Source organism: Diadema setosum, chromosome 18 (genome assembly GCF_964275005.1).
Source record: "Diadema setosum chromosome 18, eeDiaSeto1, whole genome shotgun sequence".
In the NCBI taxonomy this organism is placed as follows: Eukaryota; Metazoa; Echinodermata; class Echinoidea; order Diadematoida; family Diadematidae; genus Diadema; species Diadema setosum.
This window is the reverse complement of record NC_092702.1, coordinates 1,374,980-1,663,337: the sequence shown is the minus strand read 5'-3', so window position 1 is coordinate 1,663,337 and position 288,358 is coordinate 1,374,980. Positions and strand designations below refer to the sequence as shown.

Genomic DNA, 288,358 nt, shown 5'->3' with positions numbered 1-288,358 from the left:
TAAGTAACGGGAATTGGTAATCAAACGTACAGCACGTTTTTGGAGAGTAAGAATTGGATTAATTTTAGTTGAGCCACAGTTTCCCCAAACGATATTGCAGTATGTGATATGTGGTAAGATCAATGCATTGTATAGAATAGTCAGGGTAGTTACAGTATCAATTAATAGTTACAGTATCAATTTGGTATTTGAAGCCCTAACCTGCCAATCTGCACATGATTATCACAATTTATAATCAATGTAATGTTTTATCAAATTATTTAATATGTAATGTTTTCTCAGTTCTTTCTTATGTCTTAGTCACTGTATGTGGTATCTGAAGCACTTTACCAACTTGCCAATTTTCACATGATTATTATCAAATTATCTACTGTAAAACGAGGAATTTTCGCGTGCATTCTAATTTCGCGAATTTCGCAAGCGCCAAGATTCGAGAGATTAAAATGCACGCGAAAGTTCTTGTCTACACTATATGCATTGAATGCCAGTGGCAGTTCACGAAAATTTCATGCCGCAAAAAAGGCCGTCGGCTCCAATTCGCGAAAAATTCATGCCGCGAATATATCATGTTTTACAGTAATTTCTTTTTTGTTTCTTCTTTATTTTGGGGGGTCACCAAATTTCATTGCCAGACCAATGAAAGAACAAGACAAACTGTTTTTGCATTGATCTTAAAAAGAAATCAAAGAAAATAAATACTTAGATAGATATATCAATGTGAATTAATATGTGATGAATAACTGATATCTAATTATAACAAACAATGCTTACAAAAATCCAGCTTCTGGTGTTCTTTCCAGTCACCTTGTAGTTAAAGTTTCACTTCATTCATAAGATTGCTCTTACATTGTAAGCTGTTTGTCTCGTATGTGGGAAATGTAACATGCACAACACTTTAATCATGCACCTGCTCTCTACAGTAAATCCCATGGCTGGCGGAACCGTGGAGGCCGTGGGGGCTCGGGCCCCCACACTTTTAGTGCACCATACAAAGGAATACATTAAGTGTCATCACTTTGGGCCCCACACTTTTTTTCAACCCGGAAGTACGTAAGTGGCACTAAATAGAAATAGATAGAGATCTTGAAGTGTGAGCGCGCGGTAATGGAAGGGGAGGGATGAGCTGAGGACCATTTTTTTTTTTTGGCTTGTTAGCTCATGAAACCTGGAAGTGGGCCCCCACACTTTTGAAAACGTTCCACCAGCCCTGTATCCTACTTATTTTGTCATTTTATTACGTTGTCAACGTGTTTACTGTAAAACAAGGAATGTTTGCATGCATTTTAATTTTGGGACATGCGAATTTCATGAGAGCCAAGATTTGCAAAATTAACTTGGATGTGAAAGTTCCTGTCTATGCTATACGCATCAAATGTTAGAGGCAACTCACGAAAATTTCATGCCGCAAAAAAGGCCGTCGGCTCCAATTTGCGAAAATTTCATGCCCCGAAAATATCATGTTTTACAGTAACTCTGTGTAGGATTCAAATGTAGTGCTCAGAAGGAAAAATATATATATATATATTGCTGAGAGAGTCTTGCACTTCTGCTTTAGTGCCTTTCTTGCTCTCAGCTGACAGCACACACCCACTGGTTCCACCATAGACTCACACATTCACACTCAGTTCAACCTCTCACACAAGGCAAAGACATGCACAAAAGAAAGACATTACTGCACATTTACCATAATATTAACAGTGATTCTATTTTTGCAACTCAAATCAAGTGCTAGTATGATATAGTGAGTGCCATAAATACAGTTGTAAGCAAAGGCCAACAAAATTACACAATTCTGTTTATTTTCTCTTCTCTTCTTTTCATCAAAATCTAGCCATATTCTTTGAAGCTGCTAGCATGGCAAGAGGATCTTACAGACTGAAACTGATGGAGGTATCACGAGAGAATTCTGCTAATACAAAGTTATGTTACTCTAACTTATTTCAGAAAAACAAAATAACTGCAGGAGTTTTAAACACATTTTCTTACTTCATGTGAAGAGAGCCTATTAAACCATTTACGTTAAATGTAAATGCAAATCACATTAAATTATGAGGAAACATTTACATAGTTACTGTATACAAACATTAATATAATCCATTATCATTAATATACAAACATATGTACATTATTCTGCACAGTTCTCAAACTGTGTGCAAAGCAGTGTATGTTTCTTTGATATTATTCAGAAGGAGTTAGTATCATTTAATAAACTAGTCGTTTTTCAATTTCAAAACCTTGCCTTAATTTCAGCTAAAATTTCAGCTAAAATATCATCATCTACTCACTTCTTACTTCCATAGCTTTTGGTTACCTTCGAGTCTTAAGTATCACCATTAACCTCTGAAGGTATTTTCTTTTTAACTTGCCTCAACAAAGGTGATAAAACTATCGTGCATGTAACCTTTTCTACTGAGCCATCAGATTGTCTAACCGATTACTTACTTTCTTACCAGTTTAAGTTACTGTGAACTAATGTTTTGTTTTGTTTTTATTCCTTGAAACCATTCCGATGCTTTGTAATGATCAACTTCTACATAGAGTCCTTATTTTTGTTCCTTCTAAACAAAAAAACAAATAAATTTGCTACATGAAGCACTGACATTACACTATTATAGAAGAAATAGGCTGAAAATATAGGTAGTGGAGAATTTTTAAAACATTCATCATTACGTAAGATGGAAAATCAAATATTTCAACCATGGGCCTTTACACACATTTCTTTTTTTTTCAACAATTTGATACATCATGTGATTTGTGCATTTCAAAAATCATGTCATATGTACATATATCATACAGACTGCTCTGGGCACAATGTCATTCTGCTTGCAGAGAATACATTTTATGAAGATTCTTCATAGGTAGATTACATGAAATGAATACATACCATTTATGCAAAACATTTTGATTCCAACTCCAGTGAACAACACAAAACCACACCAAACTCATCTGAACATTGTAACAATGATTAATACAAATATGATTACTGAAAAATTTATGTATTTTGCATTTCATATTTCCCTGCATTTCACATCATTAATCCTTTTCTTTCATCTTAATTTATCCTATCATGTCATTGTGTAAAGTACCAACAAAAAAAGAAGAAGTTAGATTTAACACACCCACCCCAAATTTTATTGAGCTTTTATACTAGAATATTTCATAAACATTTACCCACAAACACAGATAATAAGCACATATAAATTTTCAAGTATGTTTGATTAACCAGTGAATGTAAAATCAATTGATAATCAAGAATAATTAGAAGTTGTTTGGCACCAAAGAAATATCAGGAAAATAAGGATGACAAAATGAAAATGATTCTCCTTTTTTTTTGCATGTACCCAGAAAACCTGGACAATAATATGCATATGTAGAAACAGGACATTCCTTTGATGTTCAGATGTACATTTAATACATAACTGTTTAATCTATCAAGGGTGAAACATGTTTACTGCAATAATAGCTCACTATTTGAATCTGACAATGTGAATGCTGATAACATTTCTGAATACATTTACAGTTCTTACTTAGTATTTGAAACCACTCTGTGTCTGTATATTTGGCATATGAAGTCAAAAATACTGGCTAATTAACCTCCCCCCCCCCCACCTAATATTTTGTATAAACACTTACAAAACACATATTTACACATTCCTAATACTGTATGCTGTCACATAGTGAAGGTAAATTATTTTAGGTAAAAACTAATCCATGGTATCTATTAGTACATGTCCAGTGAATATATTTAAAAAATATTTACAACTTCATTTTTGTTCACTTACATTGTCCCCCTTATGTTATTAAATACAGTAATACAATGAGCAATGCTTTCCGAAATGACACCATTCCATTCACAATCCCTGTCCATCTATCAAAAATATATATATATTCAATATTCTCAATATTGACCACCTAACTCATGAGGTATATTTCTTGTCAGCATTCTCATACACTTCTTTCAAATATGACATAATACTGAGATCACGTTTGTAACTGAACAATTCTCTCTTTTAAAAAATGAAAAAAAATCCATTACGCATACATTATACTGATAATTTTCATAAATAGAACATTTACTACTGCTGCCATTTTTTTTTTCACAGCAGAAAGTTGACACAAAGTTGAATTATGGTACATATATCCTCAAGGAAATTTTCACTCACAGAGGATTGTGCCTTTCATAAAAAGTCAATTAATCGAGAAAACATCCTCAACAGCAAACATATTTGCTATCCTTTGCAACAAAACCACAACTGAGTGACTCAAAGCAGGAGTTTCCAATGTTTTTCTGCATGTATTGTTTGTGAATTGTAAATAGAATCAAGCTGACTTGCGTTGTATCATGTCTTACCACAATACCTCACTTCCAATGAATACAAATATGTGAGAATATAAAATCACACCAACTGAAGATGAACATTGTGTCAGTATTACTGAAGAATACATCATGTCTTCAGAAAACAACCAAAAAAAAACTATCAAACAAGAAAACTTGCACCTGGGACTAAATATTGAAGAAATGAACAAGTTGGATGTATCATATTAGCCATCATAGCTAATGACTCAGTGCAGCTTAGTCTGAGTAATAACACAAAGTACCATTTACTAAGGCACCAATCAATGAATACACCTGCTATTTACCCATTCCAGTTTAAGATCCAGAAACCCATTGAAATGGAATTACTGCCCAGATAGAAAGCAATGAATTGGTATTTTTACACCATCAATTTGAATATGAGATTTGAACATTGCAGAATGATGGCCTGTTTATATTAAAGAACTAGAGACTATCCGGCCAAATTTCTTTTTTTATTCCTGTCATGATCGCCTATCATGATCATGACATAAAGCATCACTACGAGCGGTTACACACGGTAAAAAATTCGTCATTTGAATGATGATTCCAGTGAAAAATAATTCTAATGACAAATTTTTAGCACGTGTGGAAGCAAATTAGAATCACGAATGCTAATCACAATCACGAATTCAAATTCTAGTCCGGAGGTGAATTCCAGGGAAGTTTCACTCAAATTACGGTGCGAAATTTGCGTGTGTAATGCTTGACCTCCAGAATATCTTTTGAGGGGCGGAGCTTACGTGACCTTTCAAGCACTTCCGTAGATAATACGCGCTATAGAACCTCGTTGTTTTGATTGACAAGTCACCAAGGATTACGTAACGCCTTCACTCGAGAATTCGAATTCTAATCACAGTTTTCGAGCGAGTGTGTGTAAGGTCCGATAATTCTAAAGACGAATTGCAATCATCATTACAATGATGATTCAAGTTACGAATTTTCTCTCGTGTGTAACCGATCTACATCTCCTACAGAAGATAAAAACACCAAGAAAACATCAACTGACCTTGGGATGACTACTGACCGCAATGAATTACTTGTATGTTGTGTCTGGACATAGTGGGGCTGACAAATATAGAAGTGTCTCAAACATGACTGATGGGGCATCTTCATAAAAACTCCTTATGATATTGTACTAAATCCATCCTTACCAACAGATCAGCTATTACTCCATCATTCTCTATTCCTCAGTGAATGCAAACCTCTTGTTTCTTGTTGAAACAAAAGACAAAGAAGAGCAAAAAGAAGTTTGGTTGCTTCATGTGGATGTTGGAGAGTATGTCATCGACTGAACATAGCCAGATAGAGCTACTGGACATCCACAATATATAGGTCTTGGCTCGTTGACGTTCCGAAGATTTCATCGGCTCCTTCAGGTTTTGTTCCCTCACTCCTGTTGATCATGCCATCCGTATGCTTCTAATTAGTTTGTGGTTGTTTGCCTGTCTGATCTTTTTTCCAAATAATACAATGCGTGAGAGATTTCACCATATGGTATATTGATGTCTCCACAATCCTCTTGTTGGTGGTTATCACAGATTATGTTTGCTCAACATACATTGATGATTTAAGTTTGGTGATTATGCAGTCACATGGACCTCATGTAATTCCTAGGTCCCATGTTGAAATGATGGGTCTCCTCTAGACGCCATTCATCATCCGAAGAATGGGCTCCCAGTGGTCGGTGTAGGTTGCATCGGGCGGCAATTTGCGGGCTTTGAAAAATGACATGGATAGAAAACAATGAGGATTGACTTACAAACTTTAATCTTATACAATATGTACATGTATCTATATATTGCTCACCCTAGAATTGAAAAACAAAACAAACAAAACAACCCTGCTCATTTTACCTTTGACTAAAGATTTGTGGCAAACCAAATTTTAATCATCAAACCTTTCCTGATTACCAAGATTTCAATCAAAATCTAATGATAGTATTTGATTAGTGTTGATATCTGAGATACAGTACATTCATAATATGTGACCCGCTACAACAAAAGGATCTGAAAGTCGGGGGGAGGACAATTTTCTGAAAATGGCATGACATTATTCCCTCACTCTTCTACTTTAATTTCATATATAGCAAGACTCCTAAAAGCACTCGGTTGCGGAGATATCAATGACTGTATTAGCGCATGTCGAGGGGTTTAGGAAATTGGCGTTTCGAGAAAACTGCCTTCAAAGTTTTCCTTCCGAGATCAAGGGGATGCGAGACAGTTTTCACTTCTTGACAATAGAAGGTATGCTCCTAGCAACCTCCGTGATGTTCATTCAAGCTTAGCACCAGCGGTCTACGCATGACCAATCAGTAACCAAGAGGCTCCTCACTGACCAATATGATCACTCCCTCTTTGCTGGGGGCAGAGTCTAGCTCCGGTGTTAAATCCAAATCTTCAGACACGTTTCTGTTCCATTGAAAGTCTAAAAATCATGGCCCACGCTAATTTCTTGCCTTTCCTTTGATCATTTTGCTTTGATATTTTGGCAAATGATAGACGACACGTTACACTACAAAATTATGCCAGAAACAGAAATGCGATTGTTTTAACCGATTTTGATGATCTGACTTCAAACTCGATTTTCTTGGCTCAGCTGTCCATCAGCGACTTTAGGATCCTTTTGCTGTAGCGGGTCACATATTTGTGTTAAAGGGCCCGGTGGCATTACCTAGAATGTCATAATTGTAGATCTACATAATTCATTGTAATGATTTAGCAGGGAAAAGGGCAAAGATGATGTTGGGTGGTGACAGGATTATGACCAAAAAGTAAAAAAACTGCCCTTGTATCAATGCAATTTCCAAAGTTTGTTTTCACGAGAGAAGGATCTGGGTGGCATGTTCATCATGTCAATCGGAAGGGAAGATCAAATTCATGAATGTGGATAAAAAGGCTGGGTGTTCTTATTTCTGTCGGAATCTGGGTAATAAATCTTTAATTCTAAATGGCAAACTTACAGACTGGATGAAAAGGCTGATTGTTCAAAACTTGTTTGGAATCTAGATAGTAAATTTCCTATGATTCTAAGCAGCAAACTTACAAACAACTTTAAAATCTTGAATGAGGGAAATAAGGATTCTCTCAATGATGGGTCAAAGGTCAGATGGGTCCATTTTATGGTACTCACTTCTCTGACAGTACTTTCCCCTTGTGTAGGCGGGACAGAAACACCTCCCCATGTGACACAGTCCTCCGTTGTGACATAATCTTCGGCAGCCATAAACTGAAATCAAAACATGGAATAGTGAAGAAGAAAAAAATTAGAGCGATTCTCATTTGCAAGCTCCATGAAGTTAAATCTGCAAAGATTGAAACCCTTTGAATGTAAACACCATCAATGAAATCAATCAAAATTTCTGCTTGCATTTATGAAATGCTACGTTTATCATCATCTCACTGTTTGTATTTACAACTAACAGGAAGCTGAGGGTACGGACTGATACATAGACAAAACTCGCAAGATTTTATACTACATACTTGGCTCACACTAAAAAAAAGTGTGAAAATCTTGTGAGTTTTGGAACATAACATGACAAGTTGTTGGTGAAACCTTGCTGGTTTTTGCTTCTGAGTTCATGCCCACATTACAAAAACTCCAAGCAAAACCTTTCAAACTCTGAAAACATATATTTTAGTGTAAGTATGAAAGGCCCTACTGAGGATACATTCATCAGTTTGTTTTGTTTTGTTTTGTTTTTGTTAATGCACTTTCTTACTCAAAATGACAAGTTATTTGAGGCAGGTATGAACACAGGGCATTATGCCCACTGATGTAACATACTATCACATTGTGGATGACTTTCTGGTTAAATAGTAAAAATTATGAGGTATTAATATGTCAAATCCATCTCTGAGCACTACTTTGGATAGTGAAATGAAATAAACTTCATCCAGTACATAAGAAAGCTGCATATTATGGAAAATAATATAAGTGACACAATGCTCTACTGCAATGTCTAATCACAGGCGCGGTGGAGCACCCCAATTATCTCGCAGAAATCCATCGGCAGCCGAGCCTCATTTGCATAAAGTAAACAACATGTACTCGCGTAGTTGAGAAAAAGTAAACAACTTCTCAAGCTAATAACAATTTAAGGAAACCTATTTTCGGATTAAAAATGAGTTAGTTTGAATTTGAAAACATGCCCGAATATGCACATGTAACATATTAAAGGATTTGACAATGATAAACTGTGAAATTTTAGCGAAAACCTGGCGAGCAAAATTACCAAAAATATGCCTCGAAAATCATCCTAAAATTCACGAAGTGTGATTGCGGAACCAAAGCGCCATTCGAACAAAGTACACCGAAATTTATTTATCTGCTTGCATTTTAAATTTCATACCGTAATATTCCCGGCCATGGTTGTGTCGGAAAAAAACAGAAGGTGATGTCAAAAATGACACAAACGCAAAGCGTACAGGTCGGTCCCATGTATATATAATCACGTCACTGTATAGCGTTGCATGTCACAGCACAGACAACGCATTGCTGCATGCAGCGTGCGCGGCAGCAGCTCAGCAGTCACCGCCGTGCGACACTCAGCAAAATTGACTGCGTCACATGCGAACCAACAATGAGCACGAAATCCTGAATCTCACGTACCACGCATGCCCAATATTACGGGAAAAGAAATGACGTAATTTTCAATTGTTTCGCTGACTACAATTTTCTATTCCAAACCCTGTAGAAACAAGTTGCTTTCTCAAAAAGTACAGGTGGAACCACGCGAAAACTTTCGCCATATATGGATTGAGGCCTGATGAACTTATGTTGCCAATTTCGGACACATTGGAGCCCGGCCATAGTCCAGTCGGAAAAAAACAGAGAGCATGTTTTGCGAGAGGTGATTTTCAAAATGCTTTAATATCTCAAGTTCTAGCGCAGCAAATTTCATAATTTTTTCATCAAAAGGAAGGTTTTTAAAAACTTAGATAGTGTGGGAAGTTTGAGTTTACTAGCGGCACGCATAGCGGCACAAGGAGAAGGTAAAGATTTGACTTTTTCATGCACACAGTTTCGGGCAGCCGTGGATGCCCGTTGGAAATTCAAATAGAACGGGGCGATAATGAGATGCAAATTGGGGTGCTCCACCACGCCTGATCAATCACTGACTGTCTAATCAACTAATGAAAGTGTTCTCAGTTAGACTTCAGTGAACTGATCCAAGTTGTGATGACTCCATAGAAGCCATTTATGGATATGAAGCAGCAAATTATTGAAAGTTACCAATCAGTTGTGGTGTGCAAGTCCTCTATACTAATAAATGCATGTTGAACTGCATTACCTTAGAGGGAAACACCAGCATTACTTGACTATAACCATCACATATTTACTACAGAGCCCCGTACAGCATCTGGGCTCTGCTCTTCCCTCGTAATTGGGTCTAAGTATCTTCCACACAGTTTATATGAAGTGTTCACCCCGTGCCTAACTAGATTTGGTTGTTTTGTGCCCCCACTTGGCAGTTTGACCTGCCTGCACTTTTTTCTCTTTAATTATCTGCCGGTGGATCTAATGACCCCGTCAGGGGCAATCAGCGAACGTTGTCAGCACCTCGGCACTCTTGGTAACGAAACCAAATGAGGGAGGGAAGATTGCTGGCTTGGAAGACAGGAAAAGGGTGGAGTCCGCTTTGAAGACATAGCCGAAGACAGGTGTGATGTCATAGACGACATCATCCTAATCATCTTGCTTCTCGCCATAGATAACACCTTTACATGCTGCACGACCTGGCCATGTTGATATCTATGCCCTGAGTTTTGTTACATATTGAGGTTTGTTGCAATTGCCAGTTGCTATAATCAGTTCACATAACAACTGCAATACTTGCAGGTGATTGGGTGCAGCCAAGATGTTACCACAGTAACCATGATATAATAATAATAAGTAATAATAAGAATGAAAATAGTGATACTGTTAAAGGGGATATTTTTGCGCTACTAATTTTTCGCGCTCGGCCAGGTAAGAAGAGTTTCGCATGTTTATAATTCCGCGGAATCAAGACACCAACTGCTGAAACATATGGCAAGCAAAAATTTTTGCATGCTTTTATTTTCGCGCTAGTTTCTGGTTGTGCGAAATGCGTGAAAATTTCAACACCGCGAAAATTTCCACTTTTACAGTAATAACAACTTATCATAATAACTACAATTTTCAATTATTATTATCATTATTAGTATTATTATTATCATAAGTAGTATCATTATCATTATCATTATTATTGTATTATCATTATCATTATAGTTATCAATGTAATCTTTATCAACTGTATCGTTATCTTCATCATTGTTGTCACCATTACTGAGGTCATAGATAGTAGCAATACTTAATCACTCATTTGAAATATGTTAAAGATGTGTAGTAAGATGATGCTAAACAGCCGAATGCATTACGATGGTGTAGGATTCCACTGCTTCCCTGGATAGCAGATCATTTAAAAACTCATTTACTCCATTGCTGGAATGTAGGCCACTACGGAGTGCTACAGCCTGAAGGCACATTCTGCCATAGCAACAATATTTCTGAGAGTCAGGGTACTGGGCAAGGGGATCTTAGAGGAGGTGCATTCACACTGCCAGTGAAAAATCATGACATTTTGTTGAAAAATGCCAGGCAACTTTACCGAAAGCCATCCAGAAAAATGACATAGCTGGAGTGTAATTTGTCTAACTTCGCATGAGGTTTGCTATATGTCAATTTGCAATGAGAACACTCAAGGCAGAAAAAGACAATCAAGTGACATCCACTTACACACCTAAGTATCTCAAGCCAAATGCATAGCTAGCTGGCTATAAGTGTCTATTGAATTGAATTGAATTGAATATGTCATAAGTTGTATTCATATGCAGCATATAATTGAGCTGACAGCAAATATATGTGGTGGTGGCAAAAACTTGCAATATTTCTCTAGTGCCATATAACGTGGCAATTTTTCATTGCTGTATGTGTGAAACAGAATGATCAAACATCACGGTCTTTAAGATTATGAAATAAGATTATATTTCCTATGTGAATGGGTCTAAGAAGGAGGGATGGTCTTAAGGGGATTCTTTACCTTCTCAACTTCCTTCAACTTCAGCAGCTGTACATCTAGTCTTCATGCAAGTCTTGATTTAGAGTTACTGTCTTTTATTTTGAATTTGCTTATAAGCCTCTATCTTAAGTCTATGGTATCTAATTAAAATGTACAAAGCCAGAGAACTTGAAAACAAGAAAAAAGAATCTTTTTGTGTATTGATAGGATGACATTACTGGACTATTGAAATTTCTGTGAAATTCATCTGGCAAATGTTACAAACAGTTGGGAGAGAATCAACACCATCCATCTAACATGGCTAGTGAGTAAGTCTTGAAGAGGACAAAGTATATCACTAGAAAAGATTAATCATTTGATTCCTACCTACACACTTATTTTGCTGACAAGCAAAAAAAGCCACAAAACAGTGATAAATTGCTGTTCTATAGACTACCAATGCCCTAAGTGACATAGGTAATAATATATCATGAATCCAGAACATTGTTTCCGAACATTTTTGTATTCTTTTTTTTGACCAGAAAATCATTGATTTCAGTGATGGAATGTCAATGTTTTGTCTTTAAGATATTTCTGCCTTTAATTTTCACTTGTTTGATATAATGTTTGCTTTAAAATAATTGTTAAATGTGACTGAAATAAAGCTGAAAAAAAAAATCTTTTTAGGACAGGAAACTAACCACTGGCATCATACTTTAACTGTCTGATTGCATTCTGATGCCTTGGACGAAAATAATCTGTTGATGGGGGAGGCTCTTCCTTTAATATAATGATGAAGACCTCTGTGAAGTCCAAGACGGGATACTAGCTTACTCTCACCCAAGTAGGAGGGGGAAAAACCTAACTAGCGACCAAGAGAAATTCTCGCCGGAGGGCATGGGAATTCCGAAACAGTCCAGGAATGAAATGCTATAGCGTGATAGCCAGACGTGACACTATCTGGTGTAACATCTTCATGCTTCGATAATCATCTGCCGAGTGATGAGTAGAGAAAAAAAATGATCTTCATTCTGTAGTATCTCTTTTCCTGAACTATTACTGCTTTCGTTGCTGTAAACTTTTGTATATATACAAGCACTGGAGATGTTTATGAAGTAGATGAAAATATGTTGAGGTGGTCAGAGCTTACTACTTTGTAGATTTCAGAACAAGTGAGAACATAAAATATTTACATGAAGGGAAGGTGAACTGAGATTTTTAAAGTTAAAAATGCAATACGGCTGTTTTCGATTGAAAATGCAAAGCAGAGAAAACATTTCCTTTTGCATTTCTAGTGACTTATCTCTGAAGGTAGATTGATAGAAAAACAAGAAGAGATTGCACTGTTGAAAAATAGGTAAATAGATAAAATTTCCCATTTACATCCATGAACTGATTCTTTTATTCATATATATATATATATATCAGAATCATAAGGTATACTAGTAACATGGCAGACTGGTAGAAATGATAACTATGCCTTTTTTTTTTCAATCATTACCGTATAGCACTGTAGCAAAAAGCTTACTTCTAAGAGTTATAAGAAAAACAGCCACAGAGAGGATGAACAGAAGAATACTGAGGAAGAAGAGAAGAAATAAAACCTGTACTCAGGACATTAATGGGTTGAAGAGAAGATGTGATGGATGTGGATGAAAAGGAGTGATAGAGGACTACAGGAGGATGAGGATGAGGAGGAAGAAATAAAGTTGAAGGAAGAGGAGGAGGTGGAGGAAGGAGACAGTAAAGTAGAGGGAAGATGAAGAAAATAGGAGGAGGAGGAGGAGGAGGAGATTGAAGAGAAAGAAAAAATAGGATGAAGAGGATATGGAGGAAGAACAAGTAGGAGGTGGAGGAGGATGAAGAAAATTGGGGCAAAAAGGATAAGAATGAGGAGGAGGAATGACTGACAATTAGAATGAAAAGGAGGATAGGAAGAAAGAAGGAAAAGGAGGAAAGAGGTTCAGATGAAGGATGAAATCAAGAAGGGGTAGAAACTGCTAAAGCGGAAATGGTAGTACTTTATAGAACTCTGAATCAAAGCAAACCCCATGTTTATTGAGCATGACCTTGTTGTCTTGGGGCGGTAAATGCTTCCGAAAACTTTGGATCTCTAGAGGCTTAACTAGGCGCCTCGCTGTGCAATATTTTGTCCTCTACCCCCTCTCTTGGTTCCCTGGTCCGATGAATAAAATGCAAAAGATAACCTCTTCCACACCTCAGGCCAATTCTTTGGAATTTTGTTTTCTTTATTAATCTCATGAATTTCTCTTGATGTTTTTTTTTTCTTCTTCCTCTTCACTGGTCCTTGATTCAAGTGACAAACATCCCAAACCAGTAGACACAACCCACGAAGTAAACAAAGTTTGATGCTGAAGGCTTTCGCACTGACAAGGAGCTTGTTTGTACACATATTTCTTCACACATTCGAAGGCGATCAAGTTTGTTTGCTCTTTTTTTTTTTGTAAGGTTAAACTTAAACTTGAATACTGTTTTTCCAACAAGTTTCTCAAGTAATGTTTGACCATTCATGGCCTGGAAGCATTTCCAGATGAGTTTTGCCTGATTCTGATTGGGTGTTGGTATGGTTTAAATTCTAAGACACACTTGAAAGGGGCAGAGGCTAGCTAGATGTTATTTTCACTTCTGCTTTGCTATGCTCTCAAACATGGAAGTTCATCAAGAGTTGCATGTTTGACAGACTAACCATGATATTTGACAAAGCACTTTCCAGAATGCAATCAAGTACTAGTAGTTGGTATCTGCTTAATTTCATTTCACAAAGGCTTCCAAAAAGCTGTTGTTTTTCAGTGGTGCTATTCAAGCACTGAAATTACTTTTATGGTTACTGACTCTAATGTCATTTTCTGCAGAGTACTTTAGTATAATGTTTGATAAGATTTAATATTAGTGGCCATATTCCTCTTTTAATTATTTAAACAGTCTAACAGATTTCATGATTCACTCTGGTAACATTCCTGTCTTGGGGAGTTAAACAAGTCTATCCTACAGCCTTACTTTCTGGGTTCATAAGTACTTGGTAGTTCTTTGTCTTGCCAAGGCACTGACTTCAGACAAATAAAGAACTTCAATAAGTGAGAGCTGACTTTCATGCAAGGAAATGCATACAATGAAAGGTCCATTTGCTCTTTCCTTGCAAGAAATATTTTCAAGACACAATACATGGGAAGTGATGTACAGAGGTATTGGAGGTAATAGCAGTGATTGTGGTTTGGTATAGACAGGAATCACACACACTCACACTCTCAAAAGGAAATGTGTCTTTGGATGAGAAAAAAAAAATGCATTCAATTCATCTCTGTTTTGCTTGCATCAAATATCCCATGATTGGATTGCTGTTGGCTAAGCACACCACTGGGACAGATAAACACTGATATGGGATTAAAGGGATTATCCAGCATCCAGCTAATGCCAGGATTATACCATTTTTATGGGTGCAGCACTATGGATGGAAACATGACCCTTCTCTCCAGAGGTGCAAAGAATACCCCTTTCCCCCACCTCCCACCCTTGGGAGGGATTCACCTTTTATATGGCAGGTCATGCAAGAACAGCTAGCAGAAGCCCTACTATTAAGGACACATGACTTGAGAATCTTCCATTGAAATATCTTAAGTCTTCCTTCTAAACTGTGACAGCGGATTACATCTTCTGAAGAAAGTAAATGTTGAAGGAGCTCTGTATATACCCTATGTGTACTTTTTCTCTGTGGTTTGACCTTACAAACATTTTGTTGCATTAAAAGACAGTATGAGTGTGAGATACAGAGGAAAACAGGACAGAGATACAGACAAAAAGAAAAAAAAAGATATTGATGATATAATTTTTTCAGTATACCTGTAATCTGTGACATGTTAATGATGGTTTATTGGATTAATACAGTAACCATTCATTACACTGCAGTTCTCTTTAAAGGTCAGTTACAGGTAGAAATGATAAATGTAATGACTGATAAGGGCATTGAACTATTTCTTAAAAAACCCAACCATTCGAAGTATTGAAAAGGTTAACTCCATAGTATACAAAGCACAGTGACCTTCAATATCATGAACAAATACAAAAAGTTTTTTTCTCTGTTCTCTTAATTTCCTGCGAGTTAATCAGTGACATATCTAGTAATTTGGTGATTAAACAAAAAAAAAATCAATGACATCTTCTTTCTGTTAAGAGTCAAATTAAACAAACAGAGTTAGATTCAAACAGAGTAAATATTTGTACTAACCTGGTTTTCTTGAGACTTCTTTCTCTCTCTCCTTTTCAGCTCTTCTGCATTTTCTTCCGTCCCTTCCTGGCATGCAGCGACATACACCAGGCCTCACACACTCACTGCCCACTGAGCAATCTGGATCACATACAGCTGAAATGAAAACACCCAAAAAGCAAAAATATGCATCAATTGCCAACAAACTGAAGTATATCACTTGGTCATTACAGTGTACGGCATAAGCACAGATAATAAGATAGCCAAGATATGGCAGACCAAGAATTAGCTGTATGATGCATTTTAGCTCTGATATATATAAGTGTGAAATATGAGTTAGCAGAGATCATTTGTTTTGTTTTGATTTGATTTATTTTCTGTATGGTGTCACTATACAATTCCTTATTTTTATCAATATCATCAAACATAATACATATCATGATATACACTGTAAATATTATGATACTCTTCTATACATTAAGGATAAAATTATATTATTAAATGGATATGTATTAATTTATGTGTATTTTTATAAAGGCTGAAATGCATCCCATAGTTGTTATAAATGGTCTGGGTTGAAACACATAAAGTTATTGCCTATTGCATGGAAGAAGAAATGTATGGTACCTATCAAATTTTGTTCAAAGAGTATAGTACCCAAACTACCACAGCTTCTTCTTCTTCATCTCTTTATTCTCAATTTCCTTCTTTTTCTGCTACTTCTCCCCTTTCATTTTCTCTTTCTTATAATCTTTCTTCTTCTTCTTCCTATTCTTTTGAACTAGACCAAACATGGGTGAGAGTGATGAATGCCGACACAACTTACGTATTTGGCAGAGTGCACCCTTGTAGCCTTCTGGACACCAGCACCTATTCGCTCCGATACATCGACCACCGTTCTGACAGGGAGCATCACACAAACCTCCAGCTGTGCATGTTGGAAATATCAATGAGTTTTACAAATAAGTACTTTGGTATTTTATATTATGTGAATGCATCAGATTGACAAGGTATATTAAACATTTTGAGACTGTCATGGTGTAAAAGAGGAAAATATTATCTGGTATATGCTTCAACATATATTGTACATAAATCGGAAAGACATAACATAAACATAATTATGCACGTATGCATACATATATAACATATGTACATGTACAAACATTTACATCACATACATCCTTGTGCAAAATGACATTTAGACACTTGGTTTATATGTGCCTATTTCATTTCTTCATCACTCAGATTCTCAGTCTTTATCAGTTTCCAGGTATGACATGATTTTTTTGTTATTCTTTATATTTACAAAGCAGTCAATTCATTGCCATTTACCCATTCACTTCATAAGGAAATTTCAAAAAAAAATGTTTGTTTTTTTGTAGTCACACATGTCTGCAAATTTACAATTTGTTCACTGAACAATCCAGTGAAGGATACATGTTTTCAAAACAATACCTCAAGAAAGATATGAGAGGGATCCAGTTCAATGACATTGACAGTGAGACACAATCTCCAACCCCCTCCCCTCTCTCTCACACACAAACACTCACACACACACACACACACACACACACACACACACACACACACACAGCAACAACAAAGATCAATGGAGATTTAGATTAATGCCACCAATATGACAGGTCCAAAAAAGGAGATGGAGACATTTTTCTCTCAAGTTAGAAAAAAACCCCAAACTTTTTGAGACTGGAACACCAGTTAAAAACAGAAGAGGGAGTAGAGAACAAAAGAATGTTTGGATGAGATGATGAAAGTAGGGTGATAGAAAGTAGGAAAGAAGATGATGAAAAGGAGAAAGAAGTTCAGACACAACCTTCAATTCCACTGTTAAGGGGATATTGCTTTCAACCTGAGTTAATATATCACCATGGAGAGAAGAATATACAAAGATGGAGGTGACCTCACGATGAGGTAGCTACTTTGTGCAGCTGCATGGAGGTCTAGCAGTGAAAGAGGAATGCCTTGGTTTCTAAGTGGGGAGGCTAGGACATGGGCTGCTTGCCTGCAGGTGTCTACTCAATCATCACTATGCCCTAATATATTTCCTTATTGCAATAATTTGTACATTAATTACTCCACGATGTACCTCCAAGAGAGAAGAGAGCCTGTACAATTTCATCCATGCTTCCTGAGCTGTAAATGACCAGTCATTTCCTCTTTTTATTTATTTTTTTTAAAGAAGAAGACTCATTCACTCAATAATACCACAAATTACCTTACAATCATTAAAGACAATTAGCTGAAAAAGCAGAGAAATTATTTTGCTTGGGAAGTAACCCATAAATCCTGGGAAAATTTTGTGGGAAAATTTTGCTGCAGAAATAATCATCTTGTCATGCTTAAATTGGTAACTCTTAACTTTGCTGCATATCTTATTTCAGAGATCAGATAAAAGCAGTTAAACTCATTGATTCTGCACAAAATCTGAAATAAATTCACAAAACTTCACATATAGGAGCAATTAACAGAAACTTTCATCTTGTCAAATATATCGTAAATCTAAAAATCATCTATATGAATTTAGCAATTAACACACTTTTGAAAATTTTGTCATTGATTGTATATGAACAAAAAAAAAATAGTAACTTCTTACAGAGTTCACATTCTATCAAAGAAAGATAATCATGCCGCTAGACAGGAAAAATGATCAAGATATTCTTTAACATTGCCTTATTAAACACTTATAGTGATTTATACATTTAGCAATTAGCATGCTTTTGAAAATTCTGCACTTGGTTGTATACAAACAACAGTAATGATAACAGTGACTTTTTATGGAATGCATGTTGTGATGTTGTTATAGACAAAAACTAAAGATTGTTAACAAATATTACAAAATATATTGCAAAAATAGATTACAAAAATATACTACAAAAATACATCAAAAATATATTACAAGACTATATCATATGAATATATTACAAAAGCATACCACCAAACTACAGAAATTGAGTTTGTGGGACTTAATTGGTTAAAAGCAAGTCAAAAGTTGACTATCAACGGCTGAAGTGATGACATCACGGGCAGGACATTATGTGGATATCATGGCTGCTGATAACAGACTTGTGGTTTTACACTGACTTTGAATGACTAGACTGCAGGAAGGATTAGAAGTTATAGTCTTGAGATAGTCAGAGCATGAAGATACCAGGGAATTCATCCATTAACCCATTCATTCATTCATACATTTATCTTTCCATTCATTTATTTGTTCATTCATTCATTATTAAATTTACTCACTTACTGATTTAATAATTTACTTGTGCATTCATTCATTCATTCATTCATTCATTCATTCATTCAAAACACTCAAGTTCTAACAGTTCACATAGAAAAAAAAAACTCATTAAAAATGACACTAATATGGCAAAGATAGAAATAATGATCAGAGAAATAACAACCATATGACCAAAATAGCAAAAGGACAAGGTAATATAATTTCTTATTACTAATACTAGTCTACACATAAATTCACATTGAGAGTAAAATGTATACTGTCATTCATTTTTTATATCGAAGCAGAGAACAAATTTCAAAAACAGTAATGCATATGCCTTGGAAAATTGTCAAACTAATGCTGAAACACGGAAGGCAGATTTACAATTGAAGATCTGCACATCTAACAATTTTCAACTTGAGTTGTAAACTCTCAAGTAGATGTACACATGCCCAAAGGCAAAAACATACATAATAATTATGTATATATGTGTATATGCTTACAGCTTACATATGTGTAGATAGACAACTGTGTACACAGTCACACACACACACACACACACACACACACACACACACACATACTTGAAATATGACCACCAGTGGGCCTAGATAGATAAAGACTTTCATGAAAGCTCTTTCACAAACACAATGTGACAAAGACTGGCTTACGATTACAAATTCAGATCAGATATTGAGTTGGGACAGGAGATTTTGCTAGTCTCAAGAAAGTAACAACTTCCTCATCATATCCCTGACACTAAATGCTTCCTCTCTTAACTATTTTTTGCTGATGTCATGGATTAGGGGGAAGTCTTGTATTCAAAATCTCTTTCAACATCCCTTCCCTAGCTCTCTCTCTCTCTTTCTCACTAAAAATTTGTTCTTTGTGCATAACTAACCATAGCCAAAAATTTTCAGGTCTATTGAACTTCTTGCAAAATCGTGTAACACTGCTTATATTCCCTTTGGCAAAGGTTCAATTTTTTTTTTTTTTTTTGGTTCTGATTTGACATCATGTACTTTATTGGTATGATTACTCGCTTCAAAAGTGCTACTCTCTGCATTTCTTTCCACAAAATTAGAATAAAATATTAAAAGATTAAAATAAAACAAAATATTTTATTAAAATAAAATAAATATTTTCTTTGCTTATTAGAACTTTAGGGAAAATCAGAGATTACCAATTAAGTCCCCAAGACAGCCTTAAAGAAACAACTGATTAATTGTAACAAAAAACACATGAAGCTCACCATGTATAAAATTTGTTAATGCCCTGAATTGTTCTACTGTTATTTTTACATGAAATGATTCACCATAATAGAAATAAAGCTGTTTTTCTTTCATGATAGCAGTATCCTAGCTTTGAGAGATCTTGACACATTGGCATGACAATTCTTTATATACACTGCTTTTCAAATTTGAAGGTGAGAAACACATTCATATCAATTTAAAGGCAGGTCAGTGGTTATCCTTTCTTTAACTGGCATATTATTATGCCACATCCTATTAAAACATGAACACTGACAGAAGTTGATGGATTTGCTGACTTAACCCTAAAAAGACGGGGGGGGGGCCTAAAAGGCCCCCCCTCGACATTTCGCGCGATTACTCTGCAGCACGCAATGCTCTCGCCACGATGCTCTATGACTTTTTTCTTTCGAGTTTCCCGCACATTTTGACGCCAAATTTGTGACGCCCGGGGGTACGGTTCTGAAGTTACATAACTTTTTGTACATGCACGTGAGACCGAAAATGGCTCAAAAATGTGATTTTGTGTACAAAGTCAATGCAAATTGAGTTTTTTCACATGGTTCATATAAATATGCTTATTTTTACTCTCAATGGCTAAAATTAATTTGTTTTAGTAGTATTATACTTCAAAAAGTGTCTGCCACAAATTTTGTTTCAAAAAACAGCAAAAACAAAAGGTCAAAAAAACAAAGAAATACATAAGAAATTCATAAAACAATAAAATAAATAAGAAATTAATTTTGATACCGAATTTTTTTTCAAGTACATTTGCGAAGAATGCCACAAAGAATAATTAGACCAAAAATGAGCACTTCTGGAGCTTTATTTACTGATTTAGATCAAAGAGTCTGATTTCTCGCATAAATTAGCATAATTAATCAAAATAAAATAAAATAAGACTATTTTGGAAAATTTAAATATACGATCTTGTAGATTACATCGCACACTACCATTGTGCAAATTTCCGCGGCGATCGCGCAATCCACGGCCGAGATCTTAAGGGGGGGCCCTTTAGGCCCCCCCCAGTCTTTCGAGCTACCAAAATAGCCCAGTCTTTTTAGGGTTAAGGGCCAAAGATGTGTAAACATGTAAGATAGGAAACTACACATAGTATAATGACACGCAAGAGAGAAAAATTCTACCTTGGAGTGGTCAAACACTTGTGCTTTACTTTGAATGAACATGAGAACTCTGTTCTTCATTCATGTCAAAATAGAGAATGGGTATGCTAGTGAATGTACTTGAGGTTCCAATTATTCATTATTTTGTATGCCATTTTTTATTCCTTCAATGAAAAATAAGCAAGATAATTACAAAATATAACCTTGCCCCAAGGCCATTGTCCCATTCAAGCAAACTGCTTATTGATGATTGCCAGTATCCTCCACCTGTATCTTAAGATACGACCGAAAAAAATGTATGTTTAGGTATACACATATTTATATACATTTCCTTAAAGTACTCTTTAAGTACTCTTATTCATATTTTGATGAGAATGTTGGTTTGTCATGAGTTCATTTGTACCAGTGAAGAAATTGAATTAACTGAACGTGAATTTGAATTAGTGCACGCACACACACACACACACACACACACCCCAAACCAAAGCCACGCCCCTTTTCTGACCCACCTGTCTTGCCCTTCCTGCGGTCAGGCCGGTCCGGTATCCTGCAGCAGAGCACCCCAGACAAGAGTCCCTCTTGGAAGGAGCAGCGGTCCACCATGTCGTACATGTACTCCCTGTGGGAGGGGAAGACATCTATGCGCCCCTCCCCGAGGCACGACTCGTGACGCTGGCGTCGTTTGGAACAGTGTCGTCCGATACCGCCCAGCGTGTCATGGCCCGCCTCTCCTGTGCAACTGTGAGTGGTGGAAATAGATTGTGCAATCGTAACAAGGAGCAACATTACGAAACACTACATGACATGAACACATTTACATTCATAAGTGGATATATATGTTGAAATCAAATCTACATCCATATATTACCATACCATACCATTACTGTCATAGCACAGGGATAGGCTTTTACTTTTCCATAGCTTTTCGAATACCATTATTAAAAATGAATACAGATGTGGAAGCAAATGGTACGTGGAATGCCAGTGGTTAATAAGCTACAAGTGAGAATAGAGTCCACAGAAACTTATATTCAACGGTAACTATTCAATTGATTTGTTTCATGATTGTATTGGGCTCGCAATGATTTGAAGTGAGACCTGTCTTGCAATGGAAACTGGTACCTGATAATTTTTCTTTGTATGTGTATATGTGAGTCTGCATGTGGGTATGGTACAAAGGTGAGTAGATATGAGCAATAATATGGATTGAAATATATCTATGTCTCATCATCTACTATACCATCAAATAATTCAACTGGATAACTCCACATCAGAGCTACATATATTAACCAATTAAGGACTAGTCCTGACTGAGCTTGTAGTGGGGCCTATGAAGACTGTGTGTTATGAAAAGGTCTCTTTGACTTCAATGGGTCAAGATCATACTGAGACTTAATTGGCTACGCAAACTGAGTTTGTCTCCTTCCCTCACATACCTTGTGCACATGCCGTCATTATTGGCCGCATTGTAGGCATAGCAACCGTTCATGCTTGTCGCATCCAGCCAAGAGATGTGCTTCAGCGAGTCGACGTCCTCGTGGTTACACACCCGCCAGCCGTGGGCGCACAGCGTCTTCCCTTTCCTCACGTGACCCTTCCACGATCCGCTGCACGCGGCCACGCTGTGCATGTGGTGGAGCCCTTCGATGGTTCCATCTTTGCATCCAATGTCCTTCTTCTTTGCTGCTGGGTGGAAACAAAAACGGAGAATCTGGTTTCATCTCATTTGACTGCCACACATAGAATTGTAAAATTTTGTAGTGAGGTTTTTACTCGCGTTATTTGGGCATTTGACAAGCACAAGTATGATAATGCACCACAGGCAGTCTGTACTCAGCTGGGAGAAGAAGAAAAAGAATGGAAATCACAGATAATATGTACTTTCATTAAGATCTCTGGATTCCTTATAAGGGCAAATACAAACATGAACTTTCCTTGAAAGCAGCATGTATGGGTTTAGCAAACTTGCCAAATGGGGAAAAAATAACAACACTATCAAAGGGGGAGTGAGGTCTTTAATTTGATATTGACCTTATTCTAAATTTTTCCTGCACTGTCAATCTAAGAAAAAAGCAATAATTTCTCTACAAAAATTCATTCATCTGAAACAGGTATTTATAATATTCTCAAAGAAAAAGGCAATGAAAAGGCAAAGAATATGCTAAAGGAGCGTTTTTTTTTTTCTGCTCGCCTGCTTGCTTAATCTTAATGGCAGTAAAATGAAAGAGAAATGCAATTAGACCGCATGATCACCCTTTATTGCCACAGGGAATATATCACAGTGTTGGTACGGGGGAGATAATGTTTGCAGTGTTCTAAGGAATCATGGTCAAATTGGTGAAATCTCCCCAAAGATCTACCCACACTGTCAAATTCGTTCTCTTTCCAGTCGTCCAAAGGCCCTAAGATACAGGATATTTGATTATCATCTTCAAGGCGAGACAACTCAAAAGCACCTTCCCTGGGAATGCTATATCTGCCCAGTTTCTTCTCTCGCATGGTTAATTCATGATCCAGGAGGTATGAGCCTTAACAAGCTGTAGACAGAATGTGCTTCGTTGACGACGGAGAGCTTTTGGATAACAGTAGAGTACATCAAAAACCAACCAGCGCTGATGTGGGTCTAATCGAGTAATAAACTCTTTCTAAACACCGAAGCACAAAATCAAATTACAGACAAGAAGATACTAGTCATTGACTCAAGCTAAGAACCAGCAATGTATGCAGGTTTATCAGAGAAGGTACGAAAGTGGCAAAGAGGTAAAACAACCATTTTCCTTTCTTTTTTTTTTCTTCCTAAAAAGAAGGTTTTAACCACAGTAAAGTGCAATGACTTAAAATCAAAAGGACTGCATATGATGATACCATTGTATTTTGCAAGAAATTGCTCAAATCTTTCCTTTCACAGCAGAGATATCCACCGACAATCAGTAAAAGTGCAGGTGTGCAGAAGTGAGTGTAGAATGAATATAAGACTAGATCAAAGTGAAGACGGGAGAGTACATGAGGCAGTAAATGTCCATGCCTTTCATACCTTGTTTCAACATGTGATGTTAAAGAAAAATAAAAAGTTCTATTATAAAAGCTGCTATTTTTGCAGGGGTTTAATTTTTGTGAATTTTGCAAATCACTGTTGGACCACATTTAACAACAAGTGAAAATATTGCCACCCAATCTTGATTGCATCAAATTTGTGGCATGAAAATACCAACATATTCATTTCACGGTATTTGGCACCTTCTGAGCTGGAGCAAAACCATGGCCACGGCTTGCCAGATATGCACATGCTAGTATGTCTAGTGTTACCCGCATTCCTCTTTGTCAACAAACCTCAAATCGTGAAATAAATTCACGAAAATATCTATGGTACTCCTCACTTGCGAAAATATCTGTATGCAAAAATAACAGCTTTTGCAGTATCATTTCAAGAGCTGACAATACTTGTATACTTTTTTTTTTCTTAATAAAAGCTGCAGATTAGACCTTTAGATTGACCGAAAATTTGATCACAACCAAGATTGTAACTGTATATTACTCAATGGTTAACCATGCATTCATCTACATACACATACACACACACACACACACACACACACACACACACACACACACACACACAAACATACATGCGCACACACACACATGCATGCACACATACATGTAAATACATACACATACGTATTTGTACATACACAGGGATAAGAGGTGTGCCAGTGATACAATTGTTTTGTTTTTGTTTTTGTTTTGTTTTTTGGGTGGGGGAAAGGAGGGGGACACAGGATCTGATTTGACTTGACTAGCATTGAATTGAATCCGTACCTTTTTCAGACACTTTGATTGACACATCTTCTTTAGTGTAGCCCACGGTGTTGGATGCTATGCAGGAATATTCCCCACTGTCTGTTACCAATGACTTGTGAATAACCAATGTATCTGTGGGATAGATATGAACAAGGAAGAAAATAGAATAAAACAATGATATTATAATATTACAGTATATGTATGCTAGAAATACACATACATTTATATTGATGATGTACAGATAGCCCGTCATGATGATTTTTTCATATACATCAACAGGAGAACTTAATCATTCCTAAGAGAAATAACATCTTACTTTATTGAAGAATCCTTTCAGTGTTTAACAGACAAAATCACTACACGTCCATTATGTCACTGCACCTGCACTTGATCTCTATGCACTGTGTGATTCATTGAGTATGTGACACATGTTTTTGAATGGGTGTGTTGATATCCTATTATTGACAAATTTCCACGGAAATCAATGAAGAGTGAATTACTGATTCCGTCACTGATCACACACACAAAAACAATTTCATGATGAGACAAGTGAAGATGATGAGTGCGGATCTTTGAGAAATGCTTAATAATTGCAGAAATTATGATTTAAAGACATTACAAGACCACAGGAGGAGTGAGGCACTCAGTAGAATTGGGAATTAAGGGGAAGAATTGGCAACGTGACAGAGATTCAAAGCTTTTAACAGATATAGCATCATGGCTAGTGCGGGGAATCGAAAAGATTTCCGGAGGGTTTTATACAATTCTTCATGAAATGAACTACTTATCAACTTACCACAATTTCATGATCAGTTAAAGTGGATGTGGTATGAATTTGAAATGTATTTCCTCCTTGGATGAGTTCAGTCCAAATATTTTGACTCAGAACATCCTGTGTCGTCAGCTTTGTAAATAGCCATTTGAATAATCCTTGATTGTGATCAATGTATCTAAAGTTAAAATCTTGCTGAACTTTAAATCCTAAGAGATATATTCTCTCTTTCACACAATCTTGATGCTCTTATTGGTTCTCTGTAGTGAGCCTCTAACAAAGTATAGGACCTTTCCGTCTCTTTCCCTTTAAGTCTTGGCTGGGTTCAGCGATCTCTCTCTGGGGGAAGGGAGTCTCCCTTTCCTCCTCGTCTAGGAGAAGCCATTACCCTTGACATTAGGAACCCAACACTGGGACGTGGGGGTGGCTGGGCTGAGGGGTGCAGTGATTACAGGCGGGTGGGGCTGGAGGTTGTTGCTATGGCAACAGGGCAAGATTAGGGTGATGGCTAGTGGGAGGTGCAAGGGTTTTTATACTTCAGAGGAAAACATTAGATATGGGAAGATATAGATGAGGCATATCACAGAAGAAGAAAATAGATTCTACAGTAGAATATTATCAAGGTTACACAGATCTTGACCTTCTATGCGATCTACCCAATAGCTGTAACCCATGGAACAATCTTATAGATGCTCAGTTAATCCCTCCAAAACTTGGCCTTCTCGTAAATTGGCCACACCTACTGTATTTTGGTGTAGCAGTGCAAGAGGGCAAAATGAATACCACTGCGTTTCCATTATCATTCTTGTTTATTGTCATTTAGAGGAAGGTCATTTGTGCTCATTGGCAAAAAAAAAACAAAACAAAACAAAACAAAACAAAACACAGTGAGGGTAACACACGATTTAATACTAAAGAATGACAGAGAACATGGAATTGATAACCAATCTCATAAGCAAACTAACAAACACACAAGAATGATGACAGAATATGGAATAGAGAAATTAAGAGATTTGCACAATAAAAGAAAAGAATATTCGAGAAGAAATTAACAGTCTCCAGAAATGAGGATATGGTGTTTAAAATAATGGAGAAAAATTATGTGTGCAGGTTCATGTTGCATTTCCATACAGAGAATTGAACACACATAACTCCCCAAATGCTTTTTGGGTGCACTGTGAAATCAGAAATCATTTGCATACATTGAAACTTTCAGAAATTTTACGTAGAGCCATCTGAACTTTTGATAAAACATACAAAATGAGAGTTAAGTTGCCTAACAGGGGTATAAAGCAGAACAAGAGAAATATCAGTTTAAGGATAACTAAGCTCTGGTTTATGATGGCTCTATTAAAACATCACAATGTCTGAGAATACAGTTCTCAGATATTAGAGACCAAGCTGCAGAGCACTCCCCTAGTAATGACCTTTGCACAACTCTGAACAATTACAACTCACCAAAGTGACTTCAAAGTTCAGTTCTGAGCAAATGAATCTTTTCTTCCCTGACCTGTATTTACCTTGGTAGACACTCGAGTGTCTTAAGCAGGATTTGGACTTTTTGTCAATCACTTTGTATAACATTAGCAGTCAATGAATGCAAACTTCGGCACCTGGCCATAAAATGGGATCAAAAAGTTGAATTTAGTTCAAGTCAATATTTTCATTTGAATGTAAAGCATATAAAAAAGCCACAAGAGCTCAAGCTTGGGTTTCTCTTTTTGAATTAAGATAAAGAAGGGATCAATGCATAACTCTGAACAAATTCCGGTTTATTGAAGAATGCATCATGAGGAGAGTTTTTGTGAGAAAGCAAAACATATTTGGAGCTTGTAAATATTTGCAGCTAGGGGTAAAATTGCCTCTCTGGAGAAGAGATCAAATTTTTGTGGCCCGCCTCAAAGGCTCCCGATCCATGCAAGCAGCCAAGCTATGCAAAGAAAGTTTCATGTTTACTTTCATACTTATCTCGTATTATATGGATTATGTAAAGACAATATTACTGTTGAATGAAATAGAGCATAAAAAAAAAACTGCCTGCCTGGGAAATAAAAACCCCTCTTTAGTACCGAAATAATTCAGGTTCCATCACTGCACCAAGTGAAAGATAGAGACAAAGACTTTTGATCTGAGAACTTGTCAGATTATCGAGCGAGTGAGATACACTGGTGACCAGTTTGACTGATTTTCATATACACCAGGTGGATATCGTTATGTCTTTTGAAGCTTATATCTTCCTGGATGTCACCCATATTACTCACTGAATCGCAAGAAGGACTTATCTGCGGGGCTGGTCATTTCCCTCCCTGCATTTCCTGTCTAGATCTTATCCCTTTTCCCCATCATCCTTCCATGGTAACAGCTTTAAAAGGCAGCAGAAAACTGTTTTAAGCAAACACACACACACACACACACACATGCTATCTCTCTCTCCATCATATCCCTTGATCCCACCGTGCTAATTGATATCAAAGATGATAAATTCTGAAGTGATAAAGCTGCTCTACTTTTAATCCTTAACACTCACCCCATCCTTTCAATTCAACTACATAAAATCTTTGTTGATGGGTATTTCCGTCAAATCTTTGAATACTGAATTTGGATAAGATCTCTCGACAATCAATGGATGCTATATACATGTATGCAATGTTCATTACTTCTTCTGAGACCTATTCTTAGTGTTCGGATTTTTTAAAAAGATCAGGAACAATATATGGATGTAAGTAGAAAAAAGTATTTGTATCATGTACTAAGAATCACTGTTATAAAACATTAGGGCAAAGTTCAACTCAGCGGAATGAATATATACACATATATATTTCTGATCAAAATACTTAGACATGTTATACTTGTACTTTAAAAACAATCTTAATTCATTTAAATTTGTAGTAATAAACTGGTGCTTTATAAACTTAATTTTGTTGGATTGTGCTGCTCAATTGATACTTGAATGTATAAATTTGATTACAAGCAATCAAAAATCTATACTGAGAAAATATTAGGCTCCTCATCAGTATCCTTGAAGTAGAAGTGATGCAAATTATAGAACAAGATATATATTAGTTGAATCTATTACCACACAATTAATGGAGTAGAGCATCAACCATGAAGATTTACCATCCACCATAACGATGATTGTCCTCTTTTTCTCAGTCCCCCTAACAGGTCTCTGTCTCAGCCCCTGGCAGATTTCTGCCCGGTAGTGGAGCAATTCTGTCCCCACTACCCAACCCAGTTCTCTGATCTCCCTGCACTAATTCATTCCCCCTGTACCACGTTGATTAGCCGTCTGCTACGGGAATGACGTCCTGGTTGAGGAGGAATGCTAATAATTTTCTTTCTTCCTGTTCACATGTTTCCATGCCTCTCGTCCAAGATTCATCGGAAAATTCTGCACGACATTTCATCAAACTCTTATCCCTGATGAAGAGCCCACACCAACAACATCCATAAAAATAAATAAATAAATTAAAGATGTTTTTGATGGCAACATGATGCCAAAGTTATTTCTCCTGTTGCCTATGGCAACATGTCTCACTTCATGGAAGTTCTGCGAAATCACTTGTGTTGAATTTAAAGAAAAAATGTGAGTTTGGAAACAGCCATTAAAGCAAGACACTCATGGCCCTTATGGAGGGTGCATCAGAAGCTCTGAGGGGAACACACTATTGCCATGAATTGCCATTTTTCTGTTCATGACACTTTCTTGTCCTTTCTTTTTAAAGGGATCCACTTTGACAAGGGCCTTTTATTTTTACAAAATATGTTAATTTTGTCTGACCTAAGTGTTGTATAATCTGATTTATGGTCTTTACAGTGTATTACCAGCTTAATAACATATTTGTGAATTTTGTATATTCATTTGATGTTATATTGGAACATGAATCTAATAAAAAGCAGAGCACTGAATAAATTTTTGAATTTTATGTTAGTCATGGTGTGACTTTCTACTAGGGAGGTACAATCAAACATTAAGATATTGTGTTGCTTACATCTTCCTTGCATGAGTAAAATCTTGGAAGAGATGCTTTTGTCAAAAATGGCATCTATATCAACAATACTACTACTACTACTACTACTACTACTACTACTACTACTACTAATAATAATAATAATAAAAATGATAATGATAATAATAAGGTCTTATTTACCCACAGTAGCCTCTTCAGTGTTGCCACTGCTATACCAGAGGGCCCTGTCATTATTATTACCCTAGTGTTGCCAGGTACCCATTTATACACCTGGGTCGAGAGGGACATGGTAGGTAAAAGCATCTTGTCCAACGATGTAAGCACTAGGTAGGAATCGAACTTGGGTTGTCTGATCGGGAGTCAAAAGTCTTATCCACAATGCCACAGTGCCCCCACAGCACCCCCATAACATCATATAATGAAGTGTCAAATAACTTAGATAACTTATACTGACATTACCACTGAAGAAACTTCCACTCTGGTGAGATATGCCTGAGTTACACTGTACTCAAACTTTCTTAAAATCTACTACAGTTAAGAAATATATTTCTACTATTTCATTATATTTCTATAGTGAATAGATTTCTGCAGTTGTCTAGCTAAGTCCCTAAGAGTATTGGCTGGTATTCAAGTCATAAATGATACAGAATGGCAGGTATGACAACTATATCTAAAGCTTTAAAACACCCACATAATTTTAGCTCTGTTTGTTTTGTTGCTATGCTATTAGTTTATGGAATTCATTGGAAAAAAAAAGTATTTCCCCCTGAATATTTGTGATATATATGGAATGCAGAAGCAGTAAATTTGTGACGAAAGCTAGAGTAAGTAGAAAGATGTCAATATTCCAAGATCCCATATGAGACACTAAAAGCAGGGCAGGGAAATTACAAAATGGGGACACAGGTCAACTTTCTCCCACTATACTACAATGATACCAAAAAAAAGAAGAAAATGAAATAAAAAAGAAAACAAGACAAAAAGGAATCATCATTCTTAATCAAAATCTAATATTCAATCTTCAAGTTAAAGGAAAGAGCTAGAGAATCCAATTTTTGGAGGTTGTGAGAAACACTTTGAATCTCTGCTATAAATGCCCAATGTAGATCAAATAAAGCTAGAACCTGAAAAAAAATATAATGGACTGTGCAAAATCAAGTTTGATGCAACTTCTGAACTTTTTCACTCAAACTCAAGTTAAAAGCAGGAACATTGCCATTCTAGTCATGAAAACTCTTAAAGAACTTCACCTGGATCAAGTTGAAAAGAAAGAGCTGTTGATTAGATTCTCATCATCTTAAGTGTCATTAACCTGGCATGATCTGCTAATTTGGGGTCAGAATTCCCAAGTGGCTGCTTGTGTATGTGAGCTTACAAGAGAGAATGTGTGTATGACAGCCAGTAATCTCCTTTTCTTCATTGTCTAGTATTTTGATTCTCTTAAACAGGATTATTTATTTCCCTGTCTCTGGATGTGACATCTTAATATGCTACAACTGATTTTTCTTGGATACAGCCAGAACGGTATGGCACCCCTGAGAAAATGGTGATTCTTGTGAGCTGGGATGCTCCAATGAATAACCACGCATGGAACAACAGGACCTTTTCCGCTGGAGAGCCCTAAGGCGCCGCGGAATTTGTTGTTTTTCTCCTTCTTTTAGGAGCAGGACGTCACAGTTCGTGCATTTTTTGGCATGGGGATTGGATGTTAGTCATCAGACACACTTTTGGCACAAAATACCACATCCGTGAAGACATCTTTGTTTTTTATGCAAAGCAGGTCCCAAGTCACTTAATGCAAGCTACCAATCTGCTCACAGCCAACATACACACACTAAAGTCTTGAGGCCGACCTATTTATTATTATTTTCTTAATTTACTTAACATAGTCAACTGTAACATATTTTGGTCACAACTGCAAATCAACTTTCTAAAAACGTATTCTTTTGCATAGTCTGCTAAGGATTTCATTAGCACTTTGAACTAGTAAATCAATTTCTTATTTGAAGGTGGTTTGAAATGCTCATGCTGTGATGTGAGTTCTGATTCTGTTCACACAAAAAGATTACATTATAGTGCCATTACCTTTTACAACTGGTCAAATTAAGTGAATACATGCATAGTGCTTTCAAAGCACAAAATTGATGACTTCATCTAACCTCAACTGGAGGTTGTTTAATCCTCGTAGGTCCACGTACAAACCTGTTTCATCAAAACAATCACATCAGATATATTGTTTCCTTCTTGGAAAACCATGAGAAACCAGGGGAAGCATGCTTGAGTGAAAACCAAGTATGTCAACCAAGTAGTATTAGGACAGTGGACATCATAAATCAAACCTGTTTATGAAGTGTTCAATAAAGTCTCTGAATAAAGAATAAATGCATATCTCCATGTTCAACATCAACAAATAGGACAGTGAAATGAATGCATTAAAAAATGCATTAAAAGTCACTGCGAATTTAACAACATGCAAAAACAGCACCACACGCTATAGGGTATTAGTGCACTTACTGCCTTGGCATCAAATTGTGAAATCTCATGAAACTGTCTGTGACATCCTCATTCTCAAAAACAACAGCTTTTACAGTACCTTCTCCACACAGTTATATCATCTATCATAGAATCTCAGCACATGCAGCTTAAGTCTGACTTATAATCAAATAATGGAACAATAAGGTCAGCCCTGAAAAAGTCTACTGGAGCATTTTTGTAAATGACAACTGTGCTACTTGTGAAAAACATCTGATTCTTGTAACATTCTTTGTAAATATATAAATATATGTTTATAGATATATAGTTATTGTATACATTTATACAATATATGAAGAGTTCATTTGCAAAAGGGGCTAGATCCACTTTTAGTACTTTGGAGAAAAATTAGTTTGTTTGTGAGAATTTGTACACAATTGTATGGAAAATCTAAAACTAATTCTGCGATAATTTCTATTCAAACGGTTGTCTGGAGTTGAAATTTTTAGTGTAACTAACTCAAATGGAATTCTGTGCGGTGATGCTAATAACTAAATTTTCATCAAAAATGGATCTAGCCCCTTTTGCAAATAAGCTTTTCATATATATAAAAAGATGAAATAAGTCCTTAGAGTCCTTGCTTTAGCTGAAAATAATGCTTTTATGCATTATGTTCAGATTACATATATCTTGTATATCAACATGTTTTTGTTCCAGTTCCAGTTGGTATGATATCTTTCCGGATACTTAACTGTATTTTATGTATATTTGATGTAATATCCGATGTACCACACACCACAATTACCATGTGGTTAATAAAAATAAATCAATAATATATACTGTACATACATACATTAATGAAATATTGAATACATATTTTTAGATAAATATAGTGATAGATGTATATATTTATATGATCTTTAATCATCTATTTTTAGTATGGGTGCATACCTTGTTCTATGATGATTCTACCAAAGCTGTCTTCTCTCACAAAGTCTCCGTCTTTGATCCAGCGGATTACCGGTGGGGGATTCCCCGAGGCGGGGCAGTGGAGACTGATGTCCTCTCCAAGACTCACATGAAGTTCTGCGGGAAATCTCTTGTGGATAGCAGGAGGTATTTCTGAAAATTGAGTAAGAGAATTATCATTTTAGAATTATCATTATAAAATAAAGACCATTAGTTGATGTGATAGAGTGTGGTGTGATGTGGTATATGAAGGAACACTAAGATGCATCTGGAAAGGGATTGAATAAGTATGATATGCATTAAGGAACATGATACTATTATACACTGTATATAAGTACTTGACAAATTTTACTATTACCATCATCAACTTCATTATCATCAGAACATCATTATATCAAAGGTGACTTTTTGTACTATGATGGTGATTTTCACTAATGATGATACAACTGAAATGTGGACTTTGATTACTTGGATGCAGATGACACCAAGAAATCTCTTAGTGTCTTCAGATGCTGAATGAAGGAGTGACAGTCTCCAGTTATATAATAGTGATCTTCACATAATATCTTTGGAAGATGTGGAAACCTTTTATGCCCCGAATAAAACAAGTTGTCATGGTAACTAACAGGATGGCAACTGGAAATACTGTATACATCATACATTTATTGAGTCCAAATTTCCATGAATCTCGACTTCCTGACGATTTTGCAAGTGATTAAATTTGTAATCGAGGGGTACTGTACTGAACGGAGAAATGTATAGGTGTGCGTCACATTCAGAGTCATTATTTTTGTGTGTCTTTAATTTCGCAAATAGCACCTGAATCCCAAAATTCACAAGAATAAAAACCTCGTGAAATGTTTGGTGTATACAGTATTATTTTCTGAAGAGGATGCTGAGTTTTTACTGAAAGACAAGAAATTAAAGGATAACTCTTGGGGTATGCTTCTAAGCACTGACTCCACTTATTCTGAGATTTACTATTACTCAGCAAATAGGGCAAATTAGATTAAATTAGAAATTACATAATATCTTCATTTGAAGAAGGATTAATCAGCAAAAATGCTGTTTTTCAGTAATTGTTTATTAGGGAGTCATAACATTTCAACATGTAGGAACTGACTACTTACAATGCACTGAAAGAAAAAAGAAAAAAATGGTGAGAGATAGAGAGAGACCGAGGGAGACAAAAAGAAACAGGGAGAAAGACTTAAAGAAAAATGGAAAGAGAACTTAAAGGTACTGTTTACTATTGGGAGCAGTGATTTAAAAAAACAACTGAAATATCACATTTGATTCACATGTGTAGGTCAGTTGTACCACAAAACATCCTACCATATAAAAATTTTGCAATAAGGCCTAAAATATAAGGAGATCACTATTTTTCTCAATAAACCATAACTGAAGATGTCAAGCAACAATTTAATATAACTATTGTTCACATTTTGTATATATAACAATACTTAACATTTATCATACTGACTCAAATTTTTACATTGGTTGTTCCTACCCCTATTTCATATTTTAGAACTATTTTGAAGCACTAAAAATGGTGTTTATTTCATCTGCAAATGGTAAATTATGCCATTAATAGTTTTGCCACTGTGAAAGGAGCAAAGGAGAGGAGAGAGAGAGAGAAAGAGAGAGAGAGAGAGACAGTGACATAGAAAGGAGAGATCCAAAATGGTACTGCCTATCCTCAAATGCGTCTCAACTTTCAATTTGTCCATCACAACCTGACCACTATAGGATGATTTACATGCCTGAAACTATTTTTCAACATTTCCCACAAATCTGCCAGCATAGAACCAACAGTGGAGACAGGAAAGAGGGGTACAACACAAATCAAAAGTAGGTTTATTATATCACACATTCTTCATCTTTGCTTATATATCTTTTTTTTTCCATCTCAAATTGACTATTTTGTGTTGTACTTCTCTCCTAGAAATCAAAAGGAGTATAAATTGTATGAAATGTGGAATATGGAACTAAAAAAAGTATGTGTGTGGGTTGTGTATTTGTCATGTGTGTGTGTGTGTGTGTGTGTGTATTGCTTATGTGTGTCAATGTGTGTATTATGAAGAATAATATATCAATCATAGATCATTGTGAGAAAAACTTCTTGACAGTATTAATGGACAAAGTGCTAACATCCTTGAATATCACACAAATAAATTTTCATAAGAGCAATTTGAAAAAAAAAACAAACAAACAAATGACAACATTAGTTTTTATTTTTCCATTTGAACATAATAAGTGACTCTTTCAGATAGTAACATTAGCTTTGCCTGGTGCATTTCTTTAAAAGAATGACAACGGTTAACCAGAAGACTGTTATCTTAAAGTTATTCACATTTCTGATGTGGTCTGTAGACAAGATTACACTGAGTTAAACACATAAAATGTTAAATACAGCAGTACGAATGCTTAAATGATAAGTAAGGTGTAATAGAACTAGCTGTAAGTACAAATGTGAAGTCAACTGAGAGTGTTTGATTTAGAGCAGTCTTCAATGGAAGCAATCAATGATACAATAATTAATTCAATTGAATAATTCAACAATTAACAGGTACATACTGGATCTTTTACATGAATGAAGTGTTAATTGATAGCCATGCCATATAACACAAAAGACAGTGATGTTCTGAGATAAACTCGTGATTGTCTGTTATAAAGGATGGCTGAGTAGAAAACCACATCCCTAATTCATTTTAAACTGGATTATTTCCAGCTAGTTTGGGTGATTAGAGATGATAGTTCTTTTGTTTCCACTTCCACTTTTTTAAACACAAGCATATAATTTGTCTTCAACCAAATTTCTGTTCCCCCTTCTTTTCCTTAAAAAACAAAAATGCATATCGATACAAGGATGGGATTAGGAAACATTGGTTGGTAGTTATAAGACAAGTCATCCAAACAGGTACTCTGCAGGGAGAAAGCTTGACACCTGAGGGAACTACCCCTTGCGACATTGCCACAGTCGTTGAACTTTCAAAGCAGTTCATCGTCGAAGGAAAGACAACAACAGCGGCTGGCTGACGGAAGTTTAGTCTGCGCCCCTCCTTCCACGACTAATCTTGGGAGACTAAAAATCCAAGCGGTGGATCCCTTGTCACAGACTCTGACCCAGGGTATCAAGACAGAGCTAACTTCATCCAGCATTATGAAATATGTTATATCGATGTTGTCGACATAAGAATAACTAGCGGGGTAATACCAGGGAATGTCTTGCCTGTCTTTGGACAGCACCGCAAACCTCACACTTGACTTTTTCAAACGTATCTCCTTTCAGCGTAAAGTGGCGATACTAAAACCACCCTCACGTGGTTTTTGTCTCTCGTGTTTCATATCCGATTTCTTCCACACTCCTTTGCATGCGCTTCTAGCTACAGACACATAAAGCCAACCAAATATTCAAGAACCTTAGACAGAGGCAAACCTGGTGCCTGCACCGTCAAATTTCCACATGAATTTATGATCACAGGGCTGCTATCTTGAACTACCAAGTCTACTTGGTTTTTGCCTGAAGGTAAGGCATGTTCTAATGGTCTGTGCAAGGACTCCTGTTAAGATCTAATGGTGAGCAATTGTCTCTCTTACTGTCAATTTTCTTTTTATTTAGCTGTCCTGAGAGATTGCTCATATTGCAGGGCGAGTCACCTATCATTTCTGGATTTTTTTTTTGAGAGCTTAGGATCATTAACAGACCATTACATATTTTGAGAAATATACCAGACCTAGTCATGAAATTTGAGTCATATAATATACATAGTAAGAGAAATCAGTTTAAGAGATTAAAAAAAAAAAGAATAGACAATGAAATTTTGCTGAAGTAGTATTCTCCAATGGAAAAGCGGTATGATAAAAACGTTAATGATATTCCAATGATATTGCTAGAAAAGTAATTACAGCAAATCAGTACAAGAAATTTTGAGAAAATCTCTGAGCCCTTTTTATGACTTTTCTATAGAGATTTTGGACAGATAGTTAAGTAGGTTAGATTAATCATGAGAGATAGTTGCAAATGTCATACCATTTGGGCAGAGATAACAGTCTCTTGTTTCTCAACAGATGTATCTACTAAGCCTAATCTTACAAGTTCTCAAGAGATCCAAGATCTTCTCGGAAGACAGGAAGAGATCTTGTGTCACTTTTGGATTCCAAACTTCTTCCATAAACTCTCTGAACCTGTAGCCCACACTCAAGTTTTAAATACTGAATACAAAAAGGCAGAAATAAACCTGACGAAACGAAAACACCCCCCCCCCCGTAAAAAAATAAAAAGTAACTGCAAAATTGCCCTTTTATTCTATTTATTCACTATTAAACATATTCATATGTATCTCAAATGTGGTTCTACGACATGTACCCACATTGTTCTATGCCAACAACTTCTAAAAAATCTAAATATTGCTGTATTTATCAACAAAGAATTTTTATAATAAAGTGTCTCCAATAGCTCCTTCCATGATAGTAGCTGTCATAGCATGAGAAATTCAGCATGGATCACACATTATTTGCACAAATACAATCAACTGCAATCTGTAAGGAAATAATTATCTTTACTCAAGATTTACAAAAATTATGACAATTTTCAGAAATTCAAATTTTATCAACTGCAAGATTCCAAATAAATGAAAAATTGTGAGATGATCCGATTACAAGTGTGATACACTGATAGATCCAGTTCATGTCCCACCAAAATAATGATATATGTATTAAATGAAGGAAATCTTTAGAGATTGGTGAGTGAGAGCCAGATTCTTAAAAAGGCACATTTATTGTCTTAATATAAAGTCTGGAAATCATCTTCTGTTGAAGATATCCTTATCATATTTAGCTTAAGAATGAATATTTGAAATTAAGTTTGTTATGATTGAAATAGAATATTAGGAATTTCAATCATCAAGCTACTATTTTTTATATCAGCAGCATATGCTTACCTAATTCTGAATGGGCTGTAAACTGAGAATGTTCCTTTGAATAAATAGATTTGAAAAAAAGGGAGCAAATTAGGTACTAGACTAGGTATCATCCTTCAAAGTAGTAACCTAAATAAAGAAAAAAAAATCCAAAAGAGATAGAAAACAGAATCCAGAGCAAACTTCATGCCTAGCCTTGGCAGGAAGCCTGACAGTGAAAGTGATCATAATCCAAGCATTAACCCATGATTATCCTCTATCCAGGCTCTTACTGATACTTCCCCTTCACAGGCTAAAACTTCCCTTTATACCATTTACCCCCCCCCCCCCCCCCACACACACACACACACACACACTTCTCAACTCAGTTATTCAACAGAAGAAAACAGCAACAACTCACAGCCTGGAAAAAAAATATTATTATAACAGATACATTTTAAAGATGAGACTAAAATAGCCAACAAACAAGCTTTTTGACTACTCCCTTGTGACTTGAAACCAACTCAGCCATTAAATTAGACTATGCTCATTTCTCTTTATCTATGTTCAGACACCTCAGTAATGTTATTCTTTTTTTATACACGTCAATCAATAATATTTCAGCGACATGATTGATGCATTCATGTCACACCTACAAATAATCATCAAATCTTTCTGACCTAAAATATATATACGATGTATATGTAAATTTGCTAGGAAACTTTACATGGCTTCACTAGAAACCTTCCTCATAGGTTAAGATTTGTCGTATTTACCACAGAAAAGTTGAAGTCTAAATCAAGGAGAATGATATCACATATAGGAAATGATATAAGGAAACTATAAAGAGAATTCAATGAATTTCACTCTTCTAGCATAATGGAAGAGCACTAGACTCACCTTTTTCAGAAAGCTGGGGGAATAATGTAAACTTTATCATAAGTCAGCAGCAAGTTGATAGAATGTATACTCTTTATTAAAAATGAAATTTTGTGAAATTCTCTATACATTTTCCATATATCCCTTGTCACATATGCCATCACATTTTCATAACTTTTGAATGGATCGACAGGTTTTCCTCAAAGTTTCGTCAATTTTTTTTTTTTAATTCATGTTCCATATTCCACATTTCATACAAGTTTTATATTCCATTTGATTTGAAGCAGAAATGTTTTACACACAATGGTCAGTTTGAACCAATAATGCACAAATGTATAAGGACATATAATTGGCGTGTAATATGAGGAACCCACTAAAAAGCAAAGCTTGTAGGATGTGGGCTCCAAAAATATAACATAGGTTTTAGTACAGTATATCAATGTCAGAAGTGACGTAACATGCAAAATTCAAAATATCGAGAATATTACAATGTTTACGGGATGTACAAGGTATAGTATATAATGTTTATGATTAACTTATGGTATAAATGCTAAGAAAAGTAGCAAGTTGATCAAACTAATGAAGTCATCTGAGCGAGGCATCATTGAGTATATGCAAAAAAAAAAAAATTCAAGTGATTACGGCAAAATAATTAAACATAGGATTTTAGAAAATTGGCTTTGAGATTTTTCTTAAAGGAGCTTAAAGAACTTGAGTGCAACCGAACCGAATCTAACTCATTCCAGAAAGAAGGGCCGGTCGATGTAATTGTCTTAAGGGCTAAAACTGTACGAACAGGGGAAAAATGATAGGATTCACTGTGTCTTGTAGGGTAAGTATGAATATCACTGTTTTTCACAAACATTGAGGAAAATATACTAGGAAGGTCACCAGTATTCAACTTATACATGAAAATTCCAACATGATATAAATACAAATCAGAAATTTTTAACAATTTACTTGAAACAAACAATTCGTCAGTGTGATCAAAAAATTGTGCTCGATTTATAATCCGCAAGGCCTTTTTCTGAACCAGAAATAACGAATCAATTTTAGTCTTTGAGCAATTCCCCCAGGCTAATATTCCGTAATTCAAGTAAGGTAATAATAAAGTTGTATAAAGAGAATGCAATATTGGCTTTGGGAAGAGATATTTCAGTTTGTGAATAATTCCAACATTCTTGCACAACAATTTACATAAATAATCAACATGTACCTTCCATGAAAGGTTACTGTCAATATAAATACCTAAAAATTTTGTTGAATCTATTTGATTCAACTGTAAACCGTTCATTAAAACTAAACCTGGAAGAGATTTTATTGTGTTACTGAAAACCATATAATTGGTCTTATTTATGTTAAGTGACAATTTATTTGCCTGAATCCACTCAAACACCAACTTAAGTTCATTATTCAAAGAATCGAGCAAAACATAAGGATCTGAGTGAGAATAAAAGAGACTTGTATCATCTGCGAACAGAAGAAAAGACAGCAGAGAGGATGAGTTCCGGAAGTCATTGATGTATAAAATGAATAAAAGAGGACCTTCTACTAATATTCTACTAATATTGCAGCATATCCTCAATTCACGTGTATATTTGGGTTTCAATCCCCTTAAAGCCACCAACGACCACAAAGTATGTGGTAAGAAGACTGGTTAGACAGACTCATCCTTACTAAGAGACAGATGTCCAGGTGGTAAGTGAGCCTTGAGTGACAGATAGCAGAGATACATGTCTCATGAAGACAGACAACTCCAGAAATCCGGCAATTTCCAATCACAATGCTAATATTCCTATAATAAATCGGAAACTGTGATGGGAAGTGGATCATTGTTTAGTTTGGTATCCACCTGTATTTGTTGAATTTATCTGGAGTTATACTGACCTACTTGGCATGAGTCATTTCATGCAAAATTTCATTATTTCTGCATACAAGTTACAGTTAATTCATTTGAAACAAATGGAACCTAAATGAATTGTCTAAGCCTCATTTCCCCCTTAAAATATCAATGCCTAAATGTTGAACCATATTGACTTGCTTATCATTCAAATCAAAATCAATATGTATACCCGAGTATAAAAGTACTTCTTTTGTTATGTTTTGGTGATTGGAATCTGCAAGATAACTGCAAATTTTTACATGCTTTTTGTCAGCCTAGGGTCACAACAGCTTGACATTTTAAGTTGTTATATTTATGTGTAATGTATCCACTAATACCATCTTGATGTTTGATAAGTTCATTAAGAATCTTTTCTGAGTCATAATTTTCACATCTTGTTTTAAAAGATTCGGAGTCCTCAGGGAATGGTGGTGCGTTATTTTTTTCACAGCTGATTGCCAGCCTTTTTAGTTCGAAACTCGGCAACCATACAGCGCAAGGAGCCGTGAAGATAATCCTGCATGGTCTACCTAGCTAATTGGGCATAGCAGAAACTCACACGGGCTGGCTGGTCAGCCGTTTACGGCGCAGCATAGTAATTGAATAATTGACCGTTTCTCCTGGAAACTGATTTAGGTTGTTGTTGTTTTTTTTTTTTTTTACTCCAGCCACCAGTCAAATCAACATGATAGCCTCAGATGCTGCTGGTTGTCATAGAGAAAGACTTGAGAGAAGAATCGCTTGAAATGGATTGTGGGGACATTATGACATCACTACATCCTTTATGTCTTCAGTGGTTATGATGTAGGGAGAACCAGCATGATGCAGCAGAAAGAATCAGAATAATGACATCATATCCACACAAATTTGTGTATTTCATGTCAAGTCACTGTTTCCAGTTCTCTCCCATTTTGGATTCCCTGGCATTTTTAGTTTCTTCTACTTAAAGCATGAATATATATATTTCTGTTTCACTGCATCAAATACCTGTTTTCTCCTTGTGTTTTCAGAAACCTCCTGACCTGCATTTTTTGCAATCATCCAATTTGTTTCTTTTTTCTGAAGATTTTGCCTCTCAATGTGCAAAAGTTTGGATGAAACACTGAAGCCAGTGAAATATTTTTTTTTTTTTGAAGATTAAAATTCACTTCACTGGTATTTAATGCATAATGTTCATTATTTTATAGCTTGATCATACTAGGAAAGGAAAGATTTCACTTGAGATTCAACAAGACATGTATTTCTTTATCTTCAAAATTTGATGACTTGATCCAAGATTCCGTCAAACACACACAATTACACACACAAGTCTCAATGAAAAAAATGACACAATATTCTATACTCAGGCAACCACCACTATTATTGGTATAAGAGGCCATCAATAAGACCCTGGAATAGGTTTCAACACCTCTGTGAAGGTAAGCCATCTTGAAACATACTATGGACTTGATGAAAGACAGGTTAGAACAGTAACCATTTCCTTCTCTCAATCATAATACGCAAGGGGACATCTTTAACATTTAAAGGTCAAATATTCCTTTTGCAAATATCGCAAAATTTGGCATGGCTGAAAAATGTCTCCTAACATTGTGTATGAAATCTTATGGTAATACACCTCAGAGGTTTTAAAAAAGAAATAACAGACTAACCCCATGTTACTCAAGAAAATGCTCCCTTTTTGTACTGAGAATAACGGTTGGAATTTTTCTGGGCTTCAAAGAAATTCACTGGAAATTACAGTATTTCCTTCATTACACTTTTGTACTAATTTTGTATAACTATCATATGTACATGTTTTACTTCATTGCATTTTTGTTGGAAATGAAAAATAAATAAAATGAACAAACATAAATTCACATCTAATTTGCATATGTAATTGTGATCAATATCATCCTACTGTGAACATTAAAGTGTTATAACTTTATTTATTTATCATTATCATTATTATTTCTATTTTATTTTATTCTATTTATTTATTCTTCTTTTTTTTTTGGGGGGGGGGGGTATTCTAAATAACACATTCACTTTTTAGTTGGTTTTACTTTAATCTTTGTCCAAAACCCATCAGGAATGTGCAGTAGGGTTTCCCTTTAAAGGGATGGTACAGTTGCTGTTGACCTGGGGTTTGAGGTTTCTAACATTTTTCGTTGATGACCTTTTTCATTGTTGAGATAATGAGAAACCTAAATTACCTATTTACCTATTTATGTCGATGTAGGGCAATTTGTCAATCACTTGCAATGAAAAACACCTTGATGGAAGAATTTCATGAATTTGAATGAGAAACCTCTAACGAAATATAAAAGAGCATCTTATCTTAAGAGGAATTCAAAGTTTATTTGATGAAAATTGGTTTTAAAATGGCTGAGATATCCAAAACAAAGCAATCCTAATGAAAAGTGCGAACCACCTTTTATTAGGATTGCTTTGTTTTACTTTGTTTTTGGATATCTCAGCCATTTCAAAACCGATTTTCAGCAAATGAACTTTGAATTAGGTGATCCGAGTATCCTCTCGGATCACCTTCTGTATCTGTACGGATTCTTTGTTGGTTCGTTCTTATTTCTGGACAAAAGTTGTGTATCTACTTACTCAAAAAGTTCTCAGAGTATCAATTTCAAACTCATACCATATATGTATCATGTCCCAAAGACGACAAATTTTATGTATCACTGTGATCAGTCGACCGTGACGTCACTATGACGTCATTATATGAAAACACATTTTCATTCATATCTCATTAATGGAATGGAATTTTTCAATGAAATTTACGTCACATACATTTCAAGTTATGCGCATTTTACTCATATTCTCAAAATTCATATTTTCTCTTCAAACGTGCGCGTACGCGCGCGTTAAAATATTTGTATGCTCAAATCGAGCTCAAATTTTTTTTGCACACGTTTCAGACCATTTGGAGCATTTTTTGAAAAATTGAAAAAATTGGACGGACGCGTACGCGCGCGCACATATACGCACGTACAGCTCATACGCAATAGAAATTCCCCGTTTTTTCACACTTATCGGATGCGTAAAATGTCAAGGAATATTTCTACCAAGTTTCAAGTCGATCCGACTCAATATGACGTCATACGGGCCCGTCAAAGTTGAAATGCCGCGCGCGCGTCAATGGCGATATACAGTGCAACAATGCAAAAAAACCGCCAATTTTGAATCCGATTTTACTCGTCAGGATGGACGGTGACCCCCCATTTTCTTTACATATTCTGAAAGCTGATGAGTTGTACATGTCATTTCATGGGTTGGCGATGCTGAAAAAATGATTAAAAGATATCAAATTTCTTAATAAATTTTAAAAAGTAAATTTTCAAAATGACGTCATCAAATTCCAAGTTCACTCAAGCGTATCTCACTTATTCTTTTGTTGATTTTCGTCCAAATTTCAATATAATGTAGCTTATTTAATGGTCTTTCAGTCATATAATAACAACATTTTGATTGGATGACGGCATCACCTCGTAAAAAGGGATTAAAAGTAACATTGTCAAATTTGACCAGTTTACGTGTTATCTCTATGGGAGTGCAGTTTTTCTGGAAATGAAAACTGACATGACTATCTTTATCGAGCACTAGCTCACTTATGCTTCGGTGAATTTCTCCCATATTTTAGTATGTTGTACCTGAGACTTTGGGCTATCGTAAGTGTACCCTTCATTTTTTCATACGTTGTCGGCATCACGTCCAAAAACTTGGTTGAAATTAAAGCTTATCTTCGATGTATTGAAATATTTCTTCCTTTCTGCAACTTTCTTTGTAATAACTCAAGAAAAACATACCCTATCAGCCCAATACTTTGCACATGTTTAGTTCATGTCACGTCCATTATTTCATAAAATAACAACTACTTGATCACACACCATCTTGGGTATGTAAATTAGGGTCAAAGGTCATAAATGTTTCATCCTGTATCTTGGTGAATACATGTCCTATCTCTCCCATATTTTGCACACGTAAAGACCATGTTACAAGGATCATTTCACAAAATAACCATTTTTGGCTCAGATGCCATCTTGTCTGTGCAAAGTGGGGTCAAAGGTCATATGTACTTCTTCCTGTATCTTCGTTATGACGTGTTATCTCTATGGCAGGGAATTTTTCTAGATGTGAAAATTGACATGATTGTCTTTATTGACGACTAGCTCACTTACCCTTCGGTGAATTTCTTCCAGATTTTAGTATGTTGCAGCCAATTTAATACTCTTTAAGTTTTGTTCAACCAAAGTTTTAATCGGATGATGTCTTCACCTCGTGAAAATGGATATAATGTAACCTTGTCAAATTTAACCAGTTTACGTGTTATATCTATGGGAGGGAATTTTTCTGGAAATGAAAATTGACATGACGATCTTTATCTAGCACTAGCTCACTTACTCTTCTGTGAATTTCTCCCAGATTTTAATATGTTGTAGCTGAGACTTTGGGCTATCGTCAGAAATTCTCCATTTTTTCATACGACGCCGAGATCACGTCAAAAAACTTGGTTGAAATCAAACTTATCTTCGATGCATTGAGATATTTCTTTCTCTCTGCAACTTTCTTTGCAATAACTCAAGAAAAACAGCCCCTATCATCCCCATATTTTGCACATGTTTAGTTCATGTCACGTCCATTATTTCATAAAATAACAACTACTTGATCACGTTAAAAAACTTGGCTGAAATTAAAGCTTATCTTCGATGTACTGAGATTTTCTTTCTTTCTGCAACTTTCTTTGCAATAACTCAAGAAAAACAGCCCCTATCACCCCCATATTTTGCACATGTTTAGTTCATGTCACGTACATTATTTCATAAAATAACAACTACTTGATCGGACACCGTCTTGGGTATGTAAATTAGGGTCAAAGGTCATAAATGTTTCATCCTGTATCTTGGTGAATACATGTCCCATCTTTCCCATATTTTGCACACGCAAAGACCATGTTACAAGGATCATTTCACAAAATAACCACTTTTTGCTCAGATACCATCTTGGCTGTGGAAAGTGGGGTCAAAGGTCAAATATACTTCATTCTGTATCTTCGTTAGTGTATACGGAATTCGGTACCAAAGATGGCAGGTCTGACTCTCTTTTCTAAATGAGAATCCAAACATCACACGGCAAATATCCCCTAAACGCAGATGAAACATTTATGGCCATGCCTATTGGGATCAGGATTTGAATCACTGATTTCCAAATAGATCGGATCACCTAATTTGTCAGTGTTGACAAATTCCAAGTCTAGTTCCTCTTTGAATTGTTTGCTTTTTAACAATTCACAAAGTGGATTTTAGGTATCTCATAAAAAGTTAAAAGCTGAATTCTCACCTTGGCCAATACCATATCATCCCTTTAAGCCCTAACCCAGAAACTCTGAGGTCCAATTAAAGGTTAACATGTAGGCAAAGCATGTAGAATTTCCTTTAAAGGGATAGTATTGCATTGGTGGAGATTTGAATTGGAATTTTAATTTTTTGTGAGATACCAAGAAACCAAATATGAAATAGTGCAGAGCATACCATTCTAAGAGGAATTCAAAGTTTAACTGGTGAAAATTGGTTTTGAAATGACCGAGACATCCAAAAACAAAGTAAAACAAAGCAGTTGTAATAAAAAAGTGGGTCCCACCTTTTATTCAGATCGTGCTCTTTTGGACATCTCCGCCATTTCATAACCAATTTTCATCAAATAAATGTTGAATCCCTCTTGGAATTACATACTCTTTCATATTTCACACAAGGTTTCTCATTATCTCTCCAAAGAATATTACAAACTTGAATTAGATCTCAACCAAAACTATACCATCCCTTTAATGTCCTATTTCTAAAACTCTGAGGTCCAATTAAAGGTTAACATGGAGGCAAAGCTCACATCCTGTCTCTTTGGACTTGTCACTGGGGGAGCCACGAGATGAAGATGACACACTATCAACACCTCCCTGACAGATGCTGATCCCTCTAGGAGTCAACGCTCGACACCCATGAGGGGGGTCTAGACCCACTCCTAGCTTGGGTTCTTTCCTCTCATCTTGGAGAAATGACCTCATGTACATTCTGGGCACAGACAATGCTCCCACAAATATGTGTCGCGAGTGTTTTCACAGTGTGTCACGATGCTCTATCAAAATCGGAAATCTCCCGATAGTCCCCTTTAGGGTGAGATAGAAACTTTCACAGATTTTTGTACATTTTTAGATTTTCTTCCCTTGAAGTGTTCAAAACATCTCAATAAAGAAATCTCAAAATACAAGTTCATCCATCACATAAAAATTCAGGTGAAATAATAGAAAATAAAAACATATCTCTGAAAGTGAGAGTCCTTCATCCTCTTGCGCCTTGACAGAGTCAGGTGATTTTTATAATTTCTAAATATTCCTTCCTTTTATTAGAATACAAGCTCATCTGTACTGGAAAATTAACTGATATTGTTGTTAAACTTTTGAAAGTATATGACCCTTTTATTGACTTTCAAGTGATCAAGGCAAAGACGGGTCATTCTGCTGATGAAAGCTGTAGCACTGACAGCTGATCAATTTTGGAGGTAAATATTTTTCCATAATCCTTTGTTAATCTTTACTCAAAACTTAGCAGAATTTAAACTTAAAACTTAAAAAGAAAATTCCTTTACTTTACTGAAAGGATTTCTTTTAAGGTTTTACAGCTTACAAAGAATACACAGTCCTTCTCTGGTATTAAGTTCTTCCATCAACTTTTCATAATTCCATCATTGAAATTCTGGTGCCGGAAATTGGGACCTCTTTCCCATTTCCTTATCAATTATCAAAGGTCATCTAGCAATGACACATACGGCATGAGATGTCTGACAAGTACAATCGTACTCTTGGCTGGAGTTGTCAGCCAAACTTCATGGAGGCTTTCCTAAAAATGATTACATAACAGCGCCATCATGCAGACAGGTGACTGTCTGTACGCACAGAGAGAAGGACAATCTGTCACACATGTCACTGCAGATTCAAGACTCCTTCAAGGGAAACATTCAGAGCTGTGTGACTCATTTTCGCCTTCAGTCCCACACATAAACAACTGTTTGTTGCTTGACTTTTCTAACCTCTTGGGCGTGGTAGGGTGATTCTGCATTTGCGAGGTTATGAGTGGATACCTCTGGGAATATATGACCCCAAGACTCTTTGGCGTTGTGCATCGACACTTCAAGACACTTCAAGACAGTTCACACAGCAAAGAGGATGTCTTATAAAGAATTTTGATGAACTAAATATAATTCCCAAATCTAATTTTTATTTGAGGTGCATCCAAACCCTCCCAAGATAGCTCAAGTATCATTACTGACATCCTGCATTAACACAAATAATTTTTTTCCGCAGTTTTCTTCTCAGCATCATCTTTGAGAGCATTAACCTCTTAAGGTTATATTTTTTTACGATATCATGAAGTGAAGTTATGTTAAAAAGATCCTAACTTTGAGTTGGATAGTAAGGTAAAATATTACTTTTTTATTCTTTATTACTTACTCTCTTTTTTTTCCAACAAACCAAATATAGCACCTGGTCAGAGAAACAACTTAAGAACATCAGTTTTGATTTTAGGATGGAAATGTGTTTTTTACCACAAGGTAAGGCTAATTTTTCCTTGCTGTGAATAACAACTCCCTATGGAACATTGACAATCAACAAAATTCCAAAGATGAATTATAATTCATCATTGCCAAATTAGGATAGAACATTCCTTAACCTGGAATTCAAACATACATTAGGATGCCACTTGCCAAAAAACAAACAAACAAACAAAGTACGGAAATAGATTGAGATATGGAGACTGTACAAATGCTGGCCATTACTTCCTTCAACTTCTTCAAGAATCTATCAACACTTTATGGATGAAGTATGATCAACAGGTTCAAGCAGATTGCCTGCAGCTTGCCTTTCTCCTGGTTTACCACGAGACCAACTCTCCTGGTCTTAAATATTCTAAATAGATTCCTTAACCTCTTTCTTGCTTGCTTCAATCCCCTTTCATTCATAGCTGCAAGGAAGACAGAAGTACCCTACTATCTATCAGAGAAGTAAAATCATTTTTGGAATTGAAAGAAGACTACGACCTCACCCCTAACCAAGTGGATTCAGACAGAAAACATAGTTTCAGACTGAAGTGTCATTCAAATCTAGCTGCATATTCCAAGAAATGCAAGTTTAAAGGAAGAATGACCCCCTTGGTAAATATTCCAAATATATGTGATAGAGCATCAGTAAAGATCTGTGAATATTTCAAGTCAATTTACTCTTGGTTTTTGTTAGGGTAAATAAAAATACTCTTTGATTTTCTTGCTTGTTTGTTGTTTTGGAATTCACAGTATGTATTATGATACATTGCTTGAGGGTGAAATATCCAATTACCATAAAAGATATCACAATGCATCCACAAACCTATTTTGTAATGAAATGTATTATATACATGAAGTATGCTTTTAAAAGCACAAAGCATAACTTTAATGTTGGAGGACCTACAATTGAAGATAGCGCTGTCAAAATTTACTTCGCTATTATGCCCAGGAAAGTTTCCCTTTAAATTGCCTTTTTTAAATTGTCTACTTTTAAAAAGTTCATATCAAAATTGTTTTGTATGGATAAACTACTTGCACTATTCTGAAGTCCTGTCAAGTTATTGTAATACCATGAGTAGTATAATGTTGGTCAATATGTTGTTATGCAAAAGAAGAAATAAGTGAATGGTGAACAGATTTGTAAAAACTGAATTAAACATCTGATGATTAATAAGAACATCTAGGTTTCAATAATCATAAATGATTTCTGCATTCAAAAACTATTTATCTATCTCAATACAATTGTATTTAAAAAAAATCTACTATCAGCCTCAGGGCTGTTTTTCAGTAGGGTCCATATATCAATTTATAGCATAAAGCAACACAATATGATACAGTACAAAAGATACAAAAATGACATTCACAAGAGAAAGAACACATTGATAAGAGAAAAAAGGAACAAAAGAGATTGACTACAGTAAAAGAAGGTCATATCGACAGAAAAAAGTAGTAAATGGAATTCTCCCCCATGAGAGAGTAGTCTTGATTTATATCATTGCATTCAGCAAGTAGGTGAAATTGTAAAACCTAATTCGACAAAGAAATATCTAGAAGGCTTAAAAAAAAACTCAGTATGTCATGTACATGACACACTAAGGGTCATTCAGTGTAAGTTTCTCTGCCATATAAAATTGATTACTGCATCATACTTGACCCTATTTGAAATTCAAAGATGGCATTGATTTCCACTGCTGTAAACATGTTTGAAGACATTACATCCATGATGCATCTGAAACAAAGACTTGGATACACTGCATCTTCTGAGGTGTTTTTTTTTAATGCAAACAACATGATTTGTGTAATGTATGCTTTGTATTTTACTTCACTCTTTTGTTGGATGGCAATAAATGACAAATGATAATTGATGATGATATATGATAAAAGGCTGAAGACAAATTTCTATGCAGAGAGTTTTGTGCAAGCTATAATTGACATTTACATGCAACAGTTCTTCTGAGATGCCCAAGATACATCAATGAATGACTTACTGAAACTTAAATTCTTATTTTTTTAAACACATATTCTGATATAAGTCAACTCTCACTTAAGTTTACTTTGTTGGATAACTTCTCCACGGGTGAATTCTTCCCTGAATAGAATGGTTCCTTCAATCGTTACCTGGCAACTTGCAGCAGACCACACCCGTCATCAAGCCGGGGCGGTAGTGACACGCCCGGTTGAAGTGTGAATCCAAGCAGCAGCTGGCATCGATGCGACCCGACCCAATGCACGAGGTCTGCCCCTTGTTCTGGTGCGGACAGTTCCTCCCTATGCCTCCCAGATCATCCTGAAGAAAATATGAAGTATGTAGAAATGATTTAGTATTAAAATTCACACAAACATGATGTCTTGATTCTATACAATAATCAGAATAGCTAAAGCTTGATAGGCAATGATAGTCATAGTATGTGTGTAGTAGTAACATTAGAAGTAGTAGTAGTAGTAGTAGTAGTAGTAGTAGTAGTAGTAGTAGTAGTAGTAGTAGAAGTAGTAGTAGTGGTAGTTGTAGTAGTAGTAGTAGTAGTAGTAGTAGTAGTAGTAGTAGTAGTAGTGGAAGTAGTAGTAGTAGTGGTAGTAGTAGTGGTAGTAAAAAGCTGCTAAAAACAAAGAGAATAATAAGAAAATACAGGATGTTTTAATCATAACTTCAAGAATATTCCTTGTTATGTTACAAGTGAGGTATTACTGGAAAGGTTTTATATTGCTCTATCTGATGATGGACTTTAAAATATCTAAAAATGGCGCTTAGCTCAATTTGCAATGAAACTCTTCAAATGTTGACTGTTCTCTTCCATTACTATGGTTTCAGAATAACTAGGTATCCATTTTTTCTCTAGGGTCAAGAGGAACACACTTAGAAGAGAATAAGGTGCATGAATGTTTGTATTTTGTTCTTATCAAACTTGAAATGTCCTGTTTGAGAATCAAGAGTTATATCTACTGTATCACAATCTTCCTACATTATAGGATGCCCTCCTCTCACCCATCAATACTCACATGGTTGTTCAATTCATTGTAAATTGGTTTGTTCCCATGGATAAAAGACTTAAACCTTTACCTGGCTACTGAAACTAATGGACAAAGTGTGATCGTTGAGTGACGAAAGAAATTAAGATATTAACACTAAAAATTTACTTTTATACTCGATCTTCCAAACATTTGCAGAAAAAAAAAAACGCCAGGATAAATGCATGTTCTTCCTCTCCACTGCTTCTTCAAGATACAGAATTGATGTTTCATAACTTTGGAAACAAGGAAAAGTAGAAATTACGCGGTGCGTAATATATGTCCCCGCCGGAAGTAGCATTTTGTAGCCAATGTACAATACAGGTAAAAAATCAAGGTCAAAGGTCAAAGAAGGCAAAGGTCAAAATTCTGTGTAGAAGTTTTGAAGCCCTCACCTAGTGCCATCACATGAAGCAAACGGAATCGAAATCGGGTTAGAAATGGCGAAGGAGTAGCATTTTGTAGCCAATGTACAATACAGGTCAAAAATCAAGGTCAAAGGTCAAAGAAGGCAAAGGTCAAAATTCTGTGTAGAAGTTTTGAAGCCCTCACCTAGTGCCATCACATGAAGCAAACGGAATCGAAATCGGGTTAGAAATGGCGAAGGAGTAGCATTTTGTAGCAAAATGTACAATATAGGTCAAAAATCAAGGTCAAAGGTCAAAGAAGTCAAAGGTCAAAATTCTGTGTAGAAGTTTTGAAGCCCTCACCTAGTGCCATCACATAAAGCAAACGGAATCGAAATCGGGTTAGAAATGGCGAAGGAGTAGCATTTTGTAGCATTTTGTAGCAAAATGTACAATATAGGTCAAAAATCAAGGTCAAAGGTCAAAGAAGTCAAAGGTCAAAATTCTGTGTAGAAGTTTTGAAGCCCTCACCTAGTGCCATCACATAAAGCAAATGGAATCGAAATCGGGTTAGAAATGGCGAAGGAGTAGCATTTTGTAGCAAAATGTACAATATAGGTCAAAGGTCAAGGTCAAAGGTCACAACTGAAATTCTGTGTACAAGTTTCAAAGCTCCAATGTAGTGCTATCATATAAAGCAAACAGAATCAAAATTGGCCCATAAATGACAGAGAAGTAGCAAATTTAACATATTGATCACACACGGACGCACGCACGGACGGACGCACGGACGGACGCACGGACGGACGCACGGACGGACACACACACGTACGGAGCCCGTTTCATAGTCCCCTGCTCGAACTCGTTCGGCGGGGACAATAACAAACCTTCATCCACTCCTTATCATACCTTAACAATTTTGTCTTGATTGATTTTTCATATAACTTTACTGGCTTAACTGATTAACATGATTTATTTTTACAGACCAAATATAAATTGCAGCTATACACTTCTAGGAATCGTTTGTGTATATTTGTACTTGTTCACTTACAGCACGCGCGACTGCGCTTATGTAATGGATCGTCATAGATGGTGAAATGACATGTTTGAATTATATAAATGTTTGTGTGATTGTAGAGGGAGAACGGCATGTCTCCATGGTAACCTTCTGTGCAGTCCGCAAAGCATCGACTCAACACATAAAAAGTGTCATACAAGATGGTATCTCAACAAAAGGTGAATAGACACAAGGACTCTAAGATTCTCTGAAGGACAAATCTCATCACCTTCTCTTTCCAGCACAGAATGGACTCAATTCAATGGGCAGCGACGACCAACTATTTACCGCAAACAGCTCAACAGCCAAACGCACTCTTTCAGGTATTTTGCTTTGTTTTCAAAATCCAATTACACCACTGGTAATCTTGCTCATCGTGGTACCAGATTCCCTCTTCAAACACCTCTTTCGTATGATTCATACCTCAGAAATGGAAAGCTGCAGATTCTTCTCTTTCCCTTCTTTGAGGAAAAAAAAAAGGAAAGATTTTCAATCTTGGTTCAAAAATGCTGTGTTTACACAGCATCTCTTTTTTTTTCAAGTATTTCTGAAAGGCACAGGAGAGAAAGGAGATTCCTCTCCTTTCAGATCAATACCAGTTAGCACGTTTGATTATTGCACAAGACCACAGACAATTGTAGTGTGCTAATCCTTAATGAGAGTTTACAGGGAAGATGAAGACCTACTATCAGAAACCACTTCATGATTCCGCTCCTCTTACCATTCCTACACCCCACCCCACCCATCTATGGCGGGCGTCGCTTTTTGCTCTAACTGCAGAAAGAGTCCAAATCCCTCCTCAAACAAGCGAAAGTTTTGAGGGTCTTTTGCCTCGTGGCTAAATGACAGCACACAATGGAGCAGCTCACAGTGAGAAGTGAATGAGGTTAGAGAGGAGAAGGGGAGGAAAAAGTGAGGGAGAAGAAACAACAGATTTCATTCAAATTGGATTTAAGTACGGTAGCTATTAGAAGTACACTTAAATAGTATATCATGGAGTGTTAATCACAGCATTACTAGTACCATTGACCTAGGTCCATGCTAATACTTCCTGAGCCGAGCAAAAAGCATTGTAAAACTAAATACTGTAAAACTAGGAATTTTCGCGAGCATGAAACTTTTGCAAATTTCGCGAGGAGCCAGGATTCATAAAAGCAAACTGCACATGAAAAGTTTTTCATCTACACAGTGAGTTGAATGCCGTGGCAATTTGCAAAAGTTTCAAGCCGTGAAAAAAGGCCACCGGCTTCCATTTGTGAAAGTTTCATGCTGCAAATGTTTCTGGTTTTACAGTATTCTGACCTTCCCAAAAGCAAGAATGACTCTTGAAACATATCATTACATAGTGAGTTCATTTGATTCACAAATTTGTATGATCTAGATCATTCCTCCCATACAGAATTACTTGCAGAGGGAAGACTCTGATAAGATGGAAACATATGCAGAGATAGATATATATGAAACAAAACTAGAGAAATAGTCAAATAGATGTAGAAAGGAAGAGATAAATTGTAACAAAGAGAGAGAGAGAGGTAGATGGGGGAGGGGATGAAAGATGAGAGAGGAAATACAAATCAATCTCGACAGAATTAGCAGGTGGATTTGTAAGGAGACAAGTAGGTAGCCTTCGTGGTCACTAGCTAGACAGTACAACAGAGAGTTGTCAGCCAACGTGTGAAACCAAGTCAGTAGCTAGGCCAACATTGAATACCATCTCTGAGTTCCCCTCCAGCTAACAAGTTGCAATTACAGGAAACAAACAGGTGGAGGAGAGAGAATGTATACCTCCATCTCCGAAAACCATGACGTCTGCGTTTGATCAAAATCTGCCATGCTGCCGTCCGTCTCACCATCGAGATTTGGCGGGGAGAGTGGATCTGACAGTGGGCGGAGGGGAGAAGCGATCAGGGAAGGGGGTGATCCGCAGGGGTGCTGGAACCAGTGTTTGGATATTGAGGCGTGCATGTTTTCGGAAGGAGTAACCCCTTCAACCTCGTTGGGACTGGAAGCCCTTGGATGCCAATGCTAACCGGGACGTGTTTGTGTTGGATTAGGGAGGAGAGAGACAAATTCTTACTAACCAGTTTGATGGATATCCTTGCTTGCGTGCTCCAATTTCTTTTCCCCCAGTCTTTCAATCCACATACATGGCTTATACTCTGACCCAAAAACTCTTACTTTATCAAACTTAGAATTCAACTCACTCAACATGGCTATCATACTCCAAAATATGCAGGTGAGATACAGAAAAACTGGACATTCCCACCAATAAATGATTTCACAGCCACTTATATTGATGCTAGACACCCCTTCCCATTCATCCTTGACAAAGACCCATCCATCAACAAGTATACAATAAATATTGATTCTTACAGGTAGTCTGAAAAATTCACTGAAGGCAATACGACTGTGAAAATCTAACATACTATCTAGTACAGTGACGTAACAAAAAACAGTTACTACAACTATTGCTTTCTTTACTACTAGTGCACTAATCCTCATAATGATCAAGATGATCGACAAAAGAATTGATAGTCATGATGATGATAATGATATACTGATAATGATAATGATAATAATAATAATAATAATAATGATAATGATAACGATAACGATAACAATAACAATAACAATGATAATAATAATAATAATAATAATGATACTACTACTACTACTACTACTACTACTACTAATAATAATAATAATAATGATAATAGTAATAATAATATAAAATGATATGATAAGGGTAAAAAGAAAGAGAGTTTCTGCTGATAACATTATTGACAATACCAGATATCATTCACATTCCAATCAATCTGATTAAAGTGATAAAGCACTCTGCATGGTTTTGCGTGAGATCTCAAAAGATTGGTCTCCAACCATGTCAGATTACATCACACAATTACAGATGCTTGACACCTGCTGGGTGAGGGAACAAATAAGACTGTGTAGTAATGTGTTTCCCAATATTTACCCTCCTTATCAACAGCTCGCCTATTCAAAGTACATACCTCAACATGTGGGACACAGATTGACACACACATTCACACAGAAACAAACAAAAGACTTACGAACACACTGCTAATAGTTTCTCCAAATATTCCATTAGAGAGATTACACATGAGCAAGGCGACATTTGAATACATTTATTTATCTTTACTGCAGAATGGTGGCATATGAGGTCTGGACGGTAGAACTGTAAGACTATTATGTAGTCTAGATTCCACACACAATGGCTAACCAATTAGTGCCAATCAGAGGAAGGAGAACCAAGAGAACCCGTGTCAAATCTTGGCTGTCATTGACTCATTAGCAAACATAACGTGGGAGAGGGGAAGTCTACGACAAACACGTCACGTAATCCAATTAAGACGAAACAGGCTCGATACCCGTGCACTTGGGCAAGCCCTAACGAGGATGTGTCATCACTGGCCAGTAGTTGAAGATTATTTGCAGTGGGTCTCAGATTTTGACAAGAACACAAAAACAAATGTATGCAAGCATGCAGAAAAAGTTTTTCAGGGCATTTAATCAACACACCTACATAGACTTATTGTAATCATTCATTTGAATACCTGTGTATGACTGAGTAATTTTTCATTTAGGTTATTATTTGTGGACACTAATTGTCCTTTTCTGATGCATATCCGGCAATACTTTGAATAAACATGTATTCCCCTGAATTGTACATTTCATGCTCACCGTTTTCACATTTGAAATAAAATGAGATTGAAATGAAAGCGTAAAGCAAGCACAAAGTTTATATTGAGCAAGTTAGAGACTGATCAGTATTCATGAGCTTCCCATGAAATACAAGGTCTGATCCTGCCATACAATTATCACATATTGGGACATTGTGTCTGAATGATCTCATACCAATACATTGTATATCTATATACTTTGTATGAATATATATCCTATGAATATATAACTTGTATCTGAAAGCCCTATCAGTCTCTTTTATGAAATGTCTGCCATGCTACAACAATAGGAGTGAGGGTGGCCCACTTTCCTTTTTCCACCCCACCCTCAGGAGACAACCATGATGATCCCAACCTCAAACATGTCAGTGACCTTTGCTGATTATCACAGTGACGCATGAGTCGTAAGATGCTACCCCCACCCCCACCCTCTCGACAGAAAATGTCAAGAGCTTAATGAATTTCATTCATTTGTACATTTCCACTTTCCACATGTGGCTGACTGGGAAATAGAGTGTCTGTTTCCGCAATGGACAACGAGGGTGCAAGCTAGAACACAAAAGACTGAAGTCTTCAATTTCTGTTTAAAGGGTAGCATGTGCTAACGTGGGACTCCGCACCCCTGTTTGGAGGAAATACAGAACAGAGATACATGCCTTAATCCAAACTGTAGCAGACTAGGTTTAGTCTTTTGTTTTTGCAGGTATTCAATCTGAAATGTGGAACCACTGCGAAGATGAGAAAAGGCAATGGCTCGTTCTTGTAAGATAGCCTTGATGGTGCATTGGCATGGGGCAGTTACCCCCTCAAAAGACGAGAAAGTTGATACCAATTTGTTTGTTTCGTTTGATTGGCTTCTCTTATTCAGCCTGTCAGACATCAATCTCTCTGAATGGGATGGGACTCAAGTGAGCAAATCAGTCTCCGAAGATGTCCCATGCACTTTTCTCATAATAAATTTGCTATTTGTCAAAGATTTACGCTAACCAAGAGTGACGGAAGACTTTTGTTTGGCCTGCCATGAAAGAACATTGTCTTCACCAAAAAGACCATTCCAATCTTGCCGAAGTCTTTTGTCGGCCCTATTTCTGCTTCAAAGCTACGAGACTTGTCGGTAGGAATTCTGGGCCCTTGCGTGGATTAATGATGAGCAATTTATTTGTGTCCAAACACGGCAAAGTTGGACGGCAGCAGGAGAGGGCTAAACACTGAGCTCTATTTCGATTCATCACAAGGACAAGATAAACCAAACAAGAGGAAGATTTTACTGGTTATGTCATAAATATGGTTTCTGTTTGTGCTCAGGTGGGGCGTGAAGAGGTTAAATGTTTGGGGGTTAAACCATCACTTTGAATGACATCATTTAGAAGGCTTTACATTGGGAAAAATAAGGTCTCATTAAAGCTTCAGTCCTTTCTTTGACTGTCTTCTTATTCATTTCAGCGAAGGAAACAAAAAATCAGTTTGTTTCTTTCATCTTTCAATTATACAAAAGAAAATGTCCAATTTTATCACATGACTTTAACAATAAAAGTGAAGAATTTTCTCTCTTTGAGGAGGTTGTAATTTTTGCAGGTTCTTCTCAATCAGAAGCAAAATCTGCATCCCATGAACAGAAAAAAAAAAAACCTGAATGAAAAATACATAAGTAGAATACATTGAAGAAGAGAGGAAGATATGAATATAACTACATATATCCATATCTTTCCACCTTCACAGATGAAGAAATGATTCAATTCTGTTGCATTATTGGCACAGTATTTAATCTCTTCCTGGCTGAATTAGGAAGAGGGTTTCTAATATGAAAGTGAATTACACATTCGTCCACTGACACTTCTCCTGATTACTAACCCATTAGTTACCACTCTCTTACAAGATCTTGTTAGAACAGATTGCCTTGCTAAGAGCATGGTGATTATAGTGTGCAATGAGCCATCATCTACTGAAGACGAAGTGATGAGATAATTGATTGTAACACAACTGACTAATAACTTGGCAGGATAAAACTAGATTAAGATGCATACAATAACCTCCATCTCACCTTCAAAATACAAACTTCATTCACAAAGATTATCTCCTCTTTGACATAGGTTAAGTCTTTCATTATTTTGTGAAAACAAAATGTTATGACTTTCAAATTTAGGCCTGCATTTGCTAAGTTTTGAATCAAGATTAAAGCTTTGATAGTTCACAATGTTAACTCTTTAGAAACTGAAGATTCTGTGCATAATGGCCTATGGTTGCGTGGAAGGTACAGCAATAATGCTCTCATTCCGACAACTTTCTAAATGATGTAAAATAGCTCACTGAATGTTTATTTCTGTCTATTATAAATAATGTTTATTTTAAAGCCTGTTCAGACTTTACCTATGCTAAGAAAATGGTGTTTCACATAAATAATTTTGACATACTTTTGTTGACCTTTGACCTCTTTCAAATCATATCATAATCATATATGAAAACAAAATTGGTAAAGCATAACGGTAATTTGAAAAAAAAAAAAGGATGGGTGATTTCAATGGTTTCAGTGACTAATAATGGGTTAAATCACAAAACTGTGTCTTCCTTGATGATACAGTGGACACTATATGAAAGCATCGCATACCATTTGACCTAAAAGAAATACCCTTGCTTTGAACAACCAATGAGCAATTAGACAGGGGTATATCTGGTAGAGGTATCTTCTTTAACTCTCAATAGTTTAATGGTCTGAAAATCAGATTGTGCTTCATTTTTTGTTTAATCTAGCCAACAGATAAGTAACGGTATGAAGTTAGAGACAGCAGAGTGTGAACGTACTATCCCGATCCCAAAGTGCAAGAGTTCTGAGCCAAACAAACCGCCTCACTGTGATGAAGATTCCAATGGTCGTATCCTCTATCTCCCAGGATGACGTTATGCCTGTCAGTCACATGACCTGGCTATATTTGTTGCCATTTCCATCTTGAAAACTAATCATTTTTTTCCTTTTTCACACAGAAAGCCGAACACACGGTTCCACTTCAACCGAAATGACTTAACCACAATTCTTCTTGCTAGGGGAATTATGAGTGCGGGGTCGGCTGGTGAGCGTTTCTTCACGTTGGGATTTTAAAGTCTCAAATCTTGGTGTATCTAGTCTGACGTAAGATTATCATGTGAAAGGTTCCAGTGCACAATGGTGATTCTGCATTCCAAATTTCCATCAGATAGTTATAACCCTGTACCAGGATGTAGTGTGCAGTGCATTGCCCATTAGACATATCATTTTGTTGGTTTGTTCTGATTCAGTGAGAGATATTCCAAAAGCTAACAATCTACTGAAAGTATCAAACTACAATAAAGTGTTGCACAAAATTGACTTGGCTGCATCTAAAGTATTCACAAGACATAAATCATCCATGTTTCTCTCTGTCATTCTCCTTTTCTTGATTCTTCCATTTCTTTTTGTTCTTTTCTCTATTTGTTTTTAAAAAAAATTTTCCATATATGTACAGATCTAGGCAACTGACATACAATACATGAATGTTGTAATATACCAAAAATAAAATGTTTTTCTTGAATGGAAACTCTATTACATATTGAATGCTGAATGACTTAGTGGGTGGTTCCAGAAACATGTGAATTCTGACCATGATGACAGAAAAGCACCATGTAGTATGTGTTGAGCTTCATTGCAAATGATAGACATGATTTGAAATGTGAAACTCTGTCTTTCACATACACTAGAGATTCAAACAGGCACCATGGAGAAGTATAACTGTTTTCAATAATGTGCAACTCTCGCAACAAAAAACGTGACTTGCATGCGATGAAAATTTCCTGACAGAACGCTGCACTACCGTATCTCACAGATCAATACCTTGAAAATCATGAAATACTTCCAGTTTCATTGTCTAGGTTTGTAGCAGCGGACCAGAGCCAAGGATAATTCAATTTTCAACTTGGCAGTAAGGGTCATCGAACCCCAGAGGACACAGAAATGAGGATTCCCCCACCCACCCACCCACTCACTCACACACACACACACACACACACACACACATTTTAACAAAAATTACTATGGAATGGAATTTGGGGAAACTCTAAAATCGTATGGCCATCTTGGGGAAAGTGCAGCGTGTAATGCGATACAATTATATGGGTAAACAGGGCAGGCCCACACTCGTCACTGCCGATAGGCATAACAAACTTCAAGTCAGCCACGCTCCGCCTGCTTTCTCCCTGGTCCTGATGCCGAGAGGCACAACAAACTTCCAGCAAGTCACACACGCATGCTTTCTCACTGTTCCCCAAAACTTTCTGGATCATTGCAAACAAAGGATTTTGGGATGTACATACTTGTATCTGGATGAGTTTAGATTTTTATTAATATCTCGATGATTCTTCTTAACTATTCACATAGCACACACTTACCCCTGGATGTGTTTCAGCTTTTGTATAAAAACTTTTGAAGATTGTGCTCAAAATTTTATCTTTTTTTATAATTCAACCTGACAGGTTGCTCTTTCAAAGTCAATTGCTGTTAATTTTAGAAATTTATTGCTTAATACCAAAGATAATATAATTGGTAGAAAATTGGTTCATACAATTTACATGTTACTCCAAAATGAACACCTTTGATTTTCAAATAAATTTGAAGAGCAGTCCTTATAAAGCTCTTGATATCTGATGGTGAAATGCATTTTATACGTAGCACTTCTAGCCATGATGTAATTTTAAAATCATCTTTCGCTTTATCAGAAGGCACAACACACTGCTTGCCTGTCACCAGTTTGTACACATCCCCGTGACCTCTTTTGAAAATAAAAAATCAAATCTGAAAAGAGTCATCAAAATACACAGCAGTTTTGAGGAAAAAGGTTTATTCAGGCCCCTTAAAATGAAACACAGTACAAATGATGACATAAAAAGGTAAGGTACGCAATGAACAAAGCCTACGAAGGAAAATAAGAGAGAGAGAGATAGAGAAAGAGCGAGAGCAATTGAATTGAAAGTGGAAGGATGAATAATAAACCAGGGGCAAAGCGGAAAATATTCTGGAGAAATTCCACCTGCTGTAGCGCTGACAAATCAAACACTTCTCTCTCGCAAGTTGCATGCGCTTTCTTCCCCCGCCACTTCCCGGAGCTGGTGGCGTTACTCACAACTCGGTACATCGGAGCGCTGTCTGAAATCTGAGTAATAAGGGTCACAGAGGAAATAGAAGGATATCCCCCAGAAAACTTTCTTTATTTTATTTGTGCTACCAGTCGTGACCACAAACAACACATCTCTTGCTATGTCTGGAGGCAAAGCGTTACAAAAATACCTATGTCCCGTCCTGTCTGCTTAGCTTCATTTGCAGGTAATTGAATCTCGCTGGCAGGGGAGCAGAGTCAAACAAAAATAAAATTGTTTCCGTTTTGAGAAAGGAAACATATTTTTTTTTTCTTCCCAATTGCATGCACTTCAAATACATTTTGAGCTCTGTAGATAGTTGAAATCATGGCACATGGAATTGCTTAGATTTTATCACAATGTATTCATGTCTACAATTGATGACAATCTTCGAAGAAATTAATTTTTGATGCAGCAATCCAAAAAGTTGTAAGATAGAATTTAAAATATTGAATTGATATAAATAAAACCAGACAATTCCTCTTCATCTTATTGTTGCATTCAGTGTCTACTCCATCTTACGTATTTAAGACTTAAATTTCTATTCAGTTTAAAGTTGCTTAAATGCCTTTCATCCTGTCATAGTAAGATTTTCACATTTTATTAACTCTGTCACTCCCCTCCTGGGGTATGAGACCTCAAAAATATAGATAGATATATGATTATGATTATATACAAAATGGAGCATATATATGTAGAGCATATAACATAAGGTATATACAAAATGAAGCATATATGTAGAGCATATAATGTGCATTACATACAAAATGGAGTAGACACATAGAAACATGCATCTAAAATGTTCAGTCAGTTTACTATTCCCTCCATATAAAGATCTTTAGTTTGCTTTCCTGAAGGATCTTTGAGAGAGAGCAATAATAATTTTGAGATATATCTCTAATTTTCTTAAGTTATACATCTTAGAGTAGTACAAAGTATTTACAAATGTACAAAATTTGGTCCACTGCTATGAAGAGTGCTTGATTTGTATGCAAGACCTTTTGTTGAGAAGAACTGAAATGTAATAAAGATGCGATGAATTTATCTCTTACATGTGTTGGTTTTGTGTGTGTGTGTGTGTGTGTGTGTGTGTGTGTGCGCGCGTGTGTATATGTGTGCGTGCACACATTGATGGGATAACAGTTTGCAGAGTTTGTACAAGTAACATCAACCCATTTACAATTCTTGGCAATACTTACTTTTTTAATGCATGTTGGTAAAAGTAAAAGTTTGGATAGAAATGGACTGATATGGTCTTTTCTGACTAAAGGGTCACATGCAACTTGCCACAAAATGTCTTCAAATGAGGAGGTAGTTTTGGACCCTAGCACTCTATAAACTCTTACGATCCCGAGTGATTGGCCTAAAGCAAAAAAGCAGACGATACCAGACCATGATGTGGTTTTTTGAAGACAGAAATTGGTAGCCATCATGTACTGGTCTTTCCTTCAGACTTCCGCACCTCAGGGAGAAATTTGGAGGCTTTCTTCGGGGTCTTGAGACAGTGGTAGCTGATAAATTGGCACAGTGACTCCCAAATCTGATATTATTGTTGACAATTTTTTTCTCCAAGGATATTTTGATGGTTACTAACCACATTCATACGATCCAACCACACCAGTCTACTTCTCACTGACCAAATGCAAATGTCAGTCTTCACCAGGCCTACTGGATGCATCAATCATTTCAGGCTCTTCAATATTTTCCTGCTCTTGTTAAGTGCACTCACACTGACAGTGAAATATTTCACTCTGTATTTTGCAATGTGAACATAAATAGACTGCAAAATACATCACAAAATACCATGGTATTTAGGGTGGTAATTCAAAATTCGTTAGAATCCCAACGATCATACAGCAGTGCATTTCATTGAGAATAGTGACAACAAATTACTGTGGTATTCAATATCACTGTAATTCCAATGTGAATGTACTTCCTGGTACATATATGAATTGGTAAAGGGTGCTAAAACTAGGTGAATAACATCTTTTACATGATGATTTGCCAGTTTTTTTTGTGAACAACAACTACTGTATAAGCTGTCATTTTTGCGAGGGTTTAATTTTCACAAATTCTGCAAATCACAGTTAGATCGCGACTTTAACAGCACGCGAAAATGTCTCCATGCGCTTGGGTAATCGTGCACTTACGTTAGCGCCGGCGTCAGTTTGCGGAAAAAACATCTTGTGAAAATGTCTATGACCTATTCATTAGCGAAAATATCTGTACACGAAAATAACAGCGTAGGCCTATACAGTATCTGGATTAACTCATCACCTACAAATGTAGTACATAGTCAAATGTTTTTCTTGTTTTGCAGGGGGAAAATTACTGCAGGTCTCATCAACATTTACTAATTCTATCTGATATCATTTTAAATGTTTTAAATATAACTTGTAGAATTCTATCTTTAAGGCTGAACTTTTTGGTAACACACACTCATATAGTACACTAAACGCAGGAATAATGGTCTCATAATTTATGCATGTACGTCGAAGTAACTGTTATACCTTGTTATTCTGTTACAGGGCCCCCTATACAGAATAACTGTGTATAAACCACTGCTGGGTCTACCCTGGGTATTGAAAACTGAAAAACTGAATAAAACAAATAACAAAAATTTTTAGCTAACTCCATCTTGATGTTATGTTGATACAGATATAGTAGTGAGTTATCTTACTGCTCTGTCAAGGGCAAATCAGAATCAGCCATTTTTCCTTGTTCCCATTTAGTTCCAATAGTAGACAGCACTTTGTTTGCATCAAACCTTAGAAAATTAACTCCAAGTTGACAGCTAACTTTCAATATCAAGACTCTCATGTTCATGCCATCAATAATCACAACCAGCTATAAATTTGTCTTTTGACAATATCAATCATGAAGAGAAATTGTTGGAGTCATGATAAAAATGTAATGATTTCTCTGTGTCATAATAATGTTAATCTAACAGTCCCATGATGAAATAATGAATTTTCCATCATTATGATTACTTTTTTTTTGTTACCATGACAAAGTGTGCATTGTTTCTTTCTTTTTATAATATCACTCATGCATATAATATATTGCATTAAAAGAAACAGTCATCAGATGAATGCAAGACAAATCAACAACTTGTACTGTTTTGAATCATGTTTTCTTTTTCTTTGATGATGGAAATAAAACTATTGAATTGAATTGTATTGAATTGAATTGAATTAAATTGAACTGAATTGAATTGAACTAAATTGAATTGAATTGAATTGAATTGAACTGAATTGAATTGAACTGAAATGAATTGAATTGAAATAAAAATTGAAATGAATTGAACTGAAATAAAAATTTTAATGAATTTTGGTATAAAAAAATAACAGCAAAAACAGTAAAGAAACCTGGGCAGGACAGGGGATTGAATCCTGAGGGTAGCTGGCCGAGCAATTTGGTAACACTCTGATTGCCTGTAGGGTAAGGAAGTGTGAAGTTAGATACCGCTGGGGAGCATGTTGTCTCAAGTGGTATTAATTACTCCATACTTGGGGAAACACCCGAGCACACACTTAACACTTAATCTCTCACTCTCCCTCTCTCTCTTTTCCTTCTTATCACAATCTATCTTTTTATAATACCTTAAATTCTCAACCTTCAACCATCAACTTGACAGTCTTACCCCGAGTCACCCTGGGGCTTCATGTAACCACAACGACAGATTGGAATGTCTCAATCAATTAGCTTCACACAATATTTAAATAACAAGTCCTTTCTGGTCAGAAACTGAGTTAACAGAACCAAGAGAGAAAAAAATGCTAAAGAGATAGTTGATATTTGCAGGGATCAACAGAATAAATTCATTATTCATCAACTATTTTCAATGTACAAGCAATACAAGAAGGTTCCGACATATGAATCAAATGCCTAAATTAAGATTGTAAACATCTTTGAAGACTTAATGGACTACATTCCCTGGTAGGAGTAACTTTGGCAAGAAACTTTACTTTTTTTTCAAGTGAAATTATCCAAAATCTTATTTGAAACAAAATTTAGAGTTCTGTCACATAAATTTGGCTCAGATATATCATAAAACTAACAAATGCTGATTTTTCTTGCAGTTGTGATGAAATGTCAGTTGAAACCATGTTGAATTCAATGTAGTTTTCATATTTCAGAAGAAACAAATGAGTTTGTTTTTATTTCAAAGGCTGATTAAAGAGCACTTTGTCATACCAAATCTATAACAATACGATGAAGCTGAAAAGCACTTCGTTTCTAGCCCAAGCTGACAACAGTTTCCCATTTTCTTATGCCAGATCACACAATCCTACACTCCTTATGCTGCTCAGTGGAAGAACTCTCCCTTAACTCTGCACTATCGCCATGACGGCAGACATCGCCGTGACACCGATTTCTTGGCTAATTGGCAAAACATCGGCCATTCTCTCAGCCTGGTCATCACGGACAAGGCCAGTGACACGTCCAATACTATGATGAGGAAGGGTGATCTCTGAACGACTTATCTCGTGGGTTTGACTGTAAGGTGCGGATCTACTATCAGGCTACATTGTGCAGCCTTATATGACCGACATTGGAAAGGCTAAAGTACATGCACATACTACTATCACTTCAAGCAATGGTTTATGACAGTCTTGCCTTTTGCATCAGTCACAACTGCATTTATTTTTTTTTTTCTAAATGAGGTCTTGTATCGAATATGTCTACTTTCACTAAGTAATTTGTTTGTTTATGATCTGATCATTTTGTTATCTATGTATCACACTATTATTGTTAACAGTTATTTTAAAATAAATGCAGAAAAAGTATCTGCAAATAAACAAATGTGTACATTATGATAGCATTGATTGATATGTAGTGATACCTTGATAAAGTCAAAGATAACAACAAAATAAGGTGATTTGGCGGTTGAAAACTGGAAAGCTTGATAATGGTTAAAAATAGAACACTTGCTATATCATTTCCTGTTCAAACTTGAAAGTTTATGAATATTTTGAAAAGCAGAAATTGCCCATATTTTTGAAGCAACTTAGTTTGGTATTTGTAATTGATCTGTTTTATTTAATTGTTTGGTCCCACTGAATCTGATTTTAAAGGCCCTTTTCTTACATTCTTGCGCTTTCCTTTAAAAAAAGAAAGAAGAAGAAGCAATGAATGAGTATCACTCCAGAATGTTACACAGCTCCTGCAATCGATATTCTCCTAAATCCCATCATCTCAAAGCTGCCTCCCAACATCGTACCGAACAAGTCATTGCATACTTAGCCTAGTCAGCCTAGTCTCTATTATCAGACATTTTTATTGACTATGAGATATATACTTTCTAGTCTATCACAGTCAATTCATTTATGGAAATCTCCATTTCCAAGCCCCAGGCTTTTGTGTGATATCGTCCTTTGACTCGCGCATCTCTGTAAATATTTTGAATGTGATTTTATGAAATAAATAAATTGAGGTAATAATTAAGAAATTAAAATGACTGGCAAATATTATTTCTCCTCTATTGAAGAGTCCACAACAGCCATGCAAGAATGGCACCACTCCATTTCATGATTTCATCAAAGAGCTTGCTCCCTTATCATTCAGCCTTAGGAGTCATAAAGGGTCTGAAAAGGAGTCTAAGCCTGAAACTTGTGTGCAGTAATCAAAATGACAAGTTATTGCAATTACTAGTCATACGTCTGTCAAAGTGCATTCACTCTTTATTTTGTTGCAGGAGAAATGAGACTGGGCACATGAATACAACAATCTACAAAAGGGTGGGCTGCAGGGCAAGTCGAACTGGAAGAAATCAATTTGACTGGCTGAAAAGAATAAATTAATGTCAGTTTGTCCTTCTTGTAAGAATAGAAACCAAATTCTGTTGCTTTGCATTTAAAGACCAATTTAAAGATAAGTTTAGAAGCCCTGGGAACAATTCTTTTTTTTTTTTTTTTTTTAATGAAGTGTTTTTATATATTCAGCAATAATCAACCTGACTTGCAATCATACCTGTTTCTTGTTGGCAGCGGAACACTCAAACACTTGCAGACACAGTAAACATACCAGCAATGGAAGAAGACGTAATACAAGATTTGCCCCCCCCCCCCCCCTTCGGCATTTCCGGTCATCAATAACTCTAAGCAAAGCAATCTAGGACAAATATATCATGACAGTCTCCACCGATAATATCCTAATGACTGTCAATTATTATTTACTAAAAAGTAGCTTTGATATGCCTTTCAAAGTACAGCTGGTATCCAATATGGTTTATGAAAACATTATTGGATTCTTCCTAAAGATTATACAGATATGAGTACATATTTAGCTCCCATACAAAGATGAATTACATGATACACTTTTTTTAGATATTAGTGGTTCAAACATTGTCACGGTGGCATTTTATCATCTACATCGATATTGTACTTTCACATCTTGTGGCTCATGACCGAGCAGTTAACAAAGTTGAAATAAACAAACAAAATAGTTCAATATTGTTCCTTATTCATGATGATGATATTTGATAGGTCATAGCATATCTGAAGAGTCTTCAATTTAATGAAATATCTGTTTTTTATGCTTTTGTACAAGATTTGTAAAAAGAAATCACTCAACACTCCACACTAAAAACATGTAATGCCACTCTCTTGTGATGGTCACTTCAATGTGTGTTTTTTTCAAACTGAGTTAGATTAAGTAAAACTGAAATATTGAGGTGTAAACTGCTGGTGCTTGTGTTCTGAAAGGCAAAAACATATTGCAAAATACTTTTTGATAGCTAAAATTGAACAGACAAAGGCAGTGAAGGGGTTAAAGTAATTCTATTTAATTGTTGATCCTTATCAATGTGCAGGTTTGCTTGTTGCTTTATTGCCAGCAATGGGTCAGACATACCTTTTAATATCTATCTAACAGTACAAATAAATCTTGAACTTTGAATAATGATAAAAGCTACCTTCTCTCCAATAAACCTATATTTTACAAGCGCTTGAGATGATTCATTATTGGAGTGATGTACAAAGTACAGTTGTGCAGCTCAGCTCTGTAATATGGAGTATACAACAAATAGAGCCAACGTAAACCCCTCTTTCTGTTCTGTGTTTGGCAACATCAGTTTTAATGGGTGGGTCTAAGAGAACCTTAAATGGTAAAATTCAGACCTGCAAATATACATATATTTTTTTAGTGTTGTTTAATCTAGTTAATACAACAGAACTTGGTTGAACTTGCTTGCATACTTTATGCATTTAGGGCTCTATATACTTCCACACTTTGACAAATATCAAGATGATTATGTGGATATATTCTGCAGCAAAAGCTAACAAATGAATTTCTGTAAGGCAAGGTAGTTTAATTTCTTCAGTGAATTCAAACAACGCTAGAAGATCAGTGTGCAGTTTATTGCTCTCTTCTTTGTTTTCTAAAGTCTGCTCTGAAACTAATCTTCATGTTTGTGTTTAATAGAGGTAAAGAATTCCTATTATGTGTATATACCCTCAAGAATATGTTTTAATTTCTTTGCATTTTCTCTGAAATCACAGCTCATTTGGGAATTCTTTGAAGGCATAGATTTGTAACAGGAAGAGGTTTTCTAGTGGAATTTACTTGCCTGATACTTACCCCATACAACTGAACCACAATATGCACAACACACATCTTTAACATCATGCATGCACAAGCATATGTGTGCCTATCCATATTGACACCACATGGGGACTTTGTACCAATGGTCGTCCAGGCAACAGAGTTTGTGTTCTCTTTCATGATATTCTCATCATCAGAACTCGTAAGGGATCATCACAAAATCTTGAGTTCTTGCCGGAAACATGCTTTTCCTTCCATCGAATAACAAGAATACCCATGGGAAAATCCGTTCTAAAAAGTTCATGACATTCTTTCGGCTTCTGTAACACAGTGCTTTATTAATGCTACATGGTAAGCATCGTTATTTTCTTCCTCGTAAACTGCATCCTAATGGAGATGCCACTCCTGTCTCCTCAATCATGGGTTAATGAAGTATCCACTAATTAAACGTATGATGGCTACAACCTTCACACTTACGACAGCTCCGGTGTAAAAACAAGCCACGAGGGCGATGTTTGAACCTGGTCTGTCGCCACGGGAGACAATGTTATGATAAACCTCCAAGCTTGGAGGCACAAACATTTTTGCTACTAATTGTCAGGGGATTTAACAATTTGCACTGGAAGACTTCAGACCTGTTAATGATAAATGATATTCTGGCAAACAGGCTAAAAGGGCATAGCAAATCACAAACAGCCTGATACTAATGTCCTTTTTTGTTTCCATACAGAATCCATGTTGATTTCATGAATTTTGATGTCATTTATAAGTATCACCTGAAACATAGTAAAAGGGATGGTACAGTATTGATGGAGATGAGAATTGGGCTTTTAACTTTTTGCGAGATACCAAGAAAACACTTATGAAATAGTACAGAGCATACCATTTTAAGAGAAATTCAAAGTTTATTTGATGAAAATCGGGTTTGCAATGACTGAAACATCGAAAAAAAGTAAAACAAAGCGATCGTAATAAAGTGTGGGTCCCACACTTTAGGTAGAATCGTTTTTGATATATCTGCCATTTCAAAACCAATTTTCATCGAATAAATGTTGAATTCCTCATGGAATTACATGCTCTTTCATATTTCATAAGAAATTTCACATTATCTCACCAAAAAAGGTTAGAAACCTGAAATTAGGTCTCAAACCAAAACTATACGATCCCTTTAACCCTTTGTGTGGTTTGATTGTCAATTGGCACTGAAAACCCCATAGCATTGTACACAATGTCCAAAGTCTGGGGCAAAGAAAAGGTTAAAGAGATGGTATAGTTTTGGTTGAGAAGGGGATTCAGATTTTAACTTTTTTGTGAGATATTAAATTAGAAACCACTTATGAAATATCAAAGAGCATAAAATTCTATGAGGAATTCAAAGTTTATTTGATGAAAATTGGTTTGGAAATGGCTGAGAGAGCCACAAGCAAATTCCAACAAAGTGGTCCTACTTAAACCCACCATTTATTAGGACCTCTTTGTTTTTGGATATCTCAGCTATTACTGAACCAATTTTCATCAAATAGACTCTGAATTCCTTATAGAATTTCATATTTCATATTTTTTATAAGAAGTTTCTCATTATCTCACAAAAAAAGTTGGAAACCTGAAGCCCCATCTCAACAAAAACTACACCATCCCTGTAATCCACATGGTCATGTGAAACCCTCATTACAGGTGCAATAGGTTATTAAAGTGCAATCATAAAGATGTGGGGAAGAACAGACTTCAGGGGACAGGCTGAGCAGAGGAAGGAAAGAGGAAGGGAAAGATAAAGACAAAATAAAGTAAACAAAGGAAACAATGAAAACACTGAATATAAAAAATGAACAAACAAGAGGATATCACGGTCTATTGCGTTTGGTATAAAGATGCGTACTTGGCGCTCTTTATACAGTGCCTCATGAAAGGTAGAAGTGGCAGCCAACACATCGCGATACTCTTCATTTCCTAACATCTCGTGACAACTGATCAAGTGAACTCTGCTATTGTTCTACACCACAATATTCAACCTTTTCTGTTTTAATACATGTATACAATTTCTAAGTCATGTAAAGGAAACTACATGATGTACCTATCTTTTATTCTCTCTTTTATGAATATAGAAATATAGATATGCATATATTTGTATACGAATTCATGTCCCTCAAAACCCATACGAATATGGAGTAAGAATGAATGAGCTCAGTGTACCTGCTCTAGGGAGTCCCTGCAAGGTCCACATTCCCCCCTATCATGGGCCGCATTGTATACAAAGCACCCCTCCATCGCCACGGCGTCCGTCCATGACAACGTGGAGAGAAGCCCCGCCTGCTCCCAGCTGCACACTCCCCAGCCCGGAGCACACAGGTGACTGGCATTGCCAACGTGCCCCTCCCAGCTACCAGAGCACACTGCCAGGCGGTCCTTGCTCACGAGGCCCTCAACTGTACCATCAGCACAACCTAGAGGAAGAATGGAGAGAAGTAGATTAGAGGGGTAAAAACCTGTCTTCAGTTCTGGGTAGGCTCCAGAAACGCTAGTGCAAAAATCTGGCCTCTGTCTTACGATCAATCAAAACATAATATCACACTTTGATGCTGATGTTAACTTTGATAATGATTATACTGGCCACGCCCATTCAATTATGATCACAAGTTTGGAATATGGTTGATGACCTGCCAATTCAATCTCCACAATGCTTTACAAAACATTTCAGATACATTCTATACACAACCTATAGGCCTACTTTGAAATCTAAAAAGGAATCTGATTTAAAGAGAGAATTCACAGCCACCTTCCATTTAAAGCACAGCTCATCTGGTTCTAATATGCAACAAGTAATCTTCTTGCATCAATATCATTTCTTCTTATTCTCTTCATAGTGTGACAAACACAAAAACAAACACAAAAACAAACACATTGGACTGAAAGGAATAATCAGTGATGGTAAATTCCACATAATTGCATCAAGTTGTTTCAAGAAGAGGCTGATTAGCTACCTAGAAAAGATCAGGCAGAAACATCAGCAATCCTTCAAAAAGATGGATGATCTAGTTAAGAAGCAGAAATTACATCTGAAAAATTCACTGTTTTCCTCCCTGCCTCCTCTCGCAGCTTGGGAGCTTGTTGCCATGGCAACCTACCAGAACCAATCATGCATCAGCAATGTTTCTTCATCTGATATCTAATTGCAGTATACATCAAGCAGAAAACAAAATGTGAGAAAGTCTTTTAATTACATTTGTCAATAATGGGCCATGCATAGAGTTTTATATGATGATATATGAAGTCATTCCAACAGCAACTAACAAAGATAGGTTGTCAATGATGAGTAGCAGAGTTTCTAAAACACTACAATATTCCAACATCCCTTCATCCACAACATTTATCATAGGTAAAACCACCATCAGGGACCCTTTCCAACTTCGCTTCCATACCCCAACCTCTCCGCAGTTGCTACATCTCCATAACTGCCAGACCCATTAACCAGCCTCCCCCTTTTCCTGTCATCACAATACTGCTTGATGTCCCAGATCATCTACCACCAATGGGGCACTCCCAGGACCCAAAATGATATTAGAATCCATGCCCAGCACCTCGGGATTAGGGCCAAAACCCTCGATGAGAAGCCTTCAAAGTTCGGAGGGAGCGAGGGGGCTACGCTACACGGCTGATAAATGCTCGAAACTCTCCAGTGGGGATATTCTGTGTGATTCTGCCTAACCCCGTCCCCAACTGCAATCTCCAGTCTAATGAGTTTCATGTCTAAAATAACACATTTAGGTGGAAGGGAGTGCTTGTCAGGAGAACAGCACAGTTTAAAGGGTTGGTATAGTTTGGGTTGAGATGGGGCTTTACAGTTTTCCAACTTTTTGTGAGATAATGAGAAACCTCTTACGAAATATTAAAGAGCATACATATTCTGATAGGAATTCAAAGTTAATTTGATGAAAACTGGTTTTAAAATGGCTGAAATATCCAAACACACCAAAAATCCTTATAAAAGGTGGCACCCAACTTTTATTAGGACAACTTTGTTTTACTTTGCTTTTAGATACATCTCAACCATTTCAAAACCAGTTTTCATCAAATAAACTTTGAATTCCTCTCAGAATATGTATGCTCTTTAATATTTCATAAGAGGTTTCTCATTATCTCACACACACAAACAAAAAGTTGGAAAACTGTAAAGCCCCATCTCAACCCAAACTATACCAACCCTTTAAGAGCTACCTTGAAATCAATTTGGGACAGCCAGTATCAGAGGAAAAGCTCATGTAGCTAAAAATATACCCAATGAAGAGACAGTCTGCAATATTGATATGATGCCATGCAATGTATTGATATTCAGGATAATGCACTCAGCTTCATTTTGGGGGTTCATTTTTAAAGAAATAGTTTTCTAATCAAGCTTGCAGTATAGGATTATTATTGATTATAGCAAAATCTACTCTATTAGCACGGAATACAATTGATTTACCTAGATCTAAGACATATTTCATCGTGGAATACTCATCAATTTAATGGGAATACTGACTACACAATTTAAAGTGGCATTTCCTTTGTCAAAAAGTTCAACCTGTTATCATGTTTCCTTTATATTACAGATTAATTAACAGAAATACAGGAAAAATATATCAAAAGTATCATTTGTTATGGAAACATCATTTTCTGGCACACATGCCTACTCAGATCAGTGTGGGAAGTGTTGCTGGGTATTAACCTTATATTCTTAATCCAAATGTTAATCCCCCTTAAGCTTTGATTTCCGATATAGACGTGTAACGCTGGCCTAGGTCTTTAACAAACTTAAATGTACACTAAAGTATAAAACATTTTTATTTCAGTTTTAGTATACTAGTTAGGATATGACAGTATAGGATATCTGTTTTAAAAATAATATGGAAAATAAGATATATTTAAGACTCTAATAGTAGCACTTGTATTCTGTGCTTTCTAAGTTTCTTAACGGAATTTGTTAAATCATATCATGGACTGCATGCACAGAAATCATTGTCCATTGGGCTGCCCTAATCTTACTTGCTATTTAAAGGGGATGGCTAGTAACTGATCAGTGGGAATTAGTGGGAATGCTGGGGGATGATTGTTCCAATCCTTGTGGGATTCATTTAAGAGTACATTATATATCTATTGTTGTATGAAAATTATTTGCTTCAGAATGGTATCATATTCAAGTAATGTGCAGTTTAATGTTTCCAGGTTACCCCATCACTGTACAGGCATGCTAACCTGGAAACATTAAACTGCACATTACTTGAATATGAGACCATTCTGAAGCAAACAATTTTCACACAACAATAGATATACAATGTTACTAGCCATCCCCTTTAAGTCAAACACATCTTACTCATTGATCCCCTCAACATAACTGTGGTCAGTTATACTTGGTAGATCTTGTTTATTTTTGTTGTTTTTTCTTTGTTTATAGTGGAGTTTGGAACAACCATGACTATGCAAAGTATGCAATGTATCTCAATCTGAACAGTCTTTGTCCAAGACTGCACTGATGTTCAGGCGAGATAGTAACCTCATCATTACACAGAGATAGGAGGAGAACTCAATTACACGGGAGAAAGGGAATGTGTTAGAAAAGAGTGGATTTAGGATGATAACACCTTTTGCTGGTGCTATAAATTTTATGCCTCGTTATCAAAACGTTTCCTGCCCTTACAAGCAAACGCTCATTAACTATTCAATCAGAAGGTAAAATCCTTTGTGAAAACACACCCCTGGCTATGGATTTATTGGCACAGTGTTGCTGGAAAGCCACAAGTGCCAATCACAGGAAATCACATTCACGTTCAGTTCAGTCAGTTCAAAATGTCCCTGCCATGCCAAAACATAATTGTCTCAGTCAACAAAAACATGAATTCAACCACCATTTATCATTTCACCAGCAGAGAAAAGAAATATGTCACATAAAGACACAAATAATGATGGGCAGTGATAAACAGCTCCTCATAAAACCTCCCAGGTTGACTTCTACCTTGATTCTGCTTGAAAACAACTCAGCCTGAACAATGAAGTAAAAAGCCAAGAGTGAGAGAAATCAGAAATATAATGGATTTTATCACCATGACATGAAATATTTGTCAACAAAAAGACTAGAATCAAAGTTGATTGATTTGGGACAAACCAGATGGTAGCATTCTGCACATATATGGTTTACCTTTAGTAGCACTGTGTATCACTTGCAGAAAGCAGTCCTGACATAAATCATATATCATATAAAATCTTGCAGAGGGATGCAATATATTTGGCAAAAAAATACCGGTAAATGGATAATTGACAAACAGTAAAAAAAAAAAAAAAAAAAAAAAAACCAGCAAGATTTTGTTTTCCTTTTCTAAGAAGAGAACTAGACCAGGTAAATTAGCAAAGAGGTTGAATCTTAGCCAAAATGCCAAATATTCATATGTTGTATATCTCAAAACTGACACTTGGGCATATCATACAACAACGAATAAAAATTTGTGGAGCAATAGAGAGAAGAGGCTGACAATTTATATATACGAGTATGTAATACAAGGAAGTGGTGAAGAAAGAAACTAGAAATGTCGCTTTGGCGACTGGTATGCCTCCGCCATAATGCATGATTTTCCCAATAGGTCTAGATAGTTTACATGTGGACAATGTGTGATTACATTTTCACAAAATTGGCAAAATATTGAAATGACAAGTTTGTCACAAATGTGTTGAATGTTCACCTTCCTTGACGTAGGTTTAATTGGATGAATAGGAGAGCATGTATCTAGGGATTTAAGGACTTTAACTTGACTTTGACCCATTCATACATTTAGGCATTGAGTAATTTTCAAGGTACAGGTGTGGAGAAAAAGTGCAATTTCTGAATTGAATAGTAAACTGTTACCATTTTCATCTGGCCCTTGACCCTAAAATTCATAAGATAATCACTTTCAGGTAGAACATGCATAATATGTACTAAGTTTCAAGATAACTTGAGCCACTTCGAGATATGGAGGAAAAAGTTAGTTCAGCACTTTCACTTGATCGTTGACCTTTTGACCTTTGAGGCAAAAAAAAGAAGAAAAAAAAAAAACTTTCCAGAGAATTTCTATTAGGTTACACATGCATACACCAAGTGTAAAAAAATAACCCTGCTGGCATTGCATAAATATGAGGGTAATAGTAACATTTTGAAGTCTTGCACTTGACCTTTGACCCCTGACCTTTGACCCCATGAACCCTACATTCTCTAGATAATCACTTCCAGTCAGTACATGTAAATACTATGTTCCATGAAGATACCTTGAACAATTTTCCAAGGTATGGAGAAAAAAAAGAAGTTTTAATATTTTTACTTGACCTTTTGACCTTTGACCTCTGACCTCATGACCCAAACTTTCACCAGAGAATCTTAATTGGGTAATACATGTATACACTAAGTTTCAAGAAAATCTCTTCAGGCATTCAATAGATATGGTGGAAATAGTGAAATTTCATGTATTTGACCCTGACCTTTTGACCTTTGACCTTTGACCTCATGACCCAAACTTTCACCAGAGAATCTTAATTGGGTAAAACATGTATACACTAAGTTTCAAGAAAATATCTTCAGGCATTCAATAGATATGGTGGAAATAGTGAAATTTTATGTATTTGACCTTGACCTTTTGACCTTTGACCTTGAGCATGTGCACCCAAAAGTTGATAGGCACAACTTCACCCCCTAATACACATACATGCCAAGTTTCATTAGGATACCTCAACAGGTTTCGATAGTTACCTTGTCCACAAAATTCATTACGGACGGACGGAAGGACGGACGGACGGACGGACGGACGGACGGAAGGACGGACGGACGGACGGACGGACAACCCGAAAACATAATGCCTCCGGCACCACTTCGTGGCGGAGGCATAAAAAAAAAGAAAGAAAAGAAACAGTAGACAAGATATATACTGTATCCAGATAAGACCATGTAGGCGACTTGTCGACTGAGCAGGATGAGATGAAATCCTTGAAATGCAGAGAACAAAAGAACAAATACTTGAAAAACATAAAAGGAAAGAGAGGAAAAGATACATAAGAAGAATAAAGATAAAATGATTATAAATACAGTAGGGATAAGATGAGGGAGAGAAAAAAAGTTGAGATATATGTGGCACTGTCTCCTCTGTCTCTCTCTCTCTCTCTCAGACGGGTATGAAACATATCTCTCCATCAACAGATCACGATGGTAATACAAGCTGGCAACATACCCACGTGTCAGATATGATACGATTCAAAGCAATTCATTGGCATTGTTCGGCTTGTTGGTAGGTTGCAGGCATGAACGTATCGACATGGGAAAGAAATGCATTGCTCTTTGCGAGTCACATGGGTGAAAGTTTGGTCGCTGAGGTCCCTACTAATCTGCTTGGATAGACCATTTAAATGTCACTGAAATACAGTGTATTCACTGATGTTCCAATGTGTGTGTGTGTGTGTGTGTGTGTGTGAGTGTGCTTTAAAATGCAAAGGAAACTTGATGATACTTAACAAAATGATAATTTACTCCCAAACATAAAATTTTTCATAAGTAACACATTTCAAATGATTATATATTGACTGGCCATCAGTTACGTGCTGACTAATCATCACAGATTATAGTTCAGTCTTCTTCTGACAAATGTAATCCCCTCAGCTAAACAAATACATCAGTGACACATTATGTCTTTGAGTGCTTAGAGACATTTCATGTGATAATGCACTATATAACTATTGTAAATCATTATTATTATTATTATTATCATTATTATCATTATTATCATTATTATTATCATTATTATTATTATTATTATTATTATTATTATTATTATTATTATTATTATTATTATTATTATTATTATTATTATTATTATTATTACTATTATTATTTATGTGAAGCTGTAACACAACATTGCATGTACACAAATATATTTAGAGTGGTTGTCCTATATATTTTGCCCATACACACAGTAATGAGGAAAAGCACAAATATAACAAAGAGACAGTGTGAATGCAATTCTATTTGGAGAATTGCACAAAGCTATTTAATTGTATATTATGATAAACTTTGAATTTTACACATTCTTTTAACTCTCTATGACAATATAAGTTAAGATTACACTTGAGAATGATTATGTTAACTCGATTTTCAATAATAACCTTTGACATGGCTTTTTTGAGTTGTCATGATTTTTACTTCATGCTTTTCCTCCTCTCTGAATCAATATTCATTGTTATGATAAAGATGTGACATGCAAAGTTTCTTATATTCTGAGTCATATTGCATAATTAGATTAGTAATTATTACCCATGATATATTATTACATATATCATGACATATAATTACGATATTACATATTTTTCTATATAGTGATCATAATAATTTGAATAATTAGGATCATATCTAACCTTTTGCATCTAGAGTTTCAAATAGTCTGATGAGATGAAATCATTTAAGGAAAATGAAACCAAAATGCACATTAATTTGTGAATTAATGGAATGCAGCAATATTTTGTATTTTCATATGAAATTTGAGGGAAATTGGACCGCCCGTTCAAAAGTTATGAAGTTTTCAAATTTGGTTTTGCTGTCGCTGAATGAGAAGACTAACTCACTTAGTGAAGTCATGTGTGGACATCAAGAAAATCTAATATATTTTTACTTTTTCAGCATAATGAAAGAGCACTTGACTTGGGGAATAATGTTACCCCTCAACGTATGTCAGTAACAATTAAGTTGAGCGAATGTGTATTTTCATTAAAAATGATCTTTTTTTTTTCAAAATTCTCTTTATATTTCTTGTTTATAGTGTTGTACATTCATGACATTACAATCTGGAGTAGTCTTCTCATCAAGCAATGTCAGCACCAAAATGTTAAATATTTATAACTTTTCGATTGATTGTCTGATTTTCTTCAAATTTCCCGGATGTGTTCTAATATTGCTTCATTCACTCAATCTACATGTATATTTGGGTTTCATTCCCCTTTAAAGTTCCATACTGTGCCTTGTACACTTGAGTCATACATTCCTTTCATCCAAAATATTTTTGGGACATATTCAGGTTGCTGACACATCACATTAGCAAGTCATAAGTATTAGGTTGGAAATAGGGCTGTTGATCGACAAATCAAATTCTTAAAGATGCTTTACTTACGGTAATATAATTTTCACTTCATGAAATAGGGTCAATGAGTGACAAATCATAGATGTTTAATGATGCCAGGTGTACAGTGACAGAATTGTTAGCTTTAAACAGAGTAAAACGTGTATTGTTATTCAATACAGCTATACAAAAATATCATTTTAATAATATAGGAACTATTGTGGCAACTGATGACTAAGAAAGGATATCAGTTACTCAAGTAACTCTTTTATGATCAAACAGTTCATGGTGACATGAGAAATGCATCAAGAGATCATCAGTTTTGTTCATAGGCCAAAATACATCAACTTTATGATTGAAATTGGTGCAATTGTTATTAAGTACAGCTGTAAGACTATATTATTGTGACAACTGACCAAGAATGGATATTAGTTACACTAAGTAACTATTCATGATTAAATAGTTCATGATGAAATGAGCAATACTTCAAGAAATCATCAGGTTCTTGGCCATGGTATTTCATTTCCTTATGATTTGAAGGTTTGCAGGTCTTCTCTACACTTTTATTACAGACACATGAAAGCAATCAGCTGAGACATGCCATAGGTAACATAAGCCACTGACATACCCACATGTCAAAACGACAAGGGCTACTGTTGCAGATCGGGCTCCGTCCTGAGGGGGACCAACTTTGGGGTGCTCGTTGTCGGGACAAGAGGGTAGGAATGCACCCTGGTAATATTAGAGGGAATCTCTAACTTACAGCTGAAAGATGTCTTGTAAAATTAGCTAGTCATGGACCAATTTGTTAAAGAAATCTGGAAGAGGTACCATCTGCTTGGAATGAATGACAAATGTATGATAGAAACATGCAAATAATTTGTAATTGACATTAATCCTCAAATAAATGGACAGGACATGTAAGTCTTTTTTTTTTCTGGTGTTTAATATATACTTTCTTTTTATTTCTCTTTTTTTTTTTGTACTGATCACAACATGATAATAATTACCTCAAGCAATGTAAAACAATACAAATCTATTCCTTTAACTCACTGAGGATGAGTCCCGAGTATTCTTGGGCAAGTGTCTATGGCAAATGTGTGTTAAGTAGAAAAATCAGCCCATCATCAATGGGTTAAAGAACAATGATGACTTTTTTTAATGTTATAATCACTTTAAATTCATCACATATTTAAAATCAATATAAATCACTTGCAGATATTTTACTAATGAAATAACATACTAGGAGATAAATGGCACACAAAATATCTCTATTGGACTTTGTCACAGTACTTTGCTCATCTAATCTAAAATGAATTATAATGAACTTTGTGCATGAAGGCTGCAACTTAATTCATGCAGCTAATATACCATATACATTGCCTGATATTACAGATGCTCCTATACTATCATGCAAATGGGCCAGAAGATGCTGAATGATAAATGTCAGGGTAGTTTGTTAAAAACTGCACCATTTCTTCTGTTGTTAAAGCTGTGTAAACAAATCATGATCTGCTTTATAGACTTATCAGAGGTTGATATCATGTAAGCTTTTCTGCAAACAGGAAGTCATAGCAAGACACTCACTCACATCAAGAGTTTGTTTTTCTGCTTCAATTCTGCCAATTAGACACTCTAGATAGATACTAGATTTTAGACACACTAGATGGGTTTCCCTTGTCAGAATGTTGGGATCATCACCTTACAATACATGCACATGTTATTGGATGAACATACTTTATAATGTAAAGGATAATGAAGTATGGCAAATTTATTATTTTTTTTTTTTTAGTTAAAAGTATTGATGAGTATTCATAATCACATCTCATTTTTTTTTGTCTTCCTGAAGAATCTCAACAAATATATCTGTATAAATCCATGCACTTTGTCAAATATACTCATGCTAAAGGTGAAAACTCCATAAAAGTGTGTTATTGAGGAGCATAATAATTTTGCCTGTATTATTGCACAATCTTATTTTCTTCCTTCAAATTAACAATTAACATCGGCAAGTAATTTATTGTGTATTGGTAGCAAAGTTAACTTCATATCAGCTATTGCTTAACAATAACAAAATTGAAAATAGGAATCTATTATTATAATTATGAATTATGAAGTTTAGTTGCTGTATCTTATGGTGGATCTAGAATGAATATCTCAAGACAAAGACTTAGTCAGAATGAATTAATATACATCATCACCAAACACACCTTTAATCTTATCCCCTTGTTTATCCCAATCCTACACTCCTGATCAATTCCTTCACACCCGTCCTAATCACCTGAGAATGATTGGACAGTGTCCATTACAAGTGTCGCCTGAAGGTCAAGCCACTACCCTGGTATGTTGTAATGCACCTAGCCAGCGTACCTATGGAAGTGTCTGTATCGGTCACTAGACCATTCCTTACACATGGGATGATATCATTGTGCCTTTTGTCAACAGTGTCTTACACCATACTAATAATGTACTGTAAAAACAGAAATTTTTGCATGCATGAAACTTCCGCAAGTTTCACAAGGAGCCAAGATAATTGAAAATGTTTGTCTACACAACGCACTGAATGCCAGTGGCGATTCGTGAAAGCCTCATGCTGCTAAAAGAGGCCATCTGCTCCAATTCACCACATTTTCATGCCACAAATATCTATGGTTTTACAGTATTTATCATTAAAGCTTTTGGAACACTGTTTATGCAATACATTTTGTGGTGTTTTGTTTTCATGAATTTTATGCAATGGCCAAAATTTGTGAAATGAACATCTCATATGATAAAGATTGTCCAATGTTATATAAATTGTTGTTCAATTGTTTCTATAGAGCTGGAATTCACTAATTTTCTTCTGAAAAGGAATGATGCCTTTTTCTCTTTCAGTCATTGTCATTCTCAATCACAAATTCATTCACTTGCAAAATTATCTAACAAGTCCTAATACATGAAGAAATAATAACTGCAATATATATGACATATACAGTATGTGTCTGAGCATTAGTCTTCTATTGTAGCCAGTGTCAGGGCATCACAGTATATATGTTACCACTTGTGTAAATCTCAATACACATGTACAAACACATATGTGAATGAATAAAAAGATAATGTACAAACATAGATATATTCAATATTATTTTTTTTTTGTAACTTCATGAATCATGTACAATTTTTCCAATTTAACAAACAAAAGATATCAACTCTGATCCCAACGTTAATGCCCAAAAGTGCACATGTACATGTACTGTTATGTGGTAGACAGTACAATGTAGGCCTACATGAACAAGGTGTATAATACCGTTCTTCGCATGATGGGAAAATTTAACCCCTCCTGAAATTGTTGAGAAGTCCATATTCACGAAAAATGAGACTGCTATATAAATGAATTTACAGTATACTCTGCATACCAGTAGTATTTACAAACACCAATTTCATTCACTTGAAATGAAGGTCACTTGTTCTGTTTTCCTTGACAAGAGAATTAAAGTCTATTCCAAACTGCATGGCAGGGACCTCTTTGTACCCAGTTTCCACAATACAATAAAGTCATAAACCTATGTATCTCTCAACAATGTAAAGTGCTTATCTAGCTTATTGTAAATGAAATGCCAAACTGCCTAGAGACTCAATTTATATAATTGGAGGAGAAAAAATTATCACATGTCATCAAAGTGTCAACTTGACCCTGCTGGAAAAAGGGAACTGTCTCCACAGCTATCAAAATGTAAATAGCATTTGGCGACACACTGCAAATTTGAAAATATTTTGTCGCATAGCTGCACAGTAAACTCCATTCATCCGAGATGGTCTGTGTAATAAATCTTAGTAATAAATATAACAGGATCATCTATGGTGTGCCATGAATTAACTTTATAAAGAATGACTATATTTCAGAAACAAATCAGTTAAACCAATTATATCTCTTGGTGAATTAAAGCTTGAGTATTTATGGTTCATACATATTTGACTTGTCATATGTTATTACTGATCTTACTCAATGGCCAAGAGCAATTTCAGTTTTAAAGCAATGTCCGAATGGAGACTTGTCAGAAAATGATTAAAGTCTGCCCATTCAAGATTATACTGTAAAGCAAGATATATTTGCGGCATGAAATTTTCACGAGTTTGAGCAGATGGCATTTTTTGTGGCATAAAATTTTTGCGAATTGCCACTGGCATTCAATGCATATAATGCAGACAAGAACTTTTCTGTGTATCTTAATTTCATGAATCTTAGCTCTCGTGAAATTTGTAAAATTGAAATGCACAGGAACATTTCTGGCATATCAAGATAACCAGTATTCAACTTTTCCTCAAATTGTCTATTTTTCATCATGAAGTGGAGATATTCCTTATACGGTCAAACCTGCCTTTGCGGCCACCTGCCACATACAGCCACTAAAAATAATTCCCCTGGAGGAAAAAGCCATAGTGGCCAACTGTCTATAATGGTCACTTTTTTGTCTCCATTGGGTGGCTGCTATAAACAGGTTTGACTGTGGCAATTTTTCCCATTCATTGTGTTGAGCTTTTACTAGCTAATAGAATTTGAAAGGTTTGATTTTTATATCAGACTGTTGCATCATGATAGCCACTCATTTATTTTGACAAATGTTATCTTTTTCAAATCTCATTTGGGGGTTGGTCAAATAACCTATTTCTCTTCAAGATCTGTTACCACTTCACCATTTTAAAGGCACTAGCCCTTCAGTTGAAGTATGAACTTCTACTAAATATTTCAGCATGAGGTGACATCTATACCAGCAGAAGATGGCTCAATTTCAGCTCAAAGTATTAGCACTCGACTGGGGGGAATGAAGATATTCCTCAAAATAACCTCTTCCTTTCTTGAACAATTAAAACATTTGAAAGTCACTTTTCAATGAGGGGTTTAAGAAGGTTAAACTTCACTGTGATCAAGAATGATCCCCTGGGAGAATTCTTGCCTCATAATACATCAACATTTTAAGCTATGCTATTGAAGTCCCTGTCCTTTTCCAGACCGCCCATGATGTTCATGGCAAATGAGCTCTGCCCTCTTTTCGACACCGCATGCTTGCAGTGGATATTACCGAAAGGGTCAGCAAGCATCGTCGTCGTAGAGTCTCTCTGCTAGATCTGACTGGTAACGACAGGCAAGGCTTCCTGGCAAGTCCTCAAGGACCACACCCGATCCAACATCGCCACCTTGCCTGTCAGCAGCCACCCAAGTTTGCCCAGACCACCAGAAATATCATGACAGCACAACTGGCTCAGGTATTTGCCTTCTCAAGGTACTGTTGTACTTAAAAACACATCAATGCTTTTGGGAAAATTAACCCACACTCAACGGTAATCCACAGCTTCCCTGGAAAAGTCCATGGGAGATTTAAAATCTTGTAGGGGACAGGTTAAAGGAGAATGAAAATCAAATGTAGATATGTGAATTGAGTGAATCCAGAAATATTAGTAGACTACAATCAGTAAAGTTTGAGGGTAATCTGACAATCCCATTAAAAAGTTATGGATTTCTAATGTTGCAGTATGGCTGCTGATGGATAAGGCGGCTTCAACAATTTGTAATGTAACAGTATGACAACAATAAGATGAAAATATAAAGAGAATTCTGTCAAATTTCAATATGTATGAAAAGTACACATTCCTTCCACTTGCTATTGGCATATGCTAAGGGTAATATCATTCCCCCTGCTTACTGAAAGAGGTAAGCCAAGTGCTCTTTCATCATGCTAGAAAATGAAGGTATGCTGAACTCTTTTAACATTTTCTTTATATTGTTGTTGTATTGTCTTCTACAAAGATTTCTGCTTTCACTCATTCTACACATATATTTAGGTTCCCTTTCCCTTTAAATCATCCTCGAGAGTTGAGACCCCCTCCCTTATTGTTACCCCGCTCCATGAGCTGCTTGGAAGAAGCAAGGGGCAGCTAGCTTATAATGGAGAGTGATGGAATCTCCACCACATCTTGATTCTTAGGGGGATCCCCTGTGGTACCTGGGAGTATCCTGGGACCCTGGGAAGACTGATCAGGGTTCAAGACTCTGGCATGCTGTAAGATGCCAGATAGATTGGATATGGTAGGAAAACTCGGGGGACTGCCACCAAAACGTAAACAAATTCAACAACCGAGAAAGCATGTTGCACAAACAGTATCACGGGATGTGATGTGAACTTCAACAGACTGTGATTGTGGTTACATTTTCAACTGTTCTCGGCACTCATAGTAACTTCATCATTCTCATTTTTTTTAAGCCCATGCTGAAAGAATGACTGGTTTTCTGAGAATGATAATCATCAGATTGACAAGAGTAAACCTGAAACTGGTCAAATGCTTTCAGCTTAAAAGGGAACCCCTGAAAATTTATTAGATTGAAACTTCAGCAGAGAAAGAGTTAACCCAAGTGTGTGACTTTGTCCAGAGCAAAGAATTTGGAGTAGATTTTTGGAGAGAATTTCCCATGGGTATCTTCTTATCTACCAGACCTCTGGCCCAGTGTATTGATAGTGCACATAAGTATTTCATTTCAGCCACTTAGGCAACGATTAACACCAAAGACACAGTACCTTTGTACACCTGCACAACTGAGGTCCCCATTTTGCTATTATTTGATCTAAAAACTGGCAACCTCAGTGGCGAAGTGAGTGAAAACCAATACCGCTGCTTCGAAAGCTGAATTGTTCCAGTACAGAGCTGGCTTCCGGCATAAACAACACAGAGGCAGTTCGAACAAGGGTACAATCCAGGTGATACCAGGGTAACGCATTAAGAGGTACTCTCAACATCTCAGAAATATTTCAACATCTTACTTCTTAAGAAGGAAAATAAATCTCTGTTTGCGAAATGCATTTTTTACATCTGACTCTGTGTGTGCGACGACATTTCAGGGGTAGTTTGCAAGAATCAAGATGTCATGCGGGCGGGTCACCCGTTCGAATGCGCGCTCCACGAGAAACCAGAGAACTCTTCTCTGTGGCAACAGCCGCATTCCCAGGCGAACTTGGTGTTGGTTTTTGCAGCCCGACACTCAATAATCCACAATGCAAACCGACAAATGAATAAAAGCGCCGAGCAAGCCCCCGAGGTCCATAATCCACCCAAAAATCTCTTTGAGTTCTGACCCCCTGAAGGAAAGCCCCTCCTTAATAAACGGCAATTACCCAATTACGGTTGAGCCTATTGCAAGAGGAGCTCTAGGAGGGAGACACGAGACTGGGATTTGGTCCTGCCTTGGTCCCAACCCCTCCCCTTCCCCTCCCCTTCACCTTCCTCCTTTTGTCTGGTATCATCAGAGAGAGTGGAGAGTGTGAAGATGGTCGTCTCGAGACCACTCGGGACCACTCTCTCAGGTATCATTATCCCCTCATTATTCCAATAACAGTCCATTAAGGTGTTGTTTTTTTCCAGCTACCGCCCCTTTGTTGCCCGATTCTTCGGTCAACAAGGATCAAAGCCGGAGAAGCGGTCCAGCGGCTGGAGCGCACAGAAGTCCTTTTGTGGTGCAGGAGTTCCTGCCAGATATTTACTGTTTCATTCATAAATGGGGGCTTAGCCCTATAAGTGACTGGGTATGTCTCTAGAATTGTCCTGGCTACCACATACGCCTGGATACCACCTTTTTCCAAACCATGTTTACACTTTCAGACATAATGCACATGTAACCTGAACGTTTCTTGTGTTACTGGTTTATTTAACCTTTTGAACACGGTCTCTTTGTATAGCCAGGGAGGTGGGACTAATGGCTCTTTAAAAGTTTGTTGTTGGCATCAATCATAGCAACATTCAGACAAACTGATTAAAATTCATTTTCAGAACACAACGTTGTTACAGAGTCAAATTTCAATGCTTTCATTTGGAATGTAGAACTTGACAAATGTTGATTACTGAATGACACAAAAACTCTGGACTCATAAAAAAAAATTGTAAGGTTACCAAAGTATTAATAATCCACAGACTGTACACTTCCAGCTGTGGGAAGAGAGAGAACTTTGAATATTTTATATGTCGAATATTTCGCGAGGTTTTTATTTTCGTGAATTTCATGAGTCAGGTGCTATTTACAAATTTAAAAACGTGAAAATATTAACCCTGATCTCGCCATAACGGGCATACATTTCTCCATTAGTACTGTACTCCACAACTATGAATTCAACCACTCGCAAAATTGTCAGGAAGTCCCAATTCACCAAAAAATACTAGAAACGCTAGAATCATATATGCACATATACAGTAACAGTATTACAGGGTGCACATGTTGAGGAGAGCCCACTTCACACTGCTACAGTTAAGGTACGTTTGCCACCACTTTCCCTTTCTCCAAACTACAATGCAGGGGAGATACCAAACATGGCTCCATAACCCAAAGGCACTTATCCCCTGGCTTATTGGGGTAGAATATCCAGAGAAACGCTCGTATGGAGGTTGCAACAGAGCAAACTTTCATCTTCTACAGAGAATAAAAAGAAGTGTTGAACACAATGAGTGAAAAGGAGGAAGAGAAAGAGTATAAAACAAGAAGAAAGCATTTCAAACAGTTGAATTTCCTCCAATTACAAAAGCCACTTATCTTCTATTATCGCCAAATTTCCCCGGGCCATCAAATGCTACGTTGAAAGGACTTCGCATTGAGAAGTTTCATTTGATACACAGCAGATGTGGTTGCCAAAAAAAGACTAACAGAGTGACACTAAACACAGTGTTACTCTCCTTTTCAACTATTCCTTACTTGTTTTTCTATTCTTTGCTGCCTCACTTTTTTCCATACCCCCGCTTGCCCATTATTCGATGAAAAATTTGTGACCCTACCTTTGAAGTCTCTGGATGGGGGTGCTTCGAAATACAGATTCGGGGATTTAAGAAGTTTATTCAAGTTTATCAAAACACAAATCAAGTGACAGAGGAATGGTGATCGAGGGAGGGAGAGCATGTGATTGTTCCATCGATACGTCAAGAAAGGGAGAAAGGTGGGAGATGAAAAGGCAAGGTATGGAGCAAGCCGTCAAGAACCACTGAAATAACAAAAATTGATAGTTCTTATACAGGCAAACAAGTGTCTAACATCCTAGTTCGTCTTTTGTACCATACTATATATCAATCATTCTAGCTGAACAAGCTGAACAAACTCAAATGCTTCTCAAAGGGATATTATCGTTGTTGCTGTTCTAATGTACAATACTTCTCTATTTCAACAATACACTTCATTAAAATCACTTCATTCTTGTAAGACAGGTCTCATCATTGTTATCAAATAACAACCATGTTGGGTGACAGATCTTCTGTCTCTCTGGAACAAGCTTCCTTTCCATGTTCATACTATCTCGTCAGTTGATTCTTTTAAGGCAGCACTGAAAACACACCAATCTAATTTAGCATGTGATGAATTAATAACCTCATTTTTATTTTTATTTCATTTTTCTTTTTTTCCCTCTATCTCTTCACTGTCTATACTGTGTCAGGAATTCCTTGTGCCCTTTTAGCACTCAGCCAGAATGGCAAGGAGATTTTCAAATACACTGTATCATTATTGTTATCATCATTAAAGGAAGAGTGATTTCTGAAGACCTTTTTGACTTGTAATTCAGTTGATGTAATGTACCTCACTACAAGCATTCTTGAAATGTACATCATAAAACCTGTGATGTTAAAAGAAATAACCCTGTCTTTAATGATTTTTTACAACACACTCGTTTTTGGGGCAAAAATGGTCACTTAATTATGTCCTCATCTGATTACAAAGTCCTTCATCGATTCTCAAAAATATTTTATTTCAGGCAAGCCATCAAAAATGAGTTGCCATTTCCAACAAGGAGTCCAGGGGCATTATACACTCTCTTATCTATTCCCAGCAGGAACCCAGCTAGAACAACCCCTGGCACAAATTAAGTTGGTGGTTGAAATCACAGTCCCACAGTCCCACACACCTAAAAGGGCCGAGTCATAATTCTTTGATTGATGGCCGCAAAGCAAATCAGGATGACTGGATGGTGACTGACAATATTTTTATGGGTAATTCCACAGCTTTTGAAACAGCACTTGCAGACATGAGATAATACGAGATAGATTTACAGTGAAATCAGCAATTGTTTAATGTGTATTTTTAACCCATCATTACCGAGCACTGTAAAAAATGGCATCTCCCTCCAGTACTTGTTTATTTGACGACTGCAGGTATTCACCTATTCAGCATTATGCGTCGTATGTCGATGTGCTTGTGAGCATAAGTGTTAATGCATGTCATTTTTGTTTATTGTATACATTGCAACTGCACTATTTTGTGTAAGTATGTGTGTGCATTGACCTTTCACTCAAACTCCTTGATTTCTGTATGTTATTTAAAGAAGTATTCAGCTGTCTGCTACAAGTTCCAGTACTACTGTATGTGGCTCTAAATAATGTTCAAGTTCCCTAGGTGTTCATCGTTATGCTATTGCAAGGGGTATTACTGTAAAAGTGGAAATTTTTGCACTGTGGAAACTTTCACACATTTCCTGTGACCAGAAACTAGCATGAAAATAAAAGCTTGTTAATCGTCTTTTTTTTTTTTTTTTTTTTGCTCGTTATCGTGGAATTAAGATAACAGGAAATTCATCCTTCCCAGCCAAGTGTGAAAAATTACTAGTGCCGAAATATCCCACTTTTACAGTATTCATCTTGCAAGGCAACATATTTGACTGAGTCAATATCTATTACTGTAACTTTCAGCAACAGAAAAGTAATTGTCAGAAATGGAATAAAGCAGAGAAACTTTTATAATTTTGTTTAAATTTCTTTTCGAATGCAACTTCTAAAACTCCTTAATTTTCTTCAAAACAGAAAGGAGAGAGATAAAAAAGACGAAAAACATTTTCTTCCTTCCTCACTTTTTGATATTTAAAACACATGTCACAGAGTAGATTTTACTTGACCTCTCTTTTTGAGGATTAAATTTACCAATCTTATCATTTAATTTATCAATCAAATATGAAGTAGAGTGTAAATCAATTGGAAGAGAGATTAAAAGGGTGCAGAACATTATGACTTTGAGAAAAAGAAAACTGTTTTATCTCTAGTTATCACATCTGGAATAATATATGAATTGTTTTGCATAAAAATAACATTTTTGGTGAGGCAGACGGCTATGTGACGTTCTGTCAACATGTCACATCTCTCTCTCGCCAGATTCACAGCTCAATCCCCAGCAAGATTTGAAGGGGTTTATGACTTCCTGTTGCCACGGTAGCTGCGACGGTAATGTTCGACGACAGAGACCACATGTCTACGCAGCCGACTGCTGACAGAAGGGTACAGAGCGCTGTGGGAACTCGTTACATTCCCCCTCAGTCAGTCATTCAGCATGTAACTCGTGTCTCGTCAGCCTCATTCTTTTTCTTCTTTTGCCCTCCTGGCTTCTGCCTTCTAAAACTGTGCCGTAGCAGAAAACTCTGGTGAAGAGCCCCATTACGGATCTCTCTCTCCTTGTGCTGTTATTAATATTGTGAATATTGAATTGCAGATCATTTTTTTTTTTCTCCACATGCGATTCTCCTTGATGAGGCTACAATGGCTACATGAGACAATTATCATAATATCATCATCATCATTGTTTTTATTATCATTATCATTGTTTTTGTTATTATCATTTTCATTATCATTATCATCATTATTGTAATTATTATGATTATCATTTTTTATTATTATCATTATTATTATTATTATTATTATTATTATTATTATTATTATTATCACAATCATCATCATCATTACTATCATAATGATTATTATTATGATTATTATTGTTTGTATCATCATTACTTATCTTTTTCTCATAAATTTCATATATTGATATCTTTCTGTTGCCACAGTTGGGAAATACGAAAATGCCTCAATGAATACAACATTTTGATGAGATTTGAAAAAAACTCAGGCTTGTGTGTGTATGATATGAATCATTCATGATACAAATTTTAAGCTCACTTATTTTAAAGGGTGTGTACAGTTCTGGTCGAGGTGAGGATTTAGCTTCTAACGTTTTGCGAGATATTCAGAAACCACTCTATGAGATGTCAAGGAGCATGCAGTTCTAAGGGGTATCAAAAGTTTATTCGATGAAAATCGGTTTTGAAATGGCTGAGATATCCAAAAACAAGGTGAAACAAAGAGAGCCTAATAAAAGGCGTGGCCTGTCGCCTTTTATTATTATCACTTTTTTGGATATCTCAGCCATTTGAAAACCAATTTTCATCAAATAAACGTTGAATCCTTCTTAAAATTACATGCTCTTTCACATTTCAAAAGAGGCTTTTCATTATCTCACTTAGGAATGTTCAAAACATGAATCCCTACCTCAACCAGTACTGTACAGTCCCTTTAAGGCATAGTCTCTATTTAGAGTTAGGCAAAGTTTGTATATCACCACAGTGGATTCTCATCTCTGAAACTGGAGGAAAAATTTACAGAAGACCTGCAGTGGTGTGTAATCATCAAATTCTTTAACCCTACCACTGCCACATTCCAACTTTGTGACAAATATACACTAAAAAGATTTCCAAATGTAGATGTTTGTTAGTATCAGAGAATGGAGCTGTTAAAATATATTGATCACACTTAATTCCTACAGTAATAACTGCAGAATTAGAAAAATTTGTCATACGAGGTCACCACTTCCCACAAACTTTGTCAGTAATCCCAAGGAAAAACTCCATCTTAACAACACTCTTATATTCTTTTTTCATTGATAGAGTACAAGATATTAAGCAGGAATCTCTTATTTCCTGCCACATGCACACAGTTAGAAATGTCAAGTGAATGATTAAAAGAAGTGTCAGAAAAACACATCATCTAAATGGGACAGATATTTCACGGGGAACAAGAATTTTCAGACCAGGATAAATCAGAAAATTTTTCCCTCACATTCACCATGAGAAACCTGCCTCTATTATAAACATAGCACCCGCAGGAAAATGGAATGGGTGTTGTTGGTAAATGTTCTGATTTATTTATTTTTTTCTCCTGCCTTCCGCACTATGCAAACAGTGCTTACATTTATAAGTCTCTGTGATTATGTCTGAAAAGTGTAGAATGACATCATACTGCCAAAATTATTTTGAGAGCTTAAATATGAATGATATGTGAAATATGATAAAGCCAAACTTCATCACATCTGGTAAACTTTGATGGTTGAAATAGCGAAACTTCAGACCCATGGAAACCACTCAATTATGAATATCAGACAAACTCCCACCAATCATGCTGTTGCTCAACAAGCAATATTTATCAGGATGATTGTCTTTTAACCCTTTCTGTGCCATGGACTTTGGACAGTGTGTACAATGCTATGGGGTTTTCTCAGCCAATCAGGACTCAAAGCACACAAAGGGTTAAATGACAATGCTACAATTCAAACTTGGCTCTATCACATATCCCAAATGTCAACACACCTGTACCCAATCACATCTGCCCGTTTCATAAAACTTGTCATCAGTGACAAGTTGTCATAGATGTGACAAGCTACTGAAATCCTTGAATCTGATTGGCTGATAGCAAATTTGTCATAGAAATGTGGCAGTTGCCACTGATAACAAGTTTTATGAAACGGGTTATCTCCCTTTTTTCACAATGATTTTGATGTACAAACTTGAGTACCGGTAGAATAACTATAAGGGGAACTAAAGGTGACTTTATGAACAAACGAAAGGTAGGGAATGTTTTGGGTGACCAGGTGTAGCTTTTCAGGTTGTAGCCTGACAAAATGTCTCTTGGCATGAATATCTGTACCTGGCTTAAATTCAAGATTAGCAGTTTGGGTGATATGTGTTCGCTCATAAAACCATTCTCCTGCCCACAATTTTCACTGACAGATCTGGAGAATGACTTCTCAATAAAGTGAAATCGCTGATGTCATAACACAAAAAAAGGCAATTTTCATATCTTAATCACCTAATTACCACGATATACTATGAGCACAATCGAATGTCGCCAAGTTTTCCACGGTAGGACATTGTCTCAAAGTGAATAAGAGGATTTCTGTGGAAGGCCTGTACAATTAAACACCACCTGTTGGATGTGTGGGGTGACTCAAATTTTCTGAATGTAGCTCAGGGTGGCTTACTGGGCCTATTAATTTCTCGGTAACGGCCGGAAAGTAATTCAAGGAGATAAATTCACTGCGTAATGAGAAGACAAAGCAAAGAGGGACAGTATGTAAATGAAGAGAGGGTACTCTTCGTTAGATGGCATAAAAGTGACAGTAACTGGGAGGGGGCGAAAGGAAAGTTTATTGGCGGGGAAAGAAAAGAGCAAATGGACAGTGACCCAGTGACTGGGGGAAGAAAGGAGAGTGGGTAGGTGGTGTGAAACATTCGTAGGGCTTCGGGAAATATGCTGGAGATCTTGGTAACAGGTAGAATAGGAGGAAAATGGTATCTAAAGCAAACACTGACCCTCTGAAGGGGGAGAAGAATAACAAGATTTGCGGGATTTGCAGAGGCATGCCCAACTTGAAGCCACTTGGCATCAAGAGCGGAAATAGGGTAAAGACTGCAAAAGATTGATGCACAGCCCATGAAAATGAGGGCAGATAGAAAGATACTAGGCCGCAGATAGGTTTTACAGGATGTCCTGGTTTGTACTTTGTCCATTTCTCTATAGCTCCATTTCACCATTCCAAGAGTTTTGATCTGATGTACTCAGATTTTAGAAAAATTCCTACATGGTTCCCCCCTAATATTTAGTAGATTTTCAGAAACTTTTATACTTCGGTGTCGTAGAGACTGTAAGCTCAAACCAGAGAAACCAAACTTGCCTTTACAAGCATGCGTTTTAGTTCATGATGCCATGCTAGAAAGAAATAATATATAATATAAGTCCTAGACATGGTGCAATGCTTAACAGGTTAACTAACTCGTAACTTAAAACAAGTGTGCTGTAACAGTGTGGGACTTTGGGCCCATTTTGAAACATTACCCTTATTACTTGCTCTTCAGTGGTATTTAATCTTTTTTTAATCACTAATATGCCATTACTTATTTTACCTTTGGCTAATTTGACAGATTTCTTGTTAGTGATAAATCACTGTTTCTGCCTGTTGGGCATGTAGTACTTTGTATTGTATATACATTTGTTAATTTTTGTATTAACATCATGGCTACTGGTGGTATAAAACTGACCAGTGGGGCTGGGTTGGGGCATAAAGGGCATCAGAAGGAGGTATTTTATGGGACATCCTCTTAAAGGGATAATCCCACCCGATACTAATCTTTATCCCCAGTGCCCCATGTACACTTCTCCACTGCTCATGGAGGCAACAAGATAATAGAAGTCTTGGATGACAATACACATCCTTCAAGGAGGGCAGGAGTGTATTGCAGAACAAACCCTCCTCACTATTAGAATGTGAGACTTAGCAGGCTGTGTGGCTCTAATCCGACAGGTTGTCAGATCTGTTCAACTTTTGTGCTTCTTTTCACCTGCCTTTTATCCCACCTCACTTCACTGTGTCTTCATGCATATTGAGCACCTTCTTTCCTGTCAGTTACACTCTACCATGTGTTTGCTAAGTGTCTTCCAAAATTTCATCTGAATGTCTGCTACTGCTGCAATGGAAATAGTGGATCATAGTGGATCACGATTTATGAAGACAATTTATCTGCATAGATGCAGTTTGTGGTATATAGGAGAAGAAGTTGTGTATTTCAAAGGATTATATCTTCTCTTGAGCATTCAAGATTAAAGGACAGATCTTCCATATTTAGGTTAAAATATGCTGTATGGAGATTTGATGGTATAAACCTAAATGCTGAGTTGCTGTTGACGATGATGATGATGATGATGATGATAATTCACAGCATTTGTATGGCATTATATGTCTGTTTGTATGTTTAAAAAATATTCAAAGGCACAGACTCCTCCAAGAGAGTTAGCAATTGAATGCCTGGTGAAAATGTGAGTTTTGAATGAGGCTTTGAAGTGCTACAGATTGTCAATTTCATGGAGAAATTATGGAAGGGAGATCAATAGATACAGCCGGTCAAATTTGATGGAAAAAAAAATAATAGTTTCAAATATAGCAACACCCTTCAGAGGAAACAAAAGTGTAGCATTTTAATTAGCAACATTGCATCTCAATCAGGATGTGTGGTAGTCCACTACTTGGGATGGGTGGGGTATGCAGCTCAACTCCTGGCTAAGTTGGTGTCATGTGTGCCAATATGGATTAGTGCTAAACACACCATTACTGTGAACTGTTTGGGGATATAAAGATTTGAGGGATAACCTGTGGGAGGGACATAATGGTATCAAATGAGGTAACTGTCAAGTGTCAAGCTATCAGTGATCACTGGCTGTTGGCAGGTCTTGGATCAATCAGCAATTAGGCTCAATGTTCTGAGGTGAGAGGATTAAGTCTTTCACTTCAGTGCAATGGAAGATCACTTCTGTAGAGTGTCTGTGATGTTTTGGAGTTGGTGGATCCAGGAAGGTTAGCTAAGAGGGGTAGGGTCCCTTCACCCCAATCAGCTGGAGTGAAGGGGAGTGACGTTAAGGAAGCCATGAATGTCTTCTGATGTATGTGACATGTCATTGTTGTCTGATGCTGATGACAGCTGCTCATATCCTCCTATTGGCTCAATTCCCTCATTATTCCCCGCAAACCACTCTTTCCTTTAACACCATACAATACGCCACAGATAGTCATCCTTCCTACTGCTTGGAAGTCATCTGAAAGAGAATTATCCACACACTTATTAATCACTAACCCCATAGAGGATTACTGAATACCTATCACCTAAACTCTGGACCGCAGGCAGTACTGCAGGTCATTCACTTGACTCAATATTTCTGAATGCCAGAAGCAAAGGCCGTCAGCTCCAATTCGCAAAAGTTTCATGCCATGAGCATTACTGGTCTACAGCTACTCTGTAGCAGCTGCACCTTGCAATTAATTTACTAGCACTTTAAAGGGATCATATAGTTTTGGTTGAGACCTAATTTCAGGTTTCTGACATTTTTGGTGAGATAATGAGAAACCTCTAATGAAATATGAAAGAGCATGTAATTCTATGAGGAATTCAACATTTTATTTGATGAAAATTGGTTTTGAAATGGCTGAGATATCCAAAAAAGAGTGATTCTAATAAAGTGTGAGATCCACACTTTATTACGATCGTTTTGTTTTACTTTGTTTTTGGATGTGTCAGTCATTCCAAACCCGAATTTCATAAAATAAACTTTGAATTCCTCTTAAAATGGTATGCTCTGTACTATATCATAAGTGTTTTCTTGATATCTCGCAAAAAAGTTAAAAGCCCAATTCTCATCTCCACCAATACTGTACCATCCCTTTAAGCACAAGTAAAAATTGTATTAAAAAAACCCAACCAAACAAACAGAAAGAAAGGAAAAAAGAAAGACTAAGAAGATCAGAAATATTTCAGGGCTTGTACCTAGATAGGACACTGTCCACATTTGATGACAGCGGAACGACACACTGTTTGTCCTCTCTTGAGCCCGTATCCATGGCAGGTGGGATACCACCCTAAGAAGTCTTCATCTTTATACATAAAAAGGATACCACCTTAATGCCTCCCTATAGAAGACCCAGAACTGGAGTCCTCTACCCTTTCACTTTATCTCTTACTCCCTTCCTTTGTCTTTTCCTGTCAATTTATTTTTTTTTTTATCACCAGAACATAACATACACTTCACTCTTTCTTCTTTTTTTTTTTTTTGAGTAAAGGAATGATATAGATAGATGATACATTGTGAGATGTACAGGGTATACAAAATGGCAAAACAAAACAGCAAGAAATTACAATGCTGACAAATTGTAATAAATCATCGTGATGAACATTATGTCACAAACAAAGAATGGAGGGACCCATTCTCTTACTCTTTCTACCAAAGTACAGTATCTGCCCTTTTCATCTCTTTAGGCCCGTTCACACACAAGGGAAAAAGTGCGATTTAAAAATCGATTTTCTTATCGCGATCAAAATTTCGAAATTTTTTCCAGTGTGGACAGAAAAATCTCACTAATTACCGCGATCCTTATCGCGATCCAACTCGCACTATTAGTGCGATTTTTCAGAATAATCGCGATTATTTTGCCAAGCGTCGTGTGTGTGAGCGCGATCGAGATTCGGAAATCGGTATTTTTAGTCCCATCGTTCGTAGCGCGTGCGAAACTCTATCGGGACTGCGGGGTCAGTCTTCGGTCATGCAAGATTCGCGCATGCGCAGTTTGGCCACTGATCATTCTTTCCTTGCTGCGAAGTGCGATTTTTCCCTGTGTATGAACGGTCGAATAAAAAATCGAAATTTGGATCGCGATTGAAATTTAGATTTTCGTTGTTTGTGAACGGGCCTTTTCTCTGTGTAAGTTTGCTGCCAATATTCCTGCTCTGTACTTTTTCCTGTTTCCCTTCGGACCAGCCTATATCCCACTTGTCTCACTTTCAAAATGAAAAAAAAAGGGAAAAACTTGCTAAAAATGAAAGAAAAGGATCATACTGTTGCAGAAAGTAACATTGTGGAACTAAAGAGAAAAATACAGTTTGGAATGACATTAATGCATGCAACAAGACATAAAATATCTCTCAAGTAAGCAATGTTGGTCTCCTTCTAATATAACAAGATGTACTTGCAATTATGCATGAATAAGAGAAACTTAAGATCAAGGCTGTGGACATCGTACTGCTTGTAAATGCCACGACCTGAGCAATATGGGTACAGGCAGTCACGTAGGACAATAGTGTTGAATGAGATGGTGAACCAAGACTGCTAGCACCAGACGGCCAAGGGAGAACTCTGGGATAACTCCCCCAGTGGGCTGGCTGGCAGGCTGACAGCCAACCTGTTGGCTAGCTCACCAGTGCCAGCAGGCTAGACAGTTAAAGGAAACTACACATCACAATGTGCAATGGAGTACTACCAAGAATTCAATATTTGACATGGTCTACTACATATACCACTAGTTTTCACTGGCATGGACCCACACGCATGGATTACAGTTAAAATCAATTTTTGCCATTCACCCACATTAATGTAAACACAAATTCATTCTCTAATAGAGAGATAGCTATACTGCTACAGTTGAGTCTAGAGAATTTCAGAGTTTTTCACAAAACTGTTCAGATATGAGATATAACCACAAAATGGTGTACAACCTTTTATTCAATAACATCTTAATTTTTTTGTGACAATGAGTGCAAGAATGAGATTAGAATGCTGAAGGAGGAATACTTAAAAAAAGCATATATATTTATGCAGCAATGGATGATTCCATTCTAGTTCCCTGGTTCATCATTTTGTTGTACAAGCAGTTATAAAAGCTATTCTTTGATTGTGACATTATCAATTACAATAGGACACACAAACTGAATAAACGATAACAACAAAATAGGAAGTATTGAATGTTGAAAGTGACTTTGAGAAAAAATAAATAAAAAAGCTATTTGGAAAATAGCATTTGTGATGAGGTGCCTGGTTATAAGTCTATCTTTCTCTCAGTTTTCATGCCCTTATGAGAAGTATAAAACACAGTTCCACTGAAATACCTGATGGATCTTTCTAATCTGTAGAACTAGATATTTAAGGAAAGATTTGTGACTCCTCCTCTCCTGTTATAAATCTTAGAGAAATGAATGTAAAATTCTGGAAATGGGATTTTTGGATTTCAGACTCTTTTTTATACAGTCTCAGCTCAAAATAGGGACTATTAATGCTACAATGCAATATGAGCTGTCCAATTACTCCAAGTTGGAGGAAATAGACATATCTTGGCCACAAAATGTCAGCTATTAGGACACTTTTGAGAAGGCTAATAGTTCTGAGCTAATCTCTTTCACGAGCCGCCTGCTTGCCGCAGAACTCTGTCACTGCAGGCCAGCAGGCCGGCGGTCTGCCGAGTCTATCACTGCCACCGCGGCGATCCCTGGAAGAATAGAAATGGATTTAGGTCGCAAATCTGAAAACACGCCCGTGAGGAGGTTCCCTCCTAACAATAGCCCCTCCAATGAAAAGAAAAAAAAAATCAGCAAATGGTCTATTTTCGCTCTGCATAATTGGATGGAAATTGCCTCCAGATAGGTATTCTGATTCACCCTAGGAAAAAAAAAAAGCAGGGGAAAATTCTTTTTTACCGGGGAGAAAGCATGTTCATTGCCACTCACTCTAGAGTTCCAAAGCAACGGCCGGAATCCTCACTAGAGTTGGCTTGTTTCAATCACATGAAACACAATTGTCATGTAATGCTCTTTGTACATTGCAGCAATGAATGCTCAAAACATTCAATTATAAGTGTAGAAAGAAAGAAAACACACCAGTCTGACAATGCTGCTCTGACATACACACATTCCAAGAATGACAATGTTTGCAAAATAAAACATGAAAGGCCCAAGCTGACCGGTATGTCCTTCGGGAGTCACAAAGTGAATGTACAGAAAGGAATGCTCATTGATCATGTAAACAAACACAAGCAAAGAATACTCTCTAAACTCTTAAAGGGTGTGTACAGTTCTGGTCGAGGTGTAGATTTAGCTTTTAACATTTTGCGAGATATTCAGAAACCACTCTATGAGATGTCAAAGAGCATGCAGTTCTAAGGGGTATCAAAAGTTTATTCGATAAAAATTGGTTTTGAAATGGCTGAGATATCCAAAAACAAGGTGAAACAAAGAGATGCTAATAAAGTTGGGGCATGTCGCCTTTTATTATTAGCACTTTTTTGGATATCTCAGCCATTTGAAAACCAATTTTCATCAAATAAACATTGAATCCTTCTTAAAATTACATGCTCTCTCATAAGAGGTTTCTCATTATCTCACTTAGGAATGTTCAAAACATGAATCCCCACCTCAACCAGTACTGTACAGTCCCTTTAACTGCATTACTTCTTTCTGTATGCATTTATAATCTAAACTGAATAAAATAACACAACTGAAACAACTGCTGGGTATGCAGATTTCCAAAACACATGCACTAAATACGCTTCCATTTTGTTTGAACCAATTCTGAACAACGGAGAATGCTTGCTCTGACATTTATTAAAATCAAACAAAAAGCTTCCAACAAATCCTGCACAATTCACACAGACAGCCAAATAAGGAATAATGAAGAAAACAAAGTCCCATGTGTGACTGACACAAAGACTAGCCAAGACCAAAGAACAGCAAACTATCACAAAGTGTTAAAGAGATTGTATAGTTTTGGTTGAGACCCAATTTCAGGTTTCTAACATTTTTGGTGAGATAATGAGAAACCTCTTATGAAATATGAAAGAGCATGTAATTCTATTGCATGCTCTTTGACATCTTATAGAGTGGTTTCTGAATATCTCGCAAAACATTAAAAGCTATATCCTCACCTCGACCAGAACTGTACACACCCTTTAAGATAAAGCAGACAGCATGTACTGAAGTGTACCAAAAAGATCAGATCAATTATTTGGTAAATGCTGTCACATAATTTCACTGCACATTCTCACAAGTAATCATGATGATAAATGTACGTGTACATGTACATGTGTGGATCTGAGATTTTTCCAGAGTCCAAAAAAAAAAAAAAAAAGGGGGGGGGGAGCTAAAAATCCATTCAATGCTGCTCTCTGCTTGGTATAATGACACAAGTTTCTATGTATTTTCAGACTTTATGTAGTTTGGCATTGCAGGGGATGCTTGCATACAGTGACCCAATTTTCATCAAATAAACGTTGAATCCTTTTTAAAATTACATGCTCTTTCATATTTCATAAGAGGTTTTTCATTATCTCACTTAGGAATGTTCAAAACATGAATCCTTACCTCAACCAGTACTGTACAGTCCCTTTAAAAGTTACTGACACTCCTTTCTCATCCATTTTGCCTTATCATCCAAAGGCCTCAAGCATCAATGAATGAATGAATGAGAAAACATAGCTGAAGTTTCAGCAATAATTGCTCTCTTGAGCAATGGTAGCCTTTTGATTTCCATTGACTCAGAGTAAGTCCAATGTTTCTTCAATGCATGAGTTTCTGGAAGCTCATTTCCCTTCATCTCTTAATATTTCTATAGAGACAAAGCAATGGAGCAAATCTAGTTTGACATCTATGTATGGTTGTGCATTAGTATTCAATGCTGGCCTCCAAGTTAACCCGTTGAAGACTAGTTCCGAGTATTATACTCGGGCAGGTGTCTATGGGAAATGCATGCTGTAGCAAAATCAGCCTGTTCTCAACGGGTTAAATGACAGTGATATCTCAGTACAGGTAATTCTGAAATACACACGCAGAGTGATGATGAAAATATGAAAGAAAATCAGTTGGTGGATTATCATATATATCCTACAAAAACAGAAGAACACAGATATACAGAAAATAAAATAAACGAGAATAAAGAGAAAGAAATGGATTTTCTCAACAACAAAAATAACATCTGGTTGTTTGTTTGTTTCATTTTTCCATGTGAGAAGATGGCTACATGTTCAGCTGCATGGGGTCCAGTTGGGTGTGAGGCAGGGCCACTTCACCCCGTAATGCACCCTGCTCTTTGCGATGAATGAATGAAGCGGGATCTTTTATGTGCATGATACTCATTACTAGGAACAAAATAATGCTAACCTTACAAATGCTGTGAATGAGAAATGGGTGAAATTATAATTCACAATTAACATTCACTCTAATGACTGTGCTGTAAGTATTAAAAAAAAAAACCTTGCACTGATCAAACTCTTTGTACATCAATCATTCTTTTCTTTTCTTTTTATTTTTAACCGATGATCACTTCCAGGACTACCCAATGTCACACCATGTCGCAATCATTACTGAATGTATAAAACTCACCTCTCTTTTTAATCGTTACATTTTAATTCCACATACCACCGTAGAGGTAATGTCAGTTTAATACTGTCTGTGTTAATATCATTTCTGCAACCAACATTTTAATGCATCCCCTAAAGAACTGTGGGTTGTGGTAACAAGAACCTGGTTTAAAGAGCTCGGTAACAGATATATATTCTCCCCTTCCTAGGCTGTATTTGTCAGACCTTCTTGAATGCATCTGTGGTACGTGGATCTCAATTCACCCCTTCCCCCCATTGCTGTAATTGATTCTTCTGCAGTACAGTCCAGCTGGGGTAAAAAAGGACACCTATTATACCAGCAAATTGGGGGAAGATGTCACACAAAGCGGCCTCTGATTATCTCTCTCCTTTTTAACTCTCCATTTTAGGCTGAATGTCCTTTTTTTCCACAAATAGGGGGAAAAACGTTTACCGATAAACCCATTTGGAATTTTCTTGACATAGCCAATTACATCATTAAAACTCCTCACGCAAAGAATGAGATGAATAATGACAGGAAATGGTCTGTAATTATCTAGTTTACCAGTTTGAAAATGGGGCAAGGTCTAGCCATACTTTGGTCAGGTGCTTAAAACAGATGCCTTCTGTAAAGAATAATACAGTGAATGAAAAATTCCACATTTTCCATTGAAATATTCTATGTCACTGAAGACAATGGCATTACTTGACATAAATCATGATTTGTAAGTCCTAGAGACTATCGTTGATAACGTGAATGACTTATCACTTTGAGTACCTGACCTAATAAGATACTATGCTAGTGTGCTGCATTGGAAGCATAACAAATACAACATGAATATAACAAATACAACATGAACATTACACTGTTCCTTTCTAAATATTATGAGAAGATGATACCTCTTGTATCACTGGTTGAAAACAGGAGGGAGTCGGCTCGACTGTAGTCAGTATCGGGAAGCACTTTGATGTGCAATGTGATCTATTCATTTGTTTGTATCTATTCATTTACAAACTTTACCTAGGCATTTATCATATCAACTTATCTATTTACCTAGTCATCATGTTGGGTTTTTTTTAATACCACACTTCATGACCAGGCTGATGACTGTTCCAGAGTGAACCTTTCTTCTAACAGTGATTATATACTTTTCGGAAACTGAAAATTACTTCCATCAAAAAGATTTCAGTACTCTCCATCCATCATATTCCTATTTCCATCTCTATCTATCTATCTATCTATCTACCTTTCTATCTATCTGTCTATTTCTATCTCTCACTCTTTATGGATCAGAGTTCTTCCCTGATGACTTGGCGCACCACAAGCTCACATCATCACCTGTCAGAAGATTCTGATTTAGTCAATCACGTTGCTCTCACCTGCAGACACACAGACCATCCTACTGAAATATGTCATCTACTCACCTTGCTCAGCTTGTGTTGTGGTCCAGGTGGTAACAAGACTAATTGTGACAATGAAGGCTGTGAATCGAAGCCCTGAAAATGTCCTCATCTCCATGATTAACTCTTGTATCATTTATGAAATGTAATCCACTGGTAGACAAAATCTCAAGGAGCTGCGGATCTCCGATTTCCAAAATATCTGTCGGCGACTCAAAGGACCAACTCTGGATTGTTTTCCAAACCCTCTTTGTAGTGATGACACCGGTAGGGTTGTTCCTGTGTTCCACTTGTTTCAAGTCTCGAATCTAATGTGCAAAGACATTGGCTCTATTAACGTGATGGAGATGAACACACATCCATGTAGTGTGTCATGCAGATGAAAATCTGCACTATCATGGACTCTTAAAGATCTCCCGTTTCTACCAGCATCACATTTTCCTACGTCTTCAAATTTTTGCGGTGAACCACATGGAAAGAGCAGCTTATCAAAACTAATTGAAACAATCGCTAATCCAACCACTGCCTCTCTATGGTCCAGCAATGTCCTTGCAGAAAAGGTTTACCACTACAAAACAAACTTTAGCACCTGGTTAAGTGCATGTAATTTCTTTCTTTCTTTTTCCTCCTTTCCAATGACTCCTCACAAGTGAGATATCAGCGTGAAAGCACCAAATAGGTAGTCCGGAAATCCAGCTTCCAAGTATCTTTTCCTCACCAACGCCTCATAAAAAAATCTCTTTATTTCACTCCTCTGATAGAAAGTATCCTCAAGATCCAAGACATGTGTGACAGTACCACAATCTTCTCACCACTGGCTTGCTTGCTGAGGGGGAAAAAGTACAACGCTTCTGGACCGACTCAACTCTGAGATTGAATCCGAATAATGAAGTCACAGTGAACCAACTTAGCACTCTCCATGCATGTCCTGCACACATCGCTTCTTGCTCACTCAACCAGGACACACTGCTATCCCCCCTACATTCCCCTGGCCTACTGATTGACAGTTCACTACTGGCCAATCGGAAAGAAGCACCCATCCTGGCTCCGCCTACCCATTCCTTATTTGGCTAGTGGAGTGATTGACTAGTTTTGTAGGGGTTATGAACTTGCTGGCATGTGTGGATCTTCACAATGAATGGGTGTGCTTTGTGGACTAATATTTGCTAAAAGGATTTTTCCAAAACTTATAGTAGTATCATAAAAATGGGAGGGTCATTTACACTCCTTTGGTCTACAAGTAGCTCTCATAAGTAACACATTCTTGATTTCTTGTTGACAAGATAGTGGGAAGTTTGGGTTTATGTCTAGAAAGTAAACACTAAGGTTTCAATTCAAAAATGATTTGATTTATCTTGATAAAATACACATTTTTCCCACAAAGGGTAAGAATTTGACTTCAGAGCATAACAAAAGGGGTTAACCAGTGTATGAGGGAAATGTCCCTTAAAGTTGGCAATTATTCAAGTGTGCCATTATAAGCATTGGTTATTCTACAATGAGAGAGGCAAAAAATATCTTATCTAAACTCCATGGCAACCATATCAAACAGCTTGACAGATCGGACAAAATTTAGCTCTTGATTTCAATACACCTGGTCCTTTCAAGCCTCAAAGTTTCGGTTCTCAACATTTGATATTGAGGGCATTACACACAAATTTTAAGAACTGACTGATCTTTAAGAATTTGACAAAATTGATAAATTCACAGACTAAAAGTATAATATCACATGTATATCACAAAAAGCATGATACTGGAGTATGACACCACTCAAAAGTGGTTTTGTGGTAAATAGATGTATGACCTGTCAGGAAACTGTAAGCAAAAAGATGTCCAAACACACTCAAACACAAACACAAACACAAACACAAACAAGAATAAACTTAGAAGCATCAATTGTGTATTTCAACATTCAAACATTTTGTACTAGATTACTTTGTGCTTGATTATGGTGGGCAAATCATTTTTTTTTTGTCTACATTTAGCTCGCAGAAAATGGATCTTGCTTCAAACATATTTCCTTATGATACTCCTTAGTGGAAAGCCGTGGAACCTCAAAGAACAAGTATACATCTTTGCACAGAAGTAGTTAGAAATGCTAACAAGGAGGTGACAAATTGTATACAAATAGAGAATGGTCACGAGTGCGATGGTACAAGATTTCGCACGAGGTGAAAGATAGAGGCACTCTATTCAATGAGGCGAAGCCGAGTTGAATAGTGCGCCTCATCTTTCACCAAATGCGAAATCTTGTTCCATTACTTGAGTAAAGACAATACACTATTTGTTTTATACAACACCTTGAACGTCAACAGATGTGGTCCACACAGATTCTTGAATTTAGCACAGAAATGGCAACCATTTTCTGTGAAAGACGAATGAGTAGCCACACAGTCACAGTCACCACTGTGTACGTACGCGAAGCCAATCGGTTGGAGTTGTTAACAAAAATGAGTGACAAAAGTATGCGCTTGTAAGCGTGCTTGTAATTGTTGAATGCGCACGGCATATATGTCTGTTTATTGTGACATCAGAGCCATTCGATGGAATGAAAACTTCAAGTCAATCGTGAGTTTAACACGGGAGTCAATGGAAATGGGTGACATCAGCCATGCGCTATCCATTTTTGCTTGAACAAAATTGCACGGCTGACAGCCACAGAGTGTGATGGAACTTTTAACTAAATGTCACGTGGCAGGCAATCGACCAATAGGATAGCTACATCCTTTCTAGGTATTGTATAATACAACATTTTAAATACGTTAACTTTGTGTCTCATCATATCAGCATGATATCCATCATGTGGAACCTTGATACAGCTGTCTCATTGGTATGTCTACAAGAAAGAATATTCCTATATATGCTCATGATTTTCATCATGAATATTACTCACTGAATAATCATTGTTTATTTTACACACTTTACGAGCATGAATAAGGGAACTTTTAGATGTCTCATCAAACATCTTCCAAGCATATTACACTCTGAGATTTCCCTCACTTCTCACTCTCAAAACATTTCAGTACTTTTAAATATTATAATCTCTTATTTTCACAAACAAGTGTATAAAGTACCATCAGTTTTTCAACTTGAAGTGGTGTAAAATCATCCACTACGTGGGACAAGAAGAACAAACTCATCTCGAGCTAAAGAGTGTTAATAACTTTAGCTGGGAACAAGAAAGCAATGTATTCTGCATAAAAAACATGGAATTATGCTGTCTTACTTCTGAAGTGATTTTATGATAAAAAGGAGGTAGCAATACGTAATTAAGTGTACATTAGTTTAAGGCACTCTTGAGTTGTCAATGGTAACAGAATCATGGCAGGTGGATGACCTAGTTATCCTATTAGGCATCTTCTAGGCAGCTGCCTATAGCATTCACACACACATTATATTCCTGGAAAAGGCAAGTAAGTCATTTCATTTAGCAATGTGTGAAGCCAGTGAATAAACAGCGTGCTTTATACTATGAGGTGATGGGTGCATCTTGAAATTTTTATCCTTTATTTCCTTCACTTAGAGTTTTTTGTTTTGTTTTTTTTAAGAAAAAGTGTAGATCAAGCAATGATTGCCACTCCATTTCTATACAAAATTCTAAAGTCCTACATGTCTGTAACAAAACTGTAAATAGTGCTGTTTTGGGTACCTTGGGTACCAAATGAATATCCATCATTCTGTTGATTTTTAATTTTTTTTTTTTTTTTTTGTGCCATACCCCAGTTACCAAAAATGGGTGACAGTAATTTTTAGTGCGTTATGAAAGAAAATTTTGTTGCAACAATGAGCTCAGCAGTGCAGCAGCATCATAACATCAGGGCTCATGACACACACTAAACCAAGCGATCCCAGTGTCACACACTACACCAAGCGATCCCAGTGTCACACACAGACAGCTGCATCACACTAGATTATACCTTACCAATCTACGGAAGACGTAAAATAAATAATTATGGGACGAGTTCGTGGATTGAAATGATCTCATTCTGAATAACTGTTCAAAATTGTAATAACATGTTAAAAGAAAATACAGAAAGTATAGAAAATAGTATCATTATTATTATCATTATTATTATTATTATTATTATTATTATTATTATTATTATCATTATTATTATTATTGTTATTATTATTATTATTATTATCATTATTATTATTATTATTATTATTATTATTATTGTTATTATCATTATTATTATCATTATTATTATTATTATTATTATTATTATTATTATTATTGTTATTATTATTATTATTATTATTATTATTATTATCATTATCATTATCATTATCATTAGTAGTAATAGTATCATAATTATGGTTAAAGAACAGGGCTGTTTGCATTGGGATTATTGCTGTTGACGGATAAAATTCTTGTATTAACTGTATCTTTCACTTACATGGGAATGCTGTTTATCAATTTGTCACTGTACTGGGGGAAAAAAGAAGTACATACATAAAACCACACAGACATGTGTTATGTGTAACATATTTAAGTATGCCACAATAATGTTCTATGTACAGTTCTTATATTCTTTGTATATGATTTCAATCAGATTGGAAATAAACTGAAATGAAAAATGAAAATATCTCTAACAATATGCTTAATTTAATAATATTAATGATAACAATACCTTTCTTTTAATAGCCAGAAAACATTTGAAATACATCAACCTAAAACCTGTTTAGTGACCCCAAGTACTCTTTCCTTTGATGCTCACCTCAAGTTCTTCCAGGAAAGATGTGGGAGGAGGAGTGGGAAGGGGCAAGGGAGGGGGGGGGGTGAGGGGGAGGGGGTGAGGGTGGAGTCATGATATCCTATCACAAGGAGTGAATCATCGGATGAAGACTGGAGGAAAGATGCCGAGGTCTCTCCAGCATCGGCAAAGAGCAGGAGCTCAAAGATGCACCGCTGTGATCTCCCAAGGAGTTGGGCTAACCAGACATGACGATGGATCACGATGCAATGGCTTTCCAAGGTGGTTAGGAGAGAGAGAGAGGGAGAGATGGAAAAAAGAGATAGAGGAGATTGAGCAAGAGCAAGGAAGGGAGAGGGGGAAGAAAGGAGAAAGGTGTACAAGAGAGAAAGAATAAAGGAAGACAAAAAAGGGAAGATATGGAGAAAGAAGAAATAAACTGAACAAGAGAGATGCAGACAAAAATGAGACAGAAAATAAGAAGAGAGAGACGGACAGACACACAGACAGACACACAGGGACAGATAAAATGTAAGAGAAAGTGAATGAACAGATAAGAGAGTGAGCATGAGAGAAACAAAGAAAGGGAGAGATAAATAGAAAGAAAGAGAAAGATAGAGAGAGAAGGAAATATATAGAGAAAAGAGCTAGGAGACTTAATGTGCTGTCCAGACACCGTACATCTGTAGAGCGGACCGATTCATATTTCAGGTTGCATAACGACAGACACCTGTATGTGTCATCCCTTGTGTCATCTGGTGTCATCATGGAGGCTCAGAGATGATTAACACATCAGCAAAACCAGATGCCACTCTGTGGAGCTGATGTACTCATAGGATATTCACATATGTCAAGTGTGCTTTATGACCCTGTGTGAGTATATTGCAACAGTATTACTCACAATACCTTTAAAATACTCCTTGAGGATATACTGTATATACTACTACAATCTTGAGACAGAGAGATGTGCAGTAACATAGTCATTTGGAGAGGTCTATAATTTGGCGAAAGAAGACTCTTCAGTCTCATAAATTGTTCAGCTTCATTTTTTTATACATATATTGCAAGGTATCATAGCATGGAATAGACTTTTGGGTTTTTGCTTGAAATAATACTTGAAGAAATCTCATGAGTCAATTTCTATTTCTCAGAGGAATGAAGAAATTTGTTGTCATAGTCAAATTTAGAGGGTCAACAAACCTATGATTTCCATCAAGGCCTTTATTTAAAGACCTTGAGCAAAAAATGATCATGGTAAAGTTTGGGTAATTGAGACAAAAACAAATTTCCATATTCTTGATAATATGGGAATCATGCACATAATTTTTCTTCTCCATATTTAAGAACTTAACCACCCTTTTCTCCTAAAATATAAAGTCATACTCATATCTTATGAAGAAAAGGGGAGTGAACTTTGCAGAACTGAGTTCTAGGGACCTAGCTCTGATTATGTCTTATGAAAATAAGCCAGTTCGTAATTAGCTCATGTGCACGTTGGTACAAATGACCTTTCTATATTCTTAGTTGGTTAGGCACTTCACTCATATTCAAAGCAACATAATGCGTACCGGTAGGTTTGCCCAGCGTAACAATTTATGGAATTCATGTTAAACAAAAAATTATCTTGCACAGCGAGACCAGGTGACCAGAATGGTCCGTCAAACAACCCTCGGGGGAAGCATCCATTTCCTTGTTTTGTATTGAATGCATTAAAACATGTTTATATTCGTAATGCCAAATACCAGGTTTGCAGTCAGGTGGATGTAATGGCAAGTATCATGTACAAGGATTGCATGAATAATCATTATATGACAGATGCTTATCTCCGTGAATTTAAAAACCATCATGCGCTTTGGTACCAATGACCTTTTTCTGCTCATGCGCAAAGTGGAACTACGAACTGGCTTATTAACTCAACTACATTGAATATACAAGGAAATCACATAGTGCTCCATTTCAAAAAAGAAACAAAAAAGACATGAAGACAGAGTCACTGGCAAAGGTGCATTAATTCATGTTTGATTGTTAAATAAACCAGCATTGTTATTAAAGCATAATTAGTATAACATTACATACAATGCAACATTCAAACATAGAACGAGACACGTTTGACTCAAACTGGAACATCAATATGAGAATTCCTACTTGTATACTGTGGAAGAAAGTTGTTTCTCACTCCCAAATACTCAGTTGAAATTCTAGCTGAGAAATATACACATCTCAAACATGGAAGTCCAGCAGGTAGAGCACTCTGCGGTCACTTCTTGGTGCGGACATCATTTGAAAAATAAACACTGAGAGTATTTATCTCTATTTTCAAGAAAAGAAGACAAAAAATATTCTTGACAATCTGGAGGTATTCCCTCTCATTATATTCCTGCTGTTTCTGATTGATTCCTCGGAGATAGATGGGTTGGTACCTTGCTGAGAAAGCAATTTTCTCCCCTGTCCTTACAAACAAGAAAAAAAAGTTTGTGAGTTTTACCGGCTATGTGATGACCTTTCGGAGCAACACTTTTAAACTCTGCATGAATAGAAAGTGGTAGCAACTTTTGTGGAGAATGGGAAGTTGAGAAAGAAAAGTGAGAGAATCGGAAGAAATATGGGCAAAAATGGATAGTAAGAAGAAGAAATATGACCAGAATGAAGAGGGCTTCCCTTGGATACCTAATTCTTAAAACCTCTTCTTATTAGTTAAAAACTTACATTTTCTGGTATATCTTTGCACAAGCAAACACATACACACTTACACACAAACACAAGCATATCAGTACACAAAGATAATTACAAATACACATGCACAAAATAACATAAAACACACTTTAATGCACAAAGAAGCACAAGATGAAAAATTTATTAAAGTTCTACTACAATATGACATGAAAAAAGCAAATATTTTGAAATGTACTGTCATTTATGCACAAAGAGTAGAGACACACAAGTAGAAAGTCATAAACACATACCAGAACATTTATATGCATATATATATATATATATATATATATATATATATATATATATATGTATACATAAGCTGATAAAAAAAAAACAACAACAAGGAAACCAAAAAGAAAGTATGGAACATTTTTAATCAAAACTTTAAGCATACTTGTGTAACAAGGGAGGTATTCCCAGAAAAAAAAAAACAATAACATATTCATATTTTGCTCCATCTGATGATGGACTTGTCAAAAAAATTAAACTCTTCATTTGTTTTTTTTTTTATCATAAAGATGTTAACAAGACTTATTTGTTAGAGAAGCAAACATCCATATCACACACATTGAAAGACAAACAAAGAAGCCTCCCCACCCCCCCCCCAAAAAAAAAAAACAAAAAAAAAATGTCAACCTAAACACCTTTTATGTGCAGATAGGCACAGGGAAAGGGAAATCCTTGTAATTCTACCTTAGGAGATTTTTTGCCACCCTCTATTGTAACAATAAATAATGGATATAATTGGAAAGCTTGCAACGGTTCCTCCTGGGCGGCACTTTGATGAAAACAGTTTGTAATCAACCCCAACTCCTCTTCATTAATGAAATCAAAAAAAAAAAAAGAAAAGAAAGAAAGAGAGAAATGTTGCCAACGTTAGCCTTGTAACCTGCAGTCAAGAGGTCATATCATATTTTTCTAACCTCTTTGAGTATTTTGCACTCAAGTCTTCCCCCCCCCACACACACACACACTTTCAGCTGCTACTCTTTGCACCCCACCACCCCCCCCCCCCCTCAATCTTGGTGGAAAACAATTTTGTTCTCTTGCCTCTTGCAAAGGATGGTTGGCAATGGTTGAAGCAGCCACTCAAAGGGTGCATTCACATTTATAAGGATCAGAATGATAATAGTAATTTGGAAATTTATAGAGCATTTATGATCAAAAAGTTACTGAGCGCTTTACAATTAACAAAAGAGAAACAAACATTAAGTTGACTATGAGTACAAATAGTCCACAATTACATAATCATCAGTTCTGTTTTTGAAATAAATGGGTTTGAATTTCTTTTGGGAAATGTCAATGGAGGTAGAGGACTGAATATAAGTAGGGAGGTTGTTTCAAAGAAGGGGGGGGGGGGGGGTTCAAATGGAAAAAGGTTGATCACCAAAACTGTTGTGGATGCTAGGTTTATGGTGAACTAGTGCAGTATTTTACATAGCAATTCATGTGAATGCACATATTACATAAAATACACCCTGAAATACATTGCAAAATGCTGTGATATTTAGGGTGGTGATTATAACTCTGCAAGAAATAAACATGAAAGATTTAAGTGTGAATCATGTCACGAAATGCCATCGATTGTACAGCAGTGCATTTCTCACTTGAGCTAATACAATTCTTGTCTTCTCCCCGTAGAAGATAAATGCACATGCGCAGTCCTTAACCTCAGAGAGGTGTACTTTCAGGCCAGAATATGGTATGAGAATGGTACGAACTGAATTACCATGATATCAATTACTGTGGTAATCAATTCTGGTAAATCAAATGTGAATGCAACTAACCAAGATGGCAAGTGAAAGCAAAGATGAGAAAAAAAAAAAAACAAACAAACATCAGGAATTTCACAGGGAATGTTTATTTGCCAAAGGTGTGTTGTTAGATGCGGTGTAATATGACAGTGATATTTCTCCAGTGCACAGATATAGGCAAAAATAAACAGATTTGGCATTGTAACTTTCCCTCACTGTTTGAACCTCACACTAGTATTTGCTTTTGCAAGTAAAAACAAACCTTATAATACAAACATAACTAATAGTCAATTTTCTCATATATTTTCATAAATGCCCAAACCCTGATCCTTATCTGTATCTGCTCAGCTGACTTGAAAGAAAAAATGCTGAAAAACACATATACACACATACACACACATACACACAGATTTCAAGCCTTGAACCCTTCTAGAGTAGTCTATGTAAAAGAAAAAAAAAAGAAAAAAAAAGGTGCCGCCTGGTTGGGGCGCTGGATTTAATGAGAGCTCACAGTCAGTAATAGCCTCTCTAACAGGTGAAGTAAACAGAAAACTACATGACGCCCTCAGTTTCAGACTACAAAAATTTCTAGTTTGTAATCATGTTTCTGGGCAATTCAGGAATAAATTACTACAAAAAATATTCTGTTTGAAATTATTAATTTCTCCTGCTCGGTCTCCTCTCCTCTCCCCATCTCTTCTTTCCCCTCCTATCAAAACTTGTCTTGTCTACTCCTTTTATATATTACTTTCTCTTCTTTTCTCTTTCCTATAAGCTGAGATTCAACTTTTAGTCTAAACCATTTATATATGCTTTGTCCCATATCCAATTTTCGGGGGCATAAGTAATTTAATTTATGCTTTAGATTTTGTATTACCTGACTTCATTTTCTTAAAAAGCTTTAGGCAATTAATTTCACCTCTTTTTTTTTTTTTCATTTCATTGTATGTTCATTGACATGAAATTGGAAAGGTTTCTCACCTATTAGGGCTACATGGAAGGAAACTTCACAGCGAAAGTGAACCAAACAGAAGTAAAATGCAATGAAATGAATTCTTAGTCCTCAAATGATTTGTCAGCAACACACAAAAGCAGATGACATGAAAATGTCAGTGATATCCCGGTGAAACTGTAGGAGAGAAATTAGTAGTAGGTTTTAAAAATCAAATATGGCATCCCATGTCACCTCATAACTTTCCAAATTGATTTTAAAAAGCAAACCCTACAATATTATTTTGGTCAATGATTCAGTATCTGTAATCTATTACCCCTTAATAGTCATCCTTGTTAGGTTAGTCAATTCCTGAAACAGTTTTGATGCAAGGGATATCTTTTGTATTTCATTAAAAAACAATGAAATATAGTGGTAATGTGTGCTTGTGATTTGTTGGATTGAAATAGAAAATTGAATTGAAGTGAATAGAATTGATTGAACTGAATTGAATTGGGTCAATAGATGAATAGTGAGATTACAGCACCACCCCATCTTAATTGAGTTTGTGTTGTTTACCCATTCCACTGATTCATAGCACAGATTCATGAAAGCAAATCTTTCTTATGTTGTCTAATTTAAAGGACAAGTTCACCTTCGTTAACATAAGGATTGAGAGAATGAAGCAATATTAGTAGAACACATCATTGAAAGTTTGAGGAAACTCGGACAATCCGTTCAAAAGTTATGAATTTTTGAAGTTTTTGTGCAGTCACCGCTGGATGAGAAGACTACTGCAGTGTATGATGTCACATGCGTACAACAATATAATGAAAATATAAAGAAAATTTCACAAAATTTCATCTTTTGAAAAAAGTACATTTTACCTTGACTCGTTACTGACATTATGTTATGGGTAATATTATTCCCATTGCCTTTAGAAAGAGGCAAGTCAAGTGCTCTTTTATTATGCGAAAAAAGTGAAAACATATTCAATTTTCTTTACATTTTCTTTATACTGTTGTACTCATATGGCATCACGAGCCTTAGTAGTCTCCTCATCCAGCGGATCCAACACAAAAGTTTCACAAATTCATAACTTTTGCATCGATTGTCCAATTTTCCTCAAACTTTCACTGATGCGTTCTACTAATATTGCTGCATTTTCTCAATCCTTATGTTAATGAAGGTGAACTTGTCCTTTAAGAAAATCTGAATAGTTGGACTGTTGTGTTGTGTGTTTTTTATACCTTCTTTTACCTGGGAGATCTGTTGGGCAATGATATAATTTCTTTCCATTTGTGCCTGATTAGTGCTAATTTGTCTGGAAAACATGCAAAACTTAGACATTCTCCAGTGTTCTTCTCTTTGATATGATTTGGATATGTTTTTTTTTTTTCACCTGATGTGAGTTTGTTCTTTTCATTGCAATGAACTTGAACATGGCATGGTATTTCAACAGAATGTGGATCATACTTCAATATCACTTTCCCAGGACAGTTGGTGTTGATCAAACCCCTTTGCAATCAATTCTCCTTCTCATTAGGTATATTACACATATGTGAATACTGATATTTACCAGTTATAATACAAATTATCTTGTACATATATGTGTGACTTGTTTTGTTTGTTTACTATTGACAAAGTACAAACATTTGTACTCACTTTATTTTCAATGTTACCTATTATTAGGAGTATGAACTAAATTTAAATGAATAGAATGTCATTTGGGGTGGGGGTTCCTTCTTTTATTCATCTATTATTATCTTTTTTGTTGTGAGTGGTACCTCATTGGAACATCTAAAAAATGATCGCTCAGTCTGAGCCATTGCACCCATTCAGTTACTTGTTCTTCATCAAAGGTTTACTGTGAGTAGCTTCCTCTCCCTCCGTCTCTTCTGTAATTCATCCCACAGAATGAGGGTGAAAGGTGCTACCGAGGCCATTCTCTGCCTAAACATGCACTTTCTATGACCCAAACATTAAACTGCGGGCATCAAACTCCTATTGATGGGATCATCTTGTGATTGAGATGCCACTGTTACCATGGCGAACTTCATCCACTCAAAATTGCTCCTACCACAGTTCATTTCCCATTGCACTGGGAGGGTGGCTGGGTTGCAGGCAGTATATATACATCAAGAAGAAATCGCCCGCCATCAAAATTTAGCTGGACTTTATCATGAAGACGACAGGAGCAATTTGTCCCGTGATCAATGACCTCGATCAATTTGATTCTACAGAAGATGGATAGAAGGCCTTATGCCTGAACAAGGAGCATGATGCTAATCACATAGCTGGTAACGACAAAGCTTGCCGCTCGCCCTATTAAAGTAGTATATTACGCTGCAATTTCTATAACAAACAAACAAAATAAAATGCAGTCACCTTCAAAAGTTACCCAGTTTCAGGTTTGTTTGTTTTGTTTTGTTTTGTTTTTTTCAAATTAAAATCCAGACTGAAATTCAATTAGATTTTTCTGAATTGATGATATCAGAAATGAAATACAATAATTTGTGAAAACAATAAGATGTACTATTAGTTCATTCAAGCATAACTAAAATTCCTTGTGCAATACACTGATAACCAAGTAAGAATATGTTAATTTGGAGCTATTCAGGAATAAGGAATAATTAGGGATCTGTTTTAATTATGGAAGAATGTATTGGTGGGATAGGAATGGAGAAGGCTGTTATTAAGTCAGCAAACAGTTTGAAGAGATAATGGCCTGAATTTTTAAGGTTAATGTAAAGACAATCTTCTGCATCTGAAAAAAAAGTAATAGGTTCTTGCAAATTGAGGTAGCTATTTTAACAGATCAGAGGATCAATAGGAAATACCTGGCAATATATGGGAGAAAGTGACATAAGCCTCATGAATACAGCAAAACAGTAATTGCACAGAATTCATAAGTAAAACAATGTAAAAACCATTTCATCAAGGATGATAGAAGGGACATTATGGAGTGATCCTAATACAAGGCATATAAGGATGAAGAATCTGACAGTACAGCAACTTGAGCCAGAAATGGTGTGATGACATAGAGGAAGACAGGAGTAGTTTTGGGAAAACTTGACAGGTTATTGGTCAATATCTGGACCAGAAATCTCTCCTTGAGGTGTTGCAGCAGACACCCCGGCCTGTCTGTTTGAATAAAATCCAGATTGGAATGGGGGAACCCCTCCGGAGAGGGCAACTTCCACAAAATCAGCTCCCCTAATGAAGAATGACGGCCTCATTTTGGCTCGCTTCGCAACCATCCTACCATGCACACCGTCTCCGAGATGCCTCGTCGTTTTGCGCTCTAAATTTCGAGCAGGAAGCAGCGACCACCCGCGGATCAGGTCGGAAGTCAGGCGGGCGCAAGCGGGCGGAGTTATTGACAATTATGTGCGTGGTAGGAATCTTCAGCCCTGGCCAAACCGATTTGCCAGTATTGGCCCCTACATGCTTGATGTGTTAACAAAACATGGCTGACGATGTCTCATGCAGGTTAATATCCAGAAAGTCATCTCGGGCGACAGCATGATTACAGTTCATTGAATGCCAAGCCAGACATACGTCACTCTCTGAATATAATTTCATTGTTCATTACAGACTTATATCTATGTAGTTGATGTCAGCTTTGCAGCCTTTTAACCACTGGCTAACTGAGAAACTTAATTAGTTTGAAATTCTAGCCAACTTATCCTCCAGATGATATTCTGTGATTGTGATCTCATACATGCGATATCTTCCATTCCAACATTGACCATATCAGAAAAAAAGATCTTTTAAAACTATCCATTCACAGAAACCAGATTATCAGTACAATTTTGAGCAAATGTTTGTTTGTTTTGTTTTACTTTTGCTTTTGCAATGAGTACAATGAAATGTCCTTTGAAATTCTTATTAAGATCATATTATTGCAACTGATTGATAAATTGCCCTATATCAACATAAATAAGCACTGAATTGATCAGTGTTTTAGTAGTAGCCATGATAAAATCATGGGCGTACATACTCGAGCAGGATTCGAACCTACGACCTCCTGATTACGTTGATGTAGGGCAATTTGTCAATCAGTTGCAATGAAAACATCTCGACGGAAGAATTTCATGAATTTCAATAATTACGCAGTACCCACTGCATGCTATAAGAATTAGAACCAACACTTGCTGTCGGGCGAAAGCTCGGTGGTCTAGTGGAGATGACGCCTGTCCGGTAATCAGGAGGTCGTAGGTTCGAATCCTGCTCGAGTATATACGCCCATGATTTTTATCATGGCTACTGCTAAAACACTGATCAATTCAGTGCTTATTTACATCGATGTAGGGCAATTTGTCAATCAGTTGCAATGAAAACATCTCGACGGAAGAATTTCATGAATTTCAAGATCATATTAATTATATTTTTCATATGACAGAGCACATTTCAACACACATACACACTTTGTAGAAATTCTGTCACCACCATTACGAGCATTCGTAGTCTAAATGTTGAAGTTTGAGTCTGAAAATTGACATTTGGAGCAGGGTCTTAATCCTCCTCTGTCATTTCCTGTTCAGTCTGGAAAGAACATTTCAATCTAAATCATTGTATGGACTGTGTAAAAGAACAAACAAACCCAAAAACTGAGCAATGTATGAATGTTGCAAAAGATGTCTCAACAAAAAACAGATATCTCACAAAAATGAAATCAGTATACATGTAGCAATGATATGACAAACCATTATTTGTGGAAAATCACAAAATAAACATAGATGCACATCTGTCTTCCTTCCATTAGTACATATGGGGAAAATATACGATTCACATGGACACAACATTCATACAAAAGGATACATGAAATATTGACTACACTGTAATAATGAACTCTTTACTTAAAAAAGGTGCTTGATGTAGACAAAAAAAAAATGATTGACGAAGTCCCAACTTGGCAATATCTGTACTGTTTGTTCTTACCCTTTTATGTAAGTTGTTTCTTATTCTGAAAGTCAGCTAAATTGAGGTTATTAAAAAGTTCAAGTGTCATAAAACATTCATAAATACTACATCCTTTTTGGCTTTTCAAAGAACTATCATTAAACCAAATGAAATTAGGACTTTACAGGCATGCTTGTATTGGTGATTATGTAAGTCGTAAGTTCTTCAGCAAGCAGTTTCTATTCCAGAAGTAGATTATGACTGAATGTATTGATGTCTGGCAGTTCATTAGGACAGCTAGATGTATTATCCTATTCACATTGCTCTCTTCTATAGAGAGCAGGAGTTGGCCAAACTGAGCATTCACTAAACATAAAGTGAAGGAGATCAGAAGAAAAAAAAAAATCAAATGCCACCTGAATGCACAATCAGTAAATGCTTTAACAAGACTTTTCACACGAATCAAGAGAATGGACTTCTACCAACTCAATAGGACCTTTTCACTGCAACCAGTTGGAGACCCCTTCGCCCCACACCTCGCTAATTGTGTGACCACAGAACCGCTTTCCCATACTTGTCGGCTGCAAAATCCGGGCGTAATACACCAAAAAAAACAACAACCAACACAATGCCAAACTCTCGAAGAGAGTGTAGAGAAGCCGTAGCAGGACCAGTACACTCCTTACCTCCCTTGTCAATACTACAAATTGGATACCCCTTTTGAAAAGCAGATAATCCCGGTCCTAATCTATCTCTTTCTCTCTCCCTCTCTCACTCATACGCTTTTTGAGTCAAGTTTAAGCATATCGAGCACAAAGAAGGGTATGGGCCGGCCACATATTTATGTTTTCCTTTATCTCTCACAACCAAGTTTGTGTTGCGCACTAATTTGGCAAATTTACGCCGACTGAACTGCCCCGCCTCTTGAATGAAGTCAAAGAGGTGAGCAGGAGGCACACAGGACCAAAGTGAATGGCTGAGATTGATTGACACGAAGCACAGAGATAAGTGACAGCTACCTTCTTTTGTCGCTGGAGTATTTGCTGAAGAAAAAAATGACCCGACAAGGTCTCATTATTTCATTTTTCACAAGAAAAAGAAAACAAGACCCGGAAACAAGAATGCTGCTCATTTTTTCCCCTCTTTATTTCCCTCTCTCTCTTTTTCTCTTTTGGTCTGTGCCTCTCATCTGTTGTTGAGATCCAGTCCTCGGGTTATTTACTTACTTGATGAATTGATTTATGCAGACTCACAAAGCAAAGCTGTGCTAATCATTCCCTTTAAGTTGAAGTCATTCCACTGATAGCAAAACATCTTGAATTACTTCAAGATTATTCAAAATCATAAAGGTGAGATTGCATTGCTTTGCTTCATCTGCAACAGCTTTTCATAATGTATTAGACTTAATACTCCATGATATATTTTTAACTTATATCGGTCAAATCCCATTTTCGTACTTACAATTCATTTTCAGTATTGGTTTTTACCAATAATATCTAGTTATTAACCAAGGAGGTACTAGGCGAGCTCGCCTAGTATCTCCTTGGTTCAACTACCTATACCCTCACTTTAATGTTAGGCCTTGCAGAATTGTATTGGTGAAGTAAAAAAAAAAAAAAAAAAAAAAACTTACTGGAGAAATTTATGAAATGATTTCAAATATTGTCATGTTAACCCCATAACAAAATTTTCCTCCTTCTGGCCAATAGTAAGGATTGAGATTTTTTTTTTTAATGATAGACATTGTTACATTGTATTGCCACAAACATTTCATTTAAAGACCTTTAAGAGAATACTATTGACACATTAGTGGAAGGTAACACAAAATGTCCTTGTTTGCACATATATACATGAGGAAGCCTTCTTGAGTCTGATGATTTGCCTGTTCATGTGCACACAATTCATTTCTATTCAGGTGTGGAAGTTTATGTTCTGTAATGCGATTCTATCTTTGCCTCTTTTTCTTATGATAAACTGAAGAAGTGAAAGTCATGCATAAGGATACTGAAGAGAGGTTACAATAAAAATATGAAATCATAACTTACAGGGATGGTACAGTTTTGGTGGAGCTGAGGATTTGACTTTTAACTTTTTGTGAGATACCAGGAAACCACTTATGAAATGGTACAGAGCATACCATTTTAAGAGGAATTCAAAGTTTATTTGATAAAAATCTGCTTTGGAATGGCTGAGACATCAAAAAAAAAAAAAGAAAAGAAAGTAAAACAAAGCGATGCTGATAAAAGGTGGGTCCCACCTTTTATTAGGATTGCTCTGTTTTGGATATCTCAGCCATTTCAAAACCAATTTTCATCAAATATGGAATTACAAGCTCTTTCATATTTCATAAGAGATTTCTCATTATCTCACCAAAAATGTTAGAAACCTGTTACGTCTCAACCAAAACTAAACGATCCCTTTAAGATGCCATCAAATATGGCAAATTGTCTTCTGCATTACAGAATTAGTAAATACAATGCTAACCCAATTATTGGGAAGCCCTTTAGACAGGAACACCACACACATCAGTGCAATAAAATTATTTAATTTTGTTCAATGTGACAAACTTTCTATGCATCATTGTCACCGCTTAATCAGAACCACAGATTTATGTTGGGATATTTTTCCCTCATCCATGTCTAAAAATGATAACTGAATATGAAGATATAATCATTTGGATTTCATTTTCTTTGTTGAATGGTCACTTTTCAGATAGATTTTGTCAATTGCACAGTCTTTAAACAGTTGTTGTTGTTGTCAATTCTTTTATTGGGAGCAGGGGGTGGGGGAAGGGACAGAAGGATGGAATTTGAGCAACTACATAGAGGGCAGCATTGTGCTGGCGGTCACATCAAACATCATCAACTCCTCATACTCACACATGCACTTCTGCTCTAACATGAGAAAATCTCTCCAACCCCTCCCTATTAACCCGTTGAGGTCAGGCAGATTTTGCTTTAACACACATTTACCATAGACACCTGGCCAAGTATACTCAGGACTAGTCTTAAATGGGTTAAGTGGGGGCCACTGTATCTGTGGGTAATGGAGGTGTAGCTCTTCACCATGCAAATCTGTATCTCTGGAGACAGAGAAAAACTCAACAGCACCAAGCAATTATAATATGTACCGCCAGTATTATGTATAGCTGTGAGGCTACAATGATGTCTGACGCTGGCCATTGTGGAGACACACGGAATCGTCTGGGAACTTTGTGTTTTGGGGTCTCTGCGCTTTAGGGGGACTACAAGAATGTAAACAGCAGCAAAGTCAAATCACTTACGACTGTGCATTCTCTAAAGATTCACACCAGGTTGTCAAACGGAAGTGGAGTCTACCCTCTGACAATGCCTGAATGAAAAAAAGAAGTCAAACGGTTCTCATTGTGTGGGGACAGTTCCAGACAATGCTGAGGCAATGACAAGTCTTACACAGAAAACAAAAACAACTAGGTTTCCTCAACACGAGTCACTCTTAAACTTTTACTCTATGTTTGAGTTGATCTTCATTTTAATCATATTTCTGTATTTTTCAAACAAGATAAACATAGAATTATACTGATATATAATACAGATAGGAAAAAGGAACAAACAGAGAACAAATTAAGCCTAATTGATCATAACAGCACAAATCAATATATTTCTAAGACACATAAAAGTCACAATCATAAAGAAGGATGAATTGAAGTGGTTGGAAGTTTAATACATTGATATACAGTCTCTTCTGCTGTTATACTCTTAATGGCAACATGTGAAAACAAATAATATTTTGCAAATATACACTGAATTTAATGAAGTGAAAAGGAGAGAATATTAAAAACATGCATTTAATGTTTGATATATGTCATATAAACATTTAATGTTATAATGAAACCTCAAAAGATATAAACTAAGCACCATTTTTTTTTTCAGAGCAGCTTATATCTTGATTCCATTTGACAAGATAGTGGGATAGCTGCTCTTTCTTCTTCTTAAAAGAAAAAAAAAATCTTCACAAGATTTTTTTGTTTTTATTTTTTGTGGTACAGTATAAGGAATAAAGAATTGATACCATTACAATTACATTAACCTCACAATGTAATAACTCAGCAAGGAAACTTTGTCTTTTCAAAGTGGGATCATATTTGCAGACTTTATTGATAAAATATCATTTGCAAATCAATAAATTTTGAGGCATTAATATCACCTCATCTGATTTACAGATGTGATTCTGACATATTGCTGTGTCATGACAAAATATGAAATTTATACTCAGAACTTTCTTAGCTTTGGTCTGATTTTGATGATTAAAAATAAAGATCACTATATGAAATAAAATTGTACTTGGAATAATGTTGTTGTTGATTTTTTTTATTATTCATTGTCCCACTAGGATGTCATCCTTGAATCTTGAGTGTACAAAATCCTTCCTCATTCCCCCATCACTTATAGACCTTCCCTATTGCCATGGTGACCTTTGATGAGTTCATTCACCTTGTTTGTAATGTAAACTTTCTCCACTTTTACAGCAACATCTAATGAATGAAGGCTAGTCTTTGATTAACATAAACTGTATACGTGGTGTCATGGAATCCTTTTCATTAATCTAAAAATACCATATCTTAATGAAATTAAGTAGTAATTGGATCATGTACCCAGTAACTGATGATATTTTTAAGCAAACGTCAATGAGCTGTTTTTCGCTCTTTGCGATTTGACTCTGGTCATGAATTAACACAAACATGCCAGGCCTTGAGTACCTGAGAGTTGATTCCAGTTACAAACCATCAAAAAAAAAAAAGTAGCACAGTCTACACAAGTTGCTACAAGATTCTTGACAATAGTTGATAGCGGTCTGCAAATAATAACAAAGAAGATGATGATTTTGTAGGGATGAATCATAATAAATGACATGCTCTGATGAGTCAGTGCGGACAAAATGTCAACCACCCCCACATGGAAATGAAAACACTGTCATGAATGTGATAGGAAGTAACAATACTAATTGCTGTATGGTGATGTCTCATTCCTCTTTGATAGTTTAATCAAACAATAGGATTAACTATGATAAATAAATACTCTTCTGCTTGACCTAGTCTAATGGGCAAGACCCAATGCTGACCTCAAAGCAATCAAGATTTTACCACAGATCAAATCTAACATTGCAACTCTGCTGCATCTACAGTTTTGACTGACTGCAAATAGATAATATCAACACCAGTAATCTAGAACCATGTCTATGGACTGGAAATAGTTGTGAAATTTGTTATCAATTATAAATGCCTTTCAAGTGTCAGGCCCCTTAACATCAACAGATAACATTAAGGTTTTTATGCAATCTGTGATGGTTACTCTCAAAAACAGAAGTACATCTACCCTCTTACATATTCAAGCACAACATAATCAAAGTTACATCTTCAAGCACTGAAAATATTTACATGTTATGTAACATGCTGTTGTCATCTATTACATAGTTCTAGTTTGTCTTCAAGGGAATAAAACAGCCAGTATCATATCAAATTGTTCTCAAGTCAAAGTATCACAAGTGACTCAAAGTCCAACACTTTCTCAGATGATGTTTTGGATGAGCTTCAGAGACAAAATAAAATTGACAAAGAACAAATTATTTTCAATGTAAAAGCAATGGAGTGATACCAGGATTGAGTCACCTTTTCCCACAGTATTTGGGTGTAATAACATTTTATTTTCCTCAAATTTTTTGGTGCACTTTTAAAAGTGCACAAATTTGGGTTGAATATATCAAAATGTTAATAAAGACTAGAAACATCTTCAGGGATAGTCATACAAGTTAGTGTCTCAAATAAAGTATTTGACCACAAATGACCGGAGGAGTAATAGATAAAGGGTCATCCTTCATGCTGGGGCTGAACCAAATTTCTTCCAAACTTGTCTTCATTGATTGGTTCATTGGCTGATGATCCTCTCAACTCCCGACATTCAAATATTTGCTCAGACCCAATAAAGAAGAAAGACTCATATCTTGACAGTGTCTGACATCTATTGTCTCAACTCTCCTAGTCTCATCTGCTCCCAAGATGCATCTTCCAATATCTGATGATGTGATATGAAAATTTTGCAAGCATAAAGCGTCTTAAGGGAGGGGGGAATTGTCAATCAGTATTAACGAAGAGAAGTGCAAAAAAAGAGAGGGGAAAAAAAGGAGCAATAAAGTCGGCGCTCTTTTATGAGGGAATTGCCCATCGAGGGCGCAACAATAACTTACAAGTGTTCGTGTTCCGATACCATCGCATGGCTCACATAATAGATGCCCTCCCACTGGAAAATGTGTTTACTCTAGCATGTCGGAAACCCAGCCCATTCTTGTGGCCCGTGTCACGGCGGTCTGACAAATCCACCCACAAAATTGATTTTGGGATGTTTGCACCCACTGCACGTGGAATGACACAAATTACCCCTGCATCTGCCAAAAGAGAGGTAGCTATTTGCTTTCGATATGTCCAAATCCATTCATAAACCCTACGGATACAACAAAGTGCCATCTAAGTCATACCAGCTGCGTAAGTCACAGGAAAGCATGAGAAGGAAACGGCTGCACTTTTGATTTTGACTTTGACTGACTTTGGAAGTGAGTAAAAGATGGCATGTAATACAGGTGTATCAATCTCCCTCATGGAACTGAATACTCCTACAAAGAAAATGTGTAATGGCATCCTTGAAAGCTTGTAATATTGGAGGAAAATCAAAACAGTTTGATAAGGCATGGAAGGAGAATTAGGAAAAGAAAGGAAAGAAAGAAGAGATTAACTGAAGAAGGAGAAAAGATAGGCAAAGAAGAAGAATAAAAAAGGGAAGGAAACAGAGAACAAAGGAGGAAATAATGAATTGATAGCAAAAGCTGAAGAGAAAAAAGATGAAGAACAAAAGGACATGATGAAATAAAACACAGGAAAATGAAACATTACTGATAATTGAATTCAAAGAATGGAAAAGATAACAAGTAAATGTACTGATGATGACATATGACAACAAAGACCAACCAAATATGGTATGTTTGTTTGTTTTCCTGATCTGTATTTTTTAGAAAATTTGCTAGATATACCCAAGTATTCCTATCTTTTCTTTTGTATAGTTTGGTCTTAAAGGGTGTGTACAGTTCTGGTCGAGGTAAGGATTAAGCTTTTAACGCTTTGCGAGATATTCAGAAACCACTCTATGAGATGTCAAGGAGCATGCAGTTCTAAGGGGTATCAAAAGTTTATTCGATGAAAATCGGTTTTGAAATGGCTGAGATATCCAAAAACAAGGTGAAACAAAGAGATCCTAATAAAGTTGTGGCATGTCGCCTTTTATTATTAGCACTTTTTGGGATATCTCAGCCATTTGAAAACCAATTTTCATCAAATAAACGTTGAATCCTTCTTAAAATTACATGCTCTTTCATATTTCATAAGAGGCTTTTCATTATCTCACTTAGGAATGTTCAAAACATGAATCCCCACCTCAACCAGTACTGTGCAGTCCCTTTAAGTTGTATCTGTGTTCCTTATCTTATCTTCACACTCAGTTTCAATATTGGGACCTAAGTTTAACAAGTTTGCTTTTATACAGTAGGTTCCATCTTATTTCTTCAGCATTTATAGATTCAAACATTCATAGATTGACTACCATGTTCTATATATGTTTGCAATATTCCATTGTGCATCCCAGCTAATTATCATGCATTATTTTAGTTTGCTATATTTGATGTATTTCTCAATGAGGAATATGAAAGTAAATTGAAATGAAATTGAAATGAAAAATGTTAATACAATAATGCTTGTTATAAAGAGGAAATGCAATAACTTCCTGAAATGGTAATTTCTCAATTCAGAGTGATGACTAATCCGGTGTAAGCTGAGAAAAGAAACACCATGTGCGAGCACAGTCATCGCTAAACTAACACTTCCACATCACAGACAATCACGTCCTTTCTAAGACCACAGACAGAGACAACAAGCACTCCTCTTCTCTTCCATGAGTGGGTGGAAGACATGTGTATCACTAGGCAACCCTAAATGAAGATGAAAGGGAGCAGGAGGAAGAGGAGAGAAAGAAAGAGAGAGAGAGAGAGAGAGAGAGAGAAAAAAAAAAAGGGCAGATACAGGAAAAACAGGAAAAGCATTAAAGAGGTTGGATCTGGTATGTTGTCTTGCAAAAAATACAAAATTTTGTCATTTCTGTATGTTTTTTCTGTAACAGACAGGATGATTAACTCATTAAAAAGAATCTTTACAGTTTGATACACAAAACACTTTTTATCAATTCCTGCCATATCAAAATCTCATTGTTTTTAAAGTCTTGTCTCCTGAGAATGAATACTGCCAGATATTTGATGCTAGTCCTTCATTGATTCTTTTAAGGAAGCCTCAGAGAAGAAGAAGGTATTATAATTTTCAAAGCCTGGAGGGTTTCTGAGTCTCCAAAGTGAAATGCCATCAGAACTTTGCTAACTTTGAACTCTGACAATTGAAAACATCCTTTAAGGCTTGTATGTGTGAAGAAAAATCATAAATTGGGATTATGTAGGAAGAGATTAATGCTAATGTATTGAATTACGAAAAAATCTATTTCAGTTTTCATTAAAGCATTTTGGACAAGGATTAATATCTTATGGAGTGCTCACATGATGTGTCATCTTGTACTTCCATTTCTCCTGACCATTTTTACCCTTAATGTCAATATCATTTTTTTTTTCAAATAAACAGTAATGTTATTTGACTTCCTGTCTTCTTTATGTCTTTTTTTTATCTAGTGTGTGGGCTTGGGGCATGTGTGAGAATATTGTGTATGCTCTTTTTACTGGTATAGTGTTAATGCATGTATCATTTTGATTGGTTTGTTCTGTGTGTGTCTCAGTAGTATATCTTGGCATGTCATAGTTGTATAATCATCTTTTGTAATTAAGAATAAAGACTTGTTATTTGTTCCCTGCTCAAGATCTGTATTGTTTCATATTTTGCTAAATAGAATATGATGAATAAATAGATAAATGAAAGAAAACAAATGAATCATTACATTATCATCATCATTATTAAACTCATTGTTATCTTTTCATTTAATATTAACCTGGTTTTTTTTTCACCATCATCTTTTTTTGCTGATACAAAGATACATTGTAAAAACATCTGTTTAACAGGCATAAAAGCTGGTCAATGCTAATGCTTCAGATTTCACAGCATAATTGAAATTCTAAATCTCTGTTGGAAAAAAAAGTAAAAATGAATATTCTATCTGTGGTGGAAGTGTCTACATCTGTAATAAAATCTTGATAACGTGACGGCACTACTTGTGAATATCTCCAAAACTTTTGGTTGAGGACACCTTCATCCCTCGTTTCAGCATAGATTAAGGCACAAATGTTCAAAACCCGTTTCTCCAAGATTTCAATCAGTGTTATGTTTCCCCTCAGAACAGAAGTGGGAGAGGAGAAAAAGAAAATATAGAGCAAGCCCCCTAATCCACATGGTTCTTGTCACAGATTGGACCCAAAATGCATGTGACAAGAGATTAGAGATATCTACGTGCCTTCTTTTCAGTCCTAAATCCTGGACACCGAAAGGCCAAATCTTCCTGCTCCCACGGATACCTCTGGACTTTTCACTTCCGACTTCCACTTTCACAAAGCCCAAACATGTGATGGATAGGGCATATTTCCATCCGTTTTGAGGTATTCTTTACTCCTTATTTTTAAGTTTAGACTGTTTAGCTTTCTTTGTATTATTTCACTTTCCTATCTCGGGTTTGTTTTTCTAGCTTCCAAATATTCCTTTATGCTGTATATTCTCCATTTTATCAGACCCCTCTCATCTTCTCCATCTCTCTACTCTTTCTTTCTCTTTCTCTCCTTCAATCTATCCCTTTCTCATTCTTTGTCTCTCTCTCTTTCTATTCCTCAGTAAAAAAAAATAATTTTCTCATGCTTTTAAGTTTCACTGTCTCTCAATGTTACATTACAGCCTTGCTGTATATTTAATATACAGTATATGCCATGTCTCTAACAACTATTGTACAATTTGTACAACAATTTCACAAGCAGCTTAACTTTGAGATGGAGAAACACAGTGACAGAATTAGATATAAGTATGAACAATTTTCAAGAGAAAAACCAGCGATTTCAAACCTTCGAGATAATGTTATGTTGCATTAAATGTGTCACAGCTGGCAATGTTTTGCTTGTTTTTAATTTTGCAAAAAAGTTTGCAACTTGCAAAATTCACTGAAAAAAAGAATCCTGCAAAATAACCATCATGTACAGTATGTTTACAGAGCCCCTGTCCATCCAGATAAGTTTGTCTGTTTCTCTGTTGAACAGTTTATATGTTACTGAACCTGTCTATAAAGACCACTTGCCTTTATCTATGTGGAAATGTATATATAAAAAAAAACCACACAGACACATGTACACATATGTTTGTGTGTGTTTCTCGTTCAGTTTCTGCTTTTCCTGTAATTTTTTATTTCTGGATCAAATTTAATCATTTCTAACAATACTCCTTAAATAGTGCATTGTCCATAACACTGCCATGGACTTGAAGCAATCTTCCACCTCCTATTGAACCCTTGCTGGTTCTCTGTCCTTACATGTATCCATTTTCTTCTCATATATGTCATAGTAATGTTAATCACCACAGCATGTGCATGGAACTATTTCTATAATACTGAAATCTGAATGCATCCTGGAGAGTGCCTGGGTAATCAACTTGATCCAACATGCAACAGTAGAGCTAGCAGTTCCTGATGGACACATCCCAGGTTCATAGGTGGCTGTGGTATATTTTTGACACAAGAACCCTCAAGCGACTAGAAGCAGATGAATATTTGGTGAGACAGATTACCAACAAGAACGATTGCAAGGTTAGGCCCCTGGATTATACTTTCTCTTCTAAGCATGGTAAGGCTTTGGATGCCAAACTTTAGCTTTAATCAGAGACTACAGATAACACAAGCACTTAATCTGATAGTTCCGGCACTTGTGCCACAGTCACCTTGCTTCTAAACATTCCCAGGAGGAACATTCACATTTTTACCAGCAGACCATGATTCTGTTTTTCAGATGGATTAGTGAAAAAAAAAAGAAGAAATGTATTAATTTAGTGCCCTGCCCCATGCTCTTGTGTATTGTCATTGCTCAAAGCAATGTTCTAAGGACACATTAATGACAGCTAACAAATACAATATTGGTTCCTTGTCTTACTGCAATAAATAAAAGAGTTATTAGTATATAAATGCAGAAGCACTGTTCCTGACCAACAAATAGAATATCAAACAAAACTTTTCTAAATTCTCCTTATTTGAAAACAATATGAATGCACTAAAAATGAGCTGTGCCATAGCAGACAACTGAATGTCGTCATTGAGATTTCTTTTTCATCAACTTCAGCTTTGACTGTTATCATGCAATCATGAAGAACAATTTGTTTCAGCAAAATCTAACAATTCACCTGAAGGAGTACAACATATTTCAGAGACTTATGCCAGATGTGAACAGTGCCATGGGGGTAACACACCTGTTGTCCATACCCCAAAGCCTGAATCTAGCTCAAATCAATAGTTTTCTCCAGATAGTACCAGGTGTCATGTGTAAGCCATGATTACTTCCCGAAGATTGCTTTCATTTCCAGGCAAAGAACATGGGAAGCACATGTTTCCTGATATCTCTTACATGGAGGCACAGTAAAATAAGGGAACATACATTTCTTAACAGAACAATGCATAACTTGCATGTTTCCACAATACTAATATTGGTTGAGGTGAGAGTTCGGCCTTTAAAGGCACAATTTACCATTTGCAGATGAAAGCATTAGTGCTTTAAAATAGTTCTAAAATGTGAGTTAGGGATAGAAACAGCCACTGTCGAAATTTGAATCCGTATAATCGATGTTAAGTGTTGTTAAATACACAAAATGTGAACAATAGTTATAATAAAAATGTTTCCAGACTAAACCGTGTACAGTTACGGTTTATTGAGAAAAACCCTGATATCTCCTTATATTTTAGGTTTTATGGCAAATATTTCATATGGTAGGATGTTTTATGATACAACAGACCTACACATATGCATCAAATGTGATATCTTGAACATTTTTAAATCACTGCTCCCAAAGGTAAACTGGACCTTTAACTTTGTTTTTAAATCCAAAAACAAAGTAAAACTAAGCAATCCTAATAAAAGGTGGGTCCCATCTTTTATGAGGATTGCTTTGTTTTGGATATTTCAGCTGTTTCACAACCAATTTTCATCAAATCAACTTAGAATTCCTCTTAGAATGCTCTTTCATATTTCATAAAAAGTTTTCTCTTTATCTAAAAAAAGAAATATCATCGCAAAATGTTGGAAACCTGAAGTACATTCCTAACTAAAACTCAACCATCCCTTTAACAAAAGGCATTGCCAGGAAACATGTAAACATGTAAAGTTGTGCTTGGTCTAGGGGAAGGTGTATTCAAATGTTTTCTTTTATTTTTTAATCATATCAGTACTTTACCAGAGATTGATAGATGATGTCACTAGCAGAATCTTGCTTTGAAGGTTTTTGGTGTTGTGTCCCAAGTACTCTGAAGGAAAATAGTAGAAAAAAAAAAGATATTACAAAATATATGTCACATATTTAGATATTCTTTTAGTCAGGTAAGTGATGATCAGGATATTGTGAATCAATACAAGTCAACATTTCAATTAAACTCAATTTGATTCAAATTTCATTTTCACTTTTTCATGCATCTGTATTGTATGGTTCCTTCTTTTTTTTTCATGCATCTGACAGGGCCAGTGGAACCGCGGGGGCTCAGCCCCCCCCCCCCCCCACTTTTTTCACCCTTACATAGGAATACATAGGGTGTCACCACTTTGCCCCCCCCCCCACTTTTTTTTTTTTTTACCCCAAAAGTGGCAGTAGAAAAGAACAGAATGAAACCTTTGAGCATGATAAGGCCATTGTTTTTGCGCCAAAGACCTTTTTTCTTGTGGATGTGCTTGTTAGCTCATGAAACCCAGAAGTGGCCCTCCCCCCCCCCCCCCCCCCCCACTTTTGAACACGTGGCACCGGCCATGTCTGCATTGCATAGTTCATTTAAAGTACATCAAAGGATTTAATAGCAACATCCACTGCATCCTCCTTACAGAGACATGAAGAAGCTTGATGCAATTTTTATTGAACATCAAGTGATTGATACCATCTCCACGCCCTTTCTCTTCTTTTCAGTATGACATCACAGTCAAAGTTATTTTCATCATCATATTACAATGTTAAGGTTGCTATATGTCTTGATCATGTTCATTTGAACCAAAATATGCAAATATGTTCATGGTATTTTGTTCAAAAGAATTCAGACCTTCACCTGTAACGTGTTGACAGACAACAGAATGAAAAAAAAAATATATGAAAAGTTTGGACGCAAAGCAACTCCATTCTTGTTGAGTTGAAACATTTGCAATTAAAGCTCATAAAAAACAAAGAAAATAATAAGGAAATATGGAATATTTCTAATCATAACCTCAAGGATATTCTCTGTTACGTTACAAGTGAGGTATCACTTGAAAGGTTGTATTTTGCTCTATCCGATCTTTAAAATTTATGAAAATGGTGCTTAGCTCATTTTGCAATCGAAAACTTCTTATGTGTGTGTGTGTGTGTGTGTGTGTGTGTGCGCGCGTGTGTGTGTGCAAAACTCCTCTCTAATCACTTGATGTACTGTAAGGGAGTTTCCATTCTTGCAACATACAAGTCTCAGTGGATTGGCTTAAACTTCAATATGCCTTCTTTTTTTTTAATACAGAGATATCTGTCATAAAAATGTGTGCACATTACAATGTACTTAAAAAAAAAAAAAAAAAAAAATCTTTCTTCTATTACCCTGATGCCTGGAACAACATTCCATCGAAAGCAGTCCTTATTAAGTCAACGCACTTTGGTAATAATTTAATGCTGAAGAAATAACTTCCTATTTAAATAATCAAATAACAAATAAAGAAATTTGCCTGAGGGTTTCATTGTAAAAGAACACTTTTCCGAAAAGGTGATAAACAAGAACTAAAAATGACATACCTAACCTAATGAATTCTGATTAGCATTTGCTGTAAGATAAATTATGCCATCTCACGTTCACCAAAACCATTAAAGTATCAGCTAGTTGAGAAGTGAGTATACTAAACCAGGTAAATATATATATATATATATATATATATATTTCATGATCAACAATACATTATCCCATTGCTAGTTAATACTTAATTCAGATCTTAACTTCCCTTCCCCAAACATGCTTACATCTAGGCACTTTTAGATTTATCCTTTTTACTGACTACAGAAGATGAATTCTTTTCAACAACTTCTTTTTCTTGGTGGTGGGTTCCCTGGAATTCATCTGGCCACAGATCCTCTATTCTTTATAGTCCTGCTACATTTTTTTTCAAGGCTGGTCGGAAATTCATCAATAAAGAAGGCGCTAAAAGGGCAAGTAATTTACACCACAGCACGATCCCTACTAAGACAGGTTGGGATACCAATTTGCTTCTCTGCCCAGTGGTGGATGAATATGATATTGATATTGGTTGTAAAAGCGGCAATTTTATAGCTCATTTGCCACCAACGCTAAATTTCATCCTTTTTTGTAACTAGTCTGTGGGCTAGACTCCACTAAAACCAACAGCAGCCTGCTGCTGAGCAAGACTACGAGTTAATACATGCCTGGCCTATTGGATTCTAATTGTATATCACTGTTGAAGCAAGTAAAGCCCCTCCTGCTCTCTAAACCCTACAGATATATTAACACACACACACACACACACATACACACAATATGTCCTTCCTTTTCAACACTGCATTCTCATGAGCCATGCTACACAACTTTATTTCAGCAATCGAGAAGGTTCTCTCAGCAAGACTAATATCCTGTACACTGCCACAGAGTGTTGTATCTGTGGATCCATGCTGATCATCTCATGGGCAATTGCCCTTCTATTGACAATTTGCACCATGCATCAGAAGAAATTCAAATTTTCAATTTCAATTTATGTAACCACTATTAAAGGAAGCACTCAAATGCCTATAAGCAAGTAACCATGGCATCAAAAGCTTAAGTCCCCTCCAAAGGCCAAGGCTATGAGAGAATAAAGTGCCCTGTCATACGGTACAACCACTGCAGCCAGGGGACTTGAACCAAGGACCTCAAGACTTAGATTCTGTAGTCTTAACCACTGAGCCAAATTGGTTCCTCACTGTGTGCATACACCATAATACCACAGGCCAACACTGTGTAGTCATATTTTCTTTCCTCTTTGACAAGGAAGGTATTTAGTGGCATATCATATCCACTCTTAAAGTGTATCAAGTGTATTCACACCCCTCATGCCTCCTTCCAACACCCCCCCCCCCCCTGGTATGTTTTCAATGCTACACAATACAACTGTTAGTCAAGAAAAGCAACAAGACTATACTATGCTATGCTCTTCAAGGTACTGTATATGCCATATATTTCGCGGGTGCTGTTCGTTATTCCGAAGGTTCTCTATTCCGAAGGTCCATTATTCCGAAGGTCCGTTAATCAGAAACACACAAATTCCCTATACCTACAGGTTCGTTAATCCGAAAATGAAAAAGGGTTCGTCCGAAAATTTGTGGCGTTATTCCGAAGGTTCGTTATTCCGAAGATTTGTTAATCCGAAAATGAAATTCGGAATAACGAACCTTCGGAATAACGAATCTTCGGACTTAAGAGCCTTCGGAATAACGAGCTGTAACCAATATTATTACCCCTGCCTTCTAAAAGAGAGAAGTTGAGTGACCTTTTGTTATGCGAGAAAAGTGAAAATATGTTGAATTTTCTTTATACCTTCTTTACATCATTGTACTCATGTGACATCACAAGCTATAGTAGTCTTCTCATCCAGCCGTGACTTAGCAGAAACTTACAAAATTCTTAACATTTGAACGTATTGTCCGATTTTCCTCAAACTCTCACTGATCATGTGTTCCACTAATATTGCTGCATTCACTCAACCCAAATGTCTGTGAAGATGAACTTGTCCTTTAAGTACGAGTCCTGAGTATGCTCGGGCAGGTGTCTATGGGAAATGTGTGTTGTGGCAAAATCAGCCCATCCTCAATGGGTTAAGACTGCCAGATGTTCTCACAGATCTCTCACCTTCCAGGACGACTGAACATTCCAGCTTGCAGGTAGCAAGGAGGTACTACCTTCTTGCAGGGAAGATACCACATGTTCACCTCTGTCATACAAAGAGAAGGGACCTTCCCAGCTCACATGAATCTTCTCTGAAGGAGTAGTGGGGTTCCCATGCATGTTTACTCTGGGATAAAGAAGGGGTGGGGGACAAAGATAAAGAGCAAGAGAAAGAAAGATATAAAGAGAAGGTGATGGCTTTCAATTATTTGTTTTGTTTTTTTATTGTTCCATATTCCACATTTCAACAAATAAGCCATAAACATAACCAAAAAACAAACAAACAAACAACAAACAAACAAAAACATGCATGAGTGAATTGTTTAATACAGCACTGAAGACAATTAAACATTAATGCTGATTATTCTTATATCTTGCTATACTAGCCTACTTTGGACATTAACTGAAGCTCTTTTTTTTTTTAAGTCACTGGATGAAAATATGATACAGTAGTTCCTTCTGTTTACCCATAAATCAATACATTATTATTTTGAAGCATTAACTAACTTACATGAGCCATATATATGCAAGAATGTCCTATTCTGTCTTTGTCTTCACTGGTGTTTAAAATGGTCTCTGGTGTTGAGAAATGGTCTCCGGTATTTTGAGAATGGTGTCTGGTGTTTGAAATTGATCTCTGGTGTTTGAGGATGGTCTCTAGTGTTTGAGAATGGTCTCTGCCGACTCTGGTGTTTGAAAATAGAGTTCTATCCCATGAATGAATGTCATCTGAAAATCTTTCCTGAATCCTAGTATTTGCATTGCTGGATTCCTCTGTAAGCCAATGATATGTCTGAAAGAATTTCAATTCACATCTTTGAAGAATTCATTGAGATGATAATTTTGATGATAATGGAATGCAAGACTTACAGAAATTTATACAATTTGTAATTGCCTTATTTGAGTATGGATTCTTTTCTTTAATAGCTTCATTGGTAAGAATTCATCTTGTAGCTGCAAGTGATGACACAGTTAAAATTTTCTGTAGACATTCCTAATCTTGCTGACATTTTGAAAATAAACTAAATCAGTTCATGAACTAATTTCCTCAACATTGCTTTTACTTAAGTAAATACTCCAAAGTCACTAAAGGGGGGCAAATGTTGTATTCTGAATGATTCTTATCAACAAGACCAAGATTATCTACTGAGTTCCTGCTGTTTTTAGAGAGAGAAAAAAAAAAGTTAAAAGACACCACAAACCAGGACGTCTTTGTACTCATCACAACTGTCCCTCAAAGTATTACGGTTCACTACATCAAGTTTCATACCAGCAATCCCACAAGGATCAAAACACCTGTATAGGGAGTGGAGGCCTTTTATCTGAAGATTCTTTAGAAGGATAAAGGGTTCACTGCAATGAATGAGTGAGATGACAAAAAGGGGTGATACCTCCAGGGGGCAATGAACTTCAGATTGTGGCCAATTTGTGACAATTCGCTGCCCATTGTGTGGTACACAGACCTCCAATCTGATCTGGATTTCAATCATTGGTAGACTATCATCTTCTGATTCAAGTACCTTCAAACCCTCTTCACTAAAAAAGAGACAAAATCCTTGAATATCATCACACGAAATTCTTTAATTAATTCCTCCTGACCATAATTTTCTTCCTTCGGGGGTCTGGCTTTCTCATTAAGATTAATAGGATACCAGAAGTCATTTTGTCCACACATTTGATAGAAAATCAACTCTACTCAGTTATATCTTTATCTCTCTTTTTCAAATTAACTTGCAGTATATTTGCTCTGCAACACAATGCACAATTGAAATTAACATTATAAGAAGCTGAAAGTACAGGGTACCTTGTAGCTCTCCTTGTAAAGTACATTAACTTTGCTGCTGCATTGATCCAGACAAGGTGAAGATTGTCAGTCTAGCCAGCATCTCAATGTAAACACATAGCTCAAGATCTTGGCTTAACACATCACCAACAGCAGTCCTGACAACACAAAAGAAGTCACTTCTTAGCAACTAAAACCTGAAGTTATTCCTTCATGATGCCAACAGCTTGCCCTTTGAAGTATGCTGAAAAATGTTCACAAAACACACATTTTATTTACTATGCATTAGCCACTGAATCAATATTATTATCTCATACATATTACTATTTTTGCTTTATACCAACATAAGATAGATATGCGTTAAAGAACGTATTTATGGATCGAATTTCAAAGTTAACATTAGACAAATACAAAATTATGTATCTTTGTTGTCAATAGATAATTTGTGGCACACATGACTGAATTCGTGATATCACAAATCTGTGCCATAAATTAATCAAAAATATACTTGTTTTTGTTATGACATCTGTAAAATAGAATTCAGTGACAGGGAGCAATACACTATCAGTTGCTATGATTGTGATAAGGCAAGACTATATAATATGATACTGTGTGAGTGTGACTGCCAATACATGACCACCAGAGTAGTCTCCTGGCTGAATACGAGTGAATGTCATGCCTAGATTTGAATAAGATTGAAGGGACTGTGCAAGACTTAAGTGTGAGCTCTTCAGCAACAAAGGCAAGAAATGCACAAATTCATAAAGAACTGTGCATATAATGCTCATGTACCTATATCTATAACACATACAGTAGAACCTCATTGAATCTGAGAACTCAGACCATGAAAGTTACTTTGCTCTTAGTCTAGAACAAGTTTCTTGTTAATCAGAAATGTAATTTAGACTAGCAATATTATACTTTGTTACAACAGTGTCTGCTACTGTAAAAGAGGATATTTTCGCATAAGAAATTCTTTGTGCTCGGCTTGGTAAGATGGATTTCGCGTGCTGTTAATTCCATGGAATCGGGACAATTGCTAAAAACTGGAATATATGGCATGCAAAAATATTTGCGTGCTTTTATTTTGGGACTAGCTTCTGGTTTCACGAAAATGTCCACTTTTACATTGTATTTGATCTGCTATCACAGGGTTCTGCTGTATCAACTCTTTTTTTTTTCTTTTTCTAGCTTTAAAAGAGGGATCCGAGGGATATCAAAATAAGACCACAATTATTTTTTTTTTTTGCCAGAATGCTGTAGGCTCTACATAACTTTGCTTCTATTTCACACATGGATATAAATTTGCACAGAAAATAAGATGCCAGCTGCATCTGTGTAACAGTTGTATAGAAATAGTTAAACCCTAGATCTTGCATTGTTTGTAGCCCATAATGTTGAGTTATATGTGAAGGTGTGTGTTTACTGGGCAACCACTGATAGATGCTGGTGTGTTAAAAACACCAGCATCTATCAATGGTTGTCCAATTTCTATGAAAGTTGAAGTTAACCTCTAGGCTAAGCATGGCAGAACCTAAAACAAAGAGGAACCCATCTCAAGAGATTCTTTTTCAATAATTAATGATTTTTGCACACTTTCAAAGTTAGAACCTATATTTTGCAGGGTTTCTGTGAGGTGGGCTGCACTAAAACCAATAGGCCTACCTTTTATACAGGGCATTTCAGCATTTCTGAACCCCTCTCTGAACACTCGAAGCTCTGTATGAACAGACTATTATGCCTTGGTCCTGGAGCGTTCTTGGCAGTGCACATGCCCCCTTGTTTTTGGTAAAACAATAACTATACACAGCCCAGTCGCCGCTGTACATAGAGTATTAACAGCGTCTGGTCGGGCTAGTAAAACAAGAGAAATAAAAAGAATAAAATCATCATAAAAATGAAATGATTGAAACCCGCAAGTCGCACCAGAATTTTTTTTTTTTTTTTGGTGCTCCCCCCCCCCCCCTCCCCTTTTCGGAATTTCTGGATCCGCCCCTGCTAGTTGTATAAACTCTGTAGATATCGTAATCCCGGTGCAGGGCGCCGTTACTAGTATGGTTGAGGGGTCTAGATATCGCGCACGAAAATTTGTGATGCTCGTGTAATAAAAATTATTCCACGATCGTACCTGAATTTCTTAATAAATATCACGAAAATGCAGAAAAATCACCTCCCAGAATCTCCTGATGATACGATGACGGAGTAGTGCGCTGTCGCCGTTTGTATGTCGGACTTGATTTTATGCGTTCAATTTCTCGGGGTATGTAAAGATCGCGCAGCTGCCCTATGTAGTTTCATGCGTGAAAGTGTCTGCTCCTCTCTGCGGCTGTAGCGTGCTTCGGCTTTCGTAGAATATTATCAACGATCGATCGAACAAATTACGAATTCTATCGGCTACGATCATACGAACGAGACAAGCGAGACGACACGTCTAGGCTACAACATCCTTAAAAAAGATTTTAAGCTAAGGTAGGTAAATTATAAGGTAAAAAATTGGAAATTTAGTGAAAAATTTGTTCCAAAAAATTGGAAATTTAGTGAAAAATTTGTTTGAAATCAAAATTTCTTACCTGCTTTCTTCTCATGTTTAGCGATTGTCAGGTATTTTTATTCCATGGGCGTATCGGCAAATTTTGCGCTTAGCCCTACGCGTAATATTGCTTGCTATACGCAGTTACGCTATGCGCGATCATTAAGTCCCTGCGCGAGACCTAGTACCCTTACTATACTATATAGTACAGGTAGCAACGGTACGTGTTGGGGTCGCTATAACCCCGTCGCGGGGCGCTGTACGGTACGTATTTGTCCGTATGGGGTCGCTGCTGCGGTTAGGGTCGCTAGTGCAGTTTAATATAACTGGATATATCGGTAAATGGTTTGCCTTAAAATCGTTTGACAGCTTATGATTTGTGAAAAAAGGACTTGTATGTTGTAGCTGTATTAACATTAATCCTGGGGCACCGAGGGCTGGTTGCAATTTCTGCTCATCAAGTCAAGGCCAGAGACACCATCTGCTGCAATATGCAGGACTGGAGTCCTGGACCACATCTGATCTAGAGATCTATAATATGATGCAGCAAAATTTAGCTTTCCTTTTTTTGTCAAATTTTATTATCCATGTTCCAGACAGCTCATCATTTGCTCATAGAATCATGAGTGACACAATGAAATAGCGCAAGTGATCGTTGGACTTACTCCACACAGTTGACCGAAAGATCGGTCTGTATCTGTCCGTCGGGGAATGTTCCGCGGAGACTACGTCTGGCTTCACGGATCCCCTACGGAGGACAGCGTTAATGGCAAAATATAAAAGAGTTCTCCGGACAGACGGATCTTTCTGTCTATCCACACAGTTACTTCAAAACTCCGTGTTGCTTGATATTTACAGCGGAGGTTCATCATGTTGGCCGCAGTGCTTGTTCACCTCGGCACGTCATGCTCAGCCAGAAATCCGGCGAGATTTCACCCAGCATAAAAGGCTACCCACTTTGGTTCAGACAGACTCTACCCTGTCGTTGGGTGATCGAGCCAAAGAACGGAACTTGAAGAGGTATAGACCTAGAAGTCTTATTTTTCTCTTTGGCAGTCTATGAAAGGACAATCTAACCGAAACCTTATGGCATGTGTTCGAGGTTACATTAATCATATCTACATCTAAGCGGAGAATTACAATCTTTTAGGCAGTCTTATCACAAGTGGCTATGTTACTAGTCGTAAGTATTGACCGATTCGGGTTCGTTGAGGGCAGCAGACATTTTACGGCACAGGGCGCAGCCATAGTGGGTGTATCAGCGGACCCCCCCTGCTCTCCCCCACCCCCGGGCAACATGTTTACACGCACTTGTAACAAAGGTTCGCGCACTAAGCAAGCATTCGCGCACTCAGTACGAGACGCCTATTGGCTAAAGCAGTTTTTCATTCTGCGCGCGTGCTAGTGTAGGGAGAGGGGTGGGGGAGTGCGGAGGGGGGGTCGGCTGATACACCCACTATGGCTGCGCCCATGCCAAAAATACACATAGCGCGTCACAGAATCGGTCAATAGACCGATTCAAGCGACTGTTCATGGAAGTGCGCCCTCTTAAGGCGACGCCATAACTGGGGGCCAAACAGGCCGGGTCGGCAAGCCCCCTGCGTGCGTGGCAAGGGTGCATGCCAGCGGCAGCCAGTGCTCTAACCACCCGGCGCCAGCCGGCCAGCTAGCTATCTCTGGCGCTGGCAGCGATCGACGCATCTGGCTTTGTGACAACTAGAGTCTACTTTTTTTTTTTTTCGCAAGCTAATTAAAAATAAAAAAAAAATTAAACAACTTATACCGACTATGAGCGAATGGGTAGATGACATACGGCTGTAGCCAAAACTTGAATTTCAAGGTAAATATCGGTACGATCCATGAATGTTTGTAGACTCTATTTCTTTGGCGATGTCTTGGGTATTCGCGTGTAAGCCCCGTATATTCACATTTGTGTATTAAAAGAGAATAAAAACCGCTGGGGAGAATTATTGCTAGGCGCAGGCAGACGTCTTGCTAAGAAGCCTAGGCTGTTGGCAAGTTAACTGATATAATTAAATACAAATAATGAATAAGAATCTTGAGCTAGATATGGCGCAATAAATTGCAAGCTATCAGTTAACTTAACCTTTTTAGGGCACGCTTTTGCCTTTACTCGGGAGTGTCGGGCCAGCAGGGTAGAATCTGTCTAACGATAGATCTTGTCTAGAAATCTAGGCAAGAGTCCAGACTAGAGGTAGACCTATTGACTTCTAGAACCCTACATCCTATATCATTTTCGGTCGTCGATAACGTCAGGCAAGCCTAACTATATAAGTAAACCAAACGGAATATTAATCTACATAGGCGTTTCTATGCCTAACTTACGACTACAACCAAAACTTCTACTGTAGGCCTATATTAGGTCTAAGTAACCTTGCATAACATCACGCTAACGCCTATACATTGTATTATAATCTACAAAAGTGATTTTTAAATCATACTTTCTTAGTATGATTATGAAACGGATGTTTGCCACCATCCATGCATGGTTTGATATTTATAGGTATCACTTTATCAAAAGTCAAATTCAGAATCAGAGTTCCAGGCCAAAATTGAATAGGCCTATGGTCAATTCAGTGCTGAACATTGAAGAAGTGAAAACAATGTAAGAATTTAACGAATCTTGAAACATTTTATTTAGCTGTAGTGTAGGCTGTAAAATGTTTGTCATAATAGTAAAGTCTAGCCAGGAAGTGTATTCTAACTTTGGCAAGTAGGACACCAAGGATAAAAAAAAGAAGTGAATTTTCAAATTCTTTGATCTAAACTTGTCTTCTAAGATGAAAAACATATTTTACGAATAATACATTATGCAGTGATAACCTAATTAAATAGAGAATTTAGTAGACATAGATTGTTTCGAAATCTCTGGATTTTTATACCGTTGTATTTCACTTAAAATTGTCTTTAATTTTGCCTTAATTTATCATGCGTCAGCGGTGTCTGAATTTCACACACTGCCGTGCAGCTTCCATTTCCATTTTTTCTGTTATTTGTGCACCCAACAACTGCACAATGTGTTTTCCTGATCCTTCCTTTGAAGCTTTCAAAGTAGATCAATATGTCTGAATCACTCAATTTGTCCAAAAGAAAGGCATTAAAAGCCGCTGAATGACTTTTCCACAGTGAGTAAACAATCACAATATTAGCGCGGCGCCGGCGGTCGGCGGTCGCCGGCCGCGGCGCAGCGGCCGCGCCCGGCTAACTATGCGCGATGGGTACGCTAGGCTGCTGAGCTGCAAGTGCAACTCGCTGGGTAGCTAGCTCGCTGGAAGCCCCGTTGGCCCCCAGTTATGGCGACCGTTATAGCGCCGCTAGCGGCGGTAGGTGAATAGGTCATCGAAATTGAATCGGTCTATTGACCGATTCGGGTTCGTTGAGGGCAGCAGACATTTTATGGCACTGGGCGCAGCCATCAGCTCAAATTGCGGTGTCTCAGCCGACCCCCCCTGCTCTCCCCCACCCCACGGGCAACATGTTTATCGCGCACTTGTAACAAAGGTTCGCGCACTAAGCAAGCATTCGCGCACTCAATACGAGACGCCTATTGGCTAAAGCAGTTTTTCATTCTGCGCGCGTGCTAATGTAGGGAGAGGGGTGGGGGAGTGCGGAGGGGGGGGTCGGCTGATACACCCACTATGGCTGCGCCCATGCCAAAAATACACATAGCGTGTCACAGAATCGGTCAATACACGTACGTGCTGGGTGCAGCTCTAGCTTTGGTGGTGGAAACGTGCGGAAAGTGATAAAGCGCCCTCTGACGCTCTCCACGTTCCGTGTAGTGTGTTTTGATTGGTCAAAAGTTGCATGACACTGGAACAATGCTGGTTTTTTTCTCTCTCTCTCTTTCTCTCTCTCTCTCTCTCTTTCTCTCTCACGTGGAATACGAGTATTGAGCCAACATAATACATTTCTGTCGCAGATACGGAAAAGGAAGTATCTACTGTGTAAAATTTGAAGAAAAAAAAATCGGCGATATACATACTCCTAAGTTTAATTAAAAACACTGGCTTCATTGTAAATCGGACACCACCTTTTTATTTTGAGGTGTCTGTTTTGTTTTGTTTTGTTGTGGTATTTGTTTCTCATTTAATCTGCTTCTCATTTCTGAGGAAAATAAAATTACGTTGCTGTTAGGAATTGAACATAACATAACATAACTAAATCACACACAAAAGGAAAGTATAAAATCATGCGACACTGCAGCATAATATGAAACATAATTCGTATGGTTGCATAAATCACAAAAGGCAGTATTTTTTATTCAACAAGAAAATATAAGCATGACTTGACTGAGCTTGTGTGTGTATGAGTGTTGCGTTGAGTGTTGTGTTGGTATATAGGGTATGAGTGAATGTTTGTATTACAAAGAAGTTTTGAAAGGACTGCTGTGCAAATTCTTGATATAATTATACATGAATACGCCATTTTGGTACAATTTGTGTATTTATGTACATCATCATTTTGGAGTATTCAGCTGCTTGAATAACGAGGCAGTATTATTATACAAAATGTAAACATTATTTTGATTGCCGGTTTTGCAATTACAACGAATTTATACTTGGGTCTTATTACGATTGCCCAAGACGACATTATGTAAGGGGAAATAAGTGCATTGTATCATGATTCAACAATAAGTATCGCAGTTTATATACATGTAATATGCCAATCTGTCTGACAGTCCTTACATGACCGTGCAAATTAAAATTTAGCGACATGCCATTCATTACGAATGTTGCATTCAACAGATTGAAAATGTGAGGTATTAAGATACATGTAATTGGTTTTCGAAATGTTTGATGATGATTTATTGCAAATAAACCGTGAGTGAATGTTAGTATTATTCAGGGTTCAAAGTAGTTGGAAAGATATCAAAATTTGTGTGAGAAAGTAGAACATTTTGTATCGCTCGCGAATAGTATAGAATTTAAAAGGGGAGAATTAACTATGCAATTTATGATTGTGTAGGTAGGTACAGTTCTAAGTTTCCTGACGATCACTTTATACAAGCACCAAATTGGCACGGAACAAGAAAATAACTTGAAAAAAATATATATATAATCTATATGCAGGCGGAAAATAAAAGCATTGGGGCAAGTGATGAACCCTCCAATATTGTTATCTACTATGTTTGATTGTTACGATATAAAATTGTTGTTTTCTTCTGAAACCCGTTTGTTTTTATGGTTTTGCTGCAAGAACAAAAACTAATAAACAGACCAAATAACGTTATTCAAGTTTAATGTCTACCGTTATAACATATTTCGTTCCTGACTTAAAGAGATCTTTAACCCAAATAAAAATGTGGATTTTATAAGATTAGTATTACATATTTATGCAGTTTTAGGAAAATTAAAAATCCGTTCAAAAAGCTAAGAATTCCATAACGATTTGGTACACTCAATGTGCCGTAATCGCTTGAATTTGTGATATCACTGCACAAAGAACAATGACATAAAGATATCATAACGAGAATTCAACAGATTTTGATTTTCTGGCATATTATAATGGATAGTGAAAGAATACTTGATGAACCTTTTTTAGAAGACAGAGAGAATATTATTACCTCATATATATCATATCCGTAATAAGTCGAAGGTATGTGTACTTCTCATTAAAAATGAAATTTGTGGAAGACAGAAAATCGTATAATTTCATGTCTTAAATCAAAAATACCTCGTCCTAAACTCGTTTACGTTTATTTCTAACAGCAATGTCTATTTCTGGGCTGAAAATTGTCATATGATCATCGTGAAATAGTCCCGATTGTCACAACAATATCACTGTGCTCCCCATGCACGCCCGCGATATAAGTACTACGATTTCAAGACGAAGAAAAAGAAGAAAAAGCATACAAAAAGCAAACAAAAATCGAATTGAAAATATCCCCAAACTCCATGATTGTAAATAAATATGTGAATAAAAATATGGCATGTGGCTCGAAAGTATACTACTAAGTCTGTTGAGAATGAGAAGGGCGTTAAGTGGTCTTGAACACTATGGGTTTTGTGGTCACTTAACGCCCTTATCATTCTCAACAGACGATTGTCTTGTAGTATTAATTCTATAGGCACGATTTGGGGGAATGCAACAACTAATGCACTTGATACACGTAGCCTACATTTTATTTAAATGTATGAGTACAGTTGTATGTACAAATGACCGAAATCGCTCGTTAGTTTCTTTGTAGAGGGGAAAAGTGTTCGTGAATTTGAATACAGGAATTCATCTTGACCCCATCATCATCCAGTTTTGATCCCAGTTTGTCCCCGAAAATAGGGGTAGGTGGATTTACCTCAGAGCTCTCACATCAGCCCCTCTGACAACTTCTCTCCATCTCTCCCGATTTGGGGCGCATCCATCCGAAAAATAGATAAACTTCAAAAGAAAGAGAAAAAAAAAATTCCCTGCAGAAAATGACAACAATTCGCATAAGAAATAAGGAAGATATGACACTTTGAAATTTCACTTTTTTTGGATAACGTTTCTTTACCAGTCCTTATGAATATTCAAATCAGCAAGTCGATGTCATGCTCTCACAATTTCTTATTCATTTCATATACAGAAATAACAAAAACTGCATATTTCAGCTGTTTAAGTATAAAACTTAAAAACGTAATGTAAAATTTCAAAATGTCATACAGCTGTATTCTCCTTATTTCTAATGTGATATTTGTCATTTTTGTAGGGAATATTTTCCCTTTCTTTTGAAGTTTTTTTTTTTTTTTTTTTGGGGGGGGGGTGGATTTCCTCTTTAAGCAAACCTTCCCAAGCTCTTCCTTCACCCGTCTCTTCCACGTCTTCTTCGATTGTCTTCGCTTGCGTGATTCATTCACTTAAACACTCTTCCCTAAGAACATAATCATCCAGAGGTGATTGTCTCATTCTCGCACTTACATACACATTAAGAAAGAAACAAAAACAAACACATGAAAACTCTCCATTGAGCTTATGGCAAATTGATTGCTGCCCTCTAGTGACCATCTGACTTCAAACAGACTGCCATCTTCCTTATTCCTTCTCTGATTTTCCGATTTTGTCGATAACATTTAAATCATTTAGCCACATGTATAATGAATCAATGAATATTTACTTGACATGCATGCATGCTTCTCATTCCTTCAATTAAAGCTAAAACATGAGGGGTGCCTGAGGTCTGCACAATTTTGATTTCTTCCTGTAAATTTCATTCAGATTTCGAATGATAGTTTTCCATAAAAACAAAAATGTCGTTTGTTTGCTAACATAAACATTTCTGTGCGTATACTGTAAATCCTTTGTTAACCATCATGTTCATGGTAACAGGATCAAACTACTTTCTTAAAGGGACTGTACAGTACTGGTTGAGGTGGGGATTCATGTTTTGAATATTCTTAAGTGAGATAATGAGAAACCTCTTATGAAATATGAAAGAGCATGTAATTTTAAGAAGAGTTCAACGTTTATTTGATGAAAATTGGTTTTCAAATGGCTGAGATATCAAAAAAAGTGATAATAATAAAAGGCGACAGGCCACAACTTTATTAGGATCTCTTTGTTTCACCTTGTTTTTGGATATCTCAGCCATTTCAAAACCGATTTTCATCATATAAACTTTTGATTCCTCTTAGAATTGCATGCTCTTTGCCATCTCATAGAGTGGTTTCTGAATATTTCGCAAAATGTTAAAAGCTAAATCCTCACCTCGACCAGAACTGTACACACCCTTTAACACCTTCTATAATATCAATAACTCAAAACAAGACTGATGATTTGAATACAAAAGATTTTATTGTCTTCCACCTCCTGAATATAATAAACGTTTGGTTTGAAAAAAAGAAAGAAGAGGTGTCACAGGTGTCACGTGACTTGAGACAGGTGTCATGTGACTTGAGACATACACAGTGGATTTGAAATGCACAAGTGCATTAGTGCAATACTTGTAAGTAACATGTAAATGAACTACACTGCTTTGAACTTAAAGATCATGGAATACATACATCCATTTTATTATCACGACAAACAATTTGCCTCCACATTTGTACACTCCTGTTGTACATCATCAATACATGTATAACCAAAACAACAAAGAAAAAAAGAAATCTTCACACATATTTACTTTGACTTTCGTTTCTGATGTCAATATTATACCAGTACATAGGAACTTAGGCAAGACTTACTGGGACAAAGTAACTGTTTATTGTTTATTGTTTTCGACATGTGAACTGGATAATAAATGTGGTTCAATTCATATCTTTCAATATAATACATACATGTACCTCATTCTGTGTTTTCGTCAGGGTCAGACATTAACTATTACAAACAGTATTTTGTCAAATACTTTCTTTCATTAATGACTGGAAATATCAAAGAGCAAATACTGTGTGAATTACAACGAATCAATATCAACATAAGCAGATCTTGCAAAATATTCATATATGTTGTACATGTAAACCTGTACCCTATCATCACTATAAGTGAATGAAGATGGACAGAAATCTATCAAGGTATATATGTGTACCTGTATGTATCATATGTTTCAATGCAGTGTAATATATATCACTGTTGAATGTTTGGCCATTTTGCTCTTTTTCAGTGATGAATAGATGAATGCCTGAATGAATAGACTCAGAAGCAAAAGGACTTATCTGGCAATATCTCCTGTTGACTGGAAGGGCTTGAAGTCCATGACACTTCATGGACATGGTGAATAATAAATTACTTTCTGCCTCTAAATCAAAAGACATATGGAGGTAATATCACATGGATGCAAGTTCCTTGCATGAAGTGGAATGTGATATGATGCACATTTAAACATCTTTTCTCATATCTGACAAATAATTGTATAACACTTCTTACTTGAGGGGAATTAAAGAGTTAGTTTATAATGGATATGAATTCATGTACTTTGTTCATTTAATAATCAATGGTGGTTTCACATCATACAGCATAATTTTTAGTCACTTTCTCTACTTGGAAGTTCTTAATTTCCAAATATGTAAAAATATTTCCTGAATCATCCATCAACATAATTTACAAAAGGACAGGTGCAGATTTTAGCTGACAATGCACATGTATACTGCATGGCAACATACTATACAAGGGTCAACTACAGAGGGAGTCTGCACACCAGTGACCTTTGAAATGTCACACTTCACAAAAGTAAAGACATTCTGCATCTCATTTCTTGCAGATTACCTGATGATAGGACAAGAACAACAGATTACTTTTACAAATAAACAAAAATATCCCCTTGGGACAAAACTAAAGTACATGTATGTGCTACATTTGAAAATGAATATGTCAGCCATATTTTTTCCACAAACAGCAATAATCCATAACCCATAAACTATCACTTTACCCATTTCATGGATGTAGATAACCTACGTGACTATAAAACAGGTGCATTTGCTATGATGTACACTACTACAATCTGAATATACCATGTATGCTGTTATACTGCCCTCTCTGTCAAAATATGAACATCTACAGCTCTCATATCTTTGAAAATAAATATTTGCTCACCCTGCAAATGATGAATAATCCATCCATCACAACAATGTCACAACTTTGTGTGAAAAAGTAAATACAAATTGTACCTGAACTTTTTTCTTATATCATGTCATATCACTTAATACAATTGAGGAATGTTTTAGTCTGAACAAGATAACTTTCATCAGATGTCATCACAAGTACAATGTGAACATAAACTGTGATACCTGTTTTCTTCTTACTACAGTGTATTTCAGAAATCATTAACATTTGTTACATTGCATTAATCATGGTACATGTTTAACACTTTAATTCACCCAATGTACAGTGAGCAGATTAGTCATAATGTTATGGTTTAGCGCTTTGAATACATCACTCAAGGATGTCGCGAGATACAGTTTTAGTCGTACTCCCCTAATTTTCACCAAGAAACAGATATTTTTCAGGATAAAACTTGCAGTTCTGTTTGCAAATTTGGATAATTAAAAGGCAGTTCAGAGGGTGAAACAGGCTGATTTTGTTTACCTGTCTCAGTAAAAACAATATTTTCATCCCTGTTGTCTTCATGCTGCAAGCAGTACGCTGTACATCCATCAGTGAATCTTGGTTGTTCTGATCTAAGAACATAATTTCAGTTTTACCCTGCTTGTAGGAACAGCTTGAATTTGAATCTTTTAACCCATTTGTGCAGGAGATATAGTTATGACATGAAGGAAATTTGTGCCAAAGTCTTTGACTATGGATCTTGTGTTTGTACGCTGCCATCTTCCATTCCAAAGTACGCCCTCTTTGCCATATTGATGAAAAGTCCTGTGTCCACAACACCTGTTAACAAAATAGATACATCACATTAGTAATTTCAAGATGTTCAAGCTAATTTCACAATAAGGACATTCGACATCCTCTGAAAACATTTTTTTTTTTTGTATTAATATACATTGTATGATCAATAATTCCTTGATCTTTAGAATAAGTTTTGCTCATTTTATGAGTCTATGAAACTGCTGCTTAGAGCAACATATTAGTCAACTTTCTTTTTCTTCTTCCTTCAGGAATGCAAATACACATTATGTCTTTCATCTTTTCATATTAACCTGTTGAGGACGAGTCTGGAGTATACTCAGGCCAGTGTCTATGGGAAATGTGTGTTGTAGCAAAATCAGCCCGTCCTCAACAGGTTACAAACAAAATTTCATGAAGAGAAGAAGTACTTACTATGAGGTACATCATGAATGTGTGATAATATCAGTGTCTGTTTCATTCTAATTTAACTTTCTGAGTGAATGATGTTTCCAAAATTCAAGTTTGTGAATGTCTCGGGAATCACTGTCATATCCACACACTCTGCCTTAACTACTTTGTTGTACAGGTTAAAAGAAAATGGTCAATCTGCCAATGCCCAAACAACAGTTCTAAATAACAGATCCTACTGAGCAATATTATCTTTCTGCTTGTTTTCCGTGAGTTCATGTAAGGTCAACATACATGTATATCACAATTAAAGATAATATAAAGTTTTGGTGCCTCAAAAGTTTCCCTGAATTTCCTTGTCTTAGTTTGTGTTTTAGGTTAAAGTACCTTTCATATAACTAACACTGTGAGACTTACTCGCCCCAAAGTGCTCTCATGTCTTAGTAATCATGCAATTAACTGCGACCAGCAGCCCCATACGCATAGCGTAATGGGGCTTTGCATTGTAGTATTCAGGATCATGAAAGATTTAGTATCGCGGGTAAATATCAACTTAAAATCCAAAAATTTCTTCAATTTGAAGACTTGCCAGTTAAGTTGAAGTATTGAAAACAGGCTTCGGGCAACGTTTGGTTCTGCCAATAGTCCCTTTCTGTTCGAATTGATGACTGAATTTGACTCGGTCGAGAGGACATTGGGAGAGCTACATACACTGAATACTACGGCCAGCGCATTGGCACACATCACATGCGCACAAATTTCAAATCCATGAACGGATAAGATGTTTGTGTGCGCATGCACTGGCCGTCAATTCAGTGCAGCTCTCCCAAGGTCCTCTCGACCGAGTCACCTTCAACACACATTTCCCATAGACACTTGCCCAAGTATACTCGGGACTCGTCCTCAATGGGTTAAGTGTGTAAAAAGATGGATGCTAACATCCAAACAGAAACAATTATTGATGAAATGTAATCATGATACAGTGGACTCCCGTTATATCGAAGTGCTTGGGACTGACAGTTTCCTTTTGTTATAGAAATTCTGTTATAACCGAATAGATAAACAATAAAGACAATAGATTGCAACTGATTGACAAATTGCCCTACATCGACGTAAATAAGCACTGAATTGATCAGTGTTTTTTTTTAGTAGTAGCCAAGATAAAAAATCATGGGCATACATACTCGAGCAGGATTCGAACCTACGACCTCCTGATCACCGGACAGGCGTCATGAATTCATGAATTTGAAAGACAATAGAGCTGATAAGGTTGGAGTCAAAATTTTTACTTTGTTGTAACCGGAATTTTGTTATAACCGTGTTCGTTATAATGGAAGTGCACTGTATAGATAGACAACAAACTCTATACCAGGTATCATCATAAGATCTCGATTGACGGAGTCCCAACTCTCTGGCTGCTTCTCAAACTTCCAGTCAATGATGAAGTTTCCATTGTCTGTTACTACTGGACCCTAGGATAGAAAACAATTTCAAACATAAGTCAAAATAAATTTGGTAGACAAATTATTTCATGCACAAACTACTACTAGCAGAAATCATTCATATGCATGTTTCAACTGAACTACAGAATATCTTTGATATAAGTCTGTATCAAGACCAGAAACTTTAGGATAGATAAACACAAACAAACAAACACACAAACAAACCTGGACAATCTCTTTCAAGTATTAGGAGTAAATAATGTTGCTGGCCAGCCATCAATTAACAATTTATATTTAGTTTGTTTGTGCTGTCTGTTTTTTACTCTGTGTGTGTAAGTAAATGTAGTACAATTTAATTATGTTAAATGGTCCCTAATCATACGCTGTGCTTCCTGGGGACCCTGACCACCATTCATGTATTAAAACATGCATGTATTACCCAATCATCACATTAAATTGTCACTCTGTTCATTAGTTACTTTGTATCAATCTACAAATAATCGGTTCAAATAAAATGAACTGACTTGACTTCAAAGAGATTGAAAAGGATTTCAGACACTCCCCTTCCAAGGTTTATGAATGTTTTCACTCTCAGCTTATCCAGATGGTAGAGTAAATTGATGCAATGACTCAATGAGCTTTTATACAGTGGACTCTCATTACCATAATCTCCTTGGGACCACTGAAAACACTTTGCTATATCAGGGTTTGAACTAGAAACGACTGGTATGCCTCCGCCATAATGTATGGTTCTCCTAATACATGTAGGTCTATAGTACAATGTCTTGACAATTTGTGATGACAGTTTCATATAACTGGCAAAACATTAAAATGACAGGCTAGTCACAAATATGTTGAATGTTCACTTTCCTTTAACTAGGTTTAATTGGATGAATTTGGCATAAAAACAAATACCATGAAAGAAAGCTTCGAACAATATTTTGAAAAGAATGGAGAACATACAGCTTTACTCTTGGCCATCCTGAGTTCTGGACTGCCACCAAACTTGGTTTCAATGGTCCTGACGATGGGGCGGTAGGCCATGGGAATGACTTCGATAGGAATCCCTTTGGTCCAACTCTCGCCAAGCTTGCTTGATTGTTTCCTGGAGAGTAAAAAAAGAGATAATTATTCATTCAAGGCTGTTCAGCATCTGTCATGGCTCCTCAATGGGGAAGTTTCCTCAAATATACTGTATGTCGTTTCCTCAAACATACTGTATGTCCCCCCTCCCCCTCCCCCCCCCAAAAAAAAAAAAACCAAGGCAAGTGCCGAAATGTGTCTTGCCCACAAATGTACCACAACACATTTGTATAAACAGAGTCACAGTTAACATTGGCCCCTAAAAGTTTGTTGCCCCTGTTTGTGACCTTTGACCTTGTTGTGATCTTCAACTCCCCAACAGACATCTACCACCAAAGTTTGGTCGCAAACAGTCCTACCGAGCAAAAGTTATAAAGCCATAATCAAAACGCACCATAAAATCTTAACATTGGCCCCTAAGAGTTTGCTGACCCCTGTTTGTGACCTTTTACCCTGTGGTGACCTTCAACTCCACAAGGGACACCTACCATTTAAGTTTGGTCACAAACGGACATACTGAACCAATCAAAAGTTATGAGCCATAATCGAAACACGCCGTAAAAACTTAACATTGGCCCCTAAAAGTTTGTTGACCTAATACTGTGACCATTAACCTTGTGGTGACCTTCAACTCCTCAAGGGACACCTACCATCCAAGTTTGGTTACATACCAATCAAAAGTTATGAGCCATAATTGAAACAAGTCGTAAAAACTTAACATTGGCCCCTTCACAAAGTTTGTTGACCCTGCCTATGACCTTTGACCTTAAGGTGACCTTCCTGTTTGGTAACATGTGTAACTTTGCATAAGCACTCTTCACTCAAAGTTTGATTGACACTGAAGCACTCAGTACAAAGTAATTTAAGTTTTTGTAGCGTTACGGACGGACGGACGACGGACGGACAGACGCCGCAGGCGATCCCCTAGTCTCCCTTCACCTCCGGTGGGCTTGACAAAAATATCGACAGGACCCTACGCAATGGTAACTTTAAAAATAGTGAATCAATCCAAATACAATTTCAGGGAATGAAACGATAACTTATTACCCACGTCTTGCAGAAAACCCCATCCGATTTGCTTGAGTGGTCAAAATGAAATGAGGATTTTTGTAGAGCATGTCAGGAATCCCTTCCCTCCAAGTTCTGTCCATTGTGTTCACACATTAATATGCAGTTCAAAGAGCATGCAAGTGCTAAACTTGGAAGAATCACATCAACGACATGCTTCACAATGATTCACATTTCTCTCTGACCACTTTACCACGTTGAATGGGGCTTTTTGCAAAATATAGGTAAGATGTTATATTTTTAGACCCTGAAATAGCGTTCAGACAGTTTAATCACATTGGAAGTTATCAATGCCAAAATGGATTGTAATTTTTTGGGGGACATACTGTACATGATGACTGAGCTAATGCAGCATATTTTGTAAAACACATCAGTGAAGTTTGAGAAAACTGAAATAATCCGTTCAAAAGTTATGAATTTCCAAAGTTTTGGTGCCACCATTGCTGGATGAGAAGAAAACATATTATGACGTCACTACAAAATAATATCAAGAAAACATTTTTTTTTTTTTTAATCCAGCTAAATTTGTTTAAAAAAAAAAGAAGAAAGTACACATGACATACACTTGATACCGACATATGTAGGGTAATGTATTATGCATGTTTTCTGAAAGAGGGTCAACTGCTTCATCATCATGCTAGAAAAAAAAAATGCAATTTTGCTGAATTCTCTTCATATTTTCCTTATATGGTTATTTGGTTGTGATGTCATAAACAGTTGTAGTCTTCTTATCCAGCGATGGCAGCCACCGGGAATCACCGGTGGTTGCCATGGACAAAACGGGATGCATGTGAGACGGCGTGGTATAATTGGACAGTGATGGGCAAAAATAAAAGCCGCGGATGCCAAACTAGATTTTTAAGCTGTCAAAAATTTGCCACGGCACTCGCAGACGATGTGGGTGTTATGAGAAATGTACTACGCGGGATGGAGTAAAACAGGATGATACGACTGAACGTAACAGTTCCTAAAGACCGTGATCCAAGGGATGATTATGCTGTCATAGTATAAATATAAATCCCTATATGACCGTAAAATAAAACACACACACACACACACACACACACACACACACACACACAAAACAAAACACAACAAATCATATAGGCAGTCCATACCGGGACAGGAAGGGTGGGTATGTCAGGGCATACGATCCTTTCACGTTTTGTCACGTTCTACCGCGTGTAATGTGTGTGTGTGTGTTCTCCCGTTTTGCCACGTTTTGCCAAGGCTCTACCGACACGATGGGGTAGTAATGGCTATTTCATCCTGTTTAATCACGTTGTGTTCCGGCGTGTGGCGGTTTACGAACCCGGTATAATCGAGTTGCATTCTGCTACTCTCTGACATAATAAACGGCGCGGTCTGGGAATAAGCATCCGTATATACAAAAATCCCGTTACAACTAACACGGTTATAGCAAAATTCCCGTTCTATCGAAGTCATTTCGAAGTGTCGCTGATTAAGAAAAACAAAAGTACAAAAACAACTAACACGGTTATAGCGAAATTCCCGTTCTAACGAAGTCATTTCCATGCGCCGCTGCTTAAAAAAAAACAACAACAAAAGAAATGTGCTCCATTACAGTTAAAGAAGTGCAGATCGATTAATAGGAAATTTTACAGCAGAACAAACATTTACAGAGCGTCTCTGAATGGGCGATGAGCGACAAGGAAATTACGTTCAATCTTAGTGTGATGTTCATTACTCCGAAGGTTCTTTCATCCGAAAATGAAGTACACTAAGGTTCATTATTTCGAACGTTTATTATTCCAAAACACACAAATCGCGCGTAAATGACCCGAATTAAATCCGAAAAAAAAAACAAAAACAAACATGTACTTTGGTTCGTTATTACGAGCATTTGTGCCGTTATTCCAAAGGTTTGTAATTTCGAAGGTTCGGCATTACAAAAATGAAATAAGGCCGAATGAGTGCCTAAGCCGGGTTGGCTATTACGAAGGTTTGGTTATTCGAAAATGATATAGGAATCTTCGTTATCCCCAAGGTTCGTTAATCGGAAAATGAAACACGGTTCGTTATTCCGAAAGTTCATAGTCCAAAATGAAATGAATTCCGCAATGGAAAAAAAAAAGTTGGGTTTCAGATAGCAAACCTTATTTCGTTTTCCTGTCAACGAACCTTCGTAATAACGAAAGTTATTAAACTTTAGAAATCACGAACTTTCGGTCTTCGGAATAACGAACCACTGAAATACCAAACTGTTTCCGAATCCTACACCGTCATTTTTCAAACTCCTTTGAACGTACAACTATATGCGTTCTCTTAAATGACGAAATTACCGAAATATTATCGCATTCAGCATAGCTTTTCAGCGTATCTGAGTATGCAAAAATCAACATACAATGTAAGCATGGTTTGCGTGTTTGGCTCTTATGCTGTGTTTGTGCGGTTATGATGAAATTTCGACAGAACGAAAAAAACAAACAAGCAAACAAACCACAAAATAAAACAAAAAACTAAAAATCCGGTTCCTAGGACCTGATTATAGCGGAAGTAGGCCTATACTACCCGGCAAAGGCCGCCGGGCTCTGGGTGGGGAACTTCATTCAAGTCTTAGCACACTGCTGCATTTAAATAGGAAGAAAGAAGACCAAGCTATGAAAAAAGAAGGCAAGATGCACCGAAAGAAACCCGAGACGCACGAAGCCCCCTCCTTCGTAAAAACTGGATGGATGCAACCACAAAAGTGACTGCATGCATGCAAACACACACACACACAAAACAAACAAACAAACAAACAAACAAACAAACAAACAAACAAACAAACTGTCCATTCAAAGATATTAAACATGAACAGTATTTCAAGAAATTGCAATGGTTTAAGTCAGCCCCAGTTATTACAATTCCCGACCTCACGGAAAAATTTGTGCAAAATAAAGCTGGGAGAATACCATTCTCCTTTCTCCCGTAATTCGCTGAACACGCCTGATACTTGTGACGTCATTGCAGGGAATTAGCAAGTGAAAGCATACAGACTATACCCAGCGTTTGCAGTGACGGTTTCTCAGCTGGACACTGGTAAAGTAGCGTTCTGTTCCAACTTTCCTTTCGAATAATAGAATTAGCGTAATTCGAAGTAATTAAACGTCTTCTTCAGAAGCAATGAATGCACTATAGTGATTAAACTTAAACTATTCAACGTGAACTAAATCCAAAATGTGTGTTGATAAGTTACACAACTTTCCAAACAACGTCCTCAAAATTATTCTGTATATAGGCCTACTGGTAGCCATTTTTGTAAGTTTCCAAGTTCTGTAACGTGTGTCACCCTAGTATCAAAATAATGCGCGCGCGCGCACACACACACACACACACACACACACGAAGACACAAACACACTTTCCATTATTTCCCATTTTTAAAAAATCTATTAGGACCTACATTGTAAGACAAAATTGAAGAGGAATTACATGGCCGGCGGAGCCGTGGGGGCTGTGGGGACTCGGGCCCCCACACTTTTTGTGCATCATATTGTACAAAGGAATACATAAGGCAGGGCTCCACACTAACTTTTATTTTTGGTGGCCCAAAGGCAAATATCCGACCTTTTTTGGTGGCCCGATCGAGTCACCACATTCTTCCTTTCTGAAATTTTGGTGGCCCGACGTGCATTTTTGTTAGTGTCGAGCCCTGCATAAGCATAGATGTCAAGTTCAAAAAAAATTATGAGTGAGATTTTCATGACTCGGCGTCTCGGCGCGCGCGTGTGTACGTGAGCGAGGGACCAAAGCGACTGAGCGGGGGAGGGTGTGGGAGAGGGGTGTCCGCCCTCCCACGGTAGGGAGCTTTTTCAATTTTTTACTTATTTTGAAAGTCAAAAGAGAAATATACCTTCAATATTTGCAACTCTCACTTTAATCCTTTAAGCTATGTTCCCGATGCGTGAGAAAAATGGGTGCCATGCGTGAGATCGCGAGACAGACCCTAACTGCTTGAGTCTCACGCATTCTGCGTGAGACTTGGTAGCTCTGCATAAGGTGTCATCACTTTGGGCACCCACGCTTTTTTTTTAACCCGGGAGTACGTAAGTGGCACTAAATAGAAACATACCTTCTTTTTTGTCAGCTGAAAAAAAAAAAAAAGAAGTGGAAATGGAAGGGGAGAGATGAGCTGGGGACCTTCTTTTCTTTCTTTTTTTTTTTCTTTGCTTGTCAGCTGAAGAAACCCGGAAATGGAAGGGGAGAGATGAGCTGGTGACCTTTGGGGCCCCCACACTTTTGAAAATGCTCCGCCGGCCATGAATTATGCCTATTCGTATGCAACGGCGTAGCCAGGATTTGATCTTAGGGGGGCGATTAGTCTGCGTGGGAGCGAAGCGACCGAGCCCGAGCGAGCGGAGCGAGCGAGGGGGGGGGGGGGGGTAAGAACTTTTTGCATTCTGATTCTGATGTTGTAAATGGTACAATTTGATATTTGATGCACGTTTTTGCGCGTTTTATCGACGTGAAACAGTCCCACTTGTTTAAGATAGCAGTATATTTTAGTGTAGATTATTATTGAACAATTTGCCTATAAAATGGTATAATTTAAATACACTTTTTGTATTAATTCTTTTCACTGAATATCATGAACAAGACTGAACCCGAGCGAGCGGAGCGAGCGACGGGGGTGGGGAGGTTGTGGGAGGGGGGTGTCCCCCCTCCCACGGTGAGAACTTTTTGCATTTTGATGTTGCAAATGGTGCGATTTGATGCACGTTTTTGCGTGTTTTAACGAGTTGAAACAGTCCCACTTGTTTAAGATTGCAGTATATTTTAGTGTAGATTATTATTGAACAATTTGCCTATAAAATGGTATAATTTAAATACACTTTTTGTATTAATTCTTTTCACTGAATATCATGAACAAGAATGAACCCGAGCGAGTGGAGCGAGCGACGGGGGTGGGGAGGGTGTGGCAGGGGGGTGTCCCCCCCCCCCCCCCCATCTCCCACGGTGAGAACTTTTTGCATTTTGATGTTGCAAATGGTGCAATTTGATGCACGTTTTTGCGTGTTTTAACGAGTTGAAACAGTCCCACTTGTTTAAGGTTGCAGTATATTTTAGTGTAGATTATTATTGAACAATTTGCCTATAAAATGGTATAATTTAGATACACTTCTTGTATTTATTATTTTCACTGAATATCATGAACAAGACTGACCCCGAGCGTGCGGAGCGAGCGGGGGGGGGGGGGGGGAGGGTGTGGGAGGGGGGTGTTCCCCCCTCCCACGGTGAAAACTTTTTGCATTTTGATGTTGCAAATGGTGCAATTTGATGCATGTTTTTGCGTGTTTTAACGAGTTGAAACAGTCCCACTTGTTTAAGGTCGCAGTATTATTTTAGCGTAGATTATTATTGAACAATTTGCCTATAAAATGGTATAATTTAAAATACACTTCTTGTATTAATTCTTTTCACTGAGTATCATGAACGAGACTGAACTCGAGCGAGCGGAGCGAGGGAAGGGGGGGGGGGGAGGGTGTGGGAGGGGGGTGTCCCCCCTCCCCACGGTGAGACCTTTTTGCATTTTGATGTTGGAAATGGTGCAATTTGATGCATGTTTTTGCGTGTTTTAACGACTTGAAACAGTCCCACTTGTTTATGGTTGCAGTACGTATCATTTTAGTGTAGATTATTATTGAACAATTTGTCTATAAAATGGTGTCATTTAAATAATCTTCTTGTATTAATTCTTACACTGAATATCATGAACGCTGTCTGTTCAGCAATCAAACAGAAAAAGCATGAAGACGAGGGTGTAGATAGGGGCATATCCCCTCCCACTCGAAGGTGATTTTGCATTTTCAGACCTGAAATTCAGTGATCTGCTGCAAATTTTGGTGCAATACTCTTTCACCGAAGTGTTAAAATCACGGAATTTAGCTCTTATTCCGAATGTGCATCATCTGTGTGTATGTACATGTACAAAGTCTAGTGAGGTAGATTTTAGGGGAAGGGGGATTCCCCCTCCCGCTCGTAGAGCTTTTGCGTTTTTAGAATTGAAATAAAGCGATCTGGAGCACACTTTTTTGTGGAAAATTTGGAAATTGTCATTCCCAAAAATGTGCTAAGTCTAGATAATGAGTAACAAGCAATGGAAGGGTGGCAAGATACCTCTCCCATATTCAAGGGAGCCTTTTTTTTTTCAGTTTTAAGCTTTTAGAACTGAAATTCAACAATCTGGGGGCTCACTTTTGTTGGAATATCTGGAAATTTGTCAATCAGAAGAGAAGTGTAGCAAGTCTGTGGAAGGAGATTCTGTATAATTTTCTGATTGCAGTTAAACGTTTTGATGCACACATTTTGTGTCATATTTGGAAAACTGTTTATGTTCAAAGTGTAGCCACAGTCTACTTCTATGCAGGGGGGGGGGGGGGAGGGGCGGGCGAGCAGGGATAAGGCGTGGGCGAGTGTTATCTCCACCCTTCCCGTACGATGGGGCTTTTGCCTTTTTAAGGTTGAAATTGAGATATCTCGTATACGCATATTTGATGAAATATTTGGGAAATCATTAAAAAAATGATGGGGGGGGGGACTGAGAGAGGAAAGGGTCGATTAAAAGGGGAAATTCCCCTTGTACATGAGGGAACTTTGAGTTTTCGGAATATAAGTGATAAGTCTTGTGCACTCAGAATTATTCATATATTTTTTTTTTTTGTAAATCTAAAAAGTGTACTAAGCTAGGGAAAGAGGCAGAGAGGGGGAGGGTTTGGGAGGGGGATACCCCCTCCCAAGCACGAGAGACTTTGCATATTTTGAATTGAAATTCAACGATCTGGTGCACACTTTGAGTGAAATATTAAAAAAATATGATCTCATTTGATGAAAGGTTGCAAAGGAGACCCGCTTCATGTGCATGTATACAGTATACACGCATTTTTTTTTTTCCGCCTCCCAAATCCCCGGTCCAAATCTTAGGGGGGGCGACCGCCCCCATCGCCCCCCCCCCCCCCCCCCTGGCTACGCCAGTGTTCGTATGTATACTTGGTCTACAAGACATAATGAAGACAGAAAAACACGCACGCACAAAGTACTACAATAGTCTATACAATACATTCATCCCATGGGTATTAATGTTTATCAGCATCAGTGGCGTATCTAGGGGGGGCGGGGGGCAAGGGGGGCACGTGCCCCGGGCGCCACTCCTTGGGGCGCAAAAAAACGAAAAAAAAAAGAAGAAGAAAAAAAACGAAGAAGAAGAAGAAAAAAAGAAAAGAAGAAGAAAAAGAAGAAGAACAAGAAGAAAAAGGAAGAAAAAAAAAAAAACTCGCCCGGAAGGGGGAGAATGGTGGGGGGGGGGGGGGGCAGAAAACCAAATCAAACAAGATAAAAACAAAACATGATGATGACGCGGACAAAATGACAGTGTTTATCGTGTTCACACAAAAATTCCATGTTCTGTGAGCTGAAATACAAAAATTTTCGGCTCGCTCGATGCGCTCGCTCGCCAAAATTTATACAAAAAAGAAGGAAAGAACAAAACGTGATGATGACAAAATGACAGTGTCTATTGTGTTCATACATGTCATTTTATATTTAGCAGGAAAAATGTTTCACGGAGCAGCGGCTGCAATTTCATTCGTTCTGAAGCGATCGCCAATTGGATCAAAAGAGGGCGTTAACGGTTTCGAACATGGGGGGGGGGCGCAAAAAACAACAACAAATCAAACAAGATAAGAACAAAACGTAATGATGACGCGGAAATATACAAATTTCGGCTTACTCGCTCGTATTAATTTAGAGTATTTTTTCAAGTCCTCAGTTTGTTGGTATAAATCGTTATCTATAAGGCCGTCACTATATCTTGATTAGAATTGTAAGATTTAATAAGCAAAAAATGACAAGAGTTTCATGATTTGTAAGCTAAAATACAAAAATGTTCGGCTCGCTCGCTACGCTCGCACGCCAAAATTTGTATAAAAAAAGAGAGGAAGATACACCATGTAACAACAAAACATGACGAAACGGACAAAATGATAATGTCTATTGTGTTCACTCATGTCATTTTATATTTAGCAGGAAAAATGTTACACGGAGCAGCGACTGCAATTTCATTCGTTCTGAAGCGATCGGCGATTGGATCAAAAGAGGACGCCAACGGTTTCGAAAATACGGGGGAGGGGGCGCAAGAAAAAATCAAAAAAGATAAGAAAAAACCGTAATGATGACGCAGAAATATACAAATTTCGGCTCACTCGCTCGTACCATGGACCTACAGGTCCATGCTCGTACTAATTTAAGAGTATTTTTTCAAGTCCTCAGTTTGTTCGTATAAATCGTTATCTATAAGGTCGTCACTATAATTGTGAGATTTAGTAAGCAAAAAATGACAAGAATTCCATGTTTTGTAAGCTGAAATGCAAAAATTTCGCTGCGCTCGCTCGCCAAAATTTATATTAAAAAAAAAAGATAAGAACATTACGTGATGATGACGAGGACATTTACAAATTTCGGCTCACTCGCGAGCACTAATTTAGAGTATTTTTTAAAGTCCTCAGTTTTTTGGTATAAATCGATATCTATAAGGCTGTCACTATATCTTGATTAGAATTGTAAGATTTGGTAAGCAAAAAATGACAAGAATTCCATGTTTTGTAAGCTGAAATACAAAAATTTTCGGCTCGCTCGCTGCGCTCGCTCGCCAAAATCTATCAAAATTCATTACATTTAAATCACCCTCAAAAGATCCCTTTTAAGTGCTTGAAAAAGCATCATGTGGACTTTGTTTGAAGTTCCTACCGGGATGGGGTTGGGGTTGAACACTTTTTCAGAAATTAGGGGCGCAATTTTCGTGCTTGCCCCGGGCGCCGTTTTTCCTAGATACGCCACTGATCAGCATGCAAGCTACGGGTATTGATAGAAAGATCCTACACTATTTAAATGGTGTGTACAGTTCTGGTCGAGGTGAGGATTTAGCTTTTAATGTTTTGCGAGATATTCAGAAACCACTCTATGAGATGTCAAAGAGCATGCAATTCTAAGGGGTATCAAAAGTTTATTCGATGAAAATCGGTTTTGAAATGGCTGAGATATCCAAAAACAAGGTGAAACAAAGAGATCCTAATAAAGTTGTGGCATGTCGCCTTTTATTATTAGCACTTTTTTGGATATCTCAGCCATTTGAAAACCAATTTTCATCAAATAAATGTTGAATCCTTCTTAAAATTACATGCTCTTTCATATTTCATAAGAGGCTTTTCATTATTTCACTTAGGAATGTTCAAAACATGAATCCCCACCTCAACCAGTACTGTACAGTCCCTTTAATACGGTAGACATCTCGTACATCTTTGCCCAGTGTAGGATCGTTGATTGTACTTTGTAAAATGACTTCCGCCCCCATCGGGGGCCGGAAGCGGCGCAACGGAAGCTCCAAAGCAGTTTGTTTGGGGATTCCCAGAACGAGCTGCCGTTGAGCAATGTGACCTCATGTTTAGTATACACTGTACTGCAGGACCTAACGGGCCCTATCGTGTGCGCGCTCAACTTGATCAGCTACGAAGTCAGTTCAGGACAAATACGGACTATTTCCAAGAAAAACCGCCTAAAACGATAGTAGGTAAGTGAGCATCAAATTTTCTAAACTGATTTTCTGATATAAATTCAACTTTGCGGAGATCGTGCAAGCGCCTCGAACCGCGGAGACAGCTGGGACATGGTAGAGATGCTATCACAGCTTTTGATATATTTTTAAAAATGAAAATGGGGCGTGACATTTGAAGCCAAATATTGAATATTCTTGGCAAAAACAGCTTGATCAAGTGTACTTTTTCAGGGCAATGCGGCCAGCTAATGTTTAATACATCTGGCAGTTGAGCTTTTTATCATTCGAGTTTAATGGGCATGAAACTGTTTGTAATCTATCCATTGTCGACTCTTGTCATCATAGGCACCTAATTTTGCTTTTCTGTTACTGTGGGCTTGTGAATTCAAGCTCCTGCAGGAATGAGTTTTTAGCTCATATTATACACTAACGGTTTGATTGGGTATATATACCATTTTTAATTGCTGTTTTTATACAACTTTTTTATTATATTATTTTGTCATTTCCTACTACATCCAGCTATGACTGATTTCAACTGTCCTTCATACTTTGTTTTTTTGTTTTTTGTTTTTTATATGTACTGGTATGTAATGTAGTGGCTTGTACAGCTAGGACCTTGAAAAAACAGCACTCACCTGCCGATTTTGTTATCCGGTTAAAATATGCTGAAATAGATAAATAAATATAAAGTATATTGATGGTAGTACAAAGTACTAGAAGTCTGTGTAATCTATACCAGGAAGGTGGAATACAATGTACATGTAGTTCTTTCGTGCTTCTCTGATCTGCAGTGTACATTATCCAGTGCTGTGCTTGGAAGCTGTTTACAGGTTGTACTAATTCAATTGCCATGTCAAGCTTGAAAGACTCTGTTTAGCTTTTTGTTAGTGCACTCAATCCTGTCTACACAAGGAGGGTATTGAGCATTGTACATGTATCTATTGTGTACACCGTGTGCCTGCTAAATGCAGTGTCTGCCTTTGCAACTGTGCTGCATGTACTTCACACAAAATTAGCCCCCTACATTCACTGTATAGTCATAGTTGAATAAACAGGCTTTTGCTTAAATAATCATTTATGAGCAGATGAGCTGCAGCTCACACTGCAGATTTACGCTATGTTCAAATTTCATGTTACTTTGTGTTTCAAGATTATTACATTTACACTGCCCCATATTATTCGAACTTATAATTTGACTTTTACTTTAGTTTTATACAATATTAAATTGGTTTTAGTATACAATATTAAATTGGTTTTAGACCATATGGGGGTGAGGCAGTGAAGATGGATAATTCAACAAAACTGCTCAGTAATTGATTTAAAGTTTGAGTTCATGTTCAGTGAAAAGACAGAGAGAAAAACATCTTTGTTAGAACTACATTCCCAACAATCCTATGGTTATAGCACCACACATAAAGCCTGAGGTTGTAATCCCAATCTGTCCGAGAGACTTCAGCCAGAACTTTAAGATTATTTCATGTTCATTTCCTGAATATAAAGTCATAAAGTGGTATGGGGGTATTGCTCACATTTAGTGGTAATTTGGTTGTATGTTTTTAAATCACTGGAAGACATCTACTCACTGTATAATGCAGAGGCAACATTACATGTGTGGATATTTTTTTTTTTTTTTCTGATAGGAGTTTTCCATGTCCTTCATGCTTGTTTTAATTCACACTCTTGTTATGGTCAGACTCACTCACCCCATCACTCGCCAAAAACATCAACTTTATGGTACTAGAGATGCCAACCAATATGATTTTTTATAGTATTCAGTACAATAAACAGTGAAATATGATATTGCCTCTTGAAAATACAACTTTTTATCTTTCAAATGAAAATAAACAAAATGAAGCTGATATACTCTGTATACTGCAAAAAACGGCATCATCATAGACAGATGTACTACTAAATTCCTGCAGCCCATACAAAAATGTTGAATGATGAGCCTAAATGGGCGGGAAGTATGCAGATGCTTTACAGTTTTCTCATCAATGTTGATAAAGTAGCAACATTCTACCTGCCCATTCTTACCAGGAAAACTTTTTTTTTTTTTCCTGGCATTTCACTGGCCCAGGATCAACAGGCTAGTGGTGGTGTCAAGATTTCATGAGTTCACTGGCCTAGGATCAACAGGCTAGTGGTGGTGTCAAGATTTCATGAGTTCACTGGCCTAGGATCAACAGGCTAGTGGTGGTGTCAAGATTTCATAAAAATCTGATTCTCCTCTCTGAAATCAGATTTTTTTAAAAAAGTATATCTGTCTGTTGTTGTTTTTTTCCAAATGTGAAGAAGTTGGCATCTCCGTGGTACAAACATTAGGCAATACTATGTCTTACGGTGTAGTGCAATTCTAATATAGTTATACCGTTACAAAATGAATGCATTTAACTGTTTTTCCTGTATATACTGATGCTACATTCCATTCAAGTCATTATTACCTGTACTGTAAAACGAGGAATGTTCGCGTGCATTTTAATTTCACGAATTTTGCGAGCGCCAAGATTTGCGAAATTTAAATGCACGTAATATTTCTTGTTTACACGACATACTGCATTGAATGCCAGTGGCCATTCGCGAAAATTTCATGCCACGAAAAAGGCCGTCGGCTCCAATTCGCGAAAATTTCGTGCCACGAATATATCATGTTTTACAGTATTTAAAAAGAAAAGATGTACAAATGTAGTTGTCCTTTGATGTGATCACATTGAATGCATGTACAATGTATATTTTTCACTGTTGCAAGCTTGTGTTAAGTTTATCAAGTTTATCAACGTGTCAGGATTCTTGTAAGAAATAATTGACATATTCTAATTGCCTATATTCTATTTCATTATTGTTCTTTATGCCTATTTGATGGATGTGCAAGATGAAAGTATAATACAGTAAACCTGTCTATAGCAATTACCCAAGGGAGATGAAAAAGGTAGCTGCTATAGACATTTGCTCCCGCGACATTTGCTCTCATGAAATATCTGCACGCTTAGCCAAACATAAATTCTACCCACAAATATAACCCTAACCCTAATCCTAATCCTCACATCAAACTAAACCTAAAACCCTATCACAACCCTAACCCTAACCCTAAGTCCTTGGAGAAAATAAGACCGGAGCAATTGTTGCAGGAGCAAATGTTGTGTCACCGCTATAGACAGGGTCTCTAACGTGGCCTTTCTCTTTCGGAGGGAATTCATTTACTGGTTGCATACGGCAGGTGGCGACTGTAGACAGGTGTCCAATAAGGCAGGTTTGACTCTACTTTTAAAGATTTATGATATTCATATTTCTGAATATTTTTGCAGGAAAACTTTCTGTGAATCATGGCTGGCATCAGCGATGAGAAGCTCTATGATATAGCAGAAGATATTGCCGACCATGAGAATCTCCCCAAATTAGGGTCAGCTCTAGGATTCAGACAGGGACAAATCCAAGGGTATGTGAAGACAAACAGATCAGATGGGAATGTGAGCTGTAAGGGGACAAGAAACATGCTTCTTGCCTGGAAGATGAAGACGCCAAGGAAAGAACAGATTGCAAAACTTAAGCAGGTTCTGGTTGAACAAGGATTTCAAGGTTTGGTGGACGACCATTTTCCAGAAGAAGATGATGCTGGTATGTCCTCCTTGTGTAGTCGTTATTTCACAATGAGAACCATTATGAAGAATGATGTGCCTTTTAGTAGCATTGTTATCTGAATAGATACATGTAATACATTGGACTCCCATTATAACAAAGTCCTTGGGACCAACAGTTTTTTGTTCTTTGTTTTGGTTATAGCGTAATTTTGATATAACCGAACAAATAAACAATAAAAATATAGAGTGGATAATGTTGGGGATTGAATTTTACTTTGTTGTAACCGGAATTTCGTCACAACCGTGTTCATTAAAATTGGAGTGCACTGTATGCAACTCCCATTATAACAAAGTCCTCCGGACTGTTGAATCAAAATTTTGTTCACTTGAATCAAATAATAAAGTATATAAAGAGATATAGATGATAATTTTGGGACATGAATTTTTACTCTCCTGTGACAAAAATTTCCACATAACCATGTCAGTTAATAATGGCAGTGCACTGTAACCAGGAATTTTTAGTCCTTTCAAATACAGTGCATTCCTGTTATAACGAACATGGTTATATTGAAATTCTGGTTACAATAAAACAAACATTCAATCCACAACATTATTGGCTCTATGTTTTTATTGTTTATTTGTTTGTTTATAACGTAATTGCAATATAACAAAAGAAAACTGCCGGTCCCAAAGACTTCATTTTAACAGGAGTCCATTGTAAGTCCTTCTGTTTGCACCAACTTTATGACAAAATTTACCTAAAGTAACATATATGATTACGGAGGTTTAGATTGCCCGACACAGTTGATTGCTTTTTGATAACATGTCTGTACTTGAACATTCTGGTATCGTTATCTATTCCAAACAATCCAAACAGTAGACACATTGACCTGCAGTGTAATTTCTATTGCCATCCTGAATCTAACATGCCACACTCACTTGGAACTTCATACATAGCTTTGACATGGGGTTAAACGATGGCTGCATTTGCAGACAATGTGTGTATATACGTATATATATATATGTATATATATATATATATATATATATATATATATTATGTACAACTGCTGCAATTGTAAAGGTTTCCATTTGCAGTGGACAGAAGTAGTGGACTATGTTGATACAAATGACCACTTAATATAAAAAAGGTCCACTTTCACCAAACTGTAATGCCCCTTTCATCAGCTGTCTTTTTGTTAATGCCAGACATCTAGAAGCAGCTAATGAAATACTTCCTATATTTGTGAAAGGAAAGGGACATTTGTGACTTACAACCCTCATCTTTATAATCGTTTATTGTAAATTATATTTCATATTACTTTTAAAATGAGACCACAAAATAAATATAAGCCACCTTCGAAGAAAAAAGTGCATGAACCTGTTTCAAGTGCTAAAAAATATGTTTATGCTTTTATCTTTCTCTATAATTTCAATTTGACTCTCAAGGACAAAGTGCTGTTCCATCACAAGCTTCGTAAGTATGTTTCATGTTTTATTCTTAACATTTGCAAAATAATTAATATCTAATTTCAGTGTAGAGTGCTACAAAAGATAAAGTGCTATCAATCTCTTAATCAGGATCAGATCAAAGATCAAGTGTTATTGGTTAATTGTTCTGTGTTACGTGCAGAATTTTCATTTCATTCTTCAGAGAATTTGAATAGAGTGCACTCCTGTTATAAGGAAGTTGTCAGGACCGGCTGTTTTCTTACGTGATATCAACATTTCGTTAGAGTCAAACAGTAAAGTATAAACAAAGATGTGTAGACGATAATTTAAGGACATGGATTTTTACTGCTTTGTAATGAGAATCTCATTATAACTGCATTTCATAAAACAGGATTGCACTGTAGTCAGTTCATGTACAAACTCAGCATTAACTCTTTAACTCCCACTTTTCACTGGCATGTTTGTGTTTAACTCTTTATGTGCCATGTTCGCACGCCTGACTCAGTCGACGGCGTGACAAGTTCGCTTATTTTGCTGAAACAAGTAAAACCCGCTCAAACCAATCAATAAATTTGCCAAATGCCACAGTACACTGAGAGCGTTTTTCACAATTTGTTTCTCACATGCAGCTTGCATTTTATTTAGTGATTTACTATCAAGCAGTTTTCCCTACTGGATTTGCGAGTAATTCCAAGTTTCTGTCACTGTTTTGTGTAAGAAAGTCCTGCCTTGTCAATAATATATCCACTGGTTATTTGAAAGAAAAGCAATCATAGATTTGTCATACAACTTACATCATTTGAAGCAAAGACTGACATTTTCTCTACAAATTTGCTCATAATATGTCCAAGGTAACAGAAGTCTATAAAAGTTACATAGATTTGAAAAACAATGTTTTCCTCCAAAGCATGACTTTGTTGGTGTCTCAGCATAATGTGGCACACAGGGGGTTATAATTATTATTTATATATTCTTATAATTCTAATAATTATAATCATAATCATTATCATTATTATCATTATTAAAAAGCACAAGACCCTTTAACAGCCTAGTACGAGTACTGCAGTGTTTTCATAATTGGAACGTATTTCTCTTCTCCTCAGATCTCAAAGCTCCAGTACCCGTGTGAATGACAAGCAGCTTCTCACTCTGTCCAAAATACTTTCTCCACAAAAATTCATGGAAATGGGAATCCAGTTGGAAATACGGCATCCTGAATTGGAGGTTATACAGCAAAAGAATCAAATGAATATGCAAGATGCTATACTGGAAATGCTGCACAAGTGGCTGAACAAGACAGGTGGTCCAAGGGCGACACTTGAGCAAGCTCTACGCGATGCGGATTGTGAAGGACTGATTACACAGTTTTGAAAGTACATATTGTGCATATATGTAAACAGGCTGCCACTAAAGGCATAATTTACCATTTGCAGATGAAACAAAAACCCAGCATTAGTGCTTTAAGATAGTTCTAAAATGTGAGTTAAGGATAGAAACAACCACTGTAAAAATTTGAATCGCTAAAATCGATGTTAGGTAGTGTTAAATATACAAAATGTGAACAATAGTTATAATAAAAATGCTTCCAGACTAAACCGTCTACATTAACGGTTTATTGAGAAAAATACAAATATCCCCTTATATTTTAGGCTTTATCGTGAAAGTTTCATATGATAGGATGTTTTGTGGTACAACAGACCAAAACATATGCATTAAATATATTTTTGATATTTTTTATATCACTGATCCCAAAGGTACATGTACACAGGACCTTTAACTGAACATAGTAGGGGTGCCTCAAGTAAGTTTCTAGCATTACTGTAATGTAGAAGGAGTCATAACTGACAGATTTTGATGCTGCTGGACTCATGGCTAAATTTTAAGATTGAGAAAAAAAAATTCATACTCAATCTTATGGAGGTATTGGGAATTTGAATTTATGAGAAAACTTGCAATATATGTGTGTTTACCACATAAGGAACAAGTTTCCTCTGAATTAGTCACATTTCCTGAACAATATCTAGTGGTTCTTGTGAATTAGGATGGTTTTAATTAAGATGTGTTGCAGAAGGTGAGTAAACTCTACCTAACATCAAGTGTTCATGTTTTGTTGGTTTTTTTTTAAAGGGGGGAAAATTTAGTTGCTGCTTCACTTTTGTACAATAGGATGATAGTAATACTTGAGCAGACATCTCAAAATATGATACACTGTACTATACTTCCTTCAATAATAAATTAGGATAAATGCCTATCCTGTTTGAAGCTCTTGAAATGCCTAACATTTCATGTTTATACAGGAAAAAAGAATGAAGTCAATGTACATACAAGTCTTTCATATTAAGTTGATGTACCCGGTTTTATTAACACTTAAGTTTTAAGAGGTATTTTTAGAAATTCACTTTCCATTTCTTACTGAAGACTAACTGAAGAATCAAGTGTAGACAGCTAAGTGAATGTAGTGTTATTTACCAGTACATTTTGCTTTTGGTGCATTTGTAGTTTATATGCAGGTCTTTCATGATACAACCAATGTATGTGGGAGTCAACTAGTAACTTGCCTGAACTTTCAGTCCATTGGTCAAGGATACTGTTTGTTCAAACAATCTGTGGGAAATGCATTAAATCATAGCGTACAGTCCAACCTCTATTATCTGGCCACGTTGCGACAGCCCACGTGTCTGACAAAGCCGTTTGTTCGGATATGGAAGAAAAAATGTTTATGTACATGGATAAATGCATAGCTGTTGACCCAGGTAGGGCCTACATGTAGCTCACACCTTGACAGTGGTGTAATTTATGCCAGCCTATTTTTTTTTTTTAATGGAAATTAAAACAAATTAACATAAAATTCAGAACATGTTTCTTTTCAGAATAGCATAAATCAAGTGAGTTTTGTAGGAGTTTTGACTGCCTTTGTCATGTGAACATGTCCAGATGATACAGAAGTACCTTCCAGAGATGGCCAGATAATCAAGGTTGGACTCTATTTAGTCCTTTCTGTGCTAAGGACTTAGGATGGCATGTGCAATGCTATGGGGTTCTCTGTTCCTATTGGCACACTAAGCACACAAAAGGGTTAAGCTACATGTATATGAACAGACTCACCTACGCAATCTGCAAGCTTTGCACATTAATTTCAGCTACATTTTCCACCATCTGCAGTGTGGTTTAGTGTTTAGTGTTAGTTAAGTGTCAGGAAGTGCGCTACTAGTGAAACTACTGTATGAAGGCCACAATAATTTACTACGGAAGGACAGGCATGTAGACAGCACTTCAGCACAAAAATAGCCCCATGCTATCCTTTAATCTATTATTCATTCTCAGACCAAAGTTCAACTACTCAGTACAAGATACTCTTACTGCCAGTGATTTTTGACAATTTGTTTGTTTTTTCATACATACATTATATACTTCCTGAACAATTCATTTGTTTTTCATGTAAACATTTTATAATGAAAGAAGATTGCCTATCAACAGTGTGCCATATTTCATATGTACAGTCAACTCCTAAAGTCCTTGGGACCAGCAGTTTTCTTTTTTTTTATTGAAATTTTGTTATGACAGGACAACTTCAAATATATATATATATCTATATATATATATATGTAAAGTGGTAGAGTAACATGCCCACTTTACTGGAGAGATAGTACAGGCAGGAAGCTGGAATATAGCTTTCCTACCAAGACATGTAACATAAGTTTATGGAGCAACTTGCCCACTTTAGTGTACATAGAGTTTGTAGAATCAGAAAGCTGGAATCTATTCATTACCAAGATACAATAGCTGCTTGGTACACAGTGTATTATATAGTGCCACCACGCAACCTAAAGGTTGAATGAGTTTATGAAACAAAAGAGGTACTGCCACCCTACTTGAATAGTGGATTTAGTGGCAATGACTGGACAGTGGCAATGACTGGACAGTGACTTAGAGATAGAAAACCACATAAAAGTGGCTGGTATTGTTCTATGTTACTTTGAAGTTTGCCACCTTGTGATACTGTACAAAGAACCAGAGTACAGCATGCATGTAGAATGCTTTGTATTAAGTTTCTTTCTCAGTCTCCCTCTCTCCCTCCCCTATCTCTCCCTCTGCCTCTTTGTCTCTCTCTCTCTCTCCCTTACCATTCATGGTCAGTTTTTGTATAAAGTTTTTGTATAAAGTTTCTTTGAGAAGGGTTAGTCAGGAAAGCTTGGGTATGATACAAGAGATAAGTATTATGGGATAGTAGGAGCAGGAGGATGTACATAGTATATTGGAGTTGATACTTCTGTTCGGAGTCTCTCTCCCCAAGCCCTGTGAAGTGGAAGGACGTGTTCCAGTTTCTCCGAGACCAGGCTGTTATACTTAAATGTTTTAGTGGAGAAACTCAGCCTTTTACATTTATACACGGAGTTCCGTCCTGACATAACCAAGTCATGTCCAGTGTACGTCAGTTCAAAGTTGATAAGATGATTTGAATGATATTTTACGGACGCTTTGCTGTACATTCGAAACGGTCTGTTATATATTGGTCGATCTAAGGAGAAGTCAAACGACTACTTAGTGCTTTGTGGACCAGACATGCAGCTTCAAGAATTTGCAGCAAGCCCAAAGTAACCTTCATTTGGACAAGGACCCCCCCCCCCCAACTGTGAGTCAACTCAACGCAGAGATGTCCTCTGGTCATCGTTCGTGGATCCTCTTCACTTCATGAACTGAGCGCTCCAACGAGATTCGCCATCAGTTAGCATGTTAATTCGACCGCGAGGACTGTATCCATGAGCATTTTGCGCGAATATTGAATGGTAGAGACCCAATCCTCTTCATTGAATATCAGAGTGGATTTATATGTGAGTACATTCTTATCTCTGTCATTTGTATATGTATAATGACTCTTTTTATCTTTCATGGTTAAAAGGGATCAAACTGGTTGCTCTGATGCCTGACTTTGAATAAATCTCAACACCAACAAGGTGATTAATGTAATCCAATGTGTACTACATTGTCTTTGTCACTGCTTTGACGCCCACATACTTAGTTTGTTTAATGTTTCTGTGTGTTATATCCATTTGGATGAAATTATGTATTCGGGGTGAGAATAAGCCATCCTGACAAGTGACTTTATTCTACACACACACTCACAATAACACCCCCCTTACATATATATATAGAGAGAGAGAGAGAGAAAGAGAGAGAGTGTGTGTGTGTGTGTGTGTGTGTGTGATAATTTTGGAACCAAGATTGTTATCATGATGTTCATTATAACATGAATGCACTGTAGTATTAGTTTATGTGCTAGACGTGTGGTCTTGTTACTCTTGATGCTCTTACAGTGTTCTTTGTTTCCAGTGAAAACAATTGAAACATTTTACAAGAAATCATGACTGTGCTGATACACAAACAGTATAACTTGTCCAAAATTATATACATGTATAATTGAGCTAGAGTTGTAGCTCCATGCTTAAAGACAGTGTCACCATTAACTGTGTTTTTTAGAATTCAAATTCAAGTTAGTAATTGATCTGGAAGCAACATCCTTTGAGAGAAACTGCTGGTTGTTAGTTTCACATTGAGACTTTATTAGAAGAGTTTTCCTGGTAAATGCTAATGTATTGAATCCATCAAATGCTTTTATTTTTTTCTGTGCAATCTCTATGAAAATCCTCTTTGAAAGAAGAATGTATTAATAACTGTACAAGAACTAAAATTGTGAATCTAAATCCATCTCAGGTCTACCCATTAACCCATTGAAGACAAGTCCCAATAATACTCAGGCAGGTGTCTATGGGAAATGTGCTCTAGCAAAATCAGTCTGTCCTCAACGGGTTAAACTCGCCGTCACATGTCAATCTTACCTTCTGAGAAGAAAGCTGAAAACCCACACACATATTGATCTTGGCAGAAAAGGGGACAATTTAACACACAGAGCACAAATGGGTCTATGCATGTGTGTGAAATTTAGTAAAATATTTGTAAGTGAAGTGTATTCATATTTCTTTTTAAGTTAGTGTTGAATAACATGTGGGTCAATCCACGTCAAATCAACCAATGCTGTTAACCCGACCCCCTTCAATTTTCTTTAAACTCGCACCAAATGTGCCCCCAAGTGTCTGACGGAAGATTCTGAAATATTTTGCCCCAAGGTCAAACGGTTGCTAAGATACGGCCTCCCATAGCAACCAATGCGTGGCCGAATAACCGAGTTTAAATAAAATTTGCTATTTTTGATTGACTGCTGCAGCCAGGTTAGACACAGGCCTTTCAAAAGTACAAGACCTATGTCCTCGTGTCCATTCCAGCATGTGGGGGAACCAATTTTTTTAATTGCTCTGCCATACATGGTGGGGTTTTTTTTAGCTTATATCACATTTAAAGCATTTTATCTTAATTGTTTGATAACTGTATCCAACGAAAGCATTAAAGTAGGTAGAATTTGAAGCAATACAAGTGTTTCCTGCTGGTTTGAATATACCGGGGTGATGTGGATGTTCTTGTGACTGAATTTGCTGATATGCTGTGTGTATGGTAACGGTACAAAATAAGCATTGTACTTTCATATAATAGCATATATAAATATTACACACTATACTGTATACGCTATAATTTTCGCGTACATAAATTTTCGCGAATTGCCGATGTCACACATTTTCGCGAGTGGTTAAATTCGCGAATGGGGGACCAGAGAAAATATGAAGTGGCAAAGAAAGTGTGAATTTTCAACTTACTAGCAACGAAGGGTATGCTACCACAGCGACTGGGCCGTGTATACTAAATGTAGTAACCATTAGTTAGACGTGGACATGCATATGTACGTACACAAGCTTAGCCAGTATGGTCTGTTCGGTAAGCCGTAAAATGTTCGTATCGTCAAGGCAAGGGATTCATTTTGGAAGGTAATATTTTCGCGAGTTGTTAATTTCGCGAATAGCTCCCGACTCGCGAAATTCGCGAAAATAAAACCCACGCGAAATATATAGCGTATACAGTATACATTGTATATATATATATATATATAATATATATATATATATATATATATATATATATATAATTTATATATAAATAACGTGTGTGTGTGTGTGTACTACATATATGTAGGTGTGTGCATGCGTGTATAAATCTTTACTTACATGTGGATAATGCAAGCGAGTTATTCCTCATTAAAACCTTGGAATACTGTCAAAGTGGATATTTTTGCTCATGAATTTTTTCTTGCACTGCCCACTAAAGTGAATTTTGCGTGTTTTTGATTGCATGGAATTAATATATGAACTACCATTACACATAAGAAGCAAACATTTTCGCATGCTTATAATTTCGTGCTTATAATATCCACACCACAGAAATTTGTATACAGTTGATGCTTCCATTCAATTGATGTTAGGTCATGTGCTTAGGTATTCATGGTCATTGGGTCACATGACTCTGATGTCACACATGCACTCCTTGCTTGTAATCAGCATACATCTATCACCACAGTCTCTCAACTGAGAGTATTCCTAGAGTTGTATATGTCTTTCGTAAGGTCCGTTTACACCCAGCACAGTAATGGCAATAATCGGTTTTTTGCTTTGGTGTGCCAAAAGGAACCATGTCTGGTTCTGTATCAATATCACTTCCCCTTTAATGATTTTGTTACAGAATCGATTTTTAAAGACACATTAAAAATGACTTATTCAAGAATGACATTTTGGGTGATTTTGTACCAAATTACTGACTCTTTTTATATGAACCAGAAATGATTCCTTATGGCACACCATAGCACAAAACTGGACAGTTACCATGCTCCTCATAAATACGCCATCCCACTCGCACGTGTGTCAAGCTTTTATCACGCCTCACATAATAATCCCCCAAAACACACACACAAACACAAAAGTGAAGTCCACTATTACTAAGTAGGGCACTTCAATCCTCTGTAATCACAGACATATTCCATAATTTGCCCTCTATAGGCGATGTACACTGTACATGTATATATGATAACTTTGGTGCAGATAAACCACTGAGAACATGAAAGCATATGGGTCCCTGCACAAATCAATGCAGCATTCTCAGTACACAGCGTTTTTGGGTATGGGTTGCAGCTATAGTCGGTGTTTCCCATACACACACAGTCAACACAAACAGCCGTCCACACTTGTGTCAACATGGATATGTGTACCTCTATGAGCACAGCTCTTGAATTCATGTACACGGTATGTTTTTTTTAAATGTCACAGCTTTGTACACGTGTCCAAGAAGCAGGCATCCATGTACAGCTGCAGCAGAGGCTTGGCGTTAATTCTTGGAAAATATGATGGATCTATACAATGATGCCCTGAAGAGGAGTCATTTTCCCCCCTTTTTTTGTGCCTGTGTCTGTATGATAATTTTCAATTTAGTGTACGGTTCATTCTTGGTCTTCATCAAAGAGATAGACCTCCGACAGATGAGTCGTAGCATGTAAAAGCTGGGTTAAAAATTTAGACCTCGTGCGGATTATGTATCTGCAATTTTTTATCAACTACTGTAAAAGTGGATATTTTCGCGCAACCAATTTTTCGCGCTTGGCCGGGTCAGAAGAGTTTCGCTTGTTTTTAATTCTGCGGAATCAAGACATCATGCACAGGAACATATGGCAAGCAAAAATATTTGCGTGCTTTTATTTTTGCGCTAGTTTCTGGTTGCGCGAAATGCGCGAAAATTTCAACACCGCGAAAATTTCCACTTTTACAGTATATACAAACAATGTGAAGTAAATGCATTGAGATTATGTCATCATTCAGTTATAAACCACAAACTGTTGCATCCTCGTCCCTATCCCGTCTATGTGGCAACTGACTTTAATAAGAGATGGCCAAAACAGCGCCCTCATCTGGCAGTAAATCCACATCGCATTTGGTTTACTAGTTGGATGGTACAGGCAATTCTCCATTTAATGAAGTCCTCACGACCGGCACTTTTCTTTCGTTACACCGATATCTTGTTATAACTGATCAAATGAAATATAGGCAATTCCCATATTAACAAAGTCCACAGAACTAGCAGTTTGATTTCATTATTATATTGAAATCTCATTATATCCAAATGGTAAACTATATAAAGATATATAGATGATAACTTTTGGACCTGAATTTTTACTTTTGATTGTAACAAGAATCTTGTTCAAACCATGTTCGTTATTTAATGGGAGTTCACAGTATATACGTAATGATCTTGAGTCCTGAATTTTTACTTCATTATAAGGAGATTATACAGTGCACTTCCGTTATAACGAGCATGGTTTTAACAAAATTCCAGTTACAACAAAACAAAAATTCAGGCCATTCAGGCAACATTATCGGCTCTATGTTTTTTTTTAATTGTTTATTTGTTCGCATATAACAAAATTTTGATATAACGAAAGGAAACTGCAGGTCCCGAGGACTTCTGTATAATGGGAGTCCACTGTACCGGTAAGCGTATTCGTTGTAATGGGAACACACTGTATAAATAGCGTTACCTGTAATCGGCGATGACAATGAACGTGCTGGCATTGGCTGCTACGATCTTCTCCTGAGTGAGGCATCCACTGTGGGAGAGAAGTAGTGAGAAGAGAAAAGTGAATTACAAACACGCCACTGCATCCCCACTGTTGGGTCATCACACCCTGGACTATCACCATGGTTACAGACTATGGAGTGCCACTTGTAGACTGATGACAGAGGAAGAGAAATACACCATGTTCTATTATCAACACTTGCTAACCCATTGAGGACGAGTCCCGAGTATAGTTGGGCAAGCACCTGTATGGGAAATGGGTGTTGTAGCAAAATCAGCCCGTCCTCAACGGGTTAAACAGGTTACACAAAGATGAGGGAGATTCTGAGTTCTTGGTAAATATCAATGATTGATGTTGTACATCTCACATGCCCCCTATAAAAACAAACAAACAAACAAACAAATACAAGAATTTAAATCATGAAAATGACAGCAGCACTCTTTGATTATAATCAATGGCCTAACATTGACTCAATTACCATGGCAACATCAAAATCCTGTACGCTCATTACTTTGTTGACTCCGTCATAACTTCCACAGTAAGGTGCAACTGATTCTACTCGTAGCGGTAATGAAGCATGTACACACTGAAATGTGAACTCTGACCTCTGACGGCTTCACCACTACAATCAATTGACACCATTTTTACAGGTTAGGCCATTGATTTTTGTCTGAAATTTCCTTAGAATCAAGATCAATGATTTCACTGTACACATTTTGTGAACAGGTGATAACATCAACATTACATATCATTTCGAGGCAACACTATTCCACTTTATACAAGTATAATCTTCATACTTTAAGTTGATTTCACAGAATATTGTCAGTTTGGAGGCAGATACCTTCTTCCTAATCCTTGAGATTAGCTAAAAAGAATTCTACTTGCTTGCTTTTTATCTCTTCTTCTTCTTCTTTGTTCTTTTTTTTTTCATTTCCATTCTTCTTCCTCTTTCAGCAATGCGCATAACCTCATGGGAATTTCTAAATAAGTTTATAAAATGCTAATTTCATTTCTTACTACAAATATTGTACATTGTAGGTGACACAAGCTTGAACATTGTAACACATCAATGTCAAAAAATACTTCATGTTACTTTTCTTCTAAAAAAAAATTCTGCAATAATACATCCACATCATTAAATCATCTACTGGTTAATATCTCTGCAAAAAGACTAGGGATGCAGAAATTTTCATAATTACATTATGATTCTTTTACTTCATTATACTGATCTGCACTGTATACTACAATCATCCCAACTTAACCTGAAAATACTCCGTGAGTGGTAACATATTCTGAAAACATTTTCCATCTCTGAGAAATCTGCACTCACCCGCCCCCTTTGATCAGAGTCAAACAGCTGTCCACCTCGTCGGCTCCATCGATAGCCACATCCAGCTGCAAGAGGTCAAAGGTCAGATACTTAGAATCTGGTGACAGATTCTTTTTTTCTATTTATGGTGGCGCCCTTCCCTCATGGCTGCACCTCTTTGTTGCTCTGAATTTTCTGTCATTTTCATCCTGATTTCATACGTTCGTAAATGACTGTTCGTGAGTATGATATCACAGTTTGCATATTTTGACTGTTGTATTAGTGCTGTTTGTACCGGTTTAGTGGTTTTACAATATCGAGAAAGATGTATTTAACCTGCTTCAATTTTCGTCGAAGCCAAGGCTTTACACCTGCCATTTCATGTACACTGATTACAACATTAACTTTCGCCTTGATCGTGTGTGCACTGACCATGACTAGACTTGTATACTCGCGTGAAGCTCTTTTGAATGTTGGAAGAAGAGTCGCTATTCATGGTCATCCCCCGCCTTTCACACGCAGTGAATGGCAGCTTTGGAAAAACTTGAACGTTGCTCGCGGTACAAAGAGAGGCTGCCGTGGCGGTGAGAAGGCTGCTAAATATACTGCACCGCCAGTGTTGTTAATGATTATCAATGTTACAAGTCAAGCTTGTTATATAGCGCCACCTCTCGGTGACTGTAGGGTTACTGTCTGCTACACATTGCTTGCTGGGTATCTGGTCTGAAGCTGGGTTCCATTAAATGCCTTCAAGGTGACTGTTTACTCGGAAACTCGATTTGTGTCTGCTTCTCATTTACGTGGTGGCAGCTCTGGAAACGTTACCTACTCCTGAGGATTTGTTTTCACCTGCACAAGCAGACGTTAAGCTTGCTGAGCTCCAAATCGGCCAACAATCCAGAGTTGGTGTAAGTTCCTTGTTTTTCTCTTACATTACGGTCCCACCTATAGGCTTTAGTGATGGCCTCAGCTCCAAGAGCACCCAAGCAATGGTGTCTCACCAAACGTGAAACAGTCAATTCATTCGAAAATTGGCGACAAAACTTAGTGTACACTCTCACCCTAGACTCAAATTTTGCGCCGTTCCTAGATGATGATTGCTCATGGGCTCAAAAATCTAAATCTTGCCCACTCCGTGGCTTTGTTGATGACCCAGAAAGCGTCCCGACTGGGTCTCGAAAATCAGCACACCAGAAAGCCAGTATGCTTGAGCTTATGCTCGGACAGATTGCTAATTATTGTCCCATTATCTCACGCAATTCCATAGTCAAGACTTCCACCTCCCTCAACGATATTTGGGGGAAGATCAGGCTTCATTATGGGTTTCAAAGTACCGGCGCTCACTTTCTTGATTTCAGTGACATCAAACTAGAGCCGGATGAGCGTCCTGAGGACCTCTACCAAAGGGTGGTGGCCTTTATCGAAGACAACCTGCTCACATCCGCAGGTGGCATAACTCACCATGGTAAGCGTGTTAGCGAAGATGAGGAGCTTACTCCCACGTTGGAAAACCTTATCGTCCTCACTTGGCTCCAACTCATTCATTCAGATCTTCCTCGCCTGGTCAAGCAGCGCTACGGGACAGAATTGCGCTCTCGTACCCTAGCTTCACTGAAACCCGAAATCTCTCAGGCATTAGATAGTCTTTTGGATGAAATCCACACCACAGAGAGTTCTCGTGCTATGCGCACCCTGACCTCCCCTTCCCCGCGCCCTGTAGGCCTACGCCCCCAGCGTGCTCCAATGCCCCGCAGTCGCCGCAATCTGCAGACTCGCACCCCCCAGCGCAACAGTAAATACTGTCCTCTCTGTCGTGAAGCGCGCCGGCCAGACACTCATTATTTAAGTGAGTGTACGTACTTACCCGAAGCAGACAGGCGATTCATTGCTAAGGCCCGCCAGGTTGCACATATTTTAGAGTCTGATGATGAGATTGATGATTTGTGCCAAGTTGAACAGGTCCACCTGTCTGAGCCTGTCCCTCTGAAGGATGATACGGCTACCAGCGACTCTTCATCGGCCCTCAGAGTCCAGGTCCGTCAGTCTCCATATTTTGATGCGTTTTGCGGGCACCAGGTCGTTCGCATCACTGTCGACAGTGGTGCTACTGGTAACATGATCAGAGCTTCTACTGTCCAGTCCCTCCAGGGTGTCATAAAACCCAGCTCGCAGTCTGCTCATCAAGCCGATGGGTCTTCCCCCCTTGATGTTGTTGGGGAGACCACTCTGTCCTTCACTCGTGACGGCAAGTCATTCGTGTTTGAGGGTTTGGTCATTGATAATCTTGATGTAGAAGTACTCGCAGGTACCCCATTCATGGAGCACAATGATGTGTCGGTTCGTCCTGCTAAACGCCAGGTGTGTGTGGGTGATGACATGATCATTTCATATGGTTCTCGCAGGCCTTCGGACAATGTGACACATGCAGTTCGCCGTGCTCATGTCCTTCGTGCCCCATCTCAGTCTACTGTGCTTTTGCCTGGTGAATTCGTCGAGCTGTCAGTTCCTGATGAGCTACTGTCTCATGACACACTTGCCCTTGAGCCCAGGATTGTCCCTCAGAAAGGTGTTCCCCCAACTGATCCATCTTGGCCTGAACCGTGCATGGTCTCCAGTGTAGCAGGCAAAGTGCGTATCCCTAATCTTACGCCTCAACCCCGCCTGATCCGTAAACATGAACATTTCTGCCTGGTCCGTCTGGTCTACGTTCCTTCAGAGCCTCAGTCTGATGACCTCCCCCGTGTACCCGATAGGCCCGTGCCCAGTGGTGTCTCACGTGATACTGAGCATCGTTTTTCTGACCCAATATTGCTCGATCCTGATTGCATTATCCCCATTGGTACGAAACATGACTTTCAGTCTCTCCATGCGGAGTTCGATGATGTTTTTGACCCTGCCTTCACTGGGTATAATGGTGCTGTTGGCCCGTTTGAGGCCGTTGTCAACATGGGCCCGGTTCAGCCTCCCCAACGCAAGGGTCGCTTGCCACTTTACTCCCGTAACTCTTTGGTTGATCTCCAAGAGAAATTCGATGAACTAGAACAACAGGGTGTCTTTGCTCGCCCAGAAGATGTGGGCATCTCTGTTGAGTACCTGAATCCATCCTTCCTTGTGAAGAAGGCCAACGGCGGCTTCCGCCTTGTTACAGCTTTTGCCGATGTAGGCCGTTATGCCAAGCCTCAGCCCTCCCTTATGCCTGATGTTGATTCCACCCTCAGAAAAATTGGTCAATGGAAACATCTCATTGCCACAGATCTCACCAATGCTTTTTATCAAATTCCCCTGTCCAAGGCCTCGATGAAGTATTGTGGTGTTGCAACCCCCTATCGTGGAGTCCGTGTGTATACACGCTGTGCCATGGGCATGCCAGGCTCAGAAACTGCTCTTGAAGAGCTGATGTGTCGCGTGCTTGGGGATCTACTTGTGGAAGGTATTGTTGTGAAACCTCGCGAGTGCATCATCATCCCCCGTAGCGTTCTTGATGGCCTGCTTACTTCACTCCATCTCCAACTTGATCATCCCACCCACCACCAACTCAAGACCGTTGTCAACCGGCATTTTTTTGCCTTGGACATGGACTCTGCCATCACACGTGTCACCGACACTTGCCATCAGTGTGCATCCCTGCGGAATGCTCCACACACGGTTGTCCCTCAGACCACTGGCGATCCCCCCGCAGCCGTGGGTACATCGTTCGCCGCTGATGTCATCAAGCGCTCGAAACAACTGATTTTACTTCTCCGCGAATGTGTCACTTCCTACACCGCCACTTGTTTCCTTCCAGATGAGCGCAGAGATACTCTTTGCGATACCTTGATCCGTCTCTGTGTGGAACTTCGCCCGCTCGATGGGCCCCCTGCTGTCATCCGCACCGACCCCGCCCCTGGTTTCACCTCCTTACAAGATGATGCCCTGCTCGCCCAGTTTCACCTTTCCATTGAAGTAGGTCATGCCAAAAATCCCAATAAGAACCCGGTTGCTGAGAAGGCCATTCGTGAACTCGAAGATGAAATCCTGCGGCATGAGCCCTCCGGAGGACCACTGACATCCTTGTCCCTGTCCCTCGCCACTGCCCGACTCAATAGCCGTCTTCGCTCGCGTGGCCTTTCTGCACGTGAAATGTGGACTCAGCGTGACCAATTCACGCACAGCCAAATTCCACTGTCGGATGCAGACCTCATCTCTTCACAACATGAACAGCGCCTTTCGAACCATCCCCACAGCGAGCGTTCCAAGGCTCCCTCCCGCATCCTCCCCAATGATGACCCTCTCGCAGTTGGGGACCTTGTTTATCTCCGGTCAGATCGCAGCAAGTCCTCCGCACGCCCTCGATACCTTGTAACATCAATAGATGGCAAGTGGTGTAACATTCGCAAATTCATTGGCTCTCAGCTCAGAAAATCGTCATATCGTGTAAAGACATCGCAATGCATGAGGGTCCCTGTTCCCCTTGTGGCTCCTCCCCAGCACCAGATGTCCGACGAAGATGAGACAGACTTGCTTTCCCCAGATGACGAGCGAGATTTGCTCCCCCCGGACACCTGCAGAGACATTCCACAGGAACTCTCATTGCCTCCTGGGCCAGATGTCCCGTGTGTCCCCCTGCAGGAGCCCCCTCCTGAAGCCCCCCTTCCCCCTCTGCCCCAGGAACCTGCCCCCACTGTTCCGACTATTAACGGTCCAGGTTGTCCCCCCACCCATGTGACCCCCACTGGGCGCCCTCAGCGCTCCCGACGCCTCCCACCTAGGTTTGATGATTATTTGATGTATTAATCAATGATATACAATGTACATGTATTTTGTTTTCTGTGCGAACTGTTGGCTACCTCAGATTAATGCCCCCCCCCCCTCACTCACTGTGTATCCTTACAATGTACCTCTCTTATAGCCATGTTATCCTGGTGCCACATATGTTATTTCATTTCCCCCATCTGGTTTATTACATTATGTCCCTTAACATAACCTTTTTTCTGAGGTGCCCCAAACGGGCGTTTTTTGTTTTTCTTTTAAGCTGTACTTGTATCATGTTTATTCTTCATTTCTACCAATACGTCTTTGTATGACATCCTTGTTTATCTTTATTGTCTCTCACCTAGCTGTCTTGGTATGTTCTGCGAATAATTTAGTTGTGGATATGTTCTATAGGTGTATTTTTTTTCAGTCACCCCGCTTATGTCTCAGTGATTTGCCCCTTTGTGCTGTGTATAACATATGATGCTTATATCCTTAGTGGGTGCATACGCCTTCTTGTTTCTGAGTGTATGTAATACCAGGTTTATTATCACATACCCTTATCTTCTTAATATTTCCCAGTTACCTTTATATATTTACTTCTCTGGTGTCTGTTTGGTGCCTGTCCCTAATTGCACCTTTACTCGTACATATCAATGTTTTCTGCTACGTGCATATGTAATTCTATTTTCATATAGATATGTGTATTTCCTGTGTCCCCACATGAACATTTTGTACATCATTTCATATTTTTGTTTATACTGTGTACGTCTATGCCTTTATAGGAGCTACTTATTTCATGCCATCCTAGCTTGCCCCATCAGGTCGTACATGATTGTCAAATTTGTTGTTTTTGCTGAACGGTATGTTTCATGTCAATCAGGACTGTATGACTCAGTGTCAGCACGTCTGAGAGAGGTATTGGTATGATGTGATGGTTATATACTTGTAACAATTCATGATTGTTTTTGTTTTCTTTAACGCTGACGAGAAGAATTGATGGTAGAATGCGTATCTGGTGTTATTGTTAAACGTACGGTACCCAATAAGTTTTTGTGATTACGCTCTTGGTGTCTAAGTCAGGTGTTAGTGTAATTGTTATTTTCAGGTGTTAGCTTAGTGTTTTTATAAGCCAGCTTGCCTATTATAGTTCATGGCAGTTTACTCTTGAAAGTATCATAGGTCATGAACAGTGCAACTACTTGTATGTTATAATAGTTTACACCCTTATTCATTTTAAAGGTAATGGTTTGTTAAGCTCAAGTAGAGCTTTTATATTTTCTTCATCATTCAGGTGAAAAATGAAAGAGTAAAAAAGAAAGGCAATCACGCCAGTGTTGTTAATGATTATCAATGTTACAAGTCAAGCTTGTTATATAGCGCCACCTCTCGGTGACTGTAGGGTTACTGTCTGCTACACACTGCTGGGTATCTGGTCTGAAGCTGGGTTCCATTAAATGCCTTCAAGGTGACTGTTTACTCGGAAACTCGATTTGTGTCTGCTTCTCATTTACGCACCTTGTGTTATTTCCCTTGGAAACGAGCATGCTGAGAAAAATCTACATGCAACTATTTGTCATGACAAACCTAATCTTCGCCGTCAGGCTTTTCCCAAAAGTACTTTTCAAACTCAACGTAAATGCCGCGTTGGATTGTGGAACGCCAGTTTGACGTCTAAAAAGACGACTTGTATTTGTGATCTCATCATAGAGAGCAATGTAACTCATACTATGCAGCCCTGAACGAATCCAAGTCCAAACATTGGACTGGTGTGACTGCTTCTGCGGATTGCAAGGAGCTATTCAGAATTGTTAAGAGACTTACGTGCTCTAACCACGAATCTGTTTTTCCAGATCATTTGTCTGATGCTGACCTTGCCAATGATTTTGGGCAATACTTCAGTGACAAAGTTAGCAGAACTATTTCGGCAATAGATGTCTCACCAACTGACGAGTTGTCATCCAGCGTGGAATCACGTTCACTGCCTCAGGTCAAGAGCATTCGTTTCTGCGATTTCCAGCCTGTCTCTCTCTCTGAAGTCAAACAGATCATGACAATTATTAAACCGAAGACATGTGGCCTTGACCCTATTCCTTCTAGACTCGTGAAGTCATGTACTGATGAACTCATTCCTTTCATCACAAGGATTGTTAATCTTTCCTTATCATCCGGGGAAGTTCCATGTGCATTCAAGACATCGCTCATCATACCGCTCCTCAAAAAGTCTTCGCTTGACAAGAATGACTTAAGGAATTATAGACCAGTCTCAAATTTGCCTTTCATCAGCAAGGTTCTCGAGAAGATTGTGTCAGATCAACTCATATCATACCTTGAGACAAACAACCTGTTTCCTCAACATCAGTCTGCGTACCGGAAGTGTCACTCTACTGAGACTGTCTTAGTAAAGGTAGTGAATGATCTTCTGCTTGCCGTTGACAAGGGTCTTGAAGCTGCCCTCATTCTTTTGGATTACTCGTCGGCCTTCGATACTATTGACCACACCAACCTCATCAACTGCCTAAAAGAGCACTATGGGATGGATGGATCTGTGCTTCGCTGGATCGAATCCTACCTCACTGATCGTAGTCAGATCGTTGTGAACGACGTGGACTCCAGGTCATTTCCTCTTTATTGTGGCGTCCCGCAGGGTTCCGTCGTAGGAACCCTTGTTGTTCTCCCTCTACACTGGTCCGTTGAGCCACATCATTGGCTCACACCATGGAGTGCAGCACGCAATCTACGCGGACGACACTCAGTTGTATGTCATAATGAACGCTGATGACGACCACCGGGCTGCTTCCATGCAGAAACTTCATGAATGCTTCCTAGACATTAAGTCATGGTCTTCCCGCAACCATCTCAAACTAAATGAAGCACAAACTGAGTTGTTGTTCGTCTCATCTCAGTTTAGGCAGCAACCGGGATTTCAACCTTCTTTGGATATGGCTGGAGAATGCATTTCTTCCTCTGACTGTGTGAGGGATCTTGGTGTTACTCTCGACAGGCATCTCACTCTCACTAACCATATTCAAAATGTCTGCAGATCGGCTTCCTTTGGCATTGCTAGGATCGGGAAAATAAGGAGATTCCTTAATGAGTCATCTACAGAAAAGCTGGTACATGCATTCGTGTCTTCACACTTGGACTATTGCAACAGCCTCCTTGCTGGTCTTCCTCGCTCCTGTCTTGCTCCGCTACAACGCATCCAGAACACCGCTGCACGTCTCATCACACGCACGAAGAAGCATGAACATATCACACCTGTCATCAGATCACTGCACTGTCTACAAATTCATGACCGCATCATCTTCAAAGTTCTACTCCTCACCTACAAGATTGTCCACAACTTAGCACCATCCTATCTTCATCATCTGGTTTCCCTCCGGACTACACGATCTACTTCCTCAACAACCAGACGCCTTCGTTCTCACTCCACTGCACACCTTCAACTCACATCGGCACCGCGCACCCGTACCCGTTATGGCAACCGCGCCTTCAGTGTTATTGCACCTACACTATGGAACAACTTGCCCATCCACGTCCGTGAAGCTCCAACAGTAGACTCCTTCAAATCATCACTGAAAACTCATCTGTTCTCCCATGCCATGTAATTTGTATTGATTTATTATATGCAGTCTGTATATATGTTAAATTCGTTCTATAAGTTATAACTTACAATGTTCATTTTATGTATTTTTTATCTTGTATTGCGTTTCATCGTATCACAATTTGTATATATTCCATAATTGAATCTATTTTTCCAATTTTTTCTTCAGCGCTTAGAAACGTTCTAATAAGCGCTTCATAAATGATATTTATTATTATTATTATTATTTAGAGTTCATTCACTGTGGTAAAATGTTAAAAATGCTAACAGAATGTCGGAGTCTAGCCAGAACATGTAGGGGGCCTGCACCTGTAATTTTTTCATAGTTGGCACTTCACAAGTTTCATAGCACAAAAAATGCTGTCAGATACAATTCACGAAAGTGTCATACTGTGAATGTTTCTCGTTTTAAATTATTGCATCCATATAGGATAACATCTATGCAACAGTTTTCCAACTACATGCAGTACCACTCACTTCGGGAGTGCGTTCGAGGTCGCTGAGGGTCAGACCATTTTCGACGATGAGTTGCTTGGCTTGGAATGATGTTGGTATGCAGGTTACATTCAGCTTCTCTGTCTTGACTCTCTCAGCTTCGGACGGAGTCATCGAAGCAAAGGAAAAATATAAACATGTTTGCATCAAGTTTGAAGATACCACATTTCATATCTCAGAACAGTCTTTAGCTCCAGTCTTCCTTGGCTTGCTTTACATTGCTTGACTACTTGGTAATTTTACTGAAAAAGAAAAATCAAACACTTCTTAAACTTAATTTCTTTTTTCGTAAAAGATTTAAAAATACAATGTGTGAGAGACAATCATAGCTTATGATGGAGTACTCACAAACTGTTTTATTTTTCTGGGAAAACAATCCTCTAAAACAAATTTCATTCTATGCCACACAGCAAAGCGATCTTTGCACTTACAAGATTGTGCTGAAGATTTGAATATTTCTAAAATAAAACCCGAATTTCACTCAAAAGCTGAAATGATGCAGGCTTTCACTGTGTCACATGAAATAACATATGGGTAGTGGATCAAGTACATTTAACACATACAATTTGTAGGCTATGCTTGGATACTTAAAGTGTTTACTCAAGAAACTGTAATTCCTTTTTACATTCCTTGTGTAAGTAATGTGTGTTACACTGAAATGTCATGGAAAGCTAGAGTTGGTCTGTGTACCTACAACACATTTAGTTATTTGCTTGTCTAATGTTTAGCAAGTAATAAAGGGTAAATGGGATACCGGTACTGTAAAAGAGTATTTTCACATGACCAATTTTCCACGCTCGGCCGGGTAAGATGAGTTTCGTGTGTTTTTAATTTCTGCAGAATCAAGATGTCAACTACTGGAACACATGGCAAGCAACAAATATTTGCGTGCTTTCATTTTTGCATGGGTTTGTGGTTGCGCAAAATGCATAAAAAATTTCAAGACCGTGAAAATTTCCACTTTTACAGTAATATCTTGTCTCCTTGGATACAAACAATAATACAACTAAGAATTCCCTTTACCAAGAGAATGAAATGTTAGATGACCATCTAACATTCAAACTGCAACAGACATTACTTTCTATACTTCTCTGGATCTTTCCTCGGGTTAATGCCATGCCTCTTTCCTCTCATTAAAAAAGAAATTAGTAGTCCTTAAGACATGTCATATTTTCAAAGGTTTGAAAAATTCATATGGGGTTCTTGAGCACCTGATAAATAATGAAACTTCCTGCAATTTTCATCTCCAATAATCTTGCTGTTTTTTTTCCTCTGTAATATAAGCATGGACATTTACTGTACAAAACAGATTTTAAAAGTCCACATTGAATGATTTGAATCATCCCTCACAGCCAAAGGAATAAGTTGCAAATATCCAAAATTCACTCAAATGAAAAGGACTCTGTTCCCATACTCGCATACCCAATCTTTGGACAGCAAACACAATTGTGGAGCCACTTCCGACACCAAGTCTGCAATTATCCTGCAGAAATGAGACACAACATGTCAATCACAATATGTGATATCAGTTTCCTTAAACTTGTACTGCAATTCTGCTGATTCATCATGACTCATGACAATATTTAAGTCCACATCAAACACACAAAACGAACAAAGACATAGACAAACAATTGCTAGTTACTTCTGGCATCTAGGTGTTCAAAACAGTACAAGGTATTCATCTTGGGTTAATTGCTTGTGGGAGTCTATCGAAATCTCACTGATAAAAAGACAAAAAGCCTTCATTTTTTTTTTGTTCTTAAACAGGAAAAATACTTGTTGATTTTTCTTTTTTTTTTAGAGTCTGAGATATGACAATATACATGTAGGCCATAATGCTAAATTAAATTCTCTACCCTAGACAACCTCCCAGAGTGCAAGAACTGATGAATGCATGAGATCAGAGAAAGTGCAAATATTTAGAAAAAACAAACAACAAAAATTGCAACAGCCTAGCATTCAAAGAAAGTTACTTAGCATCATTATAATGTGACAGCAAGTTTTCTTGCACAGCACCTTGTACTTAAGTAGCTAGGCCTGCAATCCTTTGAACTGCAAATTGTGAATTCAACAGTGTTTTTTTTTTTCTTTGGTGAAAAAAACCCAAAACATTTATGTTTTTGGTAAAACAAAAATAAAAAGACAAAATGGTGGGTGCATGCACCCCCCCCCCCCCCTTGCACCTTTAATTTTGTAAAGGTGCCTCGTTACGGAATTCCTGGATCTGCCCAGGCTGGCAATGTTTAACAATGTTACATACAAGTTTAGTATAATGCGAAATATGTTCTTATCTTGCACAATGCTCAACCTATTGATTTGTGTAATTAATATATAGGCCTATGATATTTTCCCTTTCATTTCTATCACATGTGTAAATTTATGCTTTATTCTGTAATTGTCTGAATGTTTGAATTTGTATATATTTTATGTTATATTTTACGCAATTTAGCCCTTTGGGCTACGACATGTGATATGAATAAATAAACCTTTCAATAATATAAAATAATAATAAAATATTATAAACAAAGATTTCTATCAAAATCTTAAAAAAAGGAACATGATAGATTCTAAATACAAATGAAAGTGTCTCTTGTTAATTGTCTCATGAAGCAAGGCAAACACAATAATTTATGACGTTTTGGTCAAGAAATCTGCTGGCCTTGGTCTGGCAAACTTCTTTTACTGCATTGGAATTGTGCATGCAGCATTGGCAATTGGACAAGGACGAGGTGTTTATGGACAACCAAAAAAAAAAAAAAAAAAAAAAAAAAAAAATCAGGGTTGGCTCCAGCTCTTGCATGCAATAAGTTAGCTCTTTAAAATGTAACATGTTAATCATCAGCACCCCCCCCCCTTTTTTTTTTAAATCATCATCTGTGATGTCATTGTAATGTTAACAACATGGATGGTTCATTTCCCCTGTAACTGTTAAACATCACAATGGTCTTTGTAATAATTCTACGATTTCCGCCACGTTCAATCACTGTGCACAGCCACAATGCACAGTACTGTTATGTGAACCGTTAGAACTACTTGTTTGTTCTTACAATAATATACAGTTTTGTGTTGTAATAATATCAAATAATTCCAAGTTACAATTCATAGTCTGAGCTGAGATATAGGCCTAGTATTATCTACGTACTATCTCTTCTCTCATCAAATTACCTTCACATGGTTGTCTACGGCCGCGCATGCCGCGGCTTTCTTTGCTTGGTCAACGAGGCTCATCTTGTTTTCGTGCTGGCCAACTCCGTTCGTAGATGCCATTGTTCGGCACAGGTTTTCCGCTGCTGCAGCCAAGCAAGCATTCCTAATACAATTCTTTGCAGGGTTCGCCAACATTATTTTGACCGAATTCCAGTGGATTTAAACAATTAACGCGGAAGTGGCACAACGCGGGAAGGCTGCGTCCGGGTAAGAGAGAGAAATAAAATCTTTTGCCTCTTCCGCTGTCGAGATCATTGGGCTCATCGTCAGCGGATAAAGATGTGCGGTCTCCACCGGTCATCTGCCAATCTGATATTTTGTCACTAACTTAAGCAAACTGCCCCATGTGCGCCGGAGAAAACGCGAGTGTAAAGTGTGCGTAATATGTGCTTGCATCATGCATGCTCCATGGTAGGCCTATGGGTCATGCTAGTGCTGCTGTAGCTGTCTGTGTTTCCTTCTTCTTGCTGAACCAACTCGTATAATGACGGATTCCGTGTCTGCAGCTCTTCAAAGCTGCCAGAATCGGGTAGATTCTGGTATGAAAGCACTGCTGACGGATTTAGATAATACTGTGCTTCGAAAACTGCAGGTAATCAGTAAATCACGATTGATTTGCCATTATTGGCTGTAAGTAGTGCACTAGCAGCACAATAGCCCCATACGTTCACTCCTGTGTGGTGCAGCTACTATAGATACCTTGATGTAGTAATCCCTTGAAGCAGCTTGTACATGAAGCTATACTGGGATACCACTACAGTGTCAGTAGTAATCGTCCGCTACTTGTAATTTATTACCAAAACTTGCATTCCTTTAAAACTAGATGATTGATTTCACTAATGAGTGTACATGTCTATAGACGTTATGCAGTTTGTTGTAATCAACGGATGAAGATTCAGCGTCTTTAATTTGTAATGAAATATTCCATAAACAGTAATTTTATTAGGAATAAAATTTGATCTAATGTTACATTTACTTTTTTTTTCTTAGTTTGCTTTAGTTTAAAAGGCTTGTTGTGTTAATTGGAAAAAAAAAATCATTGAATTGTGTTCAGGTGGGGAAAATGGATGTGGTTGCAAGCCAGTTGAGCTGAGTCCTGAGATGAGGTGTAAACTAGATCTAATCTGAATATTCTAATGTGCACTTTCTGCTGTAAAATTTAAAATGCCTTACCATGCTTACCCTTAATCGAGACCTGAATAATCGATAAAACGATACACTGTAGGCCTATATTGTGATATTGTGCTTCAAATGTTGAATGCAGGAATGAATCCGTGACAGCAGACCTGCCTAATTTTCTATTTGTATTTAGAATTAAAAGTCATCAAATGCAAAATGGGCTAATGTACGGCTTTATCATCATGGTCACTAATGTTCAAATCTTGCTATAAATCCCAATTTCATGGACCAAATGTATACCATGTTGTATGACAGTAGCCTTTGTGTAAGCTTGTACCAATGTTTCACCAAAGTTACTGTAGGTTGATGTGCATATTGTATATTACCATCAACATTGATGGATGAAGCAGACTGCCAACAACTAACAAGATAATGTCCAAAGTTGCAAGAAAGTTCATTGGCACAAAAATGATAAAAACAACTTCAGGGAGCCCTTTCCTATATTCCACCTGCCCAATCTAAGTGACACTGTAATTTAAATCTTTATGTCTTACGTGATTATACAGTGAAACCCCGTTATAACGAGGTCCGTGGGACCGACGATATTACCTCGTTATAACCGGTACCTCGTTATAACCGTACGCATCAAAAACAAAGAAAAACATAAGCACGACATCGGAATATACCCATCCTTTGCGTTGTTATTACACAATTATGGATCATTATTATTGAGATAATAAAGGGAAATTATTTGTGAATTAGACGAAAAAGTAGATGTTGAAATGAGATAATTCTTTATTGTAATTCTTGTTTGTTAATTTTTCCTAACACCAGCGCAAATAGAGTAAAATACAGGCGTTGTTTACCATAACTTGCGAGGTATTTTTACGCTGTTGGTGCCCAGCGGGAATGCGATGATTTCATGAATCATTTCGGCTGTAATCTTGTGCAATATAATCTTATGATCGTTGCGCTCGAAGGGATTAAAAATGCGTTCTTTATTTTCTTCCGAAAATTTCTTCGCGTTTTGTACATCCGTTCTTGAAAAATATGCGACAGGATTGAATGTGGAAGGTTACGTTGTGATCCTTTTTACGCAAATCTGTACCTCATAGACTATTCTGAAAGAAAGAAAAATCTTCATTGTGAAATGCAGTGTTAAAATTGTGATAATGAACAAACCCAGATCTATTCAAACTAATAAATATGTTTGTTTCTAGGTTAACATGCTTATTCAACTATTTTTTACGCTACTGTCACCTGGCGAGATCGCGACAATTTCAGAGTAACATACATGCGTAATTTACTGTTAACTTGAGAGGTATTTTACGCTGTTGGAGCCCAGCGGGAATTCGATAATTTCATGAATCATTTCGGCTGTAATTTTATACAATGTATGATCGTTGCGTCCGACGGGATTAAAAATGCGTTCTTTACTTTCTTTCGAAAATCTCTTCGCGTTTTGTACCTCCTTGAACTGTTAAATGCGTTTGTTTCTTTTTCCGAACACCGATTAAGTAGGTTAATATGCGTTATTCAACTATTTTTACGCTACTGTCACCCGGCGAGATCGCGATGATTTCATTAATTATTTCGGCTTTAATCATACACACTCATATTTAAATTATCATTTGTTAAATGATAATGAACAAATCCAGATCTATTCAAATTAATAAATGCGTTTGTTTCTTTTTCTGAACACCAATTAAGTAGGTTAACATGCGTTATTCAACTATTTTTACGCTACTGTCACCCGACGAGATCGCGATGATTTCATTAATTATTTCAATTAAATTATTATTTGTTAATGATAATGAACAAATCCAGATCTATTCAAATTAATAAATGCGTTCGTTTCTTTTTCTGAACACCGATTAAGGAGGTTAACATGCGTTATTCAACTATTTTTACGCTACTGTCACCCGACGGGATCGCGATGATTTCATTAATTATTTCGGCTTTAATCATCCACACTCATATTTGCTAAGCAGCAAAAGAACTGGAAGTCGGAACTAAAGATGGAAAGGATATAATAATGAGTTGCACACGCATTCCAATTGTCCATTTTTGGCCACAAGTGTCGCTACATGAAAAGTTTTTGAATGCCTTATCTTTTTTACTTCTCGTTGCGGTGTGGTCTGCCCTAATATCACGCACGCGTATCTCGCGGAAAAGAAAATCGAATGATTATGTTTAATGATTTAGTAGGAACATCGGAAGACATTCCTGTGTCTTATCGCGTGATTTAGAAGAAAATATGGAAGGAACGGTTCTCTGCAAAACGGAAAAAGACGTGGATAGCGTGATTTCGGTTTTCAGGGTTTCGTTTGTCGCGTGTTTGAAAGCGGCAATTTAGTCAAGAAATGGAACCTCGTTATATCCGATCAAATTGCTTATGTTTTTCTTTATCATGATGCACCGAAATTGTCCTCGTTATAACCGGAATCTCGTTATAACCGAACTCGTTATAACCGATTCGTTCTGCCATAGGTTTACACGCAAAGGAAAACGGGACCGACGCGATTACCTCGTTATAAGCGGTTCCTCGTTATAACCGAACTCGTTATAACGGGGTTTCACTGTATAATGCGATCCTTCAGTTTGTTTCTGGCCTGCATCACAAGTTGTAAGTTTTGCTGATTCGTTTTGCAGAAGGAGATGTATTTGTGCAGCGCCAGGTGCTGTGACCAAGCGTCAGGTGACCGACAGAGCTGTATCCAGAGGTGTCAGGTGCCTGCCCAGCAGACTGAGGAGTATGTGCAGAAAGAACTCACTGAATTTTTGGTAAGAAATGATTTGGTGAAAGTAAATGCAGGTAGATGAAAAAAGTTCCCCATCCAGGTATTCCAATAGCATAAACACTGTTAAAAGTAGAGGAAATACGGTCAACTATGCATAAAAATTGATCTTGACGAGACACAGGAAAATGCATCGACTTAGTGTATTCGACTTCTGCATGTACAGAAGACTGCCTGTACCATAATGCATGCAAGGCTATGAATGAAAATTGGGACATAAAGTTTACACTGAGTTGATGGTATTTGTGTATATGATTTATAAAGCCAAATACAATGTATCCATTTTCCCCTTTAGTTCTTTCCCTCGGGAAGAAAGACTGTCATAAAGAAATTGATGTTTCACAGTGGAGCAAAATTATCTCTGATCAATGAAACTTTTTGCAAAATTTGTCAAAAGAAGAAAATTAAGACAAGACCCTTTCATTGTCAAAGAACAGAGGGAATGTGCCCCTGCCCTAGGAACTTTTCAACTTGGTTTCAAGACTCTCTTCTTACCTTCTTGTTTGCCTTTGGTGATTTTATTTGTAATGTCAGTAGTTCAACATGTACTCAAAGGATGCACTTTTATACTGACATGACTAAAAATAATAGAACAAGATTACATGAATACTGGTATGCATTAAATCCAAGCAAAGTGAACATATTCGGATAAACTTAATATGTGTCATACTAAAACACTCAAGTAAAATCAAATTCTTGAGAATAAGACAACATTTTGGGTTCCTTTCCAATATTGTACTGTACATGACTAACAAACACAAGCTGACATGACCTTTTTAATATTTGTCTAACTTTGCTATTAAGAAAAGGAAAATCAGCTGCTCTGTTTCTTTTATTTTAGATGATAAATCCAAACTAAATTTTTGAAAATACACCTGTAGGTGCATGTAAAGAATCTGCTATTATGTACTCAGAGCAAATTTTACACCCTAATTCAAGAACAATCATGTCAAATTACCGGCTTGTAAGCTTGCATTTTGTTGTGTGTTGCGGCTAGAATAGTTGCTTTTGTGTCAAATATCTAACCCTGAGAATCTCAAGGAAGAGAAACGTGCAGATTTCAAATGTATATTGAGTGAAATATGCTTTTGGCCATGACATTTGCAAGTTCTGTTTAATTGACTGGTTTGTAGGATCGTCTCCAGCGATGCACCATGCAATGCCAGGACGACGCCAAGGACAGGATCCGAGACAAGATGTCGGACTCGGAGGAGCAGAGGGTTAGACGAGACCTGGAGGGATGTCTCATCAAATGTGGCGACAAACACGTAGCGATGTTCCCCACCCTCAGCAAGAGACTGACGGAGCATGTCAATAAGTTTTTATGAAAGCCCCATATGAATTTTTGAAAGTGTGTGCAAATGGTGTCAGGTATATAGACATAGAAATTTTCCATCAGCCAAATCACCAATACACAATGGCTCCCATGATAATGGAGAAGTAACATAATATTTGCTGTTGTGTGAAAGTCAGTGCTTTGCTAGAGTGATGCCCTGGTGAGGTGGTTTTGATTTTTAATATGATTCATTTTATATTCAAAGAATTGAAGCGTGACTTTCTTCCTCTGCAGTAGCATAATATTCTTACATGCCAGTTTTGAAAGAAGACATGCATACATGTATAGCCAGCCAGCTTTCAACAGATTGTTTGAGAAGACAATTTGTCGATATACGACAATTGCTAGATGGAGGATGAATAAGTATGATTAAGACTGAGTTGGAGTACTAGTCAAGCTCTTGGTATAATATTAGATTACATTGGTGTACAATGCATTGAATGCAAAGGGGTTTAGGATTACTGCATTCTGTCACTGTAAAGATTCCATGCAAACTCTATTTAGGAGATTAAATTTTTTATGTGCTTGAAAGAGTTTATCATGTGAATGACTCCTCAAATTTTAGATTCACTGTGAGGAGAAAGTATGTGTGAACTTGACCTGTAAATCAAAACACACGATGAAGGCAGAGTTGAATATATCTGCTTGTCAGAAAGTACACCGTTTGACAAATTTTCAAGTTTCATATTTACAAAGCCAGTATTCATTAGAGCATCAGATGGTAGCTGTTGCCACATTGCAAATTGTAGTATAGATGTCGAAAATCTCTGTCCTTTATAAATTATGTACAATGTTATACATGGTCATTGAAACGCTTTAAATTTTTTCTAAGTTTTTCAGGGAAATAATGTGTGTCTCCTGGTATGGCATGTGCAATGTGAGATTACATATTGTTGCCAGAATAATTCATGAATGTCTGGAGTCCTGCAGATATGTGCATAAATGGTGAAATGTCTTCACATGACATGATGCGTATCTGACAATATGAAGTGAGATTTCTGAAGTGATTTAAAGTTCCTTGCAACTTTGATATGAACTTTTTGACCTACTGAACCCTTCAGTTGCCAAGCTCCCATCGTGAAGTTTGATGCAAAGATAAATACAGTAAATCTTGAGTAAGTTGACGTGAACGGTACTCATGCAGAAGTCAACAAGCTAAATGGACTGGAAAAAACTTTCAGGACACTTTTTCTTTTCATCGCATCAACTTGCATGATTGGTTGATCTACGCAAGGTTTACTTTATATGCTGTATAAGTGGAAATTTTCGCGATGTTGAAATTTTTGCTTGCCATATGTTCCTGTGCATGATGTCTTGATTCCGCGGAACAGCCAAGCGCGAAAAATTAGTCGCGCAAAAAATATCCACTTTTACAGTACTACAAAGTGAACTGAGCTGGGATTCAATGGGTTAAGTGATAAATACTTCACTTTCTCACTCATTGCTTTTGTTACATCACAATATAAAGCACAAACATGGATGAATATAATAATTGAGTGTTACAATGTACATGTTTATTTCATTTGTATATACAAACAATAATAAACTGTACAAGAATATTATCAGTATAATGACTGGCATTTGATCACACATGTTTAACATTCTGTCTTTTCATCCAAATTTCTTTTTTATTACAGTGAGTACATTGTAATTGTCCTGGCAATTCAAACATGATCATTTAGTGTAATGTAAAGTACACAAAGAAGAGTTGCCACAAACTACACATATGCAAATGAATTTTTATTACCATAGACAAAATTGCTGTGCATCTGTATTCACAAAAGAGCTGGAGCACTTTTTGTATGTGTGTGTGTGTGTCTGTCGCTGATCGGCGAGTAGAAAAGTATGACATTGAAAACAAAATTACATTATCATGCAAATTTTGTGCAGATGGCTGAGACAACCAAATAGAAATCAACTGATGTTTGGTGGGCAGAAGGCAACAGCTCACTTGTAACAACAACACTTGTAAAATACACAATGCATGCACAGACATTGAAATTTAGCAAATTAATGAGGCATACCAAGATCCTCAGCCCTTGTCTGCACCCTATGAAAAGAAACTGGATTTAGGTAGATTCAACAGGTGGAAATTGCAATGGGATGTCGCATGTGCTGTATATCGACGACAGTCAAAAATGCATTATTCTCAACTTATCCTAGAAATCTGCTGCTGTAACTTCTGGCCTCTCGGGAATTCAATTGAATTTCCAAAACTGAGAAAGAGGGATAAAGAGTGAGAGATGGAAAGGTAACTTAAAAGTTGCTTTGAATATGAGAGAATCTCAAATGTCTTAAGAGTTGCACACATAAAAACTTTTGATATGCATGTTTTTGTTGTAGTTATTTCTGGCCGGGAACTACCGTACAAAGAAAGTCTTGCCAAGCCCTGCTGGCATTGTGTTTTCAGCAGGTTTTCCTTCACTGACATTTGTTAGTGCCAAGGTGTCAAAACTCCCCCCTCAGTGAAAGAAAAAAATTGGCACAATGAATTCCTAGAGCTATGTGGTAGAATTGTTGTCCCTTTAATCAGAAGGTTGTGGATTCAAATTACTGTCACTTCTCTCTCATTGTTTCTGGCATGATATTCATATTCTCCATCAATGCAAAAGACAGCGTGGTTTCAGTAGGCAAGGAGTGTTCTTTGGAAGAGAAAAACTCTTGATCAGGACTCGTCTTGAAAACCTCTTGATAAAGTCATTAATTTAGATGTCTTATTCTTGAGCAATTTGACAATGCAATCATACACTGCAATGTCAACACAGTTGTATTTCTATATGCATGAGACACTAGCTGAAATGTCTGTTTACAATGAAAGTACATCTGATGTGTGACAATACGTTTGTCCTGATAGCCTAATGGAATGTTGTTGTTTTTTTTCTTCCAACAGTGAAATACATTGTACATGTAGTTGGCATACATACATGGCAACTGAGCAATCTGAAGGTAAAATTTTGGAACATTTTGGGAAAATCTTTATATATTAAACTGCAAAAAAAAAAAAATATATATATATTTTTTTTCCCTTCGTCAAAAAGTTGTTAAAGAGGTCATCGAAGAAAAAAAGAATCTTCTGCCCCGTCTAAAAAACATGACACGAAATGGAACAACCAAAAGATAAAAAATGAAATAAAATATTTATCATAATATAGTCAATCGAAGTAGAAATAGTGGCATGAAATTTTCTTTTGCACTGACAATGATTTAGTTGCCAAAAGAAAAAAAAAAAAATAAATGGCAAATGATAGCCATCCTATATAGGTATTATCATTGTACTTCCAGTTTCCTATATTTTTTATTTTCATTTATTTATTCTTTTAATATACATTTAACCTTGCTTAAGTCGAATAATCACCTTAGTCGAAGGTCTTTTCCAGTCCTCTTCTCTTTATATTCTATTGATTTTAATCCACATGAGTCAAATTTCTCCTAAGTTGAAGCTATTTCTTCAGTCCAAATAAATTTGACTTAGGCAAGGTTGACTGTACTTCCAGTCTCAACACATAACACTTAATGACATATAAAAATATTTCTATACTGCTTTACACATGCAACACACACTCTAAGGCATGCAAATCTTAACTATAACATACACACATTTCATGTTTGGTACAATAGTGTATATTGCACATATTTTAAATTAAACATATTTTATCATAAATATGTCCTTGTTTAAGAAGAAAAGCAGGGAGACAATGCTACGTGAGGTGAACGTAACAAACAATAAATAATGAATACACAAATAAAATATCTAACACAATCTGCCTACATCTGGCTGCTAGCAGTTAGAAATATAAATCACACCTCATTGTTAAGTCATAAATCACCATGGTAACACATCTAATTATAGCAAAGGCATTTGCCTCTTGACACCTGGACTACAAGAGTCATCCATATGCATGAGAAGCATAGATGATAAAGGTATGAATATGCAAGAGCATTGTTGAGGCAATGGTGGCATTCACACTTGAAAGATTCCTAAAACAAAGAGGAACTACACAGTACATACTCTGTGATTATTTGTTAGAATTTCAGCCAACTACAAGAGAGGAACATTAACATCACCAGATTCTTTGACATTTTAAGAGTGCCTCATCTTGAGACGAATGTGGTATAAAATCAAATCATATTGTTGTCCCCAGGTGATGCTATCATTATAGGGACTACCTGTAAGCAGAGCAAATGCATGTAGACTTTTATTGACTCATCATACCTTGATCATCACATATGAGGCCAAAAGAATATCTAAATAGTGCCATGTATCTTATGATAATATTTCTACTATTTTTCTTCAGATTACTTAATAGATATGCCCACAAATAAAAAGAAAAACATACAAACAAAACAAAACACACCTTCCAAACCAAGATTTTGCCTGTGACATCATCTGTCAATCAATGCTAAAGTCCTAATATGATAAACAAGTACACTGGAATGCACCTTCCCCTCCACTGAGCATAAGTTGCATATTTCCCTGCAATTTCTTTTGTTAATTATAGTAGTAACATCATATTAAATGACATTATCATGAAATATATGGCACACCTGTAGATATTCATTTGGCCACATACATATCAAGTGATGTTGAAGGTATCACGAATTCATGCAAGTCAATATGCATCTGCATTATACAGTTCCTTGAAATGTACCGGAAGCACAAAACAAAAAACAAAAACAATGAAGAGCAACACCAAAGCATACATGAGAATAATAGTGGTGACACATACAGAGATTCCAACCCAAAGCACCTTCTGATCTGGAGATTCTCCCGCCTGAAACCCCTAGCAAACGGGAGACTCCAACTTGATGTGTGCGAAGCACGAAGTTCCTAGGGTTCTAGATGCTCTCTTGTGCTATCTAAGGCTTATTTTTTCAACATACGATAGAAATAAGTAAGAAATCCCTTCCAACGGGAGACAAAGAGCCAGGGCGGGAGAAATTAGATCTCAAACGGGAGAACGGGAGATTTTGCAAAAATGGGTTTTCGGCGGGAGATCTCCCGTCGAAAACGGGAGAGTTGGAGTCCCTGCACATATCCCTTACTTGCAAAGTTCACCACAGTCTAATATTTATTTAAAGAAAACTTTTCAACTTCTTTTAGCACGATGTAGAATGCATAAATCTTCAAACAAATTGGTTGGTGGTAAAACTGACAATGTTACAAAAAAGCACGAAAATGTGACTTAGTGAGCAGGCATATAATACTTACTGCATTGAGATCAACCTGATACGTAACTAACAATCATTACCAAACAGTAGTTAACCTGTAATTTCCTGTTTTATGAAGAGAAATGAGTTTCTTGTGACATTCTTTCAGCAAACACAAACTTCACAGCAACATACAATCAGACAAAGAGGACTCCTTTGAGAAATTGCTGCTAAATTTTCAATTCTAACAGCTGAGAGAATTTTCACTGTAAGAGTTATAGTGTTATTTACTTCTTGTGGGAACTAGAGAGTAAAGGGTAAGTCATATAGACAGGACATACACACTAAAGCTGATTGGATTACAGCAATGAGGTCGTACCTTTTCAATCTACAGGTTAACAGTTAGGTTTTTTTTTTTTTTTTTTTTGCCACTAACTACAACACTTTGTTACTACTGATTAGCATTAACATATGTCCCACAAATGTGTCTGCAATTTATTACTGAACCTTGTAATCTAAAGAAGGGCTTGAGTAATGTATAACACAAACCATGGTTCAAGGTACTACCCAGTGTCTAATATGTGGGACTGAGGAGTGGCATGATATTCAAATATTTGATGTGGAAAATATTCAAACGAAGTGTATCTTGTGTTAAAGAATTACTGCCTGTCAATTGTTAGCAAGATGCGTGGCTACTTCAATAAAAGTATGGAACTTAAATTTCTTATTGGCCGATGAGTTGTATCCCATAATATAAAAAAAAGGTTGTTACCTCATATCGTTGATCTCTTTCAAAAGAAACCTTGGGCCTACTCTCCCCGTGCTTGCCTGTAACCATCTTAAAGCAATACACACACAGTGTAATAGCTGCAGTCACACCGGCAAAACATCTCGAAGTTAAGTTCTAAAAGTTTGGCCAGTCTGAATACACTTCCCCAAAACTTCCAAAACTTCTCAGAAAACTTTCCACTAAAAGTAGGGAAATTTCCTGAACTCTCGCAAATCTTCCAGAAGTTTGTGCAGTCTGAAAGCATGCAACTCAAACATCGTAAAGTTTGTCATGCGATCAGTCCACTGCCCGTTTGTAGAGCCTTTGAATTGCGCACTCATTGGGGGTTATGGGCATACGTTCTTTACATTAACAATGATTAGCTCTAAGATGGTGCACACCTCCTGTGCTATGCATGCACACCAGTGGCCCAAACTTTGAGAGCTCTATTATCGACAACTGAAACTCTAACAAGTTTGGACTGCAAGAGCGAATAATTGAGCTAATTTTGCGAAGTGTTCTCGAAGCTAAACTTCTCAAAGTTTTGCCAGTGTGACCGCAACTTGTTTCCTTGCTCTGTCTGAAAGAGGCGCAAGCTAGACAGCTTCTGTCATGATCTCTTCCAGCTTCCTGAGGCGTTGGCCGAGAGATTTCTGGTCGTATGCGGGGCTGCTCCGTTGGAGGAGGTTGATGATGTTACGGTACTCAAGCTCCTTGAAGGCTGCTCCCTGCTCAACTATACTGTTTAGGATATCCTGGAGAGGGAGACAGTGAGAAAATATGAGGGTTAGATACCAGGTATATGTATCACAACTTCCAGTCATTGTAGACCTTCAGAAATGGGACCCAGTGTTTAGGCTTGAGGTTTAGCATAAACACTTGTCTTCTTTTTTGTGTTCCTTTCTCTATATTTTGTGTGCTTACGATGGTCATACTTTATCTAGCAGAGTACAAAAACTGTATTTTCCATGGTAGCTGTTGCAAGTGTTGAAAGCCACAACATATTTTTCATTCATCTTCCACTGCTTGGAATTTGCTTGCAATATATCGAAAGGATCTACGAAGAAACTTGTTTGGCTGATGCGATATGCAAGGATAACATGTTGTCTTGAAATATTTTGGGCTAAAAAATGTCAAATGATTTTGAACGCATGCATACCACTTTTATTCCAGAAACACCCCTTTTCCATTCAGTAGTGGGCAAGTAAAACGTTTCCTGGCAATCGATGACAAGCTTCTTGTGATTCACTCTAACACGGAAGATCAGTGAGTATCGCGAGGTTGCCCAATTCGTCAATTATCGATATTTGCTCATAAAAAATTACGTATCAACCACTATCAGGTATGCTCTCAGACTGTCATGCTTCCAGTGAACCTTTTTGGCCAATATTTTGCTTTTTTGTTGTTACTCAACTGAAATTGTACTATTAATGCATCATTCCACACCTTTCTCATACACAAGTGTACATTTTAAAGCAAAAATTGACTGTTTTGCAGGCATATGAGAACTTTGTTTTCATTTTAAAATGTTACTTTGATGATTGCAATCACTGCAACTTGCAATAACAGAAAAAGGTCCCTAATGACGTAATTGCACTGCAAACTGGTATGAGGGACTCGCTCTGTAGGCACACTCACATCGGTGTTCTTGTACATGAGCTCATAGTATTGTCGGGCGTGGTCCAAATCCGTCTCCCTCGACATAGTGATGTTGGTCAGGTTCTGCTGAAGGATGAAGATGTTCCGGCACCTGAAGAGAATCGGGAAACAAAAGCTGAACATTAATCTGATGACTGAAACACAGGATAAACTGAAAGAGAAAGTTTGTCAATCAAAAGGTGCACTTCCATGTCATGTTCAGCATGGCTTTAAACACAAACATAGTGAAATTAAGCACTAAGAATGGGCAGTGTTTCATCAAATTTGACATAAAATACAATATTCATGGATCTTAAAGTTATGTGGATTTTTATGAATGAAAAATTAATCACAACTACATATACATATATAGAAAAGGTGATGACATTACTGAGTTACAAGTCATACGTAATGACCTACATATAAATATTTACTAAGTTTCCTGCTTTTAAACAAAATCAACATGAAAAGTTGTACCATTTGCATCAAATTACTGTTGTTATATTGTGATGTCATAGTACGATATCACAATAAATGAATGATTGCATGGTACCATAACAGTTGAATGATACTACTACCACAGCCAACTAGCCTATCACATTCTAGAATTCAACCCATTATCAAGGCAGTAGCTAAAATAGCACATTACTAAACAACTCCACAGTCTCCATGAGTGCAGATTATGATCTAACTTAAATCCAGTTGGAAAGGATTCATACCAACATTGTCTTGGTTGAATCACATGAGCACAATTTTAAGCAGAAATTAACAGTATTGCAGGCATGGAAGGAACCACATTAAACAAAATATTGTCTTGTCACTCACATTTTCTTGATTCCATTTTCGTTGATTCTCTTGATGTACTGTGAGCTATTGATGAGTAGATACGATACAAGATGACCTAGGCCTTCAAAGACGTACCTAAGAAATCAAGAGTAAATGACAAACACACCATAATTTGACAGAATAGAAACACGCATAAGATTGAAAACAAGTCCTTAAAAACTAAAATTTCCAACTTTCATGTTAAGGTGTGGCTTTCCTTCCACAGTAAACTCTGCCCCTCAACTACACTCTCCAAAGCTGCGAAAAACAAGTATTGATAGAGCCTACCAGGTACCCAGTAGGAAACAAAATGCTTTGGTGATTGGACTTAGCATTTGTGTATCACAAAATGGCAGTCTGCATGGCTGCCAACCTTGTAAACAACTGTGCAGTATTCTGAGGGCCGAAAAGGCATATTTTTTGGCAGAAAGAGAGTATGTTTTTACCCTTTCTGCAGTAGACATGTGTAGTATTACAACAGTTTAGGAAAAACTGTATTTTCCACGAAATGTGCAGTATTTTGGGGAAAAGAGTATGAAATGCTGAAAAAAAAAAGTAGCAGTTGGCTTCTCCAAGTCTGGTTGAAATGCTCACAAAGAAATGGAGTAAGTGTACAAGAGGCATGTGGGTTTGACTCTGACAATCTGGTTATGTTGTAAAAACACTTTGAGCACTACTGATATGCTGGAAGGGCAACATGCAAAGAAGAAAGAAGTTAACAGCTCCACAAGAAGACAGCAGTTCTATGTGTTAATTACATATGAATAGTCCTTCATCATCACATCCACTGTTTGTGGTAACCCATGGCAACTCACTTGAACTTGGCTGGATGTAGACTAGTATGGAGAGCCTCCTCTAAGCTGGTGAGGTCTTTGCTCAGCTTGATGACATTGGGATCAGGGTCCACACTATCCACGCTGGTGAAGAAACTTGACTGAGGGATACAAAGAAGACCAGACATCGCAGGTAACTAACTACCTTCATGAGGAATTCATTATAGTTCAGCTACAACAGCTACATTCATGCTTAAATGCTGAACAGAGGTCATGTTAGACTCTTGAGCGCCACTCAAAGATCCATCGTAGCTTCAACACACTATTACAGACAGTTGACTTTCAGAAAAATTGTACATATCTGTTCTGTATAGTTTACTTCTAACACATTCCCACATGATCTGCATCATATGAACAAACAAAATAAAACCATAAATTCACAAACTTCCTGAAGACTACCAAACAAATAATTACAAACATAGATACTGGTACATGTATTCATGGCAAGTGTTATCAAGTTTCACTTTTTATCTAAATGAAAGATATGACATAATTTGCTCACTGAAGATCTACTTATTATGCAATTTCCATTTTATCAGCTGACTTACAAACATGACAAAGAGTGTCTTCTTTTCTCAACCCACTCATGGTATGAATGTGAAGTCCCATAATTCTGTTTGTTAAAAATCTTAAAACTATCAAAAGGGTGTAAACTGACTAATGATGGGAATTTTCAGCACTCTTTAAAATTCCTATCTCTTGTTTACAAAAAAAAAAAAAAAAAATCCAAGAACAAATTCCAAGAACTACATGAAAACACTACTGTCAGAAAAAAATGGTTTGCTCTTGTACCTGCTACTGATTTTTGCTGAAAATATGAATTCACAAGTAATTTGTTTGACACTGATATTCTCCAAGAATAATCACAGCTAAATGGAATTATACAAAAAAATAAAGATATAAACTGCTGACAGGAAGAGGGTAGAAAAACTTGGTTACACCTCGCTGGGAACTCACTTGCTTGGTGACCGGCATGAGGAAGAAGAAACAGTGTAGTCGCACTTCTAGATGGAGGACCAAGAGACAGGTGTCGGCCAGGTCCTGGAACTCTCGGGCTAGACTGATGAGGGACTGGAGAAGACTCATGTCTACCGGTGGGATTTCCTGCAGGGGTGCAAGGCAGCAACCATCTTTTAATAAGCTAACACTGTTAGTCTGGTAATAATTTCTTACACATTTAGACCTACGTATCGACTTCTTTCAACTGAAGAGAAAACACTTCAGGAAGCTCTTCTTCCTCATCTTCTTTTTCTTCTATCCCTTTAGTCTAAGACTGCCGGGGCGCTACAGATAATCTGCCAACCAGCTTCTCACTTTTCCAACCATTGTCCTCACTTTTCATGGCATCGCTCAACATAAGTGCCTGCCTACTCCAAAATATCTTCCTCTTGAGAACGTTCACTGCGTACTTCTACACAAAATGCATGATAAGCTGGATTGATACAATTAGGTGTAATACACATATCTTGTTGTATTCTAACCTAATTCTTTTCATGTATAACTCTTCACTCACTATAGAAGCCACACTTTTCATATGTTCACATCAAACCTCTTCACTTTAAAGTGTGAGATTTTCAGAGAGTCCATATGGCCTTTACTGTTAATGTAATTCCATGTATTTGAAGAGACAGAACTTTCACTTTGATGACATATCATATACAAGTGATCAATGGCAAAATATGTTTTCTTCCACTACGGGACTGACAATCTGCTGTGGTGAACAAAGAGCATACACACAAATGAAACACTGGACAGCCATCGAAGTGGAGAAGGTGCACATTATGATATACCTTGGTATCTAGTAGGGCACTGTAACATTTAAGCTCAAATGCAGCAATGTGTTTTTTATTAAAGTGTTATTCGCGATGTGACTTTCGCCAACGATATAAGGTCATCAAAGAGCATACCATGTATTATGAAATTTAACAGTTGATATCAACTGTGTTCATACACTAAGCCACAAGTTTGTGTTCATACACTAAGCATACAATAGTGTTCATACACTAAGCCATAAGTTTGATATTTTGCTTATCTTGGGCCCAAAGATTAACTAAACCCTTATGGTACTGTGCTTTGTTCGCCAATTGGCATGCACACTGGAGTGCTTTCTTACTTGCTTGGACTCAGCTGTCTGGAAACTAATTGTCAATGAACAGAGACTACCGAAAGCTCTAATCCCTATTGTGGTCTTTCTGTAGGACTGAAGCACACTGCTACACCTGAGTGGGCTTACTAATCTACAGCTAGGTCAAGTTTGAATGGATTACACAATGCTGATGGAAAGGCTTGGGCGCATAAAGGATGTTAGTATCTTGGCTCTAATGAAATACAGTGTAATGCACAGTCTCACACAGAGGCCATTGTGATGTGATGGATTCAGAAGATTACATGATCCCCACTCATTGACACTATAAATGTAATTGTCAGGATTTTAGTGTCAATCTGTGACTGAAGCAAAGCACAGGATGTGTGAATGGCTGATACAACACAGGAAGGGTTGACCATTATGTACAATGCTATGGAGTCTTCCTGTGGTAGTCAGGACTCAAAGCACATAAAGGACTATTAACAAGTGTGACGGCTTACCAGCAAGGGAGTGCCTGGGACGTTGAGGGTATTGAATCCTGGACTTGGGAGGAGGCCAGCAAAACCTCTCACCCTCGACGCAAACCATTCCTGGAAGGATGAGAAAAGAGAAGGAGACTTTTACCATCAGACTCATTGATTGATTGACACTTCAGGGTCCTATTTCATAAAACATGTTGAACAGGATAGCAACAGCTCTCGTATGCCAATTGTATAAGAACATGTAAGTATTGTTTGCCATTAGCATGCGCAGGCACCAGCAATTTATTTTTTTTTCTGTTAGTTCCAGTTTAACTTATTTTCATATTTCTAAAAAAAAAATGAACAATACATTGTGGTAACGCAAAATACATAACATGCACATCTCTCAAAAATACACAATAAAAAAGTGTACAGAAACAGTCATTATGATGATATTGCAGATGCATGAGAGCAGAGAGAGAAAGAAACATGAAGGAAACCTGCAAAAAGCTAAAGCTTGTGGGAATTCACATTTACTAGTGCTTAAAAACAATTACACCACAGAGTGTTAGATCAAATTACTTATTTTCTGTTGTTGATTTTTTAACAGTACTACAACTGGCCTGCTCATTGTATTCAATAACTAATACAAGCATCTCTGTTCTTTCTTTAGACAATCAAGTATTTCTGCCAGCATAAATATGCCATACTGAAGCCATATTATGGCGACTTGTAGTGGTAAATGTGAAGCTGTACGCATATTTTTACCTTTTCTACCTGAATCTCATAGAAATTTACATACATTTGCATCTGATGAATATCTGAATATTCATGACCTTTGAAGGACATACTGTCCTGAATGACAACAGGCACTCTCAGCGCATTCTGTACTCACCAGACTTTCATGGAGATTAGCCAGTAATCTCAGAGATCCCAGGTCTGTCAAGACTTCATGGTCCTGTAGCAGCTTATCACCAAGATTAGTTACAAGTAGTTCTGATTCCTGTGCACGGTAAAAGGACATCAGTTCTGGAGAGTTAGAAACAAGTTACCCCTAATTTTCTGTTCCTGCTTACTTCATTAGATGTTGAACAATGACAAGTGTTTCCAGTGTTTTTACTTTATTTCTTCTTCTGTTCAGAATAATAGTATAAAAAACATATGCTCCTTAAATTTACTATAATGACCATCCTCCATACCATCACCATCTAAAATCATCACAACATACCTCAATATCATCATCATCGGAAATCTACCATCTAGACCATCTTCAATACCATCTACCATCTAGACCATCTTCAATATCATCACCATCCCGAATCTACCAACATCTCAATACTATTACCATCAGAAATCTACCAACACCATGGCCATCCTCAATTTTATCACCATCTAAAAATCTACCAATATTCTGACCATTCTCAATGCCATCACCATCTAAAATCATCACAACATTCCTCAAAATCATCACCATCTATAAATATCTACAATCATCACCACTATTATCAGTATCATCACCATCTCAAATCTACAACTTTGCACCAACATCATGACCATTCTCAATGCCATTATCTTCCTAAATCTACCATCATAACAAATAATCTCAATATCACCATCTGAAATCTACCATCATCATCAGGACCATCCTCAATATCATCACCATCTGAAATCTACCAACATGACAATCATCCTTACTGCCATCACCATTTAATATCTACTATCATAATGAACATCCTCAATATCACCACCATCTAGAAATCTACTACCTAGACCATCCTCAATTTCATCACCACCGAAAATCTACCATACTCCCAGCCATCCTTAGTTCTGTGACGATCTAAAATGTGCCAATAACAGTCTGACCATCCTTGATATCATGATCATCTCAAAATAAAATCTACCAACATCACGACCATCGTCAATGCCATCACCTTCTCATTCCTCTCCCGGATGTCCTCGATGGTCTCTGGGACCGCATCCATGGAGTCCTTGTCGGCCTTTCTCTCCTCCTGGAGGTTCAGCCAGTTTGGTAGGAAGCGGAGACACTGGTTGATGTCTGTGTCCTTTACCCATGATGCACTGAAGATTCTCTTATCCTCCGAGTCAGGCTGCACTAGACCTGCAGTGTGAAGAGAATTCAGTGGTTCACTTAATATTCTCTCGGTTCTAAGTGGTAAAGGCTGGTGTTTTTAGTTACAAGTTACAAGGTTAATCTTATTCGTTCTTTGTGACAGGAATAATCCAAGTTTTCTTGTTGCGGAAAGATGTTTCTACTACTTTTCACTAACCAGGCAGAGTCATACATGTAACAAGAGAAGTGGTTTTTTTTTTTTTCATCAATCTATGTTTCTACAAATAATGATCACTACCATTTCAATCATTTTTGTCAACTGGAAACTCATGAATATAAGAAGTATGGAGAAAGACAATTTTACTATTGTACCTGTCCTTTGGGCACAAACTCCCCAGAGTTTGTAATGATGGTTAGTTGTTGCTATGGTAGCTGATATCAGGACATTGCAATTGTGTATATGTTATGATATAGCTATGTGCATACCAAAAAAAAAAAAAAAAAAGAGCAATAGTGTGCGCAAAATTTGTCCTTATAAGAGAATAGCACATGTGCCATCCTATCAAATGATCCATGTCAACTGAAGCCTAATGGTAAATGGCATATTTGAGTAATATCATGTAACAAATAATACATAGTGATCCGTATCTTGTTGACTATCTCACCCCGGTAGGTGGCAAAGCAAGTCTCCTTGTAATCCTGAAGAATGTTGCACAGCATGTTTAGGAACTGGTCAGCGTAGGACGGCAGGTCAGTGGTCAGCTGCCGTAGTGAGGTCACGGCCCTGTCCATGGTCACCACGGCCTGTAGGAGTGGACAGGGCGCCCCCAGGGTCTTCTGGGTCTGTATGTCCACCAGCGACTTCAGGGATTCACTTCCTGTTTGAGGTCAACCACAGATATATAGGTCTTTTGAATTTGTGACTTGATACGAGTGTGATATACTTGAGTGAGGGAGCAGCAACTCAAAATACTGTATGTACCGGTACCCTGTATTCAAATTATCAAAAATGTTGATGAATCCAGAACGCTTACCAAACTTACTGCTGCTTTGTGTGGCATTAAAAAACTTATCAGAAGTAAATGATGCCAAGGCACTTAGCTTAAATTGATGATCTTCTTCATCAGCATTAAGTAATCCCTTCAAACATAACCCAGCAGAGAGTTTGCAAACCCACCGCGATGTAGCAATGTACCACAGTCTAACAGGAAGGCCATGGTGTCATAATAGGGATTAGGGATTAGGGAATCTCCATTCATTGACAATTGGCTTCCAAACAACTGTTCCAATCAGTGAACAAAGCACTCCAGCCTGCATGTCAGTTGGCAAATGAAGCACGATGAGGGTTAAGGATGCATACATGTATGCCCAGCAGGATGTGAGTCTAGGATTTCCACTACTGTAAAAGTGGAAATTTTCGCGGTGTTGAAATTTTCGCGCATTTCGCGCAACCAGAAACTAGCGCGAAAATAAAAACACGCGAATATTTTTGCTTGCCATACGTTCCTGTGCGTGATGTCTTGATTCCGCGCAATTAAAAACATGCGAAACTCTTCTGATCCGGCCTAGCGCGAAAAATAAGTCGTGCGAAAATATCCACTTTTACAGTATTCCAGAATAGTCCAGAATTCCATGCTTTGATTTGAATGTAAATACCATCTTGTTATTACATTGCTTTGTACGAGAACAGAAAAATCAGAAAAGCAGCTCAGCGAAAATTCAGGGGAAATATTAGACACATACAAACAAAGTTATGAACTGATAAAGTTTAGAGAATAAGACAAATTGGCAACTCTGTGTGATCAAGAAGTTCAGCAGCTCTCCATCTTGTTTGTACACAAAAATTCACCAATTTTCTTTTTTCTTGTCAGAAAAGTTTTCTTCAGACCTGCACTTGGTATACAAGAGTAATAAATATCTGCCTGTTCTGTCCTGTCTGTGCCCAAATATTTGGGAAAAACAAGAAATTTGGGTATAAAACAAATTTCTGCTTTCATACAAAAGAACACAATATCGGGATGAAATTTTCTTCTATTCTGTTTACCTTTTGTAGCAGCTTGAAGGTCATCCTCTATGTCTGATAGTAGATAGCCAAGGAAGATATCCTTCACGAAGTCACTCACAAAGTTATGCAAGGTGCAGTGATTCCTACAGGAAAGAGCAGAGTAAGAGAAGATTGTTACGTGGTGTTCTCTGCTAAAATACTCTTGCAACATAAAACTAGAAATGTCGCTACAGCGACTGGTTATACCCCCGCCAAACAACATTTCATAAGCTTTGGTCAAAACAACATTTCATAAGCTTTGGTCAAAAAACTGAGGAAGTAGTTAAATCCGCAAGATCTTTCCTTGATCTTCTGCCATTAATATGCTGTTACCATGGCAACGTACTTTCGGGTACTGTCGAAAAATGCGTCTTGCACATCTACAACCAAAGGCACACATCTGTACCAAGTTTCATGGAAATTGGGCAAAAACTGAGGAAGTAGTTTGCAACACAAAATTTTCCATCATTTTGGCTCATAATATGTGAGCTGTTACCATGGCAACATACTTTTTGTCACTGTCAAGAAATGTGTCATGCTGACCTATATCCTAAGAGAAACATTCAATATGAATTCCATGAGAATTGGAAGAACACTGATGAAGCAGTTTTGCCATGAAGCATTTTGCCCTATATTTTACCAATAACATGCCGTTACCATGGCAACGCACTTTTTGCCACTGCGGAAATATGTGTCCTGCACATTAACATATTCAGATGAACATCTGTACCTAATTTCATAAAAATTGATCAAAAACTGTGGGAGGAGTTCGCGACGCAAGATTTGTACCCATTTTTGCCCATAATATGCCGTTACCATGGCAACGTACTTTTGGGTACTGTCAAAAAATACGTCTTGCACATCTACAACCCAAGGCACACATCCGTGCCAAGTTTTATGGGAATCGGTTGAAAACTGAGGAAGTAGTTCGCGACGCAAGATTTGCAACGGACCGACCGCCCGACCGCCCGACCGACCGCCCGACCGCCCGACCGTCCGCTGATTCCTATATACCCCCTTCAAACTTCGTTTGGCGGGGGTATAAACATGTCACTAAGCAGAATTAAGTCATTCCTCGTAGGAAAACAGAAGATAACAAAATAAAATTAAAGTCTAGTTTTCAAAATAATATTTCATTTAAACTAAACAAATTGTTTTGTTTTTTGTTTTATACAGTCACAGAGTTGAGATATTCCATGTTGATTTTCAGCTTCGGTATCAGTATTGGTGGTTCAAACATGTTTCTTCCACATGTGTCCCTCAGTCACAAAAGTTCTCTGAATTCTGCTTTTTCATAATGTTTTGCTATCAAAAAAGAATCTCTCCACATGAGTCAAATAATGGTGATGACAATTGTAAACTCAAAAACCTTTTAAAATCATAAACATGATACAGATACTGGTTCTCAATGATCCATATTAGCTTAATTAATTTCAATGTTTATCTATCACTGTATCATTACCATATTGCACATCAGAACTGTATACGCCATATACTTTGGGAGGTTTTTATTTGTGTGAATTTAACAACACGCAAAAAATGTGACATGGACGCAGCATGCAGACAAACATTTCTGTGCATTACACTGTACTAAACAATCTTGAATTTAACCATTCGCAGAATTTTCAGAAAGTCCCAGATTCATGAAATATTAGACTCATTATATATACAGCGCATAAAGTTTACATGACGACACAATCCACGAGTAATGTAGATTTCTGAAGAAGATTTTATGCAGGGGTAAAGTGGAGATTGGCAGCATCACTTGGTGTTGAAGCCTTACCCATTGGTGACATTCATGGATGCTTCGATGTCTTTGATGAAACGGTTGAGAGGTTTGAAGATGATGGTGATGTTCTTGATGTTTGGTTTGCAAACCATCTGGGTCTGTTCACTCGTCTCATCCTCTGCAAGAACTTGGCCATCCTGTGGTGGGGTGGGGGAGGGGAGAGGGGTGGGGCAGAGGGGGATGACAACACAAAACAAACACATCAATACAATGTCTGGCTGAGTTCTGATTGAAGAAATATCTCTAAACTGGCCTCTTTTATAGGTGTGATGCCTAGATTAGTTTGAAACAACCAGTTTCAATTCTGACAATAAGAAATTAAAAAGCTGCTTTGGTATCAATTTCACGAAGGTCTGCTGGAATGTTCATGCTAATAAAACATCCAGTCAAGCCTCAGTGGCAACTACTCCACAAATGCAAAATAAACAAGGAAAAGTAGAAATTACGCGGTGCGTAATATATGTCCCCGCCGGAAGTAGCATTTAGTAGCAAAATGTACAATATAGGTAAAAACTCAAGGTCAAAGGTCAAAGAAGTCAAAGGTCAAAATTCTGTGTAGAAGTTTTGAAGCCCTCACCTAGTGCCATCACATAAAGCAAACGGAATCGAAATCGGGTTAGAAATGGCGAAGGAGTAGCATTTTGTAGCCAATGTACAATATAGGTCATAAATCAAGGTCAAAGGTCAAAGAAGTCAAAGATCAACATTCTGTGTAGAAGTTTTGAAGCCCTCACCTAATGCCATCACATAAAGCAAACGGAAGTGAAATCGGGTTAGAAATGGCGAAGGAGTAGCATTTTGTAGCAAAATGTACAATACAGGTCAAAAATCAAGGTCAAATGTCAAAGAAACCAAAGGTCAAAATTCTGTTAAGAAGTTCTGAAGCCCTCACCTAGTGCCATCACATAAAGCAAACGGAATCGAAATCGGGTTAGAAATGGCGAAGGAGTAGCATTTTGTAGCCAATGTACAATATAGGTCAAAATCAAGGTCAAAGGTCAAAGAAGTCAAAGGTCAAAATTCTGTGTAGAAGTTTTGAAGCCCTCACCTAGTGCCATCACTTAGAGCAAACGGAATTGAAATCGGGTCAGAAATGGCGAAGGAGTAGCATTTTGAAGCAAAATGTACAATATAGGTCAAAGGTCAAGGTCAAAGGTCACAACTGAAATTCTGTGTAGAGGTTTCAAAGCTCCCATGTAGTGCTATCATATAAAGCAAACAGAATCAAAATTGGCTAATAAATGACAGAGAAGTAGCAAATTGAACATTTTGATCACACACGGACGCACACACAGACAGACGGACGGACGGACACACACACGTAGCCCGTTTCATAGTCCCCTGCTCGAACTCGTTCGGCGTGGACAACAAGAGACACTAGGCATCACAGTTCACCTCCATGGTACTCAACCTGAGACGAAGTAATTCAAAAATCTTGAGATTCAAGGATTGCTGCAGACCCCTGAAAATGTGAAAAAAGTTTATGGACGAAAAGCAACAGATGATGCACTTTGGACAACAGATAACACACGAGGCACACCGGGTGCCAGATGGTTAATGATGGCAATACTAGTAGCTCACTTGAGCCATTCGGTTCACATAAGTTAAAAAAATATGCCAGGCAATATCAACACTTAATCAAGAGAGTTTGTTTTTCTCTTTTTATATCATTGTCAAAACTTATCATTGACTCAAAGGATTTTGTATTTCTTCTCAGGCACTGTGCAAAATACATACTTTATTATCGGTACTCCAGATATGGCAAGTATTGACACAATATTTCTTCCTGAGAGCATCGGCATTACCAATTTGAGGAAGACTTACCGATCCGTAGAATTCCTGCTTTTGTTCTCGCATGTAGTTTGTCATGCTGATGGCGTGTGACGACATGTCAAACTTGAAGAGAGGAACCTTACGTTGACGGACTTGCTTTCGTCTGCTGAAGTATGTATTCAGGTCACTAGAGAGGGAAACAACAAAAACAACAGAGTCCACGACTTGATTAAAGTACAATTAAAGCCTTTTGTAAAGTATACAAATGTTATTCACATCCTGAGAACAAAAGGTTTTCCTTGACAGCAAAAGAAAGTTTTTACAACCTTGTCCTTCTTCGCAATAACTATCTACTAGGTAGCAAATGCAAATTGATACAGGTTACAGCTATAACAAAATATTTACAAAAGCTACAAAGTATGCTAAAAACTGCAAATTACTCGCACCACCTGAAAATAAGATCTGTAATAAAATCACAATATATTACAAACCCCCCAGATGCAGCTGCACAATATATATACAGCGCTGCCAACTCTCACTCACTGAGAGTGAGACTCACTCATTTTGGTCCTTTCTCACTCTAAAACTTTATTTCATTTGCATGCATTTCTATTGATCTCACTCATTTTGACTCCTAAATTATAGCATTGGCCTATGGGAGTCTCACTCTCAACTAGTTTCCAATGTTGGCAGTGCTGTATATATGTTGACTAAGTCTTGCCTGATTCTTTTTTTATGTTTACTAAATGTGTTTTGGCAAATTTCTAAAAAGCACATGCTGACATGTTATCTTTTTTTGTGTTCTCTAACATGAGTACAGAACAACAAAACCAGATTTTGTCATCAAATGTCACTTGCTGATAACTAACGAGTCCTACAATCACCACATGAATGTAACTTGCAGTCACATGCAGGAGCGTATTTGCCAATGGACAATGATAGCATGAATGTGTGAATATAGCTAGCAACCTGAAATGTACAATTAGTCAGTGTTGTTTGTGGGATATGTCACATACTTTGTCACATAACACCTGTCATGCCACCTGCTTTCACATACTTTAGGTTTGAAAACAATAGCGGGTTAGAAATTAACATGCAGCACCTGTCATTGGTATGTTCCTTGCTGCTACAGTAATGCTTGCTTTTGTTTGTTTGTTGCTGTTGCTGTTGTTTTTTATTTCTTGTTTTATTTGAGTGTGTGTGTGTGTGTGTGTGTGTGTTTTGCCCACTGCCAATGTCTTTTAACAAAACTTGCAAGCTACAGTAAACGAGTAACCAAACTCAACCACTCTCTCTATAGCTTTTCACACTTGCTGAGAACACTCACTTTTCCAGTGGTCAGTACTACAATCAGTCGATCAGATAGAAGCCTTCGGAATAAAACTGAAAATGCCATATATACACAGGTCATTAGGCTATAAAATAACTGTAACCCTGTCTGTACAGACTTTTCCTGTAAAGCTACTGGTACTTGAAAATTCTGCGATGTTTTTAAAGTTTTTGCCTAATGTCACTGGCTTTCATGCAAGCTCCACTATTAAAAACAAGTGATTAAAATCAACCATCCTTGATGAAAAATGTGCAGTGGCAAACAGTCTACCACAGGAAAACTACAATATCTGTGGAAGGATGGGCTGATTACAGATTTAAAACATGACATGAACAGAAGTAGAGAAAACATACTGTACCTTATACTGACTTCAGTGAAGGCCGAGGCAGTCTGCTGAGCCGTAGCTGTCACATTCCGGACATCAAGGTAGCTGCCTAGAATCATTTGTAGCTGGAATAGGAAATAAAAACAAAGTCCCAAAGTTTGCATTTCTAGCATCTGACAATACCCATGCTACACTAGGTCATTACTGCTTTGAAAAAAATCTTTATAAAGAGGTGGACTAAATTGAAGTCAGAGAATAGACAGATATAATATGACAAGGAAATAACTCTCACTCAAGCATACAGAATAGCAGATTTACAAATAAGAGAATGCAGTTGTAATAATTCATTACAGCTTTTGCATTTGGCAACATCTACTATTAAAAGACACAATCACTTATATGCATCTAAGACAAAATCTCTTATATCCCAAGCCCTACTTCTGTCACTGGCTACTACATATGGCATACAAGGTTAATTTGGACAAATATGCAGTACCCACTGCTATATAAAAGAGATTAGAACCACTGTCAGCCATTGGGCAGAGGCTCGGTAGTCTATTGGATATGACGCCTGTCTCGCAATCAGGCAGTTGGAGGTTAAGAATTGCATCTGAGTACTGTATGTATGCCCATAATTTTTATCATGGCTATTTGAATACTCGAGACACTGAATAATCACTGTTTATTTATTTTGATGAAGGGCAATTTGTCAATCAGTTGCAACAAAAACAATCATTAATTCAAATTTTTACACAAAATCACTTACATCTCAAACCCTCCATCTGCCACTGGCTACTGTATGGCATACAAGGTTAATGGCATCTTTGAAGAAGTAGGTCTGAAAAGGTTAATCGAGGAAATGATGTATGAGGTAATCACGCTATTCACTCACCTGAGTCTGTATCTTGGACCATATATCACCCATGGTGTACAACTGCACATCTGAAGAGGCCTGTGGTTGAATACACATGACAAAAAATCATTCTCAACATCATCTTCATCAGCAAAATCATTCTCAATGCTGTCTGCATCAGCAAAATGATGTTTTCAACTTTGAGGTTGACCCATCTAAGCACTGCTCTGTCTGAAGGTACAAATCCTGAGGATTATGAGCATCATGTTGATATCATACTTCCATCACAATATACAAACTGGATATGTATAGCAGAGCAATAACTAGAAATGTTGCTTTGGCGACTGGTATGCCTCCGCCATAATGCATGATTTTCCCAATAGGTCTAGATAGTACATGTGGACAATGTGTGATTACATTTTCACAAAATTGGCAAAATATTGAAATGACAAGTTTGTCACAAATGTGTTGAATGTTCACCTTCCTTGACCTAGGTTTAATTGGATGAATAGGAGAGCATGTATCTAGGGATTTAAGGACTTTAACTTGACTTTGACCCATTCATACATTTAGGCATTGAGTAATTTTCAAGGTACAGGTGTGGAGAAAAAGTGCAATTTCTGAATTGAATAGTAAATTGTTACCATTTTCATCTGGCCCTTGACCCTAAAATTCATAAGATAATCACTTTCAGGTAGAACATGCATAATATGTACTAAGTTTCAAGATAACTTGAGCCACTTCGAGATATGGAGGAAAAAGTTAGTTCAGCACTTTCACTTGATCTTTGACCTTTTGACCTTTGAGGCAAAAAAAGAAGAAAAAAAAGTTTTCCAGAGAATTCTATTAGGTTACACATGCATACACCAAGTGTAAAAGACTAATAACCCTGCTGGCATTGCATAAATATGAGGGAAATAGTAAAATTTTGAAGTGTTGCACTTGACCTTTGACCCCTGACCTTTGACCCCATGAACCCTACATTCTCTAGATAATCACTTCCAGTCAGTAAATGTATATACTATGTTCCATGAAGATATCTTGAACAATTTTCCAAGGCACGGAGAAAAAAAGAAGTTTTGATATTTTTACTTGACCTTTTGACCTTTGACCTTTGACCTCATGACCCAAACTTTCACCAGAGAATCTTAATTGGGGAATACATGTATACACTAAGTTTCAAGAAAATATCTTCAGGCATTCAATAGATATGGCGAAAATAGTGAAATTTCATGTATTTGACCCTGACCTTTTGACCTTTGACCTTTGACCTCATGACGCAAACTTTCATCAGAGAATCTTAATTGGGTAATACATGTATACACTAAGTTTCAAGAAAATATCTTCAGGCATTCAATAGATATGGTGGAAAAAGTGAAATTTTATGTATTTGACCTTGACCTTTTGACCTTTGACCTTGAGCATGTGCACCCTAAAGTTGATAGGCACAACTTCACCCCCTAATACACATACATGCCAAGTTTCATTAGGATACCTCAACAGGTTTTGATAGTTACCTTGTCCACAAAATTCATTACGGACGAACGGACGGACGGACGGACGGACGGACGGACGGACGGACGGACGGACAACCCGAAAACATAATGCCTCCGGCACCACTTCGTGGCGGAGGCATAAAAAGAAACAATGAAAATAATCTCCATCCCTAGTTCTGCTATAAATCATATACACAAAGATAAGGACCTTACAAAAACACTAGATCTCGCTAATCACGGAAAAACAATTTATAAATACAAAAAAAAAAACAACCACCTTGTCTGTTATCATATTCGTGTATATCATTAAATATCTGTTGACCCAGTAACACACCTTTTTTTCCCCCCTGGCAAATTTACTATAATGCAATAACATTATGCATACACATTCTTCTGTATTTGTTGAATGAATGTGATATTACTGGTTGCACATGTATGCTGGACAGTATAAATACTTCACATTCTCAGAAAAGACTCCAACCCGAAGCATCTCTTAAACGACAGATTTTCCCACCTGGACCCCTTGGCAATCTAGAAACTCCTATCGCATGAGCATGCACACAATATTTTCCAAACCTTGTGAAATTACAGATCACGAGCGCAAAGCATGACGCCCCTTGCAGTTGAGGCCCTGATACATCTAAGCTTAAAGATGTTCTCTGGTGCTATATTGGCCTTATTTTTTAACATACATGACAAGGTTGGGCTAGAAAAAAGCGAAATTTTAAGTGGAAATGCATAGTTAGGACGAGAGAAATTCAAATTAAAGCAGGAGAGTAGGAGATTTTGAGAAAATGGTCTAAAAGAGGGAGTTCTCCCACAGAAGGTGGCAGGGTTGGAGCCTCTGAGATTAACTGTCTTACTGTGATCCTCTGAAGGGCTCCTAGGACACACATGTGAGCAGCGGCCACACACTGGAAGCGCTCAAACAGGAGCTCGAGGAGTTCCTCAAGGAGCTTAGGTTGGTTCTGCTGCATGATGTTCTCCCCTCGCTGCTTGGCACTGGAAAAAAAACAAACATACTGTAAAACATATTTTCGTGGCATGAAATTTTCACGACAGGGAGCCAACGGCCTTATTCGCAGCATGAAATTTTCGCGAGTTGCCTCTAACATTCAATGCATAAAGTGTACACAAGATCTCTAGCATGCATTTTAATTTGGCGAAACTCGGCTCTCGCGAAATTAAAATGCATGCCAACATTCCTCGTTTTACAGTATAACAGAGATTTTAACCCGTTGAGGACGAGTCCCGAGTATACTCGGGCAAGTGTCTACGGGAAATGCGTGTTGAATCAAAATCAGTCCATCCTCGACGGGTTAACAGCACAAACTGTTTGCACAGTTTTGGTGAAAACTTTCAGCTACCCTCCTGCTGCCTACAAATCTACAATTATAGTCCCCATTCATATCATGAAATATCCACTGTCTTATTAATCTTTCAACTGCTTCAAAATGTCATAAGCATTTTGTCAATTTGATATATGTCTTTAAACATGGTCACATGGTATAAGTAGGATGGGTACATCAGCTATTTTACTTTTCAAAACAGGTCCAGAATGAATTTTATTGTGAAGAATGTATCATCTGAGGACAAACTTTAAATCTCGAAGCTCAAAATATCTTTACTGGCCATCATACCATGATGACAATTGCTGCAATAAATGTCTTTATATCATGTCTTCAGTATCTCCAGTCACATAGAGCTTCATGCGTAGACTGCTGTTACAGTTTGTAGCAAATATCTTGGTAGCTATGAGAGAATCTCCATCAGAAATTAACCTTCTGAAGCTTAGAACATGGAGTCAACTAAGAAACATGTAAACCATCTACATGGCTTAAAGATATGACCATTTCTACATGAATTGAACAAGTTTTAAGATCTGCAGGCTGCCAGACACCTCAGACACAAAGACAAATACAGTAAATTATCAGCTCAGCCAAGGATTTGCATGGGTCTGTGGCTAATTGGTGGCCACTGGCCATGTTTATAGACAGATGGCCGCTATGCACAAGGTCTTTAATGTGGCGTTTCTCTCACTGGGATTCACATATATGGCAGGTGGCTGCTATAGACGAGCGGCTGCAAAAGCAGCTGTGACTGCACATTTAAAATATTTTTCCTTTTCAAATGAGAAGAAAGCTCTAACTAGACTTTGAAGACAGCCTCCTACACTCTTTAGAAAGGAGGAATAAAAGTGAGATTCTGATGAAAGAGGTTAATACTCGATTATTGGACTTGGACGTTGGATTGTTGGACTTGAAGGTTAAGAGAGGGCATCAACCTTTTAAACATGAGAACTAGATAGGGGGCCATCTAAGTAGGAACCAATTCTCCCAGGCCCACAGGAAGAGGGTCACAGACAATGAGAAAACAGTCAAGTGGACAATGGGGGAGGGGGAAAGAACCAGGCCTTAATGCAAATGGAGTGGGCAAGCAAGGCCCATATTTGGTGATGATCTTTCATGGGACTCAAGCTGTGGCTTCTCTCACTCTGTCTTCCTCTCTCCCCCCACCCCCCCCCCCCTCTCTCTTTTCTCTTTCTTTCTATCTTTCTCTTTGTGAATCTCATGCTTTACTCATGACATCATCATTCGCTTACTTGTCTGCAACTTCTGTTGTCGATCTGTGGACGATTTTGGCCAGCTGTGGTTGAGCATCGCTCTTTAGTGCCTGAATTGGCAGGAAAGAAAAAAATCACAAGACAGGCATTAGCTGATATTACATCAGAAAAATTAAGATCGATGCATCACAGGCTTGACTCGAATATAGTTCAGTTTGGCACAGCCTTTTAAAACTCATGAAACAAACAAAGATGAAAAATACAAGAAAAAGGGTAAAAACTTAACATATTGCCTTTAGTGACTACAGCTCAGAACAATCAAATTACAATATTTTACACTTACACTTAAACATATCTGACAGAAAAAAAAATAAGTCAAAAGGAGCACCCTTCAACGTTTTAAGGTTTCTGAAGAAATTGAACAGTAATCATCTATCTTGAATATTATCAATCTATGACGAGAACACTGCTGAACAGAAACAACTCAGAGGGGATCTTCTGTCGGTGAAACTTAAAACAGATCAACCATTTTCAAAGAGGAACTTTAACTGGTTCCCCTTTTTCACGCAAGGAAGGAAGATCACTATGTCATATTAGGAAATCTTGTAGAGGATGGTGTCAGACATTTAACCAAGATATCAAGGTGTTTAGGCTAATAAGTTTCATGGTATGCTACTTTAATGTATGAAATGAAATTCATACAGTGCATTGAGGGGCATCTGCACAATGGGTTCTATGACAGTTGCTCTTGCAGCAATTGCGCCCATGAAATATCTGCACGCTAAGCCAAACATGATTTCTACCCATAAGCATAACCAAAACCCTGATTTCAATCCTCACATCAAACTAAATCTACAACCCTATCACATTCCTAACCCTAACCCTAAGTCCTTGGAGAAAATAAGACCAGAGCAATGGTCGCAAGAGCAAATGTTGTGTCACCGTACAATGCTCTGTATAGGACAATATTACAGTTATCATCATGATCATACTCTAATCCTTACAACATACAGCAATTACTGCATATGTATTCAAACATTCAAATTAAGATTTTTGATTTGAATAAATACACAGTACCTGCTGCATGCTTTAATGATTAGAACCAGCACTAGCTGTTGGGTGGAAGCTCGGTGGTCCAGCAGATACAATGCCTGTTTGGTGATGAGGAGATTATTGGTTTGAATCCAGTCTGAATATGTACGCTCAAGACTTTTTCTAAAGGCTACTACTAAACCACTGAGTAATCAGAACTTATTAACGTCAATGTAGGGCATTTAGTCAATCAGTTGCAATGATTACACTTGTCATCAACCAGTCAGCCGACGGACAAACCATACCTCAACAGCCTCTGGTATCCTCTTAAGGAGGGAGAGAGATTCAATGAGGATGGCTATGTAGTGATCTACGTTGGCCTCTGGGTCTACCGTCAGGTCCTCCACCAGTGGTCTGTTCTCATCTTCTGAGCTGTCACTCAGTGCCGCTTCTGCCATACATAAAATAATGATTAGATAAATAGCATTTATACGGCACTTCATATGGGCATTTCCAAGTGCATTAAAGGTAGGGAATCCCATTTGCAGGCCTTAAATGAAGAGTTGTATAAATACAGTGGTATGTTGAAGAGAGTATCATTTTAGAAACTCCCATAAAGTACTGAAAGTGGAAGGTAACATTAAGTACATTTTTATTGACCGTTAGATTTTGAATTGCATTTTTTTCGGGGCTCATAAATTCCAGTACATTACTAGGCTACCCTTGCAGACCCATGCACTGCATGTGTGTCCATCATGTATATTTTGTGAAGAAAGTTCATCAAAACTTACAAACATTTCTGTATACATTCTTGCCACACACTCTATATGTTATTACATCAGCTCTTATACTTTTAGATTTGTGTTTATAGATAAAAAATACAGAAGACTGCAACAAAAAGGCTTAAGTGTGGCTGACACACAGAACTACTGAGTAGTTGAGTTTTGTGCATTATTCAAATTGTAGATAACCATTGACTTCCAAATTTCTCAGCAGTGGCCTAAACAAGTCCCCTGAGGTTCATATTTAATGTTTTGCTGCATTTTGGGAGGTCTGTAAAAGGTATCCCCTACCTTTAATAGAGAACCCAAAACATATAATGTTGCACAGTGCAATCAACAACAGGATTGATAGTTGTGACCATGCTGATAATAATATTTACAGTTGTAATAAAAGGAGAATCACTATCATCACTACTGTTATATTTTTCATCATCACAACTATTCCACTATCAATAGATTCATTTTGATTATTTTTTTTCCACTACTTCTACTACTACTACAACTACTAATACTAGTGCCTCGCTATTCCGTTGTAAATTGATCATCATGACAGTGTCTAGTTTCTTGCATGAAAGAGATCTAGAAACATAGCAGCAATGGACAAAGGGTTCAAGTTTAACCCTTTTGGTGCCAGGGATTTTGGATAGTATGTACTTAAACCTGTGCATTATTGGTTTATAAAAATGTGTCTATGAAATACCTTTAGTAAGATATCAGATAATAAAATTTCATATTTCAATACAATTAATGTATGCCGCTATTCGATTGGCCATGTAAAAGCGATTGTTTGTGCTGCCTGCACGTACGTACTTGTGCTCACATGCACAGCAAGCTACAGCTGTAGCTACACAGATGGCTAACACTGCTAGTGTATCTAGCATCTATCTACATGATACATTGAGCAATCTGTAATCTGCCACAGGATAACACCCCATGCTTTGTGTTTTGTTTTGTTTTTTATATTATTTGCATGCCTGTGCATGTTAGTAAGAAAATCAAGAGCACACATGTGACTCATTTCAGCGCTTCTGATTGTCTACATTCTTTAACCCATTTTATAACCTAAAATGCTGCAAAGATAGGTAAGCACAGCGCCTGCTGACTCACTTCGAGGTGTCTTGGTGGAGGCCTTCCTAGCTGAACCAGCCAGCTCTGACAGGACCTGTTTTCTCGACAGTTTGGGCGAGAGATCTGATCCTGTGAGGCCGCCAGAGCCTCGCAGCGAGCCTCCGCGGCTGAAGTTGTTCTGGAATGTGTTGGCCGACTTCTCATAGAGATGCTCTCTTAGCTCCTTCAGCAAGGTAGCGCTGAGTTGCTATAGGAATACGTCAAAGAAGAGATAGATATGAAAATTATATCTTACATTCTTAACCACATCATGGTCAGATAACTCGGGCACACAATTGTGACAGCCTTTTGATTACAATTGGTATTTCATGTTTAAAGTTAGCAAGAAATTTAGTATGGCCTGGGAAATCTTTTCATTTCAAAGCACTTTACAACTACAGCAAAACAATCAATGTGGTTGTCATGGCAACAGCCAGACAACAACCGATCTACTGAGAGTATTTGAGTCCCTGTCATGGCAACTAGAACCACTACAACTTACAGAAATGCAGACATCTGAAAGAAATGGACCCCTCGTCAACCCCCTTTTCCTGATCCCACTGGACCATGATGCTTCACAACCCCAGTTCACATACATCCAAAGTCAATGGTTTCTAAAAGTCCATTTTTGCAACAAGATGTGAAAATCATTCATTCTTGAGTGCTGAGACCCAAAAAGATTGTTATTTCTGCAATACACATCAAAATGCAAAAATCACTCAATTTTTTTTTCTCAATCTCACAATAATTTGCCCTGTACAGCATGTGTAGATGGCATGCGAAGAAACCATTTGATCAATTCTTTGCTTTAAATCCAATAATACAAGTTGCCATGCTAGGTCCACATACTTGTGCACCCAGAGTCAAGCTCTGGTCATTGCTTAGGCATACATTGTCTAAAAAAACAGAGCACTTCATTTGCAGCCAAGAGATCTTTATGTTTGTTTTGTTTGTTTGTTTGTTTGTTTGTTTGTTTGTTTGTGTGTTTTTTTTGTGGGGTGAAAATGGCAAATAGAACTGATTTTCACATCGCGGTGCAAACAACGATTACTCCTGTCATATCAGGGCAATCACCCCTTGGCTATAATACTGGTTAGTGGTAAGGTTAAAGATTAGGGTTAGGTTTAGGGTTAGGGTCAGGATTATGTTCAGGATTAGTATTAGGATTAGGGCCAGGGGAAGGGTCCACGGTAATTACCCAGGGGGTAATTGCCCAGGGAGTAATTGCCCTAGACCCAACTCCCGTGTGTGAATGTTCAAATGCAGATAAAAATGGACACTGCTGCTGATGGTGGCACTCAAACTCACATCCTTCTTGGCAAACATCTCGATCCTGGTCTCAGTGAGGGCTTCCACGCCCTTCAGGTCACCGTCCAACTGACCCATGGTCTTGGTCAAGAGCTCTGTGGCGTGGAGGTAGTGTTTGTTGGCAAGGAATGTGGACAGTCTTGTGGACACACTCTTCACATCCTCTCTGTACATTTGAACAACATCAAATAAATAAAATTCAGTGGAAAGAAAAGTTAATAAATCTGCTGCGACATCTATACAGTAAAAAAATTTTTTTTTAGATATTATATATATATATATATATATATATATATATATATATATATATATATACTTTTCAGATTAATGTTATCTGCCAACATCATTATGTTGATACAAGAAACTTAATACTGCACACACTGTTCCATAAAGTATGCCTGGGAACCACATTTACCTTTCTACCGTGATTACATTTAAACAAAGGTTGAAATGAGTATAGGCATGTATAGATTATAGCATATAGCGAATCTATTCATACCATCATAAATCTCTTTATATTTATTTCACTTGGGCATTTCACTTTTCCATCTACTTCCAAAATGTGAAAAAGACCTTCTTTTTTTTTTTCTTCCTACAGCATCCTGAAACATATAGGATCTTGTCTTCTGAACAATTTGTCTCCTATCTGAGGACCTCTTACAGAGGGGAAGGGGGAGGGTGTTTTTTAGATCAACCTTGAACCTTGATGAAATAATCCCTGATGCAGCTCTTTCTGAATTAGACTGGGATGGGATGTGCTGTGACAGTAGGTTATGGGGCAGTCAATATATCATAGCATATTTACAATAAAAACAGTGATGTGCACACTAAAAATTATCCCATAAAATTTAGAGCACCATGGAACCCACAGGAGGTTTCAGCCCTCTAATGACAGGAAGGGCAGCCTATTGGAAAAAGCAGTGATTGTGGGAGCAGTAACTCCCATGGCTGGTAGCTGGTCAGTGAAATACACAGTACTAATGGCACCGTAGTCCTGTGGAACAGTGTTCACAAGGTTACCACATCTTGACAGGGTCATCGGTTCAAATCTTAGCTGAAAACTTTGGTCAATTTGCAACACATTCAAAATATTTTCAGAACTTTGGGATGCCGATTCAATACAATCGATTCATGAAGTCAAGCCAAGTGAGACTCAAAATTGTCACCATAGATATTCAAAAAATGTGATTCAGGAGTATATACACAATACCACTATATGATGCATGAATGGGTGAGAAGGCTATTTTTCTGTGTCTCCATGGCGACCATAACTCGCCAGCCATGTGACTTCCTTTGTGAGTCAGGTGATCTAATCACTTTTGACAAACATGTCCTTTGGCCTTTGAGCTTCCTCTTCCATGCTCTGCATCAAATTCTCAGAGTTTCTCTAATATCTTTTTTATTAAAAAAAGGAAAAGAAAAAGAGAAGAGACTTTTTGGCTCGTGTTCAACACTTGTGCACCCTCTCACATCTGGCCTACTTCCTTCACGCTGTCATGATGTTATTCAACTAGGAAGAGTATGGCCAGACCAAGGAGGTTCGAGAGATGGAGTTACAACTGACTATAACTATTCAATCAGCTGTCAGTTTTCTATGGATGGACAAAAGAATTCCATAGGTGCATTTGTGCCTTTGATGTTTGATGCTTCAAGCCGCCATCTTTCTGAGCAATCTGAAGATTCATTTTTAACGCTAACATAATATCGGGTATATGCTGTTCGTTTATATATCAAATGCAATGAAATTTCACCTAATGATAACTCATATAAAACAAAAGTCAATTCCGTTCAAAACTATGTGCAAAAGTGTAAATATGAGCTGTATTTTGTGAAAGTGTTTGAAATTTCACCCTCATGGAAAGCCAGTTTTATCACTTCTCCTTATTTCCGCCAAATGAAACTAATATGGTATCATCTTCAAGTATAGTTCTTTATAAATTAATATGTCAGATTAGCGTACAGACACGTACAGTTAAGTAATTTTGATATCTATTTCAGCAATATTTGAGCAATTTCTTTTCGCGCACCCCCGTGCCTTTACCATTGTCTACCGCCCATCGTTTTTGTAAGTAGGGATAGCGAAAAGTAATTACCATCATAAAGACATATCTTCCATGAAAATGACAAGTCATGATGCAATGCCACATGAATCAATTGTCTTCCTATCTGTGAGACAGCTCCAGTTTGACACATACTTCAAATATTTTTGAATGGCGGCTTCCAGCATGGGATCAAAGCGAATATAAAGACTGTTGTGACTCCTTGGCCACAGACACTACGGGGCTCCGCAAGCAAAACCTGATTTACCCTCTTGGAGGGCATATGATCTTCAGGACAAACCCCCTGACACTTGTGTCAGACGTTGACATTGGTATTTAGTGTTTGACATTGAGATGGATGCTTGACATTTCTGTTGGATAATGTCTGACATTGGTGTTTGGTGTTTTGACATTGGGGTGGATGTTTGACATTAGTGTTTGGTGTTTGATACTGGGGTGAATGACTGACATTCAGCGCTTGGTGTTTGATACTGGGGTGAATGACTGACATTGGTGTTTGGTGTTTGATACTTCAGGGTGTACAACTGGCATTGGTGTCAGACCATAGCAGCTAGCTTAATAGGCACAGACAGTTTGAAACATGGTAATAAAACTGACAGTAATCCACAAATTTCTTTTCAGCAGCCTTCCTACAAGTAACAAATCATAGCCACAAATCATACGAAGTGATAGAAATCTCATGTACATCCCTGTATGTGATAACTTTGTCTGTTACAGTCACAAGTCACAATATTGTTCAAATTTTTAATAGAATGTACTTTTCTTTAAAAACCTTAATTTTCTATAACTTTGCCCACATTCTACACCCACCACAGAATTACACTGCACTTTCAAGGGATATTTGGTTGATTTGTATGAGTACAGTCCAACAAGCAGAAGTGACATTTTCAGCCTCCGATACAAAGGGCTACAATACTGCGATATTTAGCATGGCTGGTTGCTGGTAAATGGCTGGTTACAATGTGATAGCACTGATATTTCTCAAAAGTCAACTCGTATTCAAAGAAAATTATGGCACGGATTGTAACTGAATTAAAGAATCAGTTCAAGACTTCATCATAATACCAAACTTGAACAGACCATAAATACAGTGCACAACTAAATCATGAATTCACTGAGTGTAGTCACATCCATAAATAACTGTGAGTACTCTGCATCGAAGTTGAGGCAAAATAAAGAGAGATAATTAGACATGTATGCGTACAATGAATCACAGGGCAAAACGACATCTGGTAATATGGCAAATAACATGCATGCAGCTATCATCACAAAAATCAATAGACGCGATCATCATATTCATGAACTCAACCTTCATACATCACAGATTCTGATATAGAGTGTTTATTTGTGATAACTGTGGTTCCACATTTGGCTCTGCAATACTGGCTTTTTCCTGCCATGCATAACGCAATTAGCCCAAATGGCATCCCGCCAAATTCTAAATCCAAAATTAATCACAGGAGCATGACAACATCTACCTTCAAGCTATAAACAGTTCATCAACATTCGGAGATGCCACTCTACCCACAAGCCATGGGATTTAGTCTAAATTTTCACCACACCATAATCTTATTTTCACTGAGAAAATCTAGGCTCGTTTTATACATGTGTGTTAATTCAATACAGGTGGCTACATAAAGTAAGGGTGTGTTTGAGTGCTCTAAAACAAACCAAAGTGAACTGAACCAAAGCGTGCCGTACCGAACTGTGCCAGATTTGGAGCGTTCGAGCGCTCTGTGGAGAAAGCGTACCTCATGAGTTATTTTTAGAAAAGGTCACGCTTGTTTGTAGCAAGAATGTCATTCACCTGTCGCTTGAACTACTTACAGCTGTCCCGAACAAAGAGAATGATGTCTTTGCATTGTGATATATGCGCATGATACGCGCATGCTTTACAACAAACTTTTGGTACGCTTTGGTACGCTTTTGGAGCACATCGGGAAGTGGTCCACTTTTGGCTCCGTACAGTATGGTATGGTACACTTTGGGAGCGTTCGAGCGCTCCTCTGGCGCGGGTACGGTATGATACAGTTTGCTTTAGGAGAGCGCTCGAACGCACCCTGAGTTTATGCACACACATTTAACCCTTTCTATGCAAGGGACATTGGACAGTGTGTACAATGCTATGGGGTTTTCTGTGCTAATCAGTACTCAAAGCTTACAAAGAAGTAACCCACTACTTTTGGAAACCAGGTTAGTCATGTGAACAGTCTCAATGGGATTTTAAAAGCTAATTGTTTGGATTTCTGAAGTGAAAATTTTTCCAATGTGGAGATTTTCATGCATTTTTTGTTATAAAACACTAGCCCAAGAGTAAAAAAGGACATGAATGTTTTGCTTATCTCAAGTAATATTACTTTAATTTTCTTGATATCAAGGTAGGTAATGTAGATGTATGACTGTCATATTTTTTTTTTTTTCATGTTTGCTAGTCCTGTGGTGTGCACGAATTAGTGGTCGTAATGCGGACCAGTTACCTTTCATCGTAGTATGTGCTGCGAAAGCTAATACCTATCATGGCAGAGGTGATGAAAGGTGTAATTCTCAATCATGAGACAAATATAGCCTCTCTCAAATTAGACCTCATGACCTTTTCAAAACCTTTCTACCTGATGAAAATATTTTTTTTAGGAGTGCTGCCTACCAAACCACAGTTGTCTGAACTCTTTATGAGTTATATACACTACTATCCTAAGCTCCTGTTAACCTACTAAAAATAAAAAAGACAATACAGTGCTATCAAAGCACGCAAAAAGGATTCCTGACATTTTGCAACTGTCAACATTCATTTCTTTTCTATTCCGTCAGAGACAGATGTAGACATGCCGAGTGCTGCATCGTTATTTGCACCTGCCTGGGCAGGATGGAGAATTACAGTCATCTTTTTTTTTTTCTTCTTCTTCTTTCTTTCTTTTTTTTTTTCCAAACCCTACAGAACAGATACAATGATAATGCTATACAATGTAAAAATTAAACTACTCAAAGACAAAAATGAACAGACCAAAACAACATAATGCACTCCACGCAAGGTGGCAAGTTATTTGAAAGTGAATTTTACTCACGTAGATATTCATATCTCTTCAAAAACTTGAAGCATTTTACCTGGCACTATTAAAGATCTTATCGATTAGGACAATTCTTGTGATGAAAGACGTCTTCATTAGTCTAGGAATCCCAAAATTGCACATTTCACTTCTCGGTTTACAAAATAATAGTACACTTAAGAAAAAAAAAATCATCTTTCTCATAGATCGTAGTATTTCTCATAGATTATTTGGCTAATATTAATGTTTTATATACCATGATATTAAAGGGACGGTATAGTTTTGGTTGAGACCTAAAGTGAGATAATGAGAAACCTCTTATAAAATATGGAAGAGCATGTAATTCTATGAGGAATTCAACATTTATTTGATGAAAATTGGTTTTGAAATGGCTGAGATATCCACAAAAGAGCGATTCTATTAAAGTGTGGGACCCACACTTTATTACGATCACTTTGTTTTACTTTGTTTTTGGATGTTTCAGTCATTCCAAACCCGATTTTCATCAAATAAACTTTGAATTCCTCTTAAAATGGTATCAGAAGTGTTTTCTTGGTATCTCGCAAAAAGTTAAAAGCCAAATTCTCATCTCCACCAATACTGTACTATCCCTTTAAAGGTAATTTAATTGGCGGTCAACCTTGTAAAGCAGTAAAAGGGGAACTTTACGCATGAGTGAACACTTTTATTTTTCTCTCAAGTAAATACAATGTAGTACTTGTACATTGTAGGGAAAGTTGTCAGGAATGTCTTCCTTAATTAACTCTCTGATTAAAGGCACATTCAGAGGGAACATCAGAAGTCATTCCCTTTTATTATCAATCGTTTCTTTGATTAAAGGCTAAATGAACTATATTAAAAGCCAGGCTGTACACCAGGGGGAAATGGATCAATACATCTGTGAGATAGAAAGCAAACTTTCATGTACTGATTTGCAAGAAAGTCAATAATCGGGGGCTTAACGTGTGCCGATTGATCTCCACGTATCATATTACGTGTATTCAGTCACAGTCTCTGACTAGTACTACATTGTACGTCAGCACTCTAGCGACAGACCTGTCGCACAACTGTTGTCTGGTATGCTCACGTACATGTACGTAAGTTGTCCGTTCTAAAAATCTTTTCAGAAAGAGATTATTCAGTAAAGCTGCCACATGATTACTAATATCACAAGAACCCGAGATTAAAAGGAATTGTCTTCCTCGTCTCCAAATAAGCCTTTTAAAGCACATTGCTTCTCAACATTGCATTTTAAAATAAAATTGCCCCACTAGCTTTTGCATGGTACGTGTATGTGGCTGTCCACACAGCTGTGCCCCAATGTGAGGGTACACTGTGTCTGAATGACTTCCCCTATTGGTGAATTTGTGTCATGTGACAGCAAAGATTATGAGAAGATTGTGAGTGCACAAAAAAAAGAAAGAAAGAAAAAACCTACGACGTATGCATGACAGTAGATCATCGACTTGGCTATACAGAAAGCTTTAACATTCATTGATAAGAGCTCAATATTCAAACTGAGGTGATAGCGCATTTTTGTCTTTAATATTTGACAACTTTACTATACACATAGTACATGCACATGTACATGTTTCTATACAAAAAGGAATTTATTGAAATGAATGAATTCTTGCTTAAAGTTGTTTTTTATTGTATGTGATTGGTAAGTCGCAAATAAAAACAACTCTATGCAAGAATTCATTACTTAGAATGAATACTCATTACCCACTGCTAGAAGAAATAAGAACCAGCAGTGTCGGGTAAAAGCTCCAAAGTCTGGTGGATATGATGCCTGTCCAGCAATCAGGGGGGTGTTTCATCAATTTAGTTAGCGAGTTGTCAGCGCTGACAATTTCAGCAAAATCCTTGGTTTTGATTGGCTGAGATGCTCTGGTCACTGACTGTTACTATGGCGATTGTCAGAGACTGACAACTTGTCAGCGCTGACAACTTTTATGAAACGGTACCCAGAAGATAGTTGGTTCAAGTCCAACTCAAGTATGTATGCCCACTAATTTGTATCATGGCTACCCCTAAAACCCTGAATAATCAGTGCTTATTTACGTCAATGAAGGGCAATTTGTCAATTAGTTGTAAGAAGGAATAGTTCGAGTGTAATGCAAGTCTATGGTTTGGCTTTTAAAGTCTCTGCTACATACTAATGGCTGCCTTTAAACTTGTTTTGGGGGAGCAAGCCCCAAATCAGGCAAGAGAAGGAAAGTCGGCACCATGACATTATTTTGTGGAATGTGTCACATCCTGGGGAAAAAGGCAACACTGACGCACTGAAACTCCCTCTAGCCCTGGCATAGTATTAGTCGGCAGACGACCTATGGATGTGTGTCCACCTCAACCTACTTGTCAACAGTGGAAAGGGGGGCAGTATCACACAACCGACCAGTGTGGAGTTGCCAATTTGCCAATGGCAACATGATGATTTTTTTTTTTTTTCATACATGCAGATGTCCTCATTGTGAAGAAAATAAAACCCAAGCTGAAACTTTACAATTCCAAAACAAAGTGAGTAATCAATAACACTGTCTCAATGAAAACCTGGAGAAATGAAGCAAAGATAAAGAATGGTATGTTTATGAGCATTTCTCTGTCTCTGAGTCATCAGACTTTGCAACCTGGGAGAAAGGTCTACAAAAGGGCTTCTTTTAGTCACACGACTGTTATGTTGCTTGCATAGATGTCTCATCTTTTATGGCATGTCTTTAATTGTATACTGTTCCTGAAGGAAAAATTCTCTCCAGAACTCTACTACCATAAAAGCATGTCACAGACATTGCATTGTCATTATATTGTGTCATATCATCCACAACAAGGGATGGTAGATCCTTCAGAAAGTTTCAAGCAAATTAATTTTTGTCTCTGTGTGCATGATATCAAAAGCAAATACGGAAGAGTATTACTCAAGAGATATCATTAGTGCCATTCTCAATGTAAACATTTTGAAATTTGAGTCGCGATCAGAGTCACATCTTTTTGATTCAGTGTTCTCACTGTAAAATATGCAAAAAGTTTTTGGGTCAAGATTATTTGCAAAGAGCTGACCTGCGCAAGTACATGAATGGTATGCCTACTACACCACAATGACAATTCAATATATTATAGAATGGGTAGCGAGAATCCTGCAATCTGATTGGTCGAGAGCTATGTGCTCATTTTTACTGGCTGCACGCTGAGTCACAGTGGTAAACATGTTATCGCGCACTTAGCAAGAGTACGCGTACTTGTAACAAAGGTTCGCGCACTAAAGCAAGCGTTCGCGCACTCAGCTTGGCCATGCATCCAGTAAAAACTTATGCATGGCTGGCCATGCATCCAGTAAAAACGGTAAGTACGGGTATGCATGCCCTTTACGGAAAGCCAAAAGGAAATGCATCCAGTAATTTTGTCATCGGGTAACACGATAGAAAACTGGGTTTTTGACAAGAAAATTACCCATTCTATAAATCAAATGACGCACATGTCTTTTCGTGCGTCAGTCGGAATATAGTGTGCATGCGGTAACTATGGAATTTAGCCTAAACCCACTCGGCTTCGCCTCGTGGGTTAAGCATTCCATAGTTACCTTATGCACACAATTCCGACTGACGCACTCAGACCTGTGCGTCATTTGTATACTGCAGCACACCACAGCTGGTAAAAATAGCACAGAGCTAGGCACACAGTGCATTGTGGGATATAGATTTTTTTTTTTTTTTTTTTTTGTGGCCACCATTCTCACCATACAGCTTTATATCTATTTGCAAAAAATGAAAACACAAAAAACACTCAAATCCAACTAAAAATGCTAGTGTCAAGACTTCTTGAAATAAACAAATGGTTTGTCAATATCCATACTTGTTTCTACACACTACAATCTAGCAAAGCCTTTGTAACACAAATACATACCATAAAACAAACTAAAAACGATGTCAATTTGGCACTTAAAGCTCAAGAAAATGCCCATAACAGGACTCTCAAACGGACCCCAAAACTTAGTATTCCAGACGATTTTCATAATTTCACATGAAGGAGTACCAGGTACATAAATCCACAGTTCTATGTATAGATTTGTGGAATTTATTGTGGTCTTTTAGCAGAGAAAGCAATACTCTGAAAAATCTTTAACAAAGTACACTGAACTGTGTTGATGACATAGAGCCTCACATATTTCAGAAATGAAGCATCGGAATACCATTACAATACCAAGTGCTTAACAAGTTATCCTGTGTAGAATTTATGCTTGCTTTCTTCTTTTGTTCTGCTTCCTTGAACCCCAACTCATGCATTCTTGTTGTGAGGCTGCCATGTCACCATCCTTGCTCATTGTGATTCGTTATATATTTTTAAAACATTCTTATTCTTCATCCCAATCACTATAAATTCTGGAACTCTGTACCAAGTATGACCAATTTATTGCTGTTCATATGTGAAAGTTTGAAAATCATCCAGAGGTCTCCTTTAATGCAGCAGGACTAAAAAGTGGACCTGGAACTCACATCTGGTCCAGCAGGGCCAGGACCTGTTTCTGCTCGATGCCTTCCAACCAGAGCTTCCTCAGCTCATCCCGCCGGCAGTGGAGGAGTTCCTTACATGACAGGAGGTCAGCCTTGACCACTTTGGTCCTCTCACGGGCATTCTTGATCCGGCCTGATATGCTGCTGTATGCCTGGATGGTCTTGGTAAGTGTGTCATAGTTATCTGATGAAAGAAATATTAGCAATAATAGGAAGTAAAGATTGACTTTAAAAAAATACCAGTACTCAGATGTATGTGCAATAAAAACAATTTCTTCAGGTGCAATAAAAACAATTTCTTCAGGTACAAGTTCTCTCTTGCACAGAATCAAAATGCTTGAGCACAGAGTCAAAATGCTTTAATACTGCAATTCAAAATTTTGTCTTGGTTGAATAATGCATTATCAACTTTTTACTCAACACATAGGAAAATATAAAAAATCTAGCAAATTTCAACTTTGCACTCAACAACAAGCAAATTTGCAGCTGTGCATAATTATATGAATTTTATCTGTACAAAACAACAACAGTGAACAAACATGGGGTTGGTTTAATGATGGCTACATGTACAATGTAGTGTGGCATTACAAACTGTCTTAAATATTACAAACTTCATCTTATTCTGTCCCAAATGCCCCCTGTTGCATGCCACTATTAGATACAATGGTATAACCTCACAAAATAAAAATGAAATAAATGTGACTCATTGCATGCATATTTTCAAATGGATTGCCTAGGTCACCTTTTACACATATAAATCAGACCTGCTGTAAAACCAGCTGCTCATAGCACAACTCAAGCTAGCTTCGAGGCACCTCAGTTTTGGTTCACATCTGGAAGTGGATATGACCATCGTAAGAGCTGCTTTAAGCTGGACAAAGCTATAAATTGTATGCATGTATTTGTAAAGACAATCTTAATGAACATGGCTGGCTTTTATGTCTGGAGCCACAGACTTGCCATGTGATCACATGACAGCGTTTTATCCTCTTGTTTGTTTGTTTTTTTCTACTTTTTAATTTTGGTGTATTTTGACAGTCATTGCAGGCACTTCCAATTGTCATTTCATGTCACCTGTGAGCTAATGGTATACTTTGGCACACGCAGGCAAGATGGTATAGAATGGGACAAATAAATAATCAACAATAGACATGAAATCAAATGACTTGACTGTGAGAAAATCAAATGAACACATGGATATGGTTTACAGTTGAACCTCTCTTATCCGGCCTCCCTTTATCCGGATCTCTCTATTATACGGACGCAATCTCGCCGTGATTTTTTTTAATAATTACGGGAGGAAAGGGGGATTCCCAACTCAATCTAACAATGGCGACCTACAGTTGACTTTGCTGAGTACGGTTTATTTTCAAGATCTACTTGATACATTTCTTAATAATTATTTAGGTAAATCATTCCAAGAATTTATAAAAGAAAATGATTTCATTCTTGCAAACACGAACCTCTATTTTGGGGTCTCTTACTGAGTGTAACAATGAAAAGGTTGCAGTATACACTTTACTACATGTGGTACTACAATGGGCTACATCAGTACATGTGTATGTATATGTACGTATAAAGCATTGAGTCTCCCGTATCCGGCCAAATCCCTCATCCGGATGAGCCCCGGTCCCGACTTGTCCGGATACGAGAGGTTCAACTGTATTTGCATACTATACATTTGTAGTATACAGTACACTGACAGTAAAACATGACAAGCCCAAGTATGAAAGCCTATGCTAATTTAAGACTGATTGAGCTGCCTCAAGCTTTACTTGTCATTTTAAAAAAAAAAGATTACAAATAGCTGTGATGTGGCCTCAAGCTGAGCAAACAAAGAAAATATTGGGGCCAATTTCAAGGTATGATAAAAGGGTTTTAATAGAGCTTGGTGCCAATCCTAGTACTGGTTGGAGCAGACATATCACTTGTAACAGCACCATGGGTCAGAATACATTGTATACCATGCAATATCTGTCTATATGAGATCAGGGCCCTGTTTCATAAAGCTGTTCATAAAGTTACGCATGACTTTACGAACAATTGGAATATGAAGTGCCAATATGTGTGCCCATTTTATTTTTTCTTTACGTTTTCACAAAGTATGACTGTATGTCAATACCATCTACATTGGAGCAAGAATACACTTTCAACTAAAAACATGTGTTAACAATCAACATGTAAGAATAATCCAGGTTATCATCTGCAAATTTCAACTTTAGCTAAAATCAATAATGATTAGGAAACCCACTTGGCTTGCCATATATAAGTCATTCGTAAAGTTGTGCATAACTTTACAAATAGTTTTATGAAACGGGGCCCACAGGATAGATACTGAAGAATTACATGTATACATAAAATTGTAAGTCATACATGTATCAAAATGAATCAAATATCATAATTTGCTAATGTCCATCATGAACTTACCCAAATCAAAAGTAACTGTCACAAGACCAATCAATACAAATGAGTTGTGCCTAAAAAAAAAAATAATACAGTGAAACCCCGTTATAACGAGGTCCGTGGGACCGGCGATATTACCTCGTTATAACCGGTACCTCGTTATAACCGTACGCGTCAAAAACAAGGAAAAACATAAGCACGACGTCATATACCCAACAATGAAAGTTAAGAACATCCTTTGCGTTGTTATTACACAATATGGATCATTATTATCGAGAGAATAAAGGGAAATTATTTGTGAATTATGCGAAAAAGTCGGGGTTGAAATAGGTTAATTCTTTATTTTTCTTCCGAAATCTCTTCGCATAATAGTGCACGTTATGTTCTTGAGAAGTATATGCCTATATTATATTAAAATCACATTGTATAAAATGCGTTGTTTACCGTAACTTGCGAGGTATTTTTACGCTGTTGGTGTCAAGCGGGAATGCGATAATTTCATTAATCATTTCGGCTGTATTCTTATACAATGTATGATCGTTGCGCCCGAAAGGATTAAAATGCGTTGCTTATTTTCTTCCGAAAATCTCTTCTCGTTTTGTACATCCGTTCTTGAAAAATAAGCGACAGGATTGAATTTAGAAGGTTGTGATCCTTTTTACGCAGATCTATTCCTCATAGACCATTCTGAAAGAAAGAAAATCTTCATTGTGAAATGCGTTGTTAAAATTGTGATAATGAACAAACCCAGATCTATTCAAATTGTTAAATGCGTTTGTTTCTTTTTCTGAACACCGATTAAGTAGCTAAACATGCGTTATTCAACTATTTTTACGCTACTGTCATCCGGCGAGATCGCGATGATTTCAGAGTAACATTCGTTCGTCGTTTAGCGTAACTTGCGGGGTATTTTTACGCTGTTGGTGCCCAGCGGGAATGCAATGATTTCATGAATCATTTCGGCTGTAATCTTATATAATGTATGTTCGTTGCATCCGAAGGGATTAAAGATGCGTTGTTCATTTTCTTCCGAAAATCCCTTCGCGTTTTGTACATCCGTTCTTGAAAAATAAGCGACAGGATTGAATTTAGAAGGTTGTGATCCTTTTTACGCAAAATCTGTTACTCATAGACCATTTTGAAAGAAAGAAAAATCTTCATTGTGAAATGCGTTGTTAAAATTGTGATAATGAACAAACCCAGATCTATTCAAATTGTTAAATACGTTTGTTTCTTCTTCTGAACACCGATTAAGTAGCTAAACATGCGTTATTCAACTATTTTTACGCTACTGTCATCCGGCGAGATCGCGATGATTTCAGAGTAACATTAGTGCGTCGTTTACCGTAACTTGCGAGGTTATTTTACGCTGTTGGTGCCCAGCGGGAATGCGATTATATCATGAATCATTTCGGCTGTAATGTCATACAATGTATTATCGTTGCGCCCGAAAGGATTAAAGATGCGTTCTTTATCATCTGCCGAAAATCCCTTCGCATTGTATACATCCGTTCTTTCAAAAAAATTGCGACAGGATTGCGTTATTCAACTATTTTTACGCTACTGTCACCAGGCGAGATCGCGATTTCATTAACTATTTCGGCTATAATCATACACTCGTATTTGCTAACCAGCAAAAGAACTGGAAGTCGGGACTACACATGGAAAGGATATAATGTTGAGTTGCACACGCATTCCAATTTCCATATTTGCCACGAGTGTCGCCACATGAAAAGTTTTTGAGCGCGTTATATTTTTTCCCTTGTTGCGCTGTGGTCTGACCTACAACGTATAACATTACGCACGCGTGTGTTCTCGCGAAAAAGAAAATCGAGTGATTATGTTTAATAATTTAGTAGGAACATCAAATGGTATTAATGTGTTGCTGTTTTTTGCGTGGTTTAGAAGAAAACATGGAAGGAACCGTTCTCTGCAAAACGGGAAAAAGACATGGATAGCGTGAATTCGATTTTCAATGTTTCATTTGTCTCGTGTTTGAAAAGCGGTAAGTCAAGAAATGGCACCTCGTTATATCCGATCAAATTTCTTATGTTTTTCTTTATCACGATGCGCCGAAAATGTCCTCGTTATAACCGGAATCTCGTTATAACCGAACTCGTTATAACCGATTCGTTCTGCCATAGGTTTACACGCAAAGGAAAACGGGACCGACGCGATCACCTCGTTATAAGCGGTTCCTCGTTATAACCGAACTCGTTATAACGGGGTTTCACTGTACCCCAATACCATTGACAATGCACCAAAAGATACAGTGTCTGTAGCTACCTGAAAACATTCCTGAGGAGTCCAAAGTTTGATGGTGTTGAAAAGACAATATCAAATAGGTTTAGGGCTGACTTTTGAAAATTGTTCCAAGGAAGCAGTTGAAAAGTATGTCAATTCTACATACAAAAATTACAAAAAAAGGTGTCATGTACCTTTAATAAAATTGGAATTTATAATGACAATTTTGCAGCATTCAAAATGATACAAATCAATAGCAACAGAAAGATATAAACTCTCTATTCAAGAAGCAAAGTAATAATCTAGTATCTTCCATCTAAAAAATGAGATACATTATGCATATCTGTTAAACAAGATAACATTTGCTAATTTCAGAGATGTAAGCCCACTCACAACAAACAATTGTAAAAAAAAAAAAAAAAAACCAAAACAGAAAAAGAAAAATAGAGTATATGAACATTTCTATCATGCCTATCCCTCTAAGGCCATTTAAACCAGAAACATAAATGACTACAAAGTAGCATTTGACTCAACTGTACTCATCATAATTCATTTCAACAACTGCCTTACTCAAATTCTGAACTTTTCATTGCAATCATATTATACTTTGAATCCTCTTTTTGGCCTCTGATGGGATATAGGAAGAACGAGTCTGTCATCATGCAACAAACAAAACAATTCCCTTTTGCCATAAAGTGAGCCGAGTACAGTCATTCACAATTTTCAACAGGTGAGCATGTGCATTTGTGTGTGTGTGTGTGTGTGTGTGTGTGTGTGTAGGGAGGGGGCAGGAGTCGATATTCATATGTTTATTAGAAAGGGTTGCCAGGGAGAATTGTTTTTTGGGATGGGGTTTTATCTTACTATACTTCCTTTTTTTGTAACTGCTGTACTATTGTTGTTGTCCTTGTTATAATAATAAAAATTTAAAGTATTATCTCAGTTGTTGCCATTATCAAAGGAATCATGTTATGTTGTACAGTAATACCATCTAGTGAATTGATGCTTCTAGTACTGCTTGAATGGAATTGGATAAATATTACTTGAAAAAACAAAAATTACTATAGTTGTGCATGGGTGTGGGAATATTTTATGTTTTCAAAGTTTGGGGAAGAAAGATAGAGCTATAAAAAAGGGAGAAAGAGAGAGGGACATAAAAGGGGAAGGGCATAAAAAGGGTGGGGTAGGGAGGGAAGGAAGAAGAAGGGGTAAGAAGAAGGGGTGAGGAAAGGGGCGAAGAAAGGGGTGCACATAATTCTGTCTCACACATCATTTTGCACATGTTCTATGGTTGGTATCCCCATTTCATTTTCTTGACCACAACCTCCCTCTCCTCTATCTTCCTACTAGTATCTATCTATCAATCTATCTATCTATCTATCTATCTATTTATCTATCTATCTCTAGGCCTATCTATCTATCTATGATCTATCTTTCTTTCTTCCTTTCTTTCTTTGCAGCTAGCAGTCATCAGGGAAAACACAAACCCATCTTGAGGTTGGACACAGCTTTTTTGCGCAGCAGCATCTACTTCCAAACAGAGGCAAAGGGGTTTCCCCTCAAAAAATGAGAGGTACAGTGAACCTGGTGAAGCTTTGTGACTCACCTTTAAACTATAAAGCAGTAAAACTACTGATGAGTGACAAAATATGCACACTGGGTGCCCTTGGGAAGAATATGAAAATGAGGTCACACTGATATTTGAAACAACAAGACTATGGAAACACATTTTTTTTTTCTTTTCCAGAACCAATGTGAGACATCCATTCATCAAACTATGAGTCAAAAAGTCTTTACAACAAGCTTGAGAGATCTCTATATGTACGTCAGTAAATCGGAACTAAGCAAACTGAACAAATTAAAGGTAGGGAATCCCATTTGCATGCCTTAAATGAAGAGTTGTATAAATACAGTGGTATGTTGAAGAGAGTATCATATTAGAAACTCCCATAAAGTATTGAAAGTGGACGGTAACATTTAGTACATTTTTTTGACCGTTAGATTTTGAATTGAATTTTTTTCGGGGCTCACCGTAAATTCCAGTACATTACTAGGCTAGCTTTGCAGACCCATGCACTGCATGTGTGTTCATCATGACATATTTTGTGAAGAAAGTTCATCAACTCAAGCCTTATTTCTATATACATTCTTGCCACACACTTTATATGTTATTACATCTGCTCTTGTACTTCTAGATTTGTGTTTATAGATAACAAATACAGAAGACTGCAACAAAAAGGCTTAAGTGTGGCTGACACACAGAACTACTGAGTAGTTGAGTTTTGTGCATTATTCAAATTGTAGATAACTGTTGACTTCCAAATTTCTCAGCAGTGGCCTAAACAAGTCCCCTGAGGTTCATATCTAATGTTTTGCTGCATTTTGGGAGGTCTGTAAAAGGTATCCCCTACCTTTAAAGCTTGGAAACCTTAATGACGGTAAAATTGCTAATCTTAAGATGTATTTATGATAAAAGTATTTAATGAATCTTATCAAAACCCACAGTTCTTTATTTTTTCTGTATAAAAAGACACAGTATTAAGATGAACTTATGTTATATGGATTCAGAGACAACAGAGAGGATCAGATAACATTTAAAGGTTTTTGTCTCTTTTTCTTAAATATAAATAATCTTATTTGATTTGATTTGATTTATTCTCTGTATGCCATTTTTTTTTCAAGCTTGACTTTGTGACAACCGGTAGTGAATAGCATTACAATAAAATAATCTTTATATTTACAGAGAACACAAAAGGTATTCTAGATGTATTATGGAGTATACAGTGTACATGCTTAATTGTTTATCATTCACAGAAAAAAAAAAAGGTATACTTATCAATTGGAAAACCTTTGGCTAGTGAACATTCTGTAAATAATACTGTTGCTTTGATAAGAAAATGTAACATAACAAAGAGGCACAAAACACTCCATGGCACTTGAGTCCCAAATTTTACTTGATTTTGAAATGTCCTACACTAGCTCCAACCTTGATTGCGTACTTGACAGGGCCCAACAATAATCTTAATCTGTTATCGGGACGTGGACTGGCTGACATTCTTTTTTTCTTTCATATGTTTCAGTGCCAAATCTCAATCAAAATAAACACATTATCATGCTAAGATTAAGGCGGGATATATTCCAATCATTGCAGTGAACTGCAACTTAATCAAGCTACAATGCTGTAGATGAAAGATTAGTATGATGATCGTTTGTTTATAGACCTACCAGCTAGGGAGTGAAATAGATCCACAGAAATGGACATAAAAACAATCAACACTTTGCTTTCAAAGCAGAGATTACAAATATTTATAATTACCACCAGTATGTGAGACACCTTCATAAGTAGTGATATGGTAAATACAGCCAGCTACTAGGTATAAAGAGAGCAATAGATAGTCACTTGTTTTTAAAAGCCTATTGCTATATAGTTTGCAGGCACAAAACCTTATTGGTAGTAAAGGAGTCTGCGCCAAAAGACTACATGCATCAATGGCACTGTCCCATAGGCTGTGTACTGTAGCTGCTCCCAATGGAGTAGCTACAGTGCAGTGGAGGGATTATAGGTTCTACATGCAAACACTGTGAAAGAGATGCTTTGGTACAGGCTCCTTTACAACAGACAAAGGTTTGTGCCTGCAAACGTGTAGTCATATCTCTCTATTGAGCTTATCTCTCTATTGAGCCAAATCACTTATCTGGATGCCCCCCGACGTGGATGGTTAATCGAGGTTGATATCATTCCACATAATATGCATGTGGACACGCTACATGGCAAACTTCCCCTTGCCTATACACAGCCATCATCTCTACAACATGTGGCTACATGCTCAGCAGGAAAGCACTCAATAATGCAAATGTCACCCCAGCTTGTTCCGGAACTGACCCAGCAACAGAACAGGAAGGAAGCTATTCCTGTCTGCTAGAGTTTTCCATGATGAAAAAGGTGAGACGTGAGAGAGAATCATGCACTGCATGAACAGGAAACCTGGCTCTCTGGCTAAAAAATTCTAGGGAAGGATTTTATCAAAACTGGGTACTGTGGTATACACCATTTGTATCTTGGATGTGTGCCGCATTATCATGCAACTGTGCAATTTCTGAGTCTATCATTATCATGTATCCACATGCGGATGCATGCTGAATTCAAAATCAAACTGACTCGCCTAAATGTTCGGAAATTACTGTGTGTATTAAGACTTCACTCACTTTGACTGTCAGTTGTTGTTGTTTTTTTTTTGGTCATCAAACTTCAAATCACCATGCCTCCAAAACGTAAACGCACTGTTTTGAATGTAGACCAGAAGCTTGAGATAATTTCTAGAATAGAGGCAGGAGCTACTCAAGCCAGCATTGCAGAATTGTATGGAGTTGGAACAAGCACAGTGTCTGATATCTACAAACAGCGAGATGCCCTCAAAAAATTTGTGTTAAAAAACACTACCTATGAGGTTTCTGCCAGACGCAAAGTCATGCGCTCAGCAACTCATGATGCTGTGGACCAAGCGACATACCGGTGGTTTCTTCAGCAGTGTGGCAGCAACATACCAATCACTGGGGATTCTCTGAGAGCACAGGCTCTCAAGTTCAACGAAGCCTGTCTCTGTGATGGGCGTGGAGGAAACCCAGAGTTCAGAGCTTCAGCTGGATGGCTTCAGAAGTTCAAGGACAGACATGGAATCTGTGGTCTATTCATGCGGAGGGAGAGTCTTTCCACGACTCTGGGTGCAGTTGATTTCTTCTTGAACCAGCTAGAGGATGTCATAACCGATGAAGAACTTTCAAGGGAGCAGATCTACAACTGCGGTGAAACAGGCCTGTACTGGAAAGCGCTGCCACATCGTACACTCGTTGGGCCTGAAGAGAAGACGGAAACAAGGCATGATAGAAGCAAGGAGCGGCTCACTCTTTTGGCAACGGCAAACGCGACTGGCACACACAAACTGCCCCTCTTGCTGATCAGCAAATCAAAAAATCTGAGAAGCTTCAAGAACATCAACAGGACAGCCCTCCCAGTGACATACCATAGCCAAAAGAATGCATGGATGAATGGGGAAATATTCAGCGAATGGTTCCACAAGAACTTTGTACCATCCGTTCGCAACCATCAGACTCAAAACGGTCTCCCAGAAAAAGCCGTTCTTCTTCTTGACAATGCTCCACCTCACCCCAAGGCTGCAGAAATGATGTCTGATGATGGCAACATCCGATGCATCTTTCTCCCACCCAACACAACCCCAATGTTACAGCCAATGGACCAAGGAATCCTGGAAACGACAAAACGAATCTACCGGAAAAATCTCATCTGGAAGATCATTTCATCTGACTCTGATTCCCAACATTCCACCGAGGGAAAAATGAACTTCATCAAATCATTCACACTGAAGGATGCCATCTACATGTTGGCTGCAGCGTGGGATGCCATTGAAACAAGCACCATCACCAGGTGTTGGCAGAAGCTGAATCTCGGTCCAGAAGCAGCAGTTGATCAGGAGACAGAGGATGGGGCTACACAACAAAATGATGATGAAGAAGTGGCAGCCCTAGTTCATCAGCTCCCTGGCAGCTCTGGATGTCGAGCAGAAGAAATTGAGGAGTGGCTGAAGTGTGACAAGGATGACCCTGGATGGGAGACACTCACTGACCAAGAAATTTTGGATTCAGTTATCGGGCAGCGAAATGATGACACGGAGGATAATGATGATGAAGCTGAGTCTGGAATGATGGAAAAACCTGATGTGCCCACACATGGAGAAGCAGCTGAGATGGCAGCAAAGCTGATGTGTTGGCTTGAGAGGCAGCCAGAGGCTGACCCAAATCACCTCATGCTTCTGAAAAACATTTGTGATCTGGCAGCAGCCAAGGACAGATTTTGCTAGAGGAAAGTGACAGACTTCTCTGAACTCTGAACTTCCCAGGACATGTTCAATCCCTAAAGCCTATTCCAACTCCTCCCCCACCCCCTCAAAAAAGTCCTCCCAAGGGAGGCAACGGGACCCATAGCAAGCTGGCTCCACGTGCCGGGTCCTGGGTTACGCTGAACGCTTGCTAATGGGAAAAAAATAAGACACACACAGGGTGGTCCACAAGGAGTTTCAGCATGTCGCTGCAACATGCTCAACTCTTGTGCAACATCCTCAACTCATGTGCAACATCCTCAAAAGCCAGCAACATGCTGTGCAACATCCTCAAAGGGACTGTACAGTACTGGTTGAGGTGGGGATTCATGTTTTAAACATTCCTAAGTGAGATAATGAGAAACCTCTTATGAAATATGAAAGAGCATGTAATTCTAAGAAGGATTTAACGTTTATTTGATGAAAATCGGTTTTCAAATGGCTGAGATCTCCAAAAAAGTAATAATAATAAAAGGCGACAGGACACGCATTTTATTAGGATCTCTTTGTTTCACCTTGTTTTTGGATATCTCAGCCATTTCAAAACCGATTTTCATCAAATAAACTTTTGATACCCCCTTATAATTGCATGCTCTTTGACATCTCATAGAGTGGTTTCTGAATATCTTGCAAAACGTCAAAAGCTAAATCCTCACCTCGACCAGAACTGTACACACCCTTTAAGAATTTGCAACAAGCTTAAAATAAAATGTATTCAAACATGTGAAAAACATGTGCAAAACATAAGAAACATCAAACTACCTGGTACATAGATATTTGTGTGCAAAACATGATCCCGTTCGAGAGAACATTGAATCTAAGCAGCATAAAGAGAGATAAGCTGCGAAATACTGCGTACCACGTGCTCATGATGTGTGCACATATAATATCTGCAATATTTTCATATTCTGAGCTTGCAACATGCTCAAATTTCAAGTTGTGGACCACCCTGCACACAAACACACATATACACACACATACAATGTACACACAAACAAGCACAGAATTAAACAAGAAATATGAAGGAAGACAAACAAAACATTACAACCATTTTAGAAAAGGTGATAACAAAAGCAAAACAAACTAGAGATTGTAATTTGTCATCACTGACAAATTAAGGTGATCCGATTTTTTTTTAATCAATGATTCGAGTCCTGATCGCAATAGGCATGACCATACAAGTGTCATGTGTGTTTAGAGACATTGGCCGTGTGATGTTTGAATTCTCATTTAGCAAAGAGAGTCATATCTGCCATGTTTGGTACCAAATTCTGTATTCACTATAACGAAGAAACAGCAACAAGTACATATGACCTTTGACCCACCTTTGCACTCCCAAGATTGCATCTGATGAAATAGTGGTTATTTTGTGAAATGATTCTCGCAACATCGTCTATACGTGTGAAAAATACGGGAAAGATAGGACAGGTATTCACCAAGATACAAGATGAAACATTTATGACCTTTGACCCTAATTTACATACCCAAAATGTTGTCCGATCTAGTAGTTGTTATTTTATGAAATAATTTACGTGACATGAACTAAACATGTGCAAAATATGGGGGTGATAGGGCGTGTTTTTCTTGAGTTATTGCAAAGAAAGTTGCAGAAAGAAAGAAATATCTCAATACATAGAAGTTAATTACAACCAAGTTTTTTATCGTGTTCCCGACATTGTCTGAAAAAACCATGGGCAACTTCACGATAGCGCAAAGTCTCAGCTACAACATATTAAAATCTGGGAGAAATTCACTTAGGGGTAAGTGAGCAAGTGCTCGATAAAGACAATCATATCAATTTTCACATAAAAAAAAATTCCCTCCCATAGAGATAACACGTCATGACGAAGGTACAAAAAGAAGTACATATGACCTTTGACCTCAATTTGCACAGACAAGATGGCATCTGAGTAAAAAGTAGTTATTTTGTGAAATGATCCTTGTAACATGGTCTTTGCGTGTGCAAAATATGGGAAAGATAGGACACGTATTCACTAAGATAAAGGATGAAACACTTATGACCTTTGACCCTAATTTACATACCCAAGATGGTGTCCTATCAAGAAGTTGTTATTTTATGAAATAATTTACGTGACATGAACTACACATGTGCAAAATATGGAAGTGATAGAGGCCGTTTTTCTTGAGTTATTGCAAAGAAAGTTGCAGAAAGAAAGAAATATCTCAATACATTAAAGATAAGCCTGAATTTCAACCAAAATTTTTGACGTGATCCCGACATCGTATGAAAAAACTAAGGGCACACTTACGGTAACGCAAAGCCTCAGTTACAACATATTAAAATCTGGGCGAAATTTACCGAAGGGTAAGTGAGCTAGTGCTCGATAAAGACCGTCAGGTCAGTTTTCATTTCCAGAAAAACTGCACTCCCATAGAGATAACACGTAAACTGGTCAAATTTGACAAGATTAATTTCAATCCATTTTTACGAGGTAATACCGTTATCCAATCAAAATTTTGTAATTTTAAGTTTGAAAGAAAATTAAATAAGCTACAACATACTGAAATCTGAGTGAAAATTGACAAAGGACTAGTGAGGTACGCTTGAATGAACTTGAAATTTGATGACGTCATTTTGAAAATTTACTTTTTTTTACTTTATTATGAAATTTGATATCTTTTAATCATTTTGTCAGCATTGCCACCCCATGAAATGACATGTACAACTCATCAGCTTTCAAAATATGTAAAGAAAATGGGGGGTCACCGTCCATCCTGACGAGTAAAATCAGATTTAAAATTGGCAGTTTTTTGGCATAGTTGCACTGTATATCGCCATTGACGCGCGCGCGGAATTTCAACTTTGACGGGCCCGTATGACGTCATATTGAGTCGGATTGACTTGAAACTTGGTATAAGTATTCCTTGACATTTCAGAATCCGATCAAAGTGAAAAAACTTGAAATTTCAATTGCATATGAGCTGTGCGTGCGTATATGTGCGCGCGCGTACGCATCCGTCCGATTTTTTCAATTTTTCAAAAAATGCTCCAAATGGTCTGAAACGTGTGCAAAAAAATTTTGAGCTCGATTGGAGCATACAAATATTTCAACGCGCGCGTACGCGCACATTTTAAGAGAAAATATGAATTTTGAGAACATGAATAGAATGCGCATAACTTGAAATATATGTGACGTAAATTTCATTGAAAAACTTCATTCCATTAATGAGATATGATCGAGAATGTGTTTTCACATAATGACGTCATAGTGACGTCACGGTCGACTGATCACAATGATACATTAGATTTGCCGTCTATGGGACATGATGCATACATGGTATAATTTTGAAATTGATAGGCAGCGGACTTTCTGAGCTAACCTCTGCACAATTTTTGCGGAGAAATAAAGAAATAAAGAAGAAGAAAGAATCCGTACAGATACAGAAGGTGATCCGAGAGGATACTCGGGTCACCTAACAAACAATGGAAGAGATCCCCACACAAGTTACCACCACTGACAAAATAGGCACACAATGCATACATATACCCAAGTGCTCACCCATACACACAAATTACAATAAAAGATTTGGAGAAAATAAACACCATGAGAGTTCTACAGAAAAAAAAAAAAAATTGGAGAAACTCATATATACAGTTTGACCTCGATTATCCGGCCATGTCGGGACCGGTGCTCATCCGGATAAGCGAATTGGCTGGATATGGGAGACACAATGTTAATGTATAGCTGCCGTCCAAGCTGCCATCCCAGTGCACTGGCAGCTAGGCAGGTAGAGTACCCCGCAACTGTGGTGTAATCTATGCTAGCCTGTGCAAAATTGTGGTCCCTTCTTCACAAAAATAAAGTACAGCTGAACCTCTCTTATCCGGCCTCCCTTTATCCGGTTCTCTCTATTATACGGACGCAATCTCGCCGTGATTTTTATTTTTTTTTTTTTTTAAATAATTACGGGAGGAAAGGGGGATTCCCAACTCCTTGAGAACTCCTACACAAACACACATGAATTACTATTACTTCCAACATTAACATACACCTCTATTTTGGGGTCTGTTACTGAGTGTAACAATGAAAAGGTTGCAGTATACACATTACTACATGTGGTACTACAATGGGCTACATCAGTACATGTGTATGTATATGTACATGTATAAAGCATTGAGTCTCCCGTATCCAGCCAAATCCCCTATCCGGATGAGCCCCGGTCCCGACTTGTCCGGATACGAGAGGTCAACTGTTTATGTGAAAATCATACATGTTCTACCTCATTAGATATTGAGAAACCTATCATGCACATCTTATGAAATTAGTGAAATAGATCCATGAAAGTCACTGTTTTTTCTCAATTTTTGGATGAAAAAAAAAAAAAGCCCTTCACTGCGTGAATGCGTCGGGATAATAGAGATTTCTGGATAAAAGGAGACCAGATAATCGAGGTCGAACTGGTTAAAAAAACAAAACATATGGATGCTGTGCAGTCAAACACAACAACTACGGTACACTAATCCAAAACACTGATTTATATTCTAAAGCAAGATAGGCAACTGCAAGAATAACAAAGAATGACACTTAAAATTCTTTTTTTTTTAAACAATACAAAAATATAAAAAATTAAAAACTAATAAGTTATGCATTGGCCACATGATGTGGAAGTTGATGTGTTGGTAACATCTATGTACCATCTACATCATTTGAGAGTCAGTTCAAAATGGCAAATTACAGAAGACAGTTCTCAGCCTTAATGTGTCCATTTTTAACACCTTTTCGTATGATGTGTACAATTCATTCCTCAATACCAAGGAGGTGAAATACTACACTTGTATGTTATGACTTTTACATTAACATGTTACAATGTTAACTCTATATGTGCCATGGTGTAAACCCTCTGTGTGCCACATATTCTGAGACAACAACACAGTCATGCTTTGGGAAAACATTCTGTCTTTCAAGTCTATGTAACTTCTGTAGTTTTTTGTTACCTTGGACATGTTATGAGCAAACATGTAGAGAAAATGCCAAGTATTGCTTTGATGCAAATTGTACGACACATTTATGATTGTTTTCCTTTTGAATGACCAGGAGCTTTATTATTTATTATCATTATTATTATTACCTTTGTACACAAAACAGTGACAGAAACTTAGAATTTACTCTAAAATCCAGTTAGGGAACATTGCTTGATAGTCAAGCACCACATAAAATGCAAGCTACATGTGACAGGAATGGAATCGCTAAAAACGGTTTCATTGTACTATGGCATTTGGCGATTTATTGATCGGTTTGGGCGGGTTGGTGTGTATGAGCACAATATGCGAACCTGGCACGCCATCGACTGAGTCGGGCATGTGAACATGGCACATAAAGAGTAAAGTAGGCTAGCATAGATTACATCACTGCTGTGGTGTTTGCAACCTACATGCAGCTGGCCACCACTGGGTCGGCAGCTACACTTTGTACATGTTCATATGTGCATTTTTAAAACCTTTGATTCCCCCATATTCATTCAAATCGCTTATCCTGCCCAATGCTGGTCCCAAAATGGCTGGAGAAGGGGTCAAACTGTATTTTCATTTGTGAATTGGGACTTGTAAAACAATTTTGTGAGTAGTGAAATTTGCGATCAAGAAACACATTTCTAAGAGAAGAGTTCATGATTTCGCACTGTAGAGAAGATATATACTACACATGGGTGTACACAGGAAGCATTGTTTTCATGAGTTGTTAACTTCATAAATAATGATCGACTCACAAAATTTGTGCATACAGTTTTACATGCACGCTACACATCGAGGGTGATTAAGAGGGCGGGACTGAAGAAGCTGCTAGAGGTTGGCAAGATGCCATTTGGAGGTATGTCTGGCATCAAAGAATGACGGACAATGCAGCCACAATCAATTAAAGGTTTTGCTCCCCACTGACAGACCAAACTTAAAGGGTGTGTACAGTTCTGGTCAAGGTGAAAATTTAGCCTTTAACATTTTGCAAGATATTCAGAAACCACTCTATGAGATGTCAAAGAGCATGCAATTCTAAGGGGTATTAAAAGTTTATTTGATGAAAATCGGTTTTGAAATGGCTGAGATATCCAAAAACAAGGTGAAACAAAGAGATCCTAAAAAAAGTGTGGCATGTTGCTTTTTATTATTAGCACTTTTTTGGGGGATATCTCAGCCATTTGAAAACCAATTTTCATCAAATAAATGTTGAATCCTTCTTAAAATTACAAACTTTTTCATATTTCATATGAGGTTTCTCATTATCTCACTTAGGAATGTTCAAAACATGAATTCCCACCTCAACCAGTACTGTACAGTCCCTTTAAATGAGTATACATGTAGACAGGAAGCTTCCATTCAGGTTTCTATATCTGTCATTCTTTCTTCTCGACAAGAGAGAAAACATTAGAGGGATCATATAGTTTTGGTTGAGACCTAATTTCAGGTTTCTAACATTTTTCGGTGAGATAATGAGAAACCTCTTATGAAATATGAAAGAGCATGTCATTCTATGAGGAATTCAACGTTTATTTGATGAAAATTGGTTTTGAAATGGCCGAGATATCCAAAAAAGAGCGATTCTAATAAAGTGTGGGACCCACACTTTATTACGACCGCTTTGTTTTACTTTGTTTTTGGATGTTTCAGTCATTCCAAACCCGATTTTCATCAAATAAACTTTGAATTCCTCTTAAAATAATGGTATGCTCTGTACTATATCACAAGTGTTTTCTTGGTATCTCACAAAAAGTTAAAAGTCCAATTCTCATCTCTACCAATACTGTACCATCCCTTTAAACCGATACCACAATTCCTTGGAAACAAGTAAAACTTTTTATTTACTATTAATTGCATACTTCCCTTGTTTTGTGCCACATCTTAATGATCAACTCCTTCGATTCTGTTCATTTATTGTAAAACCGGAAACATTTGCAGCATGAAACTTTCGCGAATTGGAACCGATGGCCTTTTTTTGCGGCATGAAGCTTTTGTGAATTGCCACTGGCATTTATATACTGTGTGGATAAGATCTTTGGCATGCATTTTACTTTCGCAAATCTTGGCTTTTCCTGAAATTCATGGAAATTTCATGCACATGAAAATTTCTGGTTTTACAGTATATCCCTTGCCTTGTGTTACATCTTTAACATAACTCCTTCGATTCTGTTTATTTAATTTTACCATATCAATCAAAGTGATCTTTGAAGATCCAGCAGATTTATTCAAATTAATGAAATTTAAATCCCATTGATGCAGAGCAACTTGTCAATCAGTTCCAGCGGATTTTTCCTTTAAAACCTTGTGATGTTTGGGTGTATCTTCTGTCCATATGAAAGCAATGGTCTTAAAGAGTAATCAGGATAAAATTGGCTTTAGCCTGGAGGGTGCCACATAAAGACGACAAGCATCTGTACTGCTGATGTGAGAAACCATTGGGGAAGCAGTTTGTTAGCAGACTCAGAGGGGCACAATGCAGATGAGGCGCGATTACACCCCTCGGATCAAGATGCAATCATTCAGTAATCTGCCGGATGCAACTTGCGGCTGATCCTTTCGAGTGAGGAAACACACACATAAAACCCACCACCACATGCAGGAAGTTGTGTGTACATGTGTGCGTGCGTGTGTGTGTGTGTGTGTGTGTGTGTGTGTATGTGTGGGTGGGTGACATACCTCTGTTACATACATTAGGGATGGAGATACAGACAGACTGACAAATGTACATACACGACTCACACAAAACACTCCCTGTACAGTTGATACACTGTATACTACCTTAGAAGCTAGACAACATGAAAAGCATGTGATCACTTCAGATGGGAAGGCAATCAATTTTACATAATCTTATCTGAATAATATTGAATTAATTCCACCATATTAAATGTGGCAAACTGCACATCAATGTTTGAGAAGTACACACATGAGAACAATGCCGGATGCCGAGACATTAGTAGGGATTGGCAATGTACAATCATTCCTGCACTGATCACAGGCAAAGGTGTCATAGTGAGCTCTAGTGTGTGAGAGTATTACTTTTCTGTTCATACTGTGATCACTTTTATCAGGTTTCTCCATATTTTCATTTAGTTTAGTGTGTCGTCAATATAAAAGAACAAAAGATAGAACAAACATGATTTATGCCTGTTACTTATCCAATTACATTTGATTATACAATGTATAAGTTTGATTAATGTGCATGCAAATAGATGCACTGTGTATTACTTTAGTTGTTCAGCATGATTTTATTACTAACTCAGATATATGTATCATTTATTTGCAACACTGACTGAATGATTGATTTGTTGAAGTTTTCATTGTTAGTCATTGTTATTCTAATGTATACTTCGTATTGTTTTATGTTCTTTATGTGAAAATATGGAAATACTTAGAAATTAAGTGAACTGAAAATCTTTCCATAACTTTCCATGACTACTGTTCATGGCTACATGTCTGCTGTGTTCAGAAGTTTGATTTTCATTTGATGTCAACAATGTGTATTCCTCCTCTATTTTGTAGAGTTTGCATTTCTGAAACAACCATCAACATTAAATTGCCTACTCAATGAAAGATCATGAGAAAATATTAGGTGTGCAGTGGACTATTTAGGGTTTCAAATTTTGTCAGCAAATCTCTCCTTCAAAGTCTGCCACTTACATACATAATTTGTGCTGGTACATTGTTTCATCTGGATCCATATGTACATTATACAAGCAGAGACTCAATACTTCTCTGTGCTCATGGCATACAGTTTGACTGGCCTGATTGCAACATTTGACTGTTTTATTTTTAAAATTCTGATGTGTCGCCATCATTCTGACAATCTAGACCTATTTTGGCTGACCTCTCCCACTGCCAATCATTCCATTGCCATGGCAACGATCAGCAAACACCCGGAAAACTAGTCATAACGCATCAAGAATAGATCCAGACACATCCTTGTGGCCTTAGAAATTAGTGCAGATAACAACCTCGCAGCAGAATGGACAAGCGTGAGATATATTGTGCCTGTAGCTCCATGAATACAAAACAAGAACTGTTGTAATAATCTGAAGGACATCACTTGTAAGTCCAAAAGATGGAAAATTTTGTTCTAATCTGTGATGACGTGCAACATTGGACAGCAGCTAGCAGAGAATGTCACGGGCAACAATGCTCAAATCTCATGTTCTTTCTTCAACAAAACAACCACTTTAGATTTTGAATATGTACATTGTAGTTTAGACCATGAATTTGTGCTTCCATTTCACCCATATTTTTTCAGTGTTACTACCTGGGTGGTGCTTCTACTCTTTAACCTTGCTGTGACCATTGGCAGCTGGCTTATGCATAATGCCATTTCAAGATCTAGTAGAAAGAAGGTTATTAGATGCATAGGTCTGAGTGCATCAGTACAAATTGTGTGCATAAGATAATGCCACAACTAGATTCCATAGTCACTGCATACACACATCATTTTGTGCATCATCTGTTTTATAGAACAGTGGACAAATTTTTGCCAGAAAGTTTTGCCAGACAAATTTTTGCCAGAGTTTATAAGTAGTCAAAATTTGCATATCACTATTAAACCCATGGACTGGATTAAATCTAACTATGTAAAATTCAGCCAAAGTCTGTGACAACCCTTCCTTATGAGAAAATGGATGTTTTGCACACAGACAACTTATGGCGGGTGAGTAAGCTCATTCTCTCAACACCTTGGGATTTCCTGGAAGTGGGTTTCTGTTTATTTTCAAAATTTGTGCAGTGTCAGAGTTAGCAGAATTCTTACATATCAATTTCAGAACCCTCAACTAACCAGCTCCTGTACCCCCCTCCCCCCCCCAAAAAAAAAAAAATAACAACAAAATAAAAAGAGGCATTAGAGAATGACACATTTTATGTCAGATATCAAAGTCTGCAAGCTTGACTAAAATGTTCTGTCAATTAATTTGAATTTAGAGCTAATGAATTTAGGAATGATATGTCCCGTCTATGTTGCCTTGGGAATATAACACAGCCAATGGTATGCACGGTGTTAATCTTTGAAACCCTTGTTTAACATGTCAGTCCAGATGCACATCTTTACACCTTTACTTTCAAGATGGATGCTGCCATGTTTCCATGGTGATTAAAATCCCTACTCTTTGCTAATTATCTCAATGAGGACAGGCTGATTTTGCTACAACACCTTTTTCTAATAGAGACCTATCAGAGTACAGCTGTATACTCAGGACTTCTGGTAGTCTCCAACAAGAGATATGCTCATATTGCAGTCACATTGTGATATGTGACCCGCTACAACAAATGGTCCGAAAGTCGCGCGCGGTCGAAGCCGTGAAAATCGAGTTTGAAGTTTGAGCATCAAAATTGGTCAAAACTTACGATTTTCTGAATTTGACATATTATTAGAGGCTGACATGTCTTCTATCATCTGTCGAAATTTTGAAGCAAAATGATGAAAGGAAAGACCAAAAAATAGCGTTTTTCTGGACCATGTTTTTTTTTGGCGTTTCAACGAAGCAGAAACTGGTTCGAACATTTGGATTGAGCGCCACACATAGGCTCCGCCCCTAACAACGACCAGAGTGATCTCATTGGTCAGTTTGCTGCTTGCCGCTAACCGAAGCGTGAAGCTCGCACACTGCCCAGTCGACTGGTGCGTGCGGGCAGGTTGCGCTATGCCTAGCCGCTTCTCCTGACATCATGGTCACTGATTGGTCGGTGAGGAGACCGCCGACGCTGTGTTTGAATGAGCTAGGGCTTACCTTCTATTGTCCGGAGGTGAATACTGACTTGCATGTCTCTTGATTGTGATTGCGTCGCAAGGAGAACTTTAAGGGCGCTTTCCTCGAAACAGTGATTTCCCAGACGTCTTGACATGCTCTCTTTTAAACATCGATATCTCCGCAGCCGATTATTTTTATAAGACGTGTTATATATCAATTTAAAGGAGAAAGATTAGGGAATTGTGTAATGCAATTTTCAAATAATCGACCTCGCCCGACTTTAGGATCATTTTGTTGTAGCGGGTCACATATACTCATAATCTTCACCTGTGATGTTTCATCATTTTACTCTAATCAATTTGCAGATATCAAAGTCAAGAAAACTGCAAATAAGGTGATTTGGCTGTAAAAAAAAAAAAAAAAAAAAAAAAAAAAGACAAAACATGACAAATCTTAAAGGATGAAAAGTATGAAATTCTGGTTATAAATCTCCTGTGCAGATATCAAGGTTTCAGAATTGAAACTAGTTCATAAGGATGGTTGATGTGTAGAGAACTCTTCATCTATAAGGTTTCAGAATGCCTTGAAATTAAAGACATTTAATCTATTCATGAGGTATGTCTGTTTTGGGTTGGCATTTTTTTTTTTAATGCATAATCTTGTGTGCTTGACTGCATCTCAATTTTGTGATTCTCTCAAAACTCTTTGTATCCGGTTGCTGGTTTCCATGCTATTTCTACAGCTAATTTTTCCTTCCCCCCCCCCCCCCCTCCTTTTTCATATTTTGGGACAAGCTGGAAAGCCTTCGGGTCTGGAAAACTGAAACATGCCAGGATCATGGAATCAATGTTAAAAATGTTCATATTGGGTTGGCATTTTTTGTTAAAATGTATAATTTTATGTCCTTGACTGCATCTCAATTTTGTGATTCTCTCAAAACTGTTTGTATCCAGTGGCTGGTTTCCATGCTATATCCACAGCTACTCAACCCCCCCCCCCCCCCCCCCCAGGGGGTGGGGGTGGTGGTGGTGGTGGTGGTTGTTGTTGTTTGTTAATATTACTGGACAACCTGGAAAGCCTAAGGGTCCAAAAAACTGAAACATGCCAGGATTATGGAATCAATGTACAACAACTTCATCATGCTTAAATGGTGATGGGCTAAATTTACTGCTGAAATCTTTAGCAGTAAGTGACCTCACATAAAAGGGCTGGCCAATTATCTGACGGTTTTACCCATCAGCCAAAATGGAAGAAACTGAAATGGACGACTAGTGTCTGACTAACCTGTTATGAGTTTGTCAAGTTTTTTGTCACATTCTCGATAAGCCTTCTCCAACCTGGCCTTCTCTACGCCTCTCTGCTGCTCGTCTTCACTGTGAGGGAAAGAGAGATGGGAGGGACAGAGGCCAAAGATTGGCGGAAAGACATGTGATTAAAATATTAGTAAAGAACAGTATTGTGTAATTCAAAATCATGCAATACTATTCGTACAAATACTTGTTTTAAATTTAGTTCTTGCTACTTTTGATCATGACAATTTCTCTCCTAAACAGGATGTTCATTTAACATTTAACATTCAACATGGACCTTACACACCCTACCCTTGGGACCATAAGTTGGTTGTTATAGGATTCCTGCGGGATGTTACTTAGCTGCAGCTGCCTCGTACGCAAGAAGAAGATTTATCAAAATATATACAGAAGAAATCTCCTATCTACAAAAGAATCAAGAATCAGTGAATAGTTGTGAGATCTATAACTTCTAGTTTAACATGCAACATGGTGTATGAATGTAACCCAGAAACCCTGTCTGATTATTATGATCACAGATTGCTAAAATCAAACCTTAAAAAAGTGGCGCCTTACTGAACTTCTCAAAGTGAAGCAAAACATACAGCTGAGTACATTTCTCATTTAACTGGAAGATGACCTACACAAGTTATTCTCTTTCTTTTTAGAAACATGATACCGATGAAATGCAGTTGTGGCATCTAATGACCTCTTCCCTTTATATTCTTTTCCCCCATTTTACCCAAAAGGAAACCTCAGTCTTCTGTTAGTCACTTTCATTACACAAAAGTATGTTTTCACTAACGGCTCATTCTTATGGCTTAAGTCTGCAGCTGCTTTGACACAATAAGAAAAAAAAAAAAAAAGGAGAAAGAGGGTGGGGGTAGGGAAACAACATACCTGGCTGAGAGAGTTCTGATGACTGACATTAAAAGGCCAGTTCCTGACTGTAAGGAAAAAAGAAAGTGTGAGAAACAGTCATAATCAAATGCATTTTCTATGAATCCACTGTCTACGATGTGAATTGACAATCCATATTATATGAAAATAAACATTGGAAAACGAATGGCGTTTTGGGGGTATGATTTTTCTATCTCAATATGTCATCTTTCGATATGGAGTTACTTTATGATTTTTCAGCATTGAGTGTTGTCAACACAACTACTTCTCAGAAAATGTCACACATTATTGATCATTTTTCCAATGCACAAATAAATAAAGTGAATGCCTCTCATGCTATTATCTTTCAATATACTGACATTAATACAAACGTATAGTGGTAACCTACAGGAATGATACATACACATGTACAGTGTACAGCATTGTTCATAGCAGCGAAAAGGTGCTGCAAGTGTGTCTTTCAATGCTAAAAAGTCATTCAACATTAGAATAGAGATAATGGTGTACTTCTTGGTCAATGAAACAACCTTTAAACACAAAGATGATTCATCCAGTGAATGAATGCAATGTCTGGAACAAGATTGTTCATAGTGAGCAGGTTAACCACACGGTTGCAATGGTACCAGGGCAAACTGCCAACATTCACTGTACATTCTTTATAGGAATTCTTCAAACTACTATCTCTGTGATACATTGTACATTCTCTGGATAAATTTTGCAGCCTTTTGCTAAAGAACTTTCTGTCAGTGTATACTTTCAAGACCTCACCTCTCAATTAATTTCCATTATAAGCAGAGTAAACATTTCATAAAATAATCACCACAACACTGAAAAATGTACAAAATTATTATTTTTTAAAAAGGCCAGAGACAATATTGTTTACTTGTATTATCATAGTGGATAGCCCATGGATAAACAGATGCTTGTAAGAAAAAGGTTATCCAAAGGTTACTCAGATCAAATGATGCTAAGAACAACAAAATCAAATCGAAACAAATCATACAAGTGTAAATAGAACAAAGTGAAAGCAAGTCTTAACAACCTTAATGAAAAACCTGAAAGACAATAAGCAATAAAGAGTATCAATATACATATTTTACATAAGGTATCTATTTTGACTTGGAAGATACATAGTCTACATGTTACAGGAACATATCATCAGAGGATTAAAAATAAATTGTACATTGACTTCACAGAATGTAGGCCTACATACTTGTAAACACCCTACACATTGGGAGGGTGTTTCTGTCTTACCAAACCTTTGAGTTTCGGCTTTGTCTTAACAACACGTAACACCGGTCGGTAGCGGGGGGTTCTGGGGGAGTGACTGGGAGACCCACTGGGGGACACTTCTAGGTGGGCAGGTGGTGGAGGAGCAGGTCTTTTCTTGCTACTCCGTGAGGAAGAGCCCCCGCTGCTTCGACTGATACCACTACTTCCACTGCCCCCGCTGCTGCGGCTGCCACCACTGCTACGGCTGACCCCGCTGCTGCGGCTGCCTCCAGAACTGCTAGCACTGCTGCTGCTGCTGCTCATTCTCGAGAAGTGCAGCGGCAATCGCGCGAGGCCCCTGTCTCCATTGCCAAGGCTCATCGGCCGGTGCTTGACGATCGGTTTGAAGACACCCGACAGACGGTTCAGCTGCTTGGCTCGAAAGCTTTGCCTGTTCCTGTTTGCATTAGGATCATCCATTGTGATTGGCCAGCTATCCTTGATCGAGTATTCCTCAATTAAAAATCCCAATGATGGAAGCCTGCTGAGATCTCCTCTACCTTGTAATGAAGTAGTCCCTGTCTCATGGGATTTTAAGTTTTTAAAGTTTTAACAATGTTTTTGCGGAAGAAAATAACTGCATTCAGTACTGCGCCATGATATGTTCCCACGATTATAAAAACAACAAGGAAAATTGTCTGCTGTCACTCCAATACAAAAAAGTTGGCAACTGTAGAAATACCCACATATTTATGGCTTAATTCCAATGAAAGCGTAACCTGTGTGCGTGTGTAGTTGATGATCCAGCTACAGTATCATGGCGAGCCTGCTATCACAACTCTGTGCCCATTATGTAACATACCATTACAAGTTACTGGATCATAGCACAGAAGTTAAACACCATTTGATATCCACACTTTACACACTGACAGTGTGGCTGCCTTGCTAGCTCGATACTCCTCATCCAGTGACACAGATAATACACCGCTCCATTGAAACAAAACTGGACACATGCCTTGCACTGTTAACTGATTCATCCAAAGTCAGAATCAAAAAGAGCATTTCATCAGTGTGTGAGAAAAAGCATTAAAATCTCTTTACGGTGATCACTTGAAGCTTATGATCCTCCTCTTGATCTGATCTCCTTGGTCCATTATCCTCCAGTGAGATGCTTGCACCAGCATGACTCTGATGTATGTAGCTTGTTTGTTTGGCCGATCATGTCAACACATTAAAAACTGAAGGGCATTGACTATGAACAAAAAGTGGGGAAAGTTCACATAAAAAGTAGTCATACACAATGCATTTAAGACTGCTGCAGCTGTTGATGGAAGTAGCCTTTCACACAGGCTGAGTGGAGAGTCACAAATCATGAAGACAATCAGAAGATAAACTTGATCCAACCAGACACTTGATGAAAATGCACAGATCCATTTGTTAGTCTTTGATGGTTTCACATTTTTGTTGCATGCATGTGAGTGTGTGTATGGTGGGGGGTAGGGGGGGGGGGGTGTGGATGCAGCCGAAGATGGTTTATGCAGATATTGGGCAGGAGTAAATGTTGCCAGGCTCTTACACAAAAAACACAGGTACTCGGTGTATATCAGTCTATTCGATAGCCCAGTAGCACTGCTTGTAGGATTTGCTGGCAGGCTTCATGACAGCGAAAAAACAGAAAAAGAGTGGGTGAACAGGACATGGACACAGACCAGTATTTGGCCTTGGTAGAGAGCTGGCAGAGTACAGCCAATCCGCTGCCAATTCTCATTTCCTGAGTGGTGGCGAAGCAGGCAGGCTTGCACTTGTACTTCCCCCTGGCCAGTCTCCCACCACTGGTTCCACTCGGATCACCCCTGGTCTCGATATCGCGCAGCTCCTGCAATATTTTCCCCCGGTTTGTTCTGCGCCTCACTTGGTCATCTAACAGCAAACTTGACGCTGTGCTCTCCTGTCATCCTCACTGCGAGAGTCTGAAATGGCGGGGATGTCTCTGGGACTGATGGCACATGTTTGTAGCAGACTGCGGTCTGGGAGGCAGGATGATGCGAGTCATCAACAAAATCAACAGGAGCCTCGACAGGTGAGTTACATATTTTCGATATCGTAGCACCACATTTTGGTTTAACCCTCTCACACCCGAAGGTGAGACTATCACGCACATTACCAATGGAATTAAGTAATTCACAGTGGTCCTGTCAAAGTTTGTGCCCATTAAATGAACTTAAAGCTTGACGCAGCTGCTGTAACTGCCCCTTCCCAGCCCATGCTACATAGTGCAGCTAGAAAACACCATACTGCCTTGGTAACATTATGAATAGGACCACTTGAGGGCATTGTGTGCAGTAAAAACATTATGCTGGTAACTCTCTCAAAATTTCCAAACACTGTCCTTCAATAAATACAAATACATAATGTACAAGTATACACAGAGGTATAAAAACTAATAGACCTTCTACTCACTTCGCCCACTTTTGATTTTACCTACAATTGTATTTAAAATAAACTTCAATGAAAAGAAACATACATAACAAATTACATTTGACATATAAACACATCAAAATCTGTGAATGAAATGGCACATACAAAAAGTTTGAGATTGACTAAAGTGGTACAAATCTTGCACTGATAAGAGAATATTTAGCAAAGTAAGTTGTAGGGCTGCATACAATCAAACATTATGAGTTTTTCTTTGCACTGTAACTAAGGTGTACACTCACCCTGTGCTGTCTGAGCAGAACCCTGGATATTTGTTACCATGCCTTCACATATGCAGCTGCATACATGCATATAATTCCTTCATCAAGTACCTTGGATTATTGAGTCATGACAGTGCAGTGTTATTATATTTTACATGGTTATTTTGTTGTTGTTTTGCTGCACATTTTCTTTTTTTTTTCTCCTTTCTCCTTTCCTTTGCTGTTGATTTTACCTACTATACTAAGAAACTACATCTTCAGCGGAGTGGCAAATATTTTTCTACAGACAAGCTGCCGATGCAGCACTGAAATCAGATACTGTAAAGCAAGATATTTTCATAGTGTGACATTTTTGAAAATTGGAGCCGATGGCTTTTATAGCAATAATAGCCTTGTTCACACAGTATCTTATCATCGATGACTAATAAAAATCAGAAGTCATTAATTTTTTTTGTGTGCATTGCTTTTAATCATTCCATTTTCATGCACGCAAAATGTAGCCTGCAATTTTGAAAACAAAAAATACATGTGAAGCAGAAAGTGAAGCTAATGACATAATAAAGATATAGCCAACAGTATGCTTCTCCTGAAACTAAATGCCTGTTTCATATCAAATAAATATGAAAAGCTTGCTTGAATGTTAAACGTTTGAAGTGTTTGACCCCGTTTACAGTGCGGGGCCGGGCTCGGCCGTGGCCGAGCCCGGCCTCAATTGCGCGGCCGAGCCTCGCAATTTTGTCCGTTTACACTGCTGGGCTCGGCCGCGCTTTTAATTCAAACCTTTCAATATTTTGTCGTAGTGGAGCTCTGCTTGTAAACAAACGCAATTTGGTATAGCCTGGTTTTCAGACCCTTTGCCAACTGGATTCCGTGGCGACGAAGTCGCCGTTCGGGCAAAGGCCTTTGCCGAAGGAAAAATCCTTTGCAGGACAAAACCACCTTAAACTATACTAGTTTTCCACGTTGAGGGGGTTAATATCGTGAATAGCGAAATAGTACGGGCAGAGGGTCTTGAAGCCAGACTAAAATTGGCCGGGCATTTGGCCCAGTTTGCGTTTACACCAAGAAGAGGCCGGGCTCGGCCGCGGCTCGGCTGTAGCCGAGACCACCTCCAGAGCGAGGCCAAATACGAGGCCAATTTTGGCCTCGCATTTGGCCTTTTGCGCGTTTACACTGAAGCGGGGCTGGGCTCAGAATACTTATTAGAATATTGAAGTATGATTACCTGAAGATGAAAGATACATTACATTGTATCTTTAAAAAAAAAAAAACCAGGATGAATCATTATTTCATTAAAAACTTTATATAATTTTCTTTCTTTGTCTTTCTAAAACAAGATTCAAGTACAGCTTTGTTTACATACCACAGCTACCCCTTAAGTCAAGAAATACAAAGATTCATCTACATTATACATATGTAAGCCCTACTTTAGGGGTATATTTTTTATTCTATTAATTTGTATAATCAGAGCTGAGAAGCACTGCATTGCAATATGAGTGCTTGAGAAATGTAGTGATATTATCATTACTATGATGAAATATGAAATTAATAAGAGGCTATATTCAACAGATCCTCTCCTGGGCCCTGTTGCATAAAAAGATGCTATCACACATATAAGTAAAAAAAAAAAAAATAAAATAAAACAAAACAAACAAACATAAGTCAGGTACTATCAGCCAATCAGAATTGAGGATACACAGACTTACGTTTGATTTTCAGACTTATGTTTGATTTCAACTTTTACACAACAGGGCCCTGTTACTATAAGAATGTGTTTCTAATGAGCAATAAATGTCAAGGTAATGCATAGTGATACATGCACCTCAACTTTTCACTTCAGAAACACATCAGATAGTGGGTGATGCGAGACAATGCGAGGTGATCCATCGTCCATCTGTTTAGACGGTCAATGTGCGGTGATGCGAGGGATGATTTTTCAGCAGGAACAGGGCGGCCTTGAAGCTCTTATTGTTATTAGGTGATTCCGCATGTTATTCAGTGGATCATACAGTGTACATGCCTGCGACCTTTTCTATGACTTTATAATCCGCAACTTTCTGGCTCACTGCAGTTAGCAAGTTTCTGCGCATAGCTCTGCATTACCCTGTGTATCTTTACACCTGAACTTTTCATTTCAGAAACACATCATGAGGTATCCAGTAGAAACACACACTAGGATATGACTGGTGTGATAATTCAACTCTAATCAAAGTCAGTATTAACCACTGTCACACTGCTCTATTTATTCATGATCACAGGGAGACATAATTATGTGACATATTTTTATCTATGGTAATAAAATGAAACTTTTCACTTAACAGTTCAACATACATGCTTATGATAGAGGTCTTTGCTAGCCAACTCACTGACTTGTAAAACAAGATGTAGGCAAAAATTTTAACTCCTTGCTTGCTATGACTGATAGAGGGCAGTATTTCAGAAAGAGCTGCATGCATCATACACTGTACATGAGTACTAACAACATCATCATCACTTGTGCAATCCTTATAATATTGCACTGTTTGACTGTTGAATATCATAGTTTATGTATTTTTTCATCACATGATATGGCATTGGGTAATACAATGTATCTGCATTTTAACAGACACTTATTGAAATGTGTTACTTCAATGAAAGATTACCATGGTATGCAGTAAACATGTACATCTCAATTCCTGGAAAAAAACAACTACACCACAGATATGAATGAATGAGAGAACACAAAAGGCTATATAAAAAAGCAAGTTTTAATTCATACATATCTACAGAGCTGTAGGATATATTTGTATTTGATGAAAGATACATTGTATTTTGTCTGAGAAGTACAGTGCATTTGCTGAAAACAATTTCTAATGTGTATCATGCCTTCTACTGTATATCATACACAGTGCAGAATAAAACTAAAACTTAGTCAAGAATTTCAAGTGGTTTTCTACCGCTACATATGTAAATTTCATGTTGGATTTCTTTCAAGTACATTATCAGTCACAGGAAATGGACTGAAGCTGTATCTTCTGTATCTTCTATACAGAATGTGCCTGTCATTTTTAGTCGAGCATCATAGCATAAAATGCTGCACAAAATAATAATAATTTAGAAAATGATGCCTTATTACTTTACCAACCCTAGAAGCCATCAGCTGACTGAGAAACAGGTTATTCAGAACTAAACATTTTAGTGCAATAGTCCACACCAAATCAAGACGGGTGGAGAGGTTCAATTTGTCTACATTTAAGCAGTGTTCTCACTTTATACATTGTGGCCAATATTATCCCAAATGAAACCCAAACAGATGAAGGACTATTATTTTACAAATATTGCCTTCTAAGAGGTACAATGTAACACTTGACATCCCAACAGGAATCACATTTTCCAAAGTGCACAGCACTGAGGGAAACTAACTTTCAAGGGACTGTAAACTTAGTGTCAAGTGTTTTATTACAATCTAGGGATGGTAAGATTGTTAACACAATAATTCATTCTAGCCCTGTCAACAGCATATCACTCGACAGTGCGGGGCTGGGCCGCGGCTGAGCCCGCCTTCATTTCAGTGTAAATGCGCAAAAGGCCAAAGGCGGGGCCAAAATTGGCCGCGCATTTGGCCACGCTCTGGAGGTGGTCTCGGCCTTTTCTCAGTGTAAACGCAAACTGGGCCAAATGTGCGGCCAATTTTAGTCTGGCTTACAGACCCTCTGCCCGTACTATTTCGCTATTCAGGATATTAACCCCCTCAACAGTGAAAACTAGTATAGTTTAAGGTGGTTTTGTCCTGCAAAGGATTTCTCCTTCAGCAAAGGCCTTTGCCCGAACGGCGACTTCATCGCCACGGAATCCAGTTGGCAAAGGGTCTGAAAACCAGACTATACCAAATTGCATTTGTTTACAAGCAGAGCGCCACCAAGACAAAATATTGAAAGGTTTGAATTAAAAGAGTGGCCGAGCCTGGCAGTGTAAACGGACAAAATTGCAGGGCTTGGCCCCGCAATTGAGGCTGAGCTCCACCGCGGCTCGGCCCAGCCCCGCACAGTAAACGGGGTCTAAGTCACATGAGTGCATTGTGATTAATCACTTACCAGTATTCATGCAGACCATTCGATATATATTGAAGAGTTTGTTTGCAAAAACCGATAAGTCCATTTTTGAAGATTTTGAAGTAAGGTCTCTGTCATAAAGTACAAAATAATACATTTTAAATGATATATTGGTCACTACATATAAAGGTACATTTTTGAAGTTATGGTCAAAAGAAGCAAAAATTTTCTTATTATTCTCTTTATTTTCATTGACCTTTAATCGCAAATATCTCCATTTGGCAAATATGGACTTATCGGTTTTTGCGAACAAACTCTTCATATGTTACCCTGCTTCATAAAACAAACAAAAAGTATCCAGACATGGATTTTTACAATGTAGGTACGGGCAGATTCTGAAAAAAACAGACTATAGGCTTTAAAATGATGTACAGTAACTCAATTCAAATGGACTCTCCAAGACGATAAATCTATCTAAATATTGCAAAGAAATTACATATGAAGGTACTCTGGAAAAGTATGAACTAAGAAAAGAGGCTCTGAAGTATAGGGTCTATTCAAGCACTTTATCTCTGACAAGCCATGCTAACTTATAGCGTTGATGAATGGGATAGAAAAAAACAGGATGTAAACCACAACAACAATGAAGGGATCAACAGATTAAGCTGAAAATGAGCATGCTCTCTTAATACATTCTGTCCATGATTAATGTCAACTTTCAAAGCAGTAGCATTATCCTATAAAAATTATTAGAGATGAAAAGTGAAGTGTAAAGGATCTTTAAAAAATGAAAAGGGGCCTCTAATCACACCACTCAACAAAAAAAGGTAGTACAAAAACTGCAGAAATCAAACTTTCCCAATCATTTCATGATTCCTAATTCAAGAATAATGTAGAAGAAGAATAGCCGTTTCAGGAAATATATATGAAAAAAGAAACTCAACACTGACTTGGTTGACCAGTTTTACTTTTTTGAACATATTAATCTAAAATATATTTAATTCAAAAATATTAGTAAAGCAGGGTTAGAATCACTCTCAGAACTTGAGCTTTAGCATGGACATGTAAGGTAAGCCATCCAAAATTCAACCACCCACTAACTATCACTAGAAACCTATCCATCCATCTACCTAACAATAAGTTAGATCTAGATCTAGATTTCTTATTTGCCTATTTGGATTAATCATTAGGCCCATGGGTGGTATTCTGAAATCCTTCCTAGGAAGAAAGTCAGGATTTTTGCTTAAGTGGTGTTCTGAAAACCTTCCCAAGTGTCTTTCCAAGTATCTTCCCAAGTTTTTTCTTAAACTTAGGAAGAAACTTAGGAAGATATGAAAATGAGGATGAGATATGCAAATTTCTGACATACACACTGTAGGAAGAAGTTGGTATTCTAGAATGCACTTAGGAAAGAATTTTAGGAAGATATTTAGGAAAGCCCCACCCCTGTCCTAAGTATGTCGGTAAGATGTAGCATGCTGCAAAATATTGTGATAGGCGCTTGTCATTCACTGCACGCAACATGAACTTTGATACACAAGAAAGAGGTGACATGCCACGCACATCACACACATGTATATCTAACCCTATGTCATGATATGCAATTGTCATTGGTTGGTTCCTTTGATACAATCCTTATTTTCATATTGGCTTAAGAAAGGATATGGGCAAGGATAAGAATGGCCTATATTCGCATTAAGAAGTTTCTACTAACATTAGAAGTCTAATCTTAGCGAAGGAAGAACTTTCAGAATACCAATTCTGTCTTTCCTAACCTTAGGCACTTCTAAACTTTCTGGCTTACAATGTGTAGGAAGAAACTTAGGAAGATTTTCAGAATACCATCTTATAAGTTCTTCTTCAAAATACTCCTCACAACGTTCCATCTGGAACCAAACAAGGAGGAAGGGGAGTGCGCGATGTTGCTCTGTGTATATTCTACTGAACCTTGTAGTGTATTCTAGTGTGAGTCTTGGTTTAATATTCAATGGTCATGCACGAAACATTAAATATAAATTTTAAACGTTGTATACCACACCAACATTAACATTAGATAGCTACAGTAATCAATCATGTGAGACATTTCTAAAAGCAGAATCCCACACTAATCTCCAATATCCTGCCAGCACTATAAATACATAGCATAGTCCCCGATAGTAGGCTGGGCCTTGGAGAGGAAACGGGCTGAATGCGGGAAGCGACGAGGGCTCGCTCCGACTGTGACTACACGATGCCCAACTCACTGCACTCAGTCCCACTCGACTCCCAGCTCCGTTCAACTCTGAACCCACATAGTCTATTTACAGTCAAAACCTTGTAATTTACATCATAACAACAAGAAAGCTTGAATCCTGTTGAACTCACGGAATCTTTTCGGCTTGTTTCCCCTTGTCCATGGCCCCTTCCGCTACCAGCCGGTTGCTGAGCTGCCATTTTCCGGTTGATAAGTTATTACAATCAGGCTCTTCCTACAATCTATCCGTCATGTTACTCAGCGATGATACACTCGCTTGTGAATTCCCTGCTTGGGTATATAATGGTATGATACATTTTCTGTGCTGTTTCTGTCATAAGGTGGGAGGGGATACCTGGGTATGTTATTATACAGAGTCCCAAATATTCACGCTTAAGATTTAAAAACTCATTTTTGAAATTATAAAAACTAAAAAAATGTTTAAATGATTTTACTTGGATACTTTTTTGACTTAATATTTTTGCAATATAAATGTACTTGCAGATTCAAGACATTTTTGCGGCTGAGGATGTAAATATCAAAGATGGAAGCCCCCATGCGGATTGTTGTCAAGTGGAGCGGACAAGAGTACGAATTTTCCGAAGTGTGTGGAAATGATACCGTGAAGGATTTGAAGGATGCTATTCATGAAAAGACAGGGGTATTGCCCCACCGACAGAAGCTACTTGGTCTGAAACTGAAAGGTAGGATTTTTACGAATTAAGCTCATCATCATCCAGGTAACAATGCGATACAATGCCCATCATCACGTCAATAAACTCTCAGTGCTGTGCACTGCCACTGTGCACTGTCGTGGCATGGCAGCAGCTATAAAGCTAGAACGGTAGCGCAGCGCAGCTAGCCAGCTAGCAGCTGCAGCATGCAGCAGCTGCATGCTGCATTTACCCACCGGCAGCTCAGCCGCAGCAGCATGCAGCATGCGGGTTGCCGGCCGCGTAGCGAGCTGCTTGCGGCGTATCATAAATCGGTAGATAGTTGGGTAGTAACTTGTTAGTAGAGGTGTAAAATATCACTGCACTGATCTCGGACAACGGTACCAGTAAAACAGTTGTCTGCATTTTTTTTTTTTTTTTGTATGTATAGACTCTAGAAGGAATATACACATAATACAAAATGCAGAGTAAATTATACAACCACAAATATGACACAATAAATGCACCATATTTGACCATCATGTGTCTTTACTAGATTTTACCATTGAGCCACACATTGCACATGCATGTCACTATGTGGTTGTTTAGGGTAAAACCCCCGGTATTTGATCACTTAAGCTTTTCTGCAGTATTTTTTAATATTAGAATAATACATAAGATTTACATAAATTTATATCATCAGCAATGTACAATGTATGTTAAATATATCAAATTTGAGCCACACATTGCACATGTATGTCAGTATGTGGTTGTGTAGGGCAAAACCCCCGGTATTTGATCACTTAAGCTTTTCTGCAGTATTTTTTAATATTAGAATAATACAAAAAATTTACATAAATTTATATAATCAGCAATGTATGTTAAATATATCAAATTTCTTTAATCTCAATTTTTATTTTGTCATCATAGACACATGATACACACACACACACAAAATAGATACACACAGCAGGTTTCATACAATATGGTACATACATACAGTGATATGCAGCTTCTCCATGTGTAAGACACGTGTTTGTTAGTGTTTTGCTGGAAATCAGGGTACTGCAATACGATGTATCAGATCCACAACTAGTCAGGAAACATCTTTAGGCAGGTGGTAATGTTTCTTGTACTGTGCATACAGTAATCTGCAATATTTAAATTGCTATACTGTGTGTTATTGTGTATGTGTTTATTTTATTTCTTGTAGGGAAGCCTCCTGGAGATGATGTCCAGCTATGTGCTCTGAACATCAAACCCAACACCAAGATCATGATGATGGGCACAAGGGAAGAAACGATCCTGGCAGCCAATGAAAAGCCAGCTGACATTGGCGAGGTTGTTGACGACTTTGATATCGAAGATGAAGAAGTTGCCACAGAGAACAGGTTTGAATATGGTGTACTCAAAAGAATGTCAACCATTTCCTAACATTGTAAAGATCACAACATTTCTATCATTTATCTAATTTTGATTAAGTTCTCTGTCTTTTACTATTGCTCCACTTGATGTAGTAAAAAATTTGTCTGTATATGTTGTATAATAACCCTACAAAATTGTGAATGGATAGGACTTTTTAATAGGATATGTGATGCTTATTGACAAAATCTGGCATATTTAAAAGAGTTCATGGTCCATCCAAGTGGTATTGACCAATTTTGATTATCTTGAGCTTTCCTATCTCTTTCCATGTATGTTCCATCTTCCTGTTTCTGGCCCTGTTTCTGTCCCCTAATTTGTTTGTTTGGTTGTTTGTTTGGGGTTTTGTGTGTGTGTGTGTCCATTCTATCTTCATCTCAAAAATATACTTTGTAATACCGGTAGTTTTGATGATACAAATTGTACAACTTTGATCATCAGTAGTCTGTCACATAACCATACAGCATTTATCATGTTAGTAAGATGTTACATGTGACTTCATGGTAATCTTTAATTCATTTTGGGCTTATTCTATGATATTCTGAGCTTTGGGGGGGGGGGGTTGTGGGGGAGTAGAAAAAAAAAATCTGGCAAAAATCACAGTGCTCAAACAAGATACTTACTGAAGATTTTGTCCTTAGATTCTTCCCGTCTATTAAGCGAAAGGGCAATGGTAATCATTGACTTGCAGCCCACCTAAATCCCCTCCACCTTAAAAACATTCTGCGGCCCTAGCATGGAATATCCCCCTGATCATCATGGACATCAGTCTTGGTTAATGATGTTTAATTGTTTTAAATAAATTAAGAGCCAGAAGGGCACTAGCACTGTAGAAAGTAGACAGACTGAATGCCCTTGTAGCACTCAACTGATTTGATATTCTTGTCTCTGTTAACAGAGAGGAGTACTTGCAGAAAGTGGAGCGACGTGTGAGAGAGTACGAGATCAAAGTCGTCAATGAATCCAGGCCCGGAAAGAAACTTCTTGTTCTTGATGTTGATTACACCTTCTTTGGTATGTGCAGCAACTGTAAATCACATTGAAAACAACTTATCATAAGTTTTTGACACTTTTGTTGAACTCATTTGAAACGACCGACTGACCAAATTCTATACATTGTTATATACAATGCTAATTTTTCTTCCATCCTCTGTGCAACCTTTACCTATAACCAGATGAGCTTGTAAAAATTTAATCTTCCATTTGCTCATCTCCTCTTTTGAAGATCATCGTTCTGTGGCAGAGAATGCTCGGGAGCTGATGCGGCCACACCTTCATGAATTCTTGACAGCAGCTTACGAAGACTACGACATTGCTATCTGGTGTGAGTCTGGTTGATGAACAGGTTTTTTGCTCCCACATTTCCTATAGAGTGCAAAGTAACCATTGTCAAATTGATGGGTCTCTGTTAATACTGCAGTCATCATCATCATTTTTTGTTGTTGTTGTTGTTGTTCAATGGGCATGTATCCTAAGAGGTGATATTTACACACACAATACATGATAGTTAAACGAGTTATGATATTTACTGTTTGAATATCAATAAAACCATGCAACATAAAATCTTGGAGACTCCGTAGTATAACCATGTTTATCTTTGACTTCATGTCCTCTGCATCATGCTCAGATATTTTGCACATGGAGATACTGCAAAAATGACTTATCCTGTATGTGCGTAAATGAGTATACTTCCTGCATCACAAGAGTACATTGTGGCATGATGCCTACATATTGACAGATCTCAAGGAAATATGAAATCAGCAGCATGTCCTGTAATTGCAGGGAAGTTTTCTCAACAAGGAACTTTACAGTGGTGGGAGTATGGAGGCTGTTTTATGCACAACTTTCAAAAACCTACATTGTAATGGACCAAGTGAAATGCCTTAATGGGAATTTTAGAATCTTGTAGGTAAAGAAGCCAGCAAACAGCTTTATTGTTCATAACTCTCAAACATCTAGTTGTTTATAACCCTGGTATCATTTGTGGGCAAAAGTTGCAATCATGTGCAAAAAAAGAATAGAGTTTTACTGTTTCTCCATATTTTTGTTTCAATGCCCAAAGTGACTGTCATTGCATCAGTATTGCTCTTGTGATCTAATTTTTTACAGATGTTACACAATACCTTGTCATGAGACTGCAAAGTTCCAGCACAAATATTTAGGTTTTTGTGCGCTCTCTGTATTTCTGCTGGTATTTAAATGTACAATGTTGCCAGGCCTCTAATAGAACTGAGATGACGCTCTGATATTAACTAGATGACAAATAGATTTTTTTTTCCTTTTGCTTGCAGCTGCTACAAACATGAAGTGGATTGAGGTGAAGATGAGGGAGTTAGGAGTCAGCAGTAATCCAAACTACAAGATTGCCTTCATGGTGGACAGCCGCGCCTGCATCACTGTACACACACAGAAGTATGGTGTGATTGAGGTATGCAGAGCTGATTATCGTAGAGTCATCCTGATTCTGAATGAGGCTCACTGAAAATGTAGATTTCTCTTCAGGTCCTGGCAGGAGAATATGAAACCCTCCATGATTTAGGATGATACTAGCCTATTGAAATGCATGTACATGTAACATACAAGAATTTTCATCATTGCTATTTGGGACCTCCCTGATTTTGAAGTGTAAATGTGTGGCATTCCTGAGTATACAGTGGACTCCCATTATAACAAAGTCCTCAGGACCAGCAGTTTTCTTTTGTTATATTGAAATTTTGTTATAACCAAAAAAACAAACAATAGAAAACAAAGAGAGGATAATGTTGCAGCCTAAATTCTTATTTCGTTGTAACCAGAATTTTGTTATAACCATTTTCGTTATAACGGGAGTGCTCTGGAGTGGCAGCTGGATGTAACCAATTACAAATAAGTTCAGGGCCCTGTTCTATAAAGAGTTATAATTGATTGTATAGTTGATTTCTGTGATAAATCTGTGGCAGCCTGTGTGTTAAGGAAATTTGTTATTGATTATATCTTTTGATAAAATGGGGCCTACATATATGATTTTTACCATATTTATTACATAATGCTAGATATACTGAATACAGGTAACAGTGGAACTTTTCATGCATTTCACGTGCCATGAAACTAGTGCAAGAATAAAAGCGTGTAAATATTTTTGCTTGTAATACATGTAGTAATATTTTATCTCTGTGATTTCACAGAATTAAAAACAAATACCAATTGGTTGCAGCAAACTTAAGGAGCTTGTTAAATCAGAAACATGTGTTACCTTATTCCAAGCTATGTGTGTAAGCCATAGTATGCTGGAATTTTGCCAAGTTTGGCCCATGCTGTTGTGTGACATATCTAGTTACAACTTTGTCTTTGTCAAGTTTATCTTGTACTGTAGTTCAAGGTATGAAGAGAGTATACTGCCCTACTTTGGCAAAAGGAAGCAAGTGACATACCATCTAAATTTGAGTTATTGATGTTTTCATAATTCATAAGTCTTTTCAAGTCCTCTTCTCTTTATATTCTTTTGATTTCAATTCCTCATGAGTCAAATTTTCTCTAAGTTGAAGCTATTTTTTCAGTCCAAATAGATTCAACTCATAGGCAAGGTTGACTGTACATGTTGACGTTTCTTCGTGCAACATAGGAAATGTGGAAATTTCAGGTACATTTTGGTTCTTGTTACCCAGAATTTTATCCTTGTTTATATTTTTTTTTTGATAGACTAAGCCGCTGGGGGTGATTTGGGGCAAGTACGAGCAGTACACTCCAAAGAACACCATCATGTTTGATGACCTTCGAAGGAATTTCCTGATGAATCCTCAGAACGGCCTGAAGGTAAATGACAAAAAGACTCATCTGTAAGTGTGTTTAGAAACACATATGATGCAAATTATGGTATTTGTGTAGTTCAGAAAGTAACATAAATTATGTTGAATTATCTTGAATACAATATCTTCACAATTGTGTGTTCCATGAGGTATTGATAGTGAAAAGTGATAGACGTTTGCTTCATTCTGAGCATTTGTCTTCTCTATAGTTTGACCTTTAAAAACACTTGTTAGGGTGAGGAGCTGCTCCTGACTGTTGTACTGACCATCAAATTTTGAAATTCAGAATATTCTGTCTTTCACATCTACCTATTGCATTAAAATGTACAGTATCTGATGACACCAAAATAACCAGACCTCTTATTAACTGGGAATTGGGCATGTTTGATCTTTGACCCAAGTTAAATGCCTCAGATATTGTGTGATAATAAACCGAAATGTCCATTGGAAGTATTAGAATGATTTGTAATTTTTTCATGATTTGATGCTGTGCAGTTCTTGAGTGAGTATTGTTTCCACACAGCACAGTTGCATGACATTATGCATTTATGTGACATGCCGAGTGGGTAGTCTTGTGGTAGTCTTTTGGTAGTCTTTTGGTAATGGACTCTAAAGCCTTTCTGCCTCTCTCCTCAAGATACGACCTTTCCGGGAAGCACACAAGAATCGGGAGCACGACCATGAACTCCTTAAGCTGTCTCGCTACCTGAAGGACATCGCGACCCTGGATGACTTCAGCCACTTGAACCACAGACACTGGGAGCGCTACAAGCCGCCAAGGTGAGCTGTGCAAGCCGAGATGGGTGTGGACAGGTCTGGGTGGGCGTTGACAAGTCTGGGTGGGCGTCGACAGTGGTCTGGTTGGGTGCTGTCACCAACTTCAAGTGGGCGTGACTACCAATGGAAAAGACCTGGAGTGCCTGTCAGACTTGTTACTGCATACATTGTCCTTTCTTGGAGGGGAAAGGGAACCCCAAAAAACCCTCTCTAGCCCAGGGGCTCATTTCATTAAAGATGTTTGCAGTTATCATATGTTATAATAATTGCAGCAACTGCACATTCACAGCTGATCAGTTGTGCTATGGTGACTGCAATTGTTGTCATTTATAATTACAGCAAACCTCTTTAGCAAATGAGTCCGAAAGTGTGTTTTCATACTTTTTGCTGTAAATAGTTCGCTGACAGTATGAAAGAATTATGCCAAGGAAAGCAAGTCTCATAAATCTCTATAATTTTGTAGCATTCCTTTTTTTTTTCTTTTTTTCTTTTTTTTTAGTGTCATGTCATTTGACCAGTACAGTGTACTCCTGTTATAACGAACATGGTTATATATCGAAATTCCAGTTACAAAGAAGTAAAATTTAGGGCCAAATCATTATACACTCTATGTATTTTTTTGTTGTTTGTTTATTCATTTGGTTGTAACAAAATTTCGATATAACGAAAGAAAATTGCCGGTCCCGAGGACTTCGTTATAACGGGAGTCCACTGTATTAGCAGATAGACAGCTCAATCACAACAAAGTTCACTTTTAAAAAAATTCAGATAAAAAAAAATATGTGTAGCAAAGAGAAGAGAAATCAATCCTGCACAGCAAGGTAACATTGTATTCAGTTCCTGAGGTTGTCTCCACAAAATATTAGACATCCTTCTGATTCAACTACATGTAATATGGTTTATTTTTTGTTGTTACTATTGGCATTCATGTTTGTCAAGGCTAGCAACAGTTTTTGCATCAACTTTAACATTGAAGAACACCTACAGCTGTATTTGGTTCTTTACATCTTGTGAAACCAGGTTATGGCAACTATTGTACCATGGGGTATTGTATGAATATTTCAGAGCAAGCAAAAGGAATAAAGCTGAAAACTCAAAATGTCATTTGGTTTGCCACTTGTGTTTCTGTCCAAACATGTCCAGTGTTTCATGCGTCAAGTGTAATTTGATGTTAGCTGCTCCTACAAGGGAACTGATATAATGGCTGCATCAGCAAGGTCTATTTTCATAAAGGGAACACACGACTGATGCGATTAGGCTTACCCTCTACTTGTATTGCATCTGATTTTTAGATCAAAGGTCTTTTTGTTGGCTTGTTTAAAGGGGAATTCTGTACAAGTCAAAAGTTAGTCTGAAAAGAAAGGGCAACATTTGAATAAAAGAATTGAATTTTGTCAATTTTCAGGTACATAAAGGAAAATAATGAGTAATGATATCAGCTCGCATGCATATTCATATCAACTGTATGAGAACTGTTTTGCAAAAATTGGTGATTCTTTTAAATTTCATAACTTCCTCTGAATGCTTTATATCCAATTCTGATTAAATTATCAGTAGTGCTTGTAAAATTTAACTATTTCTTTTCAGAAAAATCTTTACTGATTTAGAATTCCAATGTTGGAGCCTTTGACATCATGTTCAATTTGATTTAAATCCGTGAATGGACAAGGGAATTTCTTCAACACCTTCCCAAATGGATTCAAGAATAATCCTCTTCAGTTGAGGACTGAATTGTGTTTTTCGTCCTTATCTAACCAATCATATAATCTTGTGTGTAATGAATACCTTGGTCTCAAGTTACACTGTGGACCACCCTTTGATTTCACAGGTGTCACCTCACTGAGATTTGTTTCTACAAGATAAGTGTCCAGGCTTTTATGTTGCCTTCCTGTTTGAATGCATCTACAAACACAAAAACACACACAAACAATTGACACACACGCAGGTGTGTGTGTGTGTGTGTATATATGTGTATACACACACACATATATATATATATATATATATATATATATATATATATATATATACATGTGTGTATATATATGTACATGTATATATATATATATATATATACAGTGGACTCCCGTCATAACGAAGTCCTCGGGACCGGCAGTTTTCTTTCGTTATAACGAAATTTCGTTATAACCGAATGAAGAAACAATAAAAATACATAGAGTTGATAATGTTGCGGCCCTAAATTTCATTTCGTTGTAACCGGAATTTCGTTATAACCGTGTTCATTATAACGGGAGTGCACTGTATATATATATATATATATATATATATATATATATATACATATACATATATTTAAACATGTATACAATATGTAAATTTACAGTGCACGTATATGAACAATGAACAAGAACACAATGGAGAATAGATATACCTGCAAAGAAAGTTGTGACGTGTTTAATGATCAGGTAGTAGTTGCATGTTAGTTGAAAGAATGGAATTAACAATGACTGAATCATTTCCTATGACACAAATAGGATTCAGTTTAGGTCAAATCAAATCCATCCCTAGCATTGGCTGTAAAGATAAGTGGTCAAATTGAACTGTTTGCCATTTTTGAAATATGCTAGATGTGATATACTGTACAATGCAAAACTTGAAATTTTTTGGGGAAAACCCCCCAACAACACTATATTACTATATATCATACAGTTACAACACCAGTGTATATGCATACATGCTCAATATGCATGATTGCCTGAATTGATTAAATGACCTCTGATGACGCCCAGTAAGTCAAAGACTTGTAGATATTTTAGCAATTAAAGATACTCTACACATAATGCATCATACAAACTTCAAAATGCGTAGTAACAGGTACATCCAATCAATATACTTTTAATTAATTTTTTCTTTATCAAAATTTGATATTCTGGAAATGAATGATAACTCTCAGATAAAACACATGATTTTGACTTCCTACTTACGATTGGTGTAAAAGACTATCTCTTTATTTCTGTGTTTCATTTATTTTACAATCGGAAGAAAGAGTGCAAAATATTACTTTATCACGGCAACAAAAATGTTGCAACTGTATGACAATTGCCTTTCATCGACGTAAAAGGACACCAATCGCTGAGTGTTTGAGTAGTAACCATGATAAACAATCCGTGGGTCATACACACTCGGATGGGATTCGAACCCACGACCTCCTGATTACTAGATCCACTAGACTACCAAGCCTTCGCCCGATCGCCAGAGAAGATTTCATTCATTTGAATGAATGATATGTCCGTATATATTCAGATATTCCACTCTTTTCTTTTTCACATATTGGGCGGAAACACAATCTTTCCGTCAGATATTATTGCTTGTAATATTTCTTAAACTTTAAAGCACACTCGTGAACAGTTCCCGATAATGTGAATCGTTTTCCATACTGTCTTGTACTATATATGACCAGCACGTGCCAGTGCATGCAAGTGCATGCAAGTGTATAAAAGGTGATGAGTAATGTCAAGATTTAAATACGCCTTTCTAAGCAATGGCGCAATCTATGCCAAATTCAAATTGCAACTATATACACATTGTTCATGTCGGATGTACTGACCTCACGAAGATTATTACGGTGCGTCGATCAGTTTAACAAGATGACGAACTTCTGAACTAAGTATCAATCTCAAAATTCTCCCATTTTTATCCGCTAGTCTTTATTCTTATACATGTACATGAAAGAAAATTCCCTTCGTCAACCAAGTAGTCCATTCAATTGTCGAACTGAAAATACATTATGTATGAACGATACACAAAATATCAGTAGACACATTCTGGGTCAAATCTTAATTGAAAATAGGGCCTGCACATTGCTTGTGACAGGTTCGCAAGAAGAGAATTCAGTTCATCGGTATATAGGCATAACAAATGACCACAAATCAAGAAAACGTTGACGCAACTATATATCTTATCATCAATTTACATCAACAAAGTGTAATGCGATATGTGGGAAAAGTGCGTCAAACCAGCTGTGCCACTCGCTTTGAATAGCAGATCTGAGGAAAAGGTGAGAATGGACATAATCATATTCAGTATTTAAACAGAGTAACGCTGAATCATTCACACAATTGTTATTGATTGAGCACCTTGCTCCACAGGAGTGCTTGAACGGACCCAGTGCTGGTCTCTCATTACTTCACACATCTGTGAAGGAGTTCACTGTCCTTGTAACAATTAGATACAGTGCACTCCCGTTATAACGAACACGGTTATAACGAAATTCCGGTTACAACGAAGTAAGAATTCAGGCCGCTGCATTATCCACTCTATGTATTTTTATTCTTTATTTGTTCGGTTATAACAAAATTTTGATACAAAGTGTATACCAAAAGAAAACTGCCTGTTCCAAGGACTTCGTTATAACGGGAGTCTACTCTATAAAGTTTTGGTCTGTTGTAATCATATCAAATACTAAAGACACATAAAATATACGGGTATACAATATTAGTAGGTAATGCAATCTTAAGGGGGGAAAAATCTGTGATGATACGATGAGGAAATAACGTTGACACGCTTCCTGAAAATTATTGGGCAGTACGTAAATACAACATTTGATCTGAACCCAAATCTTTTAGCCATCCATGCGTGAAATGTGCCACAAAGATCCATATAAATCGGTTTTCCTAATGATTATAATTTATGATATATTACATTACTGAATTATCATCTCATGTATCTCAATACAAATGTTACGTAATAAAGTCAGTTGTTGCTGTCATTGGTGAGACATTCACACATATTCTATACGCTGATAACATTTTGACAATTTGAAGCACAACAGATCCGGTATATTAAGTAAATTATCTTACATATACGACCAACGCTTGTCAGTGTATAGCGATATGTAGATTATAATCTTGGTATTAATACAACATAATATCAAAGGTACAACATAATATCAAAGGTACAACATAATTATATTCTGCAAAATAGATAGGCCTACATAATCTATACAAGCAAATCCTTACATTGTTAGGTGAATGATAAGAACGAATATTGAAACTGAAATTGAAATCGATTATAGAAATATATAACAACATATCGCACATTATCTGAATAGATAATAGATGAATCTGTTTGCTGACACATTTGTATTGCATTATATGCATGCATGTTATCACAGGTTAAACACAGGTCTTATTCAACATACACACAATAGGTTGAAATTAGTTGTGACAAGGTTAGAAAATAAACTTATGTACAGAAGCCAAATCCCAAATGATATGAAACGTGATATTGTCATGATTAAAATGTATAATTCGGCAATTCCCACTCAGCGTGCTCAGTGCATGGAATAATTATATCATGTTATGTTTAGCACTGGCCTACACTTGCATGTTTACAATACGTGGTCGAATGATTAGAATGACGATAAATTGAATTATTAACATGAACGATTTTCTGCAAAACTACAAATGTAGCGACTCTTATTTGTATATGAGACTACATCAAAGACGTGAGTGATACAGCGAGTAAATGTGTGCTGTTTACTTCACCTTTACAGTTCATAATACGATATAAACATCATGACTTTTATCTAAAGCTCTTTGCCAACCAGCATGGTGTTCAAAACGCATCTACGTCAGTGGCTTCAATTGTTTTTCATGTAAACATAATTGTTACTATGGTAGACGACAAAGTTCCGTTCACATCATCATAATGACAATTTAACGTAATACGATATCAAGGACCCTTGACCAGGGTTTGTATGGAAATAGCGGACTTTTTTTGGGGGGGGGGGGTAGGGGCAGGAATACTATTCACTTTTCCACAGTCTTGATAGAGTTTTCAGAATTGAAATTTAACGATCTGGTGCACACTTTCAGTGTAATAATTGGCGTTTTTTAAGGTTATGAATACGGTACTTTGGAAATTTATCTAAATTAACTCGGAACCCCCTAGTTGGAGGCTCATTCTCTGTCATGTAATTCATAATAACATTTCAATTTATATATATATTCATATTTCTCACACATTATAGCACAGAAAAAAAATGTATATATACAATTATACAACAATAAAATTGTACAAGACATACATTAAATGAAACTTCACCGGAATGTACAATAGTTTGTCTCGTTATAAACACAAAGGTCTGTATACATTAGAGTTGAGCTGTGGTCATAATGCGAGAAATATGATGGGGCTTGCGTAAGAGCAAGCTTGTACAGCCGCATGTCCCGTGATAAATGAGATTAGGGGTATTATGAAATACAGATATTTTTTAGACCATAATAGGACTGGGGGAACCGATTAAAACAAAGAAAAAAAAACAAATAAGATAAATGTTACTAAATACAACACAGAAAGGCCACATGATGCAACAATATCAATAACATATACAGCGTGTACAGTATATTACCTACTACAAGAGTAGGGACATTGGGAAAACAACGACTGAGATTGTGGTGATTCAAGTGGGTGTGAAGGTATAGATAAACAATAAGTCACCTGTTGTATGCATTATGAGGTATTCATACACAAATTTTGCACGCCTACAAAATTTTTCACGATTTGAAACACAATTGTGAATATTAGGTCCAGTAAATGTAAATCGTCTCTCTTAGCACTACCAGATCAGTGCATGTCATTGCAACAGTAAACTCATCTTCCAAGTGCGCGACGCAGAGGTGTTTTGAAACAAAGCCCATACGGTATAGGGTTCTGTTGCCTAAAAAGATGCGATTGAACATAAAGTCAGAAAACCAAATTTAAGGCGCGTATCAGCCAATCAAAATTAAGTACTTAAAGACTTATGTTCACTCTCAACTTTAATAAAACAAGGTCCTGGAAATCTGGATGATCTGTAATAGAAATGATCTCATATCATTGATATATGCCACACAATAAATCAATATCATTGTTGCCTGTATTTGGAAGGCATTCCTATACAGAAAATCTTCATGATTATATAAAAAGTTCAATTTTCAGTAAGTATTTGATTATTGATTTCTGCAGTTTTTCGTTTTAATTACTTAGTAGTAGGAAAAGTAACCCTCTCTAGTCAACGATTCTTGTTTGGCTAATTCTGACCGGTGTACAAAACATGTTACGTCATACAGCATAAATATACATACATACAGACATACAAAAATCATTTTGTCATATTCCAAAAAAAATATATAATCCTGACCTATAATGACCATGCATGAAGATGTAAAACATTTAAGTTAGGCAAGTTCTTCTTCATGGGCATACAAAAACAAGTTTGTTTTATGGTAATGAAGAAACGATAAACTTGAGGTCATATTTACATAATAACAATCATAAAAGTTGCATGTGTGTCAGTTCTCAACGAAGATAAGGCTACTAAAAGGGGAAGGGGTAAATTTAAAGTCGAATATTACAAAACATCTATGCTGACGTATTGCCAACACTGCACGGAAGATGGAAGACCTATATCATGAACCGATTATCATCTACCGGCAGTTGACACTCGTATTTGACATCTCCTTAATCTATCTATCTATATGTCATGCACGTGCGCTGCATAAATGAAGTTCTTCAAAGATAGGCTAAATAAACTATTTTGATGAACACAAAGATGGTGCCTCATATGTTTCTCAGGCACCAATGAAGTAAGTTTCAAGAGTGTAACAATTAACTTAGAGATAGGGCATACTGATCGACGGTATTCTGAGTCACAGTAACCGAAAAATAATCGTCAATTGGTTGGTCTCCACAGCTATAGAGTCCATATTTCTTCAGTAGTGAAATGACGCCATCTTCCTAATAATATTCCTGTAAAAGCTAATATGCCGACACTATAAGTATTTAATGTTTGCTCACTCTTTAACAGCGTTACGAATTCCCCGGGGATAAATGCTTTATAGTAGCTGCACACATAATAACATTTAATTTGATGATCATTCTGAGCCCTGTTCAAGAACGTACGTGTGCACATGGACAAATTCAATATATCTACCATACCCTTTCGTCAGTAGAAACCAGAGCAAGCTCGTGTCATGCTTTCATTTCATGGATCGCATTTACGGATTTCGTAGATCTTGGAACCGAAACTTTTTAACGTTCATGTACATCATAGGCAACTGGTCCGGCATAGCTAAATCCAAGAATGAAAGTGACCTTCGCGCGTCTTGTAGCCACACGGTAAGGACTTGACAACTTGATAGTGATTTCCTCCCCTGTTGGTATGGAATACTTGAGACTGTTGTCTTCAAGAGTGCCCTCCTGTCTAGCCAGCACCCCACGAAGCTGTTCACTTTGCAAACACTCGGTTACCGATTCAACATCCAATGAGTTGCCACTGTCTACCAGGCCAAGTGCTGACCGGTGAATGAATGCGCGTAGACCCCGTCTTCTAGTCAGGAAGAAACGTGGTTTCAAGACAACGTGATTCTCATTTTGATTAGTGAGATTCTTTGCATCTTCAAGTGCTTTAATAGCTTGCGGCAAAGACTGCTTCATTGTTGTTTGGTTGGTCCGAGGCCAAAGTAGCATCACGTGAAAGAATGCACCATACAGACTCGGGGGACGAAGTCTTCGCAACCTCTGTGCATAGTGCTCAACTGTGCCATAGTCGACAATTTCATCGGGAAATGCTGCCAGAGCAAAGAGCGCACAGATAAGCACTTTGAGATCAAATATGTCTTTTGGCTGGTTTTCACTCAAGAAACGTATGATTACTTTCAAACTCTTCCTGTCATCCTCTGTGAAGAAGTTAAAGATGGCACGAAGTGTAGGCTTGCACATCTTAATGGATTCCACTTTTTTACGTCTCTGCTTATTTGCCAGTAGGTCACTCTCTGGAAGAGTGAAATAGCATTCGAGTTTCGAGTAGTTGATTTCATGAAAACTCAAAGTCCTGGCAATGCCCTTGATGTCATTTGAAGATGACAAGATTCCCGAGATCAAGTCCATGCTTTCTGTAACTCGAGCCTGGAGTTCACGTAGTCGTCTCCGGTGGTATTTCATTACATCTCCAAGTCCCTCTACATCGGCATCTGTCGTAAGATATGTGTTCAACGGGTCATGTGATTCTTGTGAACAAAATGGCTCAACACGAACCTTCAGAATGTTCAAAAAGGAGTGAACCAATTCTAGCTCTCCATAGTGTGGTGTCAGAGCACCGTCGTATATGTTTTCAATATTGACACTGTCGTCCTTCCCTTTCTCGAAAGCTTCTATACCATGCCAGAATAATTGAAGCAAACCCTCCACATCAGCAGAATTCAGGGGGGTTTCGCATTCGTCGAGACAGTACCCCTTTAGTTGGGATATTATTATTCTTCCAACAGTATCAAAGTTATTCTTTGGGGTCAGGTGGGCATAATGCAATGCCGTGTCGTACAACTCATCGCTGAGATACATCCGAGCAAGAGTCTGACATGGCGCGGGACCTCCACGATAATTGTGAACAGCGTGAACAATCGCATAAGCTTGGATTTTCTCATTCTCAAGAAGGTATTCCAAAAGCGAGGAAAATCTGTATCTTCTGATGAGTTTTGGTTGTTGTATGTAGTTTCGTTCTGACAGTAGCCTCACTACCTCATTGACTATGTGCATGTGGCTCACATTACTGGTGCACTGTCGTGATACTGGCTGAATCACAACACTCGAGGTAAACTTCCAGACAGTAGTGCCGACGCTCTCTCTTCTCTCATCAGCAAGCTGCTTGACAAGTTCTGGTGCCAAGATGGAGTTGACTAGTTCTAGCGCCTTTGTTCGTCCCTTGTTCGTGTGTATGGTAGTACTGATGAGAAGCAGTCGTGCCGCCTTAGACAGGCGACATTCCCATGGATGAAAACCCGTATACTTTGACTGGTTTTCTGAGAGGTTCACGTCAGTGTGGTCATCCATCAGATCATCGCAACAAGACACAGGCATGCAGAAATTATGAACGAATTTCTCAATGACAGCTATATACTTCAGCAGCGTTTTCTCACGAAAGCTTGTATCTCGGAGGATGTTTCGCACAATTTTCTCGACGCAGTGAGGGTTACCTGCTTCCTTCATGACCACAAAACCTATCACCTGTTCCGGTGTCTCGTGGTATTTCTTCTGTAACTGCTCAGACTTGCTAACAAACCACTGAGATTCTGCTTCCGTCAATTTGTGTTCAACACAAATTGACAAATTCTTGCCCCCAACCTCGCCACATGGCATGCTTGCATCGGTTTTCCTGCAGCAAAGAAATATGCATACCATTTGCCCAAGACCTTTCGTCATCTTTTTTGCTTCTGATGTCAGGTATTTGATGGTTCCGTCACTTGATTTGTCTATGAGAACGAGAATAGGTGGTATGTTTGCTTCTTTTTCGTCATCCGAGTAGCCGTAACGCCTGACTGCAAGAATTGCTGCCATTGTGTCAGGAACGACTCTTCGAACACTGACACATCGCAACTTTTGATGGAAGTCCCACAGTACTTGTCTCGCACATGTACTTCCACCTGACCCCCGATGATGGAATATGTCAATGGTGACAACTGTATCAACGCCATCACCTGTACCACCATCAGACGAGGCATTCAGAATGCCAGTGACCGTTTCCTTCAATTCCTCAGCGCACTTTCGACGCAGGACTAGGTCTTTCTTGTGGTATTCTGTCAGATAAAACGGCCACCAATCAGCTGAGCACCCCTGGTAGAATTCAAGTTTCTTCTTCTCTACAAATTCATTGAATTCCTTGCTGTCAGGCTTTATTGTATTGCACTTACATTCATCCAAAGATAAGATGTCCAAATCCTGCCAACTCATCCTGACTTTGCCTGGCACATGACATGATTGCCCTTTCGATGGGAGCCTAATGGCGTTGTCTGTCTTATCTGTTTCACTTATCATTTGCTGCATAAAGCAGTCAATATCGGTCAGATCTATTCCTACAATCGCTCGCTGGCCCAGTTCCTCTACTGCTTCTGATCTTATTCTCCCTACCTCAGTTGCAAATGCCTCATACAGTTCCCTATTTTTAACGATGACTGCCAACTGGCCTTGCCTGGCGAATGAGAACAATTTCCCGAACAGTTGTGCCATGGTGAACAGATGATCAGCTGAGAGAAGCAGAAACAAAAACACTACTCTCTTCTTGGGCATATTGTTCGGTATAAGGTTGGTAATTGCCTTGTCGATATTCCTATTGTGCAGTTGGGTCCATTCAGCACTAGCATGTTGACGATCAGATTCCTTCAAATCCTCCTGCCGGTTGACAAATATCCAAGACGAGATGAGGCCGACATCATCAGGAGCGGATAATACTTTCCCTTTGATTGTTTTGGGGAAGGTGTCTAGTTGCTCTGTGTTTATTGGCCTATGTTCCTTAACATATGAGGAGACGCCATTCTGTTGAGAGTTAGGATCGCAATCAAAAACGGCGATCCAATTCGCCATTGAAACAAACTCTAGCGGTTGGCTGGGTTCCGAACCTTCTTCCTCACTACTCTCCGGCTTGTTCACAACCAGAATAGGGTGATATGAAAGATCAAGGATACCAGTTTCACTTCCTGTCAGGAGATACCTTAGTTTCTTTGCTGCTGTGAACGAGTCTGAGCTCGAAGAAGGAGAATTGCATTGTTCATTTCCGAGTGCCATATGATTTTTCTTGATTCCGTCACCATGCCTATCTTCACCATCAAAGGGGCAAGAAAGTTTCGTGTTGTCGTCTCCTTCTGTAACGAATGGGAATCAATAAAACTCAATGCGCAATTTGTAGAAACACCTTTACCAAAGATAGTATTTGTCGCGCTTCACAATCATAATTTATCATCAGTCTTGACTGCTACTGAGCATTAAGAATACTGCATAATGCATTTAAGTCCTTGCTGATACCACGTGCAAAACAAAGTTGATCTGATGATGCATCAAGATGTCGTTAATGATACGATTCAAGGTAGCTGATAACAATTCTGTAAGTTTTGAGTCGCTTTGCTTCACCAGTTATCTAGTAGATGCATGCAGAATATGGATCACAGAAAGGAAAGGCATGCAAACAGTATGATAAACCTAGCCAATTAAATGAAAAAAAAAAAGAATCCGTCTCTGATGAAAGTGATGAGCCCTTCACATGTAATACAACATTTGAAGTCATCGTAGCCAAATTGTATGGTTGTCAGACCCGGTTTAATTCTATATCTGATTGTCAAAATTTAATGATGCAATAGGCAATGAACATTAAGGACAGACAAAACACCAATATTAAGGAATCTTTTCAAATCTTCCTTTCTCAAATTGTAAACGATAAGCTACTGTATGTATATTGCTATGCGTAATTTATAGATTAATGACTGCGTGGAAGGTGAACTTGTGATACTCAGGTGAGCGCGAGACCCCCTGGCCTCTTGTTAGGGTTTGTTCACCCTGAACGTCTGCGTCGCGAAAATCTAAAGCTCCGTATT

General features: G+C 37.5%; 7 protein-coding genes and 1 long non-coding RNA gene across 8 annotated transcripts in view; 3 read left to right on the top strand and 5 right to left on the bottom strand.

Moving 5' to 3' along the window:
- Positions 1 to 5,919: 5,919 nt before the first annotated feature.
- LOC140241820 (uncharacterized) lies at positions 5,920 to 103,616 on the bottom strand. Its single transcript, XM_072321575.1, has 11 exons — positions 103,505 to 103,616; positions 71,420 to 71,670; positions 50,553 to 50,721; positions 33,177 to 33,347; positions 25,029 to 25,142; positions 22,646 to 22,895; positions 21,719 to 21,948; positions 16,424 to 16,525; positions 15,619 to 15,753; positions 7,487 to 7,582; positions 5,920 to 6,072 (listed from the first exon to the last, which is right to left on the bottom strand). Exons 1-11 carry the CDS (start codon positions 103,614 to 103,616, stop codon positions 5,999 to 6,001), a joined length of 1,704 nt encoding a protein of 567 aa, XP_072177676.1. The 3' UTR covers positions 5,920 to 5,998.
- Positions 103,617 to 122,093: 18,477 nt separating this feature from the next.
- LOC140241742 (uncharacterized) lies at positions 122,094 to 140,061 on the bottom strand. Its single transcript, XR_011902102.1, has 5 exons — positions 139,639 to 140,061; positions 136,465 to 136,601; positions 134,625 to 134,787; positions 130,967 to 131,036; positions 122,094 to 124,532 (listed from the first exon to the last, which is right to left on the bottom strand). It is a non-coding gene; the product is annotated as an uncharacterized lncRNA (long non-coding RNA).
- Positions 140,062 to 146,745: 6,684 nt separating this feature from the next.
- Positions 146,746 to 190,873, bottom strand: LOC140241332 (ribose-5-phosphate isomerase-like). Its single transcript, XM_072321060.1, has 8 exons — positions 190,638 to 190,873; positions 188,895 to 188,955; positions 187,455 to 187,570; positions 178,661 to 178,725; positions 177,292 to 177,360; positions 152,062 to 152,203; positions 151,026 to 151,128; positions 146,746 to 149,290 (listed from the first exon to the last, which is right to left on the bottom strand). Exons 1-8 carry the CDS (start codon positions 190,812 to 190,814, stop codon positions 149,202 to 149,204), a joined length of 822 nt encoding a protein of 273 aa, XP_072177161.1. The 5' UTR covers positions 190,815 to 190,873; the 3' UTR covers positions 146,746 to 149,201.
- LOC140241595 (uncharacterized) lies at positions 162,693 to 169,208 on the top strand. The gene is made up of 4 exons (XM_072321329.1): positions 162,693 to 162,813; positions 166,101 to 166,410; positions 167,823 to 167,850; positions 168,929 to 169,208. The coding sequence occupies exons 2-4, from the start codon at positions 166,119 to 166,121 to the stop codon at positions 169,194 to 169,196; spliced, it is 588 nt and encodes a 195-aa protein (XP_072177430.1). The 5' UTR covers positions 162,693 to 162,813; positions 166,101 to 166,118; the 3' UTR covers positions 169,197 to 169,208.
- A 249-nt stretch (positions 190,874 to 191,122) lies between the features above and the next one.
- LOC140241622 (protein FAM136A-like) lies at positions 191,123 to 197,621 on the top strand. Its single transcript, XM_072321361.1, has 3 exons — positions 191,123 to 191,271; positions 194,451 to 194,582; positions 195,730 to 197,621. The coding sequence occupies exons 1-3, from the start codon at positions 191,164 to 191,166 to the stop codon at positions 195,922 to 195,924; spliced, it is 435 nt and encodes a 144-aa protein (XP_072177462.1). The 5' UTR covers positions 191,123 to 191,163; the 3' UTR covers positions 195,925 to 197,621.
- A 4,220-nt stretch (positions 197,622 to 201,841) lies between these two features.
- LOC140241568 (exocyst complex component 4-like) lies at positions 201,842 to 261,085 on the bottom strand. The gene is made up of 23 exons (XM_072321304.1): positions 260,442 to 261,085; positions 259,188 to 259,234; positions 258,283 to 258,371; positions 235,760 to 235,961; positions 226,166 to 226,331; positions 224,858 to 225,065; positions 223,274 to 223,419; positions 221,976 to 222,046; positions 220,237 to 220,375; positions 217,917 to 217,976; positions 217,058 to 217,149; positions 215,421 to 215,556; positions 213,591 to 213,733; positions 211,808 to 211,911; positions 210,429 to 210,641; positions 209,624 to 209,811; positions 208,588 to 208,695; positions 207,732 to 207,821; positions 206,103 to 206,249; positions 205,128 to 205,246; positions 204,313 to 204,408; positions 203,488 to 203,599; positions 201,842 to 202,604 (listed from the first exon to the last, which is right to left on the bottom strand). Exons 1-23 carry the CDS (start codon positions 260,877 to 260,879, stop codon positions 202,446 to 202,448), a joined length of 3,273 nt encoding a protein of 1,090 aa, XP_072177405.1. The 5' UTR covers positions 260,880 to 261,085; the 3' UTR covers positions 201,842 to 202,445.
- An 8,810-nt stretch (positions 261,086 to 269,895) lies between these two features.
- Positions 269,896 to 277,100, top strand: LOC140241654 (ubiquitin-like domain-containing CTD phosphatase 1). The gene is made up of 7 exons (XM_072321397.1): positions 269,896 to 270,063; positions 271,226 to 271,403; positions 272,333 to 272,448; positions 272,660 to 272,758; positions 273,726 to 273,862; positions 275,113 to 275,226; positions 275,857 to 277,100. Exons 1-7 carry the CDS (start codon positions 269,904 to 269,906, stop codon positions 276,001 to 276,003), a joined length of 951 nt encoding a protein of 316 aa, XP_072177498.1. The 5' UTR covers positions 269,896 to 269,903; the 3' UTR covers positions 276,004 to 277,100.
- Positions 277,101 to 284,030: 6,930 nt separating this feature from the next.
- LOC140241916 (sterile alpha motif domain-containing protein 9-like) overlaps positions 284,031 to 288,358 on the bottom strand; it is a 4,638-nt gene continuing 310 nt past the window's right edge. Inside the window, exon 2 of the mRNA XM_072321663.1 lies at positions 284,031 to 287,632. Within this exon, the coding sequence (XP_072177764.1) occupies positions 284,031 to 287,632 (3,602 nt within the window). The remainder of the gene's footprint in view (positions 287,633 to 288,358) is intronic.

Excerpts from the sequence above, each read along its gene's own strand:
- LOC140241820 (XM_072321575.1), bottom strand. The coding sequence starts at position 103,616 with ATGATACAAGAGTTAATCATGGAGATGAGGACATTTTCAGGGCTTCGA. Across the intron at positions 21,949-22,645 it reads AATGACGGCATGTGCACAAG|TTGCACAGGAGAGGCGGGCC; the intron begins GTATGTGAGGGA and ends CACCACTCACAG. Across the intron at positions 15,754-16,423 it reads GGGTGCACTCTGCCAAATAC|CTGTATGTGATCCAGATTGC; the intron begins GTAAGTTGTGTC and ends TTTTCATTTCAG.
- LOC140241654 (XM_072321397.1), top strand. The coding sequence starts at position 269,904 with ATGGAAGCCCCCATGCGGATTGTTGTCAAGTGGAGCGGACAAGAGTAC. Across the intron at positions 270,064-271,225 it reads ACTTGGTCTGAAACTGAAAG|GGAAGCCTCCTGGAGATGAT; the intron begins GTAGGATTTTTA and ends TATTTCTTGTAG. Across the intron at positions 271,404-272,332 it reads GAAGTTGCCACAGAGAACAG|AGAGGAGTACTTGCAGAAAG; the intron begins GTTTGAATATGG and ends CTCTGTTAACAG.
- LOC140241595 (XM_072321329.1), top strand. The coding sequence starts at position 166,119 with ATGGCTGGCATCAGCGATGAGAAGCTCTATGATATAGCAGAAGATATT. Across the intron at positions 166,411-167,822 it reads TCCAGAAGAAGATGATGCTG|GACAAAGTGCTGTTCCATCA; the intron begins GTATGTCCTCCT and ends TTGACTCTCAAG. Across the intron at positions 167,851-168,928 it reads GCTGTTCCATCACAAGCTTC|ATCTCAAAGCTCCAGTACCC; the intron begins GTAAGTATGTTT and ends TCTTCTCCTCAG.
- LOC140241568 (XM_072321304.1), bottom strand. The coding sequence starts at position 260,879 with ATGGATGATCCTAATGCAAACAGGAACAGGCAAAGCTTTCGAGCCAAG. Across the intron at positions 226,332-235,759 it reads CTGGCCCTGCTGGACCAGAT|AGAGGATGTGAAGAGTGTGT; the intron begins GTGAGTTCCAGG and ends TCAAATGTACAG. Across the intron at positions 202,605-203,487 it reads TCATGTACAAGAACACCGAT|GATATCCTAAACAGTATAGT; the intron begins GTGAGTGTGCCT and ends CTCCCTCTCCAG.
- LOC140241622 (XM_072321361.1), top strand. The coding sequence starts at position 191,164 with ATGACGGATTCCGTGTCTGCAGCTCTTCAAAGCTGCCAGAATCGGGTA. Across the intron at positions 191,272-194,450 it reads CTGTGCTTCGAAAACTGCAG|AAGGAGATGTATTTGTGCAG; the intron begins GTAATCAGTAAA and ends TTCGTTTTGCAG. Across the intron at positions 194,583-195,729 it reads AAGAACTCACTGAATTTTTG|GATCGTCTCCAGCGATGCAC; the intron begins GTAAGAAATGAT and ends ACTGGTTTGTAG.
- LOC140241332 (XM_072321060.1), bottom strand. The coding sequence starts at position 190,814 with ATGTTGGCGAACCCTGCAAAGAATTGTATTAGGAATGCTTGCTTGGCT. Across the intron at positions 178,726-187,454 it reads ACCTCGAACGCACTCCCGAA|CTGGATGTGGCTATCGATGG; the intron begins GTGAGTGGTACT and ends GACCTCTTGCAG. Across the intron at positions 177,361-178,660 it reads ACTCTGATCAAAGGGGGCGG|TGGATGCCTCACTCAGGAGA; the intron begins GTGAGTGCAGAT and ends TCTCTCCCACAG.